Genomic DNA, 288358 nt, shown 5'->3' with positions numbered 1-288358 from the left:
ACAATTAAGGCATTAAATTGAGGAGTAGATTCACTAATCTACTTTTTGTCCTATCATCACTATATATTTCTGTCTTCCCCCTTCTTTCTTTTCAAAGCTTTGTTTTCTTTTTAAATAAGACCAATAATAATTTATAACCAACTTCCAATGAAAATAAACATCTATTGCCCAAGAAAGCAACCAAAGACTACCCAGCCCCACATAGGGGAAAAGGGGCGTCATTCTCTTAAGGTTTCTTCTGGCTGATTTGGTACAAATAATACCTTTGTAGGAGACCAAATAAAATTAGGGAAAATGGTTAAACAAGCTAAGAACAGCATTTGTGGTCCAGTTTCTAAATGTTGATAAATTACAGGGTTAATTAGACTCCTATATGGGACACAGAATAATTTATTAAAGATAGTCTCCATATTATAATTGTCAGGGCCTCAGGGGTGTGGTTCAGTCAAGGAGTGCTTTTACATTAAATGAGAAGGCCTGGCTTTGACTCCCAGCAACATTACAAAGAAATAACAAAGAAATGCAATTGCCATATCCAGAGCACTGCATGGCATTTGAGTGTTTACTTATCTAAGATTGCAGTTTGTATCAAAATGTATCCATTCGATGTGAAAGATTTGTGAAAATCTTATGTGGATTTTTTGAGGAAGGAGTTCATTTTCCTTATAGGTCGAAAATATATCCAAAATCATACTAAACCTAAAATAAAGACCAAGTCCTTTCTTAAATACCTATCACTCTGGAAGAAATTTCCTCTTTTTAAGTCTCCTGTTTTGCATATACACTACCTTACCCACTTTGTTCAAACCAATATTGGAAAATTCATAATTAATTGTCATTTCCTGTCATCACCTGCCCTTCACTTTATCACAATGATAAAGTTTTGTTTATTCTGCATTCTTCAACATCACTATTACCAATGCAGACTATTATTATTTTATCATCACCATCACCACCATCATCATCATCACCAGCATCATTATTTCTCATCTAGATCATTAGAACAATGTCTTCACTGGTCCATGTTTATTATCACCCTCATCCTCCGTGAAGTATTCTTGACAATTCCTGCTGCTCTGGCTTACCCTGGGGGATGACTGTTGGAATTCTTGGTTCAGAGAGCCAATGAGTATAGTCCTGACTCATTCCAAGTGACTGGCTTTCAGGTCCTAGAGGCAGGCAATGGACTAAATAATTGAAAATATGTAACGGGAGCTGAAGCTGTTAACTCTGCTGATAGAATGCTTGTGTGGCAAGCACTAAGCCCTAGGTTCCATGCCTAGTATGGCGTGAACCGAGTGCAGTCGCCCAAGCGTGTAATTCCATGTACTCTAAAGGTAGATGCAGAAAGATCAAAAGTTCAAGGGTGTTTGAAGCCAACCTGACTGAGAGACTTGTGTAAAAATATGCATATGAATATATCATTTTAAGTCAAAAATACTGTTGCACTTCAGTGAGGAATCATCTAATTTCAGATTGACTTCTACGCTCAACTTTGTAAGACTCTTTAGGAGAACCCGATGGAGAAGTGTGTTGTAATCCAAGAGCATTTGGCTGGCCAGTCCCCAGGAAGGGTCTGTGGAACACACTGTTAGCTCACTATCAAAGCCCATCTATGCTTTTTAACCTAGAGCCTGGCTCTTATTTATTTATCATTCTTCCTTTGCCATTCTTAGCCCTATTTCAGGATCCTTCAGACAGGGCTCTCCAGAGTCTGGGCTATCAACTTTATTTCTAATTTATCTCTTTGTCCCATTCATCTAGCCCAACATGAAGAAAAGGAGAAAACCTGTGTGATTAATTTTATTTCCAACAATCTAATTTTCACCAAGTCTTATTAAGAAGCAACACCAAACTCTTCAGATAGGTTCATGCTTCCAAAGATGGCAGTTTTTATAGTTAGGGAAGTCTCGAAAACTGTGACTTCTCCAGCAGTGGGTGGGTAGTATTTTGGGAAAAGAAAAACTCACCTAGGTGGCTTCACTCTGTTTAAGAATATAACCTGGAATTGTGTTATTTGTTTTTAATTTATCTCCTGCGCCAAGGTGCTGCGCTATAGCACTCACTTCCAAATATTTCCAAAGTGGATTGCTGCTTGACCTATACTGTAGGAACAATTGCTCGCCCATGTCAGCCATTCATAGGCCAGATGTCAACAAATATTTAGTATAAAAGGCTGGATTTCATAGAAAATGGCAGCCAGCAACGTAACTATGATTTGTGCCCATGACACAGAAGCTTTTCAGTCAGTGTGATGAACACTAGAAATGGCTTTTACTGCCCTGATAGTGAACACCCACGTTCCCATTATCTTAACAGACACTAGCCATGGGTTGCTATCACAGGACATTGGTGAAAACTGGCTATGAAAACATCTAGATGGTCTATAACGTTCTAGAGCTACATACTTCACTTACAAGAAGTACAATATACAGACACAGTGAGGCCTGTAGCCTGTGCCGTGACAAACAGTAGCCACAGCTTGCACTTTTGTGGCTACATAAAACCATGACTGTTTGTTTGTTTGTTTGTTTGTTTGTTTTGAAATTCCCAGTGGCCTAATATCAACTAGAATAGTTGAACCAGGGTGAAAACACCCAAAAGGACAGAGACTGGATCATGAAAGACTTCACAGAACATGGCTTATGAGCTTCATTGTCTGCTCGTGCATGGTCATTTACTGCAGCACATGTGGACATTCAATACAAACTTTTGTCTACATTTTTTTCTTTCATTATAATCTTGGTCTATAGTGATGAGGTTCACTTCAACCCCTTTCTGTCGACTAACGTCTATCATCTGTGACAGGCTTAAAAATATTTCCTGTCCATTTACCCATCCCAGCCTAGTCTCAGCAACTGCACTCTCAGGCAGCTGTACCAACTCTAGCAGGCCGGAAGGTCATGTGTCTACAGGGACAGCCATTGGAGGGACAGTCATTGAGAAGCCAAGTGCACAAAAGGTGAGAGATGGGGCAGGTTAAAGCAGAGGGCAGAACAGAGCTGGGAAAGAGACCGAGGTGGGTAAAGTTTGAGGATCGACTTTCTATATGGCCAGGGCACAGAATGAGGCTAATCTGGGAGCAAATTACACAAGAGAATACCTATGAGACTAGTGGAATGTTGAATGGGTCCAAATGCAAGGCATGGGTTCAATCAGCCATTCCTAACGGGGAGAGGAAGTTGGTGGCATCCGTGCATGTGGTGGCTATCCCTTCCAGAAGAGTGATATCAGAGTGATGTGTGTTTTCTAAACACACACACACACACACACACACACACACACACACACACACACACCCTACACTCACATACAGATCACTGGCAGTGCATGCACATGGATACCTGCCAATGATATACAGAAGAGTGACTCCTCCCTGCTACTGAAAGAACACAGGACTCCACCAAAGCTTTAAACTATGAAATCAATGCACCACAGCCCCTTCCCTGCCATCCTGCGCTCTCACGCCATCATCCACAGCAAGATATTCATATTCTGAGACATTCGGGTAAGAAGAGCATGTATTTCCTTAGATTCTGCAATTATCTCTCTATTTCAGCTCTATTAAATAATCGTTCTCACCATGGCAGCCAGGGATCAACACCTGCAGGCGAGGTGACAACTGTGAACTCACCGAATCCCTCAAACATCTTGAAAATAATGAAGTTCAGAAGCAGAGCCTTCAAGGAGCATCTGAGGACTTGCCTTTGCGCTTCTTTGAAAGCTGTAAGACTGTGTTAAGAAGCCTTCTCTCTTGTAAGAGAGAAAGAAAGCCTGATCGTGCTCTGAGGCATCCAGTGGGCCTCTGAAGGTGGCCTGTCCATCCAAATGTCCCAGCAAGCTGTGGACAACCCCATGCAGTCCCATTGCCACAAGAGAAGGTGAATGTGTGGCTAGAGATTAGAGGATGAGTAGGAGGAGAGTTAGACAGAGGGAACAAGACAGCGCATAGGAAAAGTGTAAACAACTCTACATATTTCTGTCAGCTCCCAACACTTCTTTTGCACAGGAGGGAAACTCCCGGGAAACACGGATGGACACTTGAATTTTACTGAAAATGTGATGGCTGCATGTGGACAGTATCTGAAAAATACTGTTTATTGTAAATGGCTACGACTGTGAGTACTGCATTCAAACCCAGATATTTGGCATCAAACATTTCAACGTTTTTTTGATGCAAAACCTGGGGGCACATCTCAGTGGTGGAGCACTGCTACACTTTCCTAGGTACAATCATCTACTGAAAAAAATCAGACGCAAAAATGAACTCCATGTTTTATAAATACCATATCAACCTTAATAGCAAATACAACAGAAACTTTCACCATCAGTGAAATGGAAAGGGATATTTTTAAACACAGGAAAAGAGGACCGTATGAGACTTGGCATCAGGGCTTGCATCTACCAGCTAGCTACGGTACACCACCCAGGACATCACAGAATGAGGGAAGTGCATGAGAGGGAACTTCTTTGTAATCAGCAGCAATGTCCAACGAGGGCACCAATGTCCGTTCTTGCAAATGGCCCTACTACAATCAGAAGATGAAGTGTACGCTAGGAGAAGTTGAACTGGAAAGTCTAAAGGCTAAGAGGGCAGGAGGAAGAAAGAAGGGAAGGAGGAAGCAGGTTTCTGGGTTCTACTAAAAGCAGGAAGGAGACTCAACTTAGGAGTCTCACATGTCACATTCGGAGGTAGGGATGCTGGTATGAAATGAGGAATCATCATAAGAATTGAATAGGAAAGTGACCGATCAGATTTATGGTTTTGTTTAGACACTTGAGTTGCAGGGTATGGAAGGTATCTGCTTTCAATTCTTGAGAAAAACACTCATGACATAAGAATAATTACAGTCTACTTGCTGCCTAATGAACTGCATAGAATGTGTGTGCACGCACATGTGTGGGCATATGTAAAACCCATTAAGTTATATGGCACTTATTGACAGTGAGTAAAGAGTCTGTGGTGTAGGTGGACCTAATTACCTCCACTTAACAAATAAAAAAGAATGTTTGAACCCTTAAAAGACTAGTGATTCTCTTTGCTCTTGGTCTTGTATTTTTCCACAATCAGTAGTGTATTAATAAACTATATGAAACATTTTTTTAGTTTCAAGTATTGGCAAGGGACTGGAAGGTCCCTTTACCGCATGCTACAGTTTAAGTATGGTTTGTCCCCAGAGATCCATGTGTTGGAAACCTGGTCGCCAGTGTAGCAAGGTTGAGAGGTGGTGGAAACCTTAAGAAATGGGCCTTAGTCAGCCGTGTCTTTCTCCAGAGATTGTGTCTGTTTCCTCAAGATTCAGTTCTGGTAGGGGCCAGTTAGGTCTCTCAGGACCGGATTAGTTACAAGAAGGGGTCATTATCAGATCACATTACAAGTGGGCCACCCTCCCTTTGCCCCTCTCACATGTGTCCTTCCTCCCTAGCTAACGTTCTCCTTCACTTCTTTGCCATCACACGGATGCAGTGTGATGTGCTCCCTTCCCAGAAGCCGAAGCAGATGCTGGCCCCATGCTGTTGGGTTTGCTTGCATTCGGTCAGTGAGCTAAAGTAAACTTCAACTCTGTATAAGTTACCCAGTGTAGTATTTTATCACAGCAATGTGAAACTGACTAAGGCATGAAAGGAACAAATGCACAGGCAGCGAATGCGTGAGCTTTCCTGGCTGCACAGCAGGAGTAGCGCCCCATGCTCACACATTTCTATGCATCCTGTTCCTCTGCCTGCAGCATCTTCAATCCTAAACCTTTTTCCCCCTCCTAACACCCCCACATCATAATCACCACTTCTCCACGAAGCCTTCCTTGATCTCCAGTGCCTGGAATATGTTCTACGCTTATAACCCAGTAATATTTTAGGCTCAAGTTCATCACCACACATACATACATGCAAATGTCTGTTTGGGCCTCCTGTCTTTGTCCAGTTACAGGGTGAGCTCCTTGAGACAGGAAATGTGCCTCTTTACCTTGACATCCCCTAATCTTGGTATAAGCCTTGGTACATTTTAAATATCTAAAACCATTCTTAGATTTAAATTTTCTGTATAACGTTTGCTGGAGGGACTGCGTGTAACCAACCAAGGCTGGAAATGAAATCTGCCTCCTACAGAAAGAAATCCCTGCACCTTACACTGGTAGCCTCTGCTAAGCCCGAATCTCCTGCCTGTGACTCACACAGAGCAGCTGCCTGAGAAGCTTTGCCTGGCTCTCACAGAGCCATAATAAAGGTTAGTTTACTTTAAGCAAATGGTGTTTTCTTTCCTCCCTTCTAGTTCCTTTTTTTTTTTCAGTAGCTATTTTTTCCTTCTGTTTACTTATCCAGTGGCAGCGAGAAAAGAAAAATGATTCCGATTTCTATTTAGATATTTGATATACAGCTTGCTTAGATAAGGATTGCTATAAATTGCCAGCTAGGCACCATTTGGATACCTACACTGTGCTACTTCTATTTTAGATTTCAGTATAGCGGGGAGCAGGAGTGTTGGGGAGGAGCGTGCACACTGCAGATAGACGTAAAGGTTTCAGGCCATGTGTTTAAGCTCGTGATCAGTAAGCACTGAGCGCCGAAAACAAATTCCTGGCCTCACAAAGGCTGGGAAAGGGCAACAGTCTTCAGAACTCAACGCAGAAAGCATTGCTTGAGCCACCAACTGGCTACGTGAGCCTAAGATGGGTGCCAATTGTCCTGGGCCTCTGTTTTGTCATTTGTAAAAAGGAGTTAGGGATGGAGGGGACTCGAAAAGTCCAAGTCCACTTACTCCTACCAGAGCTGCATGGTTTGCCTTGTACAGTTATTTGGGTGAATCTACATCCAGTGTCCAGTCCTGTCTGTGTCAGAGACACTAACACACTCCACCCAAAACTGCGTCAGCTGTGCTTACCATCTGCCTGGTCTAGTGGTCCTGTCTTTTTTTTTTCCCCCTTTGTGGAACAGAATACTTACATCTCGTCTTTTTAAAATCCAATTTGTTCTGTTTTCAGCAATTTCCCAGTCACAAATCAACCTGCCACACTCTGAGCATCACCTTTGTGAACCCATAGATCCACTTTGGCTACTTGAAAGACAATCCCTCACGTTATTTGTAGGGATCTCATTTGAGACCTTTGGTTCTCCCACAGTCTAACCCTGACTTCCGAGAGTCCTCAGAAATCCCCGTCCTCAACTGGCAGGTTAGCTATGTATACTTCCAGGCCTGAACAGACATGGAGCATCTCAGGCTTGCTGTCATGCCCAAACCCATTACTCAGAAACGTCCGTTGACCTCCCATTGTCATCAGAATAGAATTCAACTTCTCAGCCACCCCCCCTCGCTCTCTCTCACTCTCTCCCTTGTCTGCTCTCCATCTCCAGGTAGCACTTCCCTATGCTGTCACATCAAGCTGTCTTGTGCCCCATTCTTTTTTTTTTTTTTTTTTTACACTCTGAGCTTTCTCAGCTCTCATCACGCATATCATCCCTTTCCCCCGGTGCCTCTGGCTCTTCACTTTGCAGACAGTTAGATGGCATGGTGACATCATGATTACCAGCCCAGCGTCTGGAATAATTTGCGATAAATAATGGGCTTTAGTGCCCTCATTCTTTCATGTTTTGTTCATTCTTTCATTTGTGGGTGACTTTGTTGACTAAGTGTGGTTCCGGTTTCACAGGGGGAAATTAGAGCCAAAGAGCTGTGGAATTTGGAGGTACAGTACAAAATGTTCGTTTAGGCTTTTTGAAAACATAATAATTTCAAGTTAGTAGATACGCATTGTAAGCACAGGGCCCTGGTAAGTACAAAGCTTACACACCTTGGCTTGGGGAAACCCATTGTTGTGACAAACTCTATGTGATACGCTAAATGCTGTCATGTAGATACACAGAGGATGCCCGGGAGGGGGGGAAGTGTGGGGGGCGGGGCAGGGCAGTGGTTGTGGTTAGGAATGGTCCAGCCCTAGGGTGGGAGGTGGCAAGTAAATCTTATGGAAGGAAGAAGCATCTAAACTCGATCGTGTACTTCAAACTGAAATGGAAAGATGAGGAAAAATGGAATAAGAAGAAATTTAAAAAATGAAACAGCTCAATGCAACGGAAAAAAAAACAAAAACAAAACAAAAAAAGAGCTAAATACCACAATGTCCAAAATATGCATATCCTTGAAGACTCTCAACCATTTTTGACAATAGATCACAGAAATAAATGTACACTTTGACCTAATACACGTTAAAACAAAACTTCACCAAAACACATAAGGTTTATGTCCTCTTTCATGGGTGACCTAAATTAATAGCCCATAATATGTATGAACGCCCTTACTTTTGGGACTACCTAAAATGCTGCTTCCTACCAGGTTCTTCTAATCCTTTCAGACTTAAGCCACCAGGCTGCCTGGGTGCATTTCTGTGAGTACTTACATTTCTGGTGCCTGTGTCACGCCCTATGTCTCCTGTGATGCTGTAACTTGAAGGCAGCTTCAGGTTCTTGGAGCCAGTGGGGATCTGCTAAATTCGGAAGCAGTCCATGGACTTCCTCAGGTTTTACACCCACTATCCTTGGACCGCTAGCCTGCTCTGACTTGACATTTCCAACCAGTTTAACTGCTTCATTCTTGCTAAAGAGTTCAAGGAGAATCCTTGATCTCAAATGAACAGGTCTTTTCCTGTGGGGCAGAAAGGCAGGCACACACCAACAATTCCAGCTCTAGGGAGGGAAAGGCAGCAGGATGGGGGCCAGCTAGCCTATAGGAAAAAAAATTATCTAAAAAATAAATAAATAACATAGGCACTGGGAGAAGGGAAATCAGTTTTCTCTAACAGAGTGACACTGGGTACGGCAACGGCTCCAGGATGGCTCTCATGTTCAGGAGTAGCTTGTCAACATATAATTGGACTCAACAGTTGTTTGTGTGCTTTTAATTTGGCTAGAATTTGGTGGGATTTTTGTGTGTGTGGTTTTATTTTGTTTTCTTGGCTTGGAGGAGCTGTTGTTGCATTGAGTTTTTGTTTGTTTTTTGAAAAAGAACTTAAAGTTGGGTGGGTAGGAAGGGGGAAAGAAATAGAATCAAAAAATATTTAAATGTAAAAAAAAAAGCTTAAAAACAGGCTAGGGGTACATGTCAGTGCTAAAGTACTTACTAAGCATGCGCAAGGCCCTCATACTGACCCTCAGAACCACAAGCAACAACAAAATAGACCCCTCTCCTCGATACACTCTGAAGTCGATACCAAACCATGCTGCCTCTGTGTTACTGCCTCTGTGCTTTCTGCTGCTCCAACACCAGATTCTAGTCACATATTGCCAAGACCTCACAGCATCAAAGTGGTCTGTACAACCAGCCTTTAATAACAGACAAATTGCTTTGACTGAGCATGAATTTGCAGGGTTTCAATACTCTAATGATGGAGAAGGATTTAAGCCATTTTTTTTTTATAAACGGCTATGTCACCAGAACCTTCACGTGTATTTTATTATAAAGACTATAAATATACCTGTGAACCGAGAGTCCCTATTATTATCAGTTCCCATCTGATAAGTGATCACCGACTTCAGTGTGTCTTCTGATTCAAAGGTCACATTCCTCCCATTATGCTAATCAAAAACAGCAATGACAGGCTGTGGTGAACAAGGGACCAGCTGAACTGGGCAGCCAGCAGTGCCATCCTGGGCGCGAGTGTTCATTTACCCACAGAAGCCACAGCCCCTTACTGCCCAGCCGTAGGATGCTGCACAGTGACTCTCGGTCTCCCTTGCTAGCTTGGCAACCATGCCTTCTGCCCTGGTGCTTTGTCAGGGTCACTGGCCTATTTCAGAATTTACGCTAGATATAGAATGTCAGGTTCTAAAGGTTAACCATCCCACTTCTGTCATTTATTTGTTATTTTATGGACCTGGTCTGTTTAGTTCCTTTCTAGTGACAGGGGAGGAAAAGAACCCTAGGAGGCATGTATGTTAATAAGAGTTAGAACAATAATCACATGTTTTCAGAGATTTTGCCCTGTCCCACTGGCTCATGGCCACTTCCCACCACAGAGCCCACACAGATGCACACTCCTGCATCTCCAGGGCCAGAAGTTGTTCCTCTGTGGCTCCACCCCATGTACAGACATAGTCTACAGAGTAAACCCAGGCGAATAAAAAAAATGTTTCAATATGGAGAGAAGAAGAAGCTGTTATATAGCAAGGAAATTTGTGCCAGAAGGCAGCAGGGTGGGTGGAAGGAGATTAAACTGGGAAGCAGGAAGGTTGGGTTCAGTGACCACAGGATGAGGTATTTGTGATAGTGCTTTGTATGTTGGAAAAGCAACAGCAGCAGGAAGAATCATGCCTCGTGATGCTAAACAGTGGGTGGAGAGGAAGCAGGGGTTTCAACTCCTAGTTTGGGTAAGCTAGGGCTCACAGGTCCACAGAAAGGGTTACAACTGCCCATGGCCAAGCCACAGTTACAGCTCACACCTTCAGGAAAGAGAGTGAGGCAATGATGCAATCACATGGCCTCTAGGTACTGCCTACTGCTTTTAGCTAATACATCCAGGCCATGCCATTTCCTATAAAATAAGAGTTACATTGAATTCAGGCCTGGCTAGGTGTTTGGGGCTTTGAGTCTAAGGGAGTCTGGTGTCCCCTAGCTCTGAGATGTGAAGCCATGTCTATCTCCTTTGTAGATCAAGACTTACACAGACCCAAGTATTTTTCCAGGCACTGTTTAACTCTGACAGGACTCAAGGTCCTCCCTGACAATGCTTTGCTAGCACAATACACCACGTCTCTCCCCAGCAGGCATTGGCCTGCCTCAGCAGACAGCAACTCCAAAGTAGAAAAAACACAAATCCCATAGGACCATCACCACTTGCATATTACAGTCTTCAAGGGGCCCTGACCAGCTTCTCCCAGTTATTGCAAGGGGCACAGGAGTAAAAGGTGTTGGTCTCTTGCACCTGCAGTCTGGAAGCATCGAACAAACAGGAAGTGGAGCAGATCTATAAAACTTCAAGGCTTACCCACGTCTTCCTGAAAGGTCAACAGTCTTTCAAAACAGCACCAAGAGCTGGGCACCAAGTGTCCAGACACATGAGAGTAACAGGGGACAGTTTATACTCAAATGACACGTGTTTAAACTGAGCAAGTCAGTTCTGTAATAAACTCTACATGAAGCTCAGCCTGTTGTCTTTTTGTTGTTGCTGCTGCTGCTGCTGCTGTTGTTAGCGTTCTGTTTAGTCTGTCTACCTGTGACGTCATTGCCTACCTGCCATGAAGACATGGCCCTGCCCAGGGCTATATAAAAAGACAGACCCTCCTCGTGACTCTCTGTATATGCTCTCTCTCTCTCTCTCTTACCCACTTACCCCCTTTTTCTCTTCCTCTGTCTCTGTCTCTGTCTCTGTCTGTCTCTGTCTCTGTCTCTCTCTCTCTCTCTCTCTCTCTCTCTCTCTCTCTCTCTCTCTCTCTCTCTCTCTCTCTCTCTCACCCCTCCTGCCTTCCCTTCTCCGCCATGCTCACTTAATAAACCTCATATAATATAATATCTACTGCCTGGCATCTTATCATCTTATTTTCTCAAATCATTACAGTTGTTGTTGTTGTTGCTGCTGCTGCTGCTGCTGCTGCTGCTGCTGCTGCTGCTGTTTGGGTTTAGAGGTAGGGTTTCACTATGCAGTTCATGCAGGCCTTCACCCTGAGACCTGCTGTCCTATCTTCCCCAGTGCTGGGATCCAGGTATGTGGTTTCTTGAAAATAAGAGGTCTCAAAATTATGCAAAAGCTCTTGCATGAAGTTAAAGCTACCAGATATCTTGGAAATGCCACACCTAGCAGCTGTCCTTCCTCTGCCCTTCCTATAAACACCTCCATGTGGATGAGTGGGGTGGGGATAATTACACAAAGTTCCCATATTTCCTTTCCTTCATGACTTCGAAGCCTTTAGGCAAATAGCTTTCCATGATGTAAAATATGCAAAAAGGGCACTGAGTGCCCATCTTGGACCAAGTATGAATTATTAATGTTGTATTTACTAAATAATTCATCCAATTCAGTGTAGTTTAAGGATTGTAATTCAGACAAAATACAAAAGTATCTACCCTTTCTCTGTCTTCATACAACTTCTTTATTTATTTGAATTTCTTTGGTAAAGTTTTAATATGAACAACCACCAACTTATCCACTCAATAATTATCCACGCCAAGGATTTTCCTGGATTTCTAGAGACAGAGCAGTGAACAAAAGAGACAAAGGCCTTAATAAATATTTATTGTTGGAGGGATTTTGCTAGACATACAAATATGTAGAATTGCACTCTTTCTGACCTTAGTGAGTGAAATAGATGAAAGCAGCGTAAGACACATAGACTCCTAAGTTGCAAATGCAACATGCAAATCAGAGTTGCGTGGGAAGGGTTTCAAAGGAAGGACAGAAAAGAATTAACTGGCTGTGTTACAGTGGGTAAATTACCAACCCCTGTATACAGGCTTAATTTTGAAAATCTGCACAGAGTATACAGACAGATGCTGATTAAATTGAGCAACTGATGAAGGCCTTGGATTATTGAATTTTCACTAAGCAAGTGAGTCATGAAAACATGTTTTTATGGTCATTTACATTATAAGTGTTGCTTTCCAAAGGTAATCTATAGGCTCAATTAACAGGGGGATAATTCAATAAATGTCCACCTTAAATCTACAAAAGCAGAAAACATTGGATTATAAATAAATTACCAGTTTTGTTTTCAGAAAACAACTGAGTCAACCATATAACCAAACTGAGAGGTTGGAGATTTTACACCAAAAAGTGCATGGAGCTCAGGCTTAATTGGCAAACTGGGTTTGTTATGAGACTGTGCAAGATTAGACAGGGAGGGGAGTGAGATGGAGGACTGCTGTGTTGCACACATCTAGAGCGTATCATTCATATGAATTTCCAAATGTGAGGGACAGCTACAGTGCAATGTAAATGATACCTTTGGGTAAGTGCATCATAGCCCAGGGGCCAGCCGCATAGGAAGCTGAGACTGGCACACTGAGCTGAAGAGCACTTCCATTGGAATTGATTAGTTCAAATGAAACTCTGGTGGCTAGATATGTTGAGTAGATGTTGGCTTTTAATGAGACAATGCAAAGGCTATGTAACGTGGGTCACCTACAAGTAACAGAAGGCTCTCTTCAGCCTTGTTTAGAAAGAGGCTGACTGTGTCTCACACACACACACACACACACACACACACACAAATCACAGATGCCCCCATCAAATCCAAAATATCTCCCAAACGATCCATTTTGGAAACTCAAGTCTACATATCAAGTGTCAGTCAAGAGCTACCTGTTCCAAATGACACTGTTAAAATGATGGCTTAAAGCAGCTTTGGAAGTGGCCTCTCAAAATGATAAAGGAACCTGGATGAGGTCAATTGTAATCACCTCAGAGATACTCTAAAAAGAGTTCTGAGGCAGAGTGCTAAAGAGTCCTAACCACACCTACATTCATCTTCTCTTTTTTTTTAAACAAGACGCAAACTCAGAAGTTCATTTTCTTTAGCTGATAAGTTGGGGAGGAAGCTAATAATCTTTATTTACAAGACTTGAAGGAAAAATTAATTGGACAGTACATCAAAAGTGCTAATGAGATACTTGTTACAATATTGGTGTTCAAGAAATGTTAGGTGTTAAATGATAGCATCTTCAACAAATGGTGCTGGTCTGGCTAGATGGCTCCATGTAGAAAAGTACAAACAGATCCCTATTTATCACCCTGCACAAAACTCAATTCCAAGTGGATCAAGAACCTTAACATAAAACCAGAAACACTAAATCTTTTAGAAAAGAAAGTGAAGAAGAACCTTGAACTCATTGGCACGGAAGACAACTCCTTGAACTAACAGCTCAGCTCTGAGATCAACAATTAATAAATGGGACCTCTTGAAACTTAAAAGCTTCCGTAAGGCAAAGGACGCTATCAACAGAACAAAATGGCAGCCTACAGACTGGGAAAAGATCTTCGCCAACCCTACATCTGACCAAGGGCTAATATCCAAAATATATAAAGAACACAAGAAATTAAACACCAACAAACCAAATAATCCACTTTAAAAATGGAGTACAAGCCTAAACTGTGACCTGGGGCATCTCTGAGACAGATTGGAGACTTATGACAGGGTAGACTCCTGGGAGAATATGGAGGTGACACCATCTGAGAACCCTACTAGAGGAGGTCATAGAGACTAATGAGGCCACCCTCTAACCAGAAAGGACTCCTAGTAGAGGGAGGGGAATATTGGGTGTCCACAAAAACTTTAATCCAAAATTTGCCCTCTTTACAAGATGTGCAGGGATAAAGAAAGAGGAGAGCTTGAGAGGATATACAATTAACGTCTGGCCACATCATGCAAGAAAGACAACTCCTGACACTATTAATGACACTCTGCTATACTTGCAGGTGAGAGCCTAGCATAGCTGTCTTCTGAGAGGCCCCACCCAGCAAGGGATTGAAATAGATTCTGAGACCGACAGCCAACATTGGGCAGAGCACAGAGAGCCTTGTGGAAGAGTGGGAGGAGGAATAGAAAGACCCAGAGGGAACAGTAGCTCCACAGAAAGACCAACAGAGTCAACTAACCTGGGCCCAGTGGGCCTGGCAGAGACTGAAACACCAACCAAGAACTGTGTATGGCTGAACCTAGGTCCACTACACACATGTACATGATAGGCAACTTGGTCTTCATGTGGGTCCCCTAGTAAGGGGAGCAGGGGCTGTCTCTGGCCAGGACTTTCTTGCATGCTTTTCGATCACTTCCCCTGACGGTGCTGCTTTGCCAGACTACTGTGATAGAGGATGCATTCAATCCTGATGTGATAGGTGGGGGGGGGGGGAGGCTCCCCTTTTCTGACGGGTAGGGGTGGGGAAATATGGGGAAGAGGGAGGAGGTGAGATTGGGAGGAGAAGAGGAAGGGGGCTACAATTGAGATGTAAAGTGAATTAATTAATTAATTAAAAGAAACATTAGGTGTTTCATAGTTCAGGGTTTTCTAAAAAGTGTTTGGGTCTACATATTTAATCTTAGTCATCTATTTCTTTGGATTCAGAATATTAGCACCCCACACATGTGGGGGTGTCTGCAGTGGGCTTCCAGAGACCACTGCATCATAAGAGCTCTCTTATTTAGTGAGTGGATTAATCACTTATGTATGTATATAGCATTGCATCATTGAGAGGTAGTAAAAGGTCACAGGCAGAATCGAGCTGAAGGAAACAAGTCACCAGGGTCCCGTGTGTGGGGACTGAATCTTGCTCTGGACACTTGGTGCATTCCTTTTCTCTGCTTGCCGTCCTTCACGCCACACTGTGAGCTGCCTTTCTCTGCCTGGTCCCCTGCTTCCTGGTAGACTGACACCTCTAAAACTGAGAGGCCAATAAATCTTTCCTGTTCTCACAGCTACACAAAAGCAGCCAATGCAGCTAGAGAACATGAGTGTGCACGCACATACCGGTACTCATGTACAAGAAGATCATGTGCATCCACAAAGCCAGGATACCCCACAAAGTGCTCAGGGTCAAGAAAATAATGAGAGGGCCAACTAAGCCAAATACACTTGTCATCATTCTGAGTTCGATGGTTCCTTGTTCTTCATCAGTGTCCCAGTCTATATTTAAACCGAAATTTTCTTTCAATAAGGTATTCCATATTATTTTTAAAGACACAGTTTTTTTTCTATATTAAGTGGTGGAATGTATGTCAAGTTAATATAAATACGTGAGCTCCCTGGCATCAGCTACTCAGTTTAGCACTAAGGCTCAGGGCCACCAATCAAGGAGTACAGAGGCCACTCCCCACACCCAGTGCGGTCCCACACTCCACCTGCTGCAGTCTTGGAGTCTGCCTGTAGGTTTGTCAATTGGTTGGCTTCTCTTTTTACTATTCAGAAAACATTAAGAGGAGTGTGTCTGATGACCTGTGACCTCAGCTCTGAGTAATTACCCCTGGAACAGGAATTTTGACTGTGCCTACTACAGAGTTAATCTGGCTTTGTTGCTTGGCGCCACTGGGTCTCGTCTTTAGTATTAAAAGGTTTTCATTTATAGTGCTTGAGTGAGCTTTCTGAACTCAGAAATGTTATATTGCTGTTTGTTCTTTAGATAGAATACAGCATAGCAGTTTTAGAATGGCTTCACCCTAACACACACACACACACACACACACACACACACACACACACACACATACACACACAGAGCAAGGTAACCCTTTAAGAAGAACAAGGAATATTTGGATTTATTTCTAGAGGGTGAGGATTGAGCTTCTGGCAAGGAGCTGTTGCCATTGGAATTTCAGAGTTAATGATCATAAATAGTGAAGAAAAATGAAATAAAACAGGAGGGTAGCACAGAGCAGGAGCTCACAGTAAAGGGCTCACAGGCCACCTGGGAAACCTTCTGTCAGAATGGTGCATAGCATCAGAAGCAACATCACATTGCAAGTGAGAGATTTTTCACAGAAATTTAATGTGCAAAAAGCTCCCTCAGAGACCCGGAAAGTCAGCCCTGTGGAGGAAGGCGCTGCTCACAGGCATGAAAGATGTTTGTGTGTTCTGGACCTGAAGGAGGCTAGGAATTTTAGGTCAAGGAGGAAGGTATTAAAAGCAATGCTAAGAACAGAATAAAGCCCTACTTCAACTCCTGATGTTAATCTTAGCAATTTGTGAATGTCTCAGGGAGAAAAAAAATGTCTGTGTCTCTTTGTGCCACAAGCACAGCAAAGTTTTATTTGTTGTTTTAGTTTTTAATTGCTTTGTGCATTTGTACATTCACAGACAGCGGTAACGCTGACCCTGAAAGGCTGCCTAATAGTGGCCGTATCTGAATTATAAGGGTCTCTTTTCTCTATTACTCTCTTCACTGCTGAGATACACTGGCTCACCCATCAAAATCTCAGGACCTTTATCAGTACGCTTATCAACAAGTGAAAAGAGCTTTTCTACACACACACACACACACACACACACACACACACACACACACACACACACACACCCTGGGTAAATTAACTAACAGCCACTCCCCCATCTTTCCTTCGTTCTTCAACTACCTCAGTTATGCAAACTCAAAAATAACGATTGGCTTTGAGAGTCTTTTTGCCGCTGTCCCTGGCTGCACCTGGACTAGGGACCCTTATGCATGATCCACGTAGACCTAGGTCAACAGTTCATCATAGACACAAAGAAATCTGCTTCGGGGAGTCAACTCTGAGATTCTGTTTACAGAGTTGACAGAACGGACCCTGAGCTTATCCCGTCCATTTTAAGGTTCAACACCTTTTTCTTTAGAAATGTGCATCAAAGGGCCATGAAGGATATTTGGTCCAAAGGGGCCAAAATGTGACTGCCTCTTATACAAGACACATTTGAGTCTTTTTTAAAAACAGCTTCTTTCCTTTTTCAGAGTGAATCACAGTTATTTCAAAGAGCATTTGTCAAGAGGCCCCATAACTATTTTTGTTTGGCGCCTGTACTTGGCTACTCTCATTTTCTGTCTAGGGCGTGTTTCTTAGGTGAACTTGTCCTTTTAAGAAGTGCTGTGTTCTATAGAAATAACAAGAGACTTTATAGCCACTTGGATATCAGTCCTCCTACCTCCATTTGCCAGCAATGTGCCTTTGAGAACACAACTTCATTTCACGGCTTCAATTTTCCATCTGTAAAAAGAGAGAGAAGAAATTCTTTCAGGGTTCTTGAGAAAACATTAAGCTCAAAAGTGAAGTGATCGAATGCTATGCATTCGTGTTTTCTAATTTTAAAACTATATATATATATATATATATATATATATATATATATATATATATATACGCCCCTAGACCACTGAGAGACAGAAACTTCATCAGTTTCCAGGACCCTGTGGGTCCTATTATTTCCCCATTCTTCCATGCTACTCTCGCCTAAAGTCTCAATAGGATGTCTCTCCTCTGACCCACTTTCTTGGTAAGTAAAGTTTTTCATAGTACATATCCCTTAGACTAGTGTTTTGATATAAGTGAGTATATACCGTTTGTCTCTTTTTGCTTCTGGGTAAACTCACTCATTATGATAATTTCTAGATCCAACGAACATGATATTCTCCACCGTTGAGTGGAAAGTGAGATCTGACTCTCACACGAACTCTGGTGCCCCTTTTCTGACCACGTCCCCTGGATGGGGAGGCCTGGCGGCACTCAGAGGAAGGATAGCAAGTTACCAAGAAGAGACTCGATATTCTAAGAGCATATATAGGGGGAAGAGGTCTCCCTCAATCACAGACATAGGGGAGGGGAGAAGGGGGGAAGTGGGAGGGAGGGAAGAATGGGAGGAAACAGGGGAAGGGCTAACAATCAAGATGTAATATGAGTAAATTAATAAAAAATGTAATTTAAAAAAAAGAGAGAGAAAATACCATGGAACAAAAAAGACTGTGTAGAGCTGAGCCACGGTCTGGGGGGTACAGACGGCCCCTATCACTCAGTTTGTGGAACCACGGAAGCAGAGCAACCTTTTAACTTGCACCAGACTCCTGCTGTGTGCTGACTTCCTTTTTCACCCCCATATGACGATGAGCCATGGAGATCCTCAGAGCTCCTCGGGTCCATGACAGTAGGTGTTCCACACAGTTCGTGGCACCCTGAAGTCTCATCTCCCAGGTCTCCACCCAAAAGCGGAGCCCTGGATCCGCTGTGCAAATGGATCGTCTGCCCTGGACCAAGAGCAAAGCACCTGAGACCCCCGGCCCGGCTTCTGCTGAGACTTCTGCCTCCCTTGTCTCATGCCACCACCTTCCCCCCCACCCTGCATTCCCCCCCTCTCCCGTTCAGTTAAGCCTTAAATAATGTCAGGCATAGGAACATGTCTGTCTCTTTTCTTGCGGTTTCCTGTGTTACTTCTCAAAGCTTAGGAGTCTGCAGTTGTAGGTCTTTCTCTTCTTCCACAAAGTGCCATTTGTTAATGTTTATCACGTAGTTGCCCAAATGAAGGAAGAGTTATGAGATGATTGGAAGAGCTATGAGAGAAGGAAAGTATTTCAGAATGCTATTTTCCTCTATTACTTTAAAATAACGTAATAATAACACTTTAATAAAATGGTGGGCTGTTGTGGACTGCTCTCCTAATAAGAGACTGTTGATGACTGTGGGTCTTCACAAGAAGTAAGAATAATAAAAAAAGAAGGAGGAGGAGGAGGAAGAGGAAGAAGAAGAAGTAGTTCTACAATTAAGAAAATCTGGAAGATAGCTAATTCATTCGTTGTTTCCAAGCTTTTCCCATGAATAATCTCTTTATTTGAGGCGACACTTCTATTTGAATGCTAGTATGTACTGTCTGTCCATTTCTTCTTTTTTAGTTAGTAAATCTGAAATTCGGGGTGAGGCCAGAACCACCAGGCATGAGAAGGAACACTGGTTGAAGCTTACCGCTCAGTAAGCCTGAGAAAGCCTCTTCCATTCCCGGCACACATGAAGCCACCCCATGCTCTCCCGCAGAGGACCCTGACCAACAGGGAGGGAGCCTCCTGCTCCTCTTATACTGTGTGGCCCTCTCTCTGGAGTTCTTAAGTCTTTCCAGAATGATCCACTTAGCTTGCACCCCACCCCCCCACCCCTCACTGCCCTGCCTTGCTCTGGGGGCACTGCCATTAAAAGCAGGGACATCTCCCATCCTGATCCACTTAGCTCGCACCCCCCCCACTCACCCCTCATTCTCCTGCCTTGCTTTGGGGGGGCTGCCATTAAAAGCAGGGACATCTCCCATCCTATCCCATATTTCTCCTGCCCTGGAGAAATTGATTAAGTTGACGATTCTTCTAAGCAGAAGATAGGCAAACGCAGGATAATTCACTCATTTATTAACACCCCCGTCCTTAGTGCGCTGATGTGTAAGTCTATAACATGTCTCACTTCGCTGCATTTTTCAAGAATCCTCTTCCAGTGCCCTTCCTTCCGGCGGCCTACCCAAATATTCATCGCAGTCACTCTTGTGCCTTGCCTTTAGCAGAGACGCCTCCTTTTCAAAGCACTGTGGCACAGCTGATGTCACTCGACTGGCTCCCAGCAGGAGGATTCGTGATGTTGTAGGAAGAGCCATGAATTTTTATAAAGCAAAATAAATCTGAGCTCATATCCTAAATTCACCACACCCAGGTCTCATGATCGCCACGAGCTCTGTAACCTCTCCGAATTTACATGCCGTTACCGACAGACGATTGAGAATGATATCAACCGCACCGTGTTGTTCGGATAATTTAAGGCCCACATCTGTTCTGGCCTCCCTGCTGCCTGCCTGTCATCCGTAACGAAGACAACAGGATGCTTTCAAAACTCGCTGTTTATCAGCAGAATTGGGGCTGTAGGGTGGGAAGCATACCAGCGTCCTCTCTTCTAATCCCAGCTCAGCTTTAATTAGCTTGGAAGCTTGGATAAATGTCTTCCGTTAGAGAAGTGGGTGGTGGTAAGAATTTCTTTTTTCATATTCCTTATGTTTCCTTCCATGTGTAGGGGTGTGGGAGGCCTCTTGCCTCCCTCCGACTTGCTCACTTTCTCTTGACCCCGGATGTGATTGCCAATATGGCTTCTGCAGGTTCTGCTCTGTTCACAAATGTGTAGATTTTCCCCCTGGAGTGAGATGTATGGCAGAGTGAGCTGACCTGCCTAGTACTGACAATTCCGTGTGAAGAAATGTATCCGTTCACAGACACAGAATATTACACTGTGTCAGAGTATGTCAACAACATCAGTAATACCAGGACTCCAGCTGATTTGCTCTTCTATTTTATCTTTTCAATTACTCAGAACCTGGAAAGAAAACAGAGAAAGAATTCTGGACTTGTGGCCAAGCCTTGTCTGAAGTCAGATGAATGACTCCACCTCACACAGTGGTCTGTAAAGAGTGTTCAGCAAGGTGATGCTTTCCACTTCACATGTAGCATATAAAGATGAGCTCACCACCGGAACTATCCTTTGCTTTCCAGCATGCATTTTCCCAGATGCCTCAGTTTCCAGAGGACTTCAAAAGCCAGCCACAGGGTGTGTCTACTCTCTCACTAATTAAATTGTTTCCATGCTCTGGGGTCTTAAAAGAATAAGCCATGGGAAAAAATTAATGCAGTTATAAGATATTGTCCTATAAAAGCACATGAGATATGAGATAGGCATCTATCTTCTCACATAAATGGATAATTCTCACATAAATGCATTATTAACAACTAAAGGGATAGAAGGTGGGGTCCTGAATCATAGTAGCTAAAAGTAATAGTAGCCAAGGAAAATAAATTCTAAAGTTATTTCCTTCATTCATTCTTTATTCTGCTTGACTCCTGTCATAACTGTGATGGTTTCTCCTCTTTCTGGTGTCATTCTCCTCCTCCTCCTCCTCCTTTTGTAATGAAACTTTTATTTTTTAATTTTTTCATTTTTACATATACATTTATATTATTACACATATATACAATAAACTTCCTACAGCAAAAAGAACCATGAAAATATCTAGTCTCTCTTCATAATTAAATATATTTTAATTGATAAGTGAAGTAAACATAAAGTATTGTGTGATGTTTCAAGGTACTCATGTTTAACATTAACTTTGAAGGGTTTTGTTTCCCTTTCTTTTTATTTTCCTTTTAGTGAAAATAGATTTCCCCCTCACACACTATAACCTGACTACAGCTCCCCTCCATCTGCCCCTCCCGGCTCCTCCCGACCAGCCCTCCCATCCAGATCCACACCCTTTCGACTCTCGTTAGAAAACAAATAGGTTTATAAAAGATAACAATAAAATATAATACAATATGATAAGATAAACAAAAAAATCCTAACGCACTGGAATAGGAAAAAACAAATAGAAAGAAAGGAGCCACAGAAAAAACACAAGAAATACATATCAACTCAGGGACCCACTCATTTATACACTCAAGAACCTTATCACACTAAGCTGGAAGCCATAAAATATGTACAAAGGACCTGTGGGGTAAAAAAGATACATAATAAAATATAAGATATTTTTCAAAGGAAAAGCATTGGCATGATATGATGAGACAAGGACCCTCCAAAGACGTCATTCGGTTTGTTTTCTCTTGGCCATCTACTGCTTGGCATGCAGCCTACCTTCAAGAGTAGTTTGTTTCCCCCATGAGAATCCTTGAAGAAAACTAAATTTCTATTTGCAAGTGTCTTTCAGTTGGAGATAGCATCTGGGTTAAGAATGTGGAAATGTATATACTTCTCCTTTCAGCTCTAAAACCAATGTGATGCAGCCCCTATGCATGCTGCCTCCATTTCAGTGGGTTCGTTATAAGCAAATACATATTATATTTGTCTTTCTGGGTCTGGTTTACCTCACCGAAGATAATTTTTTCTAGTTCCATCCATTTACTTGAAAATTTCATTTTTTAACAGCTGAGTAACATTCCATTGTGTTAATGTAGTACTGTTTTTCATTCATTCATCTGTTGAGGTATATCTAAGCGGTCCCCAGGGTCTGGCTATTATGAATAGAGCATCAGTACACATGACTAAGCAAGTGTCTCTGTGGAAGGATGAAACATCCTTCAGGTATGTAGCCAGCAATGTTACAGCTGCATACTGACATAGGTCAATTTAAATTCTCATCTTTCCGATGATCCACCATACTGATTTCCATAGTGGTTGTACAAGTTCGCACTCCCACCAGCAGTGGAGGAGTGTTCCCCTTGCTCCACATCCTCGCCAGCATATGCTGCCACTTGTGGTTTTTAATTTTAGCCATTCTGACTGGTGTAAGATGGAACCTAACTCATTTTGACTTGCATTTCCCTGATGACTAAGGATGTTGAACATTTCTTTAAGTGCGCAAGAAGCACTTTGAGTCTGCCCTTGAAAATTCTCTGTTTAGATCTGTAAACCATTTTTTAAATTGCATTATTTGTTTCTTTGGTATCTAGTTTTTGAAGTTCTTTATGTATTTTGGATATTAGTCCTCTATCAGTCATGGAGTTCATAAACATCTTTTCCCATCCTGTAGGCTGCCACATTGTCTGAATGGCAGTGTCCTTTGCCATGCATAAGCTTTCCAGTTTCTCCTGTGTTGATTGTTAATCATGGTGCCTTTGCTAACAATGTTCTGTTCAGAGTCTTCTCCTGTGCCAATGTGTTCAAAGCTACTTCCCACTTCCTCTTCTGTCAGCTTCAGTGTATCTGCTTTTATGTTCAGATCTCTGACACATTTGGAGTTATATTATTTTGCAGGATGATGCATCTGTCCAATTTGACCAGCACCATTTGTTGAAGATGCTGTCTTTTTCTAGTGTGTATTTCTGGCTTCTTTACCAAAAAAAAAAATCAGGTGTCCATAGATGTGTAGATTTATTTCTGCTTCTTCAATTTTAATCTATTGATCAACAAATATGTTTTTGTGCCAATACCATGCTGTTTTTTATTATATAGCTTTGGAGTACAACTTGAACTCAGGAATAGTGAGACCTACTGGTTCTTTTATTCTTCATGATTATTTCTACTGTCTTGGGTTGTTTTGGTTGTTGTTGTTTTATTTACTTATTTGTTTGTTTTGTTTTCATATGAAGCTGAATATTGTCCTTTCCATATCTGTAAAGAATGTGTTACAATTTTGAAGGGAATTGCATTGAATGCAGAGGTTGCTTTTAGAAGAATAACTATTTTTTCTATATCAGTGCTACTGATGCATGAGCACAGGCAATCTTTCCATCTTCTGTTATCTTCTTCAATTTCTTTCTTCAGTGTCTTAAGGTTTTAACATCAAAACTTTTGCTTGCTAGATTAGAGTTACCCTAAAATATTTTCTATTATTTGGGGCTACTGTGCTTTCACATTTGTGCTGTTTCCTTGATTTCTTTCTCAGTCTACTTGTCATTTGTACATAGAGCTGCTGCTGCTGCTGGTGGTGGTGGTGGTGGTGGTGGTGGTGGTGGTGTGTGTGTGTGTGTGTGTGTGTGTGTGTGTGTGTGTGTTTATCCTGTTACTTTGTTTATCACTGTAGAATTTTTCTGGGTTTTCTTTTTAACTGTGTATAAACTGTGTGTGGGTATGTGCACACAAGTGTAGGTACTGACAGAGACCAGAAGAGGGAGTATCTCCTGGAGCTGGAGCTACAGGCAGTTGTGAACTACCTGCCCTGGGTTCTGGGAACCAAACCCAGATCCTCTAAAAACCAGCACCTATCTTTTAACTGCTGAGCCTCATGCCACACTCCAGGCTATGTATGTTAAGTTGATTAAATCTACCTCCTCCAACATTTATCTATTTGTTATGATGAAAACATCCAAATCATTTCTTACAGCCATTTGTAATACACAGTATATCCCACTGTGCAACCGCACATAGGAGCCACGTACTCCCATCTGACTGTAATTTGGTACCCTCTGGTAAATCTCTCCCCTTTCCTTTTTTCTTTACTCTCCCCACTCAGCCTCTCACCTCCTATAAGATCAACATTTTCTATTCTGAATATAAACACAATAAAGCAGTGCTTATCCTCTTATGCCCAGTTTCCTTCAATTGACATAATGATCTCTGGTCTCATCCGTGTTAAAACAAATGGCAGCATTTCGTTGTTTTGTGACTAAATAGCATTCTATATGTGTAAGTGCCATATTGTCTTTGCTGATGGCAATTTTGGTTGTTCCTACCATTTAATCTTGGGAACAGGCTGTCAATGAACCTGGAGTACAGGTTTCTCTTCTAATGGTTGATATGTGAACCATCTTATGTACGTCTTGTTTGAGAAGTATCTGCTTTAAGTTGATTGCCCAGTTTTCAAAATCAAGTTATTCCTCTTTTTGTTTTTTGTTTTTTGTTTTTCCTTTTTGCTATTGAAGTTTGTTAAGCTCTTTCTATTTCCTGGGTATTACATCATCACCAGATGTTCAGTTTGCCCTCTCTCACCATGTAGGTCATCTGTTCACTTAGTCAGCGTTTTCCTCCACAGAGCACAAACCTTTCAGTTTTTGTTTGACACAATCCTTGTCTGTCCTTCTCGCCCATTCTAATGCCCTGAACTATTTCTCTTACATACTTTCCTCTAGTAGTTACAGTTTCAAATATTAGATGTAAGTGTTTACATTATTTGGGGTTGATGTTTATAACTGTCAAGAGAAGTGTCTTGAATTTCATTCTTCTGATATTCACAGGGATTTTTACTAAAAAGACAGTCCTTTCCCTATTGTAGATCCTCACACTTTTGTCAAAAAATTATGATTACATGGTTTGTATATAGGCTCTCCGCTCTGCTTCGTGGGTGCATGTTTGTTTTTCTGCCCATACAATGCTGACTTGACAGCTACCGCTTCATTGTTTTGAGCTAGATGGTTTGGGCGTTTTGTGATACATACAAATTTTATGATTTTTCTATAGTTCTGTGAAAAGTGTTATTGGCATTTTGATAGGAATTGAGCTGAATCTGCTAGGCAACCACTCCACACTGAGCCAGATCCCCAGTTTCCATTAACTTTGTAGATTTCTTTGGGTAGTAAGGCTGGTCTAGGGATATTGATGCTTCCACTCCATCACCACAGGATGTCCTTTCATTTGTTTATTTCTTCTTCCATTTCTTTCACTAATGTTTCATAAGGACTTTCATCTCATTGCTTAAATTTATTTCTAAGTATTTTTTATAACTGTTGTAAATGACATTGCTTTCTTGATTTCTCTTTCAGATAAGTCACTGCTAGCAACACTACTGATTTTAACGTGGATTCTATATGCTGAAACTTTGCTGACTTTATTATGTCTGTCAGAGTTCTTTTGCGCCCTTGAGGCTGTCAATATATACGATTATGTCATTTGCTGACTACCTGACTTCCTCTCTTCTAATTTGAGTGAGGTTTTTGTCTTGTTTTGTTTTGTATGGTTTTGTTTTTAATTTCTAGAAGGCCTGGATAGGACTTGCAGCACAATACTGAAGGCACCTTTTCCTTATTCCAGATAGGAGGAAACTTTCTAGCTTTTATCCACTCAGTGTAGTGTCAGTTCTGGGGCTTTTACATGAGATTTATTAAGTTAAATTCCATTCCACCTGTATCTAATTTTTTCAGGGTTTTCATCATGAAGGGATGTTGAATGTAATCAAATACTTTTATTGCATTATTTGGGTGCTCATAATAATGTTGCATCATTCTGTTGGTGTGTTCTATCACGCTTACTGGTTTGCATATGCAAAACATTTGTTACACCATCCTTATGCTCCACTGGATCACAGTGAATAATCTTTTCACTAAGTTTTTGAATTTATTATTTTAAGGTGAATCCATCACATTTCTCTTTTGGCATATACATTCATATTAATACACATAAATAAAATAAACTACATACAGGAAGAAAAACCATGAGACAATCAGGAATTACATAAATGTTATATTCATGGTGTTTTGACTAATTGTATTTGACAACCTTGCAGAAAATATCTTTTCTATCTTGGTGAGTCTAAAATTCTGATTGTAAATCAACGTCTATCATATCACATCTTTATTAACTTAAAACATCTATCTAGACCTAAAAATATCTTATCCTCTTAACAACTAAGCTTAATTGTAAAACTAAACTATCTGGACTTCAACCCTATCAGAGACTTGAGAAGGAATAAAAACTTAATTACCTGAGTAAACAGGAAGTGCATGTTAGCAGCTTCCAAAATGAAAAAATGTCATAGACAGTCTGCTACCTGAACAGCCACCCAACACTCTCTGTAGTGTTGGAGCCTCATCTTCACCCTTCTGGCCCAATATTAATGAGGCATATTAATGAGCCATGGTAATAAGGCAGGAACTATTGAGGACTTGCTTACCCTGTCTTGGCAGAGTTTGGCCATAGACTCTGCCTGTATCCAAGCTTCCCCATTTTCAGGCAGAATTCTTTCTGTGGCAGATTTAGGTTGATGGTATTTTCCTGAGGATTTTCAATTCTATCCTCATTCATGATGTCGATATATTGAATTTTTCTCATGTATTCTTCTTTGATGTTGGTTTCTGGGTAATGCCAATGCTCTAGAAATATTGGAAGAATGCTGTCCTCTTCAGTTTTTCAGAAGAACTCAAGAAAAAATTAGCATTGATTCTTGAAAACATTATAGCATTTGGCAGTGAAGTCATCTGGCTCTGGGCTTTGCTGGATGGAAATTGTTTTTATTATGGTTTCAATCTTCTTACTATTGATCTGTACAGATTTCTTTATGATTCAGTCTTTCTAATACTATTTCTGGCATGGATAATTGGACAATACCATGTCCATTACCCAAGGTTTCTATTGACTACATCTCAATTGGTCTTGGGAAAGAAAAGATGCTTCTGTTCTGAGCCTCTTTCAGATAATTCTTCCCTTCCATCTTACAAAGCAATATGTGAGCTACTTTTAGACTTAGCATGTCCATCTGCTTCACCTCAGAATCTGATTCACGATCCACCCTATTTCTACATCCTCCCTATGGGATCTTCTTCTAATGGCGTATTTGTCTGATAAAGAAACCGAGATATAGGGAAAGAGGACGTGACACCTCATCAGAACCCTGGGCATAAGCCTGACCATGTTGTGATAGCCATTCTTCCTTGAAGATAGCAGCTAGTTTCTCAGTTTAAAAAAAAAAGTCAAAGTAACAAATCAACTTCAACTTCATGGTAGCCATGACTGGAGGGAGATAGTTTCTTAAAGTTGTATTTACATTTGCCTGTTAACAAAATAAAAACTAAACATACTTTAAATCAAAATTTATTGCTAGAAACAAAGCTGAGTTACTATTTTTGTTCTTGTCATTAGGATTTTTTTTCCTAAGACCATGTCACAACCTCTCCCACACTAACTTGTTATTCTACAAGTCAATTCAGTTCCATATTGACTACCTAGTTTCAGGCTCAACAGGTAAAGAGCTCAGACCCACCTTTATCCTAGATGGCATTACAAGTATATGCTCCCTCAGTTATCCAAATTTCCTTCTAAACAGGCTACAAATTTGCATTTTCCCATAATACCACCTGTCAGTTTTAACAGTTTGCATGGGGGGAGGGGGGATCACAGAACTCAATATAATTAGTTTATCACAAAAGATAAAGTTCTAGATCAGCTAATTAGAAGGCAAACAAGATAGGAAAAAGGTATCACAGAATTCCCATGCCCTCAGATCACAACACTGCCCTAACTCTGTGGTGAGGACCATCTTTAGATTTTTTAAAGAAGCTTCATTCCACAAGCATGATTGATTAAGTCACTGGCCATTGGGAATCAATATCCCCTCCTTCCTGACTGGGTTTGGGTCTGTGACTAAAATCTCTGAATTCCTAATCAAGACTTGATTTTCCAAATAGCCAACTGCATCACGAGGCTACCTGACAGCCTAACAGTATGAGTCCTCAGTAGAACACGTGACTTTCCTGCCACTCTGATCTTTCAGGATGTTCTAAGGGTTTGAGGAACTCTGCTCCAAGAAGTGAATACAAATACCAAATAGTATTCATTTATGCCACAAGGGCACATTTTGTCAAGAGGAGATAATATGTCCCCAAACATTTCTAACAACAAAACCCCAAAATGGAGAGGGAAATTTGTCAGATTCAATAGATAAAATGGTGTCTACCAAATTAGTCTAGGAAAACCAAGGCTACACAGAGATACCCTGTCTCAAACAACTACAACAACAAAAAGATAAAAATAGATGCCTGAACATAACAGAAATTTAACTACCCAACCCCCGATAGCAGTTGTACCAACCAGACAGAAGACCAGCAAAGTAGAAGGTTTCAACAGCTATGTAACCCAGCAAGACTAGTGTATATCTCTAAACCTGATAGCTCCTCCAAGCAACAACAGAACATGCAACCTTCTCAGGGGTGTGCAGGACACCACCCAGACAGGTCATGAGTTAGCTCATGAGGCAAAACTTTCAAATGATGTAAAGAAATTTAAATTAAATAAAGTACATTCTGTAGAAGTAAATTTGGGGGGATTCATGAAGGGTGAAAATGAAACAACACACCCCTAAATAGCCAGTAGATCACCGTGGCAGTTTGAATAAAAATAGCCCCTATGACATCAGAAGTGGATGAAGAAAGGGATCTGGGTGGAAGAGGGCGTGGGAAGGGGAAAGAGGTTGAAGATCAGATGTGGGGTGAGTTGGGGTGGGAGGTGAGGGTCTGGGATAGAGAAGAGAAAGCAACCGGGGAGGGCATCTCTGAAACAAGCTAGAGACCTGCAATAGAGTGTGCTCCTGGGAGGATGCGGGGTGACTCTAACTGAGATTCCTAGCGTCAGAGGACATGATGCCGAAGTGACCACCTCCTATCCAGTGGGATTTCTAGTGGGGTGTGGAAATGTCAACCCTCACATACAAAACCTTTGACTCAGAATTTACCCTGAGACATGATGTGCGGAGATAAAGATGGAGCAGGCATTGAGAGAATTACCAACCAACGACTGGCCCAACCTGAGGCCCATCCCATAGGAGAAAGCCAACCCCTGACACTATTAATGATGTTCTTCTCTACTTGCAGACAGGAGCCTAGCATAACTGTCCTCTGAGGTGCTCCACCCAGCAGCGGATACAGATGCTGAAACCCACAGCCAAACATTAGGCAGAACTCAGGGAGTCTTGAGGATTGGGAGGACAGGTAGAAGGTCCTGGAAGGGACAAAAACTCCTCAAGAAGATCAACAGTGTCAACTAACCTGGGTCCATAGGCGCCTTATAGAGACTGAAGCACCAACCAAAGTACATGAATGGACTGAACCAAGGCCCACGACACATATGTAAGTGATGAGCAGCTTGTTCTTCATGTGGGTCCCCTAGCAATTGGAGCAGGGGTTGTATTAGACATGGACTCCGTTGCCCGCTTTTGGCTAACTTCCCCCTAGCTGGACTGCTTTGACTGGCTCAGTGGAACAGAATGTGCTTAGTCCTTATGCTACTTGATTGCTGAGGTGGGTTTGTAAGGTGAGGAGGGGCTCTCCTTTTCAGAGGAGAAGGAACAGGGGGAAAGGGGAAAGTGGGTGGGAGGGTAGAACTGGAAGGGGAGGAGGGAAGGAGCTGTGATCAGGATATAAAAGTAATAAATGAATAAATTTAATAAATGTTTTAAACGAAATTCTCAAAATTAAAGGAATTTTAAAAAATTAAACCAAACGTGTTCTTGGTAATGAAATAAATAGCTCCTCTAGGCCTATAGGGAGTGGCACTATTAGGAGGTGTGGCCTTGTTGGAGTAGGTGTGTGTCACTGGGGATAGGCTTTGAGGTTACAGATAATCAAACCAGACCCAGTGGGTCACACTTACTTCCTGCTGCCAGAGGATCCGGATGTAGACCTCTCAACCTCTCTCCAGCACCATGTCTGCCTGCGCACTGCCATGCTTCCCACCATGATGATAACGGACTAAACCTCTGAAACTGTAAGCCAGCCCCAATGAAGTGTTTTCCTTTATAAGAGTTGACATGGTCGTGGTGTCTCTTCACCGCAATAGAAACCCTAACTAAGACAATCACAGATGAAATTATAAGACATTCTTCAAAGGCTGCACGTCTCATTTGTCATGCATGTGCCTGAGCATTGAGGTGCATGGCCACACCTCAGGGGCTCAGTGGTGCCATTAGTGTAAAAAGCTATCCCCAAAAATGCAGTTTATGTTCCTATGAGGAAACAAAGCAATAAAAATAGGAAGGTGTATATAAATCAGCCTCTGCTACGTAGGATTTTGGGGGAACCAGAAACAATAACATGGTGCAAGACCTTTGCCATTTATAATGTATTATACGGAGGTGAGTCATCTCTGTAGCCCATCTGGTCAGGTTGGCAGGCGTTCCAGCGAGAGCTAAGGCTGGTTCAACCTTTAGTTGTATAAACTCTAAAAAACAGATTGTTGTATTGAATTCAACATTTGCTAGCCAACATTTCAACCTCAGTGCAAGCAGAGAAATATATTTCTCCACAAGGCTTTCTGGGAGCAGAGGACTACAGTGCTGGGCGTTGCCAAAGTCCTAAAGAATCTTCCTACCCCTTAAGTGCCCCTCCTCTTTCAGATGGCCTGGGTTTGATTGGACGGGGTTCCTTGTTTTTTCTGGAAGATTTTAAGTAATATCTTTTCATGTTGGAAAACAAGCAGTGAATATGGCTGTCATGGACTGAATAAAAAGTCCCCAGCCTTGATTTATAAATGCAGGCAGAATGTGCATGGTGATGCACACCCATAATATCATCACTCAGGGGGCAGAGCAGAGTGTGTTCAAGGTCATTTTGGGCTGCATAGCAAGACCCTGTATTAAAAAAAGTATGTGTGTATATAGTGTGTATATATAAATATAATATATACTTTTACATTATATATAACAAATAAAATTCAGGCCGAGGTTTGAGATGAATAGTCTTATTTTGGACTTATGCCATCAGGTATACAATACCCATCTCCAAATCTGGCATCCATGCATCTCAGCTCTCAAGGGAAGTGAGAAACAGCTTGTGTGATGTAAGAGTGTAAGACAAATTCTATATATTGGAGAAAGTGTACAATTCAATACTATAACAAACTCCCCTCTAGGATTTCCCATTAAGGTATCATTATAAAACACAGCATGGCTCAAAATAGCCTTGGCATCTGGCCCAGTTCATTCACCATGATTGAGAAATTTCTTTGGCATTCTATTTTATTGTGAAATTTTGTGAATCTTCAAAATATTGTTATGTTGATCGTTATGATAAAATCACTTCTCTCTTTCTCCTACTCTCTCTCTCCCCTCTTTCTCGTCCTCTCTCTCTCTCTCTCTCTCTCTCTCTCTCTCTCTCTCTCTCTCTCCCTCTCCCTCTCCCTCTCCCTCTCCCTCTCCCTCTCCCTCTCCCTCTCCCTCTCCCTCCCTCTCTCTGTGTCACAGGTAAGTATCTTTCTCCATCACTGGAGTTCATTGGGTTGGCTAGGCTGGCTGGACAACAAGCTCCAGGGACCCTCTTGTCTCTGCTGTCCCAGTGCTGGGGTGATAGAGTTTAGAGATGAGTACTACAATAGCTGACTTTTTTTTTTTTTTTTGGTAGGCGCTGGGGTCCTCGTAGCTGCATGGCAGCCACTTTATCAGCTGAACCAACTTCCTAGGCACCTTCCTCCCTCTTCCTTCCCTTCCCCTCTCCCCTTGTCCCATTTAAGATAATAAGTATTTTAAATGACATCATTCAATAATGGTGTTATGACGAGAATCAAGATGTGTACCTTCCAGCTACAGCTGCACACCTAGTGCACACCACAGTGCATTGTCAGTTTAGGACTCTGGGATAGCGCAATACCAGAATCTTGCTTCCTCCCTCACCCAGACCCTCACCTGATACCAAGACAAGTTAAAAATTCTGGGAAAAGCACACCTGAAGACAATGTTACGGGCCACTCCTCAGTGGTATGTGCTGGTTATTGGAGCTCAGCTTATCCGCTGTGTTTTGTTCACTGTTATACCCCTCAGTGCTTGGAACTGTGCTGAGCACACTGGTGGTGTTCTACTGACATTTGTTGATGACTAATATTGTCCATGGATCTTGTTGATCAAATTTTTTGTTCCAAGAAATAAATAATGTATCCCAAAATAAAATATTGAGCAAGAGCTATTGTTTATTGGGCTTTAATGCTAGGCATTTACAAATTGCCAGCTCATCGTTTGTGAAACTGAAAAATAGCAGGCAGTGTGGGTCACTCTCTCTGCTCTTCACGGCACGCATGGGACGATCAGCTGCCTCAAGCTCCCTGTCTTCCCTTTGGTGACAAGCTGGAACTTAGAATTCCATGCACATTCATGGCTTAAAGACTCATCATTTGTGGTTGGCAAGATGCTCATTGTGTAAAGTCACTTGTACAGGCCTAGTGACCTGAGTTCCACGCCCTGAGAGCTGTCTTCTGTCTAACTTTCTGCATATGAGGTACCAGAAATTAGGGGTCATCATTTATAAAAACTGTTGGGCTGGATGGGCTTAGGGTGTTGGGTAGAAAGCTGGCTGGGAGCGCTGAACAAACAAAATGGATCAGAAAGATGACAGCCATTCTTCTCCTGTGCCTGGTACCGGACAACACCCCCTGAATACCAAGTTAACACGTCTCACCTGGCACCGCAGGCTCTAACGTTCAGTCCTCTGTTCTGGAAGCAGAAAGAAAGATTCATTTAAAAGGCTTTCTGTGACTTTACATAATGCGACCTTATGTAAACAGTGAACTTTATTTCAGTGTCGGTACTGACCAGAACAAACAGCAATAAAGAGAAATGATTACAAGCCTGTCAATCACATTTATGCCTCAGAGCATGCAGTACACAGACCCTCACACCATCAGCTGTTATTCCAGACACTGAATGCACTCACATGAACTGCTGACACTGAAAAAGAAATCAGAAGGTGACCATCTAAGCAGCCACTGACTCGCCTCGGGGGCTGGGTGAAGGAGGTATTCTCTTCAGCACCATATTGCTCATTTGCATGTTAACCAAAAAAAAAAAGCAGTAAGATTAATTTTACAGTTTTTTCCTGATGCTCTGTGTTGTGGGTGACACTGCATCCTCCCCAAATCCAAACCTTTAAGTCCTAACCCCAAGTGCCTCAGAAAGTGGCCTTATCTGCAAAGAGGCTCGATGCCAGTGTGATAAAGATGAGGTCAAACTGCAACAGAGTGACTGACATCATTCTTTAAAAAAAGGAAATTCAGACACAGAAGACACACATAGAGAAGAAACACCATGTGGCTATGACGGACCCAATAGAGATGACGACTCCACAAGCCAAGGACTGCAAAGACTGACACTGAACCACCAGGCACTAGGAGAGACACCCAAGGAGCACGTTCTTCCTCACAGTCCTCAGAAGGGACAGACCCTGCAAACCCTGACCTTTGAACTCTGAGAACTGTGAGAAAATACATTCACTGAGTTTGAGCCTTTATGGTACTACTCCTAAGAAATTAACCTAAGCCTACAACTGAACTTGATGAATGATGAAAACTGTCTCACATTGACAATGAGAGCCAGTGAGCTCTGCTTAGGAACCAAGTCATTAAACAGCCTGGCTCCATCCATCGCCTGGAAGCTATGAAGCTGAGAGAGTACTGCACAGCCTTCAGCACCTCAGTCTTTTCAACTGTAAAGTGGGTGTAATAATCATCTTACCATATGGGGTGATCTGAGCCAGATACTGTTAGAAACACACTGCCTGGCATACATTCTGCACTCAAAAAATATTAGCGATTCTTACTGCTTGGGTACATTTTAAGTTATAAACACACTTTCTGGTGTTTTCATCAGATTCTGAGAGTATTGTGTTGTCATTTCCGTTCCACAAGTAGATTGTGGGGCTTGTGGATTTCACTAGAAATCTGGGCGGAGTTGAGATACAGGCAGTTGGAATCCCACCTGATCCACCTCCTACTTGAGTAACTTTGGACACATTTTCTAACCCTTTGTACATACCTATTTTTCTAGACAAGATCTCCCTTCAGTGAACCCACTGAGTTTTTCCATAATCACAGGGGTCTTTGGATGTCTGTGTTAGAGTAATCCAATACAAGGAAGACTAAGCGGCATTTTTTTTTGTCTTGGACATAAAAAAAAAAAGGACCCAGGAGACAATGTATGGTGTCTGTCCCCAGAAGATGGAAAGGGGAAACGAACTGGTTCTTTTGGAATTCTGAAGTGTGCAGAAAGGGAATTATTTTCCCATAAGAAACTGTACTAACCTAGAACCCGCTTTGCATTCTTGACTTTCAGATCAGAACAGTTAGGTGATAAATCTGCAATGTTTAAACCACTAAGTCGGTGACAATTTGTTACAACTTGCTACAATGCAAACTAATTCGTGGCTACTCATATCTATGTCTATACACCTCTAAAAAGGACTTCATCTTTTCAATAGGTAGATAGGTAGATAAATAGATAGATATTTCTCTCCTTCAAGTCAAGACTGCAGGGAACAGGAACTTGCTTGGACAAATCGGATAAACGGCTTCACCATTCTTCACTGCCTCAGACTCCATTCCTAGTTGTAAGATGAGACACATCTCCGCCACATAAAGAAAATAATCCATCGTACCATCTAAAGATCTGCTCTTCTCCCTCACTGCCATCTCTTAGCACCATGATATAAAAGCATGGGCCATTTTCTGTTTGTACCACACACTAGGATGATTCATCCGTCATTGTTTCTTTGGTTCCCATAACTGACTAACACAAAACAAATAGTTTTAAATAATAACATTTATCCTACTAAAATTCTAGAGTCCCAAAGTTCATCAGGTTGCAATCTTTTGGAGGCTTTGGAGGACAGCCATTGCCTTCCTTTATTTTACTTTGCCGTGGCCATAGGTGGTCGTAGGCATCCCTGGGCATGTAATGGCAGCCCCTCTTCTCTGCCTCTCTCTTCAAGCAGCCTTCTCCTTTGTGTATCTATCTTCTCTTTTGTGTCTTATAATGACCACCAAGGATAATTCAAGACCTTTGCCCCATATTAAACCCACTACACTACCCATGAGCCAAGCTCATCCTTTTTTGTCTTCTACCAAAGTGGCCATAGGATGAACAGAACATGTGCAACGCAACAGTAGTGGGCAGCATGGAGGTTGGTTTTCTCCACTTCCTCATGTCCTATCTCTATTTATACCCAACTGCCAACGTACCACTTACATATTAAAATGCACTGCTGTAGGGTTCACCCAGCATTATGTTTTGAGAGGTTTGTCAAAAGCACAGCTCATTATGGACAATTCTGGCTGCCTAGTGACTTAATATCCTACAGACAGGTGTTTCATCTGTGCCAGTGCCCAGTAGACTGCCAGGAGCTATTTTCAAAAAAATGATGTCTAGTTCTGCACTGTAAATAGCTTGACTATATGCCAGAACCCTGGGCATCTATGTTGTGATTTCCTTATCAGAGCTTGATGGAAACCATGCACACATAACAACTGCCTACTGTGGACACCTCCAGCACTGCAGAGTCTGCCACATGATATGGCCTGAATGAAAGAACTGTCTGCTGATACAGCTTGGATTTGCTATGGAGACTTCTGCTGCTTGGGGCTCCCCTGAGAGCTGGCAGCCTTCCACAGCGCCTGGTAAATAGGTCAGAGCATAGCCTCAAGTATACAATATTGCACCTTAAAGATATGAAGACGCCTATGGGATGGAGGGCTTCTGTCTTCATGGGAAAAAAATGGGAGACAAACATTTGTCGATGTTTAAGAATGATTATCTCACCATGCCCAGACTCTTAGACTCCCAGAACATCCTCTAACAGGGCAGAGGACTTTTGCAGGGTTTATGTCCCATATTCTAGGACATGCTCATACCCTCATCTTACTTTCAACTTCTTTATCTGATATGAGCAAACTGCCGTGACTAGATTAGATAATATGATATGCTGACCGATACCCAGGCTGTCCTCATCCCCTTGGACTGCATTGTAATAGGAGGTCACACAAACAACACGCCAGACACGTGGCCGTATGTGTATACAGTTGTCTGTTCCATATAAATGGCACATGCTTCTGATTTTAAACCAAGGCTGATAAAGAACATGGCTGCCAGCTCAGTGGCTATGGATCATGAATGCAAACTTACGGCAATCTGCTCCAGCATGAGAGATGTAATACAACTGAGGTAGGCGTAGTCCACTGAAATCCACCTGAGTTCTGTAGGGAACAAGCTAAAGAAGGTCAGTGTGATGAACGCCTTCACCCACACATCCCTTGTGTCCTCAGAGTGGCAGTCATCCTTCCTGGAATCTAAGGTAGTGTTGTCACGGAAGGGATGGAGGAAATTTCAGAAGCTGTCATAGGGCCTTCTCTTCTCTTATGTGTTAGCTCTCATTCCACAGCTTGCAGAACACATTATAAGGAGTCTGCTACAAATATGTCCATTCTAATAACATATAGGGACCACTACCAAGTGGTCCCATGAGCCAACAGGACCCACTGTGTGACAGTCTTAGACTAGGATTCCCTTTACAATATCATCTTCATGTGCCCAAACTCTAGTGAGGTAAGGCAGAAAATCAACTCGAACCCCTGTGTCTCTTTCTTCGTCCAGTCTCTGTACACAGACGGACTCAAGGACTCAGTGGATAAAAGGCACTTGCCATCCAGCCTCGGTTTGATTCCCACGATCAATATGGTGGAAGGAGAGAACCAGCATCCCACAAGTTGTCCTTTGACTTCTACATGTGTGCTATGCATGCACACTCCATCCCCCACAAATTACAAATTGGTAATGAAACTTATTTTATTACTTCATTCTATGAATGCTTTTTCTGCATGTATATCTGTGTACCGTGTGCATGCCTGGTGGCTGCAGAGGCCAGAAGAGGATGTTGGATTCCCTGGAACTCGAGTTATAGACAGCCAGTTCTTAGCCACCATGTGCATGCTGGGAATCAAAATTCAGGTCCTGCTCAGGAAAAGCAGCCAATTTCCTAACCACTGAAGTATCTTTCTATAGCCACTGGTGTTACTTTTGACATTGTCAAGACTTTTTATTTTACTACACTTTCCTTCTTTGAACAAAGTATCCAACTTTTTTATATAGCAGTTGATTTTTCTCTTTTACGTAAAGACCAATCAGTGTACCAACCAATGCTTTCTTTGGGGGGGGGTTGTGAGTCATTTTTTTACGTGTAAAGCTGTAAGCCATCTGTAATTCCAATTTTACTTTCACAGGAAGAACAAGGGACTCTTTTGAAGAGGCTTTCTAAAATATTCTGCATTTCATTAAGTTGGAAGGAAAAGGACCAGATATCCTTTCTAATTCTGCCCCCTTTTGCATAATAATTTCTATTAAATTACAAATATAGTCTTTATGGAGGAAAATTTGGAAAGTACAGGAAGGCATATGAAAGGAAGCAAAATAAAAAGTAAGCACATCAGCAAAAAAAATAATTACTATGAATCTGATAGTTTATTTTCAGCACATCTATATAACGTTTTCTAAACTGGAGTCATATATTATATATACAGTTGATTTGCAGTATTATTAATTTATTATAAAATCCATCCAGCTTTGAAAGCAAAGTCTTAAAGCTATATAATATTTTATATGCATTAGTATAATGATAACCATACCAACAATTTGGGAGTGGATCAATAAAAGAAATTAAGAAATCACGGGCTAGAGAGATGGCTTGGCCATTAAAGGCTAGGATCACAACCAAAAATATAAGAAATCAAAGATCTGAAAATATCTTTAAATAACTTCTAATACCTAATAATAATTTCCAAGTCTTCCAACTCTATTTGAGACTATTCACCTCAAACTGACTCTTTTTCTTTTCATCTCTGCTAGTTTGAAAAATGACAAATGGTTTATTATTAGGAGACTTTAAATACCATGTGATTGCCTGGCCCCCAAAAAAATATCTACCTGGGGTGTCCAGAAATTAAAAAAAAAAAAACTTTGAAGTCCTCAAGCCCTCAAATCTTCTAGTTCTGAGAAAAATGCAAAACCAGTTTCCTGTGTATATTTTTTAGTACAGAATGCAAGGAGAGAAACCTCCATGCCCCCACTGGGTGTTCCGTCCTTTGCATTACTGTGACTCAAAGAAGGTACATGTGTCCTGGGTCTACCTGTCTCTTGAGTAGGGAACCTACATTTAGACCATCAGAGGCAGCAAGGGATAATGCAGAGGAGAGGGGAGGCTGGAGGACAGGAAGAAGATGGTGCCCAGGTCTCACTCCTAACTCTTCCTCACAGTGGACCTGAAGATGTCCAATGGCTAGAGCTTAGGGCAGAACTGTTGAGATCATAAGATGAAAGACTGTGCTGATTAGATATTTTGCCAGCTTGATACAAACCTAGTCATATCTGTGAAGAGATCGCCTCAGCATAGGTGTTGCCTCCATGAGATTGGCCTGCGAGAAAATCTTTGGGAGCAGTTTCTTAATTGATGGTTGATGTGGAAGGACACAGCATGCTTCGGAGGATGCCAGCCCCGGGCAGGTGGTCATGGGGTATATAAGACAGAAAACGGAGCAAACTATGGAGGACAAGGCAATAAGCAGCATTTCTCTGTGTTCTCTGTCTCTGTTCTTGCCTCTAGGTTCCTGCTTCCGGTTCCTGTCCTGACTTCCCTTGCCTTCCCACTTTGCTTTTGGTGGTGGTATCAGAGCAATAGAAAGCAAAACTGAAGCAGAGCCTCATGGGGGAGTGGTCGTTCATCAAGAAGGCAGTTATCTCCACATATGATAACATAAGTGGGGCAGTCTGGAGAGGAGGCTGCATCAGAAGGGAACAGGTGAGCATCATTAAACCATAACTGTCCCCGGGCTTTTCTGGTAAGTAGATCCCCCCCCCACCTCTGGTTGATTAAAGGAGTCATTAAGATCAATGTGTCTCAGGGTTTTTATTTTTAAACCAAAAGGAAGAAGACAGAAGATAGTGAAAGAACCATACCACATACGTATGTGGGCTTTGTATGTTCATTATTTTACATGTAAAAGACAGGCTCTTAAGAAAATGGACACAATTATAAACTTAGAAAATAAATGACAGGATTTAAATACAGCTCCTAAAATTCTAGTCTCATTCTGAGAAAATGGCCTAATTTCTGAGTTCTTTACCAGCCTACCTTTAATGTGGAAGAAGCAAAACTAATAACGTATAGTCCAGAGCACCTCTCGAGACCCAGAACATATGAGGGTGTTTGTAAACTTGATTATAATGATGCCCTTCTGTTTGCAGAGTCATAACATGAGAGAGTTTGTGGCTCAACATTTAATTTAGCTCCATGATTACCTATTTATATCCCAGGAAACCAGCGTGATCTATAAATAGAGGATAATAAAACCTTACTGTGAAACTTCATAAATGTAAATTAATACCTGTTGCGTGTGGTCCATCAATGATCAACTATCTGGTTAAAATTATGTAAAGCTGATCCAGTAATTACAGTAAAACTCCCAGTACAGGGCAATAACAGTGGTGCTCCTGCTTGCCTGGTCCTCCCTGCCCTTTCACCCTGGTCCTCCCTGCCCTTTCACCCCTCAGGCCATCCACCCACTGCAATGCTGCCTCAACCCCACCACTAAGGAACGCCTATAGATGCAGCAACAAAGTGTTTATAGTTGCTTTCTCTTTTCAGAGTCTGTGTGTGTCTGGGAGGGGAGAATTATGGATGTGTGTGTGTATTTATGTCTGTGTGTGTCTGTGTCTATGCGTATATCTGTGTCTGTGTCGGTATGTGTGTCTGTGCCTCTGTGTGTGTCTGTGTCTCTGTGTGTGTATCTGTGTGGGTGTGTGTCTGTATGTGCATGTGTCTGTGTCTGTGTGTCTGTGTGTGTCTGAGTCTGTATGTGTATCTGTGTCTGTGTGTGTGTCTGTGTGTGTCTGTGTGTGTCTGTGTCTATATGTGTATCTGTGTCTCTGTGTGTGTCTGTGTCTGTGTGTCTGTGTGTGTATCTGTGTCTATATGTGTGTTTGTGCGTGTGTCTGTATGGTGTCTGGGTGTATATCTGTGTCTGTGTCGGTGTCTATGTGTATGTCTGTGTGCCTGTATCCATGTGTGTGTCCGTGTCTATGTGTGTCTATGTGTGTATCTGTGTGTGTGTGTGTGTGTGTGTGTGTGTGTGTGTGTATGCATGTGTACATATCCACATTAGTGGGTGATTTTGGGTGTCTTCCTCTGGCACTCTGCTTCATTTTAGAGACAGGGACTCTCACTGCACCTAGAGCTCACCAACTGGGTAAGACTAGCCATCTAGCAGGCCCTGGGGCTCCTCCTTCTCTACCTCCTGCCACCCCTCCCCACCCCCACCCCCCACCCCCCATACCCCCACCCCAGTGCTGAGATTACAGGTGTGCTCCTGGGGTTCCAAGCATCAAACTCAAGCACTTTACCAAGTGCGTCATCTCACCAGCCCCAAACTGAATGGCAAATGTTAAATGTGGTTGCTGGACACTTAGACTATTTATCGCCAGCTCAGCCCAGACAGCACAGAGGGTAGAGAAGGGAACAAAGGAAAGAGGAGAGAAGCCAGGCTCTGTCTGTGGCAGTGCAGTCAGATCAGGCCCTAGTAGGAGAGAAAAGGAGGAGTTGGCAGCATTAAGGTTTTCTTTTTCCTTGTGTCACACAAGAAAGCAGGATGGAGAAAAATCTCGAACAATAAGAAACTCGCTGGCCTTCTGGCCTTGAGGCTTGAGATGTAATTCTGACTCTGCCACTTCCAGGCTCAAACCTGAGGCAGATGACTCGCCCCCGTGGGCCCTTCATACTCACAACTGCAAATGTACGATGCTTACATGACAATTTTAAAGCACGTTTATATTGTAGTTTTCTAGGATTCCAATATTTGGAATCTTATCTGTGGATTAAAGGTGATTCTGTGTATAACTGATAAATAAGCAGGCTTCTTTTCTTTTCTTTTCTTCATTTTATTTTTATTTTATATGTATGACTGCTTTACCTGCATGTCGGTGCATCACATGTGCTACCTGCAGCGGCCAGAAGTGAATGCCTGGACTTCTAGCTCCAGATGATGCTGAGCCTTCATGTGGGTGCTGGGAAGAGAACCTAGGTCCTCTGGAAAGAGCCCCCATGGCTCTTCACCACTGAGTCACCTCCACAACCCACTAGAAGAATATTTTCAAGACAAGCTTCAGTAGCAAACTTTCCCTTTTTCTGATGTGTTACTAAAGGTGAGCTTCAGGGTTTTAAAAGCTCAAGCCAGGCCCAGAGCCTCTCTCTTCCTGCTGCCTACAGATCCGGATGCTGAACTATGAGCTAACATGTTTGCCTGCATGCATGCCGTCATGCTCCCTGCATGTTTGCCTGCATGCATGCCGTCATGCTCCCTGCATGTTTGCCTGCATGCATGCCGTCATGCTCCCTGCTTTAAGGATAACAGACTAAACCTCTAGAACGGTACCTCTCTTCTGCCCCGCTACAGGCTGCCCGGCTTCGTCACTAACCAATCAGAGATCACTGGGGAGTGACGTTCACACAACATTGACCAGGGTACATGGCAATGCCCTCATCCGGACTGCAATCAGATCTCGGGGCCAAGAATTCATCATTTGAATACACAGAGCACCAGACCAGTGCCCACCCCCAATTAAGCGCTTTCTTTTGTAAGAGCTGCCATGGCCGTGGTGTCTCTTCACAGCAATAGAACACTGACTAAGAGTCTCCCTTTCATAAAAAGGCTCAGCTACTCTTCCAGTTGCCTAGGTACCATGTGAACTCATCATGGTCCCTGGATTCTGAGAGGTGTAGAAAGAACTAACTCAAAAAAAAAAAAAAAAGTAAGCACTCTACACCATAGTTTCTCCCGTAAAAAATAAAATTGGTAAGAGCATCTTACTACTCCATTACATTGTGACAGTTATACAAGCTGATGTGCTTCCGAGAGTCTGTCACGTCATACAGTAATCACGGAGAATATTCGATTGCTTTGCTCCCATGGCAGCATTTTGAAAAAGAAGAAGACGGGAAACTGAGTGGCCCCAATGCTCCACAGGCCTCTTGGCTGACCTGCATCAGGTGCTGACAGCAGGCAAGCCACCCTTGAAGGAACGAGCGAGCATCCTCCAGGAAGTAACTTGTACAGTCACTGTCTCCACAACACATGGTCATAACTGAGTCCCTGCCATGTCTCAAACCACTGCACCCCAGCCCCTCTGAAAGGACACTCATCAACTGCCCTTCCTCTTGGTAATAGCTGGGTCTCCTAGCTGCCTAGGTCTCTTCTTCCCCTGCCGGCAGCTCCGATCACAGCTGTGAAAGTGCAGCTGCTGAGGGAAGGGCAGAGCTTGGCTTCTCGCCCAAGAGAAACAATTAGGCAAGCATTAACTTCTCTTAATGGGCGAAAAGCAACATTAAGCAGATGGAAGCCCAGACTCGGGTCACTTTGCAGAGAGCCCAAGCTGTGATGGGGTTGCAGTCTTCAAATCAGACCTCAAAATTGAAACTTAATTGGCCACTAATGGAATTTATCTAATTAAAAAATACTTGTAATTAAGCATGAAGAAGAAGAAAAAAAAGGCTGAATTTTGGTGCTGGAGAAAGTAGAAGTTGGACATAGTCCCTAAGCCCATGTGTATTCAATTATACACCGTCTTCAGTCATGCAGAGCTCATGCCCACCACAGGAGAAGGCCTACCATAGTATCCCCACCTAACTCTGTAGGCTTCCCACTCACAATCCAGAAACTTCAGTGGGAGAAAAAACTCCATAGTGTCGCCCAAGAAATATACACACATATATACCTGCACATGCGTGCATGTGCGTGCACACATACATATGCACAAACAGATAAGTGAGCAGTTAAGGAAAAACAGACTGAGCTACTAAATAAGTTTCCTGGAGTCCTAGAGCAGTAAGTAGAAGACTCAAGGCCTTCTGGTTATCCTACCTGACCGTTCCCTAGGTAACGGGAGGAATAAAATGAGATCAGCTAATGAGAGCACATTGGAACTATAAGGTCCAAGATGAGTAGACCTAACTTTATCCTCTTGGATGTGGCAACGGTACCTTAAATCCAAACATCACACTATAACCTCTGCCCCTAATGTGAGCCAAAAACACAAGCTCTGTTGTTACATAGCATAGTAGACTGGTCATCAATGCAGGCATAGGGACCGGAAGGAATGAGCCATAGCTTGATCATGCTGTTTTAAAGTCATGGGGTCTTTAAGCATATCCCTCTCTGTGGGTCAGTTTTCCCACCTGTGGAATGGGAAGAATGACAGTTTTATAGGTTTGGGTTAATGTGTCAAATGCTTTTGAATAGGGCCTAATGCATAATAAGTATTTATGTTGGCTGTTACTGTTCATCTGACCAGATTGGCACGTCTTTCTCCTGAACCCCGTTCTCCAGAGCAGTCCTCCAATCTGCATGATTGATGGCACTGACAATCAGATCACCCATGGATACCCTCTCAATGCAACATGGAGTCAACATACTGATGTTGCACTCACCTGGGGGGGTGCGTGTCTCTGGGAGTCTACAAAATCCTTAATAATTTCCTTTTGTGAGTCTGAAAGGAGAGTAAGCCATGTGTTGTGTGCCTGAAAGCCTGACTTGCACAGGATGTTGTACCCCATCCCTTGTCACGGTCTGGATCCACAGATTCTTAGCTTTCTTACTATCACCTGTGTCCTCTGACCATGGGCTTCCTCTACCCAGAGTGACTGGACTGCTGTGACATCCCCTTTGCTCACTTGGTCCTATTGTGGATAAGAAGAGAGTGGTGTTGGTGGATGTCTGAGCTGGGCACAACAGCAGCCAGCCAGCCATCCACAGGCTGGCAGCACTGGAGACTTGGGGAGTGACTATGGGAGGTGGCTGTGTGAAACAAGGAGTGGCTCTGGCCATGTCCCTACACAGAATCTATGATCCTTTAGTGTCCTTGCCCACCAGTGTATGGAGCAGGGGACCATGGGAGGAGGGATTAGTCTTCCTGACCTTTGGTTAGGGTCCACATTTTCACTTTGCCCTGAGTTAACACATTAGGCACCGAGCTCTGACACTTTCTCAGGACAATTGCCCTTGGCAACATCGGTTACTTTAACTACAACTTCATGTCTACCACCGATGTACGGCCAGCTATGATAACCTCAATATACCCGGGTCTTTACATCTATCTGCTACCATGAAGCCACAGTCACTGCATGTGGCTTTACAGTATTAAAACTCTGAAAAGGGATGACAGGACCCCATCACTTCAGGGTCCCATTGTGATACTAACAGCAAAGGCAAATAGCTCTGAGAAGCACAGATAATCTTTTTTTCATCTACATCTGGAAACCATTAGCGAACACACTGCTTGGGGGCAGCTCTGATAAAGGGCATGCCAAGAAAATCGGGCTACTGTTCTTATTAATTCAATCAGCTCCACAGAGCCTTGGAAAAAATTTTTTAAAGAAGCAGAATAATTTTCTAAGCAGAAACTAAACATAATTAAGGCCAACCTTCGGGTAATCTCTTTGACCTTAATGCCTAGTGGGCAGCCTCAGTCAGTCCCATCGTCGTGTTCTGGAAAACAAATAAGACCGCAAAATATTATTGCCTTGATTTCCCAGTGCTCCTTAAATGGGTTTAGAGTCTTGTTGACTGTAAGAAATCTCTACCTAAAGATGTCAGTGGACCAGCAGCCATCCCGATAGGGTAGGACAGATGAAGGGCTTTCTAAGAAATCGTGTGCTTTCCTAAAAGCACCATGACTCAATTAAACCCTCCCATTTCTTTGTCTACCACTCCTTCTTCTGGGAGCTAAATATTATAATTAATTATTCTTATTTCTTTTCTGTGCTGGGAACTTAAGTATCCTTCTTGTTGGTTGGTTGGTTTATAATTTGTTTTGTGAGACTTATTTGTTTGTTTTGTTTGGATACTCTGGGCTTATTCCTTCTCTAGATTTCTCTAAAGTTCCCCACATTACCATGTGGCTGACCTCAATGTCAGGTTAATTCATTTTTTTTCCCTCCTCCTCCCTATTCTCCTCTTCCACAAAGCTTGCTTGCCTTGGAATTTTTTTTTTAACATTAACAAAATTCTCCTTGAGCTTCCATTTGACTCCATTCTTAAAATCATTTATTATTAAATTTTTATTTAATAATCATTTATTATTAAGATTGTGACTCCAAGAAGAGCCATAGATTTCTTCAGTATCATATAGAAAACCAGGACAGGCCCTCCCCCCCAAATTTTTTCTCATAACAATCATAGCCTAATAAATGTGAACTCTTTCCCCAATAGGCATCTCTTCCATCAGTTTAAAAGAATTGTTTTTGAAATGTATTTTACATCCAGGGAGGAATGAATATGGTGATACTGAGAAGCCCCCAAAGGCAAGACACAGCATGTGTTTCCTTTTGTGTTGCATTGCTAAATGTGGAGCCAGACACAGAGAGAGGTCAACAGTTGCAGTTGAAATGACCACGTGTTATCCCCTGAGATAGCAGGGGTCAGGTCAGCCATCCATCTAGCAGAACTGGACTCTGTGTGCATTTGGTCATGAAACCTTCAGGCATCTCAGGGGGAAAAAAAATCACAGACTAGTGAGTCCCTTTGCTTACCCATCAGGAGCTTCCTGTAGCCCCTGGTATCACTAAGCCCTAAAAACCCACCCTTCTTAGCTAGATAAGGACAAGAATATACACAAGCCTGTCAAAGCTATCCCCCAGGGGACAAGGGACAGAGAACTGAGCCATACCTCTTACGGCTTCCTTTTCTACTCTCTTTCTCCTTGCAGCTATAACGATGTTAAACACTGACAGCCCAGGCCCCATCTCTACAAAGCCTGATCATCAGAGACCACTGCGCTGGTCAGAACAGTTGGCCTGGCCATGCTGCTGTTTGCTCCCAGACAGTCTCTGGCCCATAAGACAAAACGTACAGACCTACTAATTCCAAGCCCTGTTATTCTTATCCCTGCACTGTGGTTAAAGAACAGAAAGCATTAATCTAACCTAGCCTATTTGGGAGTAATACCAAAATAGAAGCCTGAAGGAGCAAGGTCCAAATAAAGTGAGGCCCTTCCCACGACATGCCCCAGGCACCGAGTGGTTTGCTGGGGATCACCCTTGGACCATAATGGGTATATGTCTTCAACAGATTCTTGAACAAAGAAAATGTCTCCTGCCAAGGGACAACCTGGCCATAAGCCCTCCCAAGAAAGACATGTCAAGATTTTTAATAACATCGACATGAGCCTATTTTTTGTTTTGTTTTGTTTTCTCCCACACACAAATGTGTCTTCGTCATCTAAGGAGCAATAAACTGGAAGTTGCAAACACTAGCCTAGCTTGCCACTGCCTGGCAGATCTCTGGCCTCTGGGGGAAACTCAATTCTTCAATTCTGGAGTGCAGTGCTCCTTTAAGGAACAGGTGTGTGTATTTATTGGCCCCACAGATACAATAAAGGTAAGAAGAATAAACCATCACTTTTATGCAAAAGAGATTCAACATTAAGAAAGCCCAAGGATAAGGTACAAGTTTAAGCTAAAGAGCATTTACATCATTCAGGTAACTGAAAATTTCCAGCCATGGGGGCATTTCATTATGGAGAGGAGTTCTACGGTCCTCAGAGCATGGCCCCATATCATAGGCGTACCATACAGACACTGCCTGGAAATAAAAATTTCTGGGCCCACTTCATGGCATTCTGATTTGATGGCTCCTAGGCTATGAAAGATACCCCAGGTCATTTTTTTAAAATAGTTTTTTATTTATTTTTGTGGGGAATATTGGGGACAACTTGAGAGGGTTGTTTCTTTCTCCTTCCACCATGGGTGTCCCAGAGAACAAAGCATATTCTGTGGCAGGTGTCTTTACCAGATGGGCCATCCCACTGGCTGGCCCAATCTTTGTTTTGTTTTATGAGAAAGGGTCTCATATAGCCTAGGTTGGCCTCCAACTCACTAGGTAGCCAGGATGACCTTGAAGTTTCCATCCCCCTGCCTGGACCCCCTGAATGCTGATGATAAGCATGCACCACCATGCCTGGCTCTCCTCTTTTTAAGCACCAAGCTGGGTTAATAACTGATTCCCAGACAAGTTTCCAATAATTCTCTGTATCTGGTATTTGCAGCCATTTAAGTGTTTAGCCACTTGCCTTCCAAATAACAAAAACAAAAACAAAAACAAAAACAAACAATAAGATTTTGGTAGAAATGCTGCTGCAGCAACATCTGGGTACTGTGGCCTGGGTTGATCCACAGTTCTTCCTAAGTCTGTGGATGATGCAGGCTCAGAACCAGCCGATAATTTACCATGCATTGGCTGCTTATTTCTTAAAAATAAAACTATCTCCATTGAGAACTGAAGAGATGGCTCATGGGTTAAGAGCCCTTTCTGCTCTTTCAGAGGACCTAGGTTCAGTTCCCAGAACCCACATCAGGTGCCTCACAACCACTTGTAATTTCAGGGGATCCAACACCCTCTGACCTGCACGGGCACCTGCACACACATGTAGACACAAACTCATGGAGACACATATATTATTGAAAACATCCTTATTGGACCAAGTAAATATATAGCAGTAAATGCCACTAATTTTTCATCATTTGTTTTAGAGTGATAGATACTTGGAATAAAATGTAAAGTATCTGATATGATTCAATCAATTTCCCACTAGCATTCAGTCCTTCTTCTAATTCATTCTGTCTACGTTTACAAGTCCAAAACTTTCTCCACCATCTAACGTCAACTTCCAGATGGCTCAGTCTCAAAACAATCCTGGCTTGCCCGTTTCTAACCATGCATGATGCTATGTTTCAATCAGGAACATTCCAACCTACAATTTAGATTCTCTGAGTTCAATAAAAGAATACTACTTTTATTTTTATGCAACATCAGAATGGAAAATTCTAAGCAAATACAAGCCTGGGAGTGGGGTTAGGGCAAAGGACTGTGGCAGTTGCACTGGTCTGTGCAGCAAAGAGTCATGGGAGGAGTCTGCAGAGGAATAGCCCTGGGTTCCTCGTGGAGATGCGATACACAGTCGGAGAGAGAAAAGCAGATGGGGAAAACAGCCTCAAAGTCCCCAGGAAACAGCACTGCAACTATCAGAAACAAGAGGCAGGCCTCTGGGCGTGCACTAAGGAAGAGAAAATGGTGACAGATAGAGAGAAGCATGGACAGGCAGAACAGCAAATGTGGGACCTTAGCACTGAGCAGACTCTGAGCACCGCATAGGAACCAGCCACCCATCTGTGTCTGCAATGAAATGTCCCTCACGCTGAGTCTGTTCTAAGCTTGGCTTGTGCTGGGATAAAAAAGACCAGAGACCCAAGCTGTGCACTGTAAAGTGCCATTAACAGTTTGTAGAGTGAATACAGGTTTAAAACCATTCCTGCTTCTAATAGCTTATAATTCCCCACCACTGACCCAATGTGTCTGCTACAACCTGCTTTCACTTTCCCAGAAACTAACCTAACATAGTAGCTGAGGGTAAAATGGGATGCGCGTGCATACACACACACACACACACACACACACACACACACACACAGAGAGAGAGAGAGGGGGGGGGGGGAGAGGGAGGGAGGGAGAGAGAGAGAGAGAAATGAGTTGGAAACCTGGATTTTGATCTTCATCTTACTTTTACTGTTTATATTATGTCCCCTGGGAGATGAGGCAAATAGGAGAGTGAACAGCTCTTGAGAGTATTTCTCAAGGTTTGAAGTAAGAGGTTCCCCATAGCAGATATATTATGGAATGTGTGTGTGTTTATACATGCTTGTGTGCGTGTGTGTGTGTGTGTGTGTGTGTTATACATACATATGGAAAGAGAGAGAGAGAGAGGCAGGCAGACAGACAGACAGGCACAGACACAAAGAGATGCCTGCCTATCTCTGCCTGTGCATGATATGCTTCATAAGCATGTTCAAGATCATCACACCAATGGGAAATAAACCCAATCTTTTGAACTATGGATAAGGACCAAAGGATGCACACGCAAGTACACTGATCAACAGACTCAGAGGACAATCTCACATGACAATGTTCAAAGGGGAGGCGGGGTGGATTTTCCCTGAGGAAGGTCTGTGTTACATTATCACAGGAAGAGACACAGAGGGAGCCGCGTGTCTGGTTTGAGCTTTGGTCTCTGTGCTTTTGGGATGTAGGGAGGCAGGGCTGCGGGGGTGGGGGTGGGGATGGGGACAGAGAGGCTGAGCACCAGGAGAGAAGAGTCCCAGATGCTTGAAGAGTGTGGGTGTCGTAAACAGCCCCTTAAGTCCCTTCCATCATCGTGTCCCCCAGAGGGACGTCTCCAGCACTCCAGCCAGCTACGTGCTTCTCTGCATTCTCCACCAGATGTGTGCTGGCCAAGGGGTGGCCATCTGGACTCAGAGAGCCCATTAGAGCCATCAAAACAGGCAGCCGAGTCTGCTTATAAACACCAGCCTCTCTCAAGCCAGCTGTCTCACGCTTTGCAATTACACACTTGGGAAGCATCTGGTTTGGGACAGGAGACAATTCTCCCATGGGCTTCAAAGAGGAGGAGACTGGGGGGTGGAGGTGGGGAGTATATGGCCCAGGCAGCACATGGCTTCTGGCAAGAGGCTAGCAGGCTCTTTTATCTCCCACGCTGCTCTCTGTCTCTAATCTTTGGGTGCCTACCTGTAAGGAGTGTGTGCCTGCACGTACGTAGACAGTTCGGGAGTTATTTTTCTCAGGAACACTGTAGACAAAGAGGCTTCATTTAAAATAGAAACGGGTGAGATATTTGAGAACATCTAGAACAGCCAAGTAAAAAAGCCATTTGGACTAGGAATAGGCACATCCGTAGGCAGACCAGGCCTTAGACATAAAGATAGGAGAATTTCTGTCTCGGAGTACTTGGTCTGGGCCATGGACGAGGGGGACACTTGGTCTGTAAGCTCACACACGCGTGTGTGTCCTCCCCCTCCTTTAGATGGTCAAAATGGGGCAGGTAACGGTTGAAAGTCACAAACTCATGGAAATCCCACTTCACTGTTCCACGCGCAAGCTGCTCTTCAATGGCCATCCAGACTCTTCTCCAGCCTTTCTGTCACAACTCTGCCCTTGATTCCTAATGCAAAGGAGCGCACTGTTTCTCAGTTATTAATTAGATGTCCCTTATCTCTGAGCTGCTGGGGCAACGAGATTTCAGACTGTTGATTCTTGCCACCTTCGATGCAGAACAAGTATTGCAGGGCGAGTATTTGAAACTAAAGCGAAGTCAAATTGATCGGAAAACCTCAACTGATAAGGCCTTTCATTTAATGGGTGGTAACTGCGCTCTGGGCTTGTTGCTAATGACTTCGCTTCTATTGTGAAGTGGTTTCTTCAGATTTAAGTACCCACATTTGCTAGCTTGGCTCCTAAGTCTGTCTCTAAGATTTGTTAAGGAGAATTGCTAAGCTAAACTAGATGCTGAGGACTTTAAGTAAAGAAAACGAATTAACTGGGGAAATAAAGGTGGCGAGACAACCTTGTGAGAGAGCCTGAGAGGCAGAAGAGACACTTGTCAGCACAGAGGCCAGTAGCACAAAAGAAGGGACTACTGGCTCACCTAGGCCTTTGGGAAGGTGGACTTGCATCCAAAAAAGGGAGAAACCTGGGGCGTTCCCTAAAGTGAGAAGTTGGAATAACACAATCACATGAAGTGGTATGCAAGGGTGCGGGGTGAATCCCAGCTGCAAACAGCCAAGGGCATAGACACAGCCAACCACCCTGAGGGAGGCAGGGGACCATACCCAGGGAGCTGTGCTGGCAGGAGACCTAAACAGAAAGGATGCCTACATGGTGCCCTGGAAACAGCATCCCCACAGATGCCAGGGAGGGAAGGGCAGCTAAGCGCTTGTTTACATGCCTTCCTCCACTGAGGATGAGCCTCAGAGTCAGAGGGCAAAGCAAGCTTTACAAAGAGGCAGGTGAGGCTTCCATAACAGAAGTGGTGGCGAAAATAAGTCTTCAATGGCATTAAACACCTCAGGCTGAGGTAAATGCAGTCGGCACAAGGGTTCTTGGGTTTTGCTCTTTTGAGTTTTTTGCTTTTGTCTGTTTTGCTTTTGCATTTTTTTTTTTTTAACGTCTCAGTTTTCTTTTATGAGCTTTACTCAACATGACTTCTGGAATTCGGAAGGAAGAATTGACACGGACTTTTTAGACAGGGCCCTCTAGAAATATAATTCATTTTAAGTAACACCAAAGAATTGTCTTTATTTTATTTTCTACTCTGACAAAAGAAAATCTAATCTCGACACATAATTTCTGTGTTTTGCCAAGTGTGATGGCACAGGCTTATATTCCAGCAGTTGGTGGGATTGAAGCAAGCACCACGACAGCCTGGGTTACAAAGTCCTTGTTTCAAAAACCAACAAGCAGCAGTGGGGAAAAAAAAAAAGCCTCTCGTAACATCTAACATGGACAAATTAGTCTTCCACACAAGTGGCCTTAACGCATGAAAACCCAATTCTGTGAAACAGTGTTCGATGCTTTCAGAAGAAACACATCATGAATGTAAAGGTAACTGGAAAGGCCCACTTTGTTAGGCCAGAGAGGGTCCCTGGTTCCGGTTCCGTTCTAATCCTTCCTCCTAGGCCAAGACTTTCCGAAGGTCCGAGTCCGCTCCGCTGAGCAGAGTAAGTGGTTTCCGACTGCCACCAGGTGCCAGAGTTAGGAATTACAACAGACTTTCACGAGGCACGAATTAAGGAATCCGACCGAAATTCCAGCCTTATTGTGAGGCTTTGGTTACTTCTACAGCTCATGCACCTGAGTTCCAGTACGAGTTCAAAATTCAATAGCTTTGAATTTATGACTTCAAACTCTGTCGACGAGCACGCCAGAACGGAAGCTGCGTCCCAGCAGCTTTCTAATAGCAAACGCACCCTTGATACAAGCGGCCTAAAGGGCCTGGCTTTAAAATGTAGACGCTAACTATACTTCTCTTGACATTTCTGCCCCCCCTCTCTTGAACTCCACCCTTCAAAGAAGAGCTGAGCTTTCCAACCCTAGGGGACTATGCTGAAGTTCCGGGCAATTTTGGACCTAAGGATGGAGAAAGGGGGTTCTTGGTGGCTTTAGGCTCAGTACTGAAACAGCAACCGTGCAGGAGTGTATTACCATAGAGAGAGGCAATGGCAGGCACTTCAACTTCAATATACTTTTCCTCTTAATTCACCTTCCAAAGGCCCATGGGGATTAATAGAATTCTTCCTTAGAATGTCTGCAATTCTACATGTAAACCAACACCCCTGACCTCATTGTTATAATGTCCATTTTGTTTCTTGGCTGTAATTACCACACGGCACCCTCGTTAGATGAGATACCGCTGCTACTTCCAGAATAAACAGCACTTAGCGTCAAGACATTTCTCTCTGGTTATCTTTTTTTTTTTTTTTTTAACACTAAACCCGTTTTGACCACATTCCTTATGCACAGAAGCTTTGAAAGATAAAACTCAGGATTTCTTCATCGTTCCACCTGCTGTGTCCCCTCTGTTCAATCTTCACTTCCTGTTTGGGGGGGGAGTGGGGGTTCTCTAACTCACAGAGGTGCACCTGCCTCTGCCTCCTCTGGAATAAAAGGCCTGCACCACCACTGGTGGGCTGATCTTCCCTTCCTCACAGCAAGGGTTGGCATCTTCATCAGCACTGCCTCGATAGTGCAGAGCAATGCTCAAGGCCTGTATGTGGAAGCTTCTTGATTTAGGCGGAGACAATTCCTAAGTGGATGTCTGAGAGAATGAATGGAATCCGTCCTTGCCTCTGAGGCTCGAGCACCAACAGTTAGGGAATGGAAAGGTGGCTTTCACAACCAGCTGGAACTCCAGCTCCAGGGAACGCAACATCCCCTGGGCACCTGCACACATGTACACATACCCACATACAGACATACACATATTTTAAAATAACTTTTTTAAAAGAATGAACAGGTATTGCTTGAATTTTTTATCTTAGCCATTCTGATGGAGAGGAACACTGCTTCATTGCTGGTGGGAATGCAAACTAGTACAGCCACTTTGGAAATCTATCTGGCGCTATCTCAAAAAACTGGGAATAAGACTTCCTCAAGACCCAGCTATTCCACTCCTTGGAATATACCCAGAAGATGCTCCAGCACACAGCAAGAAAATTTGCTCAACCATGTTCATAGCAGCCTTATTCATAATAGCCAGATCATGGAAACAGCCTAAGTGTCCCTCAGTAGAAGAATGGATAAAGAAACTGTGGTACATATACACTATGGAATACTACTCAGCTATTAAAAACAAGGAATTCCCGAAATTTGTGGACAAATGGATTGAACTAGAGATGATCATAATGAGTGAGTTAACCCAGAAGTAGAAAGGCTCACATGGTATATACTCACTTATATCTGGACACTAGTCCAAGGGGCATGTCCCATGAAAGGTTTCACTTACCAGGAAAGTGGGATAGAGGGGAGGACATCCAATTGGGACTCTAGGTGAGAGAAGCATGGGAGAATGGGGAAATAGGAGGATCCAGAGGGTCCTAGAAACCTACAAGAAGAACATTATGATGGGCAGATCTGGGCCCAGGGGTGCTGCTCAAACTATGGCACCAGCCAAGGACAATACATGCAGTAAACTTCGAACCCCTACCCAGATCTAGCCAATGGACAGGATGTTCTTCACAGTTGAGTGAAGAGTGGGGTCTGACTTTCACACGAACTCTGATGCCCCGTAGTTGACCACGTCCGCTGGGTGGAGAGGCCTGGTGGCACTCAGAGGAAGGATAGCAGGCTACCAAAAAGAGAATTGATACCCTATGAGCATATACAGGGGGAAGAGGTCCCCCTCAGTCACAGTCATGGGGGAGGGGAGTAAGGGGAAAATGGGAGGGAGGGAAGAATGGGAGGATACAACGGATGGGATAACAATTGAGATGTAATATGAATAAATTAATAAAATATATTTTTAAAATACCAAAAAATTCAAATAAAAAAAAAAGAGTGAACAGATAAGGCAGTGATTAATGCAACAGGGCTGGGGATTTTACAAGTAAGAGGAGATAGACAAACAGACAAAGAAGGGAGAAGGCTATGAAAAGTTCCAAGTAGGACTTAGAATTGTGCTCCCACAAGCCGGCCTCTAAACCAGTGGCTGTCAATCTTTCCCTACACTGTGCCCCTTTAAAACATTCCTTCACGTTGAGATGAGTTCCCTGCCCCCCGCCCTTAAGCATAAGACTATTTCACTCCTACTTGATAACGATAATTTTGCTACGGTTATGCTTCGTAATGTAAATCTGATATGCAGGGTATCTGATATGCAAACCACCGCAGGGGTCGGGGGACCCACAGGTTGAGACCTCTGCTCTAGAAGCTGGAAGAGGCAGGCGTAATTCTCTTGAAAGCCTACAGGGTGCGCGTTGCCGCCACCCGCGTCTGAGTTTCAGCCTCTGCCTCCCCCATTTTGGGGATTTAAAAAAAAAAGTTTCCGCTGTTTCAAAGCAGCCAGTTAGCATAACTTGTTAGAGCAGCCACAAAATTTTATGCAGTTTCTGCTCAGCACTCAGATCAGGGGAAAGAGGTGAGGTGGGTTTTACGGTACTGTGTCACTATAGCGACGATACATTCTCTAAAGTTACTCATTAATCCACGGAGAGATTAAGAGTTTGTTAGTTTATCAAATGTGTGTACTTTGTCTCCGACCAGCATGGTTACTGCTGTTATCTGATCACTATGTGACTACAGGTTGAAATTTGTTACCAGAAACAGGAGACCTGCCCGGGTGGCTTTCCTGGCATAGGCACTCCTAGAAAGAAGGCCCCCTGACCCCTGGCTGTACCCTCCCAGGGGAGAGCAGCTGGTTTCCCAAACCCAGCAGCAGCGTCCCTGGGCATTAAGGCCATTGGGAAAGAAGCTGGCCTGTGAATCCAGGATGAGTGAATTGAATGTGGAAGTTAAGAAATAAACCAAACTGCATCCAGAGTGAGCTGAGACACAAAGTCTGTGAGAATCCGACCAACTGTGCCTCCCTGAGTTAGAAATACTTATTGGATAGTGAGCATTATTTCAACATAATGCTTATCTTCCAGTGTTGTTTACAGAGGCACTAGTAGGTATTGGTGTTGTTGTTTTAGCATTTAATAAGAAATTGAAAGGCTGTGGCATAAGTTTCCAGTGGAGTTTATGTTGCTTTTTTTTTTTTATCTAATTAATACTTCATTCAGCAGACATTTATTGAACACTTATCATGAATGAGGCACTCTGCTCCATGAACAAAAATAGACAAATATCTTCCTTAAAAGAGCTATCACAACAGTGGAATGAGAGAGCAAATAGATGAAGGTATTGGATTTTTTAAAAATTGTAGTACATTGATAGGTGCGGTTGAAGGACTACCGTGGGTATTAACGTCAAATGTGTTCTGAGCTTCAGACATGTGAACGCAACACAACACAGAGAAAAGACTATGGCTAGTCCTCTGCGTAAAACAAGGCCACCTGTCTGTCCCCTAGAGACACTCCCTTCCTCTAACAGGAACAAAAAGCCAACTTAGGCAGGATAGTCAAGAAGGTCATCTTCTAAAAAATGTGTCATTTTCTTGGTGCCAAATGAGGCTATTTTAAATTTTCTTTACAAGAATATTTATGCACATACACATTTGCTTCGTTTCAAATATAATCTTTAAAATTAGCATAGTCTGACCATTTGGATAGCCATCTTATGTTAGTAGTGCTATTTAAATTTTAGACTTTGCCTTTGTGTTTCTAACAGTATTTGTGGTAAGCACTACTTATTTAACCATAGTCTATGACATATTAAAGTGGTGAACAGACAATGAATCTTAGATGTCTAATTGTTATATATCCATATTGAAATTTTTGGTTGTCTCCTAATACAACCCTCACTTTCCCTAAAGTAATGAAATTCCACATATTTAAATAGACACATGGTTGTACACAGACACACACACCATACATTGTTGCTCAGACTCCCTTGCAGCTAGATGTGACCATGTGACCACAGCTGTATACAGGTACCTTGGGCAGCCTGTCTTTAAAGATGTGTGTCTGGGTGTGTTGTGTGTTGTGCGTGTGAGTGTGTGTTTGTTTAACCTTCAAATGTCCAATTCTCCTCACTAATTCTCAGACTCTGAACTGATTTTGTCATTACTGCTATAGGTGAATTAATATTTCTCCATTATGATTCTGGAAGTACATTTTTTTCTTACAATTATTTCAACTTTCATTTTTCGTGTTTGGAAGAAGCAATATCAAAATATTCTGTATTACCTCAAAAGCCATCATTAATCTGAAAAAACTCCCACACAATCCCACTATTTCCATTTGAATTTATATTTGTAATAATTTATATACATATACATATATATATATACTGTTGTTTTTTGTGTTTTTAATTCAAAGTGGCAGCTGTTAACTGTTCAGCAAAACAATTAGTCATTTGTAGGAATAACTACAGATATGTATGAATTTAAATTTCCATCCTATCTTTACATTGTTCTCTGTCTCTCCACCTCAGATTCATTACTTTGTATTTTCTGATTCTCTTCCTTCAGCTGTTTTTCTTGTATTTAATCTTGTCAAGTTGTCACCCAAGAAATAATAGTATGAACCTTGATTTGTGAAAGTAAAATGTTATAGAATGTCCTTAGGTTTCTTTTGGAAAGTGAAAATAAAACCTAAAAAAACCTTCCCTGGTCTACTTTGTAAAACCTCTGTACTGTGTTGCTGCATATTGAACATTGTTTTCCCAAATGCCAACTTTATTAATCCAGTCTTCGTTTGCACATATCAGTACACATGCCGCCTTCCTTACCCATCATCCATCTGCACCCCAGCCTTACACCCAAAACCTTTTTTTCTGCCTCAAACACATCTCTGGAAAGGTTAATTTAGTAAAGATATGATATTTCCTTTTTCTTTTTCTTCTCTCTCTCTCTCTCTCTCTCTCTCTCTCTCTCTCTCTCTCTCTCTCTGTCATTGTTCTGTTGTCTGAAATTATCTTTATTACTCCATGAGTAGAATTTTAGGTTGAGACTTAGAGTTTTTGGGTTGATTTTGTTGTTTTCAAAACATTGCAAATATTCATATTCTGCTTCTCAACCTACATTATTGCTACTGAAAAGTCAACTAAAATTGATTTAACTGCTCAAAGGCTGTAACTCTTTGAACACTAATATTTGCCTCTCTCTCTGTCTTAACATTTTAAAATATAAGCAGTTTAAACATACTCAAAATTAGAAAGAGGATAGCATTTGTGCCCATCTTCCAGCTTCAATAATTAGCAATATTTTACAACTTTTCTGTTGTTCATTCCTGTGCACTTTAGTAGGGTGCATGTTTTTCCTCCTGGCCCCAAGCTCCCAGAATAATGACTCATGAGACACAAAATATATTTACAAATAGCTAGGCCATATACCTAGGCTCTTCTCTGACTAGCTCATAACTTAAAATAACCCATTTTTTTCTAATCTATGTTCTGTGGCGTAGCTGGTTGCCTCTGCTCAGGTTCCATGTGTCTGTCCTCTTCACAGCATCCTGGAGGAATCTCCAGCACCCGGCTCTATCCCAGAATCCTTTCTGCCTACCCATATCCCCTAGGCCATAGTTTTTTCTAATTAACAGGCAATGCACCCATACAATATGCAAGATATTCTTTCTACAGTGCACAAAGTTACTTATATGCTTATTTTAGTATCTTTTAATGGAGTATTTTAGAGTACATAAAAATGTCATGTCATTTCATGGGTATATCCTGCTGTGAAGGACCATATTGGCATGACGGCCATGCTGTGAGATTGGAATATATACCCTCACAGTTCAGGCATTGAAATCTTTTGTCACCAATGTATCAACATTAAAAAGTAAAGCCTTCAAAAGTTAATTACATCCTGACACAGGTGACATCATGAATGAGATAAGTGCCTGTAGGAGAAAGGCCCCAAGGCTTTTTTTTTTTTAATTGTATTATTCTTCCCACTATATGGCACACTATATGTCCCTCTAGAAACCAGAACTCTAAATCTTCCAGCACCTTAAACTTTAAGTTTCCAGGTCTCCACAGGACAAGTACGCACATGCATGCACACGCACGCGCACACACAGACACACACACACGGAGAGAGGCAGAGAGAGACAGAGAGAGACAGAGAGAGAGAGAGAGAGAGAGAGAGAGAGAGAGAGAGAGAGAGAGAGAGAGAAAGAGAGAACACCTTTTGTTCATAAACTCTCCAATTTATGATATTTTGTCATAGCAGCTTGCACAGAGCAAACCACACACTATTATCACACCAAGTATAGTTAACAAGAGCACCTTCTTTTTTATATGCATTTTCTGTTCAAATTTTGCAGTTGTCCCAAAGGTGCTCTTCACAATTGATTTATGGGAATCTGCTTTGATTGTTAGTATAAGCAGCTTCTATATCATTTTTTAAGCTTTAAATATCTAGCTATTGATTTGTCAGCAAAATTAGGTAGATTTCTGGAATGATCTATGTATTATAATAAGCCTTCTCACATTGTTTATTAATTTTTTAACTCTCTGAGGAGCAGTCAGAACCCAAGGTGGGAATAAATTCAGTGTAAGAGTGCTTTGAGTACTGGGTGTGGTGGTGTACGCCTTTAATCCAAGCACTGGGGAGGCAGAGGCAGGCGGATCACTATGAGTTCGAGGCCAGCTGGTCTACAAAGCGAGTCCAGGATAGTCAAGGCTAACACAGAGAGACTCTGTCTCAAAAAAACAAACAAACAAACAAAAACAGAGTATTTTGAACAAATACATCTCTCAACCCTTCTCTTAGCGACACAGTTAACCAGTGGGTTCAAGTGGTGTCAACTGATTCCGCACTATGAATCTTCCCCTGAACCTTTCACCTAAGGTTTGGGCTGGAGCTGTTGCCTAGACCCCTTACCTCCTGTAGGTTTCCCACTTATGTGATTTCTTCTGCATCTGTGAACAATGGGTTCAAAGTTCTTTCCCTCACCAACTCTTTAGCTCGAAAATACAGTCCATGAGGAAAAACATGATGGATGCTTGATTTTCTTCATTTATGTTAGGGCCGTCTGAAAGTGGCCAACCTGGGGTGGTTTTCCATAATGATGCCTGAGTCTCTTGAATACTGGGAATTGATCCAAGGATCTTCCATACACTACGGAAGCGCTCTATCACTGAGCTACATCCCTTTAACTACATAGGGGTTTTTTCCCTTTGTTAGTGTTTGTGTGGGTGGGTGCACAAATGCCTGAGTGTGTGTGTGTGTGTGTGTGTGTGTGTGTGTGTGTGTATGTGTGTGTGTGTGTGTGTAAGAGAGAGAGAGAGAGAGAGAGAGAGAGAGAGAGAGAGAGAGAGAGAGAGAGAGAGATCTGTGTGCCTCTGTTCGTGCGTTTAGTTCTGCTCAGCACTTCTGTCAATGCTAGCCACCACCACAGCCCGCTGAACCTCCATTCTGCATCCAGCTCGAAGCCAGCTGGGCTCTTTTCTATTTGTTTTCCTGTGCTGTTTCTTATCTCACAGGGCTCACACTTGTATTGTCTATTTCCTCATGTATAAAAATGGCTGTTTCATACATTTAGTTGGCTTTCTGGTTTCCAGAAGCAGCAATCCTTCCTGTGCAAGCTAAAGCTCCCTGAATCTTTTCTGCAGTTATGTTGGGGTTTTTTTTTTAATCAACTTTACTAAGATTATATACATTAAGATCCAGATTTTAGACATACAGGGTGTTGGCTTTGACAAATGTATGCAAGACATAGTCAACCCCTCTCTCTCTCTCCGGAATCTCCTTCTTCCCTTTCCTGTAATCAGTCTTCATCTGCAGCTCTGTCCTGGAAGCCACTGAACTGATCCCTTTTGCTGAAGATGAATTGTGCCAGCTACAATATTTCAGATATCTCTCCTCACCATCCGGGAAGCCATCGAGATGATCTCTGTTGCTATGGATTGGCTGTGTCTGTTATAGTATTTCAAATATTTGGAGCCAGTTTCCCTTTGGTGTCTAACTCCTCCTATCAGCTTGGTGTCTGTGGGATCCGTTCATGGGGTTCGCACATCACATTTTCTTTATTACTAAGCAGTGTCCTGTCATGTGAACAAGCCACAATTTGCTTCTCAACTCATTTATTCGCTCTGGCCATTCAGCTCATTTCCAGTTGAGGGCTGCTATGAAGAAGCTGCCATGAAGCATGCCTGTGTGGGCCTTTTGGTGCAGTTAACTTTCTCTTGGTTAAATCTCTAGAAATGGAATCCCCAAGTCCTGTCTATATGTTAAATTTTACAAGAAATTACAACACTGGTTTCCGAAATGATTATATAATTTATATTTAAGTAATTAATCTACGAACATTTCAGTTGACCTATATTCTTGTCAGCACCTTTGTTTGCAAACCAGTTTTTGTAGTTTGCACTAGGCTGGTAGAAAAAAAATGGGGTAGCTCACTGTGGGTTTTATATGGAATTCCCAACAACAAATTCTATTGAAGATACATAGTCGTTTTCTCATTTCCATTTGCACATTTCTTTAAATCGCCTGTACAAGTCCTTTGTCCATTTTTAAACAGGCCTGTTGCTCTCATCCTGCACTATTTGAGTGGTATGCACATGGGCTCTTTGTAAAATAAACAAACTGCTGGAACATTCTTCAGGACTCTAGCTTACCTTTTCTCTTCTCTGCCAGTGTGCGCTGAAGGAAAAGAGGATTAATATCATTGAATATAATTTATTAACTTTTTTGTTTTTGTCATCTGGCATCTCTTTGTCAAACCTATGTTGACAAAGACATTTTTTTCCTAGAAATTTTGTAGTCTTAGCCCTTAAATTAAGATATACAATCCCTCTCCCAGTTAACTTTTTCATCTGGCATGGCATAAGGATTGAGAATTAATTCTTCCACACGGGCACCAACTCTTCCAGCACACTCTGTGGAAACACACCCTTCCCTCACTGAATTGTGTTGTTGATGATTCTGTCAAGAACAAACTGACTAGCCATGCTGGTCTTTTCTAAAATCTCTTTCCTCTTTTGTGGTTTTGAGTCTTTGTTTTCATGCTTGCTATAGCTTTAAAGTAGATCTGAAAATCACACAATGATTTTTTTCTTTCTTCCCTTTTTCTCCCGTTTTAAAACTATGCTGCCCATCACAAGCCCTTTACATTACCACTTGGATTTTACAGTTCGCTTTCAACATTTACCAGGATAAAAAGAAATAACGCCTGCTAAAATCGTGATGGCGATTGCTTCCATAGATTATCATGAGACAAGAAGATACCTTAAAGTATTCTACATGTTATATTTTTCCACATTTGTAACCACTGTTCTAAGTCAAAGTGCTTTCCCCCTATGGATGGTAGTAGGGGCGTGGACCTTGCAGTCACCGTCTTCACTGATCCTCTTCTCTTTCTTCTCCCTTGATGAGATGTGGGTATAGGAACCCTCGGCCCGCTGTAAAAAGCCGATCTCATATGCAGGCCGGAGCTGTCCCGCATACACTCTAGGGATGTGGAGAAGAGAGCAGAAAGCAATGGTGTCCCTTCATTCCTCTCCTCTCATTGTAGAGCGGGGAATGTGCTAGAACGTGCGTGTGCGCCTGCGTGTGCGTTTTCATGTACATGTGTGTAAAGGCCAAAAATAAGCGTGCGGTGCCTTCCTCGGTATCTTTTCACCTTATTATCGGAGACAGACTCTCTCACAGAACCTAGACTTCAATAATTCAGCTAGGCTAGCTGGCCAGTGAGCTCCGGAGCTCTATCCAGTCCTTCCTCTTACACCGGTGGAGTTACAGGCATGCAGGACCACGTCCAGACTTCGCACATGGGTCCTGGGGATCCAAACTCATGTCCGCATGTTTGTACAGCAACCACATGACTGAGCCGTCTCTCCAGCCCCAACACGTTCTTTTTTCATGCTTACGTTCCCTTGTCTTTCTGATCCTAGCCAGCGTGATCTAAGGAAATAGGAGAAGAATCAAACTTGCCGGGCTTGTTTCTAGCATCGCTGCTGCATTTGCTATGTGGACAGTTTACAGCTCTTTCTTCATCCCGTCCTGTTCTGTCACCTCCTGGTGAACTTTGTTTTAAGATGTGTGGTTTTCTGGAGGAAGATGACCTTCATGAGATTCCCCTCAGGCCCTGCTCACGCTTCTGCGTCCCCGCTGTTGAAGCATTTCTCCTCCCACAGAAAGCAACGCCGCGGTCTCTGCTCCCTCATAATGAAGTCAGTGCCTACAAGGCACTCTGAGGGGACCAGAGGACCAAGGAGCCTGCCACACTTAGGGCCCTCCATGTGCTTAGCTCCCCAAGCTTCTCCCCACCAGCACTTTCTCAAGATGACACACGGACTGTGTAACAAACGCCACAATGTCATCAGCTCTAGAGAAACAAGGTTATGCAGTGACGACTGTCCTGCTGCTGTTCCCATTGCCAGGTCTCCAGATGGGGAGTGGGGTGCCAGTCTTCTCTTATGTGGCACCCCACTTTTGGTAATAATTGTCTTGGAGCCTGCACCCTATTTGTTTAAATCCTACAGATGAAGAAGTTGCACCATGGGAAAACTCTGGGGAGGCATCATTTCCTACTTAGAGATTAATGACTCGCCCTCTCTCTCTCATCTCCCCAGTAATCTCTTTATAATAGTTTGTTTGCCTGGGTGGGTGTTGTGGGTAATAGGGGCTGCTTAGCTGCCTTTCATAAGCTCCAAGGGGATTACTGGGCCCCAGTGTTGGCAGCTGTCTTTAGACTGTGGACTATGAGCCTTTTATTTTTAGATGGGTCTCTAAGGAAACAGTCATAGTCCAGCCCAGTGTCTTCTTCTATAACCAATAGTTCAATTCTACTCTCTGTTGCAGGTATCCAAACATGATGACAAGCATTGATTTAAAAAAAAATCACTTCATCTAATGTTATGTCCGATATTTTGAAAATCTAAATAAGCTCTGAAATGTAGTAAACAAGTCTAGAAGCCTGGAAACACTCAGCAGGAAGTGTAATAATGTAGAATATGAAAATTAAATGCCCTTCTGTGCAAAATGTGCACAGGCATAAATGGGAAGACAGAGCGCTTTCTTTTGGTTTCCAAGAAGCAGGAAAGAGGGTGGGAAATTGGAAGAATGGCTAAAGTGGGAGGTAGAAGAGACGGGAGGGGAGAGAGGTGGAAAAGAAGAAAACGATTACAGCAAGGGACTCTTTGCTTTCATTCTTGGCTCCCATGGACACGGCCCAGGAACACTGCAGGCCTCTCTGGGGAGGGCTGGAAGTTGGCAAGCTTCCTCCAGTCTCAAAACACACGTTAGAGATGTGGCCTCTTCAAGAGAGACTGGTACCCATGGCTAGAGGAGGCGGCATTCCTGGCCAGGGACACAGGAGGAAAGTACAGAGCTTCCAAGTGTAGCCAACATTCCCCCAGCAGCCTCTCCAAAGCCCCTCCCCCCCTTCATCCAGGCTCACAACTTTAATGAAGAAAACAAGTCCAGTAAAGCAGACCTAGGCCGCGTCGCAGCCAAAGAAACAGGGGTTTTCATGGTGAGAACCTGGGCTTGCAGGTAAGCGTTTACCGCCTTGCTCTTCTGTGAAGCTTTAGTCTGTACTTTACAGTCTAAATCAAGCTGACTTAAAACAGGCTCTTAAATTAGAGCTGCCTTGTGTCTGGCCGCATGCCCCTTCTTTAATGCTAATGTTCTCCTGAATTATTACCACCAAAACCATAGAAAGAGTAACTGATAGCTACCCTGCACACCCCCTGTACTGTAGCCCTGAGGTGAGTACTGGCCAGGACCCACGCTAGGTCTTCAACTTATCAAAGCAAAGCAGAGAGGAGGACAGTCCCTTCCTAGGAGTGCTATCGGAGTGAAGGAGGTAGAAGCGTGAGTTTCAATCCTCAGACTTCATCTGACGAGGCAATTTGGGGCTTAATAAAATTAGTTTTTGAACTAGTCAGTAACCAATTACCAGAGCCAGCATCTTGGCTTTGCCCTTTCAGGCTGTCTGTGGTCCCTGGAAGACACTTGCTTTACCATCTCCAACCCATGAAAAGGATGGACAGGAGCATGGTGAGGGGACCACTGTATAAGCAGTTCGACATGGAGAGAAAGACTGCCAGGCAAGCTGAAGCCAGGCTTAGCCTTAGGCTGCAGAGGCTGGACATCATCTGCCTCTATCACGTGAAGTCACTGGCCAGGGAGGAGAGGCAACTTCAGAAGGAACTGCAGAGGCTGCAGCAAGGTGAGGCTTCATTCTAAGGAGCAATGGGCCCCGACTTCTGGTCCTAAGGAGCAATCTGCCCCTCACGGGGAGGGGGGTAGAGCAGCCACCACCTCACTGAAGGAATTGAAGGGTTCACCTCATGCCAGGGTCCTGTGGAGTCCTGGTGACCAGCGGACAAGAGCCTCAGTCTCCCTGTGGATTTAAGCAGGTCCAACCCTCCTGGTCCTCCATCCTGTCCCCAAACTCCACAGCTCCTCCTGCTGCCTGGTCCTCAATTTTCTTGAGTTGACGTTCCTGGCTTCAAGCATTGCAGTTTTTCCAATTCGCTCCCCCGCACCCCACCCCACCCCTGCTCTGTCCAGGCCTTAGCTTCCTGCTTTCTTGTTTGATTCTCCATACTGTGTCATCTTCCCCCTATCAGAGCTAATTTGGTTTGACCATTTTTTTTTTCGTAGCCATCTTTCTCTTTGGGATCTGGTGGTCATTTATCAAATAGCTGAAATATAAGCCATTGCCCTCATCTATTTTATGAAAGGAAAGTCAAAACAGGAAATCTTTCTCTGGGCTTTGACCTCAGTTTCCTCTGATGAGGAAGAGGGGTAACTACACCCATCTTGTAAAATAACGCTCGAGATTTCAGTGGGAATTTGGTGCACACCTAAGCACAGCGCATTTGTTTAGGGTTTGACAGCTTTAATTACTCAAATAAGCAATTCAAAGTCATTTCAGAATGAAACCTTCTCCTGCTGTCTTGTTGGAAACCCTTTCTGTCCTGTAGTTTGTAGGAACCAGTGTTCCTCTTCTTTTCTTTAAATCATTAGATTTCTGTATTACTTCAGAGTTGATAAACTCAGGTTTTCAGGACATTCCTCGTGACTTAAGCCAGGTGTGGGAACTCAGGAACATCTGGTTAGGGTCTGGCCCATTCAGGAGGAAAGCCAGGTGACAGGTTTAAGTACAGAACCTTCCAGATCATCACAGTTTCAACAGCAGACACACAAATCAAAAGCAGTGTCCAAACACCGGCCTAGGAATTCTTCCTAATTTTCAACTACTTTTAATCATGTAATGGTTTCTAGCTTCCTTGACCTTGGAAGATGACCCCATCTGAAGGAAACTCTATCTTCAGTTTCCCTGGCTACAGGAAGCAGTTACTCCAGTAACAACAATGCTGGAAAAGTGTCTAAAAACTCAGTTGGCTGATTCTCACTTTCACTCTCAGAAATTCTCTCTCAGCTCAGGAAAGTGCATAAAGGCAGGCCCTGGGCAGCAGGTGTCCCTACTGCATGGAGAGCTTGTCTCAGTCCCAGGTGTGTGGAAAAGGGTCGGGAGCAAAAGGCAGACATCAGAGGTCAAGGTCTCCCAGTTCTGTGTCTCACATTTGACAGCCAAATCAGAGAAGGAGGAGCAAAGACATGTGTCTTCCTAACACTGTATTCGGCAACAATTTTCAATGATGTGTTTAACGTAACTGGCCATTGGTGGATTGTTTCGTGTGCATTGCATCTGGGGGGGGGGGGGTCAGTAGGTAGAGATAATTAGGATTGAAACTCAGTATTCTTTTCACTGATGCTAGGATGGGTTACTCTGGGTCACTTGCTTTTGTTTGACTGATGAGTTGATTGGCTGTTGTGTTTTTATTGCTTTGACTTGTGGCTTGTTTTTTGAGATAGAGTCTCACTATAGAGCCCAAGGTGGCCTCAGTGTCAGGATCTCCCTGCCTCTATCTCAACTCTGGCATTACAGATATACACCACCATGCCTGGCTATGGGTCAGGCTACTCTGACACTGGGATGGGAAATTGAGGAAAAAAACGGTCTCTGCACTTTGAGACGCTGGCAGGTAGTGGACCATTTCTATGACTGCCATAAAAATAAATAGCCTCTGCTTTTATAAAACTCATAACCGAATTCTAAATGGAAAAAATGGAGTTTCTGATAAAGCAAGCGAGGGGCACAGGAAGCCTCCTGTCCCTGTTAAAAGGTTCTGACGAGAATTTCCCCAGCAGAGGTGCTGTGTGAGCAGGACGTCAGAGCAGAGGAGCGAGGTGATGCAGGAAAGGGGGAGCTGCCGAGAGATGTGTAGCAGAGGACCATTTCTGCAGAGAGGAAGAGAACGTGCAGAGGGATAGAAATGAGAACGGCTGCCACAGATAGGGCGGCAGTGCTGAAGCGCACGTGCAGTTTGGGAACCCACGCTAACCAGGCGGCATCTCCAGGCATAGCTTCACAAGGGTAGGCCCCGCCCTGCAAGGTCTGGGTGCAAGAGATTCCATGGTCACATTGGAAAGAGAGTGCTCTGACTACAGTGCTTATGAGAAAATAAGAGCTTGGGCCATAGCCAGAGGAGACCTGATAGAAGGCCAAATACAAGCCTTGATGTGACAGGCTGAAACTAGAGCATTATAAGGAGAAGAAAATGGGGAGACCAGCCTTTGAGACACTGGGAAAGTACAATCATCAGGGTCCGTGACTAATTTTATGTCTGAGCATATAGGGAATAAGAGCATATTGCCTGGCTCAGGGTAGCCCATCAAATGTCCAGGCTAACCTGGATACCTAGGTGGGTAAAATACCACGCCATCATGGTGATGACAGCAGGGAAAGATGGTGCCACAGAGAAAAGGTTTGTTCGTTTCTGATCCTGTTGGCTCTGCTTTCTCAGCAGCAGAAGCGTGAGCTGCCTGGAGAACTAGCTCAAATCCTTTAGCTTATCAGAAATGGGTAAAATCATAGAAAACCACTTCGAAATAGCCCCAAGGAGACAATAAAGCAAAGGACTCGAAGAAGTGGCCAGATGAGTTTTATGTGGCATCCATGCCTCTTGAATGGTCCTTATTCCCTGCTGCCTGGTACAGTCTAGCCACAACTGGGTGCTTGTCGGGAGGGGAGGGGCCTGCCTTTCATTTGGTGGTGGTGGTTTGATATGTGTTTGGTTGTTATTTTGGGCTTTGGGTGTAGTGGAGTGGGGAGGGGGAGGGGCAGTTGGCCTAGTGCTGGGTATTAAATCCGGGGCCCTGTGCATGTTTAGCCAGGAATCTAACACTGAACAGCACCCCAGCTTTAAGCACTGTAACTTTAAATGATTCCCGTTAAAGCCCACACCAATGCAAGAGTGTCTACTCCAAGTGACTCAATCTTAAATGCCTTGAAAACTAGTAGGGCCAGGGCGTTCTCTTCAGAGAGACCGGAACATCCTCTGGCAACATGGAAAGTTCACTGAATCACAGCCACGGGCAGTTACAAACCCTTACCACAGGTAGAAGAGAGGCACACAGCTCAGGTAAACAGACATAATGTTCACACCCAGTTGTTTTCGTTTTTTAAACACTTGTGCCTGCCAAGTAAAACATTCACACAAAGCCCACCAGGCCTGGGGCAGTTGCAACATCTGACCACGCTGTCTAAGTCCTCTCTGACATGTTCAAAGCAAACAGTGGGAACTGCAGGAGCTTTGCTGTTTTCACCCACTGTGTCAGAGAAGTGTAATGTGTGGTGGGGAACCAGGATCTTCATGTACCAGCTCTCTGAAAGCCCAGATCCCAGCTTCCATCTGTCTCTCCCATTATACTGATTCTCAAGAGCCCCACAGCAAAGTACCAAACACAGCCCAGCTCAAACCACAGACTTCACTGTATCAGCCTCGGAACACTAGGAGTCAAAGTGGGCATGGGAGCAGGGTTGGGCTCCTCTGGTGTGAATCAGACATAGCCTTTCTCTTTGGTGTGTAGACAACAGGCCCCTTCACTCTGCCCTTTCTGCATGTCTGCTCAAACTGCTGCTGTCATAAACGACGCCACCACAATGGTCGGGATCCACCGTAATGATTTCATTTTAATTTGACCATCTCTACCAAGAGCCTATCTCCAAACAATGTCACAGTGTCAAGTGCTAAGGACTTAGGAGCCCAGCAAATGAAATTCTATATAACTCAGTTCACATTAACTCATCTTTAAGCCTTGTTCTATTTATGTGCACACACGTCTGTGTGTAAGTCTGTGTGCGTGTGTGTGTCTGTCCTAGTGAGAATAAGAGCACATGTGGGTGCAAGTGCTGACAGAGACCAGAAGATGGTGTCAGATTCTATAGAGCTGGGGTTAAAGGAGTTTGTGAGCCATGGATGTGGGTGTTAGGCTCCAAACTCTGGTCCATATGACTGAGCATCCAGCACTCTAAACACAAGAACCATCCTTCCAGCCTATTGTTTGTTATTTCATAGCAAATATCATCAAGAAAAAGTTCTCATCTTACGTGCGGAATGGAATTCAGAAGAGATCAAAAGACGTTGTCACATTCTCGCCACAAACAGGACAGAGACACAGTGTCCCAGAGCCTAAAACTAGGTAAGAAAATGACTGAGCATTTGGGGATGACACTGAATCCCACTTCCCAGCCATTCTCTTGAAAACATCCCCCTGGTCAGAGAAGATTCTACCTTCGCCTTCCTAGACAGACACATTCTGCCCCTTCCCCCGCAACCCTTTCTCACCCACTCAACTTCAGCTGAGGTGTCAACTGAAACCACACTGAAGGGAACCATAGTCTAAGAACTGGAAAGGTCTAAATAGGAGCCTCTTCATTTTTCAAAGACATTTATTTCTTCCTGTTCACCCCTCCCCCTCTCCTCCTCTCTCCCTGCCCCTCCCCTCCCATCACTCCCCCCCCCACCCCCCACCGCAGAGCACTGAAAACTAATATTACCCAAGAAGTTAAAACTAAGATTCAGGTGACCTCTTTACCTGACACTGCCCTCAAAGATGCCTTGAGAGGCCAAGAGCACATGGAATCTCAACATGACAGAAGCAGCTGCTGCAAGGAAGGGAACTCACAAGGAAGAGAGAGAGAGTCTGAAAATCCACTTAAGGGCACGGACCCCAGGGATGTCTCTGTCCCGTGGCATGACCAAGAGGTTCCCATCAACAAGACAGAAGATAGCCGCTGTGTGTCCAGCCCAGGTGGTGAGAGCCGGTCAGCACCTGCTGATGAGACCGGATTAAAAAATGCCAGTCGAAAGCCGCACGGGGCTGCTGGGGCACAAAGTCTCCCGAGCTCTGAGGAATGTCCAGGAAGCTTCAAAGGTGAACGCACAAAGCCAACCTTCCTAGAGTTGTTTACAAAGGCCAAAAATGCCCACTATCTCCGCCACAGGGTGCCCCCTGAGTCTGAGAGAATGCTTAGCATCCGGGAGATATTTGGACACAGTGACCCCTCGCTACCCAGAGTGGGGAAACATCCGTGAAAATGGTGCCAAGGTCCTTCTTCTCTGCCTGTGTAATGCAGCCTGACCATAACATGTACCATGGTCACAATGGAAATGTGACCCTCAAATGGCTGCAGAAGCAACGCACATAAATAAATGTAAGTGCAACGTTCTTTTGCATCCTTAGGGCCCCTTACCCTTTTATGTGGTCTTTCTCTTAATAAGCAATGTTATTATGAAAAGGAAGCAAATTAAATGGTGAGATACTCAAGGAAATTCCTCTAAAATCAGGAACAAGGCAAGGCTGCCCACTCTCTCCATATCTCTTCAATATAGTACTCGAAGTTCTAGCCAGAGCAATAAGACAACAAAAGGAGATCAAGGGTATCCAAATGGGAAAGGAGGAAGTCAAATTATCCCTATTTGCAGATGATATGATAGTGTACATAAGTGACCCTCAAAATTCCACCAGAGAACTCCTACAGCTGATAAACACCTTCAGCAAATTGGCTGGATACAAAATTCACTCAAAAAAGTCTGTAGCCTTCCTATACACAAATGATAAGCTTGCAGAGGAAGAAATTAGGAAAACTACACCCTTCACATTAGCCACAAGCAATATAAAGTACTTAGGAGTTACTCTAACTAAGCAAGTGAAGGACTTGTTTGAAAAAATTTTCAAAACTCTGAAGAAAGAGATTGAAGATGACATAAGAAGATGGAATGATCTTCCGTGCTCATGGATCGGGAGAATTAACATAGTAAAAATGGCCATCCTACCAAAAGCAATCTACAGATTCAATGCAATCCCTATCAAAATACCTATGCAATTTTTAAAGACATTGAAAGTTCAATTCTGAACTTCATATGGAAAAACAAAAAACCCAGAATAGCTAAAACAATCTTGTACAATAAAAGATCCTCTGGAGGAATCTCCATACGTGATCTCAAACTGTACTATAAAGCAATAGTAATTAAAACAGCATGGTACTGGCACAGCAACAGGCTGGTTGATCAGTGGAATCGAATCGAAGACCCAGATATGAATCCACAAACATATGGTCACTTGATTTTTGACAAAGAAGCCAAATCCATTCGATGGAAAAAGGATAGCATCTTCAACAAATGGTGCTGGCCTAACTGGAGGTCTATGTGTAAAAAAATGCAACTGGACCCACATTTGTCACCTTGCACAAAACTCAAATCCAAGTGGATCAAAGACCTCAACATAAAACCAGAGACACTAAGTTAGTTAGAAGAAAAAGTAGGGAAGAGCCTGGAACATATTGGCACAGGAGACAACTTCCTGAACAGAACACCAACAGCCCAGGCCTTACTGTCAACAATTAATAAATGGGACCTCATGAGGCTGAGAAGCTTCTGTAAGACAGGAGACACTGTCAAGAGAACAAAGTGACAGCATACAGACTGGGAAAAGATCTTCACCAACTCTACATCTGACAAAGGTCTAATATCCAAAATATATAAAGAACTCAAGAAATTAAACACCACCAAACCAAATAACCCAACTGAGAAATGGGGCATGGAACTAAACAGAGAATTCTCAACAGAGGAATATCAAATGGCTGAGAAACACTTAAAGAAATGCTCAACCTCCTTAGTCATCAGGGAAATGCAAATCAAAACAACTCTGAGATTCCATCTTACACCCATCAGAATGTCTAAGATCAAAAATTCAAGCGACATCACATGCTGGCGAGGATGTGGAGAGAGAGGAACACTCCTTCATTGCTGGTGGGAATGCAGACTAGTGCAGCCACTTTGGAAATCTATCTGGTGCTATCTCAGAAAAATGGGAATAGGGCTTCCTCAAGACCCAGCTATTCCACTCCTTGGAATATACCCAGAAGATGTTCCAGCACACAACAAGAAAATTTGCTCAACCATGTTCATAGCAGCCTTATTCATAATAGCCAGATCATGGAAACAGCCTAAGTGTCCCTCAGTAGAAGAATGGATAAAGAAACTGTGATACATATACACTATGGAATACTACTCAGCTATTAAAAACAAGGAATTCCCAAAATTTGTGGACAAATGGATTGAACTAGAGATGATCATAATGAGTGAGTTAACCCAGAAGCAAAAAGTCTCAAATGGTATATACTCACTTATATCTGCATATCAGCCCAAGGGGCATGTCCCATGAAAACCTTCACTTACCAGGAAACTGGGACAGAGGGGAGGACAACCCATTGAGACTCTGGATGAGAGAAGCATGGGAGAATAGCAAAGTAGAAGGATCCAGAGGGTCCTAGAAACCTACAAGTAGAACATTACAGTAGGCAGATTTGGGCCCAGGAGTCCTGCTCAAACTAAGGCACCAGCCAAGGACAGTACAGGCGGTAAACTTTAAACCCCTACCCAGATCTAGCCAATGGACAGAACATTCTCCACAGTTGAGTGGAGAGTGGGGAATGACTTTCACACGAACTCTGGTGCCTCATATTTGACCATGTCCCCTGGAGGGGGAGACCTGGTGGCACTCAGAGTAAGGATAGCAGGCTACCAAGAAGAGACTTGATACCCTATGAGCATATACAGGGGGAGGTAATCCCCCTCAGTCACAGTCATAGGGGAGGGGAGTAAGGGGAAAATGGGAGGGAGGGAAGAATGGGAGGATACAAGGGATGGGATAACCATTGAGATGTAACAAGAATAAATTAATAAAAAATTTAAAAATGCTTAAAGCAAAGTAAAAAAAAAAAAAAGAAGCAAGGGAAAATAAGAAAATATTTTAGATTGAGAGCCTTGCTAGATGCTGTACAGTGCCACCTGCTGGCCAAATGGCATAGCTGTTCTCCTTGTTTTCCCTTCTTGGGATGTGGCTGCGGAGGGTGGGGGTGGGGGGGGTGCATGGGCACCCAACTGAAATTATATACAGTGACATGGTCTCCAAATAAAACCTGTTCTGGCCACAGCTGTGTTCTCTTTTTTGAAGCTCCTCCCTGTCTTCTTCCCTTTTTTCTCTTTGCTTCCTTCTCTCCATCCTCCCTTCCCTTCCTCATTGCCTTTCTTCCTCTCCATATAGTTCCAGATGGATTTCTCTTTCCCCGTATCAACCATAATACCAAATGGTTTGGGATCCTAGTGAAAGAAACTAATCTGCAACCTTTCAACTTCTCTCTAATCAAAATATCTTAAATATCACACTTTGAAATTTATGCCAGATTCAGCCAATAACTAACCGTAAAATAAGAATAATTTCCACTTAAAAATTATTATTTTAAGCTAGTGCAATGCCACACATTTATAACCCCGGTATCCCAATATTTGGGAAGCTGAGGCAGGAGGATTAACCGAGGGTAGTAAGAGCTACATAGTGGGGCGCTGTCAGGAAAACTCTTAGAAAAACAAAGACCACTGTTTTAGTAGGTCTGCATATCATGGGTCTCAGAGTAGATGATTTGAGTAAACTTTGTTTCCCACCCAGATGGTCCAAATTTCGCACTTAAAATAGATGGTATTCTATGTCATCAGAAAACAACAGCTCACTGTTAATGCATTTTAATCCTATTGCTCACCCATACATTCCAAATAACGTTTTTACTTTCATCATTTAATTATTTATATTCACCTCTTTGGAAAAGCCAGCTTTTGCTTTTAAGTCCAAGGTCAAGTAGCGACTGTTAAATTAAAATTTTCACTCCCGTAGCAAACTTGGACACCAAAAGAATAAATTCATTTGTTTTGGATTTACTTATTTATCTTGAATTAGATTTTTTTTTCCTGAGACAGAGGTTAAGCTATGCTGTCCTGGGTTGGCCCTGAATTTTCAGGTTCAGTGATCCTCCTGCCTCAGTCTCCTCCTGGGGAGCTGGGATTGTAGGTTCTTACCCCCAGAACCTATTTACAATTAGGCAAACATATTTTTTTGTTTTCTAGCTTCAGGATATCTGGAGGAAATGAAACTATTTATATCAAAAATGATAAAGGACTCAATCTTCTAATACTAAAGCCCTTAGGGATTAAATTAATTCGAACTTAATGACAAAGTATGAATTAATTGCATTTAGTTTAATAACACAATTTAATTCCCATTTGAGATGCCTGATGTTTAAATTCATAATTCATAATAGCTCTCATTTTGCAGCATCTCCTGCCATTCCGAACTTTCCATACAGCATACCAATTGCTCCTCAGAACTCTGCAAATTGTGTTTTAGTTCTCATCTTACAGATGAACAGAGCTGAGCAGAAAGTGCCCTCTGTGTCAGGTCTACACACTGTCCCTCTGCCACTCTCTAGCCACCAGTTGAAGACAAAAGCTCGGCTTGGTCTTACAAAAATTAGTTTGATTATCCCAGCCTTTGGTCTTCCACAGCAAGGCAATAGCTTATAGCAGAAATAACGTATGAAAACTTCTTTCAGTGTGTTCTCTAATGGGGAAGGCAGGTCAGGAGCAAAACTCAACAGTTTACAAATTCTTTACCCTGGTCATAAAGGCAGGGCCCTGGTACAGAGAACCCCTTTGCAGAGTGCCTAAGTATTAGAGATCTGATTTGTCTCTGCTCCAGGATGAAAGGGGAGCTTTCCTTTTCACCGGGTAGAGCATCGAAGCTCTGAAGCTCCACAGCTTCTCCAGGCATCTCTGAGGACACAGCACAGGTTGCCTGACAGCTGACTCCATCTCCAGCAAACTGAGCCTCTAGGGAACACACAGCCTGCTGATCTGAGCTGGCTGCCCCCGTAGCAGGTCTCTACAGAAGGCACTAACAGTGCCCTGTGAACTAAAACCTTGCTGTAGTAAAAATAAAGCAGGTGCCCCAACCATAAAGTCAAGGGTGCCCCATAATTCTATTCACAGCAGTAAGCTGAGGATTTCTTTCTCACAGGACTGATTCTCAGTAGACACTCTTTCACTGTACAAGACGGATGCCCACTTTCCTTTTGCCTGGAAACCAACTCTCCTGAGGCTGAAAATAGTGCACACACAGGACAACGTGCCCTATATTAGTGATCAGGTCCATGGGTGCACAAGCTCACAGCTCATCCTTGCTCTGCCATTCAATCCCAACTATCACACAGATAAGCATAACAAAGTTATGTTTGGGGACAGAAGGGCTATCTCATGATCCTTCTGGGGATTTTCCTAGGGCCCCAGAGTTGGTAAGGGATACAGAGATTAGCCAATTGCTCAAGCCCAGTTCAAAGATGTGAAATGGCTTCCTAAAAAGAAGTCAAATATGAAAGGGCTTATTTTGGGTGTATTTCTAATCAGTCAATTTGGGGTTGGAATGGAAATCATTACCTTACTTTACTTTTGCTTTATTATCATCAAAGAATAAAATTTAAATCAATTTTGATTGCCTTCAAGGTGAACAACACCAAAGATAATCCATTATGAATTATTTTATAAGTTACACGATAAAGGTAAAATGTGCAAATAGCATAGTACTCTTCTTGCACTGCTTTGAATTGCCATATCACACACTCCTTACTTTTCCTTACCAACATTTGAATTTTATGTGATAATGTGAGAGTGTTCAGAGGTGATGTAGATGCTACAGTTCCAAGACCAGAATAAAGGGATTTTTGGCATGCAAAAAAAAAAAAAAAAAAAGAAAGAAAATTTGTTCACAATATACATTCCAATGCTGCCCCCTAGTGGTAAAGGTGGCCCATTCTGGAAGAATCACCTTGAGAGCCAAGAAGTTAGCAATCATGCTAACGTAATTTCTCAAAGGGTGTTCCAAGAGAACTTGCTAAGTGCTATTGGGAAAAGGCCTAAAGTTGCAATAAGTCTGGAGAAATCTGGGTAAGATCGTTGGAATCAGTTTCTCTAGATGAGACTTGTTTTTCGTGTTTAGTATGTTAATGCCAAAGGGGAACTTGGAGGACGGCCATGGAAACGTGGTCCATACATCATCTCCAAGAACTATAGTGACCCACTAAGCACACTTTAGCCACACTGTCCTGGAGTAAGAGCTGGATTAGGACAAGTTTTATATCATAAAGATATAATAGTCAACAAAGACTCCATACATTCCAGAGGATAATGACAGGAAGGACATTTTTCATAGGGGACATTTCCCTTTGTTATTCTATGGGCATTCTCATTACTGAACCCCATGCACGCACACGTGCGCACGCACGCGCACACACACACACACACACACACTCGTGCAAGTGCAGCAATAATACCACTTAAAAATCTTAGGGTAAAGGAGACAGAAATGGTGAGATAAGGAAATAAGCAGTTTGCTGCTCCAACTGCTCAGGGGGTCATTTGACAGCTAAGAAATCTAAAGGGACAGAACTGAACTTCAGGATTCTGGGTAGCTCTGACTGGGCAGCAAGTAGAGCTAGGAATCCATTCTATTTCTGATCATCTCCAAGGCCCATGTACAACATTAACACCACCTTGCTTCCTTCCACATAAAAGCTAAAAGAAGCAGCAGTCCTGGTCTGAGGACCCTGATATCTAGTGACATAAACAGATCCCATAATAAATTCATCTCAGGCGCTAGGTCAGGAGCTCACTGTTATTAAAATCATTCCCTATCATCTTTTCTGCCGCACATGATTAGCCAAAGCCCACCACCACGATCAGTCTGTAATTCATTCTGAAGGGATGTGCGGCTTAGTCCTTTCCAGCTGGATAGGAGACGTCCATTGCCTGCTTCTGAGAAAAGTATCCCCCCCCCCCCCCGCATTCCGAAGAAACAGAAGCAGTTAAGAGTAGCTGTTTTCTTCTTTTAGGCTCCACCATAGCCAGATATGACTTCCTGTCCTGGTGAGGTCATCTTGCTCCAGGCTGAGGAGGAAACACTGAAGGCAGCCAGCAGGAGACAAAGCAGAGAACCTGGTGGAGGTCAGATAACAAAAGGCTTCCTATTAAGGTTGCAGTGTGATCTCTTATCCGAACTGGAAGGCTTCTGAGAATGAGAGAGATGCTACTAAAAATAAGCTGGCACAGAAGGCAGAAAATGGACAAACCTGTCTACACATGATGCCAAGGAGCCCAAGAAGTCAATGCCAGGGCTGGAATCAGGGCAAGGCTGTAGGCAAAGTCAAAATGAGAAAAGTTAAGAGGCTGAATGGAGAGGGTGGTATAGATGAAGGGAGGCAGACTACAACAATGTTTGAGAGCAAAATAACGATTGTTTATATATAGTAAAAATATAAATAATAATAGTTGTGATCATCAAATTGTAATTAAATATAATTAAAACAAAATAACAATCTTAATAGCCAGATGACTGTTTAAGTCTAAAAAAGATGAAACTAATAGGTTATAAGATGGCACACGGGTCCATTTTCTAAGACTGAGGGCGCATGAACATCACTGCACTCTGGGAAGTTCTAGGCAGCAAGCTCTCTGGACAACATGAGAGGTTCAATTCCCTCGACCTGCTCAGTGAGCATAGATATAAGAAGCCATCTTAATGTAGAAAGAAAATCAGAGGACAGAGGACTTATAGCGAGAAGAGAAACTGTGGGTGGGGGCATCTCTGTGAAAAGCTGGAGACCTATAACAGGGTAGGCTCTTGGGAGGATATGGGGGCGACTCTAGCTGAGTCTCCTAGTAGCAGGGGTCATGGAGGCCACCCTCTAGCCTGACAGATCTCCTAGTGGAGGTAGGAACACCAACCCACCCACAAAACTTCAACCCAAAATCTACCCTGCTTACAAGATGTGCAGGGATTAAAAAAAAAGAGCAGAAATTGAGGGAATGTCCGACCAATGCCTAGCCCAACCTGAGACCCACCCCATGGGACAGAGCCAATCCCCGATACTGTTAGACTCTGCTCTGCTTGCAGATGAGAGCCTAGCATAGCTGTCCTCTGAGAAGCTCCACCCAGCAGTGCATCAAAACAGATGCTGAGACTCACATTCAAACTTTGGGCAGAGTGCAGGGAGCCTTGTGGAAGAGCAGGAGGAAGGATAGAAGGACTCAGAGGGGACAGGAGCTCCACAAGAAGACCAACAGAGCTAAGTAACCAGGGCCCGGGGGGCTTTCAGAGACTGAAGCATCAACCAACGACCATGCATGGACTGGGCTCCTATACAGATGTAGTCAATGGGCAGCTCAGTCTTCATGTGGGTCCCCTAGTAAGAGTAGCAGGAGCTGTCTCTGACATGGACTCTGTGGCCTGCTTTTTAATCACTCCTCCCTGGTTGGGCTGCCTCTCCAGGCCACTGGGAAGAGGATGTGCTCAGTCCTGATGTGACTTGATGTGCTGCGGTGGGTTGGGGGAGGGGCTCCCCTTTTCCGTGGAGGGGGGCAGTAGATTGGAGAAGCGAACCAGAGGCTGGGACCGGGAGGAGAGGAGGGATGTAAAGTCAGTAAATAATAAACATAATTGGAAATGGGAAGTGACTGTTCATTCTCTAGATCTTTCCATCATGAGATTAAGAATAAAATTAGTGGATAGGAGTCCAATAGATACTGTGAGCACAGAGAGATTGGGTGTAACGTATTATAATGCATGAGGGGCACAGGATACATCAAGGAGATAAAATTTTGCTCATGTCAAGAACACACCATGCCTGGATTTTACATCTCACCCATGTTGTACTTCGTCAAACCATTCTTCCTCCTGATACACAGCTAACCAATGTTTACAGTGTGGTAATTGCCTCACGTGGTAGAAACATCCACTGACGCTCCTGCTTGAGGAGTCCACCCACTGATGTGCAAGGCCTCGAGTACAAGCCTCAATCACACACACATGCACACACACACACACACACACACACACACACACACACACTCACACACATGCGTGTGTGTGTGCGCGCACACACACAAACACACACACACACACACACACACACACACACACACACACACATACACACATCCTTCTTCCAGGTACTCAGGTACTATGGCTCACGTCTATAGTCTCAGCACTGGGCAGGTCTGTGATTAGATCCATTAGAAGAAGCTTGTAGTCCACACTCCTATTCTACGGACTCATCTGGAAACATGACGGTGGGTGACACAGTGATGTTTGAGAATTTATTTTGATTATTGATTATTTAAGAGCACTTATTATTTTGTATCTTAATTTTAACTTATTAATTTAAAATTAATAAGTAGGGATAGATAGACATAATAAATAGTACATATAATTATTGCTTATAATTATATATACTACATGTGATATCTTATTTTTCACTAATTTATTTTAATGTTACTCTTATTTTTACTTTAATCTTAGTTGTAGCCATTTTACTGAAGAGTAGGAAAGGGTGATGTAAATTATAGCCCATGTTTAGCCAACGTCCCAAATTAAAGAATCCATTGCCTCTGTGCCCTGCTCAGCAGCGCATTATGTAAGTTTTTTTAAGTTTTTATGTGGTTAAGCAAGAATCCTATGACCTCCGGAGAAGATCAGGTGATTCACCTTGGACTCAATATTGCAGCTCTTGGAAACTCATTATTTATTAATTTTTAATTTGTTTTAACAAGCACTAAGGACAAAACCATAGCTACCATGCACCAGATACAGCGGTCAGCATTCCATAAATACCAGTCCAGGGGTCACTTCTCAAAAGGGGAACGTGCCTTTTCTCAGGGAACGCTCTGAAGAGCTGAGGAAGAAGCTGTGTTTCAATTTTATTTTTAGAGCCAACCTAATTGAGGAAAACTGTGAATTAAGCATCATGGTCATGTAAGTCAGTATTCAATAAAAAGTACCTGAGCAGAGGCTTAAGTCTTGGCAGGCCCTGCACTACAATCACACCAAGACTTTAATGCAGGAGAAAGGAGGATGATCCCAAGACCTCCTGTAAGGGGTACCTGAGTCTAATATTCTGCTTCTGTGAACCCTGACAACCACCGATGATGTAAGCCCTCAACAGGAAATGTTCGAGTTCCTCTCTCTCTATCTGAGCCTTATTAACAAACTCTTCAGAAAGGAGCACCTTCTCAGAGCATCATTCCTACCATAACGGTTAATTTCCACTGCCAATTTAATTAGCTGAGGAAGCACTTGGGCATCAATGAGGCACACCTGGATGTGTTTACAGGGCTTTTTCAGAGAGATTTCATCGAAGGAAGCACTCCACTTTGAACATAGATGGCACCGTCCCATGGACTAGGGTCTCTCCCGGGCAATCGCCTCCTGCTCTGCCCAGGATCTCTACCATGGTGCCCTCCCTGCCATGAGAGACTGCCTCACCTCAGAGCATGAGCCAAGATGCTTTCCTTCTCATCCAAGTTGCTTTCTCCAGAAATTTGGTCAGAGCAATGTAAAAAGTAACTAGCACGAATACAAAGTCTCCATTCTCCCCCAAGGATTATGGTTCAAATAAAACCCAAGATTCCCTCAGAGACAAATAAGAATATGACCCTGCCTAGCTCCAGCTTAAATTGTACAGAACAAACCAGGACAACTATACTCAAAGAAGAGCCAAAAGGGACCAGCTGAAACCACTCCCCACCACCATGGAGCCACCAGAGAGCAGGACAGCATGAGAGTCAGCTATGTTAAATGACTGCTGAACCCGGGGCACGTGAAAGGAGGATGGGGTCAGGCTCTGAACCCAGTAACAGGGATGCTTAGGTTAAACAGTGGCCAGAAGGACTGGCCAGAACAGTGCATCCTCCGAAGGAGCATTCTTAGAAACTCACCAGGAGGACATGATACATTAACAGGAAGACGCAGAAGCCAACAGATCCAGCCAGGAGTGAGCCTTGAGCCGACCAGCAGTAAACTTCCATATGCAAATGAAAGGTTAAAAGGGGAAATCTGACAGGCAGATTGTCTTAGTTACCATCACTGTTGCTGAGGAAATACCCCGTAGCCGGAAGCATCTTGAGGAGGAAAGGGTTTATTCGGCTTCTGCTTCCGCATCGCTGTTCATGATCAGAGGAAGTCAGGACAGGGACATGGAGGCAGGAGCTGATGCTGAGGCCATAGACTGATACTGCTTCCTGGCTTGCTCTCCATGGCTTGCTCAGCCTGCTTTCTTACAGAACCCAGGACCACTAGCCCAGGGATGGCACCACCCACAATGCACTGGGCCCTCCCCCATCGGTCATCAATTAAGAAAATGCCCTACAGGCTTTCCAAACGGGCCTGTCTAAGAACACTTTCTTTTTTCCCAATTGAGGCTCTCTCCTCTCAAATGACTTTAGTTTTGTGTCAAGACAATGTAAAACACATATACAAAAATTGGGCCTTGTTCCACCGCAGGCTAATGACCAACACAGGAGGGGCTAGCTCCCGGGCCTGTTAAGGTTGACTCTCTAAAATACATCTGTGACAAGGAGATAATCTCCTGAGGTAGGTTTAGGCAGGCTTACTTTTTTTTTTTTTTCCAGAACAAGATCACACTAGTGAGGTGAAAAGTGAACCATGAACCTTGAGCATGCTTGGGATGATCCCACCCAAGGAGCAAGAGGTCCAGGCATGAAGCAGGCCAAGCCGTGAGTTCTGTGCTTGGGACAGAGCCCAGGGTAGACACGGCCTCAGAAGGCAAAAGACCTGAAAACTTGGGCTTAGGAGGAAAGAAGGCAGTCCCCATGGCAAAGGCGAGATTGTAGACTTTATACATTTACCAGATGGAACGGCTCATTTGCTTACTTTCTGGCAGAAAATGGGTTGAGCAGCATTTTCCTCCAGATGGAGCAAACTATCTTACTCGTGCGATGGTTGGTTCTGTATGCCTTCTGTGTGTTAAACCACGCCCCCTGGGAGTAGGGGCATGGTTTTTAGAATTGCAACAAGTGGCCTGAAGTGTTTGTTGATTGCAGTAGGGATCCAGGGTTTGAAGTTTTTATAGATTTAGGGTGCAAGGCTAGTGCTCTTTAAAGAAGGGTCCCTGAAAGAACTGGGCTTGCATCAACCCACCCAGAATCCCAAGGGAACAACAAGGGTGTAACTGCAGTAAGAGACAGCTCGGATGCTGCAGAGAGCATCTCCAGGCAGCTGAAGAAATGGCCTAATGTAGACAGGCAAAGACAGTGGAGAATACAATTGCTGGACACAAGGAGATCCCTTCCCCAGCTGAGACCTACTTGACCAGCAGACTAGGACCAGGGACATAAATGGATCTACCTTGGCTATAAGGAAAACCTGTGGTATCACGCCTCAATCATTGGAGGTACACTCGGCAGAATTCCTGGTTGTCCCAGAGTGGGCACATGGGGCAAGGAGTCCAGCTGAGTGGATCCTCCTCTCTCCCTAGTCACCCCAATAAGCATTGTCAACACGGTGCATACGAAAACCAACTACCCAGCCTAGAAGACAAGCAGCAGTTTTCCAAGTAAGAATCCACTGGCAACAGACCCCAAGCTCTTAACCATAGCTCAGCCACTCCTCTGTGGTACCTCGGGCTGTATTGGGAGGCCAACTGGTTATGCATCCCTCCTTTTGAAGGAAAAAGCTGTGTGTATAACATCCCAGGTTCCCCTAGTGCAGGGTTCTGAACCTGTGGGTCACGACCCCTTTGGGGAGGGAGAGTAAACAATGCTTTCACAGGGGTCTGAGACCTTCTGTTTTATCAGATATTTACATTACAGTTCATAACAGGAGCAATATTAGTTTTGAAATAACAACAAAAATAAGATTATGGTTGGAAGTCACCACAATAAGCAACTGTATTAGCGTCGCAGCATTGGGAAGGTTGAGAACCTCTGCCTACCGCTTGTCTGTGTACACACGATGACATCCGTGCCTTCTGCAGGATCTGGTTTTGGTCATTTAACCCACAATCCACACAGACCTACCTCGTCCCTTTAAAACAAGATCACTTTTTAATATTACTACTTTTAGTGTATCTTATGGAAATGACATCACTCTTTGCCCAACACCCTAAAGAGCAGATAAACACCCTTCTTTGTATCTTCCAACTCCTGCTGGAAGATGCTACAGAGAACATTGTTATGTTGGTCTAAAATCCCTTACCTGCAATTTCTAAGTCCAAACAGCTTAGAAAACTGAGCATCTTTCCAAGTGTTTAGTACACTCCTTGGCAGCTAAACCCTAGCTGAGCTGTGGAGGCTATATTTACACTTTGCATCCTGCTTTCGTGTGAATTCACCTATCTTTTTCGCTGACATACAGCTGGCTTTGATTATAGGTTGTTATCCTGACTCCCTCTAGGGCTGTTATAAAACATACTGTATTGTGTGCACCAACGTATCTTTCCAAAGAACAAGCAATTTTCATTTTTGAAGCATACTTAGTACCAAGAGTTTCCAATAGGTGACAGTAACCCTGACACTTTGTACGTATTTCAGTTATGTCTTTAGGATAAATTTAGAAATGCTGAAGTGCTAAAGGCACATGCACTTCGACTTGTGATAGATGCTGTCAAATCGTTCAAGAGTTAACTCACAAATATGGACAATAATCACATGAGAAGGGAGTATATTTACTAGTATAACATAATGTTCTAAAATTAGAAAATAATAGCAAAGCCTCAGTAAACTCTAGCTCAGTATTCTGGATATTACTCCAAATTAGGATACACTGTAGCTTTTTTAAAATTTGGCATACTAAAAATCAACTGAGTCCAAAATCAAAGCAGCAGGGTACTTTTATTTAAATAAGCACTTGTTCAATCAACTGTTCATATGTTTATCAAGAGCCCAGTGAATGCCAACCATTGACTGAATGCCAGAAATACAGTGAGTAACAACAACCAAAGCTCCTGGAGTTAATCCTTCGTTATGTTAAAAGACAAGAAACAAGAGAAAAGTACACATTTTAGATAAATTAATTTTTAGCCAAGAGCTTCACTCTTTATTATATAGAAAATAAATAATCTTATAATCAAAGGTTGAAAAATCAAACAGGAATGTGAAGATACATAAACAGACAGCTTGACACAAAAATAGTTAGGTAACTTTTTTTTTAAAGCACCCTCTATCAGTACAGGGAAAGTAAAAGTGATTCAAAGCTGGTGTATGTATACATGTCGGAAAGTGGCAGCTTCAAATGTGGCTAGGACGCTACAGGAAGAGTGGGAGTGTGCACTCCGGGTCAGCCTGCTTCTAACGTCTGTCAGGAAGCACTCAGGTAAGGAGGGACGCAGTGGGTAATGTGCAGATTTTAGCTTTATTACAACTTCACTCTCACCGCCCATCCCCCATTAATGGTTTTTGGTTTGCTTCTTTTTTTTAAGATTTATTTTTATGTGTATGAATGTTTTGCCTGAACATGTCTGTGCATCACTTGTGTGTCCGGTGCCCACAGAGGCCAACAGAGAACACTGTGTCCCCTGCGACTAGAGTTACAGATGATTGTGAGCCAAGTGTGGGAAGAGAACTCGGGTCCTCTGGAAGAGCAGGGAGGGCTCGTAAGTGTTAAGCTATCTCTTCAGCCCTCAAATAAATATTTTATTTTGCTTTTAAAAGGTATATAAGGATGACAAAACCTGAGGGACATGATGAAAGCTTAGGTTCAATTACTATCAAAGACCTAATTGAAAAGTGAAAAAAAATTGGGGGGAAAATCTTCTGTTGACAACTACTAGATGCCTAGGAATCTACTACAAGGCAGATGAACGCCATAGCCCTGAATTCAATATGCCCAGGCATGCAAAATAAATAAATTAAAATACATTAAGAAAATGAATCAAAAATGTAAAACTAAAACCAGAAATGGGCCTAGAACAACAAAACAAAAACAAAAACCTGACTGAACACAGGAAAGAAAAAGAAGAGTAAACTTGTAACAGAAACGAAGACTGACGTAAAGATGGAAAATACTGTTTTGAGTACAGCAGTGTGGCCCTCCCACACAACAACTGCCTGAAGAGCGACCATGACCTCTGCACAGAATACAAAGAGAGCAATCCCAAGTGTTCCAAAGAGGAATAGGATCAGGTATGGTGGGAAGAAAAAAATCCACAGAATACGCATTCACGCAGAAAAGATCCTGGACCATAATAATTCAAAAATTTTAATATAGAAATAAGACTCAATGTATCCTGACTATACCAACATAAAACCATAAAATCCCAACAGACTACACCTATAAGCCAGTACCAACTTTTAAAAGAATTCTTTATTTTTATGTGTATAGCTGTTTTGTCTGCAGGTATGCCTGTGCGTCATATGCATGTCTGGCACCCATGGAGGCCAGAAGAAGGCATCAGATCCCTTAGAACCAGAGTTAGCGATGTTTGTGAGCACCATGTGGTACTGGGAATCAAACGTGGGTCCTCAGAAAGAGCAGCCAGTGCTCTCAAGCACCGAGCCATCTCCCCAGCCAAGTACCAACCTTGTAAATCTCAAAAAATATGAGCATTAAGTAACACTTATAATAACTCATAAAGGGAAATCTCAACAAAAGTTAGTTAAAAAAATATATAGGGCTGAAAGGAAGAAAGTAAAAGAAGATGATACATCAGCAAACATGGGGTGCAGTGCAGCTGGGGTAGGAGAGACAGTTATATAATTAAATGCTTGTAGCAGCAATTAAGAAAATTTTCCAAATAAGGAACCTAAGTTTTTCCCTGGAGGAACTAGGAAAACAGTTTATTTTAACCCAAAGAAAGCAAAAAGAAGAAAATTAAACCAAGCCAAGCTAAAATCTGTATGGACAATATATAAGCTAGGGAGAGAAAAAAATCAGTGCAGTGATACAGAAACTGAGTCTCTGTAAACACCAGCAAAATGGAAAAACTCCTGCACTCCTGACAATGGAAAGATACAGTATCAGGACTAAAACAGAGGGAATTACTACTGTAGCCAGTAAAGAGATAATAAAGAAATTCTATGAATAACTTGATGTTTATAGGTTGATAACCCTAGAAAAAAGGACATGTCTTTTCAACCTCACAAATAACCAAAACCCAAACTATTCGCCTCTCAAGGGAAGTTTAGCTTATGATTAACCAGCCACAAGGCCCATAATCCTCCTCCACCATCCCGCAGAGCTCCAGGCTGCCTCCTGGAAACAGGACGGATGATCTGGCAGAAGGGCGGTGGCCAGTGCGCCTCACAGAGCAATGTCTGGACCTCTAGCTTACTGGTCTCTAGGGAACCTCAGCACTCTCTACCAAATGAGGGATCCCAATGGTTCACACAGAGCATCGGGGAAGAGCAGGGCGAAGGGTTGGCTGCCTCGCTTTGCAGTTGAGTTCATAGTGGAGAGGGGGCCTTTTCCAAATGGGAGTTGTGAGTGGGTGAAGAATGAACTACAACTCCTCGTCTCCCAAAGACAGAGGAGGGGCCCGTGGGTGCCGTCTCATTCTCACCTGTATCTTGACAAAACAATCTTGGTCAACAAAATTAGAGAAACTCTCATCAGAAAATTTTCATACCACAAGCTGTAGGGAAATTATGTTTATGTATCATTTTTTTCACTTTTGTTCAAAAATTTACTGACTTGATTATATCCCAAGTGATAGGATGGCTTTATTTATGATAAAAATATCTACCCATGTTCAGCATTTGGATTCATACCAAAGGATGCTCAGGTGTGGCTCTTTAAGATTTATACACAAAAGGTTTGAAAAACTCATCATCTGACACATAAAAGTTAACTATTTTCTTCTACTTCCATTGTGTGCCAGATGGCCTACAAGCAGTTTTTCAGGGTTGGTTTTTTTTTTAATTGAAACATGAATAAATAATGTTTTGCTGTAAGTTTAATCCCAGTGAAATATGATCATGGAGATAAGCTGTTCATAAGGAATTCATCTGCAGATGCTAGTAAAGACCAGGCCCACTGATGGCTCCACCACATAATAAAAACAGAACACTTTTAAAGAGAAGAAATGATGCTCATGTCCCAAACACATTCATACATGCTCCTGAGGCTGACTGCATGGGCTGTCACGTGGGGACCTCTGGGATGGACAGTCATGTGGGGACCGCTGGGATGGGCAGTCACATGAGGGCCGCTGGGATGGGCTGTCACGTGGGGACTGTGGGGATGGACATCTGTCTAAAATAATCCGAAGCAGCAGATGGGGAAGAGTAAGAAAAGCATCACAAAGAAGAGACAAGGAAGCTAGCCCTGCTACTCAGGGGCACGGTTCCTGCTGGCTGGACTAAAAGAAGGTTCAGGCTGCACCCGTGTCCCCTCACTGGGCTCCAGGTGGAAGCCTCCAGCCCCTCTGACAGGACACTATTCTGAAAGGTGTTTTAGTTGGGTCCGCCACTTTGCCACTCCTTTCTCACAAGTATGTGCATGCTTGCACACACGTACACACGGACGCACACAGAGCCTTGGAGAGAATTCTGAAAGGTAGGAGGAGAGACCATTATGGCTTACGGTTTACTACAAATATTTATCGTCCAGCACGGATGGAAAGCCACGTGCCCCAGGACGTACAAAAGGTACGGGATGCTCTGGAGAATGTCACCATCAGCTTGAGCGGCCTGATTTTTGGATGGCTATCCTAACACGCTCTTCCAGTTCCAGTAAGATTTGGTAAAATTTTTCAGCAGTGTCCTCATCTAGGTCCATCTAGAAAACAAGCACAAAGAGAGAAGACTGCAATAGAAAAATAAGACAAGAGGCATGTGAGTAAAGGCAGGGCACCCACACATGGAAGAGAGCTGGAAGGGGCCACTCAGGGACTGGTGGGGAACACTTGAGAACATGAGGACGTAAATGTTCCTGCAACCTCCGCACCCACCAAACCTCCTGCTGCTTGCTTTACGCAGAAAGACAGACATTCGACTGTGAGTGTCGTTTCCTGCTCTGGCTCCTACATGTACCCAACCACCTGCTAAAGGACAGGGGAGGAAAGGAAATCCAGGGTCTGAATTCCCATAGATGCTCAACCCCTTCCAAAGTGCTTCTGTGTACAAGAAAGCAGAGCCTCTGACTTCCGTCGCTATTACTTTGCATTCTTGTTCCTCCTGCAGAAAAATCTTACTTTAGCAATCATAAGAACCATCCTTCAGCTCCTACAAACATGGAGCTCCCAAGTCAACATGGGAGCCTAAACTTCAAAAAACAGGGTCTTCTCGAAGCTGAAAGGCTAGGGATTGAGGAAGCTTTTCAACATTCTGGAAATAGCATGTATCCTCATTATATCCTGTTAGTTACTCATGTTGATATTGGAAATGTTACGATCTCTCCTGTTCCAATCACTTACCTGCCTCGATCTAGTTCTACTTTGTACCAGTGCATCCTCAGTGACCCGGGCAGAGAACAGGAAGCTACAAGAAACCTTGCTCATGACAAAGCTACATGTTCTCTTGGTCCCAAGGATATGCTCTCACCCAACTGCCATGCCAGGCAATTCTATGTGATTTCTTTCTAAATTAGACTCCAAAAGGCACAATACCAATTTGACTTTCTCTATTCTATCCCGTGCCTCTCCAAAAAATGTCTGACGAAGCTGATAATTCTCTCAAACAGAATGCACGTTCAGAGACAGCTTAACTGCACATAGAAGGAGGGTCTGTATTCCCTACGACTCATGGTGTATTTATTGGAAGTCTCCATGTGAGGCAGCACACTAGGGAAACAGGTACAATCCCATCCCAAAGCTTCTGTTGTGGCAGGGGCACCTGAGGGTGAGTGCTACACAGGATAGGTCCAAGAAATCCCCCAGCAGGGCACAGGGCCTGGTCTGAAGAGACGGAGAAGGTCCTTGAGATCTGAACAATGAGCAAACTTAAACAAGAACACAGGTGAGAGCGGCTTAGGAGAAAGAAGATGCATAAAGCTACGCTCTGAGACAGGACAAAGCAGAGAGCAATGAACACACCCCGATGATACCAGAGTGAAGACTCGGGAGGCAGGTTTGTCGGCATCACAGGCAGTATCTCCCACATAACAAATTTACCTTTTGGCCCTTGACATAATTAGTCCCGAAGCCTGTGGTGTTGCTCAGGTATTTGGTCAGAGGATTGAGAGACTCTGGTTTTTGGTGGAAAAGCCACACCTGGAAAGGAAGAGCCATGTCAGTGATGCTGCCCCTGCCCCAAGCAAGTGTGAGCTGCCATCAGTGCTCAGAGCTCCCGGTGAAATCGCAAGATTCCGCTCAAAAACCACTAGCTGATCTAAACGTCTTCAGAAGCCGCTATCATATTTTGTAGAGAGAAAGTAAGGCAGCCTGCTTCACATGAGACTCTGAGAGCCAACTTAAGCAAAAAACAAAATAGAACAACAAAAACCCTTCACTTCTTCCTTAATCCCCATATAAATCCACGGCTCGTCCTCTGGCTTACTTAGTGTCATTCCTAGCACACAGCACAGCAACCCACAGATCACTGGGATACTATTTTACCAGTGAGAAGATGCACATGTCCAGAAGATGTGCACGGTATAAAAAGGAAGTCTTCCTTCCTTTCCAATTTTGCAGCCACTAAGCTGTTATCTCTGGGAATAGCCCAGTCTTCCATCGTGTGTGGTCATGCCAAGAAGCATCTCTTCCTTGAGAAACATATACCCTTCTCTGTTAATCGGAAGCATAACACACAGAAGGTTTCACTTGGGCGTCATATCTTCAAGTTGTCAAATCTACACATACTGAGCTGTTTCGTTTGCCTTGGGAAGTACAGAATCCCATCTTGGGCATGAGCTGTGGTTGATATGTTCAGCTTTTAATGGAAAAAACATATGTGGTAGGCTGAAGTCTTTGTGATTACAAACTAAACCATGGCAGATGATGACAACATCATTTTGTAAAAGCTTGATGATATCTACTACAACAAAAAATGGAACTTCTGGGTGGAGGGCATGTGCCTTTAGTATTTGACTCAGCTGGCCTGTAAGTCCTCCACAGAGCTTGAGTAATACAGGAGTGGTTCTTATTTTTCCTTACCACCAGCCATCACAGCCCTACATCAAACTTCCAAATCTTTGCTAATCTGAGCTGTTCTCTGAATTATAAACTTAATTTGCACTTCTCATAGGTCAGTGAGGCAAAAACATCTTTTCAAATGATTAGAACCATTCAAGTATTCTTTGTGCTTTATTTATAGTGGAGTTTGGGACCATGATAATTTTATTTTAATTTTCACTCAGGGTTTTCACATTTAGATAAGCAAGCCTTCACATTCTGCTTGCATGAATGTCTGTGTACCACGTGAGTACAGGTGCCTGTGGAAGTGAGAAGAGGGTGTCGGGTTTCCTGAAACAGGACTTTTGGATAGTCATGAGCTGCCATGTCGGTGCTGAGAATCAAACTGGGTCATCTAAGAGCAGGTATTCTTCACCCCGAGCCACCTCTCCGGCTCTAGGAGGAAAGCCTTTACATAAGACAAGAGGACTTGTTCCCCGTACTCTTGTCCCTACCCATGGGAAGCCATTCCCTGGTCATCCTCTTGCTTTGACCGATGCTGCCGTGTGCTGCCACCTCTCCTGTGGCTCCTGGTGCACCTTGCTTCTACAGAACTGTGTTCTCCTAAATGTCACGCTTCTAACATCTTGATTATTACATGGTACCTACTTTAATACCAAACGGAGCTTGCTCCATTACAGCTGCGGTTCCCAACCTTCCTAATGCTGCGTGACCCTTTAATACAGTTCCTCACGCTGTATGTCCCATAACCATAAAGAAATTCATCACTACTTCATAACTGCAATTTTGCTACTTTAAGAATTGTAATGTAAACATCTGTGCTTTCCGATGGTCTTAGATGACCCTGAGGGGGTCATGACCCACAGGTTGAGGGCAGCTGCCTTCAGCCTTTCTCCCTGACACCGCTCACCGCCATCAGTGAGCTTACGCCTTCCCTCACAAAGCCACTACACACATGATAAAACTCTATAACGTACCAGTGCTTCTGTTCCATTGTACGGTGTCAAAGTGAATGCATTTGCAACAAAGCGAAGCTGACAAAAAAAGAAAAAAAACACAAAAAGCAAAACAGCAAGTATTATGTGGCCATTTAGAGTAGTAACAACAACAACAAAAATTTTCACTTAAATTTAAGAAAGAAATTTTACATTTATAATTACAGCACAGCACATCAAATACTTCAAGTCAAATGGGTGTCTACCACTTAAGAGTTAAATTCTTAATATTTCATAACTCCATAAAAAAAGAAAAAAATGGTGTTTGCCACTTACAAGCCATATCACTGGTAGGAGAAGTGTCCAGACATAGAAAGGCAGAATTCCGTATGTCATATTGGTCAGTACTGTACCTGGGCACGTCACACTCGAATACAGACCCTGGGAACACACAGGAGAGTCACACTAGGATTTTAATTTGATGTAGATCACTCATGGATGCTAGTTAATAAAAGACACACACATATGACCCAGAAAAGCAGAGAATGGCAAGTTTGCACCCTCAGCTGCCCTTGGCACTTAGAGGGCCATTTAAGTCTAAAATCACTTACTGGGATCAGGATGTGAAAGTCTACAAGAAATTTACACTTTTAAGAAGTGCCAATCAATGATGGGGGGAAAAAGTGGGGCCTGATTACCAGGATTTTCTAATCATGGATTAATTAAAGATTAATTTATCAATCCCAGTTAAGTATGGAACAGGCTTTCTCAGTTTAGTTCTTGCCTTCAATTAGGTTATGATTAATTAAATACAAATTGCTAGATTTAAAACATATGCTGTTCCCCTACAGCAGTGGTTCTCAACCTGTGGGTCACAACCCCTTTGGCAAACTTCTATCTCCAAAAATATATTAACATTACAATTCATAACAGTAGCAAAATTACAGTTATAAAGCAGTAGTGAAAATAATTTTATGTTTGGGGAATCTCAACTGTACTGAAGGGTCACAGAGTCAGAAAGGTTGAACACCACTGCACTACAGGAACATAGACCCACATCTCTAGCTTATAGTGAGAATTATGGAATTTTCATTTATTTTAAAAAAAAAAACACAGAAATATAAGAATATGTTTTTGTTTTAATCCCAGTGTGGGCATATGGGGCTGCTTCGCAGCAGCTGACTATGATTTGTCTCCTGCTCTAGCAAGGGTGTGAATTTGCCCACTATATAGTTTCTGCGATTGTGTGACATTTGGAATTCTGGGAACTTTTTTAGAGGGTTTATAAATGCTAGGGCTCCGAGAGGCAGGGTTTTTGTTGGTTGGTAGTTGGTTATTGTTGGTTGTTCTTGGTCATAGTTTGTTAAGTTGTTGTGCACAGAGAAGAAACTAAGAAATCAGACATCCTGATGGTGAAGATCAAACTTGCCCCAAAGAACCCAACAGCTTTATCAGCAGAAAGTAGTCTAACAATACTGTCACCCCTCTCTGACCCCTGACTTTATGCAGGGATATCTTTCCTCTCTTTCCTTTTTTCTCTCTTATCTAGTGTTAGGAGATTGAAAGGGTGGGAGAAAAGGGGTGGAGAAGGGTAGAAGAAAGAAGAAGCCACAAAGTAGCAAAAGTCAGTTACACTAGCTGCTTGGATGCTCTTGGCAACAGGAGGAACAAAGACCTTTAACTCAAGATCTCTGACCAGTTCCTTAGTAATGTACTGATCACTGTAAGAGTCTGTGTGTGTGTGTGTGTGTCTGTGTATATATGTGTGTGTGCACATATACATATATAAATGCCAACATATGTTTCTCTGTGGCTCTATATAGAAAGCCTACATAAACACAGGGATTACGGCAATAAGGATTACCCTGTGCCATCTATAGTAAGCCCTGTAGCTCAGGAATTAATTTTACTACATTTTATGTTATTGTTAGAGTAACTATTTTATTGCATCCTGGTTACTTTTAATCTCTTACTCTTTTTTCCTTTTAAATAAAAAGTAGAAAGTGCCCATGCAAGTTAGCTCATTCCTGTAATCCTAGCCCTTGGAGAGAGGCAGTTTTGAATTTGAGGCCCACCTGAACAGCACAACAGCCTAAGGCCAGTCAGTGCTACATAGTGACACCCTGCCTCAAGACAGCAGCTGAGGCCAGCCTGGGATACACAAGATGCTGACTCAAGACAGGGAGACAGGAAGAAAACAGAGACTCGTCCATTCCCCAAGAACTGAGGATGTAGCTCAAAGGGCGCTGCAGCAAGTGCAAAGCCCAGGGTTTGATCCCCAGCACCGAAATTAGACTAAAATAATGTTCATTTGTTTAAAAAGTAAGCCAAAAAAAAATATGGTAAAGTCATTATAAAGGCTCCAAATGTAATCCCCCAATGTAACTTCCTAGATGTTCTTTCCCAGGAATACTAAGAAAGAATAATCACGGGCTGCAAACAACCCCTGCTATTTCAAGACGGCCCCATCAGTGTAGTCACTCTCACACTTTTGTTTTCAAAAAAGATAAAATCCCAGAGCTTTTTATGAAGCATGTAACAAATTCAGCTGACCGTGCCCTCCAAAAGGGGGAATGTCGAACAACAGGACTTGGAAGCAACTGTGACAAAGTTCAAAGATTTCAAAATGTTAGAAGGAAATTCACAGTTGGGCCAACTCTCTGACTCCAAGCTGCTATGACAAGGGGAAACCACCAACGGGAAAGACAAGAATTCCAGTTAAGGTGTCTGACCTGGGCAATCAGCTCATTTGAAGCAGCAGTGCCTTCCGGGGTTATTTTTTATAAACACCCTCTCAATCTGTAACCTCACAGAGACAGAGCTAAGGGGCCTTATCATCACCTCCCATGAGGTTTATAATCACTGGTTGCCTTTTAGTCAGAGGCATGAGAGAGCCTAGGAGGCATGTGGCTCAGTACAGAAAGTCCGAGAGTCTTGTGACCTCTGAGTACAGGACTCAACTTCTCAAAACTTGAGTGTTCTCATCTGAAAACTGGGATGGCGAGATCCATCCAGCTGCAGTGGGGAAGACACTAAAGGACATACACAGCAGAAGAAGAGGCCAGAGAGGACAGCACTACAAGTACCTAGTCACAGCTTTACTGTAGTTATGGAGCGTCCAGTGTCGTTCCATTAGCAGAGCACCAGAGCTCCTGAAGGACTCAGAACTGATAGTAAACTGCATATTCCTAAGAGGACAGGCGTTCTTTATCTCCCCACTAAGGCTTTTGTTACAAGAGCCAGTGCAATAGCCTGCACTAGAAACGGTTAACTTTTGTATGTCTGAGAGGCCGCCTTGCCTTCTGGTTGAAATTATTGTTCAAAGCCACGTTCAGGAGGTCAATGGCGTATTTAGAGGAGCTGTAGGGCTCGTGGCCTCTGCTGTGCTGGATGTCATCAAGGCTGAAGTTAGACTTCTTGGCATTGCGAGAGGACGTCCAGATGATCCGACTGGGGTGGTCCCTGTGGCAGAGAAGCGGCTCCAGTTCCCGAATCTGAGCAAAGACGACAAAGAATGAAAGTGCATGCTACTAAAGGTGTATGCTGACGACTTAACACTTCGATATATGTATTCTGGAATCCAACAAGCAAATGGATAGAGATATGGTAGCGAGAAACAGGTTTTGCATGGTTGGAAAGGGAAGAAGCGAAAAGAAATATGGGTAGCAATGGATTAGAGTTAGAGACATCAGTATTTCCTCATGTCAGATTGGCTACATATACGTATAGATGTGTATACACCCATGAGTCAGTGTGCACACATTTTACCTCCTTGGCTTATTAGCTGAGCAGGCCTAGAGCTATTAACATCTAAGCAGCAACAAGAACCCAGATCTTCATTGCTAATAGGAGTTTAGCTTGGTTTACATCTTAAAGTGAAAAAGGAAAATCAAGAAAAGAATTATGCAAATAATCATCTAATTATCATCCGATGCCACACATAGTAAGTCGTGTACGTTACAGAAACTAGAGAGAACTATCATTTTAGATGAGAAACCTTGACATATAAAATACGTAGCCATGATTCCTCATGAACATAAAATGAATTGAATTTTTAAAAAATGGAAAAGAGAAATTTTCCTGACAGAAATATTCCAAAAATTTTCTGAAGATAATCCATCTTTAAGAAGGGGAAGTTCAGCCAGCAGGACGTGGTGGCGTACACTTTAATCCCAGCTCTTGGGAGGCAGAGGCAGGTAGATCTCTGTGAGTTCAAGGCCAGCCTGGACTATAAATCGAGTCTAGGATAGCCAGGGCTGTTACACAGGGAAACCCTGTCTCGAAAAACCTAAATAAATAAATAAATAAATGTGAAGTTCACCCCATCAGTGTGGACTACACACAGCAAGTGTCTTCCGAACACTACAGTGTGGAGAAGGGAATGCGGCTTCACTGCGGAGGAGCCTGACAAGCCACGCCAAGCCAAGTGTTCAAGGTCAACCTGGGAAGGTCATAACCCTGCCGTCAGCCTCATTCCAAGCCAGGTGGCTGTGAACTCTCTGTCCTCCTGTCTCCATCTCCCAAGCATGGGAATTATAAGCACACAACAAATGTGCCTTGCCTCAGAATGTGCACTTTTAACATGAGGTGGTGAGAAAGGTACTTTATATCCAGTCTTTCCAAATGCACTTCACCATCTAACCATGAGACAACCATGAGAGAAGTTAACTGAGAGACACTCTGTGGAAGAGCAGGCCACCAAAAACAAGGCAGGTCTGTAAAACTACCACAAGAGACCCTAAGGGCCTTGACTGCTAAATGCACTGTGATGCCCCGGATGGACTCCCAGGGCTGATAATGAGACAGAATAAAACTGATGACCTTTAGTCTAGACTTAATAGTGTATCAGCACTATATCACTTATTGTGACAGATGCACCATACAGATATAAAATGCAAATAAAAGAAATTGAGTATAGGAAGTACGCGGACTCTCTGTACTATCTTTGTGAATATTTTGAAAATATACAACTATTGGAAAACATTAGCTCGCTAAGGAAAAACCCACCAAGAAAGCGCCCAGACGTGCTCCATGATGCAGTGGACAGATAAGCCAAACACGACCAGGAAAGGCCCCTGTGTGTGAGACCAAGTCAGTTACCCACTCCTAAACAGTAACACTTCACTGAAGCTGGAGCTCACAGGAAGAAGCCTCCACTCGTTATAACACCTGCCAGGGTCTGGTCATTTTCATATGCTAATCAAACTAGGGATGGATCTGTCTGTTCATTTACACCTGAACCATCAATTCACGTATGTGTTTCATGAAATGTGGTCTGATTCCTACACCTAACTGAAGTAGAAGGCATTGCAATCAGAGCGTTGGCATCATTTTATCCGGCAAGTGGGATCGGAGGCCCCTGATGACTCTCGTCTGCCTACATAAAGACAAGCGAGGACACCTGTGAAAATTCTCCCATGGCCACAGCTCTCATTGGCTTTCCTAAAAATTTAATTTTGTAAACAGCAAATTCATCAAAACAAGACTACCAATATTATTAACGGATTCGTTCTCTATTCTTACCACGTTATTTTTTAATACCTATTGTTTGTTTGTTTTAAGAAAGGGGTTCGTATCGTAGCCCTGGATGGCCCCAAGCTCCTAGCGATCAGCCTATGTGTTGGGATATAGGTACGAGCCACCACTTCTCAATTACTATTTATTTAATAATTCAAAAAGATGGCAAAGAAATAGGAGAAGGTTCGAAGGAGATCCAGGAAACATTAGATGATAGATCTCTACAAAGTTATTTAAGAGAAGATTACATTAGAACTTACTCCTAGTCCAACCTTATACTTTAATAGAACTTTGTCATTAAAAATGTGATAGTCCCTATCACTAAAAACAAAACAGTATTAAAATTCAGAGACTAAAATAGAATCTTCCACTTATTCCTAATAACCTGGTGTCCCAGTTCATCAATGGCTACCAGTGCTCTGTTCTATTTTGAACATGTATATTTTTTAAATCTTTTCTTTTGTTTATACAAATGTGAGGACACTATTCATATTATACTTGTCTTTGCTACTATGTGTGAGCATTTAACCACAGCATGCTTACTTTCCCAGGCCATGTGATGCCGAGCCAGTTTGTAGAACTATCTAGAACAGAACTAACGTGCTTTTTCTGCTGTTATGGACGTTGTTTTAAAAGGTGCCTGTGTGTCTGATGATCTACTTCCTTGGTTCTCTGTGTAAGCTCCATTTTCGGAGGCCAGTGATCAGACAGAAATACTCAGTTACCATTAACCATAAACTAACGACCGCAGGGACACAGTGCTAAGTATGGAGTTGGGATGACCCAAGCCTTTTTACCAGGATAAAGTGGCCAAAGAGATTGGTTTCAAACACCTCCTGGAGCCCATCAGCAGTGACCTCGTTGTTCTGAGTCAGCAGTCCTTCCGCTGTGGTGAACATGTGAATCATATTTCTGAAATGGCAGAAAATAACATCATGACGTTTTAAAGGTCCTTTAATTGAAAATGCTGAAGATATTATACACACACACACACACACACACACACACACACATATGCATACACACATATACATATACAGACACTTATGCACAGACAGATACACACACATGCATATACATACACACTTTACACACTTATAGACACACACGTATATACACATGTACACACACTTACAGACACACATACACACACTTCAGACAGACACACAAACACACACATATATACATACACACAGACACAAATACACATGCACACTTACAGACACACACATACATATACATACACACACATTTACACCCACTTACAGACACACACACAAACACACACACACACACACACACACACACACACACACACACACACACACATACACACACCTTCTTTGATCCATAATGACAAAATACCAACTTCCTGGACATTTGGGAGTATTAAATGAGATACTAAGTGCGTCTCTCCCCCAGTTCACAGAGGCACCTAGCATGCTTTCCTGTTCCCACTACTATCAGATCATAGATAAACTATTCATGGGCAGTCACAGCTATGCTCATGAGAAAAAGTCTTCACCCATACCAACTGTGTTTAATTACTGAGAAAAAAGCTAAGCAGGTTGTCTTTTTCACTAGGAATTCTAAGAGCATCAAACAAATTAACAGAGTGCCTTGGTAGGAGATCAGCTTAATGGTGGGATCAGTGCATGTTTTGTTGTTATGGAAGAAAAGTTAAAACAAAAAACAAAACAAAACAAAACAAAAACCCCAAAAACCTATGAATCAACGCCACAAGGAAGACATTCCTAACTCTGGTTTGTGGTTAGATGGCTTTGAAAGCCACTATACCCATGTGCATCACAAGAAGCTCTGTGTGTGTCAGGTACACTGACCAGTATGTTGAGGAAATGCAGAGAACCTGACACACAGCTAAGCGCCCTTCAATGCAGCCTCCTAAGAATGCTGCCTGACCCAAAACGGATCCGCCAGTGGCACACTCTGTCCCAGAGACTTAGAGCATTATGAAAACCATGACAACATGCTGTGTTCTCCACAAAGATGATAACCTGACCTGCCTACTGTGGTACCAATTCCTCCTTCCTATGGATCTTCATCCTTCTCAGCATCCCTGAACTCCACATACACACAAAAGGCAAACGCCGTGGAGGCAGCAACACCTTTCTAGAACTCCGTTCATCTGGAACAGTGGTTCTTACCCATCCTAACGCTGGGACCCTTTAATACAGCTCCTCGTGTTGTGGTGACCCCAACCATAAAATTCTTTCATTGCTACTTCATAACTGTAATTTTGCGACTGTTAATAATTGTAATGTAAATATCAGATATGCAGGTTATCGGATATGTGACCCCTGTGAAAGAGTCATCTGCATCCTCCCAAAGAGGTGTGACCCGCAGGTTGAGGACCACCGATCTAGAACATAAAAATTACCTTGAAAAGATGCCAGAGAAGAATGCTTTCATGTTTAGCCGGGGGTTGGGCATGATGCCAGCATTCAGATATAAGCAGTCTAACCTTTGAAACCTGCAGGTAAAACGCCAGAGTGACACTGTGAGAAAAGATGAGACAAACTGCACTCCGTTCTAGACTACAGAATGTCCAAGGACAGAAAAACCCTTTCCAAACCAATTAAGATGGCCACACAAGCCACATAATGTCAGGGTTACAATAATTCTTTCTCAAAGGTTCCTCCAGCCACAATGAACACCTGGGTATCTTTGCTCAGGGTGGTTTCAATAGGCTTTGAAGTTCAATCTCTATATAAAAATCCAACTGTAGTCCACTAACTAGGCACTGGAGATCAATAATCCCCACCCGGCCCATCCTTGTTTTACAAAGTCATTGCCCTTTTTGCCAGTTCACACCCTCCACAGCAGGCAAGTTAAATTTGTATATTAGCTCTGACTTGACCTAGCAGTGCTAGAATCTGGCTGGCCAGGGAGCTGCCAAAACAGAAGACCCGAGTGGACACCACTCAGGGTTCATGGCCAGGGGCTATGCATGCATTAGAAACTAATGGAAGGTCACTCTCACTCTCTGAAACTGTAGCTGCCCTATGGGGACTATGCATTCTCAGTGGGCTCACTCCAGAATACATGTCATGGAGGAGCTGAGAGATCCAGACTTGAGTGAGCTTTCTCAGTTTTGAAACTCCATAAGCCTTAAAATAAGTGCATCCCTCTGAAAGTGGGATTGTGGCACGCAGTGCCTGCTCCCAGAATATTAAGGTAACACCCATGTTCAGAATCTCCCAGAATCCTAGGCACCTTACTGTACCCTCTATGTAACCCAGGGCAGATCCACAGCTAATAAAACTGATTGTCAAAATATATATCTGGCTGACAATATGGAATATGCACCAGTATTTCTTGATCATGCTATATAACAACCAAATGGTTCAAACTATTAAAATGACTACTTTAAGTAATGACATTATTGCTGCTATAACCACCATTCATTGTGCAAGTGAAGCCAGTGGGACCTCAGATTAACTATTCCATTACATAGTTTATAAATATGAGCAATGGCAACTTAATTTTCTAGGCATGAAGAAGCAATGCTTAGTAAAGTGTGGAAATTAGGGCTGGAGAGATGGCTGAGAGGTTAAGAGCACTGGCTGCCCTTCCAGACAGAGGTCCTGAGTTCAATTCCCAGCAACCACGTGGTGGCTCACAACCATCTATAATGAGATCTGGTGCCCTCTTCTGGCATGCAGGTGTACATGCAGGCAGAGCCCTGTACACAACAAATCAATAAACATTTTTTTTTTTGAAGTGTGGAAAATAAGCTCTGGCTTCAATCAAAGAGCATAATTAGTGTACTCAAAGATGAAAGGATTGCCGTAATGTCTCTATCTGAATAAAACAGCATCACTACTTCCAACAGAACAGAACACAGGAGGTGGCAAGACCTGGTGTCAGACACAATGACACTCTTGCCAACTGGAGAGGGTATCTGCAAGCTCTCTGGGCTCCACCATCATTCCGTCCAGATCTCCTAAGCACAGGTCATTTTACACTATACCCATCACCTTTCCATCTGCCCCCGGCCTTTATCATTTGCTTGCACGTCACGCTGCGCGGCCACATGAGAAAGCAATCTGTCAAGAAGAGATGTGTTACCTCTGTTTGACTTCCTTTGCACCCTGGACCACCGACTGCAGGCTGCCAACATCCATCTGCACGATGCTGACCTCGGCGGAGGGGTGAGAGGCCAGCAGGGCATCGCGAGCTGCTCCCGCTTTCCTCAGGTTCCGACACAGCAGACACAGGTGAAGCTCATCGTCTTCCGCCAGCAGCCGATTGCAAAGTGCCAGCCCAATGCCACTGAGAGGACAATTCAGGCACAGGGCATGAATCCCTCACCAAAGTGGTCCTAACAAGGCATTTCTCTCTGGTTCAGACACTTGACTCTGTCAACACAAGCTCCCCTGAGAAGCCCAGGCACAGAGAAAATACCCAAACAGTATGAGAAGAAGGAAGGAATCTCCTCGTTAAGCCATGTGATTAGGCTCCTATCCACCTCCCCCCTCTGAAACAGTTCAATGACACAGCAAGTAGTAGGGTTTGGGGTGCCTGTTAGGGTGTGATTTAATACATGCCCCAGAAAATGCTGCAAAGAGGATCTTATTTGCTGTTTACTGTGTCTCTATTTTCTTGTGCTGTGTAAGTGCCTCAAAGGCAAGAATTCTATTACCTCTTGATATTTCTGTTATTACAGCTGGGGCTGGGGTTAGAGTTAGGGTGAGGTTTTGGTTTGGGGTTTGTTTTTCTTTTCTTTTTTTTTTTTTCAGAGTAGATCCCTGTCAACTACTAAGTCACAGCAGAAAACCCAACAGAAAGAAAGAGCCCTCAGAGCCGAGGAGACAGACCAGTGTAGGGATATCAACCAAATGGGGACAGACAGAAGCAGAGAGCAGCCTAGCTCACAGAGGCTGGACACACTAGGTCAGAAAGATCGTTGTGAAAGCGGCTAGCAGATGGCGCCAGTTACTAGCAGTAATAACATCCTGGTATATAATACTAAATTCTCATGCAGGCTGGCAGCAAACAGAACCCCAAAGTGAGTCTGGAATCTACAGACTCCAGTGGCCCTGCCAGCAGAGTATCAAACACATATGGGCCTATTCGTCCTTCCTTCAAACTATCAAAGCATATTTGTGTATAGTTTCACACACAATATATATCAAACCACACAAAATTCTATATGCACCTTCCACATTAGAACCATCAAAGCCAGGCAACCTGAAGGAAGGCACACTAACAAAAACCTAAGACAGACCCCCCTCCTACATTGGCTTAGTTAATATGTATGTGGTTAGGTCAGCGAAACGGGCTTAAGTGGCATTTAATAAATCCTGTATTTGTTCCTCAAAAATATCAGTGTAAGCAGCTGGGGGAAACGTTGGTGGGATCCACACTCCACACATTCTTCCCGGACAAATGAGAAGTAGGCCAAGGGTCAAATGATCAAGGCTGCAATAACTATGAACTGTTGACTCCAATAGGACAAGCCTTAAGCACAAACAACTACTAGGTCTGTAGGTTCCTGGGGAAGAGTATGGGAAACATGCTGCAGAAATGAAATCTCCCTTTTGTCCTAAAGTTCATGGATGCTGACATTTAAACACCCGGAGTGTAAGACACAGCCTAGGGTTGAAGTGAAATGTGTGCACCTAAAATAACTCCTCTCAGAGACTGGGTCACTGATAGGGAGAATGGAAGGGTCTTTGTGGAAACACCAGGTCTCTTGACATCATAGACTCAGCATCACTGCCAGGCTTATCAGTCACTGCCGCTCTACTTTTCCTTTCCCCTGTCATGTTTAATTCAAAGCGCCAGTTACCCAGCATCCAGTGAGGCGGGCTTGATCGCACCTTTAGGGCGGCCCAGAGAAGGGAGGGGCACGGTCTCGGCGGAGTCCCCACCGCAATGAGTTCAGGATCACCGACCTGCGCTTCCCTGCACCCCGGAACGTAGCCTCCGGGATTCCGTAGGAAGCCTCACCTGCTCGCCCCTGTGACCAAAACCACCTTCCGCATCTTGCACGCCACACAGACGAGTTAGCCGGCACCTGCAGCCGCAGCAGCTTCCACCTCTCCTACGTCATCCGTCCCCCGGCTCTAGACCGACCAATCACAGTCCCGCTTCTTCTCCGCAAGCGAAAGCCGGGTGGGGTGAGATAGGCCGAGGGGCGGAGCCACGTGACGCAGGAGTCCTAGCCAATCCCGGTAATCCCCGCCCCCAGCGTTCAGAAGCCGACTGGCAGGAGTTGTGGCTATGGGGTGGGGCAAGCGAGCGGGCGGGCAGAGGTGGAAACTTCGGAGGGAGGTTGGGAGGGGGTGGGGTGCAGGAACCCAAGTCCAAGGTTGTTTTTTAAGATGTGTGGACCCACTTTCCCACCCTTCTCTAAAGCATCGTCTTTGAGAAGGGGAACGTGGATTTCGTAGGGTTCTGTTTATGTCGAATCACGGGCATGTTAGCAATTTCCAAGCTCTGAGTGTGGACTGAAAATCAGAGAATCTCAGAACTCTAAAGGAATGTGTACTGTCATCTCCGTCAGTGCCATTGTAAAGGACCTATGTTTGTCGCCAAGCCATCCCAGATGAGTACGTGGGAAGGGGCGGGGCTTGGTAATGAGGGAGGGACGGGCAAATGCATACAAACTATAACGTCCAATTTGTATTAAATTCAAATCATATAAAGTACCCTGTGCAAGTATTATACTCCTTACTCTCGCTTTCGCTATTTATACATGGTTAACACTGAGTAAAAGTACTAATATCATGCATAGTATGACTGAACAAACTCCATGCCTCTTTCAAAGCTGTGGTTATTATGAATAGCAATGATCCCAAGTTTAACGATTAATAATAAGAAATAAGATAATGAGATGTCAGGCAACAGATATTTCATTATATGAGGTTTATTAAGTGAGCATGGGCAGAGAAGGAAAGGGGGAGGGGAGAGAGAGAGAGACAGAGAAAGGCAGAGAGAGAGAGAGGAGATAAGTAAGAGAAAAGGGGGTAAGAGGTAAGAAAGGGAGGGGCGAGGTAGGTCTGTCTTTCTATATACTGGGCAGGGCCACGCCCCCGTGGAAGGTAGGCAATGACATCACAGGTAGGCGGTCTGAAGCAGAATGCTAACACTGAGTGACTGAGGTCATCTTTTCTGGGTTTTGATCTAGATGTTTTGATTAATGATAACAACTAACTGCTAAAACTTGAGAAAAGAGATTGGCCATTTCAACCGTTCTTAGATGATGGTAACTTTACAATATTTCCTAAAAACCTTGGAGTAAAAATCTTCCTGATCTTGAGATTCTATACCCAAATGATCCTTTTTAAACCCTGGGAGTCAGAGGTGACGTGTTAGAGAGCACAGAGAACTATGTGGCCCTCACAAAGAAAGCTCACCTTTTAAAAGAAATCGTAGAGCTTAGTGTCTAGGGTGGGGTAGACACATCCACACTGCACCCTAGGGTAGCCATGTAAGTGGCCCAATGCAAAACTGTAAAGTTAATTAGCTTACTACAAGGTTTATTTTGAGATTTATTTTTTCCCTAAAGCTCTATTGTTACAGTGTGATCTCTGTCCATGAAAACATCATGGCACGTTGTCAGAAGGCCTCATGTGTTAGGAAGGGATTCCGCCTCACAGGCTGAGAGAGAATCAGTGGAGGACCAGCTTTCAATGACGTGAGGCCCAGAAGACTTCGGAAAAATTCTCTCCTCCATCACTTCCATCCTAGCCCCGTGAGGAAATCTGGGTGTCTTCCTCCATTTGCTCTACCCAAGTTGCTGCTTCCAGGGCCCTGACATGGGCTGGAATATTAGACTAGAATGTTTTATTTTAAAAAAAAAAACAGTTTGCTATAGGAAGGACACAACCTAAAACAATTGAAATATACTTTAATTCATAGGTGAATTTTTTTTTTTTTAAATCACGGCAAACTACTCATCTTGGGTTTGTATTGTTCAGGGGCGTCTTCTCTTGGTGTGGAACACAGTGAGTCTACCTCTCCCTGACAAGCCTTGGTCTATGGGTTGAATAGTAGGTGTGCTGACTCCATCATTATTTATGCTCTTATACTAAATGTGTCTCTACCCTAAGCCCTGACGCTCATCTCTGGTTCCTTTTATGACTCAGTTGGTAAGGATGAGAGAAGTCTCTTTTGCTCAGATAACAACGCTCTAGTCTTGCTTCTTACAGACTTTCCCAAAATTGACCGCCTCTAATTTGCGAGCAGGACTACCGAACAACTGCTAGTTGGGGCTGGGAACGAGCTTCTCTTGCTCATATTTTTCAGGCCTCTTCCCTTGAAGTAATGCATTCAGTCTTGCCCAGAACTGTGCCTGCTGACGCACAATGGAGGTCCCGTCAGTAGCATGGCTCTTTAATCACTGTTATTTACAGTGTATCACCCGGCAGAGTTACAGATAATAAATAAAGAAAACACAATTGGCATCATGCTCCATTCTTTCTCTAATGCAGAGGGCTTTTGTGTATTCTATTTTAGAATGACTATGATATTTTGAGCAGGAATTAAATCCATTTGCAGTTTAGCCCTTAACAAGACCCATTATCCACCACAGCCTGTAGAATAAAGCCCAGATGCTGCTTCCTCATAGAAGAGTCCACCATATTGCTGCAGAAAGTCAGTCCTCAGGAATAGGACATGGGCAAGAAGAGCTGAACTCATGAATAGCAAAGAACCATTTGGGTGAATAGTGTAGATTGCAATCCTTGGTGTGCTCGCAGGAGTGTTCTCAACTTTCTTTGTTACCCATGCCTCTTTTTATTATTATTATTATTTAAGAAAACACCTTTGCACGGAAAGCAGCTACCCATGCTTTGCTTTGACAAATATCTTCTTGACATACAATTGTGATTGTAGATTAGCTTTGAAACATAGATCTGTTCTCCTGTAAGGCCTGAAAAGTTACTGGCAAGGTGTCTGTGGGAGAACCTAAATATTTCATTACCAAAAAAAACTGGCTTTGGGATAGAGTCTGCTCTCTGCCTCTGACCTAGTGTATATTGAGGGCTGCCTTGCATGGCTGGCTGAATCAGATTGACCATTACAAAGGATCCAAAGGCATACTGTATCCTGTCCTATAGGACACTTCTTTCTTTTTTCTCTTTAATTGAAAATAAGCCCTCTATGTTATAAATAAAGCATCCCCCCCCCAAATTAACACTAGTGATACATAACAATTTTTCTATACTTTATTCATTAGAAACATAAAATTCACAAAATACTCACTCGTGTGCTAGGAACTTCATAAGCCACAGAAAGTTATTAAACTGTAGCCCATAAACAGGGCAGCTTAAAAACATCTAACAGAAAACCCAAGGTTATGATCCATGAAACTAGAATTTCAACTTTTTCCCTGGAAGCTGTCATGTTTGCATTGAACTTAGCAGCTGATATTGCAATTAAGGACAAACAGTTTGGTGAAATGAAGCTTCTCTGATCCTCTGAAGACAATGTTTAATCTCACATTAGGAGCTTACATTTGTGTTCTATTCTATCCACAGACTATCCCTGCTTCCATTAAGTACCACTTAATTCTTGACCAAAGTACTGGTTTACCTTAAAGCCTTCTTGTCACCAAGAAAAGTCACTTTCTTCTGCTTAGAGTTTCCTTCCACCTAAAAGCCTTTTATACTGTTACTCTTCTTAAGTTCTTGGACTGTTTGGGATGCCAAACAGAGATGTTAACCATTACTTGGTGTATAACGCTATGGATGTTCTGGGTCCAGTAATGATGAGCATCAGTTGAAAGTGTACTCAGCATATAGGTGGGATACTGTTCCCTGATAAATGAGCTTGTCAATTTGCTGTTTTCTCTAGTTTGTAGAATAAGATCTAGATAGAATCTTTCATGCTGTATGCCACCAAAGCCAGGTTACAAACCAACAAGGCTAATAATATCCAGTGAGCAAATGAGTACACAGTAGGAAAACTGGTGAGACTGAGTCAAGCCTTGAGTTTAGTTTTGAAAATAGCTCAAAGTAGACCATAGTTTCAATGCATGGAAATAGACTAAAATATTATTACTAGGATGAAACTAGAACAGGGTAAGGCCACTCTGTACTGATTTAATTTGAATTTTCAGATAATTGCAAAATTAAAAGTTTCTGAAATGTATGGACAACTAAACCATCATTCCCCAGTCTTTTCCTGCTTAGCCTACTGGGCTCATCAGAGGCGAGAGCTCAAAACAGCTCAAAATCAAGTCCTCAGTAACTACCCAGATTTCTTCCTTCCTAATTCAGGATTCCAAATAATTCACCAAGTGCCAATGGCATTCATCTGTTTCTAGAATATGAAACTTCAGTTCCAAAAGATTTTCCAGAGTAGACTAGAATCTGCACCTTGCCAAGACACTAGGTGCTTACCCCAACACAGTGCTCAAGGACATTGGCTTCAAAATGAAGTCACAAGGACTATGATGGCAAAGGCCAGGGCCATGAGGTCAACTCAGGATCAAAGTCACAATAGCAATGCATTGTAATTCTCTTTATTTCATATTTTTGGATTAAAAAAAAAAAGGTTTTCTAGTGTATGTCTTCAGAACATCTTCCCAGTTCTCCTCATGTAATTCCCTTCTTCTTCACGTGGTCTAGCCCCACACCACGGTTTTCTTGTGGGATGCCTGGGTGGGACTAGGCAAACCTGTTTCCAACATGACACATCCCTCTGTTAAAGATCAGATAAAACTGAGTCTTGACGGAGTTACACCCAAATGTTTTCCTGTTTCCTGTGGCCATTCTGGATGCAGCAAGGACGAGCATTTTGGAAAGTAGATGACTCACTAATGACCAAAAGCTCCCCATTTCTACATCCTCACCCACCCCCAACAGCACGTGGAACACCGATCCCAGTGCACAGACAGCATTGGCGTCTCACCAGCACTAGATGTGGTCTAGAACACGTGGGAGAACAAACTGCTCCTATGCCCACTTCCCCTACAATGAAGAGGTCACTCCCCTGATGGCTCTAATGGCTACATGCTTCTATTAACAGTGAAGACCATCCCCTTCCTCAACTCTGCAAAAATCCCTTCCATTTCCTAGAATGTATCTAACGTCATTTTAATAAATATCGGCTCTCTCACCCATCATTTTTTTCTTTTACTTACCCTCCATTCTTTTCAAGTCACTTTTCCTAGACTCCCTCAGCTCTCTCCCTTGCCCTGTTTCTACCTCGCCTTACTTGCCTCTCCCTATGTCTTCCCCACAACTTCTCCTTGCCTCTCTTTATGGTGCCTTCTTTCTTATTTTCTCATCATCATCTCCATCCATCCAGACACACACACACACACACACACACACACACACACACACACACACACACGCACACACTTGTATAAACTGCTCTTTAAAACACTTCTTGAACACTTACATACAGCCCTCTTTTGTTATACCATTTTGAGCACTCCCAGGTGATCTTTCCTCAGCTGCCACAATGCATGACCCCCTCAGGGCACTTCTTTCCACTCCAGGTCACATATGTGAGTAGTTACATATTTGTCTGGTCAACAAGTCAAGATCTGAACATTGATACTGAGACTGTAGATCAATTACAGAGCCCCTGCCTACCATGTTTGAGCTCTGGGTGCCATATCCAGCACTAAAAATTACTGGGCCTGCCTATCAGTACATTCATCAATAAAGGGATACATTGAGATACAACAGTCTAAAGAACAGACAGCTTTGGTATAAATGGTTCACATAGATCAACAGCTTTCTCATCTGCTTCTCCTTTCTTTTCTAAAGCCTACCTTCATTCCTCTCATTTAGATTTGAGCTACCTGTTAAGTCTACAGAGTAAACCCTTACCACCTACTATGTTCATACTGTACTGCTAAACTCTACAAGTGTAAATAGAAACTAAACCTGTGTCTATAATACAAAGGTTTCAGTGCCAGAAGGTGGAGCCTTCATACAAAAAAAGTGCCTGTACATGATGATACATATTTGATAGCCATCTGGAACAGATTACTTCCATAATGCAAAGTCCTGAAATTTTTTTAAACATGATTTTTAAATGGCAGGTAAAGGAATACAATGAATTGGGAGCAGAATCCTAAAGAATCTATAGCCAAGAGTTATGAAAGAAATATGTCTAGCCTTAGAAATATCAAATAAAATAATGAGCAGAAATACCTGGCCAGTCTAAAGCAGATTCAAGGCAGGTGTCAGTATAACTAAATGTCTCTCTGGATCTCCATTACAGGTCATACTTTTCTGAGAAGTAACTGAACCTACATCAACCACAAATCTACTTCTCCAACAAGCACAAGGCTTAGCAGAACATCAGATTTCTTGCCACCTGATACAATTTTCTCCTTAGTCAGATAAGGAAACAAATTCAGAGAAACAAGAAGACTTAGGAAGATGGCATGCTTGCCTTGAGGCAGAAAGGGGCCAGAGTTTCCAACCAATGCTCGCCTACCTCTCCAATCAATGACCCAAAGTTAGTTTTGGGAAAGAATAAAGCTGAGAACGTTAGAAAGGCCGTGGGAAGGGAGAATTTACAATGACTGCATAGGAGCTACAAAATTAATTTGAAGACTTAAAGTTATACCAATGCTGTATCCAGGAGCCATGCACAAGGCTACACCAAGGAAAAGTCAGGTTCCTAAAAGACCATGGAACAAGCTGGCTGGGTAGACAACAGAGGCAGACCACGGCTATTTCCCCTCAGCTTGAGAAGCTTATTCAGTAATCTTTTCTTGGTTTTCCTCTACAGGACTTCGGGGTCTCTTTTTCTAGATTCCTGCTGAACCAGATAGTCTATGGTGGATTAAATACTTAGGATTGTCTCTAAGGCAACTCCTGCTCGATGGTGCATCTGTTTCCATGAATCCTGAAACCAGAACCTCATGCTTTGCTGCCAGCCCCTGTCTCTGGGGCAAAAGCACACTCTGTGACACTGGATGCTCATCCATTCGTTGGTCCACACTGACATATGTGGGTCATCCTGACAGTGGTCAGGAGCCTCTCCATTGCATAGTTCCTCAGCTTAGTATCTGAAACTTTTCAGACAAGAGATTTCCCCATCTCTGGGAAAGCCCATTCACCTCTATATATTCTGGTTCAATATTTTTCCCCCAATAAAGAGTGGAGAACAGTCTTCCTATAACTTCTTTCAGTGGCCTAGGCCAACCTTTTGGGAACACTCAGAACAGATGTACTGTATGTTGGACATAGCCTTGGGTTTATGCCCGAGAAGTTCAAACCCTAGCCTACAGGTCCCACAGAGGCATCACAGACTGAAAAAAATAGAACTAGGCAACATGAACCAAAGGAGCAAACCATGAAAATATCCAAACCCCAGGCTTTACTGATTAAAGTCAAGTTGTCAGTAAAGCACACAGGTGGAAAAGAAAAAGCAAGACAGAGAAGACCCTCACACATGAACTACAGATAGCACCCCTGCTACTCATCCTCCTTGGACCTCCCTTTTTTTTTTTTACCTCTGTCTACTGAGAAACCTGTGCAACCTATCTTGCCTGTGTATACACTCCATCAAACCTTACAGCAGACACTTTCCTACCCATATGCCCTGTTTCATAGGTCTACCCTGATCTCTGCCCATGAATGAAGAAAACATTCATTCTAAGAAACAAGGTAGATCTTTTAAAGTATATGTCACTCACTTTGACAGGAGAGAGAGATTGAGAGAGAGAGAGAGAGAGAGAGAGAGAGAGAGAGAGAGAGAGAGAGAGAGAGAGGTTCATGTTCAAGTCAGAAAACCATCGTTAGTTGTGGAATGCCAAGTCCTGCAATTCCTCATGACTACCAAGTATTTTCTTTTACCCTAATCTCTAATCTCATGGTTTCCAAGACATTCATATTCTTCAAGTTTTTCTTTCTTAAGGTATTTTTACAGAAAGTGACATGGAAAACTGTTGTAGGACCTGCACATTTATAAACATAAGCATCACCTTTATAAATTATCTGAGTTTCTAGTCTTCATTATCTAACACTTTGGTATATCAAGTAATATTTCTTTTACTAAATTTTATCTGCTCTATATTTTTTTCTTTTTTAGTTATTTCATGTAAAAAAAAAAGTATATATGAGTCAGTGGTAGAGAGTAGGGAAGTGTAGTGGAAGAGACAAGAGATAGTAAGAGGGCAGAGTGAATAATTCTCTGTCTCTCCGGTCCATTAAATGTCCCGATGGAGTGGCTTGGACGTGGGTGAGCGGTAGGCCTTGTGGGGAGGACCTGGGCCACAGGAACATAGGCAGGCATTGACGGCATCACTCATCCCCTTGTTGAAGAAGCAGAAGGTGTATTTCTTGGAATGATGGTCTGTGCTTGGTTTCTCTTCTCCAGCAACTGAGCATCAGCTTATACACAGAGTCAGGGCAAATGGCTGGTTGAGGGAGATAAATCTTTGGGAATAAACATTTCAAAAGAGAGAAAATATGTGTTAGGAGGAAAGTGGAGAATGGGTTGTGCCATAGCTTGGTTTATACCCTCAGCACCTTATTAGATTCAACAACAATGAACGGTATGGCGTGTCTATTCTTCCAACTCAGAGTCCTAGCTCATCAGCCCCTCTCTTCTCACCTCTGTCTATCCTAGTTTTCTCAAGTGCCATTTCATAAGGGGCCATTCTGTGGGCCCTATCTTCATGCCAAACATTAAACCAGTGCAAAACAAGTTCAGATCTGCAGTTTCTGAGGTTGACTCTTGGCTGAGCCAAGATGACAGAAACAAAGTACATTTGTAGCTTCAGCTCCATAAAGAAATTGGTGTTTTATTGCAATTTTGAGTGGAATAGTATTTCAGCCAGATGCAGAAAATGGATGCAGGCTGCATCCTTGTGATGCCTACCATTGTTCACTAGGTGTCCTCTCCTCCATGTTGGTCTCATTTAGAAAAGATTAGATTGCACTAACAGCTGTGCTCACTATGCCCTATGCCCTAATCCCAGCCTAGGATGCTACTCTGAAATTGCCAGTTACCAACTCTACAAGCAAGATACTACTCTGCCAAAACCCAGTCCATCTCCTGCCTTCTCTATTGTATTACTATCATCTCCTTACCTATGCTCTTTAATACCCTGCTATATTAACAGATTACTAAGCTATACTTACACGTTCCATGATCCCTGAACTATCAAGTCATCACTGCCTTCGCTGAACCCGATGTTTATACCTAGTTAATTGTTGACCTCTCCCCATTGTTCTGCCTCACCTCATGCAACACCAGCCTGCACTGTATCATGTATCACAGGAACTGGGCTTTACCCAGGGTCTAATAATCACAGGTGTCCACCAACTCCTCATTCACCATTAAAAAAGGCCAAATTTATAAAGCTATGGCTATAAAATACCAAGCATTAGAAAGGAGCCATTATCAGTAAGATTGCAGCATGATGGACATTCTTTGTGTATCGCTGATTAAAAAAAAAAACAAAACCTTAAAATTGCTGAGCTTTCTGAGGATCCTACTATAGAATTTCAGAAAAATTACTACAGCTACTTTGAATGCCAGGTGTGGTCATAGCAGGCCTATAATCCTAGTATTCAGGAGGCTCAAGCAGGGGGATCTGAGTTCAAGGCCACCCTGGGAATGTAACAAGACTCAGTTTCAAAAGCAACAACAATTGACAACAAAATCCATTCCAAGCCAACACATATCAATAAAATTACAATAGTAAATAATTAAAATTGTTAAGGCCCTCCTTTAAATGTTATGGACTTGACAAATTGAAGTTACATTTCATAATATTCCATATCATATATAACATTTTGTTACCTCTTGTCAAAGTAAAATTTACAACTCTTTAATTTTAGATACTTAGTTCTATTTATACTGTGAGTAAATGCTATCTGAATTTCATCATATTTTGTGACTGTAAATTGAAAGCAAACATTCCAAATACATTTTTAATGGTTGAAAATTTTGCTATAGACATCTAAGCATTTTATTTTATTTTATTTTATTTTACTTTGGTTTTTCGAGACAGGGCTTCTCTGAGTAACATCTCTGGCTGTCCTGGACTCTCTTTGTAGACCAGGCTGGCCTCAAAACTCAGAGAGTTCCGCCTGCCTCTACCTCCCCAGTGCTGGGAGTAAAAGTGTACACCACCATACCTGGCCACCTAAGCATTTTAAATTGAAGGGAAATTGGTTAAAGTTTGCTTAAGCTATGAACCCTAAGTATGAAGTGTCTTCTAGAATTTATATTAGCCACACTGTCCTTCCTCTTCCTTGTATCTCCTGTGTCCAATAGGTTAGTTGAACTATTGGAAAATGAGTTCATCATGTCTGCGTAGTTCAAGTGACCACAGAAGCTGTCCAGCCACTGATAAAGACAGTCCTGTCCATATATGCTCATGTCAAACTCTAAAACATGAGTCCTAGAATTTTAATTATAAACACACTAGTAATTATGTTTTATAAAATTTAATAAATTGTGTTTATCATTTATTTACATTTGATATGCCAAGTTTGTTAATTTTTATCAAAATGTACAGTTGTAACTGAGAAGTGACTCAGAACATGATGGGGATATTTGGCTTTGGCCTGGATTCAGTCACATATCTGAGTACAGTACTTGGCCATTGGTAGGTAGTCAAAATGTATATTTGGTACACTGCTAGTGTCTTGTGTAGGTAAAAAATAGTGGGCCTTCTCCCATAGACTGTGTAAAACTAAATAAGAAAAGTAACGTTCTAGAGATTACTAGAAATGAGAATTTCTATAATTAGCAGATGCTTTTAAAAGATGTGTTCTTGTGAAACTGAATAGCAGAATTGAAATAACACTTGACTATTTAGTGATCACCTTTAGCATCATGAAAACTAATGTAAAACAAACAGTGCCCAAGAAAAAACTTGGAGACCTTCCTCTTGTGGCATGGGTGATGATCTAATTTGCCTTTGTGTAAAAACAGACACTTCAGGATTTCTGTTGATAAATAATAATTTGAAGAAAACTAAGAGGCTCATAATAACCACACTTCTGCCTATGATTCTAGGATAACACTCAAAGTAAGATCATCATTTTAATGAGCAGGATCTGTTTTCTAACTGAACACATAATTCTTAGTTGGCCATGCATCCTTTAAGGGGTGGTTTGTGTATATTAATCTAGGAAGATAAAATGCTTCTTCTTGGTCCACTGCATATTTCATGGACACCAGAACAAATCTTTGCTTTGTCACAGTACGAGAGCAACTGTCTCCTGTGCTGGATGATTTTATGTCAACTTGACACAGGCTGAAGTCATCCGGGAGAACCTCAATTGAGAAACCTGAGGGAACCTCAATTAAGAAAATGCCTCCGTAAGATCTGGATGTAGGCAAGCCTGTTGGGCATTTTCTTAATTAGTGATTGGTTACAGAGGGTACTGTGGGTGGAGCCACCCCTGGGCGTGTAGTCCTGGATTCTATAAGGAAGCAGGCTGAGCAAGCTATGATGAGCCAGCCAGTAAGATGCACTGGTCCATGGCCCTCTGCACCAATGTGGAAGTGTAAGCCAAATAAACCCTTTCCTCCCCCAATTTGCTTTTGGTTATGGTGTTTCATCGCAGCAATAGAGACCTTCACTAAGACACCCTCTAACCAGAAATAGATGGTTTAGAATTCCTGCTACTACTGCATTGTCTAAAGACACCGAGGTAAACATTAAATTGCAAATCCACTCTCATGTTCAGCATGCACTGTGTACTATCCCTGTTCCTCCCTTGTCAGGGTAAGCCAGAGACGACCCATAATTTATCTCCTGCAGAAACCCTTCTCCAGCTGTTACCAGGTGCCTGTTAGAGATGATGCGATGTGAAGTGTGCTACAGACAGACCACTTTGTGTGTGGGGGGGGGGGGACTGTAATGCTCTAGTGATTAGCAAGCTTTAAAGCAGAAGCATTAAAATCGTGGCCAACAAAAGAAAGCTGGATCTTTGATGCAATCAGGGCATCTTGTGAGCTGAAGGGCTTAGCTGTCTATAAGTAGGCTCAGAGGCACCTTCCCAGAGAAGGATCAAGGTATACCAGCCTATCTGTGCATGTCCAAATCCAGAAACATTGCTCACCAGCCCAAACCCACACAGTATCTTATTCTAAGGTGTTTTTTTTTAATCAATGCTATTAACTCTTCTCACTCCCTTTTACCACCAAACAGACTTGCCAGACAGCCTAGATCCAGAAACAGACTTTGTTTCCATCCTTAAGCGGGACCTTCCTATATGGTCGGGAGCCCCCTTTCTCCCTCCTTTGACAGCACCCAAGTCCACATCCTCAACAGCTCTTACCTGCCTCCCTTGGTCTCGGAAGAACTCTCCAGTATTCTCAATAACCTGCTCATCCGACAGCTGGGAATAGGGCTGCTCCTGGCAAAAGGTGAAAGTCTCCCACAGCGTCACCCCGAAGGCCCACACATCACTTGCTGTGGTGAATTTGCCCTGTTGAAGGGAAAGAAGGAGAAAAATCAGAGCAAGCCAGGCACAAAGAAAAACGAGCGTGTTCCATAGTCATCACCTGGAATTGATCTTTCTTCTACGGAGGAGGAGGGGGAGGGAGAGGGGGAGGAGGAAGAGGAGGAGGAGGAGGAAGAGGAGGAGGTGGAAGAGGAGGAGGAGGAGGAATGCTGAAACCAGCCAGATGGAGGAACTGGAAGTAGCAATGTGAACATATTGGAAAGAAGTCGTTCTCCCAACCCTGTGACCTCAGCTTAGTTTTACTTCTCTTGGGGATTCTATTCCAAAGCTGAAAGATCCAGTTCGTAAGCCACTGGAGTGAGGATTAGAACTGACGCCTGTAGCGCCCCCCCCCCCCCGATGCTCTGAACACCAGGAGGACCACCTGTAGGATATGGACCACCTTGGAGAATCCCAGGGACCGCCTACATTACTGTGAGAAATCAGTGGTTTTGATGATAGAATAAAGGAAGAGTTTTAAGTGCCTGGAGTTAGGCCTGGTGGATCTATGACTTTCACTTCCCTGTTCCGTGGCAGCCACAGTCTTGAAGATGGCATTGCCAAGTGACAGCAGTGAGATCAGATATGACCAACACTCATTAAATACACATTTTCTGTTAAATAAAGAAAGTGGCACAGACGGGCAGAAGGTATTGATTTTTAGATCAGAAAAATAAAAGGTGCAAGCCACTAAATTACTCTGTTTAGTAAGTCCATTAATAATGCAATGGAGTAGGAAACATAGTCCTGTAACTGTAATCCAGCATGTCATTTTTAATACCACACAGCACCTTTGGATCTTAAAAATGCCTAACTATGTTAGAAACTGGTAAAAAATAAAGGCTCACATACATAGATAGATAAGAAGGTCATTAAGGTTTTGTAAAATGGCATACATCATAGCATCATTCATTTTGTTTATTTTCTTCCCTTTTTGCTTGAGAGAGGCTCTCACTCACTATCTGACCCACACTTCGGTCTAATTAACAGCAATTCCTTTTTCAGCCTCCAGAGTACTGAGACAACAGACAGACATGAGCATTTTTTTCTTCTTCTTCCAGAGGACCTGAGGCCCGTTCCCACCACCCACTCCCTGTAACTCCAGCTCCAAGCGGTATGACACCCTCTTCTGCCTCTGCAGCCACCTGTCCTTACATGCACACTCTTACCCCCCACCTCATACATACATACACATACAACTGTATAATTAAATATTTTTTTAAAATTAAAGACATATATACATAGAAATATATGCACAAAAAGCCCTCAAAGGCAATATTCCAAAGCATTAACCATATTTATCTTGATGAGGAGAAGATAATGCACATTTTCTATCTCAAAATTAATTTAGGAATCCTATGTGAATATCAGCTAGAAATAATCAGATGAACTAGAAATGAACAAAATCAAAGTGGGCTCAGGATTTTCTCTGTATATTGTGGAAGACAATCAAGGTAGCATTGTATAAAGTGAAAGTTCATAGTTTATTCATCCCTCCAATGAGCAGAGCGGCTGTAAAATGGACATTTAAGTGACTCAGATATAAGTGGACAGAAAGATCGAGCTCCAAGAGAGACATCTGAAGTCACTCACTCATCATGCAGGACACTAAGAATTAGGTAAGAATTGTAGAAATGAAAAATGATGGATTCAACAAGTAATAGTAAAAAAAAATCACTATGACAATAACACACAGACCATTCTACACAATTAATGGGAAGCACGGTTATGAAAATGCAATGGTTACATTGCAAAATAAGTTTTTAACAGATAAGGATTTTAATGCCCGGAATTAAGACCATTCAATAAGTAAAAGGGTAGAGGCAGGAAAGATACTAAATTCCTTGTACTTTTAAACTTTTCCCCTAAAGTTCATATAGTATTACTTTTTTTTTTTCAGAAAAAAATATAAAGTGCCCAGAGAAGATCCTCTCAAATCAAGGACAATATCAAGGTCTATGGAGCTTGCCTACTGCTGCCTCCAGTTTGTCCCAGCCTCCCACCTGAGCAAGCAGGTCACAGATGTAGAAACTCACCAGCAAGATGCTTTCCCAGGACATCCAGCGGATGGGGAGCACCGCCCGGCCCTGGATCCGGTAGTAGTCCCCACTGTACAGGTTTCTGCTCATTCCGAAATCAGCTATCTTGATGGTGTAATTCTTGCCCACTAAGCAGTTTCGCGTAGCCAGGTCTCGGTGGACAAAGTTAAGAGAGGAAAGGTATTTCATACCAGAGGCAATCTGGGTAGCCATAAATTTCAGGTTGGCATAACTGGGGGCACACATAAGAAAAGAGAAAGTAGCTGTAAAGGGGGCATATTCTAATCAGCAAACCAGGGATGAACCATCTGTATCCTGCCAGGGTACCTAAAGATTCTGTTTGATTATCCTCAGAGGGTACCTGTTCCATCCTTCACCGCACACTAATTGGTTCCCTCACAGTACTCCCAACGACAGGTGAAACCTTACGTTTCACCACTCCGGTTTCCACACCCTAGAGTTACTCTCATGACCGCAGGGAAAAGACAAAGACCTGGCTCGTTTACCTGACTGTGGCGTTGCTGGAGCAAGAGCTCAGAGGCTCGTGGCGGGACAGGAACTGATTGAGATCCCCGTTTTCCATGTACTCCGTGATCATGCAGAGTGGATCGTCAGTGATGCACACAGCCAGGAGACGGATGATGTTTGGGTCCTTGAGCCGAGACATGATCTTTATCTCCTTAAGAAAATCATTCCTTTGGAGGATGTGATTGTACATAAAGTCAGAGGTTGTCAGAGTCAGAACTGAGCCAGGAAGGATGCACAGTGATGTCCGTCCCCACCCATCGCACCACGCCGTGCTCCCCTTTGGTTAATCTTTGAGACGACAGACAAACTGGCACCCAGAACTATCATATTCAACTCTTCCTTGAACACAACAGACCTCTATTTAATCTATAATAATATTTTCCAGGACAAGACCTATGACTCACTTTTATATCCCTAGTATTTGGCATCATGCCCTCTACGTAAAAAGTTGTTGACATTACTGACTTAAGTATGTGTTGATTAAAAATAGCCGGCAAGTGGAGCTTTTCACTAACAACCAATTCAAGTGCTGTAAGGTATTTGCCTCTTTCAAAAGCTACTGAATTGTACTACAAATAAAGTGAAGATACTTATTACAAAGTGTATAACCACCCTCTTGATTCCTTATGCTCTCCTACTGGCTTTTCCCAATACCATCTGCATGAACAATCAGCCACAGCATACGGTGACTTGCTAGCCTGTTCAAACAGTGTTGGCCATGATGGTCAATAAAATCATTTCAAAAGTATTCTTCTGCCCCAAACTCGTGACTGTTTGAGTTCATAGTGACAGCCACACTTGAGTTGTAAATCGCCAACATGGAGGCAGTAGCCCACATTCTCACAACTACAGGAGCAAATCAATTAGAAGTTTTTTCTAATTGTAACTCCGGTGAGTTTTACAGAAATTTCTGTGCTGAAAGTCAGATTCTGTCAATATAAATTCTTGGAACCAACGTAGTCCTGACTCAGCATCTCCCTCTCATTTTCCTGTGAATTCCAAACCATGGGTTTTGGTGACGTGTGAGGATCCAGAGTTTAGGCAATCTAGACCTGCCAAACAAGAATGAGTGCAGGTGGGCCTCCTGCAAATCTCACCAACCTCAACAACCTAGAAATACACTATCTTATCTCATACAATATCTTTTTTCTCATTTGCCACTTTTCCTAGCCACGTGCAAAGGTTTAAATGAGAAATATCCCATCTCGCTGTGGGACCGAGACAGTGTTGATTTTTATTCATGTTAATATTCTTGAGACAAAGCTCTTGGTCAAAATGTGAAAGGCCACACAGCTCCATTTCCTCACCTTTCTCTCCTCATCAGTCCACATCCTGTCCGTTGTAAGGCTTTTGATAAAACCTACCACTGTGTTTGGAATTTACAGTAATTTAGGGAATAGCAATAATAAGCCTCCTCTTGGGATGACTATCAGTGAGACAAAGCAAGGCAACACACATGGGAAGATGCATGTGGTATCCAGATGTTCAGGTTTCAATGGGACACAAGCAATTAATTTTCCGCCAGCACGCCTCTCTGGGTGAGGATGAACTCACCATTACTGTAAAGGAAAGGCTGCCAGGGGACAATGCAGTGTGCTGGAAACAGCAATGCTATGCGGCAAAGGATCCAGGTTACTAGCCAGTTGGGAAACCTGTTAAAAGACTGTGGATTCTTTTGCTCAGAGGTCCATGGATGTGTTTCCAAGTAGAAGTAGCTTCTCATTTGTGAGGGGCTGCTGAACATAGAAGAAACGGAGCATTAAAGAGAAAAAAACAGGACGAGAGTAGAAACAGAGATGTGAAAAACAAGGAGAATGCAAAGATGTAGGGAGAGAGATGTGTGTCCTTATGAAAAGTCAGCAAGAAGTGAGGGTGACAGGCAAGAGTATGTCTGGGTTCCATGAGTGAAGAACAATATGGGGCTGTTGTGTGCACTGGGTGAGGGGACTTAGGAAGTACGTGTATAGTGAATATAATACAAATTAATACGTTTTTGTTTGAAAGAGATGCTGAAAAAGATGGGCACTTCTGGCCACGTTGGAAGCATGAAGCCTACCAGCAGGCCTGTGGGACAGCTCAGAGACGTTCCCATCTCAAAGGAAGAAAGAAAAATAAAAACTCAGAAATATCCAGAAATATTCCCAATCCTAACCAAGAAGCAAGCAAAGGGGATTTGAAAATGCAGACCACAGACCTGGCGTTCTTGTTGGCATCTGCTCGGAGCATTTTCACAGCCACTAGGACAGGCTGGTTGGCACTGACATCGAGGGCAAAATCTTTGTCTTTGAATTTCTCCATTCCCTCCACCTCACAGAGATGAACCTAGACAAAAGTCACCGAGTCTCAGCATCATCCTTTCTCCTGGAGATGTCTCAGTACTCTTGCTGGGCATGTCCTGGAGATAAACTAACTCTTACAACGCACACAAAGTAACCAGAGACAATAGGAGCTTACAGGTGGCATACCCTAGATTCAAGTAACCAACAGAATTAATAAACAATGCTAAAGTACCCAGCTAACGTAGTATTTTGGTGCCTTACCAAAAAAAAAAAAAGTATACATTGAATGGAATATTGGTATGGGCAGGAAAGAATCTACGTGGCAATATTTTATCACACCACAACTCCATTAGAAAATACCACTCAACATAATTGCTTCAACTTTGATGTGATAAAGCTAACTCCTTAACATATAAAACATATGGCAGTTTGCTAAGATGGTCCCTGAGGATGAGGAGAATGTTGTCAACTATGCCTGTGTGTCAGCAACAGTATGGTGAGCGTAGGATTTCAACCCATATCCACGTGACGACACCGACAGATGTCATGGGCCCCTCTGCCTCTTCTCACACCAAACCCACCCCAAGGGAGAATATAAGATCCATACAGGAAGTCAACGACATATTCATTTGAAACAGACTGTTGTATTTGGGGCTTAGATAACAGGATTCAAGGATCCCTATTACAGCTGAAAACACTGCTCTGAATTCACCAAAGGTTCTGATGACTTGTGCAAGGGTGAAGGCTTTAATATTACATGGACCATTCCGAGGGCAGCTCAGAAGAGAGTGCTTCCTTGTCTTTGTAGTGGTTCATTCCCTGGTGGTTAATTCCAGAACCAAAGGCAGGGGCAAGGTTTTTTGTTTTGTTTTTTTGTTTGTTTGGTTTTTGTTTGTTTGTTTCGTTTCGTTTTTTACATCATTTTGACATATAACTCACTAAGAGAAAAAAAAATATGATAGCAAGCAGCAGGATGTTTCTAAATAATCCGTAAAAGATGATGGTGCCCACGAGCCCCACGCACAGCGACCTGTTGCAAACAGTGTTTGAAAGCCTTGAGTATTTTTTTCTAGTCCATCTGAACTCCGGTGACTTGCTTCTCTTAAAATTGTTGTACAGAAATCAGAAATGCTAAGAAATCCACAGCTCTTACACAAGCGTGAGGCTACCCTTAGCTATCCATCCCAAGAGCAGTGCAGACCAACAAGTGGGCGAGGCCTTGTGCTGCGAGCTCACTTCTTCTTACCCTCTTGACCCACCCGCTTCCTTTACATCATCAAGGACCAGGTGCCTCATTCTAAAGAGCAACTCACCTCCCCAAACTGGCCTTCTCCCAACTTCTCCTTGAAGGTCAACAGCTTCCTGGGGAACTCTTCCACAGCCACATCTTTCCCCGAGAGCAAGTCCATGGTGACAGCAGGCACAGAGTAGGTGTTGCCACCCGTCACTCCCTGGAGGTTCACTATGTCGGCTTCTGCATAGTGGGGCACACCCTCAGGTCCGTTGGGCTGGGCTGGTTTCACAACCCCACTGCAGCCTGAGAAGGAAGACATCGGGACTGAGTCTGGTTCCCAAAGGCAGCTGTGGAGATTTCTCTAAGAAGAGCTGAGGGGGCAGTGAGAACCTGGCCCCACGGCGGCCTGACCCTCTTCAGACATACTTACTTGTGAGCAGTCACGCTTCCCCCAGACACCTTTGCTTTGGACTTCAGATTGTAGGCCGACATTCTGTTTCTCACTCTCCCCACGAGGCACCCTCATGAACAAGTTCCCTGACTAATCCTGTGAAATCGTGCAGCTAAGCCTTAGGAGGGCTTATGCTGTGGTAGGATGGTAGTCTTGAAGGTTGAAGGTTTAATAACACATTCTCTTAATTTAACAGCAGGGTTTAGGGAGGAAAACAACTGCAGGTTGAACTTATATGACCTTGTTTAAAATATACCATAACTTTAGAAAGTTGGAATGTGATTGATACGGGAGACTTTGTGGACTTTCGGAAATAAGTTAATTTCTTCAATTCTGTTAAAATAGAAGTTCATATATACTCATCTTGCTTCTTCTAGGAAATTAGATGAATTCAGTTTGCCCTTCCTATGATTTTTACTCCATCAGTGATAGAATGGGTGGTAATTTCCATTCTTCTTTCAGCAAGTTTATTCCCTGACAAGCTTCTATATTTCTGTTTAATCGCATCAGTGGGTGCAGGCCGTCCTCTCCTGAGGCTGATGACCTTGGAAAGCTGCTGAGGATGCCAGGGATGCCCAGCATGACTCCTGATGCCACTCTAGAGCACTTTTTAAAGGGGACTGGGATGTGAAGCAACTAGCACTATGTACCTTATCCAATACTTTTATCGAGAAAAGCTAAAATGATACTTACTACAAAAGTAAAATCTTAGACTAGTGTAATGAGTATTTCCCAAAGAGAAGTCAAGAAAAATTAAATGATTCCGTTATCTGGAGAGCTATCCAGAGCTAGAGAATGCCCTCACTTCAGGTTCATTTATCTTTTTTTCTCCTCCAATGTAATTTCCAGTCCAGAGTTTACCCCATGACAGCTGGTGTCAAGTGAGGAGAGCAGCTGAGCCTTCTCCCATCACATACAGAGTGAGATGTTTACCTGGCTCTCCCTCGGGTAACACCTCACTGATACTTTGGCATTTTTTTGTGGGTTCCTCTGAACATTTTATGTTAAGTATAAAAGGAAGAGTTCCAAAATAGACTAGAAACAGCAGCGACCAAACCTAGAGACAGACTGTACCCTTCTCTAGCGCCTGGCAGAGACTTAAGGGATTGGTTGATCTGCCCAAGAGTGTTGTGTCTACATCATATGAATCAAAGTTTCTCCCTCAATCTCCTGCCCACGATATCATCCTCACCTGACTCCTCCTCCCCTGGAGTAAATTCTGGGAGCTTCCGGATCAGTCTGGATGGCTCCTGGTAGTCAGGGCGAAGGGGAAAGATGCGGTCATAAGTTGAGTTGGACTCCTGCTCACTTGGTGATGAGGAGCGGTTGTTATTGAACATGCTGGACTCGCTGGGCAGGGAAAGGCTGACTGTCATTTCATCATCCAGCATCCTCCGTGAAGCCTGAAAGGCATGGATAGAGAGGACCATCACTCTCTCTTTCTAAACTCCAGCCCTCTCTCTATCAAACCCCTGGCCAACTGCAGCTGACATGGAGTCAGTCTGGTTCCATAAATTCCTGTGTTACAGAAACTTAGCAAAGGTTTCCTCAAGGCAGAATTTAGCCTTCTGATTCCTGTTTGGACAACATTCATCAGGTTTCAGTGAAGCATTTATTAGTATCATTCACACAACTCTCTATGATAACCTGTAAGTAGCCAAGTACTTTCTCTGGTTTTTAGAGTTGTGCAAGTTCTATTATATAATGGGTTTTGTTGACTTATCCTTTAGCCCTTTGACTTGGTAAACATAAACTGAAATGTCCACTAACTCAGGAGTTTGAAAACATGCTAAATTAGCAGTGTATCTGACAACCCTAATATCATAGGTTATAATAACATGCTAAGTTTTACTAATACCAAACAGAATGGCAAGTTACATCTAATGCAGGGAAAGAAACCACCAAATAGCCAACCTTCTCCATACTATCTTCTTGTTAGCCCCAGAGAACTCATTAACCCCTTAGAACACGTTATAATCTGCCCTTTGTTCCTGGCGTCATGGCAGTGTTGAAAATGCAGGCACAGACTCCTGTCCATGGTGCCCATCCTCACCTTTTCTAGCATCTTCTGCCAGAACTGTCTCCACAGGATGATGACTATGATAGCAAGCAGGATGAAGATGATGGCCACCAAGCATCCAATCAGGATCCGGGTGTTGCTGTCATCCACTTTAAGCATGGGATCTGTGACCAAGGAGAGAAGGCAGAAAGAAAATCATTTCACAGGGCAAATGGAAGCAGGAGCAAGTGGATCAGAGTGTGGAGACCAGCTCTGTTCCTTCAGGAGAATTCAAGAAAGTCCCATCTTCATATTGATGGTTTTTGCTGCTCTTGCCTTAGTACTTTGATACCATTTCCTACAATCCTCTCCACCCTCCCTCCCGCCATGTCTCAGACTAGACACTGAAGTGTCTGTCTGTGTATCCCCACGTTTTGTCTCTATATCAGCATGGTCCGGATGTATATGCTCTTAGTACTCATGACAGATAGGCGAGAAATGAGTTCCTGTCTCTTCCTTCCTTTAGATGGGCCAAGCTAACTGAGACGTCTCTCGGGAGAAACCCAACCACAGATTGCTGGCTGGTACAGCCTGTGGCTTCTTCAAGCAAAGCATACACCTTCGCATACGCAGTTCCAGAGAGGTAGAAAAGCATTTCGTTTCATGGACTCCTTGTTCATTGAGGTCCCTGCTATGGCTGGAGCTCACTTAGAAATGCCTCCATATTTGTTTCTTCTCCAACCCTTTTAAATGCTCACGGAGTAGTTGGGACACTTTAGATTCTGCCCTTCTCCACTGAAGAAACTCATGTACAGTCACAGATGAGAGTAACTTTGGACCCTTCACTTTGCGAGTGGACTGTCCTTCCTTTATCACATGTACTGGCTGGTTTAGTGTGTCAACTTGACACAAGCTAGAGTCATCAGAGAGGAAGGAGCCTCAGCTGAGGAAATGCCTCCATGAGATCCAGCTGGAAGGCTTTTTTTAAATTAGTGACCAATGGGGGAGAGCCTAGCCCATGGTGGGTAGTGCCATCCCTGGGCTGGTGGTCTTGGGTTCTATAAGAAAACAGGCTGAGCAAACCATGGGAAGAAGGCAGTAAGCAGCACTCCTTCATGGCCTCTGCATCAGCTCCTGCCTCCAGGTTCCTGTCCTCTTGAGTTCCTGTCCTGACTTCCTCCAATGATGACCTGCAAGTGTAAGCTGAATAAACCCTTTCCTCCCCAACTTGCTTTTTCATCAGTATAATAGAAACCTTAACTAGTACACCAAACTAATGTTCATCCAGAGCCCCATGGAATCAAGCCACTCACATACAGTGAGGTCTTTGCCATGTCTACCCTTCTTTGTCTTCCAGGAGGTACATTCATCTTAATATTGTACAATTAGTAGTCACACGTACCATAGGTTGTGGGTGCCATAGGAGAGGTGGGCAGGGCTCCAGAGTTGTTATACATTGCAGCATCTGTCACAGAACAAGAGTCAATTAGAGCTTGGGAGCTGAGAGCCAGGCAATGGATCATATGAAGGTAGCCTAAGACTGAGCACATTTTAAGGTCAATATAGTGAGTTACCAGTAGTGTTTTAAAAAATGAAGATGCCCTGGATTATTATACATGTATTAACTCATCACACTGTAGTCCACAAATGCAAATATATATATATATGGAGAGAGGAAGAGAGTCAGTGAAAAACAAAATAAAAAGTAATCCATAAATATTCAATAAAATATAACTACCCATACAAGTAAAGGCAATTTTTCTGATGCAAAAACAAAATTGCTTTGTACTACACAGTATAAAAAGTTAACACATGGCATATCAGAGAGTTTGACCATAGATCATCATAAAATATGCATGGGAAGGAGGAGCTTAATTCAGCAATATGAAGAGAGAATTCAGTGGGAAAATGAGCATAGAATAAACCTAGTACAAAGACACTCCTTCTTTCCAAGAATTTAAATTGTTTCCTAAAATGATTCACTGTGCTTCAGTGCCCTTACTCTCAACTTATGGCTTCATTCATCCCTAGAAATAGAAAACTGTTTCTGAAGTGTCCTTTACTGGCATGATGCTGTAGCTTTCAAAAACAGGCACCAAAGTGCATTTGCCACATAGACATTGGCAATTAATTTTTACCTCTAATTTGCCAAGAATTAAAATATAAATTTCTCTTCTACAGGGTATTACTTCAACAAAAACTAACTTTTCTTCTTACCATTATTATACAAACAGTTTCTGGTGTCAAATATACTTGTTAAATTAGGTTCTCAAGAATCTAGGGACACTAACATTATCAAGACATAGCATTTGAAACTAGAGACTCCCAGGAATGAAAAACATTGTCCAAGCTGTACTTGATCAAAATAAGACAAGCACACCAATTACTTTCCCAGGAATAAACAAGAACAGATGGACCCATGTGTGTTCAGCCAGATGATTCCCAAGGGCAGTGGCATCTATTTATCCCCCCCCCCCAATCGCTGTTACAAGATGAGCACCACTTCTTCTGAGCATATAAATTTCTGCTCTGAACAAATTATATAAAATAATAGTCTGTTTATTTTTAAATGACATCATCGGCACAGACATAATGGAGGCACCAAACATGTTTTGCTAAATATGTACACACTCTTTTACCCTATTAGACTAACCTAATAAATGAACCACCTTGAAATTTTTCCCTAGGGGGAAAAAAATCAAGCCAGAAAGGATGTTACCTTCTAATCCACGGCTCAATTATTCTCTCCTTCTCTATCATCTACTTTACGCCTGTACTTTTCTTCCAGGCTGATGCCCTAGGTTGGCCCTATCCATGACAAGTCCATGGTTACGTGTCCTTCTCTTCCTGGTTGCTTATATTTGGTGGCACTTTGGATTATTTCTGAAAAGACATTATATAAATTTCTGTCTTCCAAACTAACATTGAATGGCATGGGCAAGGTCAAAAATTCCTTTGAACTTTTCAAGGTTTAGTACAGCAAAGGTTTTCTGTGAAGCCTGCTATTTGCTCCAGGATGACACAATCATTTTAAAAATCTAGTGGTAAATGTTATGACTTGTTATAACGACATCGTACTCCAAAAGATATTCTTTTAGAGGGCTGGGTGTGAGGTGCGTGCCTTTAATCCCAGCACTCAGGAGGCAGAGGCTGGCGGATCAGTGTGAGTTTGAGGCCAGCCTGGTCTACAAAGTGAGTCCAGGACATCCAAGGCTACACAGAGAAACCTTGCCTAAAATAAAAAACAGAAGAAGGAGAAGGAAAAGAAGGGAAAGAAGAAAAGGGGAAAGAGGAAGGGGAAAGGGGAGAAGAAGAGGAGGAGGAAGAAGAGGAGGAAGAGCAAAGATCAGCAATAAAGATGAGTTGTGGAAGTCCATTGTTCTCATTACTTTTGTACATAATGGTTAGAGATTTTCATCTTAATATTTTGCTAGTGCTTAAATCCTTCCCATTAATATCCTTTTTGTTTGTTTGGTTTTGGTTTTTGGTTTTTTGAAACAGAGTTTCTCTGTGTAGCCTTGGCTGTCCTGGACTTGCTTTGTAGACCAGGCTGGCCTCAAACTCACAGCGATCCACCTGCCTCTGCCTCCTGAGTGCTAGAATTAAAGGCGTGCGCCACCATGCCTGGCCTTCCCATTAATATTCTTAATTTGCCTAGCTTTTAGCACATTTTATTATCATTTTAAAAATCTTTTGCCATAAATCTCTTCTAGACAACTGTGTAAAAGGAGTCTAATAAGGTTTGTACGGCTCCGCTCTTGTTCCGAATACTTACATATACATAAATTAAAACTAGAAACGCTAAGGATTATCTCTTTCCAAAATTCGTGAGGCATCTGGGAAACCCCACTCCTCTCAGAGACCTGCCAGGAGGCAACGTAGACGCCCTCCCCACCTCTTGCGTCCACCCACTCTCTTCCCTGTGGGGCCCAATGTTTCCTACCTGACTGGAAAGTGATCTCGCTGAACATCATCCATGTGTCAGCAAAATGGTACTGGCATTTGATGGCGCTGGCCATTCGGTGGTGGAGCGGCACTGTGACAAACCGAGCGCTGGGGTTCACGTCATCCAGCACGAGGGGAAATGAGACAGCAGTGGGCTCCCACTCACTGGCTTCAGAGCGGAAGTAGCACTGGACCTCCTTAAAGATCTTCACACCCTTAGCAAACATGTTGTTGCAGTGCACCTGGAAGAGAAAAGAGCATGTGAGGGTCAGGCTGGCTATGCTGGGTTGGGTTGCTTAGGAAAACAGCCCAAGCACCCCCAGGAAACCACTTAGACCTGCCTATTTCTCTGAATACTGCCCACAATTCAGTCTTCTGGGTGGTGGCAATGATACCCACATCAATCCTTATAAAATGTAGGGTGCTGTCCCTTTTTCCAATTTAGGACTGTGTGCTCTGTGCACCTCGTTTCATGGTGCCAGGCTCCAGTCTCCTTGCCTGTTTGAGTGATGGCTAGAGCAGTGTCTTCCCAGGACTGCCCTCCACAGGAATTCTCTTGACTCTGCAATCTTTTCCATCACACTTGCTATCTGCCCCATATTTGAGCTATTCTGCACTGAGATGGTGAGCCAGCCTGACATCCTACTTCCTCCCAGGGATCTTCCAAAGTCAGGGCATTCCTCTTCAAGCTATGTGGGGAACTTGAAGTAAAATAATACACAAGCAAATACAGTTTCATCTTTTTTTTTTTTTAATGAAACTCTCACTTGGGATGCCATTGTTTGCCACTTTCAGCTTGACGCACAGATTTAATTAAATTCAGTTTAAGTAAATCCATTCGTATGGGAACATCAGATCTTTCTCATTGATAGTTTCTGAGTTGAGACAAGAGGTCGGTTGGAAGGTAGCTGGAATCCACTCTCCTGCCGCATGACCCTTTCAGCGGGATGTTTGTTTGGCTTGTGAGGTTACCAACAGTCCCTCAGCAGCTCACAAGAAGTGTAATGAGTAAGTTTGCAGCTGCCTCAGCTCCCTAACAGCAACTAAGCTCCATTTCCTCTGATTCGGTCTTACTTGCAAAACAGATCGTTGCTAGGCATTGTCCCTCAAGAAGCTTCACTGAATGGAAAGGCCTGACTGTCATTCAGGGACTGTACTTCCTATTTCATAGGCCTGCTTAGGCCCCAGCTTTTACTGCTTAACTCCTTTAATTCCTTCCTCCTATTTCGAGAAAGAGTAGTCAATGCAGGACTACCAGGCTGAATTCCACTTTCAGGAAAAGAAGGAACAGTAATGGTGAAAAAAAAAATGTCACGGGCAGAAGACTAGACAAGGGATATTCCAAGGGCAGACCATGAGAGCTCCTAGAGGGTATAGAACCTTCTGGCACAAGTCTGTGTACTAACAAGAGACTCGGGAACTCACACGTTGTCCTGACCTATGTCAGTCCACAACACAACTGGAAGCAGAGTGCTAGACATCTATGCCAATGCCCTCACACCACACAGGAATGTAGCAGTCCCCTTAACTGTTCCATTTGGATTTTTTCTCCACAGGTTTTACTGATGAAGGCGTGTTACTATCTTCCTCGGAGTGAAGTAACCATCCTAGTTTATTGACCCCAAGTTGATGGAGTAAGGCTAACGGGGAAAAATAAAATCAAAGAAATACCGTCTCCAGCTGCAATAGGTTTTTCAGATGTTCTGAAATCTGCAAAGTGTTGGGCAAGTACCCTGCAGGGACTCTAATAATCTTTCCTACAGATGTTTCAGGAATTCCTCTGGAATGCAAATAAATAGCATAGGATTTCATTCCCATGTGGGCTTACATATTTATTTATTAAAATAATATACTTTGAATACATGAATAAGCTTTAATGGTATATTTTAGCCATTCTTCAAAGCAAGAGATGAAGAGTAATTTGCCTCAGAGAGAAATCTGATCTATAAAAGATATTAGTGCCCTGGAAGTCATCTTGGACATTTTCCCCCCAGAAATATTAACCCCTGAGGAGGATCTGTTTGCCTCAAGAGACTGTCCTGAAGCTACTCCATAGAATCCTCTGGCTTCTTCATTTAAGCTCTTGAATTATTTTATTCTCTGATAAACTAGCTAAAAAGAATTCCAGATATTCAGGAAGATCAAAGAAATTTTTATGTAATGGGTAGTTTAAATTTTTATGTAATTATTTGTTAAACTACAAATCCTCCCTTAGGGTGTACAGACTTATCAATTATGGGTATGCTCACAGGTACATTGAAGAGGCATACAAAAATATTTCTCTTATAGCATATTTTTGTTGCTATGAATATTCCCTTTTTCGCCTCTTCATATTTCCCATCCACAAAACTTCCTGAAGAATAATGTGTTATGTGTAATCTTATACACTTACTTATGTTTTACAATTGCCAAAGAACCTCCAACAACAAGCTGACAGCATGGGCTTACGTTTTTCCTTCTGTTCTCATCTTAAATGATTTGTTCATTTCAATGAATACATGTTTAACCACTTAAGAGATATCCTATAACATCTGGGAGTAATATAAAAAACATGTATTTTTTAAACCTAGTTTGTATAAGGAATGACAAATTTACATTAAGAGGAATCCTTAATGGTGACTGATGATATATAAAGGAATAACACAAACAAACAAACAAGTTTATATTAAGAGAAATCCTTAATGATGTATTTTCCCTTCTTCTGGGTCCCACAGTATCCTGTATACATTATTTTGAGAATTAATATTGCCTTTCCTACTGACCTTGGGACCACTGTGTCCCAAAATAAGGAACATTCTTTACTCAGAATCTAGCATACTGTGCTCCAAATACAGTTGTGAAACCAACAACAAGCACAGGTGAACAAATAGATTTTAGTTATACAATAGATAATATAATTAAAATATTTTCCACTTAACCCAGGGAACAGATGTAGACTAGAGCCTGAGTACTGAGCACGGGTTACCATGTTTGTTGATTATTAATGCTATGCACATGGACATTCATGTGGAAAAGGAGCAGATAAGTTATTATTCACTTGGAAGGTCAAATTTATTTGCCCACCTTCTCCTGAGGCTTTTCTTGGGGTTTCCTTTTGCCCTTTTATAGACTACTAAGAGTTCTACACAAGCCATAAAATATCCTGCAGCCTCATCTCACACCAAACACAAGGGCTTTCCTCAGCACTGCTGGCTTCTGCTCTTCTATAAGCCTAGAATTCAGATTTAACATCTAATCTGGTTACTTTTTGCATGAACGTTTCTTCTTTCTTTGACATTCTCTCTAAAACAGACCTGGGGTGGAATGACGTCCAAGGAGACTAGTGACTTAGACTATATACCAGGAAACCCTTCATGTCCCAACAAAGACATTATCAAAGGTGGCATCAGGGTTTGGCTCCCTGGGAGGGTCTTACTTGAGAGAAAATGAAATCTGGACAGTAAGCTTCTTTCTTCAGATCTCTTCATGTGTTCCTATCTGCTACTGTCCATTACTTGACAGCTTCTAGCACAGCCTTAGCCAAGCCTTTGGCTTCCATGCAACCACTCAACAATAGTCATCAATTTCCACTTAACTGCTCTGCAGTAATGCACAGATGAAATAACTGCCTAGTTGTATACCAACGTTCAGCTCTGGTGCTAGAAAGGAAAGGAGGGAGGGAAGAAGACAAGTGGGAGGAACTCAATAATAATGGGCCTCACCTAACCTATCACAGAATTAACAAATCACAGAACCGATGTTTAAAAATACAAGTTCATGTATACTTGTAGTAGTGGAATGTATTTTACAATCTAGTTCTGTTGGCTTCAGCTCAAGGAACATCAGACATCCCCTTTCTCTCCCACGCTATCATTTTGGATTTCTTGAAGGAAATCTACCACAGCTAACTCCACTGACCTTCATGGTAGTAAAATTCCTGATTCGGTCAAATTCAAACATAATCTCGATGTAGCCATTGGTAGCGCTCTCATTCCGCCAACCCACGTAGTCATAGCCGGGCCACACGTGGTACTCATGGGTCTGAGTAAAATCATCCAGGCCAGATACGCCATCAGTCAACTGGCCCAACCCTTCAGTCATGCTGCTCAGGCCGAGAGAGGAGGAAAGAAGAGAGGAGCCTGGAGTTACTCACACAGCACAGAGGACCTTTTCACCCCACTGTCCCCTGCCACTGGATTTGGCAAGCACTGACAATCATAGGGGTGGAGGTGTTAGGGGAACTGGACCAAATGCATCTTATTCTTGTGGTTTCTTTTTCTGAATTGTGTAGTCCAGGAAGGATTAGAAATGCCTCCAATAAGCATTGGTCACTGATGGGGGAAGAGCTACTTGTAATGGTCTCCATGCTACCCATTAACTCTGTCACTAATGAATGAATTTAAATGGCTTTGATAATGGTGAACCTATATCAGGGCACCATGTTCAGCTGGTTAGCACAGACAAGGACTCGAGGGTTAGTAACACAAAGTACTTCATATAAGCTGATAAAACAGTGCTTAACAGTTTTGCTGCTAGCGTAGTAAACACTGATTATTTTATAACATTTGTTTATGTGAAACTGACTTCTCCACTGATTCAGGGAAAGAGATCACTAGGATGATATTAATTTGATTAGATGCTTGTAATCCCAAAGTAAATGTTTCTTCCTGATTCTTGTTCCCAAGGTCGCCATTATGGCATTGGCTATGAGTTCATTTTGTGTCGTAGAATCTGGGATTTTTAAAATACACACCTCATTGCTTTCTCATTAGACTCAAATCTAACCTTTGCCAGCTGCCTGTTTCATCTATCTAAAGGCCAGATCGGATCACATCCTTCCCAAAGTTTAAGAATCATCAATGGATTGTTGTACTGGTGATGCTGAAAGGAAACCCCCTCCCTCCCCTCCCCCTCCTCTTGATCTCCTTCTTACTGTTCCTGGCTTGGACATTCAGGTCTCTACCAGCATGAAAACCACTGTGCTATGCCTTCTCCTGCCAAGGAACCATGAGCTAAAATAAATCCTTCTTCCTCGAGTTGTTTATTGTCAGGTATTTGGTCATAGCAATGAAAAAAAACAAGTATACATATGGCAATTAGACCTCTTGTGTAGCCACTGTCCCAAACTGTGACTGTCTGTAGTGTAAGACCCATGGTTTCAATTTCATTAAATACACACAACACCTAGCCAATGTCTTCACACATTGTAACAACTGACTAGCAAAGGTTGGTTGAACTGGGTGCAACTGATGTCTCATTTCCTGTGTGCCTTGGGTATAGGCTAGCTAGGGTGTGACTGAGTGAAATGATGTCAAGATGATGTAAGAGAGTGGAGGAAACGTGAGTGAGTAGATGGAAAGGGCATAGCAGGGACAGAAGACTGGATGAATCAGGACTTCACCCAGGGGCCGGCAGCTGAAGGTGATGACAGCTCACTCTCCACACCCAAGCTAGCAGCAGGGATGTCATTCCTGAGACTCACTAATATGTGTGTGTGTTTTTTTTTTTTTACAGCCCCTAGACATTTTATTGTCTGATCTGAGTTTCACAAAATTCTGACCTCTCTCTCAGGCTCATCCTTTCAGATAAAGAATGAAGTAAGAAAAAAAAAGGCAGGTGTTAGGAATGGGCCAGAAGGTGAACGTAATGATTAGAATGAGTAAGCACACACCTTACCCAGCTCTATACCCCGGTGTGTCTGATGATACTTTTCTACCACAGCTCTCCGTACATCCACCTCAGGCCTCTCTACTGCTCCCAGCCCCAGCTATTGCCAGAGTCAGACCAGTGTTGTCCTCTACTTTCTCCTTTTCACATTTCTACCTACCTTTCTTTGCTTCCACTACCATCACATTCTAAGAACTGCTCTTATCTATCCTAAACCCTAACAGTTCTTTCTTTTCATGGAGTCTAAAATATTATATTAATGTAGTCTACTGTTCCTTAACTTTGTGGCCTGATCAGTGACCAATGTTTATACTTATTACTCTGTCTAACTAAGTCAGCTTTTAGGTTGGCACATGCATCCTCATTTCAGGGTCAAGATATGGCTCCCAGATGTAGAGCCATATCACAGTGTTTAGCTCTTGTTTCATATAGTTTCTTCCTGCCTACTGTATTACTATTTTGTTTTCCAAAAGTGAGTTACAAATTGTAGATAAATACCACGTAGTTTACTCCCTCTAAGTGATCTCACACTGTATCACACATAAACATAATATGGGTGGGTTGACTGATTTGATGATTATTGACCAAATCATGGTAAAAAATTTTTTTTGTTATGGCTATTCCACCCCTCCCCCATTCTGGTGAGTATTTAAATGTCCTAGACTTTACCTGTACCCAACAGCTCCATCATAGACAGAGTCATTCAGGTAAATGATGGAGCCTCCAGGGAGTACAAACTGCTGCCCAGCTGGAGCATTGTAAGATACCAAGCCATCTGCCAAAGGAAACACAGTGGTCAGTGTCTCTGGTAAGATGTGCCAGTTACCCCAGGAAGCTACTTGAGCATCCAAGGAGGTACAATCTTGGGCATCATGCCCACTGGGGCTCATGGTTGAGCACCGTTGAGAAGCACGCCTCAGTGTCCCTAACCTAAGTCTGAACGTGTCATCCCAGGCACAGGACTCCAAGCCCTGGGTGGATGAACATGGTTCATTTATCTCATTTATAACCAAAAGGGACTTGTCTTGCTCCCAGGGTGAATGACTTCATCCCTTTCTTAGTTGATGGTCTTCAGTTCTCAGGGCTCTGAAGTTTCCACATGGTGCATAAGATCTCTGTGGTAGAGACTTACCTAGCCAGACACAACCATAAAGCTCAACCCTCATGCACACACTCATGGAGTGGTCAGTGACTGGGATAAGGCGAACAAATCTGGCTACAATGGGTGGCTCCAAGTCCTTCAGGAAAACATCATAAGGGTTACTGTTCCCATCTAGCACCTAGGAGAGAGAAGAGAAAGAGCAGAGGCCGTCTAAAACCGTGCTCACCTTCCTTTACTCATCATACATTTGATGGACACTCCACTTTCCGATCGTGAGCAGAGTATAGTCACTCAACTCTCCCAGCAGAGCTAACAGGTCCCCTGTGCCATCTCCTACACCGAGGGTCACATTTACAATGGCCTCCCAGGCTTGACCATGCACACAACTAAGTACACACTTTGAAGAGTTGTACTAGAAGTCAATATATAGTCCTAGATTTGCCCCCCAGAACATGGACCTTTACTTCTTACCTGCTTCCCGTGCCGGTTACGCCAGGAGATCCAGCGCGTGCCATCCCGACTGTAGTTGATCTTGTACATGGGTGCAAATTCAATGCCATGGCCCCCTGCATGACGCCCCTGGGTCCCCACCAGAGTGATAAAGTGTAGGGTGCGTAAGTCAATCTGCAGAAATTCCTTCAGGTCATCGGGTTGCACTGGAACCTTAGGGCACCAGGCTCCGTCTCCTTCTTCGGAGTCGAGCCTTGAGAAGGAAGGGTAGGGGAGAGAGAGAAAGAGCGCGATGGACCGCACGGCACAGGGAGAGTCATCACACGGGAGCTGGAGGACTCCAAAGCACATGGGACTTTCAGTTTTCATCTTGATTTAGAGGACACTAGAAAAATGAACCCCTTTCCACTGGGTTCCCCTGTGGAGTTCCTTCGCCGCGGCGCCGCCCTTTTCCACATCTCAGCCTCAACCTCACAGAGCTGGCTGCTCGTGGTTTGGGTACCAAGCGATAGGAATGGGGAGGGAGGGACGGTGGGGTCTCAGCGTGGGCTATACAACGCCGTGGGATGCTAGCCAGTGGGATGCCATAGCCACGCAGCAAAAGCCGCAGGACCTGGTGAAGGTGAGGGTGAGGCGGAAAGCATGTGAGGGGAATGGCTAACAACCTGATTCTAATGATTACCTCTAGGCTGGGCTACCACTGAGCCGCCCTGAGAAATCACTGTAAGATTTATTTGGGGACCCTCTTAGTTTTCTCCCTCTTCCCCAGAATGCTCCGTTTCCTCACAGGCGTTACCAACTCATTCCTCGCTCCTCCCTATCTCTCCCGCCATCACTAGTCTCTCAAACACTAAGATAAATATAATGAGGAAGGCCTACAGGGGCCTATTTCCTCAGGAGTGATTCCATTTTTAACAAAATGGATACTAAATTTACACCGAAATACTTAAGTTCTAGCAGGAAGAGTTGGCATCGGTCAGCAGAATATTTCCCGAGTTGGGAGTCTGTTAATTTAAGGAATCTTGGGAATTACATGCACCACATAGAATTTACTCTGTTTATGGATGAGGATGGCCCTTCGGTGTGAGGTTTTCTTGAGGGAGGAAAGGACTTACTGGAAACCTCAGTGTCTGGTTTAACCACAGATGCTCTGCACAGTGGCATTTCAGATCTCTCCTGAGAAGCAGGCTTCACTCATTGCCAGGGTCCACTATAACTTATGTCTCTCTGTACCTGCAGCCTTGGCCTTTCTCCCGCAGCAGCCCACAGTGAGGTAAGATAAAGCAGCTTCACAGCCTATCAATGACCCCATTCATAGTGGGTGGTGTGGCTCTGGGGCCTCTGTGTTTGGGAAGAGGTTTCCAGGCCAGCAACTACAGCCAAGGCCTGGCCTTTCTCTGAAATGGTACAAACCCCTTCACATCTCTCTTCCAGTCTCAGGAGATCTCCCCAGGACCGTCCCTTCCCCCAGCAACTTGAGTCACGGCTGTGTGTCCATCTCCGCCAGCATCCGGGCTCTCTCCATGTAGCTATGCTCACCTCCCGTATTTGGCAGCCGTGGATTCTGACCACTGACTTGAAGCTGTGATGTCCTCATCTGGAATGTGGCCCCCTGACATACCCAGAGGATAGCGACATATGGCTGGAGCAAGGAAACAAAGAGAAAACAGAATGGGCTTTTATTTTTGCTCCAGGGTCCCCAGGAAGGTTGAAACTGGTAACAGAACAGGAAATAGGGGGACTGAAATCTTCCTTTATCCCTCTATGATCCCAGATCAGCCAATCAGAGGCCTGAGAACTTCTTCCTGACTCTAACTCAGAAAACGTTTTAGACCTCCGAGGTTTAACCAACAGCCATACTTTAATTTTGGCCCAAACTCTGACGACTAATGTAATACAATTTAAAGTTCAAAGTTCTTATTTTATTGAGTAATAACTCCAGTAGCCTGTCTGGAGACCCTTACAAGCAGATTTGCATATTAAATCAATTTCCTAAAAGTAGTGCTATCCTTGTAGCCGTCAGGTGCCGCTAAGATCCATAGCACTCTCGTTTACTATGAAACAAACCAATAAACTGCTCCGTGTCAGTATTGAGCATGCTGGTCCTGACTGAAAACAATAGCTTCGGAGAATAAAACTGAATATATGAAATTCCCTGTGGGCAACAAAGAACCACCATCTCTGAGAGAAGGGAACCAAAAAAGGGTCTAACAGGTGAGCCGGCTATCATCCTGACAGTGCCCAATTTTGGCAGGGAAGTGAGAACCCAGGCAGGACCATGTGGACTTCCTGAGTTATAAAGACAAAACAAGAAAATATAAGTACCTTGACATCACCATGTCTCATGCATAAAAAATGGCTAGCCCTATACAGCAGAGAAAAGGAATCATGGTGAGGAGGGAAAAGAAAGAACTGATTTTTAGCAGTATTTTTTTTCCAGAAATACAAAGCCACAAAAGTCCTTGAAAAAAAAGCTAGAGCATCCTTAGAAAAGAAGAACAGACCTGGAGATATTATGAGTCTAGATTTCAAAACATATCACAGTTATAATAATTAAAACAGTCCTGTACTTAAAAAAAAAGTAACCAACAAAACAAAATGGAGATTCCCAGAAATAATCTCACACATACAAGGTCAATTGATCTTAAACATAGGTACCAAAAAAAAAAAACAACACATAGTGGGAGAGGAGAATAGTCTTGTCAACCAATGTGCTGAAGAAATTGGACATCACGTGTCCAAGAATGAAACTGAATCCTCGGTACACATAAAAACCACACACATAAGAGGGGTGTGTTAGATTGCCGTACATGATCACAGGCTGACTGGCTCCTCAGTGGCCATCTGCAGGCATCAGAGAAAGGGGAACTAGGGGCTAGTCAAGTAGTGAGAAAAATTAAAGCAAGGAATAAAAGCCCCTTGTGTCCAAAGCCTGAAGAACTAACAAGAAAAAGTATACCTGTCCAGGAAGAGCAAAGTCAAGCTGAGAGCAAGAGCTAGGTCCACCTTTGATTTTTCTGTTTCAGTTTGGCCCTGAGCCCGTAGCATGGTGTTGCCTACATCTGAAGATCTTAGCTCTTAACCCTAGTGTAGCTGACGCTAAATATGGGAGCTGCATGGTGGTAAAGATGCACAGTCAGTCTGCTGTGGGGCTGGGCTCAGAGCTCTACTCCCAGACTCCATCCATCCTGGATGGAAAATGATGCTCAGGGGCCATGCTGGCAGCCGCAGAATAGAACATCCACAGTCACTAGGCTTGCAGCCCCATCCATCACACATCTCCAGATGTGGGGCTGTAAACGTAATGAGAACCTCTGTCCTCCGGGACTTGTGAGGTAAGCCAGACAGGAAAGGAGAGCCAACAAGATGAGTCATGATACTATCATAAATAATTTCCCACCAAGGGGTCTGCTGTTCCTTGGGATAATAAGCAAGACTTTCCAAGCTGCCACTGCCCCTCCAGCACATCTCAGCAGAACTGTATTTCCCAGAAATCCTTTTTACTGTCATCTCCTAATAGACGCCGTGCAAGAATTTGCCCCTATGTAACAGATAAAGAAAATGAAGTAAAAGGTGACAGAGAAAGTCCATGTAGAATCCTCTGCTATGAGGTATCAGAAGGCTGCTGAGTTCCAAGGGGCTTAAAGACAAAGTCCATGGAACGCAACCTTGAGTCATGACCTGCATGCAGGCAACAAATAGAAAAGGGCTCTCTGTTCTCCAGTCTGATCATCACTTACATTATGGCAATCTATCCATTCATGTATCCTGTTAACAAATGTGCTCATTAACAATTGTACTTGTATTTATACAGCCAGTCCGTAGTGAATAAGGCAGAGAAAAGGGTTTCTTTCACAGACCTCCACTGGGGCCCAGGAGCAAACCGAAGACAATAGGCTTTCAGACATCAAATAGATACAGTTGCTTACCTACTTGACAGTTGCTGATACTGTTTCAGAGAATCTGACAAACTATCAAAAACATTGAAATGTGGTGTCAGGATAAAAGTGGCAGATTCTCTGAAAACAATCCAAAATCATAACATTTTTCTTCTAAATAGCAACTTGAAAAATTATTGAAAATGTACTGGGAGATAAGGAAAAGCAGTAGCATTATGAATTAGCCCCTCACATACACATAGTAACAAGTATATAGCAATATATATACTGATTTATTATTCATAAATTGCAACATTCACTATATACTACTATTTTCTATTATTACCTTATTGTTTTTAACCCAACATAATATTTTTATTAATTCTTTGGGAATTTCACATCATGCACCCCAATTCACACTCACTTCCTATTTTCTCCCATGTCCTCCCCCAAACATCCTTGTGACTTCCTCTTAGAAAAAAATAAGAAGAAAGAAGAAAAGAAAAATTAATTCCATTTTGTGTTGCTCATATATTCACTGGAGCATGGTCAAAATTCCAGCAGCCAGCCCCTTAAGGAAACTGAGTCCTTCCTCTCACCCAACCCTGCCAGAAACCATCAACTGTGAAGAACTGCGCTTCAGTGACAGGAAGTATTATGCATCTTTCCTGTGTATAGAGAATGCGAACTTGACACATTTTAATTCGATTAGCATTTTTGCTTATCAAGAAGAGGTGACAGATTGTTTTAAGAAATAACTTTCCTTTCAGATTCCCTGTCATACCTGCACCTCTTGACCTCCTTGCTGAGGCTGCCAGCAATTGTGCACATAGTAACCATGTTGGATTCTTTGCCCCTTTCAACACCTGCCAACTCACAGCTCTGCTTAGGTGCTCAACACACATCAGGCAAACAGGTAAATATGAAAACCTGGAGAGACAGGTAGATAGATGGGAATGGGTCGACAGAAGAACGGAGACAATGAAGGTCACACCTTAGACTCTAAAGAGCGAGTGCAGGAGAAGATTGACTTCTAGACATGAACCTTCCAAGCGAGGCACCATCAATGGGGTTCAGCAAGTATTTAGGGAGCTGCAGCTTGCCTGGCTGTCTCCCAGCAGGCAGGGACATAGTTCAAGAGAGGGGGTGCATCATGCGTAGGGGAGGAAGAGAAGCCACAGCACAGATATCAGTCCGTGCTACTGGGTAACTAGTCACCAAGATGCACAGAGGAAGATTTTCTATATCTCAGTTAGGAGAGGCTCCAGTGACTAGAGACCTGAGGGGTGACAGGAATCTTGTTCGACGTTGTGATGTGAAACCTCAGACCAATGCCAGAGTAAGTTCTGGGCCACAGAGCTCACAGGAGATGGCCGTTTTTAAGAGGGGATTTTTCCCAATGGATGGCTGAAATAGCTGATAGTACCAAGCCCTATACAAACTGTTTTTTTCTCTCCTATATATGCATACCCATAACAAAGTTTAACTTATATATTAAACATAGTAAGAGATAAACAATCATGAACAATAGAATGGAACAATTATAATATTCCAGAGTAAGAGTTATATGAGTATAGCTCTCTGACATGCTTTTAAATGTTTGTTTTGTTTACATATGTGTGCATGTCTGTATGCACACATATGTACACAGGTGTGTGTGCTAGTATGCACTGAGGTCTGAAAGGAGCGTTTAATCCCTCTGAGCTAGAGTTACAGGCAGCTGTGGGATGTCTAGCTTCTTCTGAGTGCTGGGATCTGAAGGCAGGTCTTCGTGATACACGCCAAGGTCTCCTTAACCTCTGAGCCGTCTCGCCAGCCTCTCTCTCCCATCTAATTCAATCACACTCACTTGTCTCAAGAAGTTGATGCAAGGAGTATATGAGAAGACGAAATGAGGTAAACGACAGGCACTGGGCGCGACGGAGGAGGAGGAGCCAGGATTTCATCTTGTGAGTCCCAATCACCACATTTAAGATTCGCGAATTAGTTCTGACTTTGTCCATCTAATAGCTCCAGACTATGATAGACTACAGATAGCTGAAGCCAAGGAAAGTAAAGCCACAGGTAAGGAGTGAGACCAATGCTTCAGCTGTCCTCAGACAATGGGCGTCGGGCTAGGGATCTAGAAATCAGGACCAAAGACTATAAAGTTGAAGACAGGGAATTTAGAGGTAGTAAAATAGCAGAAGAAGATGAGTGGAATTCCTCAGTGACTCGGTGTTCCCAGGGGCCTCCCAGGAAGAGCAGAGGAAAAGGACGAGCTGATCTTGGATGGCCCTTCTCATCCCTCTGGGTCTTTGGAACCAGAAGAAGCCTTGGCCAAGGGAACCCAACGTGGCACTCCTCCGCGGCCTCAGTGTGGTTTTCCTATTGAATATGTCTATTTTGGGTAACTCGTGGAAGGGATCCCAGCTATTAGGGAAGTCTCAGAAAGGCAACATTGGCTCAAGTCCTAGACATCAGACCCCTTTCTTCCTTCCGAGCCCCTTCCTCATTCGCCAGATGGCACTCTCCTAGTCACCCCATATCTTGAGATGTAAAGAGGGCACGTTAAGAGGGCAGACTGGCACCGGAACCAAGAGTCACTGCAGCAACAATTTTGCTTGCTGAGTTGTCTTGGTGGTTTCCGGATACTTCCGCTACCCACCAATCTCCCGGCAGAGACGCCAATGGACTCTTCCAGTTTCCCAGAATGGAAAACTACCAGCAGCAGCCACAGTAAGACCAGCTGAGACCTCTGTCTATCCCAAGCTCCAGTAGGGGTTGGCAGGCAGGCTGAGGAGAAGCAGCTGCCACCAGGCCCCAGCTTCCCAAGAATTACTTTTCATACTCTCGTGCCAAGGCTGTAAGCCTGAAAGCATCGCTTGTTCCAAAATGTTTCCCACCCGGTGGCCAGCTCCAGCCCATGGGCTCCCTGTCAATGAGAAATCTATCTGGTGCTATCTCAGAAAAATGGGAATAGGGCTTCCTCAAGACCCAGCTATTCCACTCCTTGGAATAAACACAGAAGATGCTCCAGCACACAGCAAGAAAATTTGCTCAACCATGTTCATAGCAGCCTTATTCATAATAGTCAGAACATGGAAACAGCCTAAGTGTCCCTCAATAGAAGAATGGTTAAAGAAACTGTGGTACATATACACTACGGAATAACTATTCAGCTATTAAAAACAAGGAATTCCGGAAATTTGTGGATAAATGGATTGAGCTAGAAATGATCATAATGAGTGAGTTAACCCAGAAGCAGAAAGACTCAAATGGTATATACTCACTTATATCTGCATATTAGCCCAAGGGGCATGTCCCACGAAAGCTTTCACTTACCAGGAAACTGAGACAGAGGGGAGGACATTCTAGTGGGACTATAGATGAGAGAATCATGGGAGAATGGCAAAGTAGAAGGATCCAGAGGGTCCTAGAAGCCTACAAGTAGAACATTATGATAGGCAGATTTGGGCCCAGGGGTCCCACTCAAACTAAGGCACCAGCCAAGGACAATACAGGTGGTAAACCTTAAACCCCTACCCAGATCTAGACAATGGACAGAACACTCTCCACAGTAGAGTGGAGAGTGGGATAATACTTTCTCACATACTCTGGTGCCTCACCTTTGACCATGTCCCCTGGAGGGGGAGACCTGGTGGCACTCAGAGGAAGGACAGCAGGTTACCAAGAAGAGACTTGATACCCTATGAACATATACAAGGGAAGGTAATCCCCCTCAGGAACAGTCATAGGGGAGGGGAATAAGGGGAAAATGGGAGGAAGGGAAGAATGGGAGGATACAAGGGATGGGATAACCATTGAGATGTAACAAGAATAAATTAATAAAGGAGAAAAAAAAAGAGAAACCTATATGCAGCTCCCAGGGAAACACAGAACACATGAAAGGCCTGAGCACAGAGATGTGATTATTAGGGCTAGGGAGTGGGGTAAGCCAGGCTATGATTTAAGAAATATCTCTAACTACAGAAGTCTAGAGGCAGGGGAAAAAATCTTAACTTTCTGAACCCTAGAACTCCATATTCAACATGAGAACCTGTGGGTCGCAGCAAGGTGAGCTGAGTCGCTCAGAAACTTACAGATGACCAGTGTAACCATGACTGAAATATAGTGTTCTCCAACTTCTATATGTGTGCTGTGACACACCACACACACATATTGTGTACCCAAACACTATATATATACATATATACATTTTTTTTTTAAAGACAGGGTTTCTCTGTGTTAGAGTTGGCTGTCCTGGACTCACTTTGTAGACCAGGCTGGCCTCGAACTCACAGCGATCCACCTGCCTCTGCCTCCCGAGTGCTGGGATTAAAGGCGTGCGCCACCACGCCCGGCTATATACATATTTTTTAAAGTGAGACATAATCATTTAAGATGAATTGTAGTAACAGCAGAGGGAATGTTAACTTGTGAGTCCTGTTCCCAGGTCCAGTAGAGTAGCTTGTGGTAATCAATGCTCACACACACACACACACACACACACACACACACACACACACACACACACACACAGTAGTACCTGGAAATACTGGGGAAACTTGACAAATGCGCTACTCAAAAGTGCCTGATGGATGAGGCAGAGAGAATGGAACCACTAAGACCTTAAAGAAGGAAGAAACCTCAGAGAGGAGAAAGAATCCTTGCAGTCACTTTCTGCCTCCACCAGACTGAGACAGGGACAAGATGCTGACAGCTGGCCGTGGCACCTGCAGGAGGCTCCTAACGAGGATGCTAACAAGGAGCTGGGGTGAGCTGTGCACAAAGCCCTTCCACTCAGCTGTGTGCCTGGTGCAGGAATGTGAAAGCCAAAGGACTCAAGGCTTGCCAGGGAGAGAACCCACACAGGTTCTGGAGACACTCTCAATGGCCAAGAATTCAAACTTACACCCAACCAACTATGCAGAGAGAAGATGTGTCACTCTGCCAAATACGGGCAGATCCAACTGCTCCACCAATGACCAGTCTGGACTTGGGTTCACAGCCTCTTACAGAAGCCAAAGATCCAATGGCATGTTCCAGAGCTAGCTTCACAAGGAAGCAGGCCAGGCCAGTTCTACCTACTATACCAAGGGTTTTCAGTGGCTCCACACAGTGAATACAGTGCAGAAATGTGCCCCCATATGTATAAAGCCTTCACTCTTGGCATGCCAAGGGAAGAATTCCAGTTCAATCTTTCGGGCACTGTAACCTGTTATGTAAGACATAAAGTCTAATGAAGTGTGTGTTCTGTGCACAAGCATCACAAACTACAGAAAAGCACTTTCAGGACAAGAGCTGGGCATTTGTTTTTATTTCATCAAGAAACAAACCAGAGTCCATGGATTACCGTGGTGCACACCTGTCATCCCAGCATGTGGTGGAGGTAAGAGAAGGAAGAGCTGGAAGCCAAGGCTAGCCTTAGCTCTATGGAAAGTTCCAATCCAACCCAGGCTATATGAGACCGTGTATCAAATCAAAATCAAAAACAAAGAAAGACAGGAAAGAGTAAAAAGAGGAGGGGGCATGACAGACAGACAAATAGATAAACAGACAGGCTTATTCGGTGGTATGTACCTACAGTCTAAGCACTTGGGAAGCCAAGACATGATAACTTGTAGTTTGGGGCCAGCCTGGGCTACACAGATAATTCCAAGATAGCCTTGGCTATATAGTTTGTCTCAAAACACACAAAACAAAGCCCCAGAAAGACAAAGGAAAGAAACACATCAGTAGCCAAAGATAGACTATGTTACCATCATTAACTTAGTTGGGGGCAGGGGGACTATCTATCACTACTGAGAACATTCCTAATGTAAAACTCTATTACCAATCTTAGATGTTGATCAAATCTACTAAAAGAGAACAAATTAAAAGCAGAGTCTTCTAAATTACATTTACCCCATCTCCATAGACAGCGCTTATTTCACACCAGGGATGTTAGTGATGACACAGAGGGAGGACTTTGTTGCCTTATATCTTTACTATGGTCGTAACACTTGAGTCTAAACTCAGTCTTAAACAAATGCCAAAAGTAAGCGATGTATACCAAATGCAACGGCAGCCTCCTTTATTTTTAACCCTCCAAATATTCTTCCTGTAGAGCATAGAAGGAGAAACTTGGGCATTTAAGAATAAGCAAAGGGGATTGGAGAGATGGCTCAGAGATGAAGAGCACTGACTGCTCTTCCAGAGGACCTGGTTTCAATTCCCAACACCCACACGGCAGCTTACAACCAAGTGTAAATCCAGTTCCAGGAGCTCTTCTGAGCCTGCTTTCCTGGCAGGGTGTGCGTCTCCAAACCACAGGGGAGGAGGATGAGACTTGATGTGTTGGGGTGGGTTGATGGGGGGGGGGCTCCCATTTTCTGAGGAGTAGGGGAGGGTGATGGGGAAGAGAGTTAGAGGGTGAGACTAGGAGGAGAGGAGGGAGGGGGCTGTGATCAGGATGTATAGCGAATAAATAAATAAAGTAAATAAGTAAGTAGTAAGTAAACATAAAAGAATCACACACACACACACACACACACACACACACACACACACACACACACACACACACGAATAAGCAAAGGCCTCTCATTCCTGTGTGGTCAGGGTTGCTCTACCTCTTCAAGTGGGAAGAGGCCTGAGGAGAAACTGGGAATTGGCTACATCTAGGAAACCTCAGTTCACCCTCCCCCACCCCACCTGATTTACTCTCCCTACACTTAGCACCCCACTGTTAAAGGAATCGAATTCCCATGGCCTCCACCTAAGCTTCCCCAACATCTTTCTGAAATCAAGTTTCACAATTTACATTTGTTTTTTTTTCTTGCAGAAAAACACTGAGGAGCCTAAAAGTCCCTTGACTTTCATTTCTACCCTCCCTGTCCTCATTACTCAAGTATTTACTGATTGCCTTCATAAGCCAAGCATGGCGCATGGCGACAGGCACCCATCATGGTTGAGAGTGTGTGGGAGATCATCACCACAGAAAAACAGATAAAGGCCAAAGCCAGAAACGACTCCCAATCAAAAGGAAAAGTTGCATATTATTTAACAATTTATCACCACCCACATAAGCCCATAAAACACACACACACAAACCTCAAAGATTTAACCACAGTAACTTTTGTTTTATTTTAACTGTGTATGTGTCCAAACCACCAAAAACCCAGAAAGGCCTACTTTGCTACATCCTTGCTCCTTAGAGACTTGCTAAAAGCAAAAGCTAAGTCAACAACCATCCTACCCTGGAACACATACACTACATGTACTCTGCCCCTTTGGAGTCAGGATGACCGCAGCCCAGGGCTGGCAGATGCCTCACTCCCCACTAACAGCTCAAGTCTTTCTTGGAGACCACGAGAAAAGTAATGGTCCCTTGTATGTCCTTTTTCTGCCCTGTTATCTACATGGTGGAAACTGTGCATGCGCACTGTCTGGCTTATTTTAATTCTTTTCTCTTCCCAAAGACACAAATGGAAAATCAGTATTTGCATATAACTTTCCAAAGTTTTTTCTTCTTCACTTACTACATTCGCCACCTCCCATAGTCTACCTACCCCCAACCAAGACCCCAAAGCAACTGTGTGAATGCAATCGGTAAAGTCACATTCTCCACCTTATAACAGGAAAACCAGTGGTGTTTGGGCTTTATTTGTTCCCCTGGAGATTCATGTAAAGTGATGGGAACTCGGTCCCCAGTGTGGCAATCTGAAAACTGGTGAAACTTTAAGAGGTAAGGACTCATGGGAAGTCCTTGGATCACTGAGCATCCCATTCTCAGAAAGTAAAGTAATTTTCACAAGTCCCCATGAGAGATTATCAAAGACTGAAGTTGGTGCCACTGAGCTCTCTTCTTGCATACCATGTCTGCCACTGTCATCTGCTGCACTCTTGAACCTCCCAAACTATGAGGAAACCAAGATGTTTTCTTCATAACATTGCCCTGTCCCAGGCATATAGCAACAAATAGCTGGTGACTACGGTGAAGTACAAAGATTTGCTTTAGTATTTAAAGTCATATGACAGAACTAGTAGATCTTGACCCTTGGTCTTCACAGTCATCACTCTGTCACCACACACTTCTGGCAGCAAAAAGCTGCCACACTGCCCAAAGCATAACCTCAAAGGTCAGGAAGACCTCCAAGTAGAAGAACAATTTGGAAAGAAGGCTCAAAGAAGGCTACTATTGACCTAAACTTTACAATGTCCTGGCCCCAGAGACATTGAAATATAATAGCACAAGAAACTAGCCTTCTGGGAAGGAGAGTACAGTATGGACCTTAGTCCTAGGTGAAGATGAGAGCTGTGGTCATGAAATATTTGGCATACACCAAAGGTTTCAAAATTATGTTTTGCCTGCTTACTATGCTACCCTGGCACACCTTTGCCCTTGAGACCTCTTATTAACAACCATTCCTAAATTCTTATCTTGTTTTCCATGTGTGCCTTCATGTCTTTCCTTATACTCAAATGCATTACCTTCCTCTTGTCACCTGGACTGGCAAATTTCTTCAGCATTAGTTCACTGACATCAACCACCAAGACGCTTGGAGATTTGACGTACTTGGGCAACATGTGAACATAATTATAAACACATAAATAAATTAACTGGGCATGGCGACATGTATAAAATAAAATGCCCAGCTGAGGCAGGTAGATCCCAAGGTCAAAGCTAGCCTGGGCTATGCCGTGTGCTTGGGGCCCTGCTTAATTAGAGTAAAAAGGACTAAATATTTAAGTCAGTGGTCGAGCATTTGGTAGCATTCATGAGGCCTTACATTTAATCTCAAGCTTGCTTGCTCACCCTCCCTCCCCCCCCAAAAAAAGCCATACACCTATTGTATATCTTAATGATATGGGCTTCAAGGCCATGGAGTTTTGAGCAGACCTTAGAAAAGTTACTTCTAAGCAAAAATGTTATAAAGCAATAGTGATGCCTGACCCTAGATACCTCAGTATCTAGGTTCCCACAGTAACTGGAGACACTGCCAGGATTGAGGGTCCTTCTGTAGACTCTTGGCTTCTTAACACAGGAGCTCTAAGCAAACCTGAGTCCACAAGTAGTGGCAACAAAAGGAGGTCCAAGAAAGGAATATCGTGTGATCTGCTGATTGCAATCACGTAGTCATGTTCCTGGCCCCAAGGCTTAGCCTAAGTCCCTGAGGGCTCTGACACCACGGGACACACTCTCTTGCACTCCAGCAACTGCCTGCCTCTTTCAACGTTGAGACCTGAGCCTGAGGAGTATAAAATAACAAAATACAAGCAAAACTTTGGACTATAGACAAGAGTCCACCAGATGCTTTGGGTAAAATGCTATGCTTGACCAACAAATGTACTTAGAGCTCCTTCATCCTAAGATGTAAGACTCATGAACTACCTAAAAAAAAAAGTATATTACCCATAACTTCAAATACATAAAACAGTGCAAGACAATAAAACTATCAATGAAGTCTGTGATCACCATAATACAATAAATAAAATTGAGGAATAGAAGACCCAGCATCTTATTAAGCACACCTTATGGGTTGGGTGTTATGCTGGGTCCTTGACCTGCATTATCTTGTCTTCACGAGGGCCCTTAGGTAGTGACCAGTGATAGATAAGGAGACCATGGACGCTCAAACCCTGCCATGAAAGCTGAAACCCTGCCAGACTCACTCAGACAGTCAAGGCACAGCCTAGACCCAAAGTTAGACATAGCAGTATGTTTTCCAAGGGCTGTTTCCTCCCGTCATTTTGCCTCTGTAAACCTGTGTGCCAATTCACTTTAAATGCCAGTGGATGATAATGTAGAATCACCAGAGAAGATAGCCTTACTGAGTAATTGCCTCGATCAGGTTGGCCTATGGGCATATCTTGTTTGTTACTTGACCCAGCCCACTGTGGGTGGCAACATTCCCTAGGCAGTGGATTCTGAACTATGTAATAATAAAAGGAGCTGGCTGAACAAAAGCAACCGGCAAGATGCATTTCTTTTTGTCTGTTCTTGACTGTGGCTGCTATGGACCTAGCTGTTTGAGTTCCTGTCTTCGTTTTCCTTCGATGGTGGACTATAACCTACAGCTATAAACCAAACTCCCTGCTCTCTGTTCCTTTTGTTCAGGGAGTTTTATCCCAGCCACAGAAATGGCACACCCACAACACTCAGTTTCCTCATTTGCAGAAGGCTAGAGTAAAACAATCTTTCTTGAGCTTTCTGAGAACTGGCCCCAGAGTCTTTTAAATACCCAGAAACAGAGAACTTTTCTCTTAGAAAATGCACTTTTGCTTCCACAAGTCAGGCTTGAGATTCAATTTCAGTGGCTTCTCGGTCTCTAGTATCTATGCACACACAGCTGGCCCATGACTCACAGGATCCTCTTCGCTGATACTTTCTGGTCTCACTATCTGCAGCAGACATTGGAGCTCAGAAGCCAAGGTCTGTCATCCCATCTAGGCTACTCTGCTGTGTCTATAACCTTTACTTTCACCTAACATTTGTGGGCCTCCATTCCTCCTCTGTAAAAGTAGAGTAACAATACTGCATGCTCATTATCCTAGCTTGAAGATTATATTGTTAACACTATTTAAAACAGTACTCAGAATATACAGCCCAGTCTTTGAATATCAGTTGATGCTTTCATTGAGCTCCACAGTTTACACTCCTTTTCCCTGCTTGATGCAATCAAGAGAGCTCAAGGGGCAGTTGAGTTTCTGCTGTTCCCAGAGGAAGATTCCTTTACTGGAAGGAAGGACACCAGAGGCCACCCAGGGATAGACTTGACAAACAAACATGCAAGAGAGAAAGAAAAATTCATCCAAGAAGGTCTCTTTCTTGCTTTTTATAGCCCTCCCTCCCAGGACTCTGTTCCAACCATCAGAGAGAGAGAGAGAGAGAGAGAGAGAGAGAGAGAGAGAGAGAGAGAGAGAGAGGCCATTAGCTAACTGTTTGGCATTTCTCTCAAGACATGAATAGTGAGAACCCAGGGAAATAAAAATAATTTTTCAATTTGGAAATATATAGAAGAGACAACATGCATCAACCTTGATAGAAGCCAAGGGATTGGGAGTAAGGAGGCAACTTGGTACAGATGGACCTCAGAGCGTCCACAGTGCTTCAGCCTCTTTGCCAGGGTTAAGTGGCCCTTGTAGAAGGACGTTTTGTGCATTGTATGGATGAAACACTCGCCAATTAAAAAACTATGGCCTAAAGTTGAGGCAAGAAATATGGTAGGCAGAGAGGATTCTGGGAGGCAGCCAGGTGTGAGAGATTCCGTTGGCAAGATGCGAGGAAGACAGACATGCAAGTTACCAGCCACATGGCAAAATGTATATTAGTAAAATGGGTTATTTTACCTTATGAGCTAGTTAGAGAAGAAGCTAGCTAGATGGCCTAGGTATTTGTAAATAATATTTAATGAGTCTCATAAATCATTATTCCAGGAGCATCAAACCAGGAGGAACCCTCACCTCACAACTCTACCCCATCCCTGATCCTCTTAACCTTATGCTATTCTTTAGCATCAAGTTGAGCCTCAGACTTATTTAACTTATAAGCTAATTAAGTAAATAATAAGTGAATGAGTAAATAAATAATAAGTATTTTTCTAAATGAACTTCAAATCACTCAGCAGAATTTTCCAATCCCACCCAAATTGACTTGCTGACTTGTAAAGATGATTTGGAGACGCTGATGGTATTCTTGTTCGCTGGGTGTGGAGTGCCATAGGCTAACTTGATTCTACTGTAAGATGCTGCCCTCGGTCCTTCTGGGGCTTCCTCCATCAGACTGGCAATTGTTAAGTTTGGGTTTCTACTGCACTGGGGGAACTGAAAGGTTGCTAGCGCGCGCACACACACACACACACACACACACACACACACACACACTGGTACTGCAGGGCTGAAACATACTACATCTCAGTATTTCTCAGGAAGACTTCCAGAGCTGACCCTGAGCCTCTCTGGCTACTTTTGAACACTGGCATATATGGAAATGTCAGTAGCAGCATCCGACTTACCTACTCCTTTGCCAAAGCTCAGATGCATTATAGGCTGGCATCTTAAACTATGGGGTCACAAGCTCATATTTGGAGCAGGGAGGGGGTACTCATGGAACATGGGAATTTTAAATGTATTGGCAATAATAAAAAGGTTTTGAAAGTGCAGTGACAAAGATCGACTCAAAACCAAATGCATAACAGCTGGGTATTTCTGGCAATGCTCACACATGTTTCATTACACGGTATCACTGGAACCCTTGCTCCTTAGTCCAAAATACATGCACTTTGCACTGAGCGCGCTCTCAGGCCCCTCGGTGCCAACCAACACAGCCTGAAGCCAAAGGGCTCAGATTCCAGACTACCGTACATTATGAACTGCAGTGTTTTTACTATATTACAAAGTTTTCTGCTCTTATAGAAACATAATGATTTAATTATGACCAGGAGGAGCCTTCTACATTTCCCCATTGCTCCTCAGTATGTAAGTATTAAGTTAGTATATCTTTAGCTGTTATTGTGTTAGAGCGTTTGAACTTTTATGTTGCTATTTGAGTTCCTGAGTTCAGTTTCTTTCTTTTTTTTTTCTTTTATTTTCTTTTCTTTTTTTTTTTTTTTTAAGCAATCATTAAATGAATACTGACTTGTGCCTGATTAGGACAGGATTTCTGATACCTCCCGAAATGGCCTTAAACCTACTTCTGTTAACAGTTGGTCATACAACATTTGCTTATAGACCAAGTCTCTCTGTTAAACAATTCGGCTAACCTGTGTGAAAAAAATCTAAGGCCCAGAACTGACTGTCGCTGGGTAGCTTTAGTTCCAAGTGGTACCCTCAGTTGCCTCTATCTTTGGGAAACACCAGGAAGAACCCAATGAAGAGTCCCCGCTAAATCAACTACTATTTATTTTGTGTCTTCTCTGCATTAAACCGTGGCTAACCCGTGCGACTCCATGAGCCCCAAGTTCCAAGATAGCCATTTAAAACTGAGGTGGAATGGAAAATTCTTGCCAGCCTCACATCCTCATCTCCAGCCTAACCTGGCAAAATGGGAGGGGATGGCAGAGAGAAGAGTTAGTCCTTTGATATATAACATATTCCTAGAAAAAATATTTTAAAATGAAGACATCAATTTCTTTGAGCTGGCCAGAAGAGCCAAGAGAAATACCTTGCGGAAGAACAGGGAGTAAACTTGGCCTTCAGGCAGCCTGTTTGCTACTCAGGGACTACAGCATGGATTCGAACACTGGAAGCTGGCTTTCCTGGTCTAGCTAGTGCACACAGGTATGCCAGCTTCCGCGATGACACTCAGCAACTGGACATTGTGTGCACTCTTTGCCCTCTTCTTTGGAGCTCAGAGCAGAAAGACGAGTGTAGGAGACAGCCAAACTTTATAGGGTACTAGGAACCCAGATCAGAAAAATAAAAAGCCATCCATGTTGAGACCTAAGCCCCGCCCCCACCCCACTAAGCCTATTATAATAATGGGAAAAGGCATTGAATATACTCAAACAACAATGCTTTGATTTTTCTTTAAAGAAGTTTGGATCATGGTTCCTATTAAAGGTAAAAAAAAAAAAGTATCCTGCGAGTATGGAATTGGTTGGGGGAGGCACTCTCACAAATGTGCCATTATGCTGGTAAAAAGACAAGATGAACATACCCTTGAGAGTGTAATTACGGCTAGCTGAAAAATTGGACTACAATGTACATACTATTGTGGAAGGCTAAGTGGGTAAAAATCACTTTGGAAAACTCTATGGCATTATGAAGAACATCAAATGACATGTTACAGTGACACAAGAATTCCACTTCTGGATATAAACTCAAGAAAATTGAGTATATGTTCTTGCCACAAACTCTATACAAGAATATAGAAGATTTCTTCACACTAGGCCCAAACTTTTGAAACTATCCACATCCTCGTCTATTGTTGTTTGAGTAAATTCAATGCCTTTCTCCATCATTACAATACTCTTAGCAGGGGTGGGGGTGGGGCTTAGGTCTTAACTTGAATGCCTCTTTATTTTTCTGATCTGCATTCCTCGTACCCTATAAAGTTTGGCTGTTTCCTATGCTCGTCTTTCTGCTCTGAGCTCCAAAGAAAAGGGCAAAGAGTGTAGAGCATGTAAAGGAAGTGCACAAACAAAGTAATATTATACAACAGCAAGGATGGGCAGCCAACTACCGCATGTAGCCATGGAATAAATGCCTTACAGAAGATGTTCAGTTAGAGAAGCTGGGCACAGCATCCATGTGTCATATGTCTCCATTTGTATAAAGCACAAGCAGGCAAAATTAGTGGCTGTCACCAGGGTGGAGTAGGAGAAAGCATCCCACGATGCCTCTGTTTCTTATATATGAAGCCTAGCTCACTGCCAGGGCTATCCAACCTTTTGAGATTGCCACACAGTCATCTACGTCACCTACAGAGTTTACATTCAAGAGCAGCACAATCGAAAAAAATCATATTTTAAAAAAACCCTCATGTTTTATGTAAGCATACAGTTTGTGTTAGCCCACATTCGTAGCTACCCTCTGCTTCAGGTTAGATATGTCTGAATGGATATGTTGGGTTTATAAAAATCCATCAAATTGAACACTAAAGATACCTGTACTTTCATGTTTATATTTGTGAAAGAACGAAAAATGTGATTTAAAAATCTTTACCTATCTTCCTGCCCTGTATTATTTTTTGTTCTTATGGACTACGGGCACAGATATCTGACTTACTTTGACCAATGCGGTCCCACTCAGTGCTGGGAATTGAAACAGGGTCTTGGTGGCCAAGCACCACCAAGTTTCAGCTCTCACCTCTGCCGACACGGTCTTAACAAGCATAACTTGAGCAGTGGATTGAAAGACTGTTTGCACATTCGTACTTGTGTACTTGTGCTCTTGTGCAATTTCCATGAAAACATAGACAGGCTAGTTTGCTAGAGGAATCCACAGAGCAACAACCAAACTGCCCTTCATCGGGGCCAAGGTAATCCTAGATGAGCCAATAGCCAGCTGCCTTCCAGATATTGCCTACCTTGGCCAAAGTACAGTCCAAACAAACACAGCACAAACCAAACTATAAAACAGTCAAACAGCAAAACAGTCATTCTGAAGTCACTGAGCTACCAAGGACTATTAAACAACATTGTTTTCTAAGAGACAAATGATACAATCGTATACTCTAGGATAACGTTAAAAGATAAATTCACTACTACAACACAAAAAAAACTGACTTAAAAGATTCATCTCGCACATCTGTTTTGAGCAAAATCATATCCTATGAGAACAAGAGCCTAGCTGAGTCCCTGGGAACCTAGCATCCCACAGAATCAATGCCCCCCAAAATGTAATAGGACACTCAAGTAAAACCCAGGCCTAAGGCATCCAAGGAGTAAGCCAACTGAAAGAAGCTCTCTGCCACATCTAAGGCTTCACTCCCATTTCCCCCAATATAAAGCAAACAGCCATTCCTTCTCCTACTTTTTAAATGGCATTTAAACTGCTCTTCTCTACATAAAACCTCTTATATAATACCCAACACATTATATAGGGAGAGAAAACTAATACAATTTTCTGTGTCTGACTTAGCCACGTTTCACTACGCAGTTGACAATTGACACTGTGGGTTCCCATGGCAGAGTTCTTCCTAAGATAACCACTGACAGCTGTGTGCAGGCATCTGGTCCTCAGCATCCAACTGAGTAGAGGCGGGTAGTGGCTGTGTTACCTGGATTAACCTGAGCTTTTGCAGAACCCAGGATGAGCAAGAGCAGGAGCAGCACCAGGGGCATTCTGGGAATCGGGATCATCTCAGAAGATGGAGTTGGTCCTGGAGTCTGCAGCCCACCAATAATGCAAGGAAAGAGAAAGAGAGGTGAGTAATGGAGACTTCACCAACATGTACAAACACAATCTTCACTGATAATTTGGGATTCTTGCAATGTTTATTTCCATATTTAAAGCTTCAAATCTGACACCCAGGAATCATCTAATGCAAAAGTTCTCCAATTCTATTAAATTAAACACCACTCCTGGAATTAAAATCAGGAAAACTAGACAGAGGTAGAAACATATTACTGAGGTAAATATCAAATTGTAACAGCAAAGCAAAATTTATATTTCTGATGTTAACTATCTTTTCATATTATCAACATTAAATTCCAACATTAAACCAAGAAAAACATCCAGTAACTTTAATCTGTTTTTAAGGTTGTATAAGTTCTACACTTAACTCGACCCATTAGCTTTGAAATCATATGCAGGACTTTGGTTTGGTTTTGTAAGTTTCCTCCAAGTGATCATCTGATAATGAATTAGATATGAACATATCAATATTTACCCAGATTTAGCTCAATAGAGGAATAAGTAGTTACATGTGAAATTTTTGTGTATATATATATATATATATATATATATATGTATGTATATATATGTGTGTGTTATATATATACATATGTATATATATATAACACACATACACACACAAGTAAATATAAGACATATTCACTGACCCCTCACTCAGTCAGCTTAAAGAGCCTAGAGGCAATCGCATCCTAGCAATGAACATCCATTGTTCATATTGTGCAAACCAAGTGCCCACATCTCAGTTTCTAATCCCATCTTCCTGTAAGATTGGGTCAGGAAGGATACAAGACAAGACAAGCCTGGACCACATACTGTACATGCACGCATGAGAGTATGCACACACACACACACACACGCACACGCACACGCACACGCACACGCACACACACACACACACACACACACACACAATGAAAGCTGAAACAATTTGATCAACAGAAAAATAATGGGGTATTAGATTACAACTCAAAATATAAAATAAATATCCACAAATCCATGCTAATGTAAATAAATGACTGCATAAACAAATGAGGGAGAATAGCCCATTTTCTCAGGAAAAAGAATCCCAAATAATTTAGATAGCTACCCTGCTTTTAAGGAAGTGGAGTCTCACCACCTCCCCACTCCTAGCTCCTTGCAGACAAGTTGCATACAGTGACTCGCTTCCAGAGAAAGCTACATAAGCCCAAGGAAGGAAAAGAGAGGATCTTTTCGATGGGCAAGCTGTCAGACTCCTCAGTGCTAGGTGATTGTGGCTAACATCCACACTGAAAAGTCATCATGACAGTGCATGCCCTTGCTAGGATGTGATGGGCAGGCAATGAGGTCAGTGGTCCCAACCCATAAAGCATGGTCTCTGTTCGTGAGGGAAACATCAGACAAACAATAAGCGAGGGTCATTGTACAAAATTTCTAACTGTTCCTCATTGCTGGCAGTCGTCCAAAACAAGAAAGCCTGAGAAAGTGTAACAGCTAAGGGACGGGAACAGCTAGGAGAATGCCTGGGTCCTGCACTAGAAAAGGGACACAGGGGGAACCCGAGGAAGTCAGAGGAAGTGGTAGACTTCAGTAATGAATGCATCATCAAGGATGGTTTGCTCATCTTCACAAATAGACAGTAGTAATGTAAGATAGTAACTCATGGTAACCACACAGGAATTCTCTCTTTTTTTCCCCCAAGACAAGGTTTCTCTGTGTAGCAGTGGCTGTCCTGGATTCACTTTGTAGACCAGGCTGGCCTTGAACTCATAGAGGTCCACCAGCCTCTCCTGGGCTTACAGGCGTGCGCCACCGCGCCTGGCATCAGACAGGAATTCTATGCAACATCTTCACGATTATGTAACTACGAAACTGTTCTGTCCTCCAGATAACACTGGTGAACACTAAGAAAGGAGCACCATGTAAGCTGGAATGGGTAGCTTCCGCGGGAGATCGGTCTGAGCGGGTTCTTGAAAGATAGGCAAGGTTTTAAGTGGGCAGCAAGGGGAGCGGAGAAAGAAAGGGGCTGACACAGATGAGCAGATGCCTCTTTTTAAATAGTATGATTTCTAAACAGTAAGATGTTGATCTACTTGAAAAATGTTTTATTTACTTTGATTTAGTGTGTGTGTCTGTGTGTCTCTGTGTGTGTGTGTGTGTGTGTGTGTGTGTGTGTGTGTATGTGTATGTGTGTGTGTGTACATATGCGTGCATCATGAGAGGAAGGCCTGTAAGAATCAGCTCCTTCCTTCTATCACGTGTGCCCTGGAATTCAAACTCAAGCCATCAGACTTAGCAGTAAGTTCCTTTACCCCATGAGCCATCTCATCAGCCCCTAAAAAGAGCTTTTTAAATGTCTAGATTTGCTCATTCGTTCATTCATTCATTCATTCATTCATTCGTTCATTCATTGTGTCGCCATGAGTGTATGTGGCAGTCTGAGGAACAAACTGTGGGCAGCCATTCCACGTGGGTTCCAAGGACTAGGCTCACATCACCAGATTTGGTGGCAATCACCTATATCCACTGGCCCACTTCAACAGCCCTGAAAAAATTTAAGTCAGATATTTGGATGGTGCTCTTTAAAGAAAACGGAGCCAAAGCAAGTCAAATGGAAGAGACAAACGTGATTCTGTGGTGGGTGGTAGGGCCTGCGGGATCGCCTAAGAAGGAAGACATACCTTCATTTCACTGACCCGGGTGTGATAAACACCTGTCTCAGCGGCCTTAGTCATTTCTCGAGATTCCAGAAGCTGGGAAATGTGCTTCTATAGAGTCTTCCAGAGTAAGGAAAAACAGAAAGAAGTGCTGCTCATGACCAGGATCTAAAGGTGTTCTTCCATGGAGATCTGAGGTAAGCACGCAGCCACCTAGCAAGCGCTGAGGCCCAGGTGTTTCTGCTCCCATGGGTTTTGCAGAAGATTCCACGGCACAGTCTCTCCTTTGTGGCATCTCACTCAAGAGTTTCTGGCCATACATTTCCACTCTCCATAACCCTTCCCACTCATATGGAAAATATCTCCTGCACCTCACGTCTCCTCTTCACCAAACCACAGAGCAAATTTACCTCTGTGTTATTATAAACTTGTCTGTTAACCATTAGCCTCTTGTACAAGCTATGCATGGGCTTTAAACCAGACTTAATAGAGATTCAAAAAAAATCTGATTTCTATTTTGGTATTGCTCTTGGTTTCAGGCTGCGGTTCTCTAAAGCCAGTGATGATTCCTGCCCCATCTTTTCTTAAAAAAAAAAAATCAAGGCAAATAGTAGCTAACTAACAAAGAAGGATCATAGCAGACCTAAATTTCCTATCCCTGTAGCAAATATGTCTAATGTCCCTGGAACCATTTCAGTGATATTCACTCAGTGACATGTGTTTTCACTGATAATGTAGCTGAGAAGGAGGTGGTTAAAGCTCCAGGTTGCAGCACAGAGAAGCAAAGCTAGAACATAAGTCTACAGTTCGCATGTCTCCAGGGTCCACAGTCAACAGGTGTCACTGTTATTGTCACCAGCCTTTTACTCTGTTTTTCTATTCTATCCTTCCGTCTAGTCTCGGCCTCACTTTCCATCACACTGGAGCTTCTTGTCTGTTTCTTCTATTTTCTTTTGCCTACAGGCCTCTGGCAAGCTCTTTCCTCTTTGCCTGCCAAGTCTCTATTCAACGGTTACTCCTGCAGCAAAGTATCCTGAGTCAACTGCTCATTGCACTAAAGCATAACTTTTCTATATAGTAACAATCATGGTTGCAACTATGTATGGTTAGTGTGACTATTTAGTGTCCTTTCTGTAAGCTCTATGTTTACTCTGAGTGCTTTAAACACCCAACAGAGAGGCCTGATACATACCATCCTTAATCCAAATACTCAGTGGCCATATCTTGCTAATCTGAATTTTCCCCCTAAAACGAACTTTCCTCAAGGATTCCTATGAGCAGACAAAACCCTCTGCATCAATTGCCTCAAGGATTCAGAACAATGAAAGGATTTCAAGAAAATATGAGAATTTGCTATAAACTAAAGAAAGGCTTGCATTAAAAAGACATTGAGGTCAAAACTCATAGAAGAAAAAAAAGATAACATTTCCCATAAAAATTTAAAACATCCTAGGGACAAAAAAAAAGAGATTATAAACTTTACAGATAAGCAGTGAATGAAGATAAATATTTGAAATTATGAAACAAGACAACTTCTGTTGTAAAAAGCCACCAAATATGGGCCAAGTAAATAAAGAACATTTAATAAATGGAACAGAATACTGCATCAGAAAGTACTCTAGCTCAAAAACTCAAGACAGTCACATATCAAAGCAGTCGCTAAATCAGTCTCACAAGCTTTTCAAGGGTGACGGCCTGAGCCCTGACAATGATGCAGTGAAATCTGTGCTCCACACTGAGCCATGGTTTATGAGTTAGGAGTTAGCTAAAACATGCGCCACATATCCTGATTGTTATTTATTCTAGAGAAAGGGTTGCATGTATATGCAGTGTATGTGTACAAACAAGTACTTTGCAGTATGTCTTCTAAGTTAAAAAAAAAAGTGAAAGTTTGGGGAAGATGCTTATCCACAGGGGGATGCTATAAACTATGCTGTACCTACTAGAAAATACATTATGGAGGTGAAAAAGAGTGAATTCTAGAGGCTGAAGAAATAGCTCAACACGTAACCGCATTCACTGCTCTTACAGAGGAATGGCGTTTGTCTCCTGGCACCCATACGGCAACTCACAACCCAATGTAGCTCCAATTCCAGGGGGATCCAGTGCTGTCTTCTGGCTTCCCGGGGCACCATACACATGTGGTACATATACATACATGCAGGCAAATCACTCATGCACACAAAAATCAATACATTTTTTAAAAATAAAAAGAATGAATTACAGCTATGTGTAGTCACATGGCCTGCCACTCATGACATGTCCCCAAGTGAACAAAGAGGCTGCAAAGCTTCTATGCCGCATGCTGCATATTTCTAAGGACACACACATTTACATAGTCATAGAAGATCTGAAAGGTGAGTCACCATGCCGGTGACAATGATTCCCTCAGAGCAGGACATGCGAAATGGAGTGCAGATTTTGGCAAGAGGACTTATGAATGGCCACCATATGGAGACTGCCTTATTCATAATAATTCTAGTTTTTCATGTCTGTGTAAGTGGAGTATGTGCCTGCATGTATGAGAAAACACATGGATGAATGTACATGCATGTGCGTAGAGAACAGAGGTTGACCTCAGCTGTCTTCCTGGATCATTCTTCGCTTTATTTACTGAGGTAACTCTCTCACTGAAGAGGAGATCCCTGATGCAGCTAGTCAGTCTAGCCAGCTTGCTCCAGAAATTCGATGTATGCACTGAGATTTCAGGCAGGCGTGCACATGCGCGCGCGCGCACACACACACACACACACACACACACACACCTGGATTTTATGTGGGTTCTGCAAATCCAAACTCCAATCTATGCACTTTTGGTTTTGTGTGTTTGTTTGTTTGGGGTTTCGGTTGGTTGGTTGGTTGGTTGGTTGGTTGGTTGGTTGGTTGGTTGTTAGTTTGGTTTGGTTTGGTTTTTCTAGACAGGGTTTCTGCATAGCCTTGTCTGTCCTGGACTTGTTTTGTAGACCAGGCTGGTCGTGAACTCACAGAGATTCGCCTGCCTCTGCCTCCCTGGGATTAAAGGTATATGCCACCACTGACCTGACTCTGATCTTTACACTTCTATGACAAGCCTGTTATTCACTGAGCCATCTTCCTAGTCCATTGCTTGACTTCTTTTTAAAGGAAAATGTGTTCTTGGTTAATGTAACTGGGAAAAAAAAGAAAGCATTATTCCTGGCATTGGGCTATCAAAATCTCAAGATACTTTCCAGGCAATCCTGCATATTCCAGAATGGGAGGTGTTGGGTCAACATGGCCTTTACCTCCAAGAGTCAACATGGACTACTCAGAGAAAGTATTGATCAGTACATCTCACACGTGGGAGCACAAATCAATCCCCTTGTATCTTTCTAGTTTAGAATGTTGAGTCCCTTTCAAATGTATCACAGTCATGTGGAGGGGAATCACCATCTTGCTTCTACAAATCTGGAAAGCACAGTTGCTTCACCCATAGCCTGGACAGTCTCACTTGATCTGGCTGCTGTTTCCCACCCACCCCTCTGGGTACAGTTCACGTCTTTATCCATCTGTCTACGAACTCAGACTGTTAGTCATCCAAGAGTCTTCTCTCCCTGCTTCAAAGCGGTGTTGACTGTTACTGCCCTGGGCCATGAAGTTAGGAGGAAAGAAAACTAACATTGATTCCTGTGACTCTGATGCCAAGGCCAGGATTTCTCTGCCCATTGCCCAACACTTTCCAGGGAACATCAACGGCATGTGGCTCAAAGAGAATATGTAGTAAAGAATTCCTTGTTTCCTCTCTTCACACTCAAAATCCTCTTCCATTCCCCATGTTCAGTGAACACTCCCAGATGAACATAGAGGAAGCCATGGCTCAGGACTTCCAATCAATTCTGTGAGGTCTTATGGAAGATTATTGGCCAGTTAAGACCAGGATTTGGACAGATTAAGAAGTCAGAAAGAAAAATGGAAGGTCAGCAGGGATGTGGGATCCACATCCACTTCAGAAGAGGGGGGGGAAAGCTTACAAAAGCCTCTCTCAACCACAGTCAAGGCCACATCCTAGAGAAAGGTCAAGCCTTTTCTACAGAAGGCTCTTACAAGATGGCTCACTCTTGGCCAGTCCTAAGGCCCCCACACTCAAGGGCCATTGACACACACGCGCACACACACACACATACACACACACACACACACTGACCTATCTGTCTTTTACCACTATCTTAGTAAGTCAGAGCACTTCACTGGGAATGAGATTCCCAGTGATGATGAGGTAAGAGGGAGAACAAAAAACCTTGAGAGACAGAGCTGTAATAGAACTGTAATTGTTATTGAGCGTCTAAGTGAGCAGAAAGCCGGTGTTACCACCTCATCTAATTCATACGCTCCATAATCTCAGAGCAGGGTTGGGCTCTCTGTGATGGTGGAAACCACATTCTTTGGCAGTCCAAACCACAAGCCCCACTACAAAGTCTGTTCTTCATCATAGAACTAAATACATGCAACAGACTTTAGATGAAGTGGATGGGTCAAGAGATGGGCAGATGAATAGATGGTAGATAGACAGATATATAGACAATAATTAGATAATAGATGCAGATGAATTATTAGATATATGATAAATATTGACTGATAGATGATAGGTATATATACACATAGAAAAATAATAGGTAGATGATTGATGACAGATGATAGATAGATAGATAGATAGATAGATAGATAGATAGATAGATGATAGATGGCAAATGTTGATTGATAGATGACATAAAAATAATAGATAGTAAATGATGGATAGATAGAAATGAATTAATAATGGTTGAGAGATTATAAATCAAAGGAAGATGAGAAAGGATAGATGATAGATAAATGGATGGCAAAAGTATAAGATAAATAATATAGATGACAGGTCAAACTCAGGGATGAAGATAAACAAACAGATTTACATAATATGGATATACATACAGACATAAGCAGAAATTCCTTTGTAAACATAGCTAGAGTAAGTAACAATTTTTTAAAATCACCCCTTATTTCCAGCCTGTCATAATGTGAAACATAGAAGACTAGGCAACCATTGGGGTCTTTTGACCTAACAAAGTGGAAAGTTTTAACAACTCTGTTCTTCCCAAGCCCCTTAGAGAAATCAAAACTCACAGATACTAGAGTCCTTTGAATCTTCATGTGTGAATATTAGCAGACTATTTCTTTTCTCTGACGCAGAGCTGGAAGTATATCCATCCCACCGTAAGAAGTGTCTGGGCGTAATTAACGTGTGAATCATTAAATGTGTATCCCCATCACAGACTAACTCTTCTCAAAAGAACTTTACTGGAGGATTTTGAATAACAAATTCCACATAGAACATTTGAAATAACATTTGGTGTTTTAAAGGTGTTCCATCTACTTATCAAAGTTGTAAATCATTGAGTAGGTAGCCAACACCCTTAGACAGCAAATCCTTTCATTGCATTCAAACTAAGATTCAATGCACCAAAATCCAGTTTATAACCAACTTTTCAGGTATGTGGCTTATATTTCAATCAGAGCATGTCCAGTCTAGCAGGTAGCCTTTTTCCCTCCAGACTGTCCATTGCCCCAGACCCAATGGCTAGGGACAACCTGGGATGATGCTTTCCTTTGAGGCCTTTGATGAAGCTTGTGTCATGGACCACAGAGGAAGTGCTGCCCTCCTGGACAATCAGCTCTGCCCAGGTCCCTGGAAAAGCCAGGGTATGGATGGAGATGAAATGAAAGAACTTGGGTCAAGTTGACACAGGCTAATATGCACATATAAAACTGCGTGGGGCCTATGTTCACATATATAATTGTGTGATACCTATATGCACATATATAACTGTGTGGTGCCTATGTGCACATATACAACTGTGTGGTGCCTATGTGTGGAAGAGTAGGCTTTACTGAGGAGAAATATCACATTCACACATTTAATTCAGAGGCCACTGAAGGCCATTCAAGACTTGTTTTTCTTCTCTGCTGAGTCACTTCCATTTCAAATTTAATAATATGAAGATTAATCTTCAAAGTATTTCATATTCAGCAGACAAATATGCAGAAATGACTTCGGTTTGGTAAGAGGTCCCCAGACACATATACACAACAAACAACAGACCCTCCCAAACATTTTCGTGTTTATCTTGATGTCTGAGGACATGTCAAAGTCTTCCTCGCCCAAGCTTCCCTCTGGGTCTCCTAACTTTCTTTTTCTTCTCTATACTCTGCCGTCAACCATGAGCCAAAATCCCAGAATGGCCCAACACATTCTTAAAAACTCAAGATGTAAGTCATCCGACCTGGGGTGACCTGCTCTACTTGCATGGGACAGTGAGTATCCCTTCAGAGGAAGTTTGTTTGCCTCTACCTCTGACTTTTCATCTGTAAAATGGAGGCAACTAGGATTTGTAAAGCAGTTGAAGTAAAGAGTGATCCAGATAGCTTTCTTTACCTCATTCCCCTTCTCGGAACAGGAGACAGTAAAGAGCAAGCTCGCTGTTGCAGAAGACGCCCTGCTTCCTGGGTAGATGGTGGTCACCAACCATATACCGTAAAGCATCATCTACCTAGTTTCATAGATATATATGGCACTCCATTGGGATAGTAAACCTAAATGTTGTTACAAGGTTTCCTGGAGGGAGAGGTAAATAGCACAAGTATAATATATAAGTAGAGACTCTTCCGAATACACAGCAGTGGTCAGCACTACACACAAGGCAATATCCTTTGGCTTGCCAAGACAAAGATCTCACAGAGCCTTAACAGGCCCTGGATCTTCATTTACACACACACACACACACACACACACACATACACACACACACACACACTGACTTCCAAGCATGATCTCACATGTGAATCCCCTTCCTATCTCTGCCTGGTTTTCTTTCCCTGTCCCACCCCTATGCCAGCTCCTCGGCCCTCCAAAGCATGAGCTCATGAGCAGAAGGTCTCTCCAAGGCTTGGGACACAGGAGGGTCAGCATGACACATGACAGTATGAGGGTTGGAAGGGGCCAGAAGAACTTGCCAGTCTTCAGAACCACAGACCCACAACAGTAAAAGCCCTAGGCGACCTGAGACCTTGTCTTTCCTAATGCTTTCCAGTTATATGACCTTTCTCCAGGAAGCAGCGGCAAGGTCAGACCTCTACCATCTGGTCCAGCAGTCCTTCTCTATCACTCTGCCTCGCCTGGGCCAGCTACCTGATCCTCCTTCCTGTAATGTAGTTGCCTGGGTTCTGTTTGTTTGTTTGCTTGTTTTAAAACTAGAATAGTTACCAGGAAACCACCTATGGTAGTTTTAAAATGTCTCCACGGCTTGTTTTTACATTCTCATTGGATGCTAGTGCCTGATGGTCCTCCCTCTGATATCAACTTAACTGAGTCACATCCAGCAAAATGAAGCGGTGGAAATTGATGCTTGTGAAACTGTATCCTAAAGGCCATCTGGTCTCCTTCCTACGACTGTTGCCCTGGATCCCCAGGCACCATGCTGTGACAAAGCCAGGACCGCACGAAGAAGTTCCATGTAGGTGTTCCCGCTGACTGTCCAAGCTGAGGTCCCAGGGGACAACAGTGTCCGCACTCACACTTGGGAGAGGGGGAAGCCTTGGGGGGTGGGGGGAGCCCACCATAGCTACTTCCTGCGACTTCAAGGTAGGCACTGAGCAGGAACAGCTTAGCTGAGACAGTCACCCAAGTGCACTGCCTAGCATGCTCATGGCTCATGGGAGAAATGATTGGTGTCGCTTTGTCTCACTAAGATTTGAGATGAGAGAGTGTAAAGCAAAGAGTAACTGCCAGGAGCCGCTCCGGTAAAACTTGCCTGTCACAAATTTCTTAATATTGCCTAGTTTTTAATTCATCACCAATTTGTTCATGGCCTTTAAACGTAGAAGGAGGGGTTAGGTCCTAAAGTAAGGAAGTTAAAGGAGAAAGAGTGACAAGCAAGGACTCTTGAGGTAGGTGACAAACAGTTTTTCTCTTGAGGTCTCAATGGTGAATTGTGAATCTGGAAGTGGCATCTGACCCAGTTTTTATTACTTTATTGACCTCTGAGTGGCACACCTGAGGCTCCCCCTTGCCCTCCAGGCTGCTCCTTTTCAGTCACCTTGTCAGAAGGCAAACTCACTAGGCTATTGTAGAGTGCAGTCTCTACCTCTCACCAGCTAAAGGGGCCTGGGCACACCTGAACCTTGGCACTTCGGTCCTCATCTGTGAAAATGAGGGTAATGATGGCACTTGTCCCCCAAGAATGTTGTAAGGACACCACCTAAGAAGGGATTTAGAACAGTGTGCATGAATGTGAGCAATTATTTTAATCTGTCTCTCATGTGTATACATGTACATGCAGGCACACATGTTCATGCTTGTCAACATAAGGTGTCTCACTCAATCACGGAAACACGGAGACACTGCTAGCCTGGTGTGCAAGCACCAGATATCCCACTGTCTCTGCCTCCCTGGTGGTAAGATTACAGGCATGTCTTAGTCACTGTTCTATTACTGAAGAGACTCCATGACCAAGACAACTCGTAAAAGAGAGCTGGCTTACAGTTTCAAAGGTCTGGTCCATTATCATCGGGTAGGGAGCATGGCAGCATGCCTGGCACTGGAGCAGTAACTGAGCCCCAGTCTGCAGACCAGGGGAGCAAGACTGGGTCAGGCATGGGCTTTCGAAACCTCAAAACCCCCCACCCCACCCCCGTGACACACTTCTTCCAACAAGGCCACACCTCCCAATCCTTCTAATGGTGTAAACAGTTCCACTCGCTGGTGTCTAAGCATTCAAATATGTGAGCCTATGGAGGGGGAGGGGCATTCCTATTCAAACCACTTCAAGCTATGTGCCTCCTTCCCCCCACCACCACCACCAACACTGGTACTGGAGGTCAAAGCCAAGTTCTAGTAAAGGAAAGCACAGCACCATCATCTTCTTTAGATTCCCAGTACAAAAGAGCAACTGTGATGATGATAATAAGTGAGTGTGTTAGACAGATCATAAGGTGGTGTGGGATTTCTTGATAACCTCAAATATCTATGGGCCTGTTAACCTGGCTGCCTAGAGTGGAGAAGATAGAGACCACGTGCTTCTTTCACGAAGCTCTTCCCTCCTAACAGCACTCTTTGTAGGCGACCATAGTATACCTCCTCCCTTGCTGGGTCCGTTGACGCAGCGGACAACCTCATGGTTAAAGGGCTCAGCTCCCTCTTCATTGAAGAAGTTGGGATAAACAAGAATGGAAGAATTCCAAGCTGTCTGTCAGCCCCGATGCTCTGAATGTTTTAAGTAATATTTTAATTTATTTTTAACATTTTCATACATGTATACAATACTTGAATGTCTTTATTATATCTACCCCAACTCCACCGCCCCACTTCTCCTGTCCTCCTTTGTCTCTCTCCCCCCCAACACCCACCCTGTTCCATCTTAATGTCCTTTTCTTTCTTTCTAGGCATTGGTTCAAATTAGTGCTGCCTGTGTGCATGTAGTTGGGGGGGGGGGCGAAATCCAATGAAGTATATGCAACCTATCAGTGTTCATAACCCTCCCACAAGACACACCTCCAAGCCATCAACTGCAACTGAGGGTGGAGCTTCACAAGCCCCTCCCCCACTCATGCTGGTGTGCTGACTGGCTTGATCCAGTGCAGGTTGTGTGCAGGTGGCCACAGCTGCTGTGAGTTCGTGAGTATACTGGCCGTGTCATATCTAGAGGACAGCATTTCGCAGCACCTGCTCCATCCCCTAGCTCTTGCTTTCTTTCAGCTCCTTCTGTGATGTGCCCTGAGTCCAGGCGAGGAGTGTCCCATTTAAAGATGGGCCCTCAACAGTCACTTATTTTCATCACCTGGACCAGCTATGAACATCTGCATTACCCACTGCCCACTGGAAAAAAAAAACCAGCTTCTCTGACCAACGTTGCTGATAAGAGTATGTTGTCATGACTAACATGCTGTCAGTCATGGTTCCAAACACTGTATAGGGCTCACCATAGCTTAGCAGAGCCATCCCAGGCCAGCTCCAGGCCGTCTGACAACAATAAGAGCTTTGCCCACTCTACATGTCACAAAGCACCAGGACAGCCTGGTTTCATCAGAACTCCTTGGCCAGGCCACAGAGGAAATCCCCGCCAGACTCAGGCCAGAGTGGAGATGGTGAGAGATGCCCACACAGTCCCTTTCAAAAACCCATTGGCTCCTGTCTGGAATGAAAATCACCAATGGTAAAGGCTGCTGGGCGGTTAGCAAGGTCACTCTGGGACAGAGAGGAAGCCCTGGCTAGAGTCAGATTTGAGCTCTGAACTCACCAGGGAGGAGCTGGTGCCAAGCTTGTGGCTGGAGGAACCAGGGCCTCTCACCTCTGGGAGAGACAGTGAAAGTCCAGCCAAAGATCTCCAAGGAAACAAAGCTCACTCAGGGCTCCCTCTGGGTCCTGGAGGCATCTCTAAAGCAGAGCTAGCCTTAGTCAAACAACAGAGAGGGGCAAGCCTGCAGAAAGCACTGGAATTGGAGACTTGCTCTCACGAAGCTGTGCCTTGGGCCATGTCTTCAGGAAGCTGTGGCCGACTTAGAAGCAGAAGCTAAAACTAAGCCATTGGGTTCGCCATAGAGGGCATGGAGTAAGCTCTCCCTGTTAATTGCCTCTACGGAGATCTCATTGACCGTGCTGAATGCTGGTGTGACTCTGAAACTCACAGTGAAATGCTGGCCCCGTGTGTGCGACCTCACTGGAGCTCGTGACACATTACCCACATGGTGACAGAGCTACTTGGTTGCCTTTATAAAAGATACTCCTCTTCTACTCCTCTTTCAAAAGACTCCAAAGCTAGGGATGGTGACACACATCTATAGTCCCAGCACTGAGGAGGCTAAGAGAAGATGCCTGCTGGGAGATGAGAGGCCGACCTGGACTACACTGTGAGACCTTGTCTGAAAAACGTAATAAAGAAGCTAAAAACAAGATCCCATAGCGTTCCTCCCACCTGCTCCACCTAAATGATGGCTACTCTGACCTATGACTCGGTTCCTCCTCGTGGTCATTTGCAAGCACAGTGGTATGTTGTGCAGTGGTCTTCCAGGTTGTTGTTTTTCCTGCGCCTAATCTCTCTGAGTCCTAAATGATTCATTAGGGTGCTGAATGGTATTGAAAGCAAATCTACACTGCTCTGGTTTCTCTGGTTTCTTTTCACCACCCCATACTGAGTGACTAACTACAGATGAGAAAACATTAGTTTAGTTGCAAGGCATAAAGTTCCCTTCTTGGTCCTTAATCCTAGCTATAAGCAGTTTGAAGGAGGGCTGCTTCTTTGGAGGCTGCGTCCTGACCCTCAACAGGAGGGTGTGTCTGTCGATTTCATGCCGGTCTGGGGATTGGTGAGTTGCCTGTCCAGTCACCACCTCCACCAAATGTGCATCCAATCAGTGTCTTTTTTATTCAAACCCTTCCCCAGAGCTGGCTAGGGAGGCCTGCAAGGAAAGCCAGAATCCCAGAGCTCTGTGGCAGGCTTATTTCATGAAATAAGACACCCAGCTGAAGGGAGAGTCACAGCCAAGCAAACACACCCTCAGCCTGAGCTCGGAGCCCAGAGGCCTTAGCGGGGGTAGAGACTGCAGAGAACAGTGGCCAGATGTTCCTGCTCAGCTCCTCTGCAGGATTACTGTCTCCCCAGAGTGAAGCAGGGCCCCACCCACATTTCCTCGTACTTCAGTAGTGAACATCTGCCAGGTGAACCCTATGTTTGTGTTGTCTGGTGTAAAGGGTGTTTCTGTGACGTCTATGATGGGTCAGATATTCGGCTGGCCTCATGGAATTCACATTCCCCGTCTCCTCCACCCTTTAAACAGCACTGGGGGACAATGGGTGTAGGACGGTATCAGTAATCTACAGCAATAACTGGAAGGAAGATGCGCTTAGTTCCAGAAGGAGCCAGCTCTTTTGTTTTCAATATGAGAGACGTACAAGCTAATGACAAGTACCTTGATGCATTTCAAGCCAGAAACACTGGGTTCATGAGCTCAGTGCTACCACTGACCTGCTGCGGGACACAAGGACACATCATTCAGATTCTAAAAGAAGATTGTTAAAATTAAATAACATAGTCGGCTTCAGGCAGTTTGACATCTAAAGTGTAGCAGTTGCTCAACACGCAGTGGCTATGAGCAGAGGACCTGACGCGCACATCTTTGCAAGGCTCCAACTGAACTTGTTGGAGTAGATTTACAAGGACTTTGACGCCAGCTCCGGAGCATCATGATAAGCCCAACTTAATGCTCTCCAATTCTCCTGACTCACAGGGATGGACAGTTTCACTTTTCACTCAATACAAAGACCTTCTTTCTCCCATTGTCTGGCCTCTGCCGTTCTCTCAGATGTGAAAAGCATCCATTTCTGTATGAAGGGACAGTGAGAAATCGGGAGGAATGTCCACTTACGGTGATCAAAACTTGTAAGCTTTCAGAATGCTTTTTCCAGAGATTAGTCTCAGTTCTAGAAATGGGCCACAGAATGGTAATGTGCTGGAGGCAGAGCAAGATGTATAGATCTCTGGGCTTCAGTTATTTCTCACAAGTAGAACTTCCATAAGCTATAATTTTGCATGTGTGTTAGGGGAGTTGTAATTTATGTGCTTGAAAATTTAGGGAACATACAATCACCAGGGATAAATGAAAGGCATAAAAATAGTCTGGCTTGTATGAATTAGTAACTGCTGTTTGGACCATTAGATATTCCTATCAGCTACTAATGAAGAAATTTCCAGACTCTTAGCAAACTGTAAAAGACCCAGATCAATATGCATTTATTTAACAGTTGATGGACAGCTTCTTGGGGCCAATAACTGTGCTAAGTACCCAGGACACAAACTGATGCAGTTACTGCCTGTCCAGCTCTTTAGGGTGAGAAGTTCAGAAAAATAAACCCAGCTGCAGAATAATGGAAGGAGGTAATGGCAGGGCAAATCTACCAGCCTTTTGACCATCTGAGCAAGCTCAGAAGTGTGAGAAGAGCTTCCCAGATGAAAACAGCAAGGTGACCCTATGGCATAAAACTAATGTCACAATGAGCATGCAGGGAAAGAGCAGCAGCCTGGCGTCCCCAGGCTTGGAGGTGAGGAGCTTAAGCAAAATGAGAAAAAGAGAGTCATTCCTGTGTGACGTGGCCTTGGAGTGGGAGGCACAAGCAGGAAGAAGTAACAGCAGAGAGAGGCGCGGAGATCGTGGCAGCCTGTATCAGGAAGTCACTGAAGTCCTTTTGGCAGAGGGGCAGCGTGGTCAGATGACCCCCAAATCAGGAGGAGAGGAAGAGTGGAGCGGCCACTGCCCAGACAGACCAGGGTGGTGAGCAAAGGAGGGAAAGTGGGAAGCTTAAGGGAAAACAAAACGGGGCGTGGCTTGGCTTGACTATGAAGCTGAAAGAGATGGAGAGGCAGAGAATGCCAAGAATGAGTCTTTGCATTTGCAGTTCTCTGCTTGGAATGTTCTTCTCCACATAGATGCGCGCTCTCGCTCTCTCTCTCTCTCCCTCTCTCTCTCTCTCTCTCTCTCTCTCTCTCTCTCTCTCTCTCTCTCTCTCTCACACACACACACACACACACACACACACACATCATTCGAGCTCCTGCTCAACTCCTGCCTTGTCAGAGGTTTTCTTTAATCTGCTTATACAAACTAAAGCCTAACTGGTGTTCTAACTCCCGCCCCTTCCCCGTTTTTCTCCTTTTTCTTACACCTCTAATAATGCTTTTCAGAACCTGCTGTTCTGTGAGTTGTTAGTCTGCCTCCTTCCCATCCCCACGAGAATGCATGCATCACTGCTTCATCTTCAGGACCTCAAAGTCGCTCCTGGCACATAGTCACTGTCAAATGCCTTTAGTAAGTGCATTTATAGGAACCATCAGAAGAGAAAGCACAGCGGGTGTGGTGGCGCACGTCTTTAATTCCAGCACTTGGGAGGCAGAGGCAGGTGGATCACTGTGAGTTCGAGGCCAGCCTGGTCTACAAAGTGAGTCCAAGATGGCCAAGGCTACACAGAGAAACCCTGTCTCCAAAAAAAAAAAAGAAGAGAAAGCACTCATGGGAGACTGACGCTTTCATTCATAAGTCCTTTTGACTTCTACAATGTATAGAAACCTACACAAATCATACACATGGCTCAGTGTGCATGGAGTAGGAGTGTTTATTGGGGGAGCATCACTAAGCCAAATACTCAAAATACAAGATGCCCCGGACCTGACACTTTTAAATTAGTACGTTGGTTTCCCACACTTTCAGATTTTGGGCTGATGAGACAGCTTAGCTGGTAAAGGTCCTCACACCAAGCCTGACTACCCGAGTTTGATCCTCAGGACTTCTCCCCCCAAAAAAACACACACGCACACACACACATAAATAAATGTTAACCCCCCCACACACACACAAATAAATAAATGTTTAAAATGTTTTAGATTTTAGAACTTCAGATTAGGAACTTTCACATATATAACAGAATGGGCACTGCTTATTACCACGCAGCGCCAGAAAACACAGCATCCTCAGAAAGTCCCCTAGCTCCCACAGTCATCACAGTCTTTGCTCTGTCAAAAAGGAAGCCAGTAAACTGACTTTTGGGCCCATATATATGTTTATGTACATGTATATACATAATATATGTATATATAATATGTCTATGTCCTTGGCTTCTCTGTCTCTTGATCCCTTTCACCTTCATTTCAAACCAAACCTGCCCCATTTTGTTGTACATTAACCTTCCCACTTGTGAGATATATATGTGTGTGTGTGTGTGTGTGTGTGTGTGTGTGTGTGTGTGTGATTTATACATATGTATATTAAATGTGTGTGTTATTTATACATATGCATATTAAATATCCTATATATTACAAAAATGTACCTGTATTCTTTTGAGGATGGCTTCTTGGACTCATAATTATATCCATGGCATACATTCATATCAATATACAGAACAACATTCTAGACTTCGTCACAGCTGCGTGGCATTCCGCCCTGTGAATGGTATATAACTTACTCTCTATTATAGATCAGCATGTGGCCGTTTCCAATGTGGAGTCTTTATTCATAACATCTTAGGAAAGAACATTCAAGTATAAACCTTTAGGCAGCACATGTGTGGTATTTTTAGCTATATAGCTAAGGAAGCAATTAGATTGTGCATGCACGATGTTAATAAATGCTACCGAAAGGTTTACAGAAGGATTGTACCAATTTTCACTCTTACTGACAGTGACTATTATTGTCCCACTATTCAACATCCTCCCTCGCTTTTGCCAACTCAGGCTGGGAGAGTTCTCTGTTATTCTAAACTCAAGCCCTTCTTGGCCCTGGCTATGCTGCTTGTTTTTCTTAACACTAACTTGATGAACCGAAATTACTTGCCTAACGCAGCCCACCGTGTCACCTTTCCTTTCATGGCCATGTTGTCCGTGAGTTGGAGTTGTGTGCACAGGAGAGTGAGTAAGGGAGGGAGATGGAGAGGAGGGAAAGCCCTTTCTGAAGGAGGAGCCTCTGGAAGCAAGGGAAGGATTTGTCCTCAGGACTGGAAACAGCAACCTGGGTTGGCCTCAGTAGGAGGTTTGTATCAGCAAGTGTGAGAACAAACCTAGGTGGGTGGGATGCAGCCAGTCTGCCAGGAACCTTAAAGCGAGCTCAAGGCCTCTCCTCTTGGCTTGAAGGCAGAGAGGCTGTTTGAAAAGTCAGTCTCCAACTCCCTAGCTGTCTCCCTTACCGTTCCAACTGCCTTTGTCTGAACCACCTGCTTGTGCTCACCGCCTAGCTGAGACACTGCGCCTTGGAGAACCTTTCTGTCTGTTCATCTGGCTTTTAAAACAGATGCTGGCCGAAGGTTCAGGGCCAGCTCTTACAGGTTCCTATGAGGTGGTTCTCATATAGACAGAAATCCTGGCAGCCAGCTAACATTGTGATGGTAGTTCAAATCCACCATGGAAAAAAGTATTTGCCCAGTGGATTTGTCAAAAGCTACACGTCGAGGCTAACTACCTCTTCCATGGGGCCCACTCTTGAACATTTGCCAGCACATCCCAGAGGTTGATCTTACCTATCTCTTGATGCCTATCACAGAATATACTGCCTGCATCGGTGTTTGTTGAGAAAATTGATTGCTCGGCAGTTACGAGCATGCTCTACTTTTCCTATCAACTATCTCAGGCACTCACAAATGACTTGCCTATAGCTTCAGCTCCAGAGGATCCAATGCCTTCTATAGATGCCATAAGCACGTACACACACACACACACACACACACACACACACACACACTTAAAAAATACCAAAAATAAATCATTTCAAAAAGGCTAAAAGCCCCAGTATTCTTTAAGTGGTAATCACGGGGCCCCCCTGATCTCCCTCCTGCAGTCCAGGCAGGGTGAGCTGCTTGTCCGTTATACACAGTGAATGGTTCCTGACACTTTACAAGTGAATCCATGAAGACTTTCAAGAAGGGCACGGAGTTATGCACCAACAAATGCACAGCAGTGTGTGGAGAAGCCAATCCTTCCAGGGCCCAGACCTCCAGAGATATTTATAAGCCATCTGCTGTCTCTAAGAGGTCTATGAAGCAGCCTCTCCCATGAAAATCTAGAGTGAAAACAGCCCAGGCATTTTCTAGCGCCAAAAGGCACATCTAACTTACAAGGCCGGGAGCAAGGAGCCTGTGGGCCTGCTGTGTCAGATTTCTGGGAAAGCCCCTTGCTGCTCCATCCTTAAACAGGATGGGGAAATGTCAGATGGTTCTCTAAGGCACATGATTCCCATCACTAGTGCCCCTGGGGGGCGATGAGGTTTTCAGTAAAAGAAATGAGCAAAGCCTTATTTGCTGTGCAGTCCCCAAAGCCAGAACTGGGTGAGAGAATGAATATAAATTAAACACCAGCATCTCAAAGCCGTCAACGCTTTAACTGTGGATCCCTTTGTTTTAGAGTGAGGATGCCCCCCCCTCCAATGCCTCTTAGCCAAAAGAACGCAGGCTGTGATGGGGAGCAGAGAAGGAGGGAACTCTCCTTAAGGAAGAGAAATGAGGGCCTGTGTGACTCAAACAAAAAAATTACCCAACATTTTAATTGTTTTCATTTTTATTTTTAGTCACCATAAAGCCACTTACTTGGAAATTATAAAAAAAAAAACAACAACAACATTAAGGAAGGCATAAACTAAATTTCTAAGTATGTTTATAAACAAGACAGGCACAGGGTTCCAAAAGGATGGAAACTGCTCATCTGTTTTCATGTTCACCAGTTACAGAGGAGGAAATTGAAAATCCAGCTCTGAGATCTGGAAGAACACAGGCCGAGCATTCACGAATCGGTAGTTTATAACTAGCACTAACTAGCTCCAGCACAAAGTAGGTCTGCTAGAAGTAGCTATTGAATAAATCAATGAAGAGGCATGAGCCGGCCTCAGGATGAGTTGGCCTGCATGCCCTAAACCCAAGCACACGGATCCTCCCACTGGAGAGAAGAATGCATAATTAGGAAGATGGGCTCTGGAGCCAGGCTGCCTAAAACAGCTCCCTCCTTGCCAGCTGTGTGGCTGTAAGTGGCTTTCTTTTGTAACGTCCTTGAACTTGAATTTCTTCTTCCATAAGATGGGAGCCATGGTAATCTGGCTCCTTTGCAGCAGTCACAGCATATGACAAGATGGGACTACATCTTGTGTCCTGTGTCCTTGATAAACCCTTTGCAAAATTAACCTGAGGAAAAACCTTGGGGTATTATTTATCGGACTGTACTGTATTTTTTTTCTAGTAGCCTATCAACTTCAAATAAAAAAAACCAAAGTCTACCAAAAACATAAGTAACCTAAAAGCAAGACACTCTTTAGAAAAGAGGGCACTATAAAGCCCTCACCACCTGCCAAGGGACAGGTGAGCCAGCCTGACAGTCAAGAGCACAGAGCCTAAGCCTGGACTCCTTCTGCTTAAGTCCTAACTCTCTTCTTTGTAGCCTATCTTACCCCAAGACAAGTGACTTTCCCTCTCTGCTTGTGCTGTTTGGGCTGTAAATGAGACCTGTAATGTGCAGTAACCCTATGGGGGTCATGACAAGGAATAAACACTGGCAATTTGCTAGAAGTACAAGCATTAGCCATGGCCAGCACAATAAACAGCTTCACAAGGTCACATGAGTTTCCATAAATCCAACTGCCTGATGGAGAGTGGGGTTGTCTTGGGATTGGTTATCTTCACAGACCACATCACAAATGGAGCCAGAGTCACAATCCCAAGCCACATCCAGCCTTGACCCTGAGCTGAAGAGAAGACGCACAAACAACCAGCAAAGCCAACCCTGGTTACTGGAATAAAGTCCTGTGACAACCAGCTTGAATTATGGAACTTGGGCCACACATCAAAAGTGGAGGCTAGTCTCTGGAGAACATTTGAGAGGGATCCAGGGCCCCGGGTCTTTGAAATCAGTAGAAACAACTTATAACATTGCAACCCATAGCATAAGACTACACCATCCCCAACCAGTCAAACTAAGATGGGCAAGCAGGTGTCAATGAGCCCACTGGGAGCAGCTCACTCACATGTTACCCCTCCACCCTTGGTACTTTCCTGGCTCTTCTCCAGCCAGAGTTTCTGGCGTAAGCAGAACCCAGTTCAGCCCAGGACAGCTTTGGGACTCATGTGTACTGACGCACCCTGTGCCCCTCCTCTGTGAGTCATAGCAGTCTTCCTTACAGGCAGATTGAAAACCCACACGTTTTTTGTTTTTTAAATAGAGATTGTGTGTAAATGTTCTCTAGCGTACAGAGCCTAAAATCAATAAACTTGGAGGTTTTATGGAGCCAGTATAGTTTGTGGTTAAAAGCTTAGAGGTTGGCGCTGCCTTCCAATCTTGCCTGGTCCTCTTGTTTACTTTAAGGCAGATATTTAACCTAATTGTGTCTCCGTTGTCATATCAATAAAATATAACAATTGTATTTACCACACACGATGTCCACAATATTAAATGAGTTAACATGTGCAAACATTTAGGAGGTATCCAGAAAATAGGCTAGCTATGACAAGCATACCGCATATGTTCGGTGGAAAAGGTATCCACACAAATGGAGAAAGAGAAAAAAAAAGACAGAAAAGAAGTGTCACACTGGAGAGAACAAGAGGTTGTAGCCATTTGTGTATGCTGGCATTTCCACTATAAAAATATATGGTCTCATTTACTTCATTTTTAATGGAATATTTTAATTAATTATTTTAGATTTTGTACGTTGTATTTTGATCATATTCACTCGTTTTTTTCCCCCTAACGCTCCCAAATCCAACTCTCATAATCTCACCCCTTCCAACTTCCTGTCCTCTTTTTATTTTCTTTAATAACCCACCAAGCCCAACTTATGCTACCCACATACTTCTGGCTGTGAGGTCATCCCCTGGCACATGGGTCAACCTATTAGGTACCACACCCTTAAAGAAAACTGGCTCTCTCTCTCTCTCTCTCTCTCTCTCTCTCTCTCTCTCTCTCTCTCTCTCTCTCTGTGTGTGTGTGTGTGTGTGTGTGTCTGTGTGTCTGTGTGTCTGTGTGTCTGTGTGTGTGTGTGTGTTTCTCTCTCTCTCTGAAGTCATCAACTGTCAATAGTTTCTCAGCTAACAGTGGGAGCTAGTGAGCCTCTGTGCTAAAATGTTTACTGACTTGGTCTTGTACAAGCAACCAGAGCTACTGTGCACTCATGAATACACAGGTTCTATCATGTCCAGAGTACACTGTTTCACTCCTGACCTTCTTAACCTCTGGCTCCTACAACCTTTCTACCCCTTCCAATATGGTCTCTGAGCCAGATGGGCATGAAGGATACAATGTCTCATCTGTGGCTGAGCACTCTAATGATACTATCTACCCTCTCATCAGCTGTGCATTTCTGTGTAAACCACTGCCCATTGCCCACACTTCTGGATGAGGTCTTAAGATATGCTCAAGTACTCCCTTTCCTAAAAGCCACTGAGAACCTGTCCCAAGGCAAAGGCTCTACGGACTGTCCCCATGCTTTCACATCCATAACGTCAGTCACCGAGTCAGTCTTATTCTAGGTTTCCAAAACAAACACCTTTGGACCAAGTTGGCTGGGACACTTGTTAAATTGGCTTGCAGCTTTCGAAACACTGTGAATGAAAATACCAAATGGTTAGCTAAATCTGATTACACTAACCTAACCGTGGAACAGGCACCCACAAAAATGATACACCCCATGGGCCCATTAATACTTTGTGTGCTGCCTCGAGCCCTTCCTGTCCATTGTGAGATCCAGTTCTCAGCCCTAGCTACTGAAATCAAGGTCTCAGAATACAGCCCTGCCCCCACCCCCATGGTAGGTTAGACACATTCCTCTGGTTCTAGGCATCAGCCATCTCCTCCATCTCCACCAGAGATCTCAGTCATAACAGAGTACAGGTCACAGTGGCAGACATCAGTAACCCCAGCCCTGGAAGAAGGATACAGGTAGATGCAAGTGGAGGGCTCACTGGCTAACCAGTCTAGCCCAAACCGTGAGCTGCAGGTTCAGTGAGATAACATGTCTCAAAAAACAAAATACGATGGAAAGCAACTCAAGAAGATACCTAACATCAACCTCTGGTTTCCTTTAATACAGGCATGGTCATGTGTACCTGCACATACATGCATACGTACACACACACATACCAAAGTGGTGATGATGATGATGATGATGGTAATGATGATGATGATGCAGCATAGAGCTAAAAGTAAATAAACAAAACCTTAGAGCGCCCTCAACACAGCAACGCATTCCTAATCTATCACAGTCTCTTCTGGAATCAACAAGCAAGTTCTCAACGTTTTATGGGAATGAATCCGAAAAGCAGCACGGACCACCCAGAGGCTTGGAGACAAGCTAAAACACTAGGACCATTTCACTGCCATAGTGGCCACAACTGTTGCTCAAGATGAGGCCACTGAGCACACGCGGGAGAGCAAAGCTTGGCCAGTGTTCCTGGTTCATATAATACCTTGCCTCCCTTCTCCCCTGCCACAGTCAGGGCAGCACTAAAGGACATGAGAAAGGTGTATGTCTGTCCTCATAGGGAGACACAGAGACCCCTGTGCCAAACATGAGAAGACAGTGGCAGCTAGAGCGCCAAGGCAACCCAAAGTCTGGCAACCTAGTGTTCTTCCAGCTCTCTCCTACACTTCCTGCCCAGCCAGGAGCTCTCTTCTGTCCATGACTCACACACACACACACACACACACACACACACACACACACACACACACCGCCTTGTGTGGAACATATTCACAAAGCAAAGTTAAACTTACTACAGGCACGTTCACTGTACAAGGAGGACCCAGCCCTTCGGTTTGAATTCTAAGCCCTTCGCCTAGAACTGTCTGCTCCTGAATAGAATCCCTGCTGTACCAAATCCCAGTTCTGCCTCTTAGTTATCATGGAACCTTAGGCAGCTCCGCCTTCCCCCTGCTTCGGTTTCCTTATTCATACATGAGGATAATGCTATGCCTTAATCACAGTTTGCCACAAGGGCTGATTCATGTAAAGGGCTTAGAAAAGTGGCCACTGCAGAGAATGTATTCCATGGACACTTTGCTATTGGTGAGATTCCGTGGCGTTCCTGTCACCGAAGCTGCTTCTTCACCTCAGAAGCATGCTGCCTCTTAGGAAACAATCGCAAGGGGCCTGGTGGGCACCCAGTCAACTTCCTCAATATGTAGGTGGGAACGGGGTTCAGGGACACCAGTTCACTTATCTATAGCGGTGAGCTGTGTTAATAGGAGCCTTGAGGTTAAGACCCAAGGCCTGAGCTGCCTGTGAACTTAATGGATTTTATAACTCATTCTGTTAATTCTCCTTGAAACATACTTGTATTTCAGTGACTGAAAGAAGGGGATGAGTGTGATCATGGTAGCGCCGCGCCGTGATGTTTTAAGGCAAAAGCCCCCCAGTTGTCTCATTCCACCAGTACATTATACAAAGAGAATAATGTATTTTTGCATTCCCCCTATTTCATGCATAAAAGCTCCATCTAGATGACTTCCTTAAATTCTCACAGCCATCCTATGAGATCGATAGTATGGTGAGCATAACGATAGCGAAGAGAAAAACAAAGCACAAAATAGTTAAACAACAGGTCAAGGAGCACCATTCATAAAGAGTGAAATTGTGACTTAAATGCCAGCAGGAATCCATACTTCTAACCACTCTGTTGCACTGCCTCATGTGTGGCCCAGGTCAGATTCAGATATTGTTATGGTAGTCACAGGAGATAGCACTGGTGCTGAGGGAGCCATTAGCCGTGTGTGTGTGTGTGTGTGTGTGTGTGTGTGTGTGTGTGGTGTGTGCATGTGTGTGTGTGTGGTGTGTGCATGTGTGTGTGTGTGTGTGGTGTGTGTGTGTGTGTGTGTGTGTGTGGTGTGTGTGTCTGTGTGTGTGTGTGTCTGTGTGTCTGTGTGTGTGTGTGGTGTGTGTGTGTGTGTGTGGTGTGTGTGTGTGTGTGTGGTGTGTGCATGTGTGTGTGTGTGTGTGGGATGTGTGCACGTGTGTGTGTGGTGTGCATGTGTGTGTGTGTGGTGTGTGCATGTGCACATGCATATGTTCCATGTTCCTTTGTGGTTTCTAAAGATCTTACGGACTTCTCATACTATGAATTTACATGTAATCATCTTTGGGTGATGGACTGGATGTTTTGAATCACTTCAAGATCTTCCTGCCCACATAAGCAGAAGCAGTCATCTTCGGACCTCCCTTAAATTGCTGTAAAATCTCATTTCCAGACATTCTCAGAAATTACCTAACCACGCCCATGAGCTTTGGGTCTTCGGGAGCTCTAAGGCAGCTCGCAATAATTAAGCTCCATTGCCCGTGCTCTTCAAGGGGCCAATGGAAGAATTACCACTATCAGTCAGGAAGAAATGAAAATTTTACACCAGCATCCTTGGCATCTGAAGTCAGATTTACATAGCCCAGTTTTCATGGTGCTCGCTCAGCATGCTAATTATTTTAGTCTGCAGAGTTCCTTACTCTTCAAGTAGGAAGGAGGTGGGTGTGGCCTCTTCCATTAGGTAGAAGAGACGCTTCATCAGAAAGGTCACCAGAGACACCAGGAGCTTAAAACTGGGAAAGTTACCTGACCAAAGACACGCAGTAAATAAATGGTAGACCTAGCACCTAAGCATGGGCTTCCTGGCTTTCTTTCTTTCTTTCTTTTTCAATGAGGCTACACAGACTTATATTGAGTGGGATCATTTCTGAATTCTGTAATGTACTCCTTCCAGACCTGTGTCTGATTTTTGACACACAGTCTTAATTACTGAACTATGTAGTAAGTCTTCAGATAGACTGACTTGTTCCTCGTTCGTCTTCTCAAATTTGCTTTAGACAGTACATAGGTCTTTGTCCTTTGCATCTAAATTTCAGACTAACACTGCTACACTCACAAAAGCTCACTACGATTTTGTCAGGAATTATATTAGACCCATGAGTGGGTTTGGAGGGACGAGTGCTTTGACTGCGCCGTGTCTTCACTAAGCTGAGTACTTCCATCAACATGTCTCTCCGACTATTTAGATTTCTGAAGCGTTCTCTTATAAAACTTTATCATTTTCAGCCTATAAAGCCCAGGTGTATGTTGCTATGCTGTATTTAATTATTTTTGAGTGATCACAAACACTATTGTAATTTTAGTTTTGGTGCTTACGTGTCTGTTACTGGTTTACAGACATACAATTTACTTTTGAACTGGAGAGCTAGCTTTCTGAAGACATTTATTAGCTCAAAGGGAAGGCTACTTGGCAGACTTGGGTGGGTTATGTTAGCAATTATGTTATCTTCAAAATTAGGGGTTTTCCCTCCTTTTCAATATTTGTTCTCTTTCATAACACCTAGAACTGTTGGTACTATGTTGAAAAGGTAGCATATGGAGGTGACGTTGTCTACAATCTAGTCTCACGGGAAAGTATTCCGTTACTATATGCAAGGTGAGCTGTAGACTTTTTATATAAGATCATTATCAAATCAAGTAATTCTCCTCTATCCCTGAGTTACCTAGAGGTTTTCCTTTATGAATAGCTGTTGAATTCTGGCCAATTATTTTGTGCATCATTTAATGTGATCATGTAACTTTTATATTTAGCCAATATTGTGTGCTTGGACAAATTCTCTGAATGTGCTCATTCAATTTAAACACATTGTTACATTCAATCCACTAATATTTGTTGAGAATTTCTAAAGGTGATTAATACAGCTTTCTTTTCATTAATATCTATATGATAAAAACATTGTTTTCTAATCCAACGTACTTGGATCTTTGTAGTTCAAGGAGTTTTCTCATAAACAACATAGTTGGATCACCTTTTTAAAGCAATCTACTAACCTTTGCCATCCTACAGGTTAAAGCCAGGTATCAGCACATTTCATGTCTTTCAACCATACATATGAGTGCAGTTACCTCGTCAAATAATATCATCAAAAAATAATCGTCTCATAAGGGAAATTGAAACTCAGAGAAATTAAAACATTTTCCAAGTCAGCATCCAGGAAGCAGTAGATTCTTAGCCTACACTGGCTCCACAGTTCTTCCTTACATCTGGTCACGTGGCCAGGCCAGGCCAGCCAGCAGAAGGGCTGACTTTGGCACATGCCACACATATTCAGGCAGGTCCACCTGCTTAGTGATCTCCAGTCTCACTGCGGAGAAAAGTGAAGCTCCACTCTCCAGGCCTGACAAGACCGGCCACCATGGATTTCCGGATGACTACCCACTCAGACCTGCTGTGAGGTTTGAGCAGTAACGATATCTGTGCCCTTCTCCCCATCCCAAAAGGCCTGGAACATCTGGGCCTACAATCACCAGCAGGCCAAGTGATTGAGGTAAAGTCTCTGGCCAATTAAGAAAAGGAGGGGGCCAGACTTCATCCTGGGCAAACACAGCAGCAGTGTCCAGCTCAAGGGAGGCCCACCAAGATAAACACTGGCCCCTCGCCTCACAGCCTCGCTGTGGATTTCTCCAGGAAAGAGGAGGGAGGGGGCCCACACAGGAATCAGGGCAAGGCCTTGGGGCTGATCCAAAGCAGACAGACACACAGACCCAACTAGGCACCTCATGAGGTTAGAGCTCTGAGCTATCCTGGACTTGGCAGGCATCACCTGAATGTTTCAAGAGGACCCAACATTAACCTTCCTCCTTTGAAATGAAGCAGCTTTATAAAATGACTCAGAGCAGTGGACTGGAGGTCTGCGTACAACTCATAGCTCTCCTCGGCTGAAAGCCTGTGCTGCCCACGCACACTCCACTGCAGCCTGAATGTTTATCTCTCCCCCTAGTTCGTCCTCTGGAAGCACATCTGCAATTGATGATGTTTGGAGCTGCAGCCTTCCGAAGATGATTGGAGCACAAGGGCAAAGCCCTCCTGAACGCGATCAAAACAGGAAACCAGAGAGCTTCTTCCTCCCTTCTGCCTTGTGACAACACAGCAAGAAGGCTCGATCTGTCAGCCAGGACGTGGGAGCTCACTAGATACCAAGCCCCCTCCCTCTGGCACTTCGATCTAACACTGTTGCCCCTCGAACTGTGTGAAATGTGTTTCTGTTCTTGATCGGCTACAAGCCCATGTCGCCTGTTACAAGAACCCAAACAGGTGAAAGGTGAAAATGCTATCCTTCCATCCCATCTTCATGTACAGTCCTTGCATAGGCCCCAGTGATCAAACTCATGAAAGAGAGGAGGTCAGAATCATCTGGAGAGTGGTGGCTAACATGACGGAGGAGGGACAGGACCTGGCAGTACGCATAAAGAAATCCAGCCATGTACTCCGGCTGTGCACAGTGTAGAACTCTGTCAAGTACATCACAGACAAAGGGTGCATATCGGTATCCGACCCTTGCGAGCCTTCTGATGAGCACAGAGTGCACATTGCATGTGCTGATCTAGACAGGTTAAGACACACAGCAAGAGGGGAAGCGGAGCCCAGATGGACGTTCTGCTTTCAATCTGGATCTCTTGGCCGCAGACAGTGTTCTGTTTGTCTCGTTCTACCATCCTCAGTAACAAAAACAAACAGATGCAGACACTTGGGGAAGGACATGAGACTCCCGAGACTCCCCCGGCTCCCAAATAACTTCCTGAATAACTGCCTGAATAACTTCCGTGAAGCTAATCAACAAATCCCTGAGTGAACTTGAGTTTTCTTAGAAATACCTTGCCTTTGTAATCTCAATTTTGCAAGCACGGTGTGTAGGCTGTGAACTTCTTCAAACCTACTTTATTTGGGGTTCTTCAATGCTTATACCTCCCTTCCAACCCACCTACCCTAGATAAGAGAGAAAAGAGATTAATAGGACCAAAAGAAAAAGACCTTTTTTAGACTCAGTTCCTTGGAGTGATTCCACTGGTGTAGTCGGCAGGATTCCAATAGACCAGTTAAACAGGAAACCAGCAATTCAGCAAAGGTGACTGCAACCACAGCTGCTGGAACCCGGAGCCTCAAACTGTTTGCTGGAGTGGTTCTCTCTAGGAAGCGTCTTGAAGTAGAGTGATGAACAGCCAAGACCAAAAACACTGCCTCTTGTTTGGGGCTTATATATGTATATATAGCCTCTCAGAGTCCATACTAGGATGTTTATCAGTTGGCAAAGACCATGCTCCTGCAAGAGGCGGTTCCTTTTCCAATGGATAAACATCACCTGTTCTCTGACAAGTCTGTCTTCAGCAAAAAAAAAAAAAAAAAGGCAAAAACAAACAAACAAAAACCACCGCATACCCTCACACAGGTCTGTTTCACATCCCACACTTGGGATCAAAACAAAAACATATTTACATCTGCTACCATGGTGTGTTTATAGATGACTAGAGTGCATCAGACAGGAGGCTGTGAGCAAAGTCCTCCCTGCTACTAAAAAGAAGCCTTCTCTAGGTCTGGTTACTAGTGTTGGTATACATTTTTGTAAAGAAGTTCATTGTTCTGTGTGACGCTTCATATAAATGTGTCTAAGGCTACTGCAAGTGAGTGAAGCCGTCAGCAAGGAGCAGATACATGTCACTCTGGCCTGTCTCAGCCATGTAAGAACCAGCCTAACGAAAACATGTTCGTGTTCCTGCCTTTAAACGCTGCTCAGGTGCACTCCTGAGAAGAGGCATGCTTTCTTTCTGTCCCACGTTACCTCCAGATGTCTTGGCTCCTCATCTGGCCCACCCTGGAGAGTAGGAGACAGTCTTCCCACCTTGCTGGCCTTCGAGCGTGACTTAAATATTATTTTCTGAGGTGTTCTAGCCAAACTGCCCTGTGGGTGAGGAGATATCTAGGGTCGACCCCTAAAGGACTGGCCCATCCATCTGCCAGGCTGTGGGCCTGTGGTTTTATGAGAAGAAAGGTGCTCCAGGCAACTGACAGAGACTGTTTTTGAATTCTTCAGTGACCTACTCTGTGACCCTGGGCCTGTGTTTCTTCATCCAGAAAATAGGAGTTAATGAAATTATTCTATGGTTCCTCCCAGCTCTAAATTCTGAAAGGCTTAGTTTCTGCAATAAACTCATGGGATTTATTAGCAGGATGCTGGCACAGGAGAGAGGCCAGCACTGCAGCAGAGTGGGGTTAACAATAACTCATTTGAAAGTGTTTACCGTGTGCCATGCACTATTCTTAGCATTTTACATGCACCACCTCTCAGCACGCAGCCCTGTGATAGGAGTCTTAGAGTCTCTGATTTACACATAACAAACTATAGTTCAGAGAAGTCATATTACCTTACTCAAATCACAGGACTGTCAACTAGTCTGGATCCAGAGCAATGATTTTTTGAAAGACCTGTCCACATGGCAGTGTCTCTCCTTCAAGTGCCATTTACTGATTTGGGATTTCGCTAAATTTACTCTTCCTCTTCTTTACAAGTTGAAATTCTTCATGGCTAAATTTTGGGTTCCTTTGTATAGTCTTTTAAAGTCTTTGCTCAAGCACTGTCCTGGTTACTTATCTATTGCTGTGATAAAACACCATAAGCAAGGCAATTTACAGGAAAAAAATGTATTTAATTTGGTCTAGTTTCACAGGGTTAGAGTCCATGAGGGTGGAGCAAAGAAACTGTTGAAAGCTCCTATCTTGACCTGAAAGCAGGAGTTCACAGTTCACTGGTAAGAAAAGCTTCTCTAAGAGAGCTAAACACCATATTCCTGTTGCTGCTGGCTAATGGGGTTGAAGGCTCCTTGGGAGATGCTATTCAGTCCCAGGACATTAAATAACAGACTGTGTGCATAAATAATCCGACTTGGATGAGGATGATGACAAGTCGGACAGGGAGAAACACTGCATGTAGGACGGATGCTCCGGGTTTCCTCTTTCTCCTGGGCTGCCCGTGAACATGAGAATCCCATCGGGAGAAGACACAACGGAGCCTGAAAAGATCAACTGGGATTTATTCATGAGGTTTGCTTAAGCTGTGACCAATCAGTTAAGAGCCTTCAACAAGTAAATTATTCACTGAATGTCAGCCCTGTGCAAGATAATGCGGAGATGGAGCGGGCCCGTGCTCTTCTGTTTAACTCTTCCATAGTAGCTAGCACACGGCTGAAAGGAACAAAGCTTAGACATATGTGAAGTTTTCCACCCCATAACAGCCACATTTGGATGTGGTGTCCCCTGCCATAGGCAGCATCCTGCCTGAACACTTGGGGAAGAAACAGTTTAAGGGAAGGGGGCAGGGGTCTATACCTCAACCCACCTTGGACTTGGATCTCAGGTGAGATATTATCCTTCTCCATGTGCCCCACGGTCCAGCTGGCACTATCCAGTGCTGGATCAAACCCAAGCTAGCCCTGACTCTGGAATAATGCTTTCCATTTGTTCTCTGTGATTGACCGAAAACACTTGACCGTAGAGGAAGCAGGTCACTTGTAATCAGATGGTGCCCTTTGATTTCCAAAGAGAAATGCAGTGACCTTTTTACGTAAGCAGGATATAGAGAGCTAAGAGTGAGAGCTTCCATCATGGGGAATGGGAGCCTACGAACACAGACGGTAGCAGAACAGACTTTGACACGCAGCCTTAGCTGTGTGACTCGGAAATGGCTTAACTTTAGTGAGCCTGACTTTGGTCATGGGTAGAAGGTAGGTGACAATATTTCCCTCGTAGCATGTCTTAAAAGCTTTATATATGTTCTGCTTAGCACAGTGCCCACAACACCATAGGCTGGGAGTAAGATGTAACTGCTTACTGCCATTGTTTCCAAAAGGCACGGGAGGTAATAGAGAAACCTATGTGCTGGCTTAGTGAGCTGCAAATGTCCAAAGTAAGCTAAATCTTTTTTTTTTAACGTATTCAACACATAGTAACTGAAAATGAATTAAGAACCTGAATAAGTTAAACTGTTGGGGGCAAAACCATAAATGGCACCCTTTGACCACCTTGCCCAGCAAGAGGGAAGCATCAGATAAATTAATACGAATAGTGCTTCATAGATTGATCTATCCCTCTACTAGGTATCTATCTAGAAAGAAGGAAGAAGAGGAGGAGGAGGAAAGGAAGGAAGGAAGAGAGGGAAGGAAAGAAAGAAAGTGTTGAGAGACCTAGACTTCCTGTGGATTGCAGCCCTATTCACAACAGCCAAGAAATGGAATCCGCGCAGTGTGCATTGATGAAAGGATAAAGGATAGAGGTAATGTGGTATGCAATAGAATACCATTCCGTGACAGGCATGAGATGCTGTCAGTTGAGGTAACCTGGATGGAACTGGAGGACATTAACAAAGGACAAGTCAGGCACAAACACCACATGTTCCCACTCATACATGGAAGCTTAAAAAAAAAAGTTAACTCATAGATGTAAGAAGTTTAAGAGGGGTTCCTGGAGGCTGGGAAGGATCGTTACAAATGGGGGCAGGGCATGAGTGAGTACATATATAGACTCTGAAATCAGCCTTTTTGTTTGTTTCACTTACAACATGCCGAAAAATGGGAATATGGTACATTTCGCTTCATGGAGCCAGTATGATTTTTATTTGCAAATGGGCACAGTTGTCCGAATTGTTCTTTCCTTTCCCATGAATCAGTAAAGCTTTAATTTCACGAAGTTTTCCAATTAATAGATACAGATTGACATGAATTGAGAGGTTCTCCTCTGCCCGCGGTAGTGCGGACTTGACCTATCAGAAAAGAGGCAGACAATCCATAGGGGCACGGAGGCAAGCGGAGAGCCTCATGTCCTCCCTGAACCAAAAGCCTCCAATGTGAAAACACTCCCCGTGTCCTCACAACTGCCCCCCTGGAAAGCTCTTTCCATGCACAAGTTTTTATGGCGTATTAATTTCCCTTGTAAGATAGGATACGGGAAGGAATTTAGAAGTACATTTGAGCTGATTGTTATGGCTCTGAAATCAACATCTTTATACCTAATTACGGAACCAAACTGGACTATTAGAGCCCGTAATTAAAGAATATACGTAACGATGAAATTATAGTGGGCAATGATTTGAGAAAAATCCTAATTATACTCTGTGAAGCTGAAGTCCCTGGCACAGCCTCACACTGCTATTTTCATTGCAGCAACCACTCCTATGAGCTCATCTCCGAGGTTTACATGTCTGTGAGCGTGCTCGGCTCATGGGACAAAGAGGCCCTGGGACCAGGCCCACTGCAACTTTTCACATAAACCAGTCGGCACAGCACACCTTATAAGAACAGGTCGTATGCTGGTGGAGGGGATCTTGGGCTGGGGAGCTGGCTCAGTGGGTGTTTGCTGGGGAAGAGTAAGAAGCTGTGTCTGAATCCTCTAGAACCCACAGAAAAGCCAGCAGCACAGTGCGTCCCTTTTACCCTTGTGCTCTTGCCACAAGATGGGAAACAAAGAGTCACAGGAGAACCACTGGCGCACTGGAGTCACACTTGTGGGTCAGCTGGTCCTGCGTGCGCGGTGGGAAATAACACAGAAAACCGTGTGTCAATAGGATAGAAGGCAAAGGCTGACACCAGAGGCTGTCATCTGGCCTGCATTCATGTGTCGTGGCATGTGTGGCTGTGTCCTCACTTACACACGAACACATAAAGTATAGCTACAGCAATTCGCCTCTCATTATAACAGAGTGAATGGACATTTGTCTAAATCTTTTATTTGGGAACACCATCAAAACATTAATCAAGCCAATTAATAAGCTAAAGGGTATACACAAATCATGGATATTTGTTTAGCATATAAATGGCACATGTACATGGGTGTGTGTGTGTGTGTGTGTGTATGTGTGTGTGTCTGTGTCTGTGTGTGTTTGTGTCTGTGTCTGTGTATCTAGTTCCCAGAGGAACATGAAGAAAGACAAATGTTATGGTTTAGATATAAAATGTCCATCCTTGGGCTTGTATGTTTGAACGCTTAGCCACCAACTGGTGGCACTGAGAGACAGGTTTAGCCAGCAGAAGTGAGTCTCTGAGAGTGGGCCTTAAGGTTTCCACCCTGGCTCTACTGCCTGCCCCGTTCTGCTTCCACAGAGCCAACTTACCACTGAAGGGCTGGATTCCAATAAGCCTCAAATCATAACGAACCTCACCTCACTTAAGGCGTTCTCAGACAGGTATTTGGTCCTTGCAAGAAACAAAGTAACTAATACAGTAAGTATGTATGTGGTGTGCAGTTTGTGTGGACCCTGCCACTAGTTTGTGAGCAATGCTACAAACAACAGTACCGGATTATAGTAAACAATGAGTCATAAAACCAAAAGGGAAAGGTATTAGGAGTGTCCTGGCTCTTTTTGTCAACTTGATGCAAGTTGACAAAAGAAGAAGGAAAGAGGAACTTCAGTTGAGAAACCGCCTCCATCAGATTGTCTGTAGGCATTTTCGAGATTAACAATTGATGTGGGAGGAACCAACCCATTGTTGATGGTGCTACCCCAGGGCCAGCGGTCCTGTGTGGTGGGAGAAAGCAGGCTGAGAAAACCATGGAAGGCAAGCCAGTAAAAGCAGCATCCTTCCATGGCCTTCTGTTCTGGACTTCGTGTTCCTGCCATGAGTTCTTTTGATGATGGATTGTAATGTGGAAGCACAACATGAAAAAAAAAACCTTTTCTTCTGGAGTCTCTTTTGGTCATGCTGTTTTATCCCAGCAGTAGAAACCCTAGCGAAGACAAAGAGGATCTGCCCCATGGGGTGCTGTAACGTCAGGCACTTTTAGCTGCACGTGTGTTGTCTCACTTCGTCGTGAATTCACAGATAGAATGACCACAGCACACAGTGGTTAAGAGTATGTGTAGGTGACCCAGAAGTTAAGGAGCCGTGCTGGGTTCAGAACCCAGACATCTATGTGCAGACCTCAGCTGCCATCTCCTGGAAAGTTATCAGTGACAGAGAGGTTCTGAAGACAGTGTGAGCTCTGGAGACTCCAGGGAAGAGCCCTTTGGGCAAAAGAGGTGGGGACCAGCAAGCAAAGACAGCAAGGAGTATAAGCCTGAATCTGCATACAAAGGTTCGTAGACAGTCACAACAGTACACGTGAGACATGAACGGAGGGAGAGAGAAGAGCCACAATGCAGTCAAAATGAGGGAGGTAACTGTGTAGCTTGGGTGACAGAAACAGGAGTGACTGTGTAACCCGGGTGGTAGAAATGGGAGGCCAAACACCACGCTGCTTGTGACTGGGGTGGCAAAAAGGCTGATAAACCTGTCAGAGGCAGAAAAGGAAGGCTATAACAGAGAGTGAGTTCTTCACCAAGCTTGTACCTACCCTTTGACACACCTCGTTCACTGTTGAACTCTAGCAGGCCTGTGCCTGGCCTGGTACTAAGGAAATGATGGGTCCTGCTGCTTGTGGTGCAAATAAGGGCAGAAGTGGGAAAACAAAGCTGATGGGAAGGCAGGAATTAGACATCATTCCTAGCCCTGTTCTGTTTTCTTCACACCCACTGCCTCCCTCTACCAAGACCTCAGCCTTTTTCTCAGGGCAGCTCTCAAAGCTCAAGAAGACACCCCTACGTGTGTGTGTGTGTGTGTGTGTGTGTGTGTGTGTGTGTGTGTGTGTGTGTGTGTGTGTGAGTTCGTGTGTGTACCTGCGCACGCGCTTACTGACAGGGTGCAGAGAGGCCAAGCCACAGCCACTCTTCCCTAAGAACCCACACCTCTCATGTACTGTGAACCTCCTGGCACACAAATCAAAGACTCAACCCAGCATTTCAACCACCATACCAAACATAAGATGTTTACTAGGGCCAAAGGAAAAAGCAACATCACACCGCCTGGCTCCACAGGACTTGTACCAGAGTCAAGTCCCTGAAATTCATGTCCCGATGCCTCCAGAAACCAGGGAGAAGCCACATCTAATCATGTGAGCCAGTATCAGCAGATAGCAGAAATAGCCAGAGTTTTGCTCTTGTAGAAAGCAACTGGAGTCAGAGGCATCAGCAGAGCTTTGTGTCTTCAACTTTGTGTTGGCCAAGTTACTAGTGGCTGTTCTTGGTTGTCAACTTGACTACACCTGGGATTAACTAAAATCCACAAATGGAGGGCATACCAGTGAGGAATTTTTTTAAAATTTGAAGTAGGAAGACCAACTTCTAATCCAGATCTTGAGGCAGGAAGACACACCTTTATTTTGGACCACATCTTCCTCTGGGAACCTATATAAGGGCATCTTTGCCTGCTTGGCAGCAGGCCCATTCCTTTACTGGCATTAGAGCCTCCTTTGGCAACCACTGTTGGATTAGCTGGACCACAGCCTGTAAGTCATTCTAATAAATTCCCATATATATACATATACATTCTAATAAGAAGTTGAGCATTTTCAACGATAATGGGGATGAGTCTTGTCCGATCCTTCACCAAGCCACAACATGAAAGCACATCTGATAATCTGAGGAAGAAATCCTGCCTGTGTACAGCAACCGCAGCCCAGGCCAAGAGCTCCAGCCTTCCTTCCCGAAAGTTTGGCCCGTGGACATGAGCTTGCTGACCATCCCCCTCAATCACCTGAATCAATTAGTCAGTAAGTAGTTACATGTTTTGATACATGCATGCATTTGATTATGACCAACGAAGCATATCCATCACCTTAACCTCCTATCAGCTCCATGTAGTTACATGCTCAGTCTTTTCTTTGAGCTCTTAAGATACGTTCCGTTGTTCATTGTAGTGCCCTTGCTGCACAAGAGAACGCCATGTCTTATTGCTCCAACCTAACACTGTAAGTCTCGACTCCCCTTTATCCTCGCCCATTATCATATCCAGTAATGTGCTGACCAAAAGTAAAATTAGAAAAATAAAGCAATAATAATTATTGGGAGAGTGCTAGGACCCAGGAGATGTTCTGGATGGCAGAGATGCAAACAGAAGCCACTATCTATGCCTGTGACTAGTGAGAGCCAGAGTGTCTTAGATGCCTCCCACATAGCCTGAAACCCCACCATTAGGAGCAGTGCTTGCCACAAGACTTCTTAGAGGTATATGCAATACCTGAGGCTCCCTCTCTGAGTTATCTTACTGCCAATAATGCTAATGGCGACAAAGAAAGAAGATTTATTTATATAGCACAGGTAAAATCTTTCCAGTTTTTTGCAAGATGGAGGGAGTGGGGAGAGAGAGACAGAGAGAGACAGAGACAGAGAGAAACAGAGAGACAGAGAGAGTATGCACTATGAAAACAACAAGTTTCTAAGGGAGAAAGTAAAGATAGGATAGCAAAGAGCAGTCCTCAAGCACAAGGATTTCCCGGGGAGACAGTTGGAAGCCACAGAAGAGTATGGAAGGGCACGGCACGCACGGGGCAACCTAGATACTTTCCGATCTCCAACCACGGCGTTAAGTCCAGCTCAGATCTTTCAGACTCTGAGTCCAGCCTTGCACAGCTACATGAGTTCTTTCCGTTCATCTATGCAGATGGAATAGAGGAAATATGCATCAAAGAGGGCGCTGCGGTTTAGATATGAAAGTCCCCTATGGGCTCATGCGTTGGAACACTGGGTCCCCAGCTGTTGTGGAAAGCATGGCACCTTTAGGAGATGGGGGTCTTGCTAGAGAGAGTGAGTCACTTGGGGGGGAAGACCTTGAGGTCTGGTAGCTCAGCCCCACTTCTTGTCCACCCTCTGATTCTTGAGTATAAAAGCGACCTGACCAGCCACCACAGGGCTGCCTGCTGACACGTGTTTCCCTCAGTGATGGACTCTAGTCCCTCAAGCCTCTGTAAGCTGAAATAAACCCTCCCTTAAGTGGTTTATTGTGAGGTTTGTGGTTATAACAATAAGAGAAGCAATGTAGAAGGTACCAACTGAAATTCTACATATTTTAAATGTGGGGAGATTAGGAAGAGCAACAGCGGTTACAAACTATGACAAGTAACCGGCTTTCAGGATCATCTCTTTGAAACCAGAGCCCCAGCAGGATTCCACACTGCAGACATGGAGAGTGAAGTCTAAACTGCCTTCGCAATGGGATGCAGACATGTCTTGACACAACAGAAGACTACCGAGGTGAAATCTTCTAGAAATACAATGAAGATTGAAGAAGGTCAGGAGAAAATTGCTGATCTTATGAAAAAAAAGAACCAATATTCTAAGTCTGGACTCTGTATGACCTGCATCTGCACTGATGGTGGGATGAAAAAGCACTCATATTTGATAGCTCAGTGCCCTGGAGAGGAACCTTGTGAGAATACTGAAAAGAATATGTTTCATTAAAAATATTCTCTGCACAGCTCCAAACGGGGCATCTATATCACCTATGCCAAGGCCCAGGAAATATTGTGGAAGAGGGGGCAGACAGACTAAGTGGCAGAGCATGGGGAACAGTGCTGGGAACACTCTTCTGTGTAGGACAGGGAAGTTACAGATATGAATACACAGCAGAGTGGATACTTGCTCAAGACCCGTGCATGTGCCTTTCAACACACCGTCACGGATAAGAGTGCTCATGAGACCCTCTTTCTGAGGAGCTACTGGGAGCTAAAGGCTACCATGGTCACATCTTACAGTCTAATGAAGACCCAGAACCCTTGCTAGAAATAATATGGTACCCAAAGAATATGAGACTACAAAGAAAATCAATTAAATTGAAATGCAATTATTTTTTTTTAAGTATCAGAAATAAGCATGGTACAGCCAGATGTGGGTAGCCTATAGTCAAGGAGCTAACACTACAGGTTTTAAGCACCACTGAGTGCATCTGCATATGAGAGTGGCAACATTCCCACGCGGTATGAAACACCTTTGATTTCTGATCATTGGAGGAAAATCTAAATTTTGTTTACAGTTAAAAAATAAACACCTTTCTTTCAAAGGTCATGGATATTCTCCTCTTCAATTCTGTTATCTTGACCTCTCCTATGAAGCTCAGATTTGAAGACCCTTACTTTATATACTGTTTACTCCCTGTCTCTAGAAGAGTCCATGCCTAACACCAGTAGATAAATATTGGGCACGTAAGTAGGTTTCAAATCTCACCCAAGGTGGGAAACCCAAAATATCCTGCAACACCTAATCCAAATTCTAGAATATTTTAGTTCCCTAAACATTTTTCTAAATTATATATTTATTTAGATTCTGCTTATTTTTAATTTACAATAAGGAGAAAAACTGAAATAAATCAGAATGAATTCAATTTTACCTTTCCACTATAAAAATGTTTACAAAGCAAATCACTTATATAGTTGAGGCTTACACGGAGAACTCGAACCATTCTGAGCGAGCGAGCTGTTTCTAGATAGACGCTTTAACTGGCCTCCCAGGTGCAATAGCCAAGCGTTGTGAACTACAAATCAGAGCACCAGATGTGACAAACGGCGTTTTTTGCCCCAGTTGGTGAATTTACATTTTTTAAAAAATCTAAAATGTATTACATGGAAATAATTTAGTAAGTTGCTTGTGCTAGAAGAACAAAAATTGAACAAAAGAAATGCATAATTTAGTACAAATGTTTTCCCATCGCTATCAGCTGAGAACTTGAGAGCAGGGACTTTTCATAGAATTGTGTCGGTAGCCCCTAATGGAGCGACCCTGCATTTTCTTAGAAGTTTAAATTATGCAAGCTCTGTTCCCCCAATCCATGCCCACTCCTGCAAGCGTATGTTTCTGCGTGAAGCGAAATGTTCCTCCCTAGTAGTGACGAGGCTGAAGTGTGCCGTGCACCTCAGCATTTACTCAAGTCCTGACTCTGCCTGCATGTAAGGACCTTATTTGGAAATGATGTCTCTGTATATGTTCTGACATTTCGCTTCTGGAGTCGACATCACCCAGTGGATCATTCTGAGAGAAAACAGGCAAACCCAAGAAGGAGGCGAGGTGACCACAGAGGCAAGGCCGGATGGATGCAGGAGCCATGAGAAGCCAGAGGGTGACGGCGGGCTACCTCTCTGGAACCTCTAGAGCAACCTAGGCTCTGCTGGCATCCTGCTTTCACATTTTCTCCAGGACTGTGAGGCTGCAAGTGTGTTTCCTTCCAACACTCAGCTTCCGGTAGCTTGTTATAGAGCCCTAGACAGCTAAGAGAAGCCGCCAAATCCATTGTTCTCTTTCTTCAGAAATAGTTTCTCTTAGATCGCGGCCTAAGGTTTCAGGATTTTTAAAGTCAAAGCGTAAGCCCGAATCTCCCTGCTACCCCACCTCCATTTCTGGTGGCTTTCCTACAAAGCTTTATTTACAAACAGGCTTTTGGCCATAGACTGTTGGTTGACAGTTGGTGTACTAAATACTGAATTAAGACAGTATTTATCTTAGTTTCTTAATTTTCACTTTCAGCGTCTTTAAGTTTGTACCCAAGGCACATGGTTCACTCACATCCCTAGTCGCCTCCCCGGCTCCCTGAGCTGTGCCCGTGAGTTCTCCTTTTGTCCATGCTGAACTGTTCTCCCTCTAGCCAACCTCTCTTCTGTGCTCTTGACCTCTGAGTGATAATGCTTTGTCTCCAGTGAGTGACAACTGATTGCATCTGGGAGTTTTAATAACAAGTCGGTATTTCCAGAAGAGAACTGAAGAAAGTGCAAATAAAGGTAATCCCAACCAGATTCCTACAGGCCCTCCCTAGACGCTTTGCTTGAGGGGGAGAGTAGTGCCCCTTGTTGATATGCACACTCCTTGACACTCTCCTACTGCTCCTATGCAACCTAAGCCGTGTTCACCCTTTGGCTACCATATTGGGAACATTGCAAAAAAGATCGTCACTAGTTGAAGGACAAGTCATCCCACGATGGCCCCTCTCTCACCACTAGTGTATTTGCTCCAAACTCTATCTTTCAAATGAATTTGGCCTTGAGATTTGGGGGGTTGTGTGTGTGTTATTTTTTTAAACACAATTTACTGCAAGGGTCTGCTCACTGACCCACCCCTCTCTTCATGGTTTTGGGTTTATTCAATAAAACCTCTCATGGTTTTACTGAAATGAGATGGAGGGAGCTCTGAGCCACAGTTCAAATCATCAGAAAACCTAGATCTGGCACAATCTAGGGTGAGCCTGTTTGTGTCTCAAGCAGGCCCTTCCTCCCTTACTCTACTCTGTTCTCTTCATCTGTAAATCTTTGTCCTTCCTCGAAATGTTTATGAGTCAAGAGAATAGTAAGTGCTCGGATAACTAGTTAATAAAGCAAGCTCTACCCCAAGGCTTACAGATGCATATGTGTTAGGAGGGTCACAGGACAACATTCATAACCACAAATCATGGGTGGGTAGTGACAGGTGACAAATCATGGCACTCTCAAACAGTAAGTGGTTTTGTTTTCATTAAGACAATAGTTGATTTGGAGAAAGAAACAGGCAAAAATGGTTCTATTTTTAAATTAGCATGTGCATACATAGCTAAAATATATGTAACATTGGGGCTATGCCAGGAGCTGTAAGGTTAAGGCAAGTAGCCACCTCTGCAGTGTTAGAAGAAACAGCTAGGAAAGAAAATGTAACTTCATATTATATCATTTTGAAGAAGAAGAAGAAGAAGAAGAAGAAGAAGAAGAAGAAGAAGAAGAAGAAGAAGAAGAAGAAGACTAAAGAAAGTAAAGTGCTACTTAATTACCTGCCTCCAGCTGCAATCACATACCAGAGGATACATCCATATATATATACATTCTCCTTATGGCCAGAACATTTAATCCCCTGACAGCACTGGGGATTGGATTAAGCCAGGGTGTCATGCAAGCTAGACAAGTGCTCTATCCATGAGCTAGATCCCTGGCTTTCCTTTTACTTATGAGAAAGGAGTTTACTAGCCTGTCCAGGACGGTTTTGAACTCACTCTGTGAGTGAGGCACATGGCCTCCACAGTAGGAGTATCTGCGCTTACAAATATGTGCCACCCAAAGGGATGCATTCTTATCCAGTGAGTCTTCTCTGCCATACACACACACACACATACACACACACACACACACTATATATACACACACACACACACACACACACACACACACACACACACACATAGATATATGTCACCCAAAGGGAAGCATTCTTATCTGGTAAGTCTTCTCCACCACACACACACACACACACACACACACACACACACACACACACTTACACAGCTGGAAGTACTAACCTCATGGTGGTTAAAGTCTGAGCAATGACCCACCGCCCACTCTGCTATGGTGCTGAACACTTTCCATAGTCCACACTACCCCTGTTGCCACCAAATCTGTCCATCCTTTGCGCTGTTTGTTCATTCATCTTACACATACTTAAGGGGTCTCCACCTTGTGTTTCACACCGTGCTTGGTTCCAGAAAGTGGAACCAGAAAAGATTTCTACACTTAAGCCATTCAGAGCCTTCTGGCTGCTAATAAAATGGAAGATTTAGAGATGTTTCATTGCTATATTAAAGACCGTTTAATTAGGTCCTCCCACCCCATAGTGTTGAATGGTAATTCAAATTACATTGTCTGTTATATTCTTGGTATGTGCTATGGTTTTAATTTTTTAAAAAACAACAGTGTATTGAGTAGCCAAAAATTCATACAGAGCCACTATTAATTGAAACCACCGGGGACAGATCAAGAAGGAGAGGGAACATAACTCAGGAAGTGTGGCGTTTGAAAGGCAGAAGGGAGAAGAAAGGCCACTTCAGGCAGCCATAGCCTGTGAGGAGGTGCGGATGGGGAAGGGGCACAGTGAGAAACAAAGCCCATTCTGCTGTAGAACTGTTGGGAACCTTAGTGACTATCCTTGGATTCCCTGTTTCACAGATGCCCTGTGTGATGGAGAAGGAACTGACCTGCCAGGACCACACAGCTGAGCAAACCTGGTCATGCTGCAAGGAGTACTGGAACACCTTACAGCGCTTAACGCATGCCCTGGGACATGCTGTCCCCAGGAACAAATGCAAGTTCCAATATGGGAAGTTGGGCGTGGTGGAGCTCTGAAAGGGCTCTTGAGAAGATGCACGGAGGGAACTTAGGGCATTGATGTTGGAAAGATCAACTGGGACTCAATTCTGAAAGATGGGGGGCAGCAATCCAAGAATCATGGACCTTCTTTTCCATAGAAGTCACAGAGCTTCCCAAAGGTCTCAGCAGAGCCCAGATACAAAGCCTGCACTGTTGTTGTTGTTGTTGTTGTTGTTGTTGTTGTTGTTGTTATTGTTGGATTGGATTGATTTATAGAAAGAATTTAACTTTGAGCAATGAATATATTTTAGAAGCTTTTTAAAAAAGGAGATCTCAGAATAGAAAGAAGAAAATTCCCTAGGATTTTGTGCAGTCTCTGTAGAGAGAAAAAGTACATTTTTATAACACCTTTCCTTCTGTGGCCTCTGCTTTGGTTCCTGCCTTGTGCTCCTGCCTTGCCTTCCATCAGTGATGGGCTCTGGCCTGTAAACTAAGTCAATTCTTTCCTCCTTTTCATATATATACATACACAAAATGTTGTAATAAGTGTCTTTATGTAGAAACTTGCTCCTTTTAGAGTATTTTCATAGTACATTCATAAACAAAAATTCTTAAATCTAACAATATAGACACATTTTAAGATCATTCATACATCTTGTCTGGTTGATTTCTACTTTTTATTATTTAATACATGAAAAAGTATACAATTTTAGGATTGGAAAGAAGTAGAGATTTTATTAAATGAAAGTAGTTTCTTGGTTTTTTTTTAATGGTTTACTTATTTTTTTCCTTTATGTACAGTGTTCTGCCTGCTTGTATGTGTGCATGAGGGTGTCAGATTCCCTGAAACTCGAGTTATAGTCAGTTTTGAGTTTCCATGTGGGTGCTGGGAATTGAACCTGGTTTCTTTTGAAGAGCAGCATGTGCTCTTAACCCCTGAACCAACTCTCCATCTTCCAGATTCTCCTGTTTTAATAGTCTTTTATAATTTATATATATAATATAATATAATATATATATATATATATTCCCCATGCAAATTAGTTCACAGAGGACAGGGAATGGCTGACTTGGCTTTATCTCTCACTCCTTGGCTACTCTTTGCATCCTCATGTTCTTCTGTCTTCCCATCAGTGTCACATCTCCTTTCTTTTCTCAAAGGCCATCCCAGCCTCTCCGGTTCTAGGATTTATGGAGGGGAATTCTGCTGTGCATTTCGTAGCACGGGGCCCAAGTGCTCAATCTGAGGCTTCTGTATCCTCGCCCAAGGCTTTGGAAAGTGTAGTTTTGCAACAAAAGAAGATGAGTGGTGCTTTCTGGTCCACATGCACTATGCGTTTGCACATTATCTTCCCTTGGGTGCATTCATTGTCCCTTGTTCTGTAATCACAGGAGGCCACTCTCTGCTGCTCCCAGAGCTGATGCAGCTGTAGTCACCACACCCCAGTGTAGTCAAAGGCCCTTCCTCTCTTTTCTGCTTGGCATTGTTTGCCTGCATTGCCCTTGCTCTTTCACTGGGCTACCGACCCAAGCACTCGCAGCACCTAACTGCTCTCCCTTCCCGTCTGTCTTACCCACTGCAGGGAAATCAGATCTCCCCACAGCAAAATGTATAACATCTCACAACATCACTCCAAACGACTACACCCATTCTTTGTCACCTCCATGGGAACAAAGGTATATTTCCAGTGGTTTAATAAAAAAACAAAAGCCAAGTGTTTTTACCACAAGATGCATCGTGGGATCTGTAGGATGAAGTCTTCTGCTTTATCACTAAAGCAGACATAAGGAAAGTTAGGTATTTTAAAGAATTCCCTGAGGGCTCCCTGCAAGAGGTCAGGGAGTTTTCCATGTGAGGAGTCCTACTTCATCCCCACAGTCCCTCAGAATCGATGGAGAGTGAATCAGATTCTAGAATTGGGGAAAAAAGAGGACTCTCCACATGTGCCTACTCTACCTTCTCAAAATATCACTTGTGTGCTAAGGTAGGTAGACAGAAAAAAAGAATGTAAGCTCCCGGGGCTGAAGCAGATTCCCACAGAAACCCACACTGAACCTCCTGGGGTCCAGGCCCCTATGCCTACCTCCTTCAAAATTTTGTTCTGGAAGAGACACTGGCCTAGAACCCTCATGGCTTGCAGAGCAGAGTGCCCAGTGCTCAAGTGACTCCACAGGCCCTGCCTTCTCCTCCCACAGCCTCCATCTCTGCTGTGTGTTTGCTGAGCAGACGCCTGGTCCCAGCTCCTCTGCTGCTCCTTGAACTAACTCCTGTCTGTCTTCCATCGCTGTGTGCAGTCTCATACGTTTGGCATACAGAGGCAGCTATTCTAGGAACTGGGAGTGCCATCATCTCACAATTCAGAAACCCCAAACAAGACACAGGTGGTGGGATTCTCCCTGGAAATTAAAAAAAAAAAAGGAAACATCTGAATCTGGCTGCCCAGAGGCCAGACCAGAAGTGGGTTGGGACTAACACTGCCTTTCCAACGGAAGACACAGGTGACAACAGGCCCATACAAGGATTTTTTTTTCTTTTTATTAGTGTGTGGAGGTGTGGTGTGTGTGTGTGTGTGTGTGTGTGTGTGTGTGTGTGTGTGTGTGTGTGTGTCCACGCACAAACACATACCTCAGCTCATATGTGAAAATCAAAGGGCACTTTGGGAGTCAGTTCTCTCCTTCCACTCTGGGTTCTGAGGACCAAACTCTGGTCATCAAGCAAATGCTTTTTACCAACTGAGCCCAAACACACTTCTACTCAAATTTCTTCTTGCCTCATTCCCTGTCATCTATCTGAAGGCAGGAGCCATGAGCCTGGTGCCCTGGAAAGCAGGGACTTAGACCAGATTCAGGCTTCTGCAGCAATTCAGTGAGCATTGCCAGCAAGGAATGTTTAATATTATTCCCAACAGCCCACGATTGGGGCTAAAATATCCAACATACGAAAAATTGTAAGACTTGGGAGTTGAAACTGAGAATAGTATTTCTAGCTTGCAGCCCACAGTCTGCTTGGAGAGCAAGAGTTAGGGCTGACTCTTAAATAAAGATCAAAGCAAAACTAACAGATTGAAATCAGAGAAAACATTAGCTCAAAATATGCCATGCACCTATAGTTTTAGGCGCCCCCCCCCCCCCGAGTATGTATATTTCCTCTGAAAGTTTGTTTTTGTGACACCTCAAACCTCAATCATAACTACTGTCACTCAACAAGACAGACATCACAGATGAACATCTCTAAAAAGCAAAGTTGCCCTCCTCCTTCCCCATCCCCACCCCTCTTAGCATCCACACACACACACACACACACACACACACACACCACCACCACCACCACCACCACCACCACCACCACCACCACCACCAGAGCAAGGACCATACAAATTCTGAGTCCCCAAGTCAGCATTCCGCTGGCCTATTCTGGCAGCAGACAGGATGCTGCCCCCTCTGGGGGGGCTCTTGTCTTTGCAACCTTATCCCCCACTCCTCCGCCCACCCTCTGCTCCTAGTGGACTGCTATTTCCTCTCTCTTCTCCACCTCACGTGCCCAGCCAGGTCTCTCTGGGTCATTGTGGCCTCAGTCAGCTCCAACAACAACAACTGATTATACCTTCCCCTCTACATGTTGGATCCCTTCCTAGCTTCAGGGTTTAACTCAAGCTCCATGCCTTTCAAGTGCAGGGCGTTTCTTCTGTAATATTCCAGAAACAAGTGCCATTGACACCTTTTCTATCCGCACTTGAGCATATGTACCTCTCTCTCTCTCTCTCTCTCTCTCTCTCTCTCTCTCTCTCTCTCTCTCTCTGTGTGTGTGTGTGTGTGTGTGTGTCTCCCTCCCCCTCCCCTCCCCCTTTCCCTCCCCTCCTCCCTCTCCTTCATCTCCCCTTTGCCCATGAATAGCTTAGCTGGAATTGTCTCCTACTTAGTACATCTTTCCCTTCCAACCACTCCCACAATTCCTCAAACATCTCAGACACTCAATAAACACCGTTCCTATTTCACTAAGTAAAAATATCATTCAAAGATCTTGAATCTCAGCAACAGAAGAGCTTACTGGTTTCCAGCCCCCAGTACTTTGCTTACATCCGTCCTGAGCTGTTTTTGTTTTTGTTTTTGTTTTTGTTTTATGGAGCTCTGTTCATCCAGAAATGTCTAAGTCAACCTGGGTGTGTTTTACCTCCATTTCCCTCTGGCAGATTTGCTTTTCTCCATTTCTGGTGGGTCCCTTCCCTCTCTGGCGGCGCACTTATGATAGCTGTGGGTCCTCTAATTAATTACTTATCCCAACCCCACCTTTGCTAAAATAATCCTGACACAAATCTTCATCCACGTGATCACAGTATTTCATTTACCTCTGCCATAACATACTCGGTAGCCAGCAGATGGCTCCTAGATTTGTTTCTATTCAACCTTCACCAATTCCTACTTCCAACACCCCAGGCAGCGCTGTCTTCATGTCCCAGAGCACATGTCCTCCAGGATATATGGGACCACTGTCTCCCATCACAGATGAATCAGAAAGAGGCCTTGCCTAGATCACTGTGATGGGAAAGGGTATCTAAGTCATGACAGAAAGTCAGACTGTGGCTGGAAACGCGAGGAGAAATGCTTGTTGACCAAGTTCTCGGCCAGAAATGATGCTACTGCTTTAGGCCGCATGGAGCTAGACCATGACCAGTTTCCTGTTTTCTTATGAGTAAGATGACCGACCAAACAACCAGCATCCAAACTGAACGTGCAGGATGAAGAGCTGTCAGTAGGTCATCTGGAGCTCAAGGTGTGGCCACCTGCTTTTTGATAGTCTTGCATAGTGCGTCATGACAGCGGAAGTTGACTACAGCCTTGGGTGATTAAACTCCTCTAGCACTGCTTGCTTTGTGTGGCTAACACACACGATTTATTGCACAGAGCCGGCTCCCTAGTGGATGTCAGAGCTTCCAGAGAGACACAGTCAATTGCTACAGAACCTGGGTGTTTAAGATGAAGGTATAATTGACTGATTTGTCCTCCTCTCGCCTCTCTTCTCTCTTCCTCTGTCTGTTCACCACTGTCTGCCCATGTCTTCTATATTGCACTCTGTCCTGTCTCCTGATTCTAATCTCCCACTGTCTCTCTCTACTATAGACACACACACACACACACACACACACACACACACACACACACGGATAACTCTCCCTATTTGTTTCTGACAGCTCAAAACAACTTGGATTTGTGACAAAAAGCACTTTTACGTGAAGGAACCAAAGTACTTGAGATAGCTTCCAGGTACAACACCATGAAAGTGGCGGCAGGGGTGGGGTGAGGCGAGAGGGGATGTATACCCAAACCAAGGCACATGGGCTATATTTAGCACATTCCTTCCATATTGAAATGATGGATTCTAGAAATGGTTATTTCAAATGGGGGCAGAGGAAGTAAGACCAGAATCATAGCCCCTCAAAGGTAGAACAGAGAGACTAAATGGTGCTTGAAAATCTAATGGAAGAGAGAAAGCCCCGAAATAACTTCCGATTGGTGGCTAAGCATAGCTATGAATTATTCCTTCTGAAATATCCGCTGTGAAACTTCTGATTAAGATTTTGTCAAAGGAAGGAAGAAAAGAGAGGAGAGCAGAGGTAGACTGATAAGCAACCTGTGGAAAGAATTCATTAAACTTTGACTTATGGCCACAAGCAGGGGAATGGGGAAGACGCTGAATTTTCCCTGTACCCAGGAATCACTCATCTCACAGTTCCACCACACGATTTTCTCAGTCATTCACGTACTCAACAATATTCCAGAAACTGTAGGGGGCACAAGCAAGTCTAAGGCAAGTCAGGGATCTTCACTGAGCAGCCTCCAAGTGCCAGGTGAAGAAACAGGCATGAAGAAGATGGTGCATCTTGGTTCAATGAGCTACAGAATAGAAGTTATCAGAACCAGGTCTAAGGCAAGGCATTGAGCCTTCACTGAGCATCCTTCATGTTCCAGGCCCTGGGCTAGATCCTAGAGATACAGCTGCAGGCATGAAAGAGGCATGGTTCTGATATCAGCGAGCTCTATGCTACAAGGGTCTCACATTTGTGAAGCGGCCACGGTGCTAGACTCACTGGAGAGATCGGACCTGCCCAGAGTGTGACGTGAGAAGTCTCGCGAGACCAGAGGTTACCTCCGGCCGACCTCCTCGACGTATTGGAGACCTGGGAAAATCTCTGCAGTGTAGCAATGCTTCTCTCTTTGCCTCCAGTCCTGCCTCGATGTACAATCTGCCCTGGCTTTGAAACAGGTTTTAGGTTATTTACTCCTCTAAAACTGTGTTCAGCTCTCTGCTCTAGATCCCAGGATTGGGTGGTTCTCAGTATCGTTTTCTTGTAAGTCATTTCAAATTATTGTTGAAAGAAAGCAACTTATAAAAATTAGTGAGATTGTAGTCTTAGAAGACACACTCCGGAATCCAACACTCCCATGAGATAAACGAGTTTCAATGTGAGCCACGCCCTGACCTCCACTACTTACATCAGTGGGCGCAGAACATTCTCTGTAGAACAGAGTCCTCCAACGCAGGAGTTTCCTGCTCCCCTTCGACTATTGCAGCTTCTTTAAAGGACTCCAAGCAACAAGCCTCTGAACTCTCTGGAACACCGAATATCAGGCCACTTGTAGATTTCCCTTGATAGCAGGGGGAAGGAAAAGCAATATTTTATTGCAAGGTTTTGCTTCGTTCACATTTTGTTCCTTCTTAGCACCCCCACCAGCAGTACACCAAGCTGCCAAGCACCCCAGGCTCTGATGAGACCAGACTCATCCCACAGAACCTCAAGGGAGGTTTCATTTCTATCTTCTGATCATGGGTGATTCATAAATTAAAACAGAGCATTTTAAAGTTATTAAATATTCCTTGGTGACAATTACGTTAACATAAATATTAATAACTGTGAAAAATAAATTTTCCCCAGAAAATTTTGTGAGAATAACAACATCATTTTCCATTTTTTTTTAATATCCCAAACATCTGGCTTCATCAAAAACAGCTGGATTATCATATCTGTTTCTGGATCCAATTTGTTACAGTATCACATGTCAGTTAACCTTTGGAAAGCTCCTCTGCATACTCACAGGAGAATGAGAGGGGAGACGTCTTGGCACTATCCTGAAAATAATTTTATCACGTGGATCTTCCAAGTGAGCCTCGAAGACTTGAAGGAAGCCCATATAGTGTCTCATGTGATGAAAGGTCTCGTGTGTACCCCAGACTCTTCATCCTCTGCCTTAGGTGAAACCGCTTCTCTTTCTGAATCAGTTTCTAGGAATTCTCTACGTGTGTGTGTGTGTGTGTGTGTGTGTGTGTGTGTTTGCTATGAATGCATAGATTAACATTTAAGCTTATAAGGTCAAATGGCAGCAAATTGTGCATTTCATTGGTTCCTCTGTGTTACTAGTTGGGGCAAGTTACAAGTCAGCCCCCTTTGTAGCTGCCTCCCTTTCCACTGTGAATGAATGTGACCACAGAGGAGGGGGAAGGGAGGGAGAGAGAGAGAGAGAGAGAGAGAGAGAGAGAGAGAGAGAGAGAGAGAGAGAGAGAGAGAGACAGAGACAGAGAGAGAGAGAGAGAGAGAGAGAAAGGAGAGAGAAGAGAGAGAGAGGGAGAGAGACTGAGACTCGTGTGTGTGTGTGTGTGTGTGTGTGTGTGTGTGTGTGTGTGTGTGCCTGTGTGTGTGTGTATGAACCCATCGTGATACCTATGGTTCAGGTATGTTACAGAATGACTACATAAGTGTCATTTCCTCATAGGCGCAGAGTACCACACAAAGCAAGAGCATATGCTATGTAGCTAAAGATGGTTTTCACCATCTTCTGGCTTCCTGACTGGACACACAGCTGAAGTATTTCAACCCTGGGAAACAGCTAAACCTTGCCTTAGGTTCCTGTCATTCCACAGCAAGGTGATTGCCAGGGAAGCAGGCCTTGGGATCAGGGGCCATGTGCACAGGGCTATTTACAAACAGCAGCCTCTCTTGAGACACTCCCACCAGCATCACGTTGGCATGAGTTGGGAGAGCCAGGTCCTACTTCTGAAAGCTACTTCCCTGCAGTACAGAGAAGGCAAACAGGTGGTCCTCTTGGCTCACAACGTCCCTCATGTGGAAGCCAAGGGAGAACCCGGCTCATACAGTTAACTGGGTTTACATTAAGTCGCTCAGATATTAAACTCAGAGCACATCAGCAGTGGCAGAAGCGGAGTTGCAGCACCATGCCATCATCCCTAGCAGCCCAGGGACCTCCTTTCATCTTCTAGGGACCTTAGCTCTAAAGGACAGCAAAGAATTTCAGGCCAAGCTGGTGTGGAGCAGAGTTTGGGTTGTACTGAAGCTAGTGTGATGCAGGTTGGAAGCGCAAGCATCAAGAGGAAGAAAAGTAAGACCCAGCCAGCCAAGCCCATTTCCTTGTCTTTGCGATAGTTGTGTACAGGATTTTTAGCAGTTCTAAAGCTGCTATCTCCAAGGACTCGCCAAGAAACCTAAATGAGAGACTGTGACTGTTCCTGAGTGGCGCCTGATGGGACTGAGGATTGTTTGATGGAGAAGGAAGGCATTGTTTGAGCTAATGCTTGAGATAATACTGGGACCTAGGGGCTGGAGAGATGGCTCAGAAGTTAAGAGCACTAGTCTGTTCTTCCAAAGGTCCTGAGCTCAATTCCCAGCAACCACATGATGGCCCACAACAATCTACAATGAGATCTGGTGCCCTCTTCTGGTATGTAGGTGTGCATGCAGGCAGAATACTGTATACACAATAAATAAATCTTAAAAAAAAAAAATACTGGGACTTAGGTAAAAAGAATAAGGATGAAAAGCCAGGAAAGTGGAGCAGTCTAAGTCGACAAGTTATGGGGAGAGGAGAGCAGCAAATGGTTGGTTGGGAGCCAGGGATGTGTAAGTAACTGGGAGAGAGCTGGAAGACGGTTGATGTGGGGAAGCAGCGCTGGGCATGCTGGCAGCCTGGGTGCTTCAGGCAAAGGCTATGGGAGCCTCTGTGGGGCTTAATCTAACATGTCAAAGTCTTTAAAAGAGGGACAGGGCGTGTGATAACCAGACGGAACCTGACTTATAACAACGACAGCATCATAATGTAGAACACTATAATAACATAGGCATAGTTGAGAGCGGGCCCGTGACTAGAACAGGAGGCGGGAAGGACTAGTCCGAGGAGCCTGAGCGCCTCTTGGGATTAGGAACACATCCTTACTTTATTGAAGCTGGGAAAACCAAAGGAAGGATTTGCTCACAAAGAAAGATCGACCATAAAGAATTTGGTTTCCTATGGAGAGAAAAAAGATGGACATTGCCTGTGAAGAGGCAGAAGGTTGGCATTCAAGGGAGTACGATGCTGTCCATACAAGGATTAATCAACTGCCTGAGGCAGGAACAGACACTTGAAGTGGATGAGAAGACCTAAGAGAGAGAAAACTAAGATCAGTCTTGGGGTGCACTTGCCCTGGGTAAGGAGACTACCTACGTGTCCTTCATATTTTCCATGGAAGACAACATCAAAGACCCTGACCGAACACAACTTCCGTATTTTTGCAGATGATGAAAAACCCCAAACCCAGAAGGTTAATTTATCCAAGGTCACACACAACATCTACACAGAACAACTGAGACAGTGTGAGTGGCCATTGGCAATCGGAATTGCGTTAGCATGTGGGATGCTTTCCCGTGCAGCGCATGGCCCCGTGGTGTGAGAGAAGGCTGAGAGAGAACAAGCTACAGACTTCCGCTGTCTCTGCTGGAACAGTCAGCGGTGTCGGGCTGCACCATATAATCAGCTTGGGAGTGCAAACCGCGCCTTACTCATCAGCTTGTCACTGTCCCCATGACCTCCCCTTCCTGTTTCCACTACCAGTTATTACCGAGGAGAAAATCACAGATCACTTCTCTCCTCTGCATATACATATGATCTCAGGCTTCTGGACTTGAAAGGACCTTAAGGATTCATCTCATTTTAGAGGGGGAGGGAACTACAGAAACTGAGTTTGAGAGGTTGAGGGAGACAGTGACTTGCCCCAGATTGTGAGTTAGTAAATCCCAGACCCAAACCCCAGCCTCTTGTTTCTTTCCATTACACTACAAACTTACTAGTGTAAGAAGCATATTTCTAAGACACACTCTCCAGTGCCTAATTTCTCCAAACCTATGTTGTGCATTCCTTTTCCCTCGAGGTGCCCCTTCCAAAAAGAGCCCATGGCTCAATAAGCTTGTGAAGTGCTACAATCTACCCTCTATGATAAGTAACACTCTGTGTCGGGGGTAGGGGTTGGGGAGAGATAGGTATATTGTAAGTGTTCATGCATGTGTGCATATTCGTGTGCACATATGTGAAGGCACATGTAGAGGTCAGAGGTCAGCATTTAGTTGTCTTTCTTAATCACCCCCCACCCTGTCTTTGAGACACACATTGAACCTGGAATTCAATGACTTGGCAGGACTAGCTGAGCACGCAAGCTCCAGGGATCCTGTCTCTGCCTCGCCCATGCTGGGATTAAAATTATCTGCCACCAGGACTAGCTTTTTATCTGGTGTTTATCTGGGATCCAAACTCAGGTTGTCATGTTTTTATCAACTTTTTTTTTTGGTCAGCATTTTATCAACTGATCCATCTCCCCAGCCTTGAGGCAACACTTCTGCTACCATAGGAAAAGAAGGAGACCAAGCTACTTCTCCAACGGTATTTTCCAAATTCACTTGACTACAGTCCTCTCAACTTTCCCCCACCACTTTGTCACTCTACTAACATGTTACAAAGTCCCAAGAGTTACACTTTGGAAAACATAAGCCTCGTGAGAAAAAAAAATTCCTTCTTAAAGCCCAAGCAAAATGTTCCCATGGAGTGAGTGGTCTTCCTTGTGGAGACCTAGCAGGGAAGCCATGAGACACAAGAGAAGGAGAGAGAAACAATAAATAGTTGCCATTGGTTCCAGAACCGCGTGCACTGACTGTCAGCAGCAAAGGGTGAGGTGGCCACAGTGTCACCTGGGACCTAGCTAAAGACACTTGACTCCACCCACAGGTGCTCATCTTCTCCGTGTCGGCTAATCGAGTTTCCTTCTGGCCTCTGTTAGTAGGGACACTGTCGTGCCAGGTCCTTCCACGTCTGCCATAGATGTTCACCGTCCTGATCTAAAGCCTCTGGACTTAAAGTCAGGCCTGCAGCTCCAAAAGAGGCTTTTTAATGAATGTCTCCACCCGACCCCTTCTCCTCTGCAATTCCTCTTACAAGATCCTGCCCTGTTAATCTTCTTCAGACAGCACTCCATTTGCTTTCAGAGAAAGGAGATGTTCACAACTCTACAACAACCAAGGTCCCTCACTGATGTCCTAAGTCCTAACTGTGCAACACAGTGCAATCCATGCTCCCCCAACAAGTTCCTCATCACCTTGGGCTAGCTTGTCTTCCGCTGATACCCTAGGCACACACAGTGACTGCTGAGCTCTGCACTCCTGCACTCCTGCTCAGTTTCTGCCTCTCCAACTTCTTCCGGTTCTTATCTCCCACCTTCCGCCAACAGTCCTGAGGTGGAGCAAACATTTCACCCACTCCCACTCTCACAGACACTGAGGCCTCCGTTTGCATGTCTTGTTCTTGACTGACTCTTCATTGCCTGATTCACACTAAGCTTGGGAAGGGAAAGCATTGATTATTAAGTATACTTAGACGTTTCTCTTGATGATTAAAACAAGGAATTCATATTTGTCTCATGGCAACTTCAAATTTACAAAACTTCAGGTCAAAAACTAGGAAACTAGCCTCTTTTGAGGACTCAAAGGCATTTAGAGTAACTCTTTCTAGTTAAGTTGACCTTAGGTTTTGAAAATAGTGAGAGAAAAAAATATTCTATGTCCTCTTAGAGGACCCAGGGAATCCCACTAATTTTCCTAGAGACAAGGCTGAGCTTTCTGCCACTTTCCCACTGGCTTCTCGCTGCACTCCAGGAGGAGGGGCTAGACAGGGTGTGTCAGGTGATGTGTCTCCAAACAGTCCAAGAAGCTGGTCAAAACAAAATCCATCCCAAGCAGACTTTCTCTCTTGACAACTGTTCTTTCCTTCGTTAATTCTTCTAATTGTGCCACTGCCACATTTGTAATCAACATGCTAAGATAAGAGGATGGATTTTTTTAAGGTAAACAAACAACAACAAAACCCAATCCTGGTACTTGAGTCATCTGCAGTCAAATGTAGTTTTACTCACTGTGAGTGCAGACCTGCCTGAAGGAGGCTGCTCAAACAAATAGGGGTCGCCTGGGCACTATGTGGAACTTTCTTACTCACTGTCTGGAGCAAAGCCTGATACATATATTATATATTTTATATGTTATATACTATATAGTATACATGTATTATATATTATACCTGTGTTATGTGTCTTATATCATACATGTAATATATGAATATATAATTCCAGGTGATTTGGAAGCATATTGAAGTTTGAAAGCCAGATGAAAGACTGGCCCAGCTTTTAAAAAAGAAAAGGAAAGCATTTTGGAGTTAATTCTAAAACAGTTGTGCTTGGAGATGGGGTGGGGGGTTGGCTTGTCCAATAAAGTGTTTGCCACATAAGCGGGACCTGAGTTCAATATCCAGGGTCCATATATAAAAAAGTCAGATTCACTAGTGTGCACCTGAAATCCCAGTACTGGGGAGGTAGACAAGGGTGTGGTGCTGGGCCTCATGGGCCTGCCAGCCTCACCTGCTTGGTGAATGCCAGGCCAGTGAGAGAAGCTATCTCAAACAAACAAACAAAGTTAAGGTAAATGTCTCTTGAAGAAGGATACCTAAGATTAACCTCTAGCATCCACATGCACACACACACACACACACACACACACACACACACAGAGTCATCATGCAAATTTGTAATAAAAGACACAATGCATAATGAAGACACAGAATAAGTAGTTGGTAAAGCCTGCGTACTGCAATGAGAAAGGTACAGGTTCAAATCCTAGAGCAGTCACTTCCACGCTATGCACCTGACATCTTCTTAGGGTCATATGTACCCAGGAAAAACAGGAAAAGTCCCCAGGTCATTATACTGTACATTTTCAATGAGACTCTTTAAATGTGACATGCTTAACTTAACCTCAATGCACAGCAGAACTCATCACTTACTAATTATTAGTGAAATTTGAAAGCGGATCAAAAAGAGTTTCCTGAAAAGTGCTGTGCCTGCCTTACTGTGCTGTGATAAAGCAGTGGCCAAAAGCAACATGTGGAGGGAAGGGTTTTCTTAGCATGTAGTTTATGCTCCATCACTGATGGAAGCCAAGGTGAGAACTCACAGCGGGAACCTAGAGGCAGGCACTGATGTTGAGGCCATTGGAGGGATGCTGCTTTCCGGCTTGCTCTCTCTGCAGGGCTCGTTCATCCTCCTTTTTATACAGCATAGGACCACCCACCCTACGGTGGTACCACCCACAGTGAGCCAGGGCCTCCCACATCAATAATTAGTCAAGAAAATGCTGTGCAGACATTCTTAGAAGGCACTGTGATGGAAACTTTTTTTCAGTTGAGATTCCTTCTTCCCAGAGGACTGTCTTGTACCAGATTGACAAGAACTAGCCATTACAGAGCCCAACATTAGTTTTATTGTAACACATTTTTGTCAAAATATTCTTGAAGTCCACAAGATTGCTAGGATTTTTAAAAAATATTTTATCTTCAATTATCTAACTTGGCACTTAGCACAGGAGATAGCTAAGTGCCATCATCCGTTCAGTCTGAGCTCCTACCTTTTCCTTTGTGTTTCTGAATGTACACACGCCAAACAAAAGCCAGATCAAAGCAAGACCCAATCTGGAAATAGAAGAAGCAGTGGGAAAACTGAGTCACTGCTTGGCAGGAGACAGTTTAAGCTATTTAGCCACAGCCATCCGGCTGCGAGCAGATGTGAGATTTGTGATCTGACAACTTACATACCAACAAGTGCTGCTTATAAGCAGGGAGCTAAGGCATAAACCCAGAAAGCAGGGTGACTTCATCCCTGCGTCTACTCGTAATTGGGTTAAAGGCCCATTTAGTACCAGTTTCAGTATCATCACAGTGTCAACCTGGTCTTCAAGGGAGGAAGCAAGTATGATCCTTTATCTTAATTATGAACTGGTCTGGATTAGGAATCCCCCAGAAGACACACCGCTGCCCTTCCCAGGAGGGAATTTCCTGGAAAGGTTAACTGAAGAGGAAAAAAAATCTCACCCTGAAGATGGGCACCACCATGCCATAGACTGGGTTCTCAAACCGAGTTAAAAGGAAAAATGGAAAAAGCGAGCGGAGTACCAGCACCCATCTCTCCTGGCTGTGCATCCAATGTTAGAGGCGGTCTCACACTCCTGCCCTCACAGCTGGAGCCACACTCTCCACCACCTACTTTCTGCCACTGGTCTCACAGAAATGAAACCTATGAGTAACTAATACAGCAATTTAGTAAATGGCCAAATGGTATCCTTGAAATTTAACATTTAATTATTAGCTACTACTACATTTTGGTTGAGATCCAAGTTTTCTGAATTTATAAACCCTTGAGGCCAAGACAATTTGTTCAATGTGCCTACACCAGCAAGCCTTCTCTGCATAAGTATGAATATACTTAAATAGTAAACCCAAGTTACAGTTTCATCCACTAAACTCCTCACTACTGATAAATTCGAACAGAACCACATCGTCTGGCACATTACAACTGTGGTCTTAATTGAAGCTACCAGTGGTTTTGTTTAATTCCACCAACAAGTGATGGTTGCCAAGGAGCTTTAAGCACGAGAAGTATCTACAGTATAGAGTTTTATATTTATACATTTCACAAATATTTTAAAATTTTTATTATGTCCGTAGGAGTGTTTGCCTGCATGTATATACGTACACCATGTGAGTCTCTGGTGCCCACGGAGGCCAGAATACAGCATTTGGAAGCCCTGAAACTGGAGCTCCGTGTGCTTGTGGGCTGCCGTGTGGGTGCTAATAACTCCTGCCCACTCTCCAGCCATCTTTCCAGCCCCAGGTACATATATAAGTAGCACATTAAAAGCTGGCCACCCAAGAACTTGATTTTTTTTTCTTCTAAAATAGATTCACATAGTATTCGTGTAGTAATGGCAAATTGGGCACTTCCTAATCAAACCTATCTTGAGAACCAAGGCTACTCCTCTCTCTGCTGTGAGAAGGCTGTGCCCCTCTCCCTTTGTGTTTTATCTTCATGAAGACGCCAGTATCTTTCTTTAATTTTTACAACTTATAAGAAACAGAATTTGAACTCAGAGCTTCCAACAACACACTCAGTGCCTAGTCCCTTTCCACACGACCTGACTCCTGGAGACGCTGATCTGGCAGCATAACCAATTAACAGAAATGGAATTCTTTTATGTTCTCAAAAACAGTGTGTGGCTTTCCTCACTCCCCTCTTGGAGTTTCCCCCAACAAGTCAGGACTGTGGTAGGTATATAAAAAGCCCTTAGTCTATTTTAAGAAACCAGTAAGAACTCGCTTATGAGTTATGGTAAAACATGACTTATAGAGATCACCTAAGATACATATGGTCCTTGCTCCACTGAATGAAAAGGAATTCTGTGAAATGAGATCTGGACATGGACAATCTGAAACTCACCCATGCTCTTAAATAGTTCTATTTAGCTGATGTGCTGGGAGAAAGGAAGCTATTCGGAGAATATAGGGCTGCGGTGGCCACGAGAGTGTAGCCCATATGACTCCAGGCTTTACTGTAAAGTGACTCTGGGCGGGGGTAACTGGTTCCCGGTAGTGATCAGCAGAACCAAACTGGAAGATGCAGAAATGTTATAATATTCCTTATAGATAAGAGCATTATGTTTTTACATTTACTTACTTATTGTGTGTATGCGTGTGTCTATGTGTGAGCACTTGTGTGGTGATCAGAGGCAACTTGCAAGAGTCAGTTTCTTCCCTTTCACTGTGGAGGGTCCACGGTGGTCTGGTCTGGCTGGGCAGCAAGCGCCAGTCCATTTAAGAACATTTTAAGTGCAAAGAAGTGGAAAATGGTTACACAAAGTTCCACAGTTAAAAGTTTGCAGAATTAGAATTGTATCCTATTAACCCTGGGCCTACTACACTTTCAACCATAAGATAATTTTAAGATTACCTGTCTGTTGTTTTAGCTAAAACAACTTAAATGGTTGCTGTATAGGTAATAATTGTCAAGTGACAAGATTTTATATTGTCAAATATCCCCTGGAATGCTCAAATGCCTGCTATGAACCTTTATCGATAATCTTAAAGGTTTTGCTTCTAGTAGCTTTATTAAGTAAAATACTAATATTCAGTTTTAAAATACAATCATTACAATGGCGCTACCTGTCAGAAACACAGAATCAATCATTTCAAGACAAAAGTTTGTTTGTTTGTTTGTTTGTTTGTTTGTTTTCAAGACAGGATTTCTCTGTGTTGTTTTGGCTGACCTGAGCTTGCTTTGTAGACCAAGCTGGCCTCGAACTCACAGAGATCCGCCTGCCTCTGCCTCCTGGGTGCTGGGATTATAGGCGTGCGCCATTGTGCACCAATTCTTATTCTACTGAAGGACATTTTGGGTACTCCAGATTAGGACAATTATGAATAAAGCTCCTGTGAAAATTCACGTGCAGGCTTTGTGTGGCTACAATATTTCAGTTCAGTTAAGTAAATATTAGAGCATGTACATGCTAGAGCCTATGGTGAAAGTATGTTTAGCTTTGCAACAAACTGTGTGTGTGTGTGTGTGTGTGTTTGTGTGTGTGTGTGTGTGTTGCACTAACCTAATTTATAATTCCTCACAGATCTGTACAGTTGCACATCTGCACCCACCTACTCTGTCTCTCTTAAAGCGTACATTCAAGTATTTAATTTTTTTTTCTTAAGTAGCTGTTTTCTTTATTGCTGCATGCTTTGTCTTCGCAAATATTTTCCCATAATGTGTGGCTGATATCCTCATTTATCTTGACACTGTGTCTAGCAGGAAGGAAGTTATTACTTTTAATGATGTCTGTCTTATCAACTGTACTCCCTCATGTAATTTTGAATGTACAGTTGGATCTGTGATACAGTTTGAGTTAACTCTTTTGAAGGGTGGGGGTGTTGCCTAGATTTGCTAAGAGACGTCCTTGTCTTTGCCATATTGCTTTTACTTCTTTGTCCCAGGCTCTCTGAATGCATTGATGTGGGTCTGGTTAGGACTCTCGTCCTAGTCCACACAACTATTTGTTCTGTGCCAGTTCTGCGCTGCCTGGATTACTGCAGCTTTCTAGAGAACGCTAAAGTCATGCGGTGCCAGCCCTCCAAACTGTGTTCCTCTGTCAATATTAAGTTAGTGGTGCTGGCTATTTTGATTCTCTTTATAAACTTTTTTTAATATGTCAGAGTATCACTATACAGCTCAAGTTGACCTTGAACCGGACCCTCCTGCCTCAGCCTCCCTAGTGCCAGGATACAGGTGTGAACCACAAGACTCAGCACTCCATATAAACTTCACCATCATCAGTAGCCACAGAGTAACTTGCTAGGGCTTGCATTGGAATTTAGTTTTTTGGTTTTGGGGTTTTTTGTTTGTTTGTTTGTTTTTGTTTTTGTTTTTAACGTGGAAAAGCAATTTGTTTCTGTAAAAAGAGCATATCCAATCAAGGCTAGTAAGCAACAATTTGGATTCATTTTTAATTTCCTCTCATGCCATTTTTACATTCACATCAGCAACTTAATTTTAAAGGTATATAATCCACACCATTCTAAGATTAGATAAGTGTCTGAGGCAGGTCCTTCTCATGACCATTGTTTGTGCTGTCACTGCCTCCACCATCATCACTAGCCAAGTCTAACACTTGGGAAGGTGAGGCAGAAGTATCATCCTGAGTTCAGGTCAGCCTAGGCTACGTAGTTGTTAAGTTCAGGCCAGCCTGGGCTACGTAGTTATTAAGTTCAGGCCAGCCTAGGCTACATAGTGAAAATCTGACTCAAGAATAAACAATCAAGAAGAGCTGCACCTGGCCACCCGCTAAGAGTAATATTTTTTGAGAGAATTTAACTTCTGCTCTCTCTCCTTGAGATTGGTTGGTTGCCCTGCAAGAGTCTTTGTATTGTTGACCTACCCTCTACGTTTTGTAAGCCCCTGTGAACTCACAGGATAGCATTAGGTGCAGCTCCCACAGGACTGCCGAGCTGTGAGTTCCTTTTACAAACTCAAATCCTAATTCATTTCACTCCCAGTGAGTAATGTGAGGAACGTGTATTGGTGTGATGGTGCTTTAAGTCTGCCAAAATCACACACACAAACACACACACACACGCACACACACAAAACCACACACATGCACACACACACAATCACACACAATTACACACGCACATGTATTCACACACAATCACACATGCACACACAACCACACATACAATTGCACACACACACAATCACACATACACATACACACAACCACAATCATATGCACACACACAACCACACAATCACATGCACAATCACACATACACACACACACACACACACACACACACACACGCATGTGTTCACACATGCCCATGCACACACAATCATACATGCACACACATACACAATCATACATGCACACACATACACAATCATGTACACACACGTACACACACACAATTTAGACGGGAATGATGGGCACGATCATGATGAAGATGGAGACAGTGGCGCCATAACCATGGTGATGGTGAGAAACTCAGCCCCGCCCCCACTGCTGCCCGGAGTCAAGGAGATGGGCCTGCGAGTGGTGCTTGCTTGCCTGTGTCGGTCTCCTCTACCCTAGGCGGGTTTTTCTTGTTTTTGAGATCTTTTCCTGTCTCTGCTGTGTGCATCTGTGTCTCCTGAGTCTCACAAAGACTGTGTGTGACATCTCGATCCTTCATTTTCACCTGTTGCTATATAGTCATCAGGAACTAACAGATGTCCACAGCGTCTCAGCCCGAGTACCCTTCAGCATGTTCTAAGTGTACTGAGTGTGCAGCAGCTGCTTAAATAAACTATGGACATGGGACATTATATGTGATTTGAAAAAAAGAAATGTTTATACCTCCATAATAACCAACAAGGAACATGAAATGTTTAACAAGTACATATTGAATGATTGATAAAAATAAAAATACCAGTGCAAGATGCTGCCAGCAGAACAACTGTGTGTGAAGGGTGAGGTTATGAGAACTCAGTACTCTGTTCTCACTTATTCTGTAGAGCTAAAGTTACCATAAAGTATAAAGCCTATTAATTTTTAAAAGGAAATTGTAAAAAATAAAACACAGAATTTTCAGTCCTTGTGTAAAACATCTGGCTCTCACATCGCATGCAGGAGCCATTTCTGCATTACTATTGCTGAATTATTTGAGCAAACTTCAGCAAACCTTACAGGACCAAACCTTATTACCTAATCCTGAAGAAGAATTTGCCAGGTCAAGTTCTGTCCAACTGCATGGGATATACCCCAGAATCTAAAGTAATGACTGTCTGAAGAAGGGAAGGAGCAGCCAGTGGTGACGGCGAACAAAAGGACCCCCTCGCCTGGATGCACCGGAATCCATGGTTTAAAGAGACCTGACATGGTGGCACATGCTTGCCATTCCCAGTCCTGAGGAGGCAGAGACAGGCAGATCTCTAGGGCTTGCTGGCTGCCCAGCCTAGCCTACTTGAAAAGAGAGATTTATGCACATATGAACACACAAAGAGAAAAAAAGTGATCGTAAATGATTATAACCACTAAAACCTAGAACTGAGAGGGTAGATATCAAATAAATATTTGCAAAGGAACCGCTAAATCAATAGAGAAAAACAAAATTAGGGTAGATGATGCCAGAATGCAATACAATTTATAACAGATAGAAATATGCTTTTCATACATTAATCAAAATTTTAATAAAAATATACCTGTGCCTTTTAAAAATAACACCATTTGAGAACGAAAGGCTGATGAGAAACTTCTTGCCTTAAACAAGAGATTGTACAGGTTATCTGTTTCGGGTGTAATGAATTGCTAGCATACTAAATTTAAAAAAGAAAAATCAAAAAGCACTAGATTGCTTTCATCCACCTTCTGTCACCAATTTATTCTGGTTTCCTATGGCATTAAGACTCTGAACACAGAGGTTGGAGAGATGGCCCAGTGGTTACGGACACTCGCTGTTCTTGCAGAGGACCTGAGTTCAGTTCCCCGCACATACATCAGACAGGGCACATCTGCCTGTAACTCCAGCTCTAGGACATGTAAGGGCCTCTTCTGACCTCAGTGTTCACATATAGGTGTGTACACACACACACACACACACACACACACACACACACACACACACACGGGGTCGGGGAGGAGACAGCTAGTAAAGACAAAAGACCCTAAACAAATCTTCAACAAATTTTTCACTGGACAGCTTCCTATGAAAGACACCAAAGGCCATCCCCACCCACCTCTTGGTATAAACAGTGCTTTCTAGCTTTCAACTCCTTCCCTTATCTGACCCCACCCCCACCAAAAAAAAAAGAGAGAATAAAAGTTCATGAGCAACACAGATGAGATTGCGGTTCAATGAAGATAAGACTTCTCAAGTAATACACATGGAAAATAATGGCGCTCGGACCAAAACCTGGTAAGAGGAGAGTGGCCTGTCAATGTCTTCTCATCATTGCCCCTTCGTCTCTCACAATGTAGAGCACCAGGCAGCATTAGCCTCCTCCTAGCAGCAAACTTAAAGGGATCATCAAAGACTTGAGGCAGGCAACACGGCGGCGACGGCGAGGAGAATGTACTGTCAACAAAGCCTCGTTTCCAGAAGAGCCATGGAAGCTCAGCCTTGCGGCATCAGTCTAAACTCATCTTTACAACATCTTTATTTGTACATTCCTCTTCCAGGCCAGGACAAATTCTCAAAGCTGACCTTCCCCTGTGTTTACACAAAATGAAAGTCCAGCGAGCAAGTACACAGTATGACAAATGGCAGGATTCTGCATCGCTTGAATAACTACAGAAAATTGGAAGCATTCAGTAGTTCTACATAAAACATTAAAAACAGAAAACAAATTTTAGAATGGACATCAAAATAAGACAATTGTTTATAACCAATTTATTTATGAAGAGTGCAGCCTTGATTATAATATATCCAAATGTATACAAATGCAATAAAGAAAAGGGACAGCTTAAAGTCCCTCAGTTTTCACCATCAGGTCATTGGAGTTCCAATGAATATCACTGGACAGTTATCCAGACATCTTTGTTGAACTGTGTTATTTTGAAGAAGAAGAAAAAAAATTGAATTGAATTACTTTAGACTCATGTCCGCACAAACACTTTCTATTTTTCCAAGGCGAGAGTTCTCTTGGCTGGCCTAGACTTTATTTGTAGACCAGGCTGGTCTCGAACTCACATAGATTCACCTGCCCTTGCCTGCCAGAGTGCTGGGATCACAGGCATGTACCCACCTCAGCACAAATACTTATCTCTGGTTCACATTAAAATGACCTGAGTAAACTGAGCATGGCGGTGCATGCCTTTAATGCCAGGATGTGGGAGACAGAGGCAGGAGGATCTTTGTGAGTTCAAGGCCAGTCTGCTCTATAAACGTGAGTTCAGGACAGCCAGAGCTGCACACAGAAAAATTGTCTCAAAAAAACAAAACAATAATAAATATGTAGAATGACCTGGGTAACAAACTACTACCTCCTATTTTCCTCCTCTGGGTATTTTGATTTAATTGGTCTAGAAGTCCTTAAGGTCTACCTGGCTTCCGAATTACTGCTGAGCAAGTCTCCGAAGCATCATCTTTTCAGCTGTAAGGACACACAGTGAGGTTTTGAATCCAGTTGCTAAACTCAGAGCAACTCTGGGATGCCTGGGAATATTGGGCACATTCATGGCCTTGTCGGGAAAGAGTGAACGGATTCATATGTTGTACAACCCTCGGCAGCCCAAGCACATAAAGAATCTAGTGTGCTTGTACTGCAGACAAGTCCACATTGATGTGCGCCGGCACACACTGGCATGCCGTGGCCGTCCATTTTCAGTTGGGCCTCGCTTTGGCTTGTGCGTGTGAGGTTGCTGTAAAACACCTGAAGGTGCATCTTCCAAAGGAAGTTGACATGGATGCCTGCATCAAAGCTATATGTATGCAGCATGGCACTGATAGATGGGAGGCACACTGTCTTTGTTCGAACATCTGTTAAGAAAGCTATCACGTGGGAAGTTTAGAACTAAAGTCCCTATGGGGAGTACAGACCCAAATGGCTTCCGTTCCCGGAAGTGGCTGTGTAAGCTGGGGTGACAGCCATACATAAAGGCTGTGGAGAAGAGGGCGTGATGGGATTTCTCTGGACCATGCCTCTGCTTTGCGCGTGGAGAGGAAGATTCTAGAAACACACTCTCAACGTCTCTTAGTTTTTGAGGCTTATGAAAGGAACTGGGTCTTAAGCAGAAACAGGGTGGGGTCCACATGCGAGCCTTCCACTACCACTTCAGGAACACTGCAGCCTTTCAGTCTACAGGCTCAGAACAGTCAGTGTGAAACAGAAGGTGGACGGGGATGCACCTGCTGGTGAGATGTTCCTGGGCTCAGCACCTGTCCTCAGCCAGCTGTGCAGCTCCTCCGATGAACCCTCCTCATCCAGAGGCAGTGCAGATCCAGAGATGCTTAGCAACATAACCTGTTGGCCTTTGTCCTGCTTCCGCTTTGCATGAGGGACCATGGGCAAAGCAGACCACAAAGGGGATTGTCAGGGAGTATATCGAGCATAGCTTCCCCATGAGGGAGGATGATTTGCATTAGAAGACAGCCACGGCAACCTGGGGAAATAGCTCCGTGGTAATGTACGTACCACACAAGCATGAGAAGCTGTGTTCAGTCTCCTGAGGTACACAGAAAAGTGCCAACAGTGCAGAGGCTGAGGCAGGAGGATTCCCTGGAGCATAGGGGCTGGCCAGCCTAGCACTGTGCCAATGAGAGATCCTATGTCAAAATCAAAACGAAACAAACAAACAAAAAAAACTACTAAGAGGGATGGCTCCCGGGGGAATGATACCCAAAGGCCGACCTCTGACCTCCACGTACACAACCAATGCACCCGCCTGTATGCACCTTTACACACATGTGTGCATGTATGCACACACAAAAAGATGGGGATAGAAATAGACTCCATCCTCATTTCAGAGCTTTGCACGGGAGTCCCATCCAGTTGCCCTGGCACAAGTCTGCACCCACTGCCAGACCCAGCCTGGCAACGGCTGCTTTCCAGGGCATTCCGTAACATTTCAGTAACAATCATAAAGGCTGACACCTGATGAGGCCCTTCATAGCCTGCGTCCATGTCTGTGTCTAACAATAAGACCCAAGACTGTTCTCATGTCAGAGTAGTGAGCACGGAGGCTAAAGTGCAGAAAGCAGTCAAAAAAGTAGAGACAGAACGGAACCTGGGTCTACCAACTCTAAAACGCCCCAGGCTCTGAGCATAACAAAGCTAAGCACACATCCAGTACCTGGAAGTTCACCTGCAGCTCCCACTCTGAGTACAGATGCCACACTGGCATCAGCACTTCCTGGTTGCCCAGGGACACATGGGATTTGACTTCAAAGCAAGTCCACATGTGGAGGGGGTGATGGGAGAACCGCCCAACAGTAACTCGAAGCACAGAACTGAGAGCCGGAGCCGGATGTAACAACTTTTAAGCACGTTAGTTGTTTTTCCTTAAACAATTCGTTTCCTTTCTCTCTGTCTTAAAATCCTTTCCTATAAGATAGGAACGATGCCTTACAGAACCACGGGGGCGCAATCGAATAACAGGTAAATCTCTGAGTGTGGAGGCTGGTCAGAGCAAGGACTCAAATGTTAGAATTTTTTTGTTTCATTTTACACACACAGGCACACACACGTGCACACACGCATTCGTGCGCACACACACAAAGGGCCACTAGCTGATGGACCACTGCTACCATCTTCTTCGTGGCTGATAACGGCCTCAAGATGACTTGCCTCTGTCGTCTTTTTTTAAATTTTAAAAAATAAGCCTGAAGGCAGAGGCACGGAGTGCAACGGACACTCGCGCCATCAACTCACTGCATTTTTCTGCTCCACTCCTAATGTGCTGTGAGACCCTGAACAAGTCAGTCCTCTGTTATCATTTTTGAAATCTGTGTAAAGAGAGGGTCGGAAGAGATGGCGGTTGCAAAGACCCTTTTCCGGACTCCGGTTGCGGCTAGAGAAGGCTACGGAAAGCTCAGTAGTTAAAATGGTGCTAAAGGCGCCGCTGCCTTGAATACTCTCAACTCCCCTCAAATGGCTGACCTGAGTATGTCTGCCACTCAGAGAGAACTCTCTCCCTTAGATGAATCCTCCAAGTCTCTGGGTCCCTACCGGAAACAAGCCCCAGGTCCTCTAATAACAAAAGAAAAGCACCTAGCACCAGGGAGGAGGTTGAGAGTCTGGAAAGCTTCGTGTCACCCACTGCAAACCCTCCAGGCAGCTGGCCTTCCCACCCAGCCACCCAAGCCCAAAGGTGAAGCCACCCCTCACCCAAAGCCCTCACCCCTAGTCGCCCTTCCCACGATTAAATCACAAAAGGTGTTAGGTCGGATTCTCACCAAAACTTGGGCTCCTCAAACACGCCACTCAATGCTTGAAAACACAGCTCCTGGCTCGCCTCTCTCCAGCAGCCCAAACTCTGCGATCGGCCTGTCTTGCCTGCCAACATTTCCAACTCTGCTAGAACTGTTTACTGTACCTAGCAGCTGCTATGGAGTCCTGTACTTCGCCTCCTCGGCCTTCTTTGGTTATTGGCTCCTATTCTTCCCTCCCTGACACAAATCCAGACCCCAAAAACGTGGGCTCTGCCTCCGTCTGTCCTGAGTGCAGAGCCCGGCTCCCTTCCCTTCCTCCCTGATTCAAACTGCCCTCTGCCACTTCGAAAACTTTTCCTGACAGACCAAGAGAAGCACACTCAGAGCTTTCGTTAAAAAAAAAAAAGAAAAAGAAAAAGAAAATGAAGAGAGAGGGTGGAAAAAAAAAAAGAGCCACATCACTTACATCCATCCAGGGGCGCTCAGTTTTGAAAAGAAGAAAACGGTTATAATCCAGTATGCTCCCACAATCCAAAGGGAGGCTGTGAAGCGCTTCTTTCTCTGCTTTGCCGGTGGAGGAGCCCCGTGGTAGGCATACATCCACAGGCTGATGCAAGATGCCTTTGAGAGAAACCTCACATTCTGAGGATTCCTGGGCCCGCGCCAGGGAGCCCAGCATCCAATATATTGCACATTTGCTTTCAATTAGGAAGGGGGTTGGGGAGGGAAGAAGGCAACTCACCAATCAGAGCTGTTTTCTGTTTAGGGACTATTTCTTTTGACCCAAGGGACCACGAGCAAAGCTATAATTTACAGCAAAACCCATTCATAGAAGAAAAAATATGTATAACCATAGGACGGACTTAAAGTCGCAGCTTTCTTCTGCCTTCTCACCTCCCATGCCTCCCAGTGCCTTTCTCCGCCATCTAAGCCTTGGTCCCCAGCCTGTGGTGCCCCCCCACACCCCACACACCCCCGCATTTCTCTTACTTGAGCTGAAGCTATGAGCACAACTTCAGGTCTGGAGTCTCTTCTGATTCATGTTTCCTGGAGAGTTGAGTCACATGCAGGGAGCTGAGCTTTTGTGTTTTGGCCCATGAGAGCTCAGAGCTGGGTCCTCCTCAAAAAGATTAGATTTAACACCTCCCACCCACCCCACCCACCCCAACCGCCTCCTCTACCAAAAACAAAACAAACAAACCAACAAACAAAAAAAAGAGGGAAAAGAAAAGAAAAAGAAAGAACCTGGGTGACTTTAGCTTCCAAGATCTCTACTTTTTTTTTTTTAATTCAACTCTCAATTGGCAGCTGCTGAGAGTCCTTTTCTACCCTGGATTCCTGCTGTTAAATGAAAACACAAGGATTTACAAGGACTTTCTAAATATTTTGTAAAAAAAGAAAAAAAAATTTTTTCTTCTTCTCATCCCCCCTTGGCCCCACCCTCCTTTCTGTGGCCAAGAGTGAAAGAGACATCATGTGAAAGTACTATGTAGCCAACAGTGGAGGAAGCCCTGCTGGGCTCTCCGAACGATAACTAATAATCCTGTCCATCCACCCAGGTCCTGGCCTTAACCCTTCAGTGCCTATTTCTTCGCTTTAAGGAAGCCTGGGACCAGAAGGCCCTGACTCTCTGCGTACAGTTGAACACCAGCTGGATGAGCAGAGCAGTGGAGGGAGGCAACCAGCCACAAGGTACCTTAAGAAGATTTTGCCTCCTTTTTGAGAGCTAGCCCCCTCATAACGATACCCCTTCCTGTGGGCTTCTGCACAACTGCCAACTCTTCTCTGGCCCCATTTGAGTAGATAGCCTCAGAGAGCCTCAGAGAACGGCAGGAGAGGTGGGGCTGCTGAGGAGAGGGCACGGCATACCTCAGTGAGTGTGGCACTTGGCACGCTTTCCTGCAGAGGGCTGGGGACACACACAGAAAGCCCCAGTTGCGCTGGCCGTGAAACTCAGATCCGTGCTGTCAGCAGTGAGTCACTCGAGGGTCATAAGCCCAACTCAGACCAGAGAATCAGAAAGCAGATGTAAAAGTCATGCTCCACAGTGGGAGAGGACATGGAGAATGAGGACGCTGTGGCCGAGGCCAGCCACACAGACAACAGTGGACAGAAAACACAGCTGCGGAGGAGAGGACCGGAATGAAGTTTATCATACAAAGGTAACGGCAGAACAGGGATGGCTCTCTTAAAAGGACCCTTCAAACAATGTAGAGCATGTGACATCAAGTGTGAGGAGGATGACTGAGGCCAAGATGCTTTTAGCTCAGCTTGATAAACACCTACAAACCTTTGGTCAGACGCTTCTCTGGATGCTTGCCAGGGACCTCCACGGACATCCGGCTGAAGACATCTGCCACCCCGTGTCTATGATCCACGTTTGGTGAGGTCACAGGTTAAAGCTGAGAAGCAGTGGAATCACTTTACAGAGACTGAACCTAATAAAAGACTGGTACCTCTAGCTGTGTGTCCTCAAGAATCAACATCTACGCAATGCTGCCCCACAGGCCAGACTGTTCGCTTATGGACATATACAAGTATTCTTGAGCCAACATTGTTGATTTCAAAAACTTGGCCCTGCCTGAGGACCAATGGACAGCCCCATCTGGAGTTTCTTTGCGAACAGACCAAGAGGACTTCTGGGGAAAGGTGAACAGGGAAGCAAGAACCAAGAGGCTTGAAAAGGTGCGAGTCCGGGACCTAGAGAACCGGGTCAACAGGAGAACTGCTTGCCATGCAAGCATGAAGACTGCCTTCGCATCCCTACACCCACGCTCAAAAAGCCAGAACTACCTACAGTCATTACAGTGAGTCCGGGTGCAGACAGAAGGGTCCCTAAGGCTTAGTGGCAAGCCAGGCTAGCTGAATCAGCCAGCCCTGGCTTCAGAGAGACCCTTTCTCAGAAAAAAAAAAGTGAAGCTATTGAGAAAGAAAGTAGACATCAGCCTCTGGTCTCCATACCCACTAGCCTACACACACACACACACACACACACACACACACACACACACACACACACAATGAGGAAATGCAAATCCAGCCAAGCTTTGCTAAAAGTAAGGAGTGGCTCAGAGGGGAAAAAAATGCTGTGTCTGTCACTCAAAATATTATGTTACCCCAAATTCCCTGTTGTGCAGGCTAATTTGAGCCACATCTCAGGTCAAATTGTGAGCTCTAAGAAGTAGACACTACCAAACCAAGAGCAAGGAAAAGCTAAACATAATATTTCACTGAAAGACTTAAATCTGGTTTATGGCACTGGGGAGGGGGTTGTTTTTAAGATGTTTTTATATGTATGAGTATTTTGCCCACTGTATCTGAGCCACATGTGTGCCTGGTACCCCGGAAGGTGACGATCACCTGCAACTGTGAACCACCATCCACTGCTGGGAATCGAACCTGAGTCCTCTGGAAGAATAAGTGCTTTAAACATCGAAGTCTTTCTCCAGCCCCTGAAGGAATCACATTTGAGCCTCAGGTTCCAAGACCTCTTGGGGGGATCGTGGGGAGGGTTGGGCCGCTCTGGCATTTGGAAAGTCACTGCTGGACTGGGAAGAAAAGAGATGCAAACGTTAAAAGCTGAGAGTACAAACTCCCAGAACACAAAAGAAAACTCCTGAGGACCTTAGTACCACTTGACAGTTCTAAGACTAGAATTCCTAATGCCATGGGAACAGATGTGCAGAAGGACTGTTTTCTTACTCGTTTGTGTGCAGATTTTTACCCCCTGGTTTGTTTGGCTCGGGAAACAGGAGTCATGGCAATCAGAATTATTTATATTCTGCAGAAGATAATACGTCTTAGTTATAAGTACTGTTTTTTTTTTTTACACTGAAAATGAATTAACTGAGAAGTGGTACAGAATTCCACTAGTAGAGTCTTACTAAAAATAGAATCTCTCTATGTGGAATCGTGAGAGTGCCATGTTCCAGGTGGGGGTGCATCTCAGAGAAGAGCACTTGATTAAGTATGTGTAAGACCGTGGTTTCAATCCTCCAACACACACACACACATACACACGGGGGGGGGGGGGGGGTGTGGAGGGAGGGAGGGAGGGAGGGAGGGAGGGAGAGAGAGAGAGAGAGAGAGAGAGAGAGAGAGAGAGAGAGAGAGAGAGAGAGAAACAATACCAATTAAGGAAACATAAAAATGACAAAGGACTTTTTAAGAACTGTCATCTTTGTCTGTACCTGAGATCAGAGTAAACAAAAATGCTGAAGCTGCAATAACTACAGTGCAGGAGTTGGTCACCCTGTGGTGCTTCAGGAAATAAAGGATGGAAATCTGACATATCCTTAAAAGGATATGAATTTTCACAGAAAGTGTCTGCCAGTGACCTAGCCCGTGCTTTCTCTCTGCCTTCTTTCCCCTTCTCCTTTCTGTGTACATTTCCTCCCTTTCCCCACCTTGCGGCAAAGCAGCTGTGTTTCTTCCCGTACATATCTAAAGGTGGGAGCTGTGAACACAGGGTCTTCGTTCTTAAGTTTTTACCTGTTCAGTCCGTGTAAACGTGACAAGATGACAAGAGTGTTTGGCACCTGACTCCAGGATCTAGGGAAGAATGTCTTTCAGTCAGGTGTGCTTCCCGTGTGCTTCCCGTGCTCTTTTTCTACATTGGAAGAACTGTCAGAGGTGACAGGTCATGTACCAGGAGTATGGCTCCAAGGGCCCACACTCAGAAGTCAGTTATCAAAAAACACTAGACAGAGTAAGCACATCACCAAATTGTTACTATACCAATAATTAATAAAGACTGACAATTGCTTGGATTGCTCCTCCCCAACACAAAACCAAGAATATTTCATACAGTTAGAGTGAGGTGGGACAAAGGAAATACTGGTTTCCTTAAAGCCAGAATGGTCGGAATATCTAAGCTGCTACATAGACTGTTTTTGGTTTCCTCCTAGGAGTTTGCTCATGATTACCAAATTTTCACGAGTTTAAGAGTTATCTGTAGATCTGTGTGCACCAATGCACGTATACTGTCTTTCTAAGTTACAGTCCTTCAAAGCTCAAAAGTCCTTCGAAAGATGTTCCCTTTCTGATCTGAGTCTTAACCCTGCATGCTAACAGATGTTCTTCTCCTTTGTAGAAAATTATTTCAGTTCAAACATGTGGAGGAAAGCATCACCTTGAGCAAGTCCTTAACTGGTCATAAAATAGAGACCAATGAGTAGACAACTTACTGGGTTCTCAGCATCTGAAGAGATGATGAATTAAGTATTATATGTTATGTAGAGAATATGCAATAATACATATAATAAAATGTATTAAGTGCTCACAATGTTCCAGGCACCCTTTTAAGACCCTTACCTTTATCACTTCATATGCTGTACACAGGATCTCATTGGGAGGGTACCCTGACATCCCCTGCATCCGCAGAAAAATTAATGTACAAGATAACAACTTGCCCAGCACTATACCTTATGGAGCTAGAATGTGTGTGTGTGCACACATGTGCTTTACTAACTAATAAAGTGTGTTTGCATGGTGAATAGAAAAGATTGAAGAGCCCTTGGGAAATCTTTTTTAGCTTTTCAGAAACTGAATTAATTTATCCATATGAAAACTCATTTCCTTTCTCATCCTTTTCCACTCCTGAAACCCATCACTGACCATCTCTTCTCCCAAGCACTTCTCCCAAAGAATGAAATGAGAATTAAGAAATAATTTTAAATCAAGCTGTCTACGTGGTAGTGTACAAATCCCAGCACTAGGGGAGGCAGAGGCAAGATCTCTGTGAGTTCAAAGCCAACCTGGTCTACAAAGCAAGTCTAGTACAACCAGGGCTACACAGAGCAACCCTGTTTTGAAAACCAAAAACAAAACAAAAGGAGGAGGAGGGAGAAAGAAGGAGAAGGAGAAGGAGAAGGAGAAGGAGAAGGAGAAGGAGAAGAAGAAGAAGAAGAAGAAGAAGAAGAAGAAGAAGAAGAAGAAGAAGAAGAAGAAGAACTTGGAATTAGTATTAGTGGTGGATATAAGACTCCTTTTTGCCTTTGTTTAGAACAATGCCACATATAGTATGTCACAGTTTAAACAGTGCCTTCTCAGACATGACTTCATCTGATCCTCGGACAGCCCCAATATACACTCAATGCAGATATTAATATCCTCATGTTACAAATAAGGAAGAGGGGGTCTGGAAAGCAGTGACTCACTTGAAGGTTTTGGCGGGCAAATGGTAGCATCTGAGCTTCTATCCAGTCCAGTTCTTATGATGTTTAATACTGCCTCGGCCCATTTGGTATCAACGGCCTGCTTTCTGTGGATCTTTATTCTCTCCTTATTGCCATGTGTACCTTCTCCTGCACTCAGCAAAAATGACCTCCCAGCACTTCACAGCAAAACAGTTTGAGGAACAGCCATGTCTTACCTGCTCCATCACAGTTGGAGCATGACCATAAGCCTCTTTTTGAAGTGTGAAGACCCTCACCTGCCCCCCCCCATGCTGGGTTTCTTCCAGGGTGTCCAGGAGGAACAACAACTTCCACTGATCTACTTGGGATTCAAGTTTGTAAAGGCAAATTCCTTTCACCTCTCTGAGGCTTACTTTTAGAGATTTGCAGGACTCTCCTCATCTGTGGCCGAAGGGCACTGGGATGTGTGCGGGGATAGTATCTGTGATTGCCACTCTGGTTGGGGAGCTTCTAAAGAAGAATTTAAAAAATTGTGTCCTCTGCAGCATCTTCATTTAGGGACTTTATGAGGTTCTGCTCTTCCTGTGTCACTCCATCTCGCTGCTCAGAGGTACACCATGACACGCCCTCCTTGCCTCTACCATCCAACATACTTCACAGCAGGAAAGAATTTATAGCCTCAATGTTAACTTTCTGTGCGCAGTCCAGTGTGGAGTGTTCGGCTGCACTCAGATTCCCTTTCAGTTTCTGCTTCTGTGGCTTCTGGAAAGGCTCAGAGCAGACTCACAGATGGGATCCGTACTCTCCAAGGCCTTTCATGTCCAAGGCAGAACCTCGTTGCACAAGATGATGTCCTTTTGAACAGCTGATGAGATTTGCTGTTCATAAAATAAATAGGAAAAATCAGCAAAGGACCCTTGAACCCGCAAGGAATTGTGGGAGTGGCTTGAGGGGTCTGATCTTGGGGCTTATCTAGGTTGTCAACTGACTACCTCTAGAATCCACTGAAGCCAAAGCTGGGCACAGCTGGCAAGGATTCTTCCTGATTGTGTTACTTGAGGTCAGAAGGCCACCCTAAATCTAGGCCGTACCCTCCGGCGGCAGCAAACATAAGGACAAGGGCGTCTGCTCCTTGCCTGCTTGCCCTCACTTTCCCTGGCAACTTCATCTATTTGGCTGTTGAGGCATCCTTCACTGTTATTAGAACCTACTTCTTCGGGATCTCACTGTCATTACTGAGACCAAACCTAACAGATGCCTGAATGTCTTCTCAGCCCACGAGCGAGCTTGTTCTTGCCTCCTGCGTGCAGGGCTGACTACCTGAATCTGTGCTCACATTAGGTACTCTCTACTTCCGGGGCCTTAACCCAAGGGCTTGTGAATAGAAATATAAACTAAGCTCTTCTTTGGATTCTGTTTTATAGAAGTTAAGAGTGAAGAAGAGAAAAAGAAAAATCCTGCCCAACTGCTCATTTTCTTTTTTATTTTTTCCTTTTTTTATTAATTTATTCTTGTTACATCTCAATGGTTATCCCATCCCTTGTATCCTCCCATTCTTCCCTCCCTCCCATTTTCCCCTTATTCCCCTCCCCTATGACTGTTCCTGAGGGGGATTACTTTCCCCTGTATATACTCATAGGGTATCAAGTCTCTTCTTGGTAACCTGCTGTCCTTCCTCTGAGTGCCACCAGGTCTCCCCCTCCAGGGGACATGGTCAAAGGTGAGGCACCAGAGTATGTGAGAAAGTCATATCCCACTCTCCACTCTACTGTGGAGAATGTTCTGACCATTGGCTAGTCAACTGCTCATTTTCAAAGAGGAGCTATGAACCCTAAAGGCACAGGTAGAAATATTCACTGTACCATATGAACTGTGGAGTCAGACAAAGGAAGTCAGTCTCCAGGAGGAAGAATGACGTAAGCAACAAGAAAGCGATACACGTGAGGATCCTGGCAGCTTTCCAGCTCCCAGTCCTAAACTCTTCCCAAGACAAAGCTGCAAGCCCTGCCACAGGATCCACACAACACTCTGACTCAACATAGTCCCCTGTGCTGCGTAAACTGTGGCAAGTGAACATCAGTGAAATCAGACTCCTCCCAAGCCGCTGTACTGGTGCACTCCCTAACATTCCAATGAGAATAAAAGGTAGATATTACTATTCCAGTTAAGGAAGCGAGCTAGAGGACTCACGTCCCTGAGCCTGGTAACTCTTTAGCTACCGGTTGACTGGCTTCTCCCTTGCTGAGACTCCCGAATGCATTTCTTTTGAGTTCAGTAGCTGGAACTCTACCTCTGCATTAGTCAGAATGAACACAGAGATGAGTCTGCAGTTAAGGGTGCTTGCTATTTACTCAGGGGACCCAAGTTCATCCCCAGAACCCGAATCACCTGTGACTCCAGCTGTAGGGGCTCCAATGCCCTTTTCTGGCCCCCATGGGCACCAGCACACACATACACACACACACACACACACACACACACACACACAGAGAGAGAGAGAGAGAGAGAGAGAGAGAGAGAGAGAGAGAGAGAGAGATTATTTTTTAAATAAATATTTTAAAGAAATTCAGCCAGAAGGCTGCATAGATGGCTCGGTGTTTAAAAGCACTGGCTTCTCATCCAGAGGACCCAGATTTGATTCCCAGCACTCACCTGGCAGCTCACAACCACCTGCAGCTCCACTTTTAGGTTATCTAGTGCCCTCTTGTGACCTCGGTGGCCAACAGGCATAAAGTACTGCTACATGAAAAAACCATGCAGGAAAAAAACCCCACTCACATCACACAAAACAAAGAATGTACTCAGAAAAGCAGACGGCAGCCTCACAACCACCCTGGCTACTTTAGGAGGAGCCGGTCGCACAGCTCTTGGAAGGCTAGCTAGGAGAAATAATAACTTTGGGCAGCAGTTGCCACCCTAAGTCTAGGGGAACAGAAGTGACAGACGGGACTGAAGAGCTGGAAGGAGGGGACACCAGGGAAACTAGAGCTTGACAATTGAGGTAATTCACACGCGGTTTCCTCGGGTGTCACAGACTGTCGTGTTGAGGGAGGCTGCAAATAGGAAAAGGGCTGGGGGTGGAGCAGACTGCCACCGTGGTGTGAAAAGTCCCTTCTGGGGAAAGGCGCCACATCTGGAACAGTGATGTTAATATCAAGGAACAGAAAATGACTTCATTTTTTTTCCCCCTGCCTTATGGCTCTGCCTCCTTCCTCCTGTGGTCAAAACCTATGAGGAAGCTTGCTAGAGAGAGAACTCCTGAGTCTCATTTGCAAAACTCCCAGCTCTCTGTCATCTCAGAACACAGGAACAAAAGAAGGAGTTTAAGCTGAGACAATAGACAAATTACTACCGCTCTTTTTTTGGCCACTTTACCATCTCTCTCCACCCCTTACAATCTCTTACCCAAATTTCCACCGCATAAGACTTCCTTCCTGAGAGGCCATGCTTTGCTATGCTCACCAAGCCTTCTGATGACTGTCCCTAATTCAACGTTTCAGGCACAAAGTCCTCTCAGAGTATTCAGAAGATATAGCCCATCCAGGGAGCTCTAGCTAATCAGATTATACAGAGGCCAGTTATGGTGGGACTTCTTGGACTCCCTTCCCAAGTCCCAGGCAAATTCCCCCTGGATCTTTTCCGCAGAGTCCCTCTTTCTGCTCAAAAGACCCGCCTCCCTTTCTGCCCTGCCATTGACAGTCAGCTCTTTTTTTTTTTAATTCTTAATTTTATTAATTTATTCAGATTACAACTCAATTGTTATCCCATCACTTGTATCCTCCTATTCCTCTCTCCCTCCCGCTTTGACCCTATTCCCCTCCCCTAGGTCTATGACAGAGGGGGACCTCCTCCCCCACTATATGGTCATAGGCTATCAAGTCTCATCTTGGTAGCCTGCTTATTCTTTCTTTGAGTGCCACCACACCTCCCCACCAAGGAGAGGTGGTCAAATATGGAACACCAGAGTTCATGTCTAAGTCAGTCCCTGCTCTCCACACAACTGTGGAGAATGTCCTCTCTATTGGCTAGATCAGAGTAGGGGTTCAATGTTTACTATTGTATTGCCCTTAGTTAGTGCAATAGTTTGAGCAGACGCCCCTGGGCCCCGATCCACACACCATGATGTTCTTCTTGTAGGTTTCTAGGACCCTCTGGGTCCTTCTATTTCCCCATCTCCTATATTTCTCTCACCTAGAGTGTCAGTAGGATGTCCTCACATCTATCCCAGTCTCTTAGGCTAGTGCCTTTTGGGCTAGTGCCCAATTATAAGTGAGTATGTATATACCATGTGAGTCTTTTTGCCTCTGGGTTAACTCACTCATTATGATCATTTCTAGTCTCGTCCATTTGTCCACAAGTTTCAGGATTTCCTTGTTTTTAATAGCTGAGTGGCAATCAGCTCTTTACTAAAGCCAATTAGATTCAATTCTAGATTGCCATGGGCTGACAAGGAAAGAACAAATATTTACCAAATATCAGAAGGATGGTGAGCCACAGCCCTCTGCCGGTACAGACTTAGCAATTGAATATGCAGAGATCCACCTTGACACAGTGTACCCCAACAGCCAGTTAATATTGCCCTAATCCAGAAAGTACTAGCAGGCATTTTTCTAAATTATTATACAACTCAAGTGTCCCTGAAAAACTTTGACCTAAGAGAGAGAAGGAGGATCCTTCCTACAGGTCAAGAGGTAATAATGCTCCCCCCTCCCCCCCCCCCCCCCGCCGCAATTCATTACTCTCCCTGGTATCCCTCACCAGACAGAGGCTCATTTGCTCTGGTCTTTCTGTCTTCTACCTATCATGGACAGGTTTTATCGCCCCTTCCTCCTTCCACTCCATATTGAATATGCAAATAGGCATTTCCTCTACCCACCTCTAGACTTTTTTTTTTCATAAGTTTTTCATTGGTATAATAATTGTATATATTTATGGTGTATGGTGTGATTTTCCAATATATGTAAGCCTGTGTCATCAAAGAATGGCATTTGGCATAGCTGCCACCTCAAACACTTATCATTACTTCGTGCTGAGATCACTAGCATCCTCTTTTATGGTATGGGCTATGGGCTATAATTGGCCTTCCCAATGCAAACCAGAATTTATTTCTCCTACCTCACAATAATTTTGTAGCTGTTAACAACCTCTTCCCATTGTGCCTTCCTACCTGTTCTAGACATCAGGATTATTCTTCTACTCTGTACTCTTAACACATACGTGTTTTATAACTTTATTGTTCTTGTGTGTGCACACATGATTTGTGTGCATGATGATGTGCATGTCATGACTTTGTGGAGTCAGTTTTCTCTTCCAACCTTTACATGGGTTCTAGGAATAGAATTCAGGTGATCAGGCTCATATAATAAGCACCTTTATCCAATGAGCCATTTTACTCGCCTCACATAAGTATTTTTAAGATAGCACACATTAACGTGAGCATCTAGTCTTTGTCTTTCTATGCCTGGATTATTTCACATATTTATGTAAATGACTTGTTCTGTTTAATGGCTGAGTGGTATTTTTTTTATTATTATTAATTTATTCTTGTTACATCTCAATGGTTATCCCGTCCCTTGTATCCTCCCATTCTTCCCTCCCTCCCATTTTCCCCTTATTCCCCTCCCCTATGACAGTTCCTGAGGGGGATTACCTCCCCCTCTATATGATCATAGGGTATCAAGTCTCTTCTTGGTAACCTGCTGTCCTTCCTCTGAGTGCCATCAGGTCTCCCCATCCAGGGGACATGGTCAGAGGTGTGGCACCAGAATGTGTGAGAACGTAATATCCCACTCTCCACTTTACTGTGGAGAGTGTTCTGTCCATTGTCTAGATCTGGGTAGGGGGCTGAGTGGTATTTTAATGTGTATACATTGTCAACATTTTGGAGCTTAGGGCTATGTTCTACCTGTCTATCCCATTGTTTTTGCAGCTCATAGTAGATGTTCAATCCTAGGTACAGCTATAGCATATGGTAAAAAGCAGAGGCCATCAGTGAGAAGATGTTTAATCATAGGCAGAGCTACAACACGTGGTAGAGAGCAGATGACATCCTTGAGACCTCAGTCACTTATACAGGATTTTAGAGAAAGGTGAGAGCATTTCTTGTTGTATGAGTCACAAAGGCATCACAGAAAATATGAGTTTTTCTAGTCTTGAAAAACAAACATGGGGCTGGAGAGAGAGCTCAATGGTTAAGAGTACTGGCTGCTCTTCCAGAGGACTCGGGTGCAATTCCTAGAGCCCACATGGTAGTTGTCAGTAACTCCAGTTGTAAGGGATCTGACATGCAAGTAAGACGCCATTGTATGTGAAATGAAATAAATACATTTTTAAAATGAATGTAGTTTGGAGTTCCAGTCAGAGAGAGCCACCCAGCAAAGGCATCAAGATCCAATAAGTCAACCATGTCTGTGAAGCAAAACAAATGATGATAAGGTCCCAAGGGGAACCTGGGCATGACAGAAACAGAAAAGAAAGGAAAGCATTTAGGTTGACAGCAACACGTGGAAAAACACCAACAGTGGCTCTTGTACAGTGCCAGCCTTATCTCTTAGACTTGATGGTGAAGGTTGGGATTGAATGGATTTGGCCTTATTAGGCTCCTGGTTATGAGGGCTGCCTGCTTATCTGGCAAAGTGGAGATTGTTGCCATCAGTGACCACTTCAATGACCTCAACTACATCATCTACATGTTCCAGTATGATTCTACCCATGGCAAATTCAGTGGCACAGTCAAGTCTGAAAATGGGAAGCTTGTCATCAATGGGAAGGTCATCACCATCTTCCAGGAGCAAGATCCTGCTAACATCAAATGGGGTGATGCTGGTACTGGTCTACTGGTGTCTTCATCACCATGGAGAAGGCTGGGGCCCACTTGAAGGGTGGGACCAAAAGGGTCATCATCCCTGCCCCTTCTGCCTATGCCCCTCATGTTTGTGATGGGCGTGAACCACGAGAAATATAACAACTCACTCAAGATTGTCAGCAATGCTTCCTACACCACCAACTGCCCTGGCCAAGGATGTCCATGACAACTTTGGCATCATGGAAGAACTCATGACCACAGTCCATGCCATCATTGCCACCCAGAAGACTGTGGATGGCTCCTCTGGAAAGCTGTGGTATGATAGCTGTGGGTCTGTCCAGAACATCATGCCTGCATCCACTGATGCTGCCAAGGCTGTGGGCAAAGTCATCCTAGACCTAAATGGAAAGCTCACTGGCATGGCCTTCTGTGTTTCTACCCCTAATGCACATGGATCTGACATATCAACTGGAGAAAGCTACCAAGTATGGTGACAAATTTGATGACATCAAGAACGTGGTGAAGCAGGCATCCCACGTCCTACTAAAGGACATCCTAGGCTACACATCCTGTGGCTTTAACAGTGACTCCCACTCTTCCACCTTTGATGCTGGGGCTGGCATTGCTCTCAATGACAACTTCATAAAGGTCATTTCCTGGTATGACAATGAACACAGCTACGGCAACAGGGTGGTGGACCCTATGGCCTGCATGGCCTCCAAGGTGTAAGAAGCCCCAGACCACCCACCCCATCAAGGACACGAGAGCAAGAAAGAGGCCCTCCACTGCTGAACAGTCCCTGTCCCAACTCAGCCCCTGACACTGAGCATCTCGCTCAGTTTTCATCCTAGACCCCCAGAATAATGGGAGGCACTTAGAAAGCCCTATTTTCTTGAATATAATTAATAAAGTTCACTGCACTCACACACACACAAAAAAAAACAACAACAACAGTATCTACCTGAGGGCACAAGAGATATTGAAGAGGTGCGGAAGACAGAGAGACTAGGTCAGATGCTCTGGACTTTTTTAAGACAGCAAGAGAAATTTGTTCACAGCGTCGAGAAATGAGTGTAGAAAGGAAGCAGAAACGGTGACTGCAGATGAATATTTTCTTCAGTGTTACAGTGAAGGGCAAAGAGTAGAGCGCCATCAGTGTGAGTTGCCGTTAAGGGGAAGCAGGATGTCACCACATCACAGTTCCTACTGCGCGAGGGTCTTAGCTCAGCTGCGTGCTGCCAGCTTGACGGTGGCGAGCACGTCATCCCGCCTCTCGGATGACTGCCGCGAGAGCTAGCTGGCCTCATCAGGATTCTGAAGTCGCTGCGGCAGCATCTGTATCATACCAGCCACTGAGTAAACTAGCTGGACCGCTGAAAACCGAAGATGTATAAAATACACGTGTCTGTTCACATACACTTAATGTATATTAAGCATCTATAAAAGTGCACAGAATAAGCATAATCAGGAAACTCAGAGAAGCCAAACCGCTGGGTAAGTTAGGCTTCTATTGCGTAATCAGGACGATTTCTCCATTGAGGCCCAGAAGAACATAAAAAAGGAGCCGGAAGAGGTTTTAAAGCTCGCTGAGCCCAACTCCTCCTCCATCGTCCCTCCGCCGCCATCTGTTCCATACCATAGAAAAGGAAGCTGAGGCTTGAAGTACATGATGGCTGGAGTGCCTGAGGCCAGACGGGCACGTACAGAAGCCCCGTCTCAAATTAAAAGTAAATAAGATAATAATAATAATAATAATAATAATAATAATAATAATAATAATAATAATGAGTAGCTTCCCATTACTACGGTAAACAACAGGGTAGAATGACAACCCAGTTACCTTCATTTCTTCATTAGTGTGGGGAATCAAATATATATATATATACACACACACACACACACACACACACACATACATACACACATACACACACACATACATACATATCAGCCACACACTTCAGTTACCTTGATTTCCAATCTAGTGTACAGCAAGTATCTCAGAGGAAATGCCGTAAGCAGGGCCTGGTCAGTTGCTCCAAATCAGAAGTAACTTCCCAAGAGGTGATAGAGAAAATTGAGGGGAGACCTCTGGTGCTGAGGGTACCAGCTGCGGAACAATCTGCACCACACAGGCGCCTGTCTCTCAACCCCACTTCTCCAGCCAGCTGATTTCTGCTCTGAAATCAGCTTAAGAGACCATGTTGCTGGAAGCAACCCACGGAGCATCTGATTCTGAAACACAATATTGTATAATCAGAATGGTCCCCAAAATGTGTATTCAGGGATAATGGGGGAAAATTGTATTTCAAGGAAAAATTTAGAAGTAGAAAAAAAAAAAAAACAACCACACCAAAAAAAAAAATCTGTGAAATGATAAAAAATACAACAAAAAAATATGGGCTAAGCTTTTAATTTTCTTCTTTGTAACTTTATCAAATGATATAATTTTGGTGTGTCCGATTTTACTCTGCACAGGCTCTGTTGTATACAGGAAGGCAGATGAGGTTGCCCCGGGGTTGGCTGTACTCGCTCTCGGATGTATTAAACAGAAACTGGTTACCCAGAAGGGCAGATTGTGTTTCTGAATAAACAACTTGCCGGTTAAATATAGGACTTGAAAGAATCCCAGGTCACCACGGCTCTGCCATTGTTGGGCTCTTCACAAAGGAGCGGCTATTTCAGAGGGGAGGGATGGAAGGAATAAAGGAAGCCTGGTGTTTGGAATAATATCAAAGGGCTTAGTTTGCACTTTTCTGAGAGGGAAAAAAAATCAAATGGAAATAAAATTGATGTTCTGGGTTTGGGGACCTGAACGGACCCAATACTGATGAAAGAAAAAGCGATCTTATGGGAATGTGATACTATTATCAAAAATTCAAGTGAATAATTGAAAAATAATAAGAGGGAAAGTAGCTAAAACTGAATTTTTTTCTCGCCCTGCTGACTGCTTCGTCTGTCCTGTGGTGGGCGACCACTCTGTAAGTCCAACAGCTTTCTCCCTTGAGAATCTGCTGAATATAATGAAGGATCGGACTACGACGGGAGGGTTGTTGTTGTTGTTGTTGTTGTTGTTGCTGCTGCTGCTGCTGCTGCTTCTGCTGCTGCTGCTGTTGTTGTTTTTGGAGCAGCAGACACTGGAGCCTCTGGGATTCATGCCCCATATTGTTACAAGGGTGTAGGTCAGCCCTGGCTCCCTCTTACCCACTCATTACATCCTTTTTGGTTTACTCTGTGAAATCGAGTATCCCGCACTAGGCCTCAGACAATCACAGTTCTTAGATAAACATGGGGTGTATGATTTTGATCTAAACTGTGAAATCCGATGCCTGAGTGTACCCACCAATGGATACAAAAGGCCTGTGTGATTCTGCCCTGTGTATGTCTAAGGGGATCGCCAAGGGAAAACAAATGTTTGTGTCATTTAAATTGTGTAAGCACTTGGTATCTGACTGCATTGCTACACGTCAGCTTTGTCGCTCTTTAGAAATCAAAGTCACAAGGTTTGTGCTCTGCCGTAGCTAAGACACATGCTCATAAGCCTTGAAGCGTTGTCTGTAAAATAACTTTTCAGTGTCTTATGTGTTGTAGCTAGCATTTTACATGAAAGAAAATATGAAAATGTTAAGACATTGACTTAACCACTTTCAAGAGAGCCAACATCCACGAGCTTGTGGCCCTGTCACCTGAGAGCACAACGGAACGCCAGCAACTAGGAAATAGCTGCAGCTCAGCAGAGGTAAGGGCCTCTAAAAATCTGCTGCATGAAACAAGAGCACTGCAGAAACGGTTAAAATCAATCTCTGTTAGACAGTTGTAACAACTGAAGAGATATTAACAAAAAAGCCTCTAATATGAGGTAAGGAAAGCAAGCTCTGTGAGTTCTAACTTACCCTGCTCTTACCACCACCACCACCAGCACCACCACCATCACCATCATCACCACCACCACCACCACCACCACCATCACCACCACCACCGTCACCACCACCACCACCACCGTCACCACCACCACCGTCACCACCACCATCACCATCATCACCACCACCACCACCGTCACCACCACCACCAACACCAACACCACCATCACCACCATCACCACCACCATCACCACCACCACCACCACCACCACCACCACCACCATCACCACCAACACCACCATCACCACCACCACCACCATCATCACCACCACCACCAACACCAACACCACCACCACCACTGTCACCACCAACACCAACACCACCACCACCACCACCACCAACACCACCATCACCACCACCATCACCACCACCACCATCAACACCATCACCACCACCACCATCACCACCACCGTCACCACCATCACCACCACCACCAACACCACCACCACCACCATCACCACCATCACCACCATCACCACCACCACCACCATCACCACCATCACCACCACCATCAACACCATCACCACCACCACCACCGTCACCACCACCACCACCACCACCATCACCACCATCACCACCATCACCACCACCATCACCAACCACCACCACCATCACCACCATCACCACCACCATCACCACCACCACCACCACCCGCCATTATAAACAGGAGTCCTACAGGATTTTAACCTCATCTTGCAAGAAGTAGAGGCAGGAGGATCAGGAGTCAAAGTTATCCTTGGCTACATAGCAAGCTTGAGGCCAGCCTGGGCTATATGAGACTCTGTATCAAAAAAAAAAAAAAAGGAGCTGCGGGGCGTGGGTATTGCTGAAGAGATGGCTCCTTTGGGAAAGTGCTTGCCATGAAAGCCTGAGGAAGGACCTGAATCCAGCTCTGTCTCCATATAAAAGCTGGGAACAGCAGCATGCATCTATAGTCTAAAGGAGCCTGACACTTGCTGCTCAACCAACTGACTAGTCTCTGGCCTCTGTGTGCACACATTTTCGCATGCATGTATGCACGCGCGCGCACACACACACACAGACACACACGTAGCCTCAGTCTGAGACTATTACTCAGAGCTAGACCATTTGCTTAGCACGTACAAAGCCTCAAGTTTGCTCCCAAACCGCTAAAACAAAAGATTCAAAGCAGCAGCCTCAAAGTTTGTGGAAAAGAGACAGCAGAAGGTTTGAGATTTTTTTTTTCAAAATCTCCCCTCCGCAGTCTGCTCCAGCTTTCCTCTCCATCTGGCAGCTGTCTGGAAACTCCGTATTCTAGGGTTGTCTTTATTTGACCTGACTCCAATATCTCTCAGTAGGAAACTGCATCTTTAGGATGTTTATCAAAAACACGCAACGGCAATGGTGTAAAACTGAAGCGACCTACGGCTGCCACACACAGTGAGACAAACAAGAAGCTCCTCAAAATACTTAAAAGAAAAATTAGATAATGATATGCTTATAATGGACTTTGAAAAATTCCCCCAATACTTCCTATGGGACCCAAAAGACTCAGAACTAAGCCCGTAAGAATGCCTAGAAATGCCTGAGAAGGTGCATCTTCCCAGCTCTGGCTCACAGTAAGACACTGGACAAGCAGTACCTGAGGACAAAAGGAGGAGTTATAAGAAGCTGCCCAGTGCCTTGAGACTGTGCCCCAGCACTCACACACAATACATTAGCAGAAAGAAGGGAACTATTTGGTTTTAATATCTAAAAATTTCTCTTAATTAAATAGCTGACCACTAAGTTAACCTATCAGAAATGTTAGCGGCCACATATTCAAAGAAGACTATTAAATTTGTTAAGAAAAGTAACAACGAGGAAAAAGGAGATGTAATTTTCAGAGTCACTATGTTGCATTATTTTAATTTTCCAGTATTTTTTTAAATGACTTTCCCACAATAAAAAAAAGTCCCCGCAAGAGAAATAGTCCCTGAGGAAGCCCAGATATCAGACTTACTAGTAAAATACTTTAAGCAGCTACCATAAACCTTTTCTAAAAAAGAAAAAGAAAGAAAGAAAAATCAGTCCACATAGTTAAAGGCAAGTCTGAGAACAATGATTTGCCAAATAACCCATATAAATAAGAAATTGCTACTTTTTTAAAAAACTGAATAAAGCTTTTAGAGATGAACGGTATTAACAATAACAAAAATTAAAAATTTCATAGACGAGAAAACTCAGCTGGTAAAGTATTTGCAAAAAGCATAAGGACTTGAATCTGATTCCCAGAACCCATGTGAAGAGAAGCTGGGCACGCTTATAGATGGTAAGACGCTATTACTGAAGAAACCACACATTTTGGTTGCAGGACATAGAGGAAACTTCCTCCCTGCGGGCTAGCTTTCAGAGTGTCAGAAGATGCTATGCTGGCAGCTGACCTGTTTAGGTACAAAATGTATACTGATGCAACTGTGGCATGGCTGTTACGATGTAACCAATCGCTTTCTGATTATGACGAGGCCTGCTCTACAGAAAAGAACTCACCTCCGTACTGTAACCTAGCCAAACACTCATGGCTGGGGAGACTGGAGGCCCTAGTTGGGGAGTCTGCTACAGTTGTTTTGCTAAATGGTTGTAGTATCAAATGGCTTTCTAAATATTTGTTTTTATACTCACAGACCTGGGCTACCCTCAACCTTGGTCAGAGAAGTTTTGGGGTTGTTGTTGTAGCTGGCAGCAGTTAGTACAGAAAATTTTAACTAGTCAAAGTGCTAACAATGAATGACTGTGAGTGCTCAGCTCTCAATGATACAGCTATATCACATCTGCACCCAGGGTTCAGAAAACATTGCAGGAGAAAAGGTGGAAAGAATGTAAGAACTGGCTGGAGAGATGGCTCAGCGGTTAAGAGCACTGGTTGTTCTTCCAGAGGACCTAGATTCAATTCCCAGCACCCACATGGCAGCTCACAACTTTCTGTAACCCCAGTTCCAGGGGATCTAACTCTCTCACAAATGCAGGAAAAATACTAGTGTATATAAAATTTAAAAATTAATAAACAAATTGTTAAAAGAAAAAAAAGAGGGGGGCCGGGCATGGTGGCAGATGCCTTTAATCTCAGCACTTGGGAGGCAAGTGGATCGCTATGAGTTCGAGGCCAGCCTGGTCTACAAAGTGAGTCCAGGACAGCCAAGGATACACAGAGAGACCCTGTCTCAAAAAGAAAAAAAAAAACAGAAAAAAAAAAGAATGTAGAAATTGAAGAGTAGGTAGGAATGCTTTGAAATGTTGTCTTCCAGACATGACACAGCAGTACTCATGAATTCACATCAGCAGTGGTTATCTGCACAAGATCAAGGCAATTAAAGCTCCAGCATTGACGGAGTAAAGAAAAGGCCCTGCTCCTAGCAGCGAAACTATTGGCCACTGATGGTTGCTGGTGGAGGAAGAGTCTATTTTTGGTGTTTTCCCTACATGTATGTCTGAATGAGGAGATCAGATCTTGGAGTCACAGACAGTTGTGAGCTGTCATGTGGGTACCGGGAATTGAACCTGGGTCCTCTGGAAGAGCAGTCAATGCTCTTAACCTCTGAGCCATCTCTCAAGTCCCGAGAGTAATTTTGCTTTGTATATATGCAAGTTGCTCTGGTAGATGGCCTCATATGTATGTGCATGCATATGGACCACACTAATTGAACTCAGTGAGTTACTTTTATAAAAAAAAAAAATTAAAGGTCATAAGGTTAGGAGGGAAACATCTTGAGGGGGAACCCACAGGGAATTGAAGGAAGAAAATAGGAATCTGCTACCCAGATTCAGGGTGGCTCTTTTCTTTATGGTTAAACCTCTCTGGAAATGCCATCTCTGGAAACGGTGTCTCCTAGGTAACTCCAAAATCCAGTCACACTGACAACGAAGATCAACCATCACAAAGTCTATGTACTGTAAGCCCTTTAAGTCCAAGACCTGACACAGAGAGATGCCCCTGCTAAGCAGAGCACAATTCCTCAGGAAGGGTTAGGACTGGCAGGCCACGTCACCTAGGTTTCAGGAATGAGGCTCAGGGCTGCAGACGGAGAACGCTTGGGAAAATGTATAGGACACACAGGAAACTTAAACCCTCCTCCTTACCCCAGGCAGTCATCATCCCCAATTCTACCAGGGCTTCTTCTAAGAAGGGCATCCGTAGATCATGTCAGAACTCAGGAGAAGCAAGCAGAGGACAGAGCAGAAGAAGGCAGTGTTTGGTGGGGAGTACACATGGTTGCCCAAGAACAGTGCCAGCTAGACGCCTCAAAATCCTGCAGTGACGTTCACCAGGACACAGCCTCATTGCATGTGCCTTCCTATGTTTTCTTTGGAGCTACGTCATAAATATAAACAATTATACGAATAACACAAATATATATATTTATTATCTTATATATAATCAGCCAATACAAACAAATAGAAAAACAGAACTTTAGAGAGAAGAGACAAAGACACTTGTAGAGTCCACTGTAGAGCACGCTGCTGAATAAAGCTGGAGATGACACCGTACACATTATTCAAAAAACTTCTTGTAGATAAGACTCATGATTGGTAAGAAAAAGCTACTAGAATCTAAATCAACATTATAAGCAAGGTTAAAAGTTATCAAGGAACAAAGGTGTTTGGGCCTAAAAAAGAAATTCATCAAAAAGTAAGGCAAAAGAAAGAAAGCAAGAAAACGTGGGGCCTGAGAGGGTGAGTCCTGCTGAAGCATCCCACCAGAGCTCCAGAGACAAGAAGGAGGAAAAGAGAGGGGACGTAATTAGAGCAGTGGTGTAAAAGATATTTCAAAACCAAAAGATACCAATTTATCTTGAAAGGCATCAAGAAGCCAGCAAAATGAATAATAAGGTCACATATTGATGAATTTCATCATGAAACTAAAAGATGTTCCAAGCTCAGAGAGAAACAATATACAGAGGTGACTCAGTATTATATCAGAGCTCTGAAGGGCAAGACTGCAACTAAAGAACAAATTATTTTTTGAACCTGAAACATTGCACCCAGACTATCAATTAAATAAGGACATTTTGAAACATTCAAATAATGTACCTGCTGTGGATTCATCCTTTCTAGGAAAATGACAGGAGCATGTTGCTTGTCATCTCAGGGGATTAAGCCATACCCATACACAGACAAACAGATATATACATAATTTTAAAATAAAACTAAATCTTTTAAGAAGTAAAAAAGCATAGCCATAGTATATGACTGGCTTCATTGTAGAACATCCCTAATAATCATAATCCTTTAAATAACACTGTCTTAATCAAATTTCATGTTATTTTAAGGAGATTCTAATAAAGGAGATGTAATAAATTTTAAAAAGATGTAAGAAAGCTACTTCCTGATTTGACAAGACAGAAAGTTAATGAATAATCTCTATAACTGATGAATTAATAAATCATAATACATATGATAGAATACAAATATATGTACATATTGATGTAAACACCTGTGTTAGTCAGGTGTCTGCTGTGATAAAATGTCAAGAAAAATAACTTATAAGGAAGGAAGTTTTATTTTAGCTCACGGTTTTGAGGTTTCAATATATGGTCACTTTAGTCTTGTTGTTTTGGTTCTACAATGAGACAGAACACCATGGAGGGGAGCACAGGGTAGAGCAAAGCTGTTCCCCTCACCGTAGCCAGGAAGCTAAGAGTCAAAAAGAAAAGGGCTAATGTCCCAATATCCCATTCAAGGGCATGCTCACAGTGACCTGACTTCCTTCTGCTAAGTCCCCCCTGCTGAAGTTTTTCACTACCACCCTATAGCACCAAAAGTTGGTGACCAAGGTTTGAATGCTTGGTCATTGAGGGGGCATTTAAGAACCAAATTAAAACAGCTTAGAGGTGGTGCCGCACACCTTTAATCCCAGCACTTGGGAGGCTGAGGCAGGTGGACCTCTGTGAGCTCAATGCCAGCCTGGTCTACAAAGGGAGTCCAGGACAGCCAAGGCTACACAGAGAAACCCTGTCTTGAAAAACAAAAACAAAAAACACCCAAACCCAGAAAAAAAAAAAAAACAAAGAGGAGGAGGATAAGGAGAAGGAGGAGGAGGAGGAGAAGAAGAAGAAAATTACAATACTACTAAAAGGAAAAAAAAAACTACAAGAATTTAAAGTGGGGCGGGGCAGCAATATGGTTCAGAAGGAAAAAGGACTTGCTGCAGAAGCTCAGAACCCAGCCCAGGCGGCCAATCCATCTGAGCATTTGTTTATACTGCCCTCTGCTGCCCAGACATAACCCTCCCACAAAAGCCACAAAGAACCCTGGCCTGCCAAGACAAGGCCCCAGGGGGACAGCTGACTCACAGGAAATAGTCTATAATACAGTCAGAAGATGTGAGGGACCAAGCCTGCCAAAAACATTCTGCTTCAGGACTTGAATATTACCATCATATTTTATGTTTTCTCGTGACCGGGTTTCATGTGTTTCAGGCTCGCTCCAAACTCACTATGAGTTTGAGATCCTCCGGCCTCCATTTCTCAGGGGCTGTAATTACAGGTGTGCATCACCATACTGGGTCAGCTACCCTCATATTACTAACCTCAAGCTTGCTTTACACTAGTCCTCCTGACAGTTTGGCATATTAAAGTTAGGTTAAGTCACACAGGGAAGGACAATGGCTACATTGTAGAGGATTCCAGACAGTTCTTCCAAGGGCGGGTGGAAGGCTCTATACTACACAGATGTGTCCAATCTTTTGAACACTGTGACACAGTCTACAAAGTTCATACTCACGAACCAAACAATCAAGTTACAGCCTCCCCCCTCCCCCGAATAAATGCTAATTGAAATAATACTCTGAGCCTTTCATTGGATCTCTATTTGAATATGTTTATCATTGAGAATGAGCCAATGAGTTTCTTAAAGATTTATTTATTTATAATGCATACAGTGTACACCTGCAGGCCAGAAGAGGGCGCCAGATCTCATTCTAGATGGTGGTGAACCACCACGTGGTTGCTGAGAATTGAACTCAGGACCTCTGGAAGAGCAGACAGTGCTCTTAACCTCTGAGCCATCTCTCCAGGCCTCAAGTTTCTTTTCTTCAAGGGTAGTCTGTCTTCCCCTACAACCCGAGACACAAGTTGTAGATTGTTCCCGCCCCCCATCTCCTATGTTTGAGTTATCTATTGCATTTCCCAATTGCTCAATGAATGGGGTTGGGTAGCATCATTTGCTGCCAAGCCCTCTCTTCTTCTGTGACATTCTGACTTGTGCCAAATTCAGACTACCAAGTACAGTACTCCTCAATATGTCTTCTATGAACAAATGGACATGTGCTGAGAATGGAGGAACCTTTCCCTTGAAACAATTAGACTTGCCTAAATATAGCCCAGTTCCCACAAATGTTACTCATTTTTTCCAGAAGCACTATGCTGTTTGAAACACACATGCGTGCACACGTGCGCGCATGCACGCACGCACACACACACACACACACACACACACACACACACACCTACCTTCCAGATAACAAGAGAATACCACCCAGGCCCAGGAATAATAATTGGCCTTTGCCTGATGTTGCATAACCTTGCCATGGCTCCCATTATTTCACAGTAGCCTAAGTGTGGGGCCTGACACAGCCATCTGGCCACATCTGGCCACATCTGGCCCCCTCTCTTCTTGTTCTATCATCCTTGCCAACTAAGATACCAAAGACCAAGACTTGCCAACTTGCCTTTTCCTTAAACCATTGATGGTGAAGCTCACCAAGGACTATTGCTGTCCATTCTTAGTGTTTCCATTTCCTCTTCAGCACAAAGAGCTTAAACCTTGTAAAAGCACAACTGTTTCCACTTGCTCCTCTTTCAAATGCTTTAGCTTGCACTCAACATTTTCAGAATGCTGTTTGGATTGGACTGTGTGGCAAGATTTCAGAGCCAAAGGACTTGGCTATCTTCCATATCCTAGTAGTGAAATTTTAAGTTATTTGAACTCCATCTTTGACTAATGAATTATAATGCCTCTTGAAGCCAAAAAAGCATGAGGGGTTAAATGTTTTGTTTTGTTTTGTTTAATTAAGGCAGAACTTCAAAGAATAAAAACAAATCTTAACTGTTTGGTTTTAGGACTTTTTTTTCTGTCAATGACTCCATGACCACTACCCAAGTAAAGTATTTCTAAAACCTGGCGAGTGCCCTGTGCTCCCTGTTCAGTTGACACCCCTTCTACAGAACTTTGCGATTCTACTTTTTCTACCATAAACTCATTTTGCCAATTCTTCATCGCCACATATTTGAAATGTTACCATTATTACCAGGTGAATATTTCTCCCCAGTTCTGGTCTTCTCAAATGAAAGAATTCAGCCACAAACTTGAAGACAATTTAAAGACAAACTTAGCCAAGCGGTGATGGTCTACCCCAGATGTTGGAGCAGGATGACACAGAATTAGCATTCCACTCACTTCTGTGTTGTGAACTTTTAAGTTTATATGAATATTTTCTTGTTAGAACTTGTTATTTTCTTGTTAGGAAATCTATTAAGCATCTCAATTCCCACAGTGATGAGTAGATGTTAACTAGTGTCAACTTCATTAGGCTAAAGAAAACCAAGGGAGCAAGTAAAATGTTCTTTTCCTGTGTGTCTGCTCAGGGAAGGGAAGGAGGAGGAACGGAGGCATTTGCAAAGGGAACTCTGAATCGGTATACAGTAAAGCAGGGTCTCCCCCAAGTAGGATTACTGAGGGCTTAGCAGGACAAAATGGCTGAGGAAGCATCCATCTGCTCGAGCTGGGCAGCCACGTTCTGCTTCAGGACACTAGCACACCTTGTTCTCTCACTGGCTGCGACTCTAGCCTGTGAATTGGAACTATACTACTGGCTTTTTTCAGACTTCAAGCTTACAACAGCAGGTCTCGGAACTTGGCTTCCACAATCTCCTAAGCCAATCTGTCAGGAGAAATCTCTAAGTAACTCTTGACAGCCTACCCACCCCTTATCTACAGACAATCTATAAGCGCCTTCCCTGCAGAACTGTAACGTGGCAGAGTTCTTTGGACTCTTACTGCCGAAGTCCAGTCGTTGATGGTCACTGTTTGTTGAACTTCCCCGAGTTACCTTTCTGTATTACAAATGTCCTCTTTCAATAGTGACAGCTGTTAAGGAAAGGACTCTCTTGCATTTTTTGTGCCTCCATAATGCTGGATATGTGATGGACACTTAAACCTCACTAGCTAAATCAAGCATCACTTCTCAATGTGCATTCCCTAAGAATGGGGCTGTGGAAGTGTGAACAGGAAATTCCTGGAAAGAAGCAAGAAGCTTACAGCAAAGGCTGCTCGGCTAATGAGAACTTCAGTGGCATGAAAGGGATGAAATGTGCAGGTGTAGAGCCTGTAAGCTTAGGCTATCTTTAGCTCCCTGGATGGCCATTCCTTGCTCCCCTGTTTCAGCCCTAATATCCTGTTAGGATCAGGACTAACAGATTAAAAAACAAAACAAACCTTTGGGATATATTGACATAATCCTAGTTTACCAACCAAGAGGCTAAGAGTTATCAGACAGCCTAAGGCTGAGATTTTTCTGATTTACTTCAATCTTCAGTGTATTTGAAAAGAGCCTTGATTTCCAACTTTGTTTTTAACAATAAAAACGTCATAAATACTTCAACACTGGGACATGGAATTCGGGGTAACCTAAACCTATGCTCCTCGGTTATAATCACTCGTATTTGGTTCAAGAATAAATCATCTCTTAGGACCTTTGAGGTTAAAAAAAAAATGTGGTTTTGCATCAACAGACTGTGAATTGCAACAAAACAAAAACAAAAACCCTCCTGTCTCTGTCAGTAGAAAACAGAGTCCAAAGCTAACAGAATGGCTGTATTTTAGTTACTCTTTAGATTATGCATGCGCTTTCTCACCTTTTCACCAGCAGAACTGACATCAGACTCTGCAGTCATGAGTCACCAAGAGGAAATGCCAAAATAAGCTAGGGCTAGAAATAAAGCCTCTCATGGCTAAAAACCTCCAAACCCGGGGACCGACAGGTCTTTTGTTCCTCTCCCAGTGGATGCCATGGAACACAACCACAGGCTTACACACACATTGTTAATGTCAAAGTACTGTCATACTGCCATCTGAGCGGACTCAGAGTGACTACTCTCATATGAATTCTGTGTTGTTGCCAATGACTCCAATTCCTATTTTAGAAGCACTTTACCCAGTTCTGCATCCTCTGACGTCAAGACAGGATTCAACAAGAACTGTCTGTGGTATACAGTGCTTTCCCTCGGTCTCACAGCTCAGAGGCTCCCAGGGTCTTCCCTTACCTGAGAGGTCCTTCACTGTTCCTCTCCAGTAAAAACACTGCCATCCCAAGATTCTCATGTGGTGCATTCAATGGTAACTTAGTACTGGCAAATAAAATGTGATGGTCTCTAAATACAATTTCTATATCCTTGCGTTTATCGGATGTTGGGGACAATGCATGTTATTTAAGTGCATCCACAATGCTCAGTATTTTCATGCAAAGGGAATTTCTAGATATATAGACTCCTTATCACCAACCATGACTTCTGGCCCATATTGAAGATTCATAGTTGCCTCTATTTTTCAATCTTCTAATTTAAAAAAATAAACAGAATTGCAGTGGTTAATTTGCTAAATTATAAGTGCTATAAGATTTTGAAGGACAATAAGGTAGGTAACTGAATTAAGCATGTTTCTCCACCTTGAATCCTGGCACTCTGGTTGACTGATTCCTTGCTGTACAAGGCTATTCCGTGCCTTTGGCACACATTCGCTTGATAGTGTTAATACCATCTCACCTGCCTAGCCAGGAACCAAAGAGTCCCCAGACATGGCCAAGTGCCCTTTGTAGAGGGTTATCAGAAGTATCTTTTGGAGAGAGACTCTAAAGTGTCAGAACCAGAATTCAAAGTCAACAGCCTGTTGACAAAGCTGTGACTACATTCGTTTGTTTTTATGCACTGTCTCAAAAGATCTCCCAAGTTTTGTGTTTGCCAATAGAATGTTCTCAAGGTAGAAATGATACTGCAGAGACAAGAAGATAATTTTATTTTGCTGTCCAGTTATTTTCTTTAAAAAAACTTTAATGCTTGATAAAATAAAACAAAATTTCAGTACCATAGAAACCTTCTGACACATACAATGACTTATAATCACTATGTACAACTTCAAGAACAGATGCTACCAGCTCCAGGGGAAGTCAGGCTCAGATCCCAGCTAGAGTCAAGCTGAGGACGAGTCCTGGATGGCCAATGTGAGCCTTCGCTTGGAAGAACTTATATAGTCAAAAAATATAAATAAGACCTTCAATGAGTTGAGAAACACACACACACACACACACACACACACACACACACACACACACACACACACACACAAAACGCTCTCTGAAGTCCAGTCGTCTGGATCTGGGAAGTCTGTTGTTTATCAGACACCAGCAAGCAAAATGGAACTCTACTGATGTCCACACTTCAGCCGTCCAGGAGGCCCCGCATGTTCACAGTTGATCTATCAGAAGCAAAGGCTCCCTATATGGCTGAGTGCATGTTAGAACTCATATGCCATTTTTCACCAGCTCATGGACTCCATTCTCATCGATGATTAAAGGTGCATGGAACTCTTTATCTGCCACGTAGCCTTCTAGCCCCTAAAGGAAGGATTGAAATGAAGCATGTCAGAAAAGCAGCAGGTCTTTGTCCCACAGCCCTGGCCTGGTGGTTGTACTAAACACTTAAAAGCTAGCTGGAGAGGAAGAATTTAGAAGTCAAATATCCACCTCATATACTTTCTAGACTAGACTTAATGGCTGATTTATGGAAGCATAAGACAAATACAAAAAAAAAAAAAAGAAGAAGAATGTTCATTTCTTTCTTCTTGATTTACACTGCTCTGTGGTTTGGGGTTTGGTTGTGGTGGTTTGGATTTTTGTTTTTTCCACTACTATGGATGAAACCCAATGCCTAGTGCGTATTAGGCAAGTGATTGTAATAAAATTTCTACATTTAATAAGAGTCTCCACCTCACAATCACCAGTAAATATAGTTAATTTTCTAAGCAAAATGGGTATCTCTGCTGCTACAGGTAAACAGTAAGACACTCCAGGAAAATGTAGGTAACCAGGACATAGGAAACCTCAACTCCACAGGTCTGTAAGATTATCAGGGCTATGTGTATGAGCGAAGCAGAAAGATATCTAGAAAGAAAATTTACAATGCACTTAAAAAGCAGCCTGCTGATTATACTAAACCCTTATTTCATTTTTTAGAGCATTAATATGTAGGCATTAGTGGTCGGGTGAAACAAACTAAAAGTTATAGACTTCTGTTAATGACAGGGAGTTCATTTATGGCATAGATGAAAGACACTGCAGAAATTCTCAAGAGTTCAGAACATGCACAGCTTCTCTGCTTACTCCCTGGAGGAGCTCCTCAGGAGAATGCTGCACCTTCTCCAAAACACCCCGACTGCAACCCAGAGAAATAACAAATCCCTGCTTCCGTAAAGTTTATTTTAAACTTGGGAGTGATAAATAATATACATTCTGAGGGTGCTAAGTGCTTATTCAAAGTGTGTGTGCTGTGGCATGATCCATACATACGAGATAAGGACCACATCCTCCTCTTCAAACACTTATTACTTCTTGGTGGTGCAAAAGCTAAGCTATTTGGAGATACACAGTACTTTGTAAAAGGACGGTGAGGAGAGTGAAGCAAACTTACTTCTCCAGCATAGGAGATGAGGGGAGAGATTTCACACTGGATTGGTACATCGTTGGCATCTTTCAAGCTAGGAAAAAATATATAGACATGTTAAAGACTTTGCTAGTATAAAAACACAGACGATAGCTTTCCTCTGAGAAGCTCGCAGGTAACAGAATTTTAGTTAAAGAACAGAGACCACCCTGGATCCTATTCTCCACTAAATCCCCTGAAGGTTAAAATATTCTCATCGTCAGATGCAAACCACCTGAGCAAGTACCTATGATTACCTCAGCTCTCTCTGTACTATCTTTTACATAATCTCATTTCCAATTTCAGAAGCTCATTAGAAAGAAGTATTAATTAGACGTACTCTATATGCCAGGCCCACTGCTAGGTCTCTTGAATCCTTCACGTTTATTTTAATTCACACAAAACACAACCTTGCAAATCAGATTCTGTTGACAAACATTCTAGACCTGCCCTGTCCACACAGTAGCCAAGTGCTACTTAAACTGGAAATTTCAATTTTTACTTTCTTGGATGTAATAATCACATTTCAAGTGCTCAGGGGCCACAGTTAGGTAATGACAACCAAACTGAACAGCACAGTGAGAGAACATTTCATTCCTTGTTCCACCATTTCCCTGGACAAGATTTTCCTATACAATCTGAGTCTCCTGTATTAGCTCAGTTAATTTATTAATATGCCTCAAAATACTTGGTAACAAAATATGTTACCAAAAATCCTTTTTTAAAGCACTAGGGCAGAAGGTACCAGACAAAAGACAAAGGACAGACTCATAGTTTGCCATTTCTAGGTCACAATCTAATATTTTATAGACATTTTGGATTCTGGATTTCTAGATAATCTAACATAAGTCTATAAATAGTGTTTTCTTTATTGTCAGTCCTTAGAGAGCTGCACTATTTGCTATCTCAAGAATCTTGCCAGTAGTAGGTTCAGAATGTTGTTCAGTTGGTAGACTGCTTGCCTACCATGCATGAGGCTCTGGGTTCAATCCCCAGCACTGCATAAAACATGGTGCTGGATGTTTGTAGTCCCAGCACTCAGGAGATGGAGACAGGAAGATCAGAAGTTCAAGGCCAGCCTTGCCTACATAGTGAGTTCAAAGTCAACCTGGACTACATAAGGGTGTAATAGTGAGTCTTTATGGTAACCAGTAGTTCTCTAATTGGATGGACAGTCCATTGCGCAGGGAGTAAATAATAGTTGGCACTGGGAATTTAGCCAATTATCCAAGGTTAGTGAAGTCACAGACCTTAGAGGAGAATCAACTACCACCATTTTACTAACCCAGTATAATTTCTAAGTATAGTCTAAATATTCGTTCTTATCCTCACAGATTAGTACTGTTCTCATCCCTCTCCCCCAAAAAACTCTCTTTGCTACAAAAAAGAAGCATTACAGAACACGACTGGTCAAAATACAGAGAAAAGGTGATTATGAGCTGCCCTGCTCTAAATACATCTACAATCCAACTCCTATAGCACAGGCTGTAGGAATACTTTAGTGGGTGAAAAATATAAGAGCCAGAGGCTCTGGAACACTACTGTGAGATTGTGTCTCCTAGAAACAGCAACGAAGCTCCACCCGTGAGACCTGAACAAGTACACCACCAACAGACATGCTAATACATAAAGGAAAACCTCACAAGACCCCACCCCTACACAAAGAACTGCAGGCAACAAAGGAGTGGTGAGGGCAGGAGAAACGATCTTTCCCAAGGATGAGTCCTCTAATTGATTATCCAATAGCAAGTGGTCAGCCCTGAAACCATACAAGAAACATTGAACAGACTAGGATAGAGCAGACTATATTTACAAATTTAGTCCCAACACTAAATTTGTGTATGTGTGTGTGTGTAAATTTAAATATGTATGTACAATACATATACATACATGCATGCATCCATATACATACATAGATACATACATATATACATACATACATCAACAAGAGGCCAGGATTCTGAGAGAAACCAAAGATAGATGGGGTTATGTGGGAGGGATTGAAGGGAAGAAAGGAAAGAGGAAAATGATGTAATTATATTTTAATTTTTAAGAACTACAGTCCCTACAACTACAAAAACTATACCCATCCTCCAAGGGTTGGCACAAGTCCCAACATTCCCTCACCTCTTTATTCACTTCAGAGTGACTGCTCCTGTTTACAGATAAACTAAATGTAGCAGATGCCTAGAAACCCCTGTCTCCAAGAGTAAATACTACTTACGCTATATGGTCGCATTCCTATGACACAGGGTGTAGCTCTGACCCTCTGGGGAGGCTGTCAGACTAAAGCAAATGGGGAGACTGAAGGCCTATTACACAGGTGAGACGCACAGAGCCCAGTTCAGCTAATGCCCTGAAGTACTCAGTCAGCATGATGAGAATGTGGATTTGAACCAAGAAACAAGTGTACAGCTGGTCTGAATATGTAACTTCTGCTCTAGACCTGCCGTGATAGCCTGAGTCCAAATGGGAAGAATGCAAGAAAATGGACTTCAACAGGTAAGCTCAGAGGCCCTAAAGGAGGGGAGACAAAAGCGGTCCTCACCGAACAGACAGTCAGCTTACAGTCGAAACAGCCCAACCCAAAGTGGCCCCTAACTCCCTCACCAAGCCACTAGTGGCTAATAGTAAGATGAAAAATAAAAATGTCACTTTTGCCAAGACTCCACATCCTTGCTTTTATTCTTCAGGGTATCTCCAAGCTATTTCTTACATAAAATATTTCCTTTTCATATTTCATTCTTTTTTAAGTTTTTTATTATTGATGAGTGTGTGTGCAAGTGTATGCTTGTGTGTGTGTGTGTGTGTGTGTGTGTGTGTGTGTGTGTGTGTGTGTGTGCATGCATGAGTAGGCTTGCCACGGAGAATATGTGGTGATCAGAGAAGAACTCTGTGGAGCCCTTCAGGTAAGTTCTGGGAATCAGAACTTCAGACTTATGTGACTACAACAGAACAGAACATCAGGCTTATGTGGCAAGTGCCTTTACCCACTAAGCCATCTTGACAGCTTTTTTTTTTTACATCTCATTTATAAGTAACCTTTTCAACTTTCTGTAGGCATCCTTTAGTATGAAGAATTTTAGTAGGAATTATTTATAAGTCAATGTCATTTGGTTTGATTATCCTACAAAAAGTCAGTGGAAGAAACAAAACAATTCTAATACAAATAATCTTGTGGACCTTAACAAAAAAAAAAAAAATAGAAAAAATGTTGCTTATAGCGACATCATTAAAAACTCGCTTCATTTCGAAGGAAACAGCTATGGTTCAGTAAGAATGAAACTCAGAGTCAAAGCTGTATTTCTTAAATTATAAAAGTAGTTTGTCTACACACTAAAAATAATGGGTGAGTCAAAAAATGACAAAGGGCTCTATGCCCCAGGCCCCATGATGTAAGTGGCAACCGTTATCTCTGTGCAGCATGACAAGAGGAGGCACACGGATGGAAAGTGTTAACTGAGACAATTTCCACTTCCAGATGCTTTGCTCCAAACCTCATTCCCAAAGTACCTGAAAAATCTTACATTCAAACTAAATCTAGTGACTTTTAAACATATTTATTTTTTAATTCATAGTTTATGTATACAGGCCATCTGTCTGTATGCATGCCTGCCTCCCAGGGCCTAAGCAGGCCAGAAGAAGGTGTAAGATCTCCTGGAACTGGAGTCACAGACAGTTGTGAGCTGCCACGTGGGCACTGAGAATTGAACCTGGGTCCTCTGCAAGAACAATCAGTGCTCTTGACCACTGAACCATCACTTCAGTCCCTAAATCTAGGGCAGCAAAAACAACAGCTGACCTTTTAGCTATGAAGATAATGGCAAAAATATTATAAAAAACCACAATTTAAAAAATGTTGTTAGAAAGTTATAATTTTTCTAGCTATAAAATGGCCTGCTGCTAAGGAAAAAAAAAGATATATGCTTTAGAATGAAAATAACAATGCTGAAAACACAGTGACCCTAGCCACATATGGTGGTATATGGCCATAATCCCAGCACTTGGGGGCAAATGGGAGAACAGAGCTCCAGGCCAGCCTTGGCTACAAAGACCCTTTCTCAAAACAAAGACAAAAAAGTGAGCACATAAAAGATGTCTTCTCCATTATCAGAAGCTGTAGAATGTCAGCAACAGTCAAACTCCATATTGAGAGCATATATAGTCAGCTCAGTAAAACCCACTGCAGAATGCTATTTCCATCCAGCTTATGCTACAAGGTCTAATGGGATCCAACTCTGTCCTCCCTGCCTGTAACCTGCTCTGGATCCCAACACCTGTAAACATCTCGCCATGGGCTCCAACACCCACGCTCAGACTCTAAGAAGGCATGCTCCCCACTGCCTGCATGCACCGAGGTTCTGAGTTAGTCCACAGATACCTGCCACCAGGAAAGCAGTGCACCCACACACCAGAGCTTCAATCATCCGCCCTCCAGAAGCCCAGAAGACAGAACACTAAACTATGGTGCCAGTTAGTATGGAGAGAAGCACAGCCCCATCACCATGCACTGCAGGCAGGCTGGTATATTTACTTGTGATTGACATCAGCTGTGATGGTCTCTGACTTTCCATTTGTAGCACTGCTATGTAGGAATAAATAAACATTAATGGGAATGGAGACAAATAACAATAACGAAGTGGAGCTGCAAAACAGACTTAAGCAAATGGTGTATCCTTATGGTAAATCATAAATGTGGTACTATACGCAGTAAAAAAAATTAAATTAAATTAAAAAACCAAACTCAATAATCAAAGATGAGCATGAGAATAATGTCCATGTCACAGAACAAGCTTGTTGACAAGGAAGAGCACGCTGTAAGTGGCCTTGAACTAAAACACATTCTAGCACTGTTCCTTCCAGTAGAATCTGTCATGGGACAGTGCACTCCACTGCCCAATGGCCCAATGTTTGAGGCTTTCCAGCACTTTGGTGCATGTAGTCAGAATATTACCTCTTAAAAACAAAAATTAGCCAGGCGTGGTGGCACAGGCCTTTAATCCCAGCACTCGGGAGGCAGAGGCAAGTGTATCGCTGTGAGTTTGAGGCCAGCCTGGTCTACAAAATGAGTCTAGGACAGCCACGGCTATACAGAGAGACCCTGTCTCAAAAAAAAAAAAAAATTAAGGCAGATAGTGGTGGCGCACACCTTTAATCCCATCACTCTGAAGGCAGAGGCAGGCAGATCTCTGTGAATTCAAAGCCAGTCTTATTTACAAAGTGAGTTCAAGAATAGCCAGGGCTACCCAAAGAAGCCCTGTCTCAAAAACAAACAAACAAAAAAGGAAAAAACAAAAACAAAAATTAAATGTTAAGATAATGTATCTAAGTGTACAAACACAAAAGATTTAGAAAGTGACATTCTAGATGCCAGTAAGTTTTGTTGTTTGTTTGTTTTTGTTTTTGGAGACAGTTTGTATAGCCTTGACTGCCCTGGACTAGACTAAGCTGGGCTCAAACTCAAAGATCTGCCTGCCTTTGCCTCCCTGAGTACTGGGATTACAGGCATGAATCCCATGCCTGATGCCTGCCAAATTATAAAGGACTTAGGTTAAAAGTGCTTTATCTGAAATTTGAATAGCACCAAGTGCCTTTTTTCTTATCCTGTAAAACCCAAAACATTTTCTGAGACTCAGTGAATGTTACTAGTGTTCACTTCCCTTCATGCACCTTCTCTAATGTCATGGAAAGAGCTAGTCCAGACAGCCTGTGGCTGAGGAAGCTCTTGGTGGGCCTCGTAAAAAGACACACGGCAGCAGAAGCAGCTCTGTGTTTAAGGACCTTGCCGGTAGTACAGTGTGTTGCTAATGGCTTTAGTCACATGACACACCAATAGAAATGGTTTCATTAACACAATGAAGATGTTTCAAAGCAAAACCCAAGAGTTCTTCACAAGCTTTCTCTTAGAGAGAAGTGAAGCTGGTGTTCTCTTCATAACGGGCAAAGCTATGGTCACTTTACATCAGTGACTCCTCACACAATGATACTTTAAAAATAAACAAACAACGAAACAAGATCTTGGGATACATGAGACAGGAGAGAAATAAGTTCAAAGCAGTCCATACATACAAAAGCAAAGACAGTAACTTACCGGGGGATGGCTGGGAGGCGAGAGCCATTCTCGTCTATGAAGTGTCCCCCAGCATTGAGGACCCAGCAGTGATGGAGGGACATCAAAGCGTGCCTGGCAGTGGTCGGGTTGTCCTTCCCATTCTGACTGTCTGCATTCTTGAGTGGGGAGAATTCATCCTCTCGCAACACTTCATACACCACAAACTTCCTAGATGCAGCCACAGGGAGTCCATTCACAAGACATTAGACTACGCACACAGCCGCTGGCCCCTCCCAGCACACCTAAGACTTTGGGACTCAAAAGATTAGACAAGGTTCCTTCTGCCAATTTCAAGTGATCATAAATAATTCTTATTACTAATCCAAAAAGAAACACAACTTTCTTCTCCATTGCAAATGTAAATCCCTTGCCACAACACTCACTTCAGATGAGAAAGAAAAAATATTTAATGTGCAAAGATCACATTATTATGTTTTGAGAGGGGCAGATAAAAGGGGCATTAGTACAGCATGTGGGAGGCAGGCAGACTCACACTCATAATCCAAACATTCAGAAGGCAGAGGCAGAAAGATCAGGAATTCAAGCACCTCCTAGCTACAGAGCCTGGCCCACAGGAGAGCCCGTCTGAAAACAACAAACAGAATAAAAAGGGGAAGGGAAGGAAGGCCGAGGCTGGAAGAATGAGGTTATACAAGCAGCCTGCTCTCATTTTCCCACTTAGAATCCGAAGAGCTCACTGCACACGTCAACTAATTATATTAATCTCTTTAGTCTCTCACTAAGCCGGGCGTGGTGGCGCAGGCCTTTAATACCAGCACTCAGGAGGCAGAGGCAAGCCGACCTCTGAGTTCAAGGCCAGCCTGATCTACAAAGTCCAGGGCACCCAAGGCTACACAGAGACCCTGTCTTGAAAAACAAAAATATAAAAGCAAACGACTTTAACAACTTTGCAAAAGACCTAGATAGTGACAACTGACTTTTTCCTTTTTTTAAAATTGTATTTCCAGGCAACTCAGACCACACACCTGGAGTGGTGACTTTAGACTGGAGATTTACAATGAATCTAGACTCTCTGATCAAGATATCTGGCTGACACAGACATTACCAAGTGAGCCCTGAGCACAGCTTCTTAGCTAACAGTAGAAAGCAGCATTTCAATGCATATATTTGATCTTACTGGTGCTAGTCAAAGCATACTTTGCAAACTGGAAGATGTCAAAGACAAATTTTTCCATCTTTATTCCATTTGGCTTGTCCGGCTTAATTAAGTGCCCCTGGGAATCCACATATGGAATCTTCTTTTGAGCCACATGGTGCTGCAACTGAGGTTCATAAACACTAAGAAATAGAGAAGGAAAAATATATAATCATTTTCCAATTTAAAATGAAAAAAAAAATCTGAAAATACTCAGGCACAAGTGTATCAACAAGCAACATTGAGATTTTCAGAGTTAAGAGCATTTATTTTCAGGTCATGTGTAAATATCATATAATTAGATTCCTCCTAGAAATTTTAAATAATGATTTCTGTATTAAACAAAACAAAAAACCTAGATGTGGCAGCATCCTGCCCCTCCCCCCGCCCCCAATCCTAGCACTTGGAAGCAGGCGGATTACCCAGGGAAAGCTCCTGCCCAGGCACAGAACCTGATACAGCTTATGAAAAGCAGTCACAATGTGAGGAGGTTTCCCTCTGAGAACTCTCATCCTTAAGAGTTCTGTCGAGTGGGACTTTGGGTCCCACCTAGCTCCCTAAATGGTTCAGTTTCTAAATAACAAATCAATAACAAAAGTTTGGGTCCCTCTTTTGTTCATACTTGACAACATCTCTCAGGAATGGTACAGTGAAGAAATGATTGGCAATGTTCCCAGCGTTGAACAGCAGCCGTCCATCCAAGCTTCGCTTCTGAGCTGTTGCCAGAGAAATCTCACTGTATTCTACCACCTGGTACACCCCGTCCACCCGGCAAACCACTCCAACTGGTTCCGTGGGATTCGTTTTCTCTACCACCTGCCCATCAGAAAAAACAACAGTAAAGGAAGAAATTAAATTACAGGCTCTTTTGAAACATGCCATATGAAAGGCTACCTTTACATCTTGCTTATGTCATCTTTAAAGTTCAATCCAAGAGAGGGCTTGCGCTTTTAAAAATAACTATATTCTTTGACAGACTTCTTTCTAACGAGAAATGAGAGATGTTGTGCCCTTCCTACTTATCATAAACCAAACCAGAGCAAAAACACCACTACCATCTGGGCATGGTGGTGACACAAGCCTGCAATCCCAGCACTCAGGGAGGCAGAGCCTGATATACAAAGCTAGTCTAGGACAGTCAAGGCTACACAGAGAAACCCTGTCTTGAAAAAACAAAAAACAAAACCAAAGAAGCAAAACAAACAAACAAACAAAAAAAAAACCCACTAACGACATTCAGCCAGAAGAAACCAGAGGACAGGAAACAACTAAATGGAGAGTCAATTTTCCCTAATACATTAATTTCTAATTTAACTTATCCTTAATTACATTTGAGTACTTAGAAAATAAATTAAATTCTCTGAGAATCCTAACACAAAAGAGGAAAGGAGGGCATTCTCTATCTCTTTAAACTGCTCAGATCACTGCATCATTTGAATTGTTTCTTGAATTTTCAATGATTAAGTGTTTTCCTTGTTTTTCAGAAACCTGGATAAGAAATAGGAAGGCTAAAGCAGGCAGGTCACCTAATCAGAAGACTCCACTCAAACTTAGCTGTTTCATGCTGAATTCCAACTCAAGTGTGAGAGTCTAGGACTTCAAATTTTATGAAAACCAGTAATTTGCTCATTTAATACTGAATGGCTCTGGACTGACAAGGGAACTAGGGGAAGAGTACCCACAACTCTGAGGGTGGCCAGGAGGTGGTGGAGCATACCTTTAGTCCCAACACTCTGGAGGCAGAGGCAGGTGCATCTCTGAGTTTGAGGTCTGCCTGGTCTACAGAGTTCCAAGACAGCCAAGGCTACAGAGAAACCTTGTCTTGAACACACACACACACACACACACACACACACACACACACACACAGAGATCTATTTACATTGCTCATATTTAATCTATAGATAAAGGATTTGCTTCTATAATTATTGATATGTACATAGTATAAAAGTCAAAATTACAAAAGAAAGTGTGGCAAATGCATAATATTGAAAGTTAGTTATATTATAAAGAAAAATTCTATGAATAAAACTAAGAGATCAGAGCCAGGCACAGTGATGCATGCCTGTGATCCCAACACTCACGGAGGCTGAGGCAGGCGCATTGACAAAGTGAGTACAGGACAGCCAAGGCAACACAAAGAAACCCAGTCACAAAAAAATAAAAAAAGAGCCAGGTGTGGTGGCACACACCTTTAATCCCAGCACTCCAGAGGCAGAGGCAGGTGGATTTCTCTGTTAGTTCGAGGCCAGCCTGGTCTACAAAGTGAGTCCAGGACAGCCAGGGCTGTTACAGAGAGAAACATTGTCTCAAAAAAAAAACAAACAAACAAACAAACAAAATCAAAAAAGAAAAAAAAACCTTAAAAGAGCTGATCAATAGTTTATAATGTTCTGAAAAGCAGAAATCCAAACAAAATAATAATACAATTAATTGTGATCACTTCACAAAATGATAACCATTAGCAATGGTTCCTAAATTTTGTAAACTACCTCATTCTTCAAGTTTGTCGCTCCACAAAAGAATATTTAATGCATAAAGACAGAGAAAGAAGTTACAAAGTACTACAAAGAAATTTACTATCACACTATGAATCACTGCCTCATTAGACTGTGCCAAAGTACAACACCTACACAACTCATTGAACATGGAGACGTCAAGCTGGTACCTATGTAGGGTTTTTACCTTTCTGTTCCAGTCTTTGATACAGAAAGGAACTCTGCACTCCAAAGGATAAATACAAACACCAAGCCAGCCACAAACCCTTTTTTGCAATGATGTACTACATACAAGATATGTTAGAGCAATGGTGGCCCAGAACTTGTGGGAGTAACCAACCAAGATCTGATCTGACTTAAGGGCCCACTCCATGAGATAGAACCCATACCCAACACTAGCTCAGAGACCACGGGTAAAGCAAGTACTGGTCTAGAACACACAGTGGTGAAATGACTCCTCATGCTAGCTGCTCTACTCATAAGTCAGTGCCTTGTTCTACGATCCTCAGAGAGGCTTCCCTCTGCAGCAGACAGGAATGACTATAGAGACCCGCAGCCAAACACAACGCAGAAACGAGAGACCCTGGGACAGTCAGCCCTAGATGGGATGTCTCCATCAAATCTCTCCTCTCAGAGTTCAGGGAACCCCATGGAAGAGGAAGCAAAAGGAGTGTAAGAGCCACAGAGGCTTTAACAAGAAAACAAGGCTCTGATGAGCAACGCTCATACGTACTCAAGACACTAAAGCAGAATGGACAGGGTCTGCCCTGGGTCTCTGTGGCTTCCAGCTTAGGAGTTTAACGGATTCCTGAGCGTGCAAACAAGAGCATCTCTGATTTTTGTGCCTTCTCTTAGGCTCCTTTCCTTATGTTGGTCTGTGTTACCCAACTTCCATGAGAAAGTTCTTGTTTTATTTTATTGTTTCTTGTTATATTTATTTTTTTAAATGGGTGAATGGATGATAAATGAATAAAAACCTAGCTACCAGGGAAAAGGTTAACAACTGAACTGTCTTTAGCCCTGCTGGGAGAAGGGAAGTCAGTTTTCTCCCGTCGACTGACACTGGGCATGTCAAGACCTATAGGGTGGATACTCACGTTCAGGAGCAGTTGACAAACTTATCATGGACTTCATATTTTTTGTGTGCTTTTATTAGCTTAGAAGTTAATGTTTTGTTTTGTTTTGTTCTTTTTGGGTAATGTCTCATTTTGTTTTCTTGATTTTTAGTGGGCTTGCTGTATTGGGTTTTATTTATTTATCTTTGAGAAAGAACTTAAGGTTGGGTGAGGGAGAGGATCTGGAAGGACTTGGGGGAAAGGGCAAGAATATGATCAAAATATTCTTAAATTTAAACAATAAAAATGTGTCAAATATATTTAATAACTTAATTGCCATATATATTTATGGCTAGCCAAGTGGCACATATCTGTAATCCTAGTCACTGGAAAGCAGAGATGAACTTAAGTCCCAAAAAACAAAGCTAAGGGGAGAGAAACATTTGCTAACGAACATTTGTAAAAAACTTAGATATGTCAATCTAGTCTCGGCGTGGTTCCCTCTGCATTACCTATTCACTTAATGACTATAATCTTAAATGTCACACCTAAGACTAAGTGTTAAGTGTGCAGAAGAAAACCACAGCTGGGCCTCAGCGGCAGCCACAGGTATCAGAGAAATTAACACTCATGTCTCTGTGTAAACAGGGCACGCACGAGACAGCACACCAGTTTCCAGTTTCAGACCTGCCAGCACACGGCAGTTCTCCAGATGGGCTTGTGGAGTGGAAGTGAGAGAGTAAAAGCTGCAAACACAAATCCTGCCCTGCTTCTGCATGCTAACGACCTTCATCTGGATCTACAAAGTACCTGAATGAAGAGCGCCAAAATCTCGGATCAAAGGGGCTGGCCAGATCATCTCTGGTCTGTAGTCTTTACATTGACTCTGAAGCTTACAGCAGTAAAGATCAAGTTTCTGTTTCAAAAAGAAGAGTGACACCAAGTGGAACGAGAACAGAAATGCACTGTTTTGCCTGGGTGGTTTTTAAGCTTGCTAGCTACTAACATTTCCATATGCTATTTCCACTACAATTCAGTAGCTACGCCAGGAGGTGGTGGCGCAGGCCTGTAATCCCAGTACTCAGGGAGGCAGAGGCAGGCGGATCACTGTGAGTTCGAGACCAGCCTGATCTACAAAGTGAGTCCAGGACAGCCAAGGCTGTGCCTTTTCATTCGAAAAGGTAATGTCTTATGAAAACTAACTATTAATAAGCTGTTCAGGAAGATAGGAGATAAAAGTTGGCATTTAGTTACCTACAAATCTTACTAGATATTAATTTACTTGATCATAGAGCAGGCTTATTTAGTATGTCTTCAAAGGAATAGATTGATAACTATAAAAATATAGAGAGAGATGGTCTTCAAACTCTTCAGAGAGCCACAGAATATGGCATTTAATGATAAAGGGCCTTTCTGACAGAGACATCTGCTCCCGGAGGCACCTCCAGTTTACATCAATAAAGATGAGGGCATCAAGAGGGTGACAGACTGCTCTTATCTCTACTGCTGATGACTGACTGCCCACTATGATCCAGAAAAGTTGACTGTCCAGCTTTGCAGAGACTAGGTGGACCAGACCACCAAAATTTCTGTTTCACAAAGCAATTTGTTGGATGTGTTGAGCCAATAAGGCTGAAGACTGATTGCCCCAACAATAGAGAGAATTCGGTGACTGTCCCAGCGGTCAGCTCTCTCTGTCCTATCCATATATGCAAGTTGCCCACGTGCACTTCTTTTACATTTGACAGAATTTCTTTCCTGGGTCTCTGATGGGATTGAAGACTAGATAGCCACAGTGTTACTATTAGCTTTAGTAAAACAAGTTTATAGATTGGTAATTTCAATTTCTCATGAAGAGACATTAGAAAACTGTAGACAATAGGAAAGGCTTCTCTTTGATAGGATAGTGGAATACTTGCTCCAAGGTTAACAAATATAAAAGGACTGGGTTATGTATTTGATACCTGATGATTCTGTATATATGTATATTTGTGTATATAGTTCTTCATTTACTTTCGTGTGGAAGGATGGCAAGCTTTGTCCTAGGCAAGCAGTCTTGCTTGCCCCTTGGAAACACCACAGATACCCGACTGAGATGGACACTGTGAAGACTGAGAGGAGCCATCCTCAGGAAGCAGACTGGGGACTCCAGCCGGGCTACTGTGTTACTAATCAAACACCAATGGGAGGAGGGAACAGGAGGAGGGACCAGGGATTGTGGCCCTAGAAAGAGATGCAGGCGGAAAGGAGAGGAGAAGGCTATAGGTCCAGACCACAAGGGTGTGGATCAGAAGGATCAGGGCACAGGCCCGGAGACAACTGGGGATCTGTCCCGTGGAACTGATACCCAGAAGGTTTATTCTTGTTTCCCTTTAACTTTTTTTCCCCCCTGTATAGGATAGTTGGGTTGTATAATAAAGTCTAATTGTTAAGAAACAGCTGCGCTAGAGAGATGGCTCAGAGGTTAAGAGTACTGACTGCTCTTCTAAAGGTCCTGAGTTCAATTCCCAGCAACCACAGGGTGGCTCACAGCCATCTACAATGAAATCTGGTGCCCTCTTCTGGCCTGCAGGTGTTACATGCAGGCAGAACACTGCATACATAATAAATAAATAAATCTTTAAAAAAAGAAAAGAAACAGAGCCAACATGTGTGTGTGTGTGTGTGTGTGTGTGTGTGTGTCTGTGTGTCTGTGTGTCTGTGTGTGTGTAATTAAAAAACATTTCAATAGCTATTAAACCACATAGTACATGCTATCAAGTATTCGATTAGACAGATGCCTTAAACAGATAAACTAAATCAATTATTCTCTTTAGAGTGAGAGTCTTGTGTTGGACATGGTGGCTTATGCCTATAATTCCAGCACCTTAGGAAGCTGAAGCAGGAGGACTGCCATGAGTTCCAAGTCTAGGGCAACAGCAACACCCTGCCTCAAGAAAGAGGAAGTCTTATTAATGGACCTAACACCGAACTCTTAAAACCTGCTTTGCTAAATTTAGGGCTTCAGTTTCTGAATATGACTTTTTATTATATTTTTAGACTAATGTGGTGAGGAAAGTTTTTATAACAGAAAATCTCTAACCAAGATTATGATGTGTCTCTTGAAGTCTCATATTTAACCGACATTTCAAGTTCATATATGGTCTACTTTGTTTCTGTCAGAAGACACATGGTTTCCACTTTTACATCAAAGTCATACAAGCGTTCTACATCTTCACATCGTAATGGCTTCACGTTTATACTTAAAGATGTGTCCACTTTGGCATGATCTTAGCATGAGCTTTGAAGATGTGTCCACTTTGGCATGATCTTAGCATGAGCTTTGAAGATGTGTCCACTTTGGCATGATCTTAGCATGAGCTTTGAAGATGTGTCCACTTTGGCATGATCTTAGCATGAGCTTTGAAGATGTGTCCACTTTGGCATGATCTTAGCATGAGCTTTGAAGATGTGTCCATTTTGGCATGATCTTAGCATGAGCTTTGAAAGAGAGATGTTTTACTTAGCCAGTTTCCTCATTTATTCTCATTACAATTTGAAATGCTTGATTTTTTTTCAGTTTACTGTTCCATTTTTAAATTATTATATGTTTATATGATACAGTATAATTCAATGAGCATATATACACATACACATATATATGTAATGATCAAATTGGGATCATTAACATTTCTACCTCTATATTATTACTTTATGGCCACCCCAGTTAGAATGAATATAATCAAGAAAAAGAAAAGCTGCCAGTGAGGATATGAAGAAAACGCAATTTTTCTTAAAAAGGCTTACTTGTCTTATGTTTATGGGTGTTGTGCTTACACATATATATGTAGTGCCCCTTGAGGCCAAAAGAAAGCATGGGATCCTCAGGAACTGGAGTCCCAGACAGTTGTGAACTGCTATGTGGGCACTGAGAACTGAACCCAAGTTCCCCTGGAAGAGCAGCAAGTGCTCATAACCACAGGCTATCTCTCCAGGCCTTAGAAAAGGAAACACTTACCTACTGTTGGTGGGTATATAGATTCTACACAGACACTATACAAAGTAATATGAAATCCTCATAAAAATAAAAAATATGTTCATCTGTGACCCAACTATCCCACTACTGGGTACTGAAGTCAGCATATCACGGATATTCCTCTGTCCCTGTGTCACTGCTGCACTGCTGACAACGGCTAAAATTTGGATCAGCCTAGAAACTTTTTAGTAGGTGAATAAAGCAACACACACACACACGCTATTAGTAAAACATACACAAAAATAAAAAGTCTCCTATCGTTTGTATCAAAACAGATGGCTCTGTCAGACATTATGTTAAGTCTGTGTTATTTCTTGACCGTCTTCCCAGTTTACTCTAAATCTTGCAATCACTTTATCAGCTGTCTCCACATTAGTCTCCACGGGATCTAACATGACTATGTTATTTTTTATTTGTTGAGAACAGAAGCCTTTAAAATCCTTCAGAAAAAATCAGTGTTTATACCAATATTTTTAAATTTTCTAAAATGTTAAGGTCTCTTCTGACTCTTTTATTCCTACCCTTATCTATCTTATATATAAACACACAGACACACAGACACACACACTCCAACTATTTAAGAATGTTACTATACATAGCATTACCTCCCTCCATCCAAATATCAGTGTTATAGTCATTCCAGCAGTAACTGATTATCTTTAAGTACTATAAATTATACAAGTTATTACATAATAAAAACTACAAATAATATTACCTTATTCGTAATCTCTACATTCTATCTTATTCACAAAAAATCATGAACCCCTCGTTAGATGCCTTATTGAAGTCTACACCTGCTATTTCTACCACACTCCCCTTCCCAGCTACCCGAGGAGCTCGAACACGACTTGATATTAATGACCCATCACAGATCACAGGTGTAATGATAGCCATCATTCACGTCTCAAGGATTTGCATGTCACCCTATTTATTTATTTATTTATTTATTTATTTATTTATTGGTTTTTCAAGACAGGGTTTCTATGTGTAGCCTTGGCTGTCCTGGACTCACTCTGTAGACCAGGCTGGCCTCGAACTCACAGTGATCTGCCTGTCTCTGCCTCCCGAGTGCTGGGGTCAAAGGCATGCACCACTACGCCCAGAGTTATTTTAAATTCTTACTTGTGACAAGCCTGCATTACTTTTAGAACCAAGTGTTATCAAGTGAAGAAAAAAAAATGGAATGGTTCAGATACTCTAGAGGCATGAATGGTTCTAAATTAATCAGATCACCTCAAAAAGATTGATAGAGGAGGCTGAAGAGATAGCTCAGTAGTTAAGAGCAGTGGTTGCTCTTCCAGAGGACCTGGGTTCCATTCCCAGCACCCACATAGCAGCTCACAACTGTCTGTAACTCCAGTTCCAGGGGATCTGATACCAATGTACATAAAATAAAATAAAACAAAACAAAACAAAACAAAATAAAATAAAATAAAATAAAAAAGACTGACAGAGAAAGGTCATTCAAAGGCTCAGCACAGGTGGGAAGGCATTACCTTTGCCCCACAGTCTGCTCCCTTCTTAATGCAGAAGCCAATGAAGCGGGGGTCTGCCACTTTTACCAGGATGTTGTCCACACAATAGACATGGATACTCCAGATGCCTCTGTGTTCCATGTCCTCCACAATGTTCTGGGCTGCAAGAGCCCGGTAGAGGCCACCATTCCCATCTGGAAAATAATACAACCCACTAGTAGCATACCATGATCCACTGTGAAGGCAACTAGACTGTTTAACATTTACAGACTGGCATGCTTTTCCCCCAAAAATAAAACTGAATAAGCACCAAAAGTTCAGGTGTCAAAAGTTATTGTACATAGCTTTGAAGTCTCCTTAGCATAATTATGCACAGAATAACATCATTAATGTAAATCCAGGAAACCTCAAAACAATCATTTAGCCTATAATATAGGAAGGAAGAAGGAAGAAAGGAAGGAAGAAAGGAGAAAAGAAGGCACTAAAGAAGTGTAGGTACGAGGAATGCAGTTCAGCTGGTAGAGTGCATGCCTAGCACGCACGAAGCCCTGGGTTTGATCTCCTGCACCTGGTCAAGAGAATGTGGTGGTCCCTCATTCCTCTACTTAGGAAGTAGAGGAGGAGGATCAGGAATTTAAGGTCCCTTCAGGTACACAGTGAGTTTCAGACCAGCCCAGGTTACATGAGACCTTGCCTCAAAACAAACGAACAAACAATAACATTCTTTTGCAAACAGGACTCCAGATGCAATGCAGGCCCACACATGACAACAGTCTCTGTTCTATTGTACATTCTTTTCAGACTTTCCTCCAAGTTCCGTACTCAAATAGATGAAGGTTTATCGCTCTCCAGGTCAGTGTGTGTAGGTATACAAGCACTATACTGTCCAGTTCCAATAAATGCCATCAGCAAACTGCAATGTGCATATACTAATGGCAAACGTACAACCCAGTGCCCCTACTCACACTGTCTACAGTTCTGTGTTACACTTTTAATGTACGAAGAGTTCTCTTTGCCATTTCATGTCTCTATAAGAATTAAAGCCACTTGTAAACTATCATTCAGCCTCTCACCGTTCTGTTGTGCTGTTGTTCATTTCTCAGGGCTAGCATGTGAACCCAGAGCCTTGAGCATCTCAGGCAACAATCTAGCACTGACGGACATCATCAGCCAAGGCCCCTACTTACTATATAGTTCAACTTTTTAAATCCATGTAAATTTGAATGAAAATATTTTTAAAGGAGAAAAACTTGGTATTTTTAATATCCAAGCCACCATATTAAAAAGAAAATCAAAAGTTAATTATTTGCTCCACCTCTATCAAATAAATTACCATTAAATGAGGATGATTACAAACCTGGAGCCATAGAGACTTTGTTTTTCTCTTCCAAGATAATTTTCCCATCAAAACTCATAGCAGGCAGCATTCCCTGCTGAAAAAAGACCACGTTCTCCTTTTTTAAACCAAAGTATTTGTGCTTTGTGAAGAACTCCTTCGTCGACTCCATTGTCCTACCGCTGGTCATTATATACCTGACAAAAGAAAAGTCCGTTTCCTAAGCACCAAGTTTGTAAGAATTAGGGCAAAAGAATGTGCACTCTATTTCCCAAGCTACAGAGACTCTGTGAGAACATTTGCTTCTCATTTGACTCGCTTCATCTTATTTCTGGATCAAACACACTAATTAGCTGTTATATTTCTTCCAACAATGTTAGCAACCCTTATGCACAAAATCAGCCTCTGACTATATCAAGCCTGTCCCAGCAGCAGAGAACTTATATCTAGAGGAGGCATACATAAGCATTTAGAACTCTGTGGAGGTATATGCTAAAAGTAAACCTTGTACTCTAAATAGAGGGAAAAGGTAACAGCAATGCAGGCTAATATTCTCTTATGGTTCACACTAAAACTATTTCAGAGTCTGAAATAGACCCAGATTCTGCTCACCACCCAGTAAAATTGTACATTCTGTTGCCACAAAACTTTAATTCAGGATCTTGAGAGATGGCTCAGCAGTTAAGAGCACTGAATGCTCTTCCAGAGGACATTGTTTGATTCCCAGCATCCACACGGATGCTCTTCTGGTCTCCTGGGCATCAGGCACACGTAAGGGTTCTCATACATACATATATACGTACATGTATATCACTTATATATGCATAAAAAGTAAAACAAATCTTTTATTTTTTAAAAATTGAATTCATGATAGAATGGCAAAGGACAAAAAAAAAATCCAATCTAAAACTACAATTAGAAACTATAATGGTTCAGGGCCAGGCTATAAGCTACAAAGAAGTTGGGATTTTTGTTTCGGTTAGTGATTTAGCACTCAGAAACAGTAAATCAACTAATAATCACTTAATAAATCAGCTAATGAAGAACAGGGCTGGAGAGGTGAGATGGCTCACAGGTCCTTGCTATTACAGAAGACTCAGGTTTGGTTTCCTCCTGGTAGTTAACAACCACTGTAACTCCATTTCTAGAGAATCTGAGGCCCTCTTCTGGCCTCTGCAGGCACTTTAAGCATGTAGGGCAGACATACAAAAAGGCAGAACACCCATATATAAAACAAAAATAAGCAAACTGATGAAGAAAATAGCATGGTTTCCTACCATGTAAATATGTCTGCTAAACAATCGTTCTTGGCATTTTGATCTTTGAAATGAGCTGAGCCACAATTCTTTTATACAAGTAAAATAAAATGTGGGAAACTGCTCTGCATATGAACTGAACAGAACACTAAAAAAACAGAGGGAAGAGAGAGAAGAAAACCCAACATGACAGTAGAAACCAGGGCTGTAAATAACATGCTGAGTGCACAGAACACAGATGTCCCTCAAAACCCCTGGGGAATCAGATGGGGGAAAAAAAAAAAGAGTTCATAGGATCCTAGTATTTATATGGAAAAGAACTCGAACATCTTGGACATTTATTCCCAAAACCATGTCTTCAAAGGAATCAGAGTGCCACAGAGCAGCACGGATAAGACCTGGAGCCCCAGAGAGGGAGAAATCTCCCAGAGGAAGACAGTCTTTTCTGATGGGGTACAGGCTGTTGCTGGGAGACAGAAAACCAGCAGTTTTGGTTGGTCATATGGGACTGAAGTCATGAGATCAAGGCCCTGAGGGATGTCAAATGCACAGCTGGTTCCCCCTCAAAACATGCTACCTTCCAAAACCATTCTGGGAAAGCGATCAGAGAGCTGAAGGGGGGTAATGTGAAAGCCCATGTGGAACTGCCTGAGTGTCACTCTTAGCGGTGGCCAAGACTGAGGTCCTGCATGCTGCATTCTAGTAAAGGCTGAGAAAACAAGTATGACAGTAGCTTTCACCTCTGGGATGTGTGTGGAAGAGGTTGGGGAGGGGAGTAAGAAGCAGGTAACCTGGTACTTAAGGACCAGATTTGCTAGACTGAAAATTGCCTACTGGGTACCCAGAACAGATCCATAGCATCTTATCATGAAATTTCAGACACTATAAAGAAGCCCCAAATGCTTGCGAGAGGAAGTGAGAAAACGGATTAGGAATCAGAATGACACTGGATACCTGGCAGCAAGGCCAGAAACAATAAAGCCCCACCTTAGGATTATCAGGGCATCCATCAGTCTGAAGCCTATTCAGATAGATAGCTATAACATGTATCATTCAACACACAAGGAATTACACTTCCACAGAAGACCACTGGAAACAGTAAGTGTATATGCATTTGGGCATTACAGAGCAGCTGTTTCAGCATGAGGCTGGCTTACCATGGGATGATGCACTTGTTGCCATAGCGGTTTTCAGCTAACTGCTGAAGCTTCAGAATGCGTTCTGCTTGAATCTGAAACAGCGTCTTGTGAGAAGGCAAGCCAACATCATACATGCCCTTGGGATATGAGACTCCAAGTCGTGTCCCCTGCCCACCAGCTAGAAGAAGAACTGCCACTTTGTTCTGAGAAATCTGGGATAGTCCTGAAAAAGAAAATACTTGTATCACAAAACCTCCATAATTCAACACACAGAATTAAGTTTAGGCAACCCACTCAAATACTCAAAAACTAGTGAGAGACTTCATGACCATTTTTAAATAGTTTTCTAGGGCTGGAGCACTGGCTCAGCTGTTAACAGCTGCTTGTCCAGAGGACCCAAGTTCAGTTGCCAGGTGACTCACAACTGCCCTATAACACAAACTTCAACTCCAAAGGGGTTCCAATGCCTCTGGCCCCCATGGGCACGTGCAAACACACATGCACACACACAATTTTTAAATAGATTTTTTTAATTCAAAAGAATGTATCTTGTTTCTATTTAACAACCACTATTATAATGAATTATAAATATAATCCATGTGTATTGTGATTTTAAAAGTTTTCCATGGACTAGAGAGATGACTAAGTAGTAAGAGAATTTGCTCTGCATGCAAGAGAGACTGAACTCAAATCCCTAGCATGTACATGAAACGCTGGGCATGTCTGCATGCCTGTAGAAAGACTGAACTCAAATCCCTAGCATGTACATGAAATGCTGGGCATGACTGCATGCCTGTAGCCCAGCACTGGAGAAAGGAGACAGATGGATGCCAAGAGCTCACTGGCTAAGCAGCCTAACAGAAAAGCTGAGCTTCAGAAAGGGACTCTGTCTGAAAGAAATAAGGTGGAGAGCATTAGCAGAAAACAACTGGTTGACTTGACCTCTGCATGTGCACGTAAGGAGTCACATATGTATGTGCATATACCATACACATATGAAATACATACACACAAAGGGTTTCTGTATTCTTTATGATCTTGAATCTAGCTTATGAGTGGCCAGAGAAAACTGAAAAGAGAAAAAGCGGTCTTTAGAGAATCAAGACCAGGACAATTCAAAGCCCAATGCAGTTCATGCAGTTCACAGAATCCAGTGCTGGGTACACTACTGAAGAGATCAGCTCTCCAGCTGTCTAGCTAGAGTAATGCTTAATTGCTTGCATATAGCAGTAAAATTAGTATCTATCTTACAATGACAAATAACAGCACTGGAAATTAAGTAGGCAAATAAACCTCAGTGACTTTTTCTAGGTATAAAGCAAGAGTACATTATTTCAAACTATGTGGCACTAGCATATATTTAATATATGCGGCAATGGGGGGAAAAAGCTAACTAACCATAAATGCACTTGGCCAAGTAGCAGTTAGGAAACTATGAATGTTTCATATCCTAAAGTTGGCTGAGTATGGTCCTGCATACTTGTAACCCCAGCACTTGGAAGCAAAAGCAGGAGTTCAAGACCAGTTTAATCTTCACAGCAAAACCTTGTTTCAAATTAAGCATATAGACATGCAGACACGCATACACACATGAAAAGTCTGAAGATTCATATCCATTTATCCTCCTTTTCACCTCTTCATAATAGGACCCAAGAGTTAAGACTTTTCTTACAGGTAGTATTTTAACACACAGAAAAAAACAAAACAAAAACAAAAAGAAATAAGCCAGAGTGAGGCAGTTCCAGGTCTAGAGAACATCTCTCTTTGGAGATCCACAAACTATGAGTCCAGAAAGTTCTGAGCACTCTTCCTTGATAACATTACAAGAAACAAAGCAGTTTATAGTGGCCTGTGAAAGGTCAAATACTTCCTGGATAACTTCCTGGTTAGACCAGTTCCTCCTCTGTGCTTTAACTTGGACAGGTGCCTAAAACAAGGAAGGTGTCACAAGTGCTTCTGAGAACAGAGAACAACAGGACTTGCATTTACATTGTGGATACTCAGGACAAGTCCAGTGGCATCAACAGGTGAAACAACTAGGAGAAAGCTAGTCAGAAGAAACACTGAGACACGGGAGGGTTGTCTTGCCTTGGTTTTTTAGACAAGCTCTCACATAGCTCATGCTGGCCTCAAACTCTCCACACAGCCAAAAATGGACTTGAACTTCTGATTCTCCTGCCTCCATATCACGCCTTGGGACTATAGGCATGTACCACCATGCCCACCTTAAGTTGTTAAGTTTTAATCACGTTACAACTGAAACTGTCTCCCAAAATGTTAAGCACAATAAGTAGACTAATCAAGGATATCTCTATCTGAACTCGTTTTATAAACTAACACAAAAAAGCAGCAGGCCATGGCAGTCCACACCTTTAATCCCAGCTCTTAGGGAGAGGGAGGCAGAGGCACTGGGTCACTGAGTTTGAGGCCAGTGTGGTCTTCAAAGCAAGTCCAGGACAGCAAAGGCTACACAGAGAAACCCTGTCTCAAATAAAAAAATCAAAACAAACAAACAAACAAACAAGAAGGCATTGTGATTAGTGTAGGTTGGAGAAATATATTTGGCATTGTATACATACTTAAAATCATATATTGAACTATGATGATAATAACAACATGATACTCAGGATTTGCCTCAAAGTATAGCAACAAAGAAGAAAAAGAACAAAAGGAAGGATACATGAGGCAAAAAGCCACTAACATATGTACATAGGCATTCACTATACCATTTGTCTCAAAATATTTGTTCATAATATACTTGGACTATTTCATATAAACCTATATAAAGTTCTACGCAATGATGTAGAATGACGTATGTGTGGATGTAAAAGGAAATACTACAAAACAGTAACAATGGTTATTTTTCCCTGGATTATGATGGGATGACAGAAATTTCTATTTTTTTTCCTTTGACATTTTTAGGATTTTCTAATTTCTTTAAGATAACTATTACTACTTTTAAAATAAAATAAATCTATGAAAACATCACTATACTAGATTTAAGAAAAACTAGGGGAGATAATGCTATGAGTGCATTTCTTCTCCACAAGACACTTAGAAAGCGAAGAAACACCACACAGGTGCTGGGAATGCAGCTTAATGGTGGGGAGCTGACCCAGCACATACAAGGCCAGCATCCATTCCTAGCACCTCTATAATTCTTAGGAAAGTGTCTCGTGGACAAGAAAAAGGGTAACACTGAGTAGTCATCAGTGTAAGTGGGAATTAACTTGTATTTTACTAAATACACATTTTCAAGTAACAGATGACAGTTTACAGAACACAGTCATATTCTCAAGGCTTCTAATTGCTTTTCTTTCAAGATCTCAACAGTTCCCAGTTGCTCTTGTGTAGCCACAAACCTTAAAGTAAGATCTCTCTTCAACAAGGAGATTATATATTAACCCCTAAGAAATAATTTCTGCCCTTGGTTTCAAATGTTCATTATCATTTCAATAAACATTCTGAACTACTACGCAATACTTTTCCACCACCGTGAATAAAACAAAATTGCCTTGAAAGAGTTACTCCTCAGAGCATATGAAATGCAATGCTATAGTCTTCACCATGGCACTCTCCCCTGATTAGTAACTGCAGACATGCTCCATCACTGTGACTGCACGTACACACACACACACACACACACACACACACACACACACACACACACACATCTGCTAGCTAAGTGAGAAGGATATACAATCGGTTACAAAATCCCCTCCACCTTACTGTTAAGCCACAGATAAATACTGTTTGCTGAAACTGAGCCAAAAGGAAGTTTGCTTTACTCCCTCTTGGGCCATATTTGGTTCTAACAACTGTGGATTATACTTTAAATGAAAAAACATAAATGTAGATTAGTTCTACAGAGTCCATTAAAAGCTAAAGAAGACTTCAAAGGAGGCCTGCTTGTTGCTTACAGCCATTATACAAGATTCCTTAGGTGTTAATGCTAAGACTCCACCCTCCTCAAGCACTAAGGAGCAACATGGCCACTGGGCTAACAGAGGGAAGAAGCCCATGGGACTTTTGGTTTGGAGGAGTGGACTTTTTGAAGCCTGGAGCAGGAAAGCAGGATTAGTAATTTCAAAGTCAGTATAAGTTACCATGGCACCAAACTCTCCGTTCACACAGGTTCATCTGAAAGTCATCCTCTTAGTGGCCCTGCCCAATTCTCAGTCAGAGGCTAGGTTAGCCATGGCTCTCAGTCAGAGGCTAGGTTAGCCATGGCTTTCTTGGCAAGAGGCTAGGTCAATCAAATGTTAGCATTTCAGATCTGAAAGGCATGCTCTGAATGAACAACCAATCTTAACCAAATTGCTCTTTAACCTTTGAATCCTTTTGAATAAAGTCTCACATAATGATTAAACACACAAAATAGAAGGAAGTAGAGCTACTGTGACAGCTGTGAAAGGTAAGAGACCTTCCCAGTTATAACACAGTTCCTCTTCCCTGTGGGAACGCCCTGGGGCTCTTTGGAACACAACTTAAAAATCAATAAATCTTACTGCCTAGAGGAAGAAAATAAAGGTACAGAGAATACCAGTGACACCAGTTATCTTCCCTTTCTTCATGGAGTGAGAGACCGGTGTCAGAAAGTGAAAAACAAAATAGCTACCAATATAAAGTTGTAGCTATGACAGTATTCACATCTAGGAAAGAAAACATGTATACAACTAGGTAATATAAGAAAATAAAAATAGATCTGATATAGTTTTAGGCAATCTCTGATAATGTTGATATGAGTTCCTATAAAGCCTCATTTGCTCACCCAGTTAAGAAAATGAAGCAGGAATTTAACAAGTGTAGGCAAACAAAGGTTGTGCTGGCCTGTCTTCACTGTCAACCTGACTGCATGTAGAATCACCTAGGAGCCTGGTGAGGCACATTTCTGGGTACATCTGAGAAGGTATTTGCAGAGAGGATGAAATAAAGGAAAAGAAGGCCCACTGTGCATGAGGGTGACGCCATCCTACGGTGGGAGGCCCAGCAGAATACAAGGGACAGGAAGGAGCCGCGGAGCACTGCCATTCTTCTTTCTTTACTTCCAAGTCCACCATGATGCAAACTGCTCTGCTCCACCAAGTCCTCTATTTCTTCCTCTAAACTGATTCATCTGGGATTTCATCAGAGCTTTGCAAAAGCAACTAATGAACAGGCTTAGGGTACAATATTTATCAAACTTTTTATTTACAGATGATTACTAGATCACAAAAACCAAGTTTTCAGCTCTACAAAAAGCTGTAGTTAAGCTATTCTGCCATTCTCAACAGTATAAATTAATACTAGACATGAGAATAAATTATACTATATGCTTTGAACAAGAAATCTTTGGGCAAATTCAACACACAATATTGATCAATGTATAACTGCCAATTTTCCTCTTAAATGATGACAATCAGGGCATGGGCTTCTCTCCAAAAGCGTATGACACAATCAGGCAAACAAACACAAACAGCTATTATTAAAGGTAGAGTCAAATGCAAGCATAAACAACTAATTCCAACTTTGGACAATGAAGAAAGCATTGAAAATAGCAGATGTAGTGAATCTTAAAGAACAAGCGTAAGGAAGCTGGGCGATGGCTCAGTTGTCTAGAGCACCAACTTGCTCTTACAGAGGTCCTGAGTTCAATTCCCAGCACTTATATAGTAACTCCCAACACCTGTAACTTCAGTCTCAGGGGATCCGACACCCTCTTCTGGCCTCTTTGGGCACTGCACACATGTTCAGGCACACATGAAAGCGAAACATACATACAGAATTTCTAAGAAAAAAAATGTTAAAGAAGAATTATTGTAAGAGTTTGGCCTGTAACTATGAATACCCAGGAGACTGAGAGAGAAAAGGGCCAGGAACTCAAAGCTTTCCTGCCCTTTGTGGTAAGTTTAGACCAGCAGGCACCTGTGACCCCATCTAGGTGTGGCTCAGTGGCAGAATGCTTTCCTAGCACATGGAAGGTGCTGGATTCGGTCTCTAGTACCTCTCAGACTGACAGTCTGAGAATGTCAGTCCACAGCAGCAGAACCACAGCCTGCACAGCTCCATGACCTTCAAGGTGACCCAATGAGCAAAGAAAAGGCACAGGCCAGCGCAAGCTAAAGGCAAACATAAACACAGAAGGAAGTACATAATAGAATACCTAGGCAAGGTAAATGATTTGCCTCAGCTAAAACATGTGCAGCAATAGGAATGGGGAGTAACACAGAAGGAAACAAAACTGGAAACACAGGGTGGGACAGTCTAAGCAGGGTCTCAGATGAAAGCAGCTTAAACTGGAACATTAACTTGTGCCACAAAATTTCAGGGAAGTAACCTAGCAAATGTATAGAATTTAAAGACAAAAAGAGACCGAGGCCAAATAAAGACTAGCTTGAGAAGAACTTTGAAACCAGGCCATGAATAATTCAAACAGAACACAGATCAGCAATGACAGGAACTGCAGCTTTCTTAGCAAGACCATTTGTCATTTGCTAGTGGGGCAGGTCTCTAGTACGATGGGCACACTGCTAGCAACATCATCAGCCACTTGAATAATTTCAGCGTCTTTCATAGTACACTGTGAGGCGTGAGCGCGTGCTCCGTACCTTCACTTTCCCAGGCCTGCAGCTGGTCTTGATCTCTCGTAGAGCTGCCCAAAACCTCTCGAGGCACAGGCTCCATTCGTGCATCCACCTTTTCTTGGTGAGAGGACTGATCAAATCCTCCCATGGCCTTCTGGAAAAATGAATTCAGCTCTTCAAAGTTCATGGCCTGCAGCTCCGTATAAAGCTCTACCTGCTGGGCTTCTTCCAGCTCATTCCAGAACTGCAGCAGGTGTTCTTGCCCAGCTCTGGACAGCCTGAGTTTGAGGTCGTTAACGTTCATAGTGCTCTGGTAGTGAAGCTCTGTGAAAACAGGGCTGTGAGGGCTGTGAACCAAAAGGAGAAAAGGAATTAACAAGAGGCAGAAGTCTAACTCTGAACCTGAGGGGGGTTTCTTACTGAAAAGTCATGAACAACATAATGACATTTTGGTCAACAAGACCACTTATTTGAGTGGTCCCATGGGACAGTGGTCCCATGAGATTATATCACCTCATCCTAGCTACCTTAGGCTATACATGTAGGATGTTTGCAGAGTAATGAAATAGACTAATGATGCATTTCTCAGAACATAGTCCCATCATTAAGCTATGCATGATCATGTATTTAAAAACTCACTATTAGCATGGTAGCCTGTAATCCCAGCACTCAGGGAGGCAGAGGTAGGTGAATCTCTGAGTTCGAGGCCAGCCTGGTCTACAAAGTGAGTCCAGGACAGCCAAGACTACACAGAGAAACCCTGTCTCAAAAAAACAAACAACAAAAAAAAAGGAAACCAGAAAACCCACAAAACACAAAACAAAACAAAAAAATAAAAAACCTCAATATTTAGAAATGAACTTCTGCCTCTCTGACACTAGTATTTGTGAAAGCTCAAACTTAGAAGACAACAGTAATGAGCACTATGGGCCAACAGCACACGAAGCACTTTCCTTACAGGTCTCATCTAACTTTCTACCAGTCGACATCACTTGTGACTGCTGCCAGATACAGAAATTACATCCACTATCTACTCACTAAAAACATGGACCCTGACTGGAAAGAAAAGCGATGCACACAGAACAATCAGGGAGAAGGCCACGTTAGTCACAAGCAGGAGCATTCTATGATCACAAAGCAAAATCTTACACAGCATAGTGCTAAATAGTCAGAGAATGAAGAAATATTTAGCCTGCCACCTGCCTAGTACTGATAAATGCAAGATCTGAGACAGGCACCGCTGGGAAAGGCTCATAATCTAGCTGTGCCTCTAAGGTCAAACAGACTGCTTAGATAAGAGCAGGAAACAAGGCGATCTTGATGGCCCTGGAGGATGAACATGAAGAAAGTGAAGCTTAAGCTCAGTGAGAGGATACGGTGTAGGGCAGGCAAGCCCATGAAAACCAGGCAAGGGACTGTAGATCAAAGAGTAAGCGCTAGAAAGCGAGCAGTGGAATGCTACCCAGGGCACTCTCATCGTGTGCCTTAAAAAGACGAGAGAAAGAAGCAATGGTACCAAATAAACTGTAAAGAAAGACAGCTAGAAGGAAAGCAAGCTAAAACACAACTGTGGTCAAGAAAAACCAAGGGGACTCAATTAGAATGGCCATCATCAAAAAGGCAAACACACACAGGCAAGATGGCTCAGCAGGTAAAAGCACTTGCCTCCAAGTCTGCGGACCCGAGGTCTATCACCAGGACCCACAAGATGAAAAGAGGAAACTGATTTCCATGAGATATTTTCTAGCCTCCACACACACAAAATTGTAAAAAGTAAAAAGTAGCCGGGCGCAGTGGCACATGTCTGTAATCCCAGCACTCAGGGAGGCAGAGGCAGGTGGTTCTCTGTGAGTTCAAGACCAGTCTGGTTTAGAAAGCAAGTCCAGGACAGCCAAGGCAACACAGAGAAACCTTATCTTGAAAAAAAAAAAAAAAAGTAAAACTTTAAAAAATGAAAGAATGACAACAACTGCTGGTAAACGATGTGGGGGGGAAGGAATCATTGTATAATGTTAATGCTAATAGGAGCATAAACTAGTACATCCACTATAGAAATCAGGATGGAAGTTGCTCTATAAGTTGTTCTAAAAGTAGAGCTACCATAGGATCTAGCTATAACCATAGCTAGAGGGATACCTAAGGCACATCCACTGTTCCTGCTGCACTGTTCATAACAGCCAAGATAGAGAACCATCTGAGATGCTCATCAACATTTAAACTAATAAAGAAAATTTACCTAGACCAATGGGACTTTATTCAGTCATGAGGAATGAATGTTATTTTCCAGAAACTGGACAGAACTAGAGACAATTATTGAAGACAAATTTGGACAAATGTTGCATTTTTTTCTCTCATATACAGACTCTAGATTTAAGACACATAGACACATATAATATGCACATGTGCCATGAAAGTAAAAGAGGAACTACGGGGGTCTAAAGGGAATAGAATAAGGAGTGAACAGAACAAATGTATATTTTTTTGTTTGCAGAATCTAGACTTAACTACAGATACCCATTTATACATATGCATGGCATAAAGCAGAAGGGAGACTATTTGAGAAAAGGGAATTAAGAAGGTAATAGGAAAACAAATATGAACTCTGTATAATGTTACATACATCGAAAAATGGCAGAGTGAAATCCAGTACTCAGCATGCTAACTAAAAAAGAAAAAAAACCAAGAAACTAGAGAGAAAAAAAAACAAAACTAACAAACAACAAAACCCCAAAGCTATGAAGCAGACTAGCTTCGGGGGAGAATGAAAGGGGTGTACTATAAGGAATCATCTTTGTACTCCAACGGCTTAGATATGGGAAGGAATCCAAGCAAGGACCTCTTCCCCTCTCACAGGATGGTGAAAAGGGTACAGTTCATCCGCACCACTGAACTGCCCCAGGCCTCAGGTCCCTGACATATGAGATGACCAACAATTTCTACCTCATCACAACCATTCAGCATCAAACACAGTTTACAAACTGCAAAGAGAGCCTGCAGCACACAACAGTAATAATCACACTACGGCAGCACCTTCAGGCTCACCTACTGCAATACCAGACACAGAAAATCAAAAGGCATCTAGCCCATAGCAAGAAGGTTGCAGATACCCAGGAGACCCAGTCACCTGAACTTCCTATAGCCATGAGAAATCTTGCAACATGACAACAGACCGTGCTGCAATACCAGAGCCACCTCTTCTACTAGGCATACCTAGAGGCACTCCGAAAGCCCTCACACAGCTCTGGGGCTTGGGAACAAATGGACATTCCTAATTCTATTGCCTATACCAAGTCATAGATACTTTCAGCACTGGTGTCTATAAAATGGGAATTAAATTTTCATCCAAGACTAAGGCCTAACTTAAATGATCTTCACAGTTAATGAGAAAATGAGGCTCAAAGTAGCTATGCAATTTGCCTCAGGCTACATTATTAGTACCCAGAAAGATGGATATTTTTGACTCAGATGTATGCAACTCCAAGTCTTTCCTCTTTCTCTCCCCTCACAAAAGCAGGGAAATACAAAGGATCCAGTGAGAGGTCTCACTTAGACACAGGCACTATAATTTGGTAGCAACCATCACTGAGCTTTGGAATCAGGCCAGCCAGGCTCCTACCTCCACTCGACCATGGTCTAAGTTTGCGATTTTGTCTTTCAATGCCCTAATTTTCCATGTCCACATGGCAGTTCTCAGCCAGGTGGAATAGGGAATGACATAACCTTATACAGCCATCACTCAGCATGGCTTCTTGAGGGAACCAAGACCCACAGGAAACACAAGATGAACAGGCTGTTGATAGGGTAACACACCAGTAAACATTCTCACAGTAAACTTTCACGAGTTTGCTTATAGCACTCACTGTGTAATGTAGCAATGTGTCCTGATGCTACATTACAAGGGCAATGACTTCACTAGGGAATTTTCATTTCCAGCATATTCTATGGGTCCACTATGGTTTGCTCTTTTGTGGCACAAAACTACAGTGAGTTGTGATTGGTCCCTAATCACCCTCCTCACTATGTGAACAGGTTACCCATAAAAACTGCCTTTTTATGAACATATGTGATAACAGAGAAATTTAAGAAGGAAAATTAACTTTGCTCTGAGATGATTAATTTAATTGCCAAATAGTTAATGGGCACTTACTGCCCATCAGACACTGATCTGGGTGGCAGGAAAGCAAAATGAAGAAACAAGTGCACGCTCACTCAGTGTAGGAGACGAGGACATAAAAGGACATGAGCTATGGCTATGGAGAAACATCAAGTGGTGAAAGGACTAAGGACTAACAAAGACAGTCATGGTAACTAGGCAAGAAGCACCCCCGGGCAGGGGCTCTATTTGCTTAATTTTTGAGAATATATATATAGAGACAAACGAGCTTATAGCCAAGTATTCTAGGGGACATAGCGAGTGAAATAGCCCAATACAGAAACGTAATGCCGCCATTCACTAAGCACGGAGAAAAGGTTGACAGGGACCAGATTCTAGAGACTCGATCCTTCACTTGGGATCAATTCCATACACTTACCAAACACCCAAACAGAAACTGCGGGTTAGATAGCAAACCCCTAGTCAGTAACATGGCTTATGTGAAAGAAAAAAAAAACCTATCAAGATCATCAGTACATGAAAATAAATTATAATCTGAATTCCTCAGAACAAAGGCGTAGAAGTCAGGAGACTGAGCTTGGACACTTTCTTTTATTTTGTTTTTAGAGACAGGGTTTCACTGTGTGGCTTTGGCTCTACTGGTCTCACGTTGTAGGCCTGGAACTCACAGCAGTACGCCTGCCTCTGCCTCCTGAGTGCTGGGATTAAAGGTGTGAGCCACCACGCCCGGCTATGGACACTCTGTATAGTATTAAAAAATATTTCAGCCAGGCAGTGGTGGCGCATGCCTGTAATCCCAGAACTTGGGAGGCAGAGGCAGGTGGGTCTGTGAGTTCAATGCCAGCCTGGTCTACATGGCGAGTTCCAGGACAGCCAGGGCTATTAACAGAGAAACCCTGTCTCAAAAAAAAAAGAAAGAACGAAATGCCAGGTGTTTTTCACATCTGCTCTGTTACATGTTACATAACACAGCAAGCATGGTTTATATTTAACTGCCACAGCTATAACCACATAGTACTGTATCTCCTACTGCTGCTGGTAACAGGGTGGTGTGTGTAAGTAAATGTTACATAGCAACAAAGAGAATTTAAAAAGACACGGATTCTTATACTAACAATAAAAAGCTATGCTAGAACTCTGTACTAGAAATTATGACTAAATTTGGTATGTGCCTATAACCTAACACACCTGGATCAACACAAATAGCAAACATTATCAAACATGTCTTTATTAGAACTTAAATGACATATTAAAGGAAAAACAGTATTTCCCATTTCCTTCCCACCTCCCCACTTCTCCTGCTGTATGTCCTCAAAATGGGTTAGTAAATCCCTTTTGAAAAACAAAAGAACATGGAGCTGGAGAGATGGCTCAGTGGTTAAGAGCACCCACCGCCTGCGCTTCCAGAGGTCTTGAGTTCAATTCCCAGCAACCACATGGTGGCTCGCAACCATCTATAATTTAATCTGATGCCTTCTTCCTGGCATGTAGGTGTACTTGCAAATAGGGCACTCATATACATATAAATAAACAAATAAATCTTTTTTAAAAAAGAAAAGAAAAACAAAAAACAGGCAGGCATGGTGGCACATGCCTTTAATCCCAGCACTCAGGAGGCAGAGGCAGGTGGATAGCTGAGTTAGAAGCTAGCCTGGTCTACAAAGTGAGTCTAGGACAGCCAAGGCTACACAGAGAAACTCTGTCTCGAAGACAAAAAGAAAGAAGGAAAGAAAGAAAGAAAGAAAGAAAGAAAGAAAGAAAGAAAGAAAGAAAGAGAAAGAGAGAAAGAAAGAAAGAAAGAAAGAAAGAAAGAAAGAAAGAAAGAAAATCGTATGGAGCCAGATGGCAGTGGTGGTGCCAGGACTCCAAAGGCAGAGGGATCTCTGTGAGTTCAGGACCATCCTGTCTGCTCTACAGAGTGAGTACCAGGGCAGCCAGGGCAACAGTGAGAAACCCTGTCTTGCAAAACCAGAAAGGAGGAGAAAAAAAAAAAAAAAAACCGGACTGGAGACCGAATCCTAACCACTGACTAGGAGCGCAGACTATGAAGTCTTTTTCCCGTAGCCAAGTGAGTCAACTAATAGTGAAATAGACAAACGCCTTCAGTTCCCCCGCAAACTCTTGGATCCGAGCCCAGTGAACTGCACCTCCAAGTCCCTAAACTTTTTAATCACTACCACCCGACTTCAGATTTCATAGTGTACCAATGAAGGCCAGCTTTAAAATATTCAGGAGCATATGTGTGTCATCAGCCCTCCAGGCCCAATTGACGGAAAACCCTGAAATCTGAATCTCTCAGATTAGCAATAGCAAACCAGACTGGGAAGTGGCAAGCGGTCCCGTACTAGCCACATGCCCCAATGGGGTCCCCTGTCCTTTTCTGGGCCCTCAATTCTTACCCTCATGCGTTCAAAACAACCCAAGTCGCTTTCCTGACAGTTTCAGCGTCCACTTACCCCACCCGGGGACCCCCAGATAAGGCACACCTACTCCCGAATCCTTGCCTGCGACCCTCGTGGCTCCTCTTTCCAATTCAAGTGAGGCCCCGCTCGCAACTACGCTGACACGCGCCGGGGTCTCCATCACCTCCCCAACCTCTTCTCCCAGGTCCCCCCAAGTCCCTCCGCGCATCCCCGGCCCGCGGCGACACAGCCCACGCCCCTCCGGAGCTCCGGGCAGCCGGCGCCGTGCACCGTGTGGCAGCGACGCGTGGCCCGGTCCACGCGCTCAGCTTGGGAGCGCGCGCGTGGAGGGGGCCCCTACCTTCCTCGGCTCGACCCGGCTCCGGTTCCTTCGGCTCGGTTACTCGCCGGCGTCCCGTTCCTGGAATATATACCGTCATCCGGGGGGCCGGGGCGGCGGGGCGGGGCGCAAGGAGCAGCGGAGGGGAGCACGGGCCCCGGCCACCCCGCCCCTCTCGCCGCGGTGAGTGGCTGCGGCCGCGGGGCGGAGCGGAAGCCTGCCCGCCAGACACGTCAGCGACTAAGCGCGGCCAAAGGGGCGGGCGCCGGCGGAAGGAAGGCGGAGCCTATTACGTCACTCAGATTTCTGACCAATAGGATGGCCAAGGGTCCTGTCAGTCTGCGGCACGGCCCCCTTACGCACAGGCGCGGGCAGGGCCGGCTGTGCGTGCGGACCCGAGAGGTGAGGCCGGGCGCCACCTTGAGGACATTCGCTGGGAGGCGCCTGAGGGTCACCCCCGGTGGAACGTCGCGCCCTGTACGGAAGCAGAGCGGGGCGTAGTCACCGTGTCTTCAGGTGACAGATTTCCAACACCCACGGGTGTGGTTGGGAAAGACCCGCCGGTTTCTGTGCAGAGGTCCCTCCGGGGCTAGCCTGTGACCTTAAAATAGCTGGTTTTGCCTCTGATTCTCCAGATACCTGAGTCTGGAGGATTCCTCTGTCATTGTCTTCTGAGTCTCATAGTTGTGAAGCCAGCCCCTTAACCTTTTACACAGTCACAAGTAAAAGAAAAATGCAAGCAAAAGGGATTGGATAACCCGAAGTCATGCTAAATGTGCCAGTCAGGGAGAGCAAGTCCAGGGCGGGATTTAGCCCAGAGTGTGTGGACTTGACTTTGCTGGGAGAGAAGAGCCAACGTGCAAGTGTCCTGTTACATCAGCAGCAGCAGCAGCAGCAGCAGTGTACACATGCAGGCTGTATTCAGTGTTATGAAATTGCATTTATATTTAAAGTTAGGTTTGGTTTTGCAGGTTCTGAAAGAGAGTCCAATTTCTTGAGATGTCAAAAACGGCTAAACTTAACATATCCTGGATCCTACAGGAAGTCGTTTAGATGGCTAACATCCGGTAGGTAGATAGGCTTCCTCGTTTAGATTTTCAACGTTGTTTTCTTAGTCATTCTTGCTTATTCGTTTTTTCAACCAGACTTTACTATCAATTTCTGTCATTTAGAAATTTTATAAAGATCATTTTCCATTTGATAAGGAACCTTTGTGACTTTGGGGTACTGAGACAACGGCCCAGGCAACTGCAAAAAACCTTCAACCTCCAGAGATTAGATGGATAGTTAAACAGCTTGGTGGAACAGGATCAAGTGTGGGTGTGATGTGTTAGCAGTATTTGCTTGGCCTTAGTCTCATGCCCTCCGATATCCTGTCAGAATGCCACGTCACCTGGCTGTGGCTGAGAAGCTGTAAATGCCACCCACAGTGCTGTTGGTAGTGGCAGATATGCCTTCCTGGAGCAAGAATAATAGGGGAGGGTTCTCTGATTTTCATTCTTCCAGTTTTGAAAGCACTGAGTCTTAAGTGAAAAATACAGAACCTGCACACAATGGGGATTGGCCAGAATCCCTTGATCCCTTGATCTTTACATATGCCCTGGGATTGAAGCGCTCTCTCTCTCTCTCTCTCTCTCTCTCTCTCTCTCTCTCTCTCTCTCTCTCTCTCTCTGTTTTTTGTTTTTTGGGTTTTTTTGTTTTTTTTTTTTGTTTTTTGAGACAAGGTTTCTCTATGTAGCCTTGGCTGTCCTGGACTCACTTTGTAGACCAGGCTAGCCTCAGACTCACAGCGATCCGCCTGCCTCTGCCTCCTGAGTGGTGGGATTAAAGGCGTGCACCACCACACTCCGGCTTGAAGCACAACCTGGCAGCTACAGCATTCAAGAAAGAGCATATTGTTCAAAATGCATGTACTGAGTTATTCTATGCTGGACCGTATGATAGACACCACAGGGGAATCCAGAGTCTGTTTCTACAAGGAATTTCTAGTACGGTAAAAGAGGCAGGGGAGACACATTCTCCTTTTTCAAGATGGAGGGCCATGAGTGCAGCAGCTAATGCTCAAATGAAGGCCCTCAGAGCTCACCTCACAGAGAGCCAAGGGATGATGCTTCCCTCCAAAATAGGCCCACGGTTTTGGGAAGGAATGAGGGACCACCCAATGCTTCTGTGGGCTGCCCTTTGGTACTCAGCTTCCAAGAGAGAAGCTTTTATGCTTTCCCATTGGCTACCTTGGCACCTTCGCTAACTCCTCTTACCTCATTGATACTGATAATTTTTTAAATACTAGGAAATTTTTCAATAGATTTTTTTAACCTGGAAAGGTAATATCTACCTAAGAGTTGCTAGTAAATGCACTCTGAAGTATCAAAAGGGAATTCTTGTTAAAGGGTACATATTTTTAGTAATGCATTTTTTTAAAAATGGGTAATAGTTTCATCTATTAGACGGATGAGTGGGTAGGTGAACGGGTGGACAGATGGTTAGATGTTAGGACAGATGTTATGGGATCTGGAAAGGTAAGATCACTAAAATCCTCAGAACTTCAGTTCACACAAAACTGAGGAACTAGCACAGTACTGTTTACAGAGTTGGAAAGGGAAAGGAGAAAGTGCTAGCGTACAGTAGATTAACAAATGTTAACTGAAAAAAAAGATAAGGCAAAGAAGTAGTATAGTTTTACAGTGAAACTACAGAGAAGTCTGAGTATATAACTCAACAAGAGCGTTTACCTAGAGTGTGTAAGCTCAACTCCCAGAAACACACACATATCAGGATATGAGATGCTTTATTTATTGTAATTGTTAACGTATATTAGCTACAGGCAATAATGAGTTCCATTGATTTTCCATATGTCTATTTTCATGTATATTTTCCACATATAGATGAAGAGATAAATTCCCTCCCTACTACATTCTGAGAAAAGATTCTCTAAATGAAACATTGTTGTGAAACAATTTAAAATTTGAAAATGTCATATATTAGTAATTGGTTTTATGTGTTTTTTTTTTTTGAGGACAATGGGATTATGGTGACTTCATATTGTTTTGGGTGGACATATTTTGCTAAGTTGTAAATTATCTTAACTTTGTGAAATATGTTGCCAAAGAGCAAAATCAGCCACTTGTCTTGACTGACTTTCCCAGGGACTGGTGAGACACGTGCTGGTCTGCCCACATTTTCTTGTTTCTCCGAATCTGTTATGACCCACCTAGGTTGTTTTTGCAGAGTGTGATGGTTCCTAGGGCTGCCACACACAGGAGTCTTCCCACCATCCTCAGGAGCATGAGGCCCTCAGCTGGTTCAGAGAGTTTTTTGCCAACAAGATGCACAAAGCACCAAGAGAGTCTGGCTCCACTCAGCATGGCTCAGGGCAGGGCCTCAGCACTTATGACATCACTGTTTCTAGGAGGGTGCAGACAAGTGGGTGGTGGTGCACTGACCAACAGCTTGACTTTCTCTGGGCGGTTTCCTAGGACGTAAAGACTGTGTCTCTTGGGGGATGAAACAGCCTTAGCTCACCACTCTTCCCACACGTAAACTTTCTGTAGTTGAGGGTGTGTTTTGGAATCTTGTGAAATGAAGAAAACACCCAGTTAAATGTCATATTTTGACCCAGTGTTTTCTATGCCTTCCTAACATTTATATAATCCTTCGGGGATTCTGAGCTAGACAGTTTATCAAGAATGAGTGATACACAAGATTGAGTAAAAAACACACAGTCCTTCAGACTGACTCTGAGAAGCACGTAAGTCGCTGAATGAAGTAAACTAGAAAGTAAAAAAGAATGGCAGCGTGTGATGATTCAGGGAGGGCGAAACTGGACGACTCCACATGGAGACAGACGACATTTTGTATGGTGGAAGGCAAGACTCTGAATTCCATCCCTATGGTGTCGGCTAGACATCATCTGGTCTGCACCTTAATAAACAGACTTGTCAAAAAATGAAGTGATTTACTTAACGACAAAATTGATAGACATGAAAGCAAGGTTCATAGTCAAAATTTTACTACATAGCAGCGTTTCTTTTTTCTAATTTTTAATTAATTTATTCTTGTTACATCTCAATGGTTATCCCATCCCTTGTATCCTCCCATTCTTCCCTCCCTCCCATTTTCCCTTTATTCCCCTCCCCTATGACTGTTCCTGAGGGGGATTTCCTCCCCCTGTATATGCTCATAGAGTATCAAGTCATAGCAGCATTTCTTTACAGGTAATGAGT

The 288358-nt window shown here is 43.4% G+C and overlaps 4 protein-coding genes and 1 long non-coding RNA gene across 13 annotated transcripts; 2 read left to right on the top strand and 3 right to left on the bottom strand.

Annotated features, from left to right (window-relative positions):
- Nucleotides 1-63666: 63666 nt before the first annotated feature.
- On the top strand, nt 63667-70212 carry CCDC190 (coiled-coil domain containing 190). Its single transcript, XM_084790003.1, has 4 exons — nt 63667-63883; nt 64321-64562; nt 68764-68887; nt 69225-70212. Exons 1-4 carry the CDS (start codon nt 63861-63863, stop codon nt 69781-69783), a joined length of 948 nt encoding a protein of 315 aa, XP_084646129.1. The 5' UTR covers nt 63667-63860; the 3' UTR covers nt 69784-70212.
- Nucleotides 70213-83240: 13028 nt separating this feature from the next.
- HSD17B7 (hydroxysteroid 17-beta dehydrogenase 7) lies at nt 83241-102019 on the bottom strand. The gene is made up of 9 exons (XM_084787242.1): nt 101861-102019; nt 99977-100180; nt 98286-98378; nt 96685-96799; nt 93670-93864; nt 90707-90811; nt 90413-90469; nt 88476-88574; nt 83241-87142 (listed from the first exon to the last, which is right to left on the bottom strand). The coding sequence occupies exons 1-9, from the start codon at nt 101893-101895 to the stop codon at nt 87041-87043; spliced, it is 1005 nt and encodes a 334-aa protein (XP_084643368.1). The 5' UTR covers nt 101896-102019; the 3' UTR covers nt 83241-87040.
- Nucleotides 102020-102174: 155 nt separating this feature from the next.
- Nucleotides 102175-119052, top strand: LOC311600499. The gene is made up of 3 exons (XR_014780263.1): nt 102175-102462; nt 116198-116393; nt 118869-119052. It is a non-coding gene; the product is annotated as an uncharacterized lncRNA (long non-coding RNA).
- DDR2 (discoidin domain receptor tyrosine kinase 2) lies at nt 105068-222429 on the bottom strand. Of its 7 annotated transcripts, none has more exons than XM_084787180.1 (19): nt 222369-222429; nt 222114-222170; nt 203034-203186; nt 153534-153642; nt 135510-135612; nt 133992-134223; nt 133551-133698; nt 133088-133193; nt 130670-130853; nt 126771-127014; nt 124230-124292; nt 122882-123012; nt 122021-122231; nt 120457-120680; nt 119059-119186; nt 116843-117031; nt 116334-116568; nt 114133-114282; nt 105068-110265 (listed from the first exon to the last, which is right to left on the bottom strand). In XM_084787180.1, the coding sequence occupies exons 4-19, from the start codon at nt 153613-153615 to the stop codon at nt 110131-110133; spliced, it is 2565 nt and encodes an 854-aa protein (XP_084643306.1). In that variant the 5' UTR covers nt 153616-153642; nt 203034-203186; nt 222114-222170; nt 222369-222429; the 3' UTR covers nt 105068-110130. The 7 variants fall into 7 exon arrangements, with proteins under 7 accessions (XP_084643306.1, XP_084643304.1, XP_084643305.1 ...); XM_084787178.1 differs by lacking the exon at nt 222369-222429 and adding an exon at nt 221590-221744 and having other exon boundaries at nt 222114-222235; XM_084787179.1 differs by lacking the exon at nt 222369-222429 and having other exon boundaries at nt 222114-222251.
- A 26540-nt stretch (nt 222430-248969) lies between these two features.
- UAP1 (UDP-N-acetylglucosamine pyrophosphorylase 1) lies at nt 248970-284351 on the bottom strand. 3 transcript variants are annotated; one of them, XM_084792048.1, is made up of 11 exons: nt 284157-284351; nt 277304-277626; nt 270735-270939; nt 268343-268518; nt 267007-267179; nt 258565-258758; nt 257945-258085; nt 256766-256954; nt 255209-255259; nt 250663-250729; nt 248970-249590 (listed from the first exon to the last, which is right to left on the bottom strand). In XM_084792048.1, the coding sequence occupies exons 2-11, from the start codon at nt 277581-277583 to the stop codon at nt 249498-249500; spliced, it is 1569 nt and encodes a 522-aa protein (XP_084648174.1). In that variant the 5' UTR covers nt 277584-277626; nt 284157-284351; the 3' UTR covers nt 248970-249497. The 3 variants fall into 3 exon arrangements, with proteins under 3 accessions (XP_084648174.1, XP_084648172.1, XP_084648173.1); XM_084792046.1 differs by having other exon boundaries at nt 255209-255256; nt 284157-284350; XM_084792047.1 differs by lacking the exon at nt 255209-255259 and having other exon boundaries at nt 284157-284349.
- Between the last annotated feature and the right edge of the window lie 4007 nt (nt 284352-288358).

Source organism: Acomys minous (assembly GCF_964271855.1).
Source record: "Acomys minous genome assembly, chromosome: 1".
NCBI classification, from domain to species: Eukaryota; Metazoa; Chordata; class Mammalia; order Rodentia; family Muridae; genus Acomys; species Acomys minous.
Note: the sequence above shows the minus strand (reverse complement) of the source record. Positions and strands in the feature narration are given on the sequence as shown.

Bases quoted from the DNA above. Each gene is read 5' to 3' on its own strand.
- CCDC190 (XM_084790003.1), top strand. From the start codon at position 63,861: ATGGTGAGAACCTGGGCTTGCAG. The intron at 63,884-64,320 runs GTAAGCGTTTAC...TTGCCCTTTCAG, and splicing joins GTGAGAACCTGGGCTTGCAG to GCTGTCTGTGGTCCCTGGAA. The intron at 64,563-68,763 runs GTGAGGCTTCAT...GTTATTTCATAG, and splicing joins ACTGCAGAGGCTGCAGCAAG to CAAATATCATCAAGAAAAAG.
- HSD17B7 (XM_084787242.1), bottom strand. From the start codon at position 101,895: ATGCGGAAGGTGGTTTTGGTCACAGGGGCGAGCAG. The intron at 90,812-93,669 runs GCAAGGCGGCCT...GTGTGTTCCCAG, and splicing joins ACAATAATTTCAACCAGAAG to GGTCTGTATTCGAGTGTGAC. The intron at 87,143-88,475 runs GTAAATTTGTTA...CTTGTTTTCTAG, and splicing joins ATTATGTCAAGGGCCAAAAG to ATGGACCTAGATGAGGACAC.
- DDR2 (XM_084787176.1), bottom strand. From the start codon at position 221,802: ATGCTGGGCTCCCTGGCGCGGGCCCAGGAATCCTCAGAATGTGAGGTT. The intron at 130,854-133,087 runs GTAAAGTCTAGG...CGGCCTGAGCAG, and splicing joins GATGGAGCTGTTGGGTACAG to CATGACTGAAGGGTTGGGCC. The intron at 117,032-119,058 runs GTCTGTGGTCTG...CATCCTCCAAAG, and splicing joins GATGCCAACAAGAACGCCAG to GAATGATTTTCTTAAGGAGA.
- UAP1 (XM_084792048.1), bottom strand. From the start codon at position 277,583: ATGAACGTTAACGACCTCAAACTCAGGCTGTCCAGAGCTGGGCAAGAA. The intron at 256,955-257,944 runs GTATGCTTTGAC...GGCTGCATCTAG, and splicing joins GACATCTTCCAGTTTGCAAA to GAAGTTTGTGGTGTATGAAG. The intron at 255,260-256,765 runs GTAAGTTACTGT...ATTCCTACATAG, and splicing joins CGCCTCCCAGCCATCCCCCG to CAGTGCTACAAATGGAAAGT.